Source organism: Hemitrygon akajei, chromosome 6 (genome assembly GCF_048418815.1).
Source record: "Hemitrygon akajei chromosome 6, sHemAka1.3, whole genome shotgun sequence".
Lineage (NCBI taxonomy): Eukaryota > Metazoa > Chordata > Chondrichthyes > Myliobatiformes > Dasyatidae > Hemitrygon > Hemitrygon akajei.
In genome coordinates this window covers 29217812-29506169 of record NC_133129.1, presented here as the reverse complement: position 1 = coordinate 29506169, position 288358 = coordinate 29217812, and the positions used below count along the sequence as shown (strand labels likewise).

The following is a 288358-nucleotide window of genomic DNA, read 5'->3' as shown; positions in this document are numbered from 1 at the left end:
ACAAATAATCACAGTAGAATTGTTACCTGCCTGTGAAAGGTTGGGAACAAAAGCTAATTGTAGATCATGAAAATTTGAATGACATAGCCGACTTAGGATCTTAATTTCTTGAGTGATGGATTTTACAGGCTCCTCCGAACCAACAAGCCTGTGCAACCCAATAACACCCATATGACCAATCAACCTACTAACCCGTACGTCTTTGGAATGTGGGAGGAAACCAGAGTGCTGGAGAAAACCCATGCAGTCATGGGTCTTATGTTTTGTAACTCCAGAAAATAAGCAAAAAAAACAGGAGCAAGAACACTTGTCTACCTTGTTTCCCTTTTCCCTCTTTTTTAGTGAGATGCTCACATTTGATGTGGCAGCATAATGATGTATGCTATTCACACACTTCTTAAATATAACCCATCATGAATTATGTAAACAAACAAAGAATGCTTAATTAAGCAATGTATTTACAATAATACTCAAATATTACTGAAATATTGAATACGCTAAAATGGGGAGAACATACAAGCTCCATACAGACAATGGTGGGACTTGAACCTGAGTCACGTGTGCTGTAATAACGTTATTCTAACCAATACACTACCATGCCAGCCCAAGTCTTTCTCGTAAACTTCATAGACACAGTCACCTTGATCTCACTTCACAAGTGTTGGTTAACAACAATATGAATGAGCCTCACTTAGCTTCAGCAAGTTATCATTGGACTTATATCAATACAACTATTTACCAAAATAATGCAATTTTTAATAAAAGTTATAAAGTTAAATTGTTTCTAAAGAGGTAAAACATCTACATTTATAAATCTTGTAGCTTTTTATATTTACAAAGAATTGATTCAAACCATCAGGTAAATGTTCAGGAACTAATGATTTTCCAAACAATTTTTAAATGTCTGAATTTGGTCTAATTAAAATCCTTTTTCAGGTAATTGTGAAATTTAATATCTGGAGCATGAGAAATTTAGAATGAAAACATATTTAACCCATCTGCCTTGATCTATCAATATTTCTTATCAGAGTTTGTTATCCATATGAAGCTGTTGTCCCTTACCTTTGGAAGTAAAAAAAAAGGTCTTCTACTTCTGCAATTTTTCTGAAAAGTAGAGGGAATCCCACCTATAAAGTAGTTTAGAAATAAAACAGATTAATGTAGATCATTAATGTTCCAGTCATTAGCACATCTTCCATAGTTATCTTGGAGAATGTCTCAAGCCTCCCTTGAGCATTATTTCTCTACCAGCCTCAGATGAGCATTCATGGAAGTGTAGCGGTCAGGGCATTACTATTACAGCTCGAGGCATCGGAGTTCAGAGTTCAATTCCGGCGTCCTCTGTAAGCATGCTTGTATGTTCCTTCCCATGCCAGCATGGGTTTCCATAGGGTGCTGTGCTCTCCTCCCAGGTTCCAAAGACATTCCAGTTAGTGGGTTACTTGGTCACCATCAATGATCCTGTATCTGGTCTTGCTGACATTGAGTAAGAGGCTGCCATTATGGCACCAGTCAGCCAGACCTTCAGTCTTTCTCCTATGTTGATTCATCACCAGCTTTGATTCTGCCTATGAAAGTGATGCTTTCATCAATCTTGAATATAGCATTGGAGCTCGCAACACAGACATAAGTATAAAGTGAATAGAGCAGGGGGCTAAAGCACACAGCCTTGTGGTGCACTTGTGCTGACGGAGATTGTGGAGGAGATGTTTTTACCAATCTGAACTGACTGGGATCTGCAAATGAGGAAATAGAGGATCCAACTGCACAAGGAGGTATTGAGGCTAAGGACTTGGAGCTTATTGATTAGTTTCGAGGGAATGATGGTATTGAATACTGAGCTCTCGTTGAGAAAGGACATCCTGATGTATGCATATTTGCTTTTCAGATATTCCAGGGCTGAGTGAAGAGCCAATGAGTGACCACTTTATTAGGTATACCTGCTCATTCATGCAAATATCTAATCTGCCAATCATGTGGCAGCATCATAAAAGCATACAGACATGATGAAGAGGTTCAGTTTTGCAGACCAAACATCAGAATGGGGAAGAACTGTGATCTAAGTGACTTTGATCGTGGAATGATTGTTGGTGCCAGACAGGATAGTCTGAGTATCTCAGAAACTGCTGATCTGGGACTTTACACACTCTCAACAGTTTACAGAGAATGATGATTAAAACAAAGGACATCCGGTTCTGTGGGTGATAATGCCTTGTTAATCAGAGGGACCAGAGGAGAATGCACAAACTGGCTCAAACTGACAGGAAAGCAACAGTAACTCAAAAAATCACATGTTGCAACGGCGGTGTACAGAAAAGTATCTCAGAATGCACAGCACATTGAACCTTGAAGTGGTTGGAGTACAGCAGCAGAAGACCATGAACATAGACTCTTTATTTGGCATATGAGGTACAGTACCTAATACAGTGTCCTTAGAGTGTATTTGTGTAATGCAACTTTCTACGCCTTAAGGTTTCTTAAGAATCCAACTAGCACATTTCAGTAGAACTACCTGTAATACAAAATTATGACACAGTGCACTTTGCAATGCTTGCCAAGTGACTGGGGTTGGGGGCTGCATCCTTACATCACCAAAGTATGTGGCCAGATAAGCAGAAGCTGGAATCATTTTGTATATTTCTGTTGATTTGCCTTTGTCTTATGAAAAAAGCATAAACTGCTGGCAGTTAATTTAATGTACAGTACAAGTCAACTGGTTACATCCAGTTTCTGAATACACATTCATTTTGCCTGAGTAGACCCTCTAATTCATAGAGACGGAGCCAACACACACACTACTAATTATCTTAACTCAGAAACACAAAAGAAAGAAAGCAACCCTTGGAGATTCTGATGGGCCCATTAGAGACAATGAAGGCGTTAAAACATTAGCTCTTAACAGATTATAGATGCATTCACTCCCATTTCTCATATAGGAGCTTTCTTGTTAGAGCCCAGAGAATAATGCAAAGCCAAAAAGAAGCAATAGCATTTTAGGCACAAAATAACAGTCCTGGGTAACTGTGAAATTTATGGCAGATTGAAATCTTTCAAATGTCTTTGTTCAGACTTAGTTCACCAAGGACGGAATAAGTGTCCTTTTCTAGACACTTAAATCCCATTTTCCCAGGCAGCTTTTCCACTGCTATCTTGAGATATCTCTCTGGTTACATCCACACTAAACCGGATAATTTTGAAAATGTTGGTTTTGCGTAAAAACAATAGGCATCCACACTATGTGTTTTTAAAAATATCTCTGTCCACATTAAAACAGATATTTCAGCGAATCTTCTCTAACTGCACATCTACCAAAAGCAAGCGACATGTTTGGTGTCGAATCTCGCCGTGAAAGTGCGCGTTTGTGCAGTTACAGACTAGAAAAACTTAAAACGTTGGACAGCTGTTGGCTCTCGCGCAGGAGGACTTAAAAGTGAAAAAAAACAAATACTGGAGCGTATGGAGGCAACCGACAGGGAGTTCACGGACAGATTGACCCGGCTGACGACGAACATTGAAAAACTGATGAACTCTGTTGCATTAATAAAGCTCCTTGTTAAATGTATAAACCATGTCTGCATCAGTGTTATCTTGTATTTCCATACAATGTTACATTAGGCTGTTACACATCTATTGTCAGAGAAGTACTTGCGTAAATAGGTAAACCACCTTCATATGAGCAAGGACAGTAAACAGGGCAAAAATTAGTATACTTTTTTATTCAGTAAGTTATGGGTCAAAGTATTTGCTGAGTACATTTTGTACTTAGAAGAGTACACTCTTCTGGCTTCAGTCTCATTGCCGTCTGTTCTGAAATTGTTACGTTGCGTTCAAGAAAACAATGAAATGGTGCACTGCCATCACCATCTGTTCCGGCACGTCATGACAGCATTTTTAGATTTCTCCGGTTACCCTGTCCACACTGCTCCAGCCAAGCGGTGTTTTCAAAATTACACACCCTGAAGAGCGTTTCTGAAAATCTCTGGTTTCGGGGGACGAAAACGCCGTTTTAGTGTGGACGGAGGGTAAAAACAAAGAGAAAAAGCTTTGGTTATGGATTTATCTGGTGTAGTGTGGACGTAGCCTCTGTATACACATGACTGTATGGCTAGGCATAGCTCAAATACCATCTACAAATTTGCAACAATACAACCATTGTTGGTAGAATCTCAGGTGGTGACGAGAGGGCATACAAGAGCGAGAGGAGTGAGATATGCCAACTAGTAGAATGGTACCACAGCAACAACCTGGCACTCAACATTAGTATGATGAAAGAGCTGATTGTGGACTTTAGGAAACGTAAGATGAAGGAACACATACCAATCCTCATAGAGGGATCAGAAGTGGAGAGAGTGAGCAGCTTCTAGTTCCTGGGTGTCAAGATCTCTGAGGATCTAACCTGGTCCCAACATATTGAAGTAGTCATAAAGAAGGCAAGACAGCGGCTACACTTTATTAGGAGTTTGAAGAGATTTGGCATGTCAACAAATACAGCCGAAAACTTCTATAGTTGTACTATGGAGAGCATTCTGACAGGCTGCATCACTGTCTGGTATGGAGGGGCTACTGCACAGGACCAAAAGAAGCTGCAGAAGGTTGTAAATCTGATCAGCTCCATCTTGGACACTAGCCTACAAAGTACCCAGGACATGCCCTTTTCTCACTGTTACCATCAGGTAGGAGGTACAGAAGCCTGAAGGCACATACTCAACGATTCAGGAACAGCTTCTTCCCCTCTGCCATCCGATTCCTAAATGGACTTAGAAGCTTTGGAAGCTAACTCACTTTTTAAAATATACAGTATTTGTTTTTGCACATTTAAAAAAATCTACTCAATACACGCAATTGATTTACTTGTTTATTTATTATTATGTTTTATTTTATTTTATTTATTTTTTTCTCTCTCTGCTAGATTATGTATTGCATTGAACTGCGGTTGCTAAGTTAACAAATTTCACGTCACATGCCAGTGATAATAAACCTGATTCTGATTCTGATTAAGGAGAATACCTTATTCTGAAGAATCTCTGTTGAGTATCGTTGAAGTGCATCAGTGTCAGTACCACTATGTCTAATCCAATCCGGAAGAATGGCAGAAAAAATGTTTGCAAGCTTGATTTAATTCTGCTCCATTTAAAATATGAGCAACAATTCTCACAAGGGAAAAGAAATTTGCATAGAGACATTTTTATCTAAAACTATTGGTAATAATGATTTGAAAACTGTAAGGCTCCACAAGTATTTTTTTTTAAATTTCACCTGTGCATATGACAATAAATTACATTTGAGTTTACTTAAAGTTTGATAACTTGCTGATGCTCAAAATGGCAAAGTTGATTCTTAATCATTTAATGGACTCAAGTTATCACAGGCTTTGGACATAAAATCACATGCTGGTACCCTAAAGTGCTGGACAATGTATCTCGTGGTTTCATTTCAATGCTGTTCTGTTTCTAAATACAAAATTTTAGACTAAATGGGATAAGTAATGTGAGGAGTAATAATGACTGAACTGTGTAACCCAGGTTAATTAAACCCAAATATGTAAAGTTAGAAAGCTCCACGTTTGAAGGGATGAAAATGAGGTTTACTGAATTTAAAAAATAGAGAACTTGAGAAAAATAGTTATGGAGAATGAGATGTGGCTGATGAGGCATGGACAAGCGAGAGAAACACATCAAAATATTAGAAACTAAAGATATAAACTATTAAAAGTGGAAGTAATAGTTACTATCTCTACCCTACTTACTGGAAATCATTAGGGTGAAACTCCTGGAGGAGAGATGATATCGATAAAAGATTTATTGAAGCAATGGCAATAGCGAGCACCAGCTATAGCGAAACAATATCGACAGAGAGTAGTGTCGAAGATCTCTACCATGTAACCGGGAATTACTTCTGTTAAATCATACCAAGGGATTTGGTCAGTTTTTTTTCTATCACTTTTCTGAATCGACTTTCTGTGGATGATCCAGTATTTCATCCAATGAACCAACAGACAAGATGGCAAGCCACCCAAGATCGAAGAACTAGCACGGGAATGAAACGTTTCAAGATGTAGAGGATTTAATATGGTTGCATGTACAAGTTTCTTCATCATTCAAAGGATCTGAATATGATTTTCTGGAAGAACTGATTAATTTTGCTAAGACTTTGATAAGTTACTGGAAGAGATGTACTTTGTTTAAAAGTTGTGATGTTGGAGAATTTGTCGTGAAAGGATTTAAGCTGCATACATGCTTATTTTGAGATTGAATTTGAATTTTTAGACATACTGACCTGAAAGTAAACTGAAGTTAACCATATTACTTAATAGGAATTCAATTAGTTTTCTAACTAACTAGGGATAAATAAAAGGAAAGGTTAGGCTGTTAACTTTTAAATTGGGAATAACACTAGATCTAATTAGTTAGAGGAATTGGAGTGAAAAAGGTTACTCAAATGAATCTCACTGTTTCTACCTAAAAAGGAATTTGGTTTTCATTTGATATCCGAGATTTGGAAACTAGTACAGAATGTTGGAATTTTGAAATTTTCTTCCTCATGTAAATATTTTGTGTTTATTGCTATTTTTTATTAACAAAACTTGCATCTGGAGCACTTGTGGAGCATTTGTGTTTTCTATTCACTGCCTCATTCTGAAACCTAGATGTTTTGATGGCCCGCTAGCACCAGATGTAGTACTATGTAATTTGATTTTCACATAAAGACTGCGGCAGCCAGTCACATGAGATAAGATGAGCACTAGGCAGGTGTTACAACTGCGATGGGAAATCATTTGGAATTATACAAGCACAATCAAATTGATAAACCATTTAAAAGAGGTCAATTTTATCGTCATGTGCACAAGTACATGTTCAATACAATATTTAAAAAATTGCTTGGAATAGCAACACAACAAAATACTGAATATACTGTAAATTATAAGACCATAAGACATAGGAGCAAAATTAGGCCATTCAGCCCATTGAGTCATGGCTGATTTACAACCCCTGTCAACACCATTCCCCTGCCTTCTCCCCAGAATCTTTGACAACCTTTGGCACCCTTACTAACCAAAAATCAGAATCTATTAATGGAGCCACTTTTGTTTAATATAATTCCTAACAGATCCATTATATTTATTTTGACCAATTTAACTGCTGCCCTCTTGACATAATTATGGCACTGTGGTTGATTATTAAAATTGATATCCTTTGAACTGTTAACCTTAATCTGACTGTATGCTGCTGACTGTTTAAATGTTGTAAATATTCCACTAAAATTAATACTGCTATCAAATCTCAGGGCTGAGGTAATATTTTCTAATCACAGTTTCAAGGATCCAGTTACTGAATGATGGGCATACCACTGCTGTCAAATTAATCACTGAGATCAAAGGACTTTAAGTATAATTGATGCTGTCTATTGTATCTTTAATGTCAGATCCCGACATGAATTAATTGCAGCATTATACATTATACAAAACTACAATATTCCCAGGTGCAAGCTTGGTGAAATCAAATCGGATTCTTTCTATATATATTTTGTAACGTGTGCTTCATTCACCAAGGTTGCCAGATTCCTGACACGTGAGTGCAGCTGAGAGCAAAAGAGTAATTTCTTGAAGATAAATTTTACAGTAGAAGTCATGGAATTTTATGGAAAAATGTAAGGCTGTTACATTTTCACAAAAGCATTAATATATTTTAAATGAGCATTTAATGTGGCTCTCGTGTCACAGGTCCTGTGACGTCATGAGGAAGGTATCCCACAAAGAAGCCAATTAGTTTGTCCCTATTTTTCTTTATCCCTGTACATGAAATTTCACAGTGTCTGCGAAACATTCCCATGATTCAATTATACAACAGCTTTTTTTTGCACTTCAAAGCATTTTTCTGTGTGTCATGAAGATGTTTATGAACGTGTAGATTGGCATCATGTGAAAATGCAAGGCCTTCTCTGTTTCAGTGCTGTTTTAAAGGTAGACATAAAGAGCTTCTGTTTTCAAACATTGGAAACACAAACATAGAAAAAACTGTAGAGAAACAATTTGATTTCCCAAGCTCTGCAGTTGAAATTCATTGAATTCTAGAGAATTTGCATTAATAGAGAAATATCTCGATTAATAACAATACTGATTGTACTGACACTGAAACTGATGGATGGAAAAACCTTCAGCTCCTTTTTGCCCCACTGCGAATGTTGGTTTTTACACTTGTGCTATTACTTCATATGTGCAGTCCTTTACCATACCCAAATTTCTGATCTGGAGGATGATTTGCGGCTTATTATGGAGAGATTCATCTCTGGTGGATGACACTCAGCATGACGAGAGAGGGAGAATTCCCTCACAGAGGGCAAAAGACTTCAAGTGAGTTCACTGTGGGGTAGAAGAATGGAGACTCAAGTGACTGCCCATGCCTCAAAATAGATCAATATATACATTGCTGGAGGAACCTAGTGGGTCAAGCAGCGTTTGTGGAGGAAGGATGAACAACATTTCAGGTCAAGATCCTGTATCGGTCATTATAGATGGGTTTGATTGTCAGCATAGACATGGTGGGCCAAATGGCCTTTATCTGTGCTGTACAGCTCAGTGACTCAATTACTTTAAAGACATGCTGATTAGTAGGTAATTGCAATTTATTGCTTGTGTAGACTGCTGGTAGCAGAAGCAGAGTGAAGATGATGGGTGTGTTGAGCAAACTGGTTTCAGCCAAGTGAATGGGATTGATGGGGTTGCTGTGAAATGACTTCCAAGTATTTCATGACAAATATAAGTTATGGAAAGTCTGCCCTTCATGGCCTTGAACAAATTCAAAGATTCTGATTCCCACAGCTCTCCAGGGTATAGAATTCCAGAGATCCACAAGAAACTATCTGTTGGAGGAACTCAGCAAATCGAGCAGCATCTATGGGGGAAAAGGAATTGCTGGTGTATGAGGTTGAAACCCTGTATCAGGACTCAAAACTCTGACAATTCCTTTCGTACCACAGACGCCGTTTGACCTACTGAACTCCTCCGGCAGATTGCTTGTAGCTCCAGATACTAGTATCTGCAGTCTCTTGTATCTCCAAAGTTTCACAACCCTTTAAGAGAAGAAATTTTTCCTCATCTTCATCTGAAATTATTGATTCCCTGTGCTGAAGCCTTCAGCTTCTAGATTCCTCCTCAAAGAGAAATATCTTATCTTAATCAAAACACTCCAAAACCTCCATGCATCAAGAAAGATACCTTTCTTCTATCCAAATACCAATGACTGTAAGCCCAACCAGGCCAACATCCATTCTTTGAATCAATCTGATGAACTTCTCTTAAATGTCCCACCAACCCTTACCAACTTTTATTGACGTACCATAGAAATCATTCTATCGGGATGCAACTGCTCTGTACATGACTGCAAGAAACTGCAGAGTTGTGGATACACCTGAACTCATCTTGGAAAGCAACCTCCTCTCATGGATTCTGTCTATAATTCTTGCTGCCTCAGTAAAGCAGCCAGCATAACCATAGACCCCACCCACTCTAAATATTCTCTGAGCAAACACGAGGAAATCTGCAGATGTTGGAAATTCAAACAACAACACACACAAAATGCAGGTGGGACACAGCAAGCCAGGCAGCATCTATAAGGAGAAGCACTGTTGATGTTTTGGGCCGAGACCCTTCGTTAGGACTAACTGAAAGGAAAGATACTGTGAGATTTGAAAGTAGTGGGGAGAGGGGGAAATGCGAAATGATAGGAGAAGACTGGAGGGGGTGGGGTGAAGCTAAGAGCTGGAAAGGTGATTGGCGAAAGTGATACAGAGCTGGAGAAGGGAAAGGATCATGGGACAGGAGGCCTTGGGAAAAAGAAAGTGGGAGGGGAGCACCAGAGGGAGATGGAGAACAGGCAGAGTGACGGGCAGGGAGAGAAAAAAAACAAACAACTAAATATGTCAGGGTGGGGTAAGAAGGGGAGGAGGGGCATTAATGGAAGTTAGAGAAGTCACCCCATCTGCCCGCCACCCCATTCAGGATAGAGTTCCTCTTGTCCTCACCTACCACACCACCAGCCTTCAGGTCCAACATATAATTCTCCGTAACTTCCGCCACCTCCAACGGGATCCCACTACCAAGCACATTTTTCCCTCCCCCCCTCTTTCTGCTTTCCACAGGGATTGCTCCCTACGCAACTCCCTTGTCCACTCGTCCCCCCCATCCCTTCCCACCGATCTCCCTCCTGGCACTTATCCTTGCAAGTGGAACAAGTGCTATATTGGCACTTACATTTCCTCCATCACCACCATTCAGGGCCCCAGACAGTCCTTCCAGGTGAGGCGACACTTCACCTGTGAGTCGGCTGGTGTGCTATACTGCGTCCGGTGCTCCCGGTGTGGCCTTTTATATATTGGTGAGACCCGACGCAGACTGGGAGACCATTTCGCTGAACACCTACTCTTGGTCCGCCAGAGAAAGCAGGATCTCCCAGTGGCCACACATTTTAATTCCTCATCCCATTCCCATTCTGATATGTCTATCCATGGCCTCCTCTATTGTCAAAATGAATCCACACTCAGGTTGGAGGAACAACACCTTATATACCGGCTGGGTAGCCTCCAACCTGATGGCATGAACATTGACTTCTCTAACTTCCGTTAATGCCTCTCCTCCCCTTCTTACCCCATCCCTGATATATTTATTTTCCCCCCTCCCCTTTTTGTTCTCTGTCTGCCCATCACTCTGCCTGTTCTCCATCTCCCTCTGGTGTTCCCCTCCCCCTTTCTTTCTCCAGAGGCCTCCCGTCCCATGATCCTTTCCCTTCTCCAGCTCTGTATCACTTTCACCAATCACATTTCCAGCTCTTAGCTTCACCCCACCCCCTCCAGTCTTCTATCGTTTCGCATTTCCCCCTTCCCCTCCTACTTTCAAATCTCTTACTATCTTTCCTTCCAGTTCGTCCTGACGAAGGGTCTCAGCCCAAAATGTTGACCGTTCTTCTTCCTATAGATGCTGCCTGGTCTGCTGCGTTCCACCAGCATTTTGTGTGTGTTGTTTTTCATTGTATCTTGACACATGTGACTTCAATAAACTAATGCCAATACCATTGTCGATGCAGGTATCTTTCCTCAAGAGAAATAAGAAAAGTTTTGTTTCTGTTTCTATGCCTCCATTTGCAAACTAGCTTGTCAATTACTTATGTAAACATCCAGGCCACTATCTCTGAGTGGTGAAATCAGTTTATATGTCTTACTAGTGTAGTCATGTTCATGTGTTATTGACATTGTTGAATTGCAAGCTTGGAGCCATCCACATTCTTGTCAGTTTAATTTCACTACTGCTCTCCTTATACACTGTAGAAACTTACATATTCCATAACGGAATGAGGACATTTAGCCCAAGTTGTTGCTAGCTCTCAGAGAAGTCTATTAATCCCACTCCTCCACTGGCATCTCTGCAACATACTTCCACTCACATGCCTGTCAACATTCGCGGCTAGCCCCAATATTCCCGTCACCCAGCTACACAAGGAATAATTTGCCGTAGCCAGTTAAATTACTAAAGTTCAAAGTTCCAAGTAAATTTATTATCAAAGTGCATATACACCACCATTATCAACCCCGAGATTCATTTTCTTGCGGGCAATCACAATAAATACAAGAAATACGATAGAGTCAATGAAAGGCCGCACCCAACAAGATGGACAACAACCAATGTGTAAAAAGACTGTAAGTACAAAAAGAAAGAGGAAAACAAAAAAATAATAATAGTAATAAAGAAACAAACAATAAATATTGTGAACATAAGATGAAGAGTCCTTGAAAGTGAGTCCATATTCTGTGGGAAAAGTTCAGTGCTGGGCAAGTGAATTGAGTGAAGTTGTCCCCTCTGGTTCAAGAGCCTCATGTTTGAAGGGTAATAACTGTTCCTGAACATGGTGATGCAAGTCATACCTTCTTCCTGATGGCATGATCAAGAGGAGAGCATGACGTGGGTGGTGGATGCTGCCTCTCTGTGTAGATGTGCTCAATGGTGGGAAGAGCTTTAGTTACGATGGACTGAGCCATATCCACTATTTTTGTAGGCTTTTCTGTACAAGGGCATTGGTGTTTCCATGCCAGGCTGTAATGCAACCAGTTAAATTACTCTCTACGACACATCTATAGAAATATGTCAAAGTTATAGATGGCACAAAATCTTCTTAAACTTCTAAGAAAGCAGAGGTGCTCTCATGCTTTCTTCATAATGGCACTTATGTGCTGGACCCAGAACAGATCCTCTGAAATGATAACATTGAGAATTTTAAATTACTGATCCTCTCCACCTCTGATTCCCTGATGAGAACTGACTCTTGGACTTCCGGTTTCCTCCTCCTTATTAAATATTCATCTCCTTGGCCTTGCTGGCATTGAGTGAGAGGCTGTTATTGTGGCACCATTCAGCCAGATTTTCAATCTCCATCCTATATGCTGATTCATCACACCCCTCTGACTCAGCCAACGACAGTGGTATCGTCGGCAAACTTAAATATGGCATTGGAGCTGTGCTTAGCCTCACAGTCATAAGTGTAAAGTGAGTTAATCAGGGGACTAAGCACGCAGCCCTGAATGCACTTTTGCTGAGAAAGATTGTGGAGGAGATGTTGTTGCCAATCTGAACTGACTGGGGTCTGCAGGTGAGGAAACAGATCCAGTTGCACAAGGAGATATTAAGGCCTAGGACTTGAAGCTTATTGATTAGTTTTGAGGGGATGATATCATTGAATGCCAAGTTGTAGTCAATGAAGAGCATCTTGATGTATGTACCTTCACTAACTAGATGTTCCAGGATTGAGTGAAGAGCCAATAAAATGGCATCTGCTGTTGACCTGTTGTGACATTAGACAATTTGGAGAGGATCCAAGTCACTTCTTAGGCAGGAGTTGATATGTTTCATCAACCTCTCAAAGCACTTTATCATAGTGGATGCAAGTGTTGCTGAATGATCACATCTGGACCTCCTGTATTTAACTTGGTCACCAGACCTGAATGCCTCTGATCTGGCCCTCAGCAGACTGCAGATCTCATGGTCCATCCAGGGCTTCTCGTTAGGGAAGGCTCGGAAGGATTTTGTGGGGCCAAACTCATTTATCACTTTTTATGAAGCTTGCGAAACCTATGACATATTCATTCAGATCCACAGATGAGTCTTTGAGCACGTCCCAGTCCACCGACTCGAAGCAATCCCATAGCCACTCTTCAGCCTCCCCTGTCCACCTCTTTGTTGTTCTCATCTCTGGAGTCTTGCTCTTTAGCCTCTGCCTGCAAGCAGGTACGAGGAGGACAGCTAGGTGATCAGATATTCCAAAATACATTCTTGACATGAAATGATAGGCATTTTTAATGGTAGTATAATAATAGTTGAGTGCATTGGGACCTTGGGGGCTGCAGGTAATATGTTGATGACAAATGTGGCAAGTACCATTATAGTTTTGGAGTATGCGAGGAGACTAGAGTGTTGATGAGAAATCCACATGGTCATGCAAGTAGATGGGTGGTAAATGAGTCATTTGGCTTGCTTGACATTGTTGGTTAGGACATTGAGTAGAAGAGTAAGGATCTTCCAGCAATATAGGTTACCTTTGGAGTACTGTGTGCAATTGTGATCACCTCTTTCCAGGAAAGATGTGGGGGCTATAAAAAGAATGCAAAAGAAGTTGACCAGGATTAGAGAATATGGTATACAGAGAGGTTGGACAAAATAGGATTTATTTTCTCTGAAGACTGAGAGAAGACCTGATAGAAGTTGATATAATGATGTGAGGTATAGGTAGACAGCCAGGATCTTTTTCCTAGAGTAGAAATGTCAGGTACTATAAAACATGCATTTGAGATAAGTGGGGGGAAATTTAAAGGAGATATGGTCTAGGAATAATGGTGCATAGTTCCCTGAAGGTGGAATCTCATGTGGATAGGGTGGTGAAAAAAGCTTTTGGTATGCTGGCCTTTATAAATCAGAGCATTGAGTATAGGAGTTGGGATGTAATGTTAAAATTGTACAAGGCATTGGTGAGGCCAAATTTGGAATATTGTGTACAGTTCTGGTCACTGAATTATAGGAAAGATATTAACAAAATAGAAAGAGTACAGAGAAGATTTACTAGAATGTTACCTGGGTTTCAGCATCTAAGTTACAGGGAAAGATTGAACAAGTTAGGTCTTTATCCTTTGGAGCGTAGAAGGCTGAGGGGGGACTTGATAGAGGCATTTAAAATTATGAGGGGGACAGATAGAGTTGACGTGGATAGGCTTTTTCCATTGAGAGTAGGGGAGATTCAAACAAGAGGACATGAGTTGAGAGTTAAGGGGCAAAAGTTTAACACGAGGGGGATTTTCTTTACTGAGAGAGTGGTAGCTGTATGGAACGAGCTTCCAGTAGAAGTGGTAGAGGCAGGTTCGGTATTGTCATTTAAAGTAAAATTGGATAGGTATATGGACAGGAAAGGAATGGAGGGTTACAGGCTGAGTGCGGGCCAGTGGGACTAGATGAGAGTAAGCGTTTGGCATGGACTAGAAGGGCCGAGATGGCCTGTTTCCATGCTGTAATAGTTATATGGTTATACAGTCCAACTGCTGGTGAGTCAGTATCCTAGCAAAAACTACACCATGAAGACAAAAGAGCACTCCAAGCAACTCTGTGTAAAGGTTATTGAAAAGCACAGGTCAAGGGATGGATACAAAGAAATCACCAAGTCACTGAATATCCCTTGGAGTACAGTTAAGTCAATTATCAAGAAATGGAAAGAATATGGCACAGCTGTAAATCTGCCACAATCCATTGTTGAAAAAAACTCACATGAGGTTTCAGCTAGAGTTTGCCAGAAGGCATGTGAGAGATGCTGAAGTCAGCTGGAAGAAGATTCTATGATCTGTTGAAACCAAAGCTGAAACATCAGACAAAATAACTGATTGTGTAAGCCAAACACTGCACATGATCAAAAACACACCATCCCTACCTTGAAGCATGGTGATAGCTGCATCATGCTGTGGGGATGCTTCACTGCAGCAGGCCCTGGAAGGCTTGTGAAGGTAGAGGGTAAAATGAATGCAGCAAAATACAGGGAAATCCTGGAGGAAAACCTGATGCAGTCTTCAAGAGAACTGCAACTTGGGAGAAGATTTGTTTTACAGCAAGGCAATGGTCCCAAGCATAAAGCCAAAGCTATACAGGAATGGCTTAAAAACAACAAAGTTAATGTCCTGGAGTGGCCAAGTCAGAATCCAGAGCTCGATCTAATTGAAAATTTGTGGCTGGACTTGAAAAGGACTGTTCACTCATGATTCCCATGAAATCTGACAGAGCTTGAGCAGTTTTGTAAAGAAGAATGGGGAAAATTTTCAGTGTCCAGATGTGCTAAGCTAATAGAGACCTATTCAAACAGAATCAAGGCTGTAATGCTGCCAAAGGTGAATCTGCTAAATACTAACTTTGAGGAGGTGAATATTTATTAAATCAATTTCAAAGTATTTTGTGTTTCGTGTTTGTGATTAAATTAATTTCGATCACTTTGTAGAGATCTGTTTTCACTTTGATACAAAAGAATCGTTTTCCGTTGATCAGTGTCAAAAAACAAATTAAACCCACTGTGATTCAATGTTACAAAACAATAAAACATGAAAACTTCCAAGGGGGATAATACTTTCTATAGGCGCTATACATAGATTGATTGTATGTGCATAAAGTAATGCTAGGCTGTACATAGGGTGACTGATGGAAAATAATAAAGTAGTGGTGACGTTAGTGGGTCCAGATGTTGCTAAGTCTTACTGCTTGGGGAAAGTAACTGGTTTTGAGTTTGATGGCTACCTCCTCCCTGAAAGAAGTGGGACAAACAGTTCATTATCAGGGTGGATGGGAGGCTTCATGATTTCACTGGCCCTTGATGGCAGGTAGGCTGTTGCCAGTGATGCATTGGGCAGTTTTGACTGCCCGTTGTTGGGCCTTTCTGTCAGCCTCTGTGTAGTTCCCGGACAAAAAATCGGTGCATTTTCTCAGGATGCTCTCTACTGCACATCTATAGAATGACGTTAGTACGGATGTGCAAGATGCAACTCTCCTATGGTGCCTCCCCACCTATGCCTCTACATTCTAAGCTTTCTTAACTATGTAGGATGTGTTCTGAGACCATGAGAGATGTTGGTGATATGCACTCCCAGGAGTTGAACCTGCCTGGAGTTTCCATTTCTGCACTGCTGATAGGTGTAAGCGGTGTGTGTTCTCCTGAAGTCATTGACCATCTCCTTTGTCTTGTTGACATAAAGGAAAAGGCAAATGATCTGCATGTGAGAGATGTTACATAAAAGTTCTTTATTACAGAATACATCAATATAGTGTAAAGTTACCTTAATATCCCTCAGGGCACATTAAATATTGGAGGAACTCAGGCCAAGCAACTTCTATGTGGAGAAATAAAGATAGTACATAGATCATTGAACAGTACAGCACAATTCAAACCCTTTAGCCCACTATGTTTTGCTAACTCTTTAAGCTACAGTCAATCAAACAGTCAATGTTTCAGACCGAGACTCTTCATCTGAACTGGGAAAGAAGGGGGCAGAAACCAATATGAAAAGATAGGGGCAGGGGCAGGAGTACAAGTTCCATCTGCCATTTTTCCAGCTGGTTCAGATCCCTCTGCAAGTTTTGTTAGCCTTCCTCGCTGTCCACTACAGCCCCAATCCTGATATCACCCACAAATTGTTCATCCAGTTTACCACATTATCATCCAGATCTTTGATATGGATGACAAACAACAATGGACCCAGAGGGGGACATCACGTGATCACGTAGGATCGAGACGCAGGGACCCAGCCCTCCCGTAAAAAGTTAATAAATTAATGTTTAAATGAAGAAAAGTTAGTCAATACTTTCAAAAAGTTACTTATAAACGACTCCAGACTGTGTCAAGCTATGCCTCAAGGAAGGAAGATGAAGAAAACTAATACCGGGAAGACTACGCAAGTTGGAACAAGAACAAGGCCCACGTCTACCGAGGAACCACGATCTTAGGTACATTATATCACCGGCGATACGGAACAGGAGACTGTGGCAACACTGGCCACTTCCAAAGGAAAAAACCATCATGAACTGCGCAAACGCGAAGGATGGAGCATGCGCAAACGGGAGCAACAAGAACTACAAAGCCCAGCTACCACTGCAACTGAAAGTGATAGCGAATCGGAGGGAGAGTCAAATCTCTCAGATGAAGAAAGAGGTAAAAGTCCTTCTAGAAATATAGAAAAGACTTTGAGGCAAATAATGCGTAAATTAGACACATTAAAAGTAATTAAAAATAATCAAAAAATACTCGAAAAAAAAGACCAAAATGGAGATTATGCTTGATAAAATGACAAAGAGACAGGAAAAAATGGAAAAAAGAATTACAGACTTGGAAACTACAACGGAAGACATGGTTGAAAGAATGGACAAAATGGAAAAGGAAAATACTGCTTGGACATCAGAAAGAAAACAATTTATGGAAAAAATTGATGCTTGAAAATCTCAGTAGACGAAATAATATTAAAATTGTTGGACTTAAAGAAGATATAGAAGGAGAAGATCCAATAAATTTTTTTCAAAAATGGATTCCTGAAAAATTGGGAAAAGAGAAACTCCAATTGAGATTGAAAGGGTGCATAGATCTTTAAGGTCAAGGCCTCGAGCTGATCAAAACCCACAATCAATTTTGATAAAATGCTTATGATACCAAGACAAAGAAAAGATCCTGAAGGCCGCTGCCCAAAGTGCCAAAAATAGAAATGGGCCACTGATGATAGCAGGGAAACCAGATCTTTTTTATCCTGATATAAGTTACAACCTGTTGAAGAGAAAGAAGGAATTTAACCCAGCGAAAAAAGCCTTATGGGAAAAGGGTTATAAATTTACAATGCGTCATCCAGCAACACTGATAATTTTTTTGGAGGAGGGAAAAATTTTTTTTTCCGATTATCGAAAAGCAGAGGAGTTTGTACAAGAACTTCCATCTATTCGCTAATTACACATAGAGGCTTCCAAACGTAATGGATTAAAGATGAAGATAGACCCAAGGAACAGAAGTGATGGACATTTATGGATATTATAGAAGAGAAAAGCAAAATTTTAGAAATACTAAATGAGAATAGTATTTTTCTTCTCTTCTTATACATATACTTTTTTATGTTGCGGGGGGGGCTGGGAGGCTGTGGATCGGTTACTGCGGGATTCACGTGTGTAATCATGGCGGTTGCCATGACCCGTACAGCAGAGGGGGGTAATGTTGTGTCTTTTTTCCACAACATTAGTAGGGGGGTATTTTTTTTTTCCTTTATATTTTAATTTTTTTCTATCTTTTTGCCTGGATGATTGGTGGGGACACACATAGCAACATGGAGATTTCTATAAAGATTTCCCAGGATACCACGAAAGTGGAAAGATTAGGTATTATTATAGATTGGAGTAATATAATAAAAAAATAATAATGACTAATCTACTAAATTTTTTAAGTTTTAATGTTAATGGGCTTAATGGGCCAGTAAAAAGAATAAGAATTTTAACATATATTAAAAAAAAATGAGAACTCCGTGGAGCATGTGGGGATCTTCCAACATCCAGGCATTCCCTTTTTTTTTCTTTCTTATTTTTTTAATAGGGATGCTAGGGGGGAGGGGTTAAGGGGAGGGGGGCTGGGTAACACTTTTTTTTTCATGCACATTTATTCTGTAACTATTTGAAAACAATAAAAAAAAGTTTTAAAAAAAACAATGGACCCAGCACCGATCCCTGTGGCACTCCATTAGTTACAGGCCTCGAGTCAGAGAGGCAATCATCTACAGCCACTCTGTCATCTTCAGCAAAGCCAGCGTCTAATCCAGTTTGCTACCTCAGCTTGAATACCAGGTCACTAAACCTCCATAAACAATCTTCTATGCAGGAATTTGCCAAAATCCTTACTAAACTCCATGTTGACATCAACCACTGCCTTGCCTTCGTCAACCTTCTTGGTAAATTCCTTGAAAAACTCTACAAGAGTGCTTAGACATGACTTGCCACACACAAAAAGCCATGCTGACTATCTGTAATCAGTCCTGGTCTATTTCTTAGAATACCTTCTAATAATTTTCCCACTACTGATATTTGGCTCACAGGCCTATAATTTCCTGGTTTATTCTTAGAGCCTTTCTTAAGCAATGGGAAAACATTAGCTATCTTCCAGCCCTCTGGTACCTCAAACAAGAGAAAATCTGCAGATGCTGGAAATCCAGGCAGCACACACAATCCTGCCGAAGGGCCTCAGGCCAAAACGTCAATTGTACTTTTTTCATAGATGCTGCCTGGTCTGCTGAGTTCCTCCAGCACAGTGTGTGTGTTCCTCCGGTACCTCACCTGTCACTAGGGATGATTTAAATATCTCTGCTAGGGCCTCCGAAATTTCCGCACTTGCCTCTCACGGGGTCCAAGCGAGAAGCTTGCTAGGTCCTTGGGATTTATCCACCCTAATCTGCCTCAAGACTGCAAATACCTCCTTCTCTGTCATCTGTCTAGGGTCCGTGACCTCACTGCTGCTTCGCCTCACTACTACAAATTCACTGTCCATCTCCTGACTAAATGCAGATGCAAAAATTAAATTTAGGATCACCTACCTCTTTCAGCTCCACACATAAAGTACCACTCTGATCTTCCAGAGGACCAATTTTGCCCCTGGTTATCATTTTTCTCTTAATATATATCTCTCTCATTCATCTTGTGCATTGGAGTAACTTCACATCTTCTTTTATCCAACCTAATTTATATCTTTAAGTGTCCTCTTGCATTTCTTATATTCCACATGTACCTCATCTGTTCCTGTCTGCCTATATCTGCTATACCCCTCCTTTTTCTAAACTTGGCCCTCAATATCTCCTGAAAACTAAGATTCCATAAACATGTAATCCTTGCCCTTTATTCTGTCAAGAACATACAAGTCACGTACTCGCAAAATATCACTTTGGAAAACTTCCCACATACCAAGTACATCCTTGCTAGGAAGCAGCCAAGATCCTTTCGGATATCACCAAAACTGGTATTTCTCCAACTTAGAATCTCAACTCAAGCTCCAGAACTATCCCTTTCCATAATTGCCTTGAAACTAATGGTATTCTCATCACCAGGTGCAAAGTGTTCCCTCACACAATCATCTGTCACCTTCCCTATCTCATTCCTTAATAGGAGATCTAGTATCACATTGTCTCTTTTTGGAGCTTCTCTGTATTGTTAAGGAAACTTTCCTGAATACAATTTTCAAAATACTTTCCCTTGCTGCCCTTTTGCAGTATGGGTGTCCCAGTCAATATGTGGAAAATTATTTTCACTTACTATCACAATCCTCTATTTCATTCAATGGTCTCTGATCTCTCTACAAATTTGCACCTCTAAATCCTGCAGACTGTGGTCGATAATATAAACTCATTAACATGGTCATACTTATTTCTACCCATAAAACCTTACTGGACGAGGTAGCCAGTCTGTTCTGGTTGAAACAGACTATGAACAGTAATGCCACCCTCCCCCTTTAAACCCTTCTACACTATCACATCTAAAACAATGAAACCCTGGAACATTGATCTGCCAGTCCTGCTCCTCCTGTAACCAAGTCTCACTAATAGCTACAACGTCATAATTCCACATGTTGATCCATACCCTAAGCTCATCTGCTTTTCCTACAATACTCCTAGCATTGAAACATACACAGCTCATAACATTAATCTCACCATGCTCAACTTTTTGATTCCTGGCCTTGTAGTCCAGCTTAACAAAATCTTTCTTCACAACCTGTTCGACACTGTCTGTTTTGGCGCTCTGGTTGCCATACCCTGACAACTCCAGTTTAACCCCGCCACCCCCCCATGCAGTACTAGCAAACCTTCATTAGTATATTAGTCCCCCTTCAGTTTAGGTGCAAACTGTCCCTTCTGTACACGTCCCACCTGCCCTGGATGAAAGCCCAATGATCCAAAAATCTGAAGCCCTCCCTCCTGCACCACCTCCTTAGTTACATGTTAAACTGTATAATCTTCCTATTTCTGGCCTCACTAGCTCATGGCACAGGTACCAGTCCTGAGATGACATCCCCGAGGTTCTCTCCTGTAACTTAGCACCTAACTACCTGAACTCACTTGGCAGGACCTTGTCGCCATTCTACCCATGTCATTAGTACCAACATGGACCACACCCTCCTACTTAAGAATGCTGTGGACGCAAAATCAAGATGTCTCTGAACCTGACACACAGGAGGCAACAAACCATTTGGAAATCTCGTTCTCATTCACAGAACCTCATTTTGAGGTAAGAAACTACAAGGGTAAAGGGACTCTGAAGCCTGTTAAATACAGGCCTCTGAACTGTAGCTGGAATGTGGACTACAGATTACAACAGAAAATAGAAAAGGCGTGTCAAAAGAGCAATCATGGGAGATTTTAACATACAGGTAGATTGGGGGAATCGTGTAGGTAATGGATCTCAAGAGAGAGAATATGTTGAATACCTGCAAGATGGCTTTTTAGAGCAGCTTGTCATTGAGCCTACTAGGGGATCAGCTATACTGGATTGGGTATTATGTAATGAACCAGAGGTAATTAGGAGCCTAAGGTAAAGGAACCCTTAGGAGGCAGTGGTTACAATATGACTGACTTCAACTTGAAATTAAATAGGGAGAAAGTAAAGTCTGACATAGCAGTATTTCAATGGAGTAAAGGAAATTACGGTGACAGCAGAGCCACAATGGCTTGAGATTCTGGGAAAATGAGGAAGGTGCAGGATAGATATACTCCACAAACAAAAAAATACTCAGATGGCAAAATAGTGCAACCGTGGCTGACAGGGGAAGTCAATGCTAATGTAAAAGTTAAAGAGAGGGCACTCAACAAAGCAAAAATTACTGGAAAGATAGAGGATTGGGTAACTTTTAAAAACCTACAGAAAGCAACTAAAAGAATAATTAGGAGGGAAAAGATGAAAAATGAAAGCAAGCTTGCAAACAATATCAAGCAGGATAGAAAGAAGCTTTTTCAAGTAACTAAAAAATAAGTGGGAGATGAGAGTGGATCTGGGACCACTAGAAAATGAGGTCAGAGAAATAATAACAGGGAACAAGGAGATGTTAGATGAAATAAATGAGTATTTTGCATCAGTCTTCACTGTAGAAGACACTAGCAGTATGCCATAAGTTCAAGGGTGTGAGGGAAGAGAAGGCGCTCAAAAACCTGAAAGACCAAAAGGTACTTAAGTCACCTGGACCAGATGAACTGCACACTAGAGTTCTTAAAAGAGGTAGTAGTAGTGACACCGGTGCCAAATTGTATGGGTCCTAATGTCCTTCCCTTGGACAACGTCGGTGGCGTGGAGAGTGGAGACTTGCAGCATGGGCAACTGTCGGTCTTCCATATAACCTTGACCAGGCTTGCGCCCTGGAAACTTTCCAAAATGCAAATCCATGGTCTCTCAAGACTAACAGAGGCCTACACACACATTAGTAGAGATTGTGGAGGCATGAGTAATGATCTGTCAAGAATCTGGCATAGTTTTGGAGGACTGGAAAAATGCGAATGTCACTCCACTCTTAAAGAAAGGAAAGAGGCAGCAGAAGGGGAATTATAAACCAGTTAGCTGGTCTCAGCAGTTGGGAAGATGTTGGAATTAATTGTTAAGGATGAGGTTATGGAATACATGGCGACACAGGATAAGATATGACAAAGTCAGCATGGCTTCCTTAAAGGAAAATCTTGCCTGATGAACCTGTTGGAATTCTTTGAGGAGGTTACAAATCGGATAGATAAAGCAGATGCAGTGGATGTTGTATATTTGGATTTTCATAAGGCCTTTGACAAGCACATGAGACTACTTACCAAGTTAAGAGCCCGTGGCATTATAGGAAAGTTACAACATGGCTGATTGATAGGAGGCAGCCAGTGGAATATAAGAATCCTTTTCTAGTTAGCTGCCAGTGACTAGTGGTGTTCCTCAGGGGTTGGTGTTGGGACTGCTTCCTTTTATGCTGTATATTAATGATTTAGATAAAGGAATAGATGGCTTTGTTTCCAAGTTTGCAGATGATCCAAAGATTGGTGGAGGGGTAAATAGTGTTGAGGAAACAGGTAGGATGCAGAAAGACTTCGATTAGGAGAATGAGCAGGAAAGTGACAAATGAAATACAATGTTGGAAAATACATGTTCATGCACTTTGGTCGAAGAAGTAAATACACCGACTATTTTCTAAGCGGGGAAAAAATTCAATAATCTGAAATGCAAAGGGACTTGGGAATCCTTGAGCAGCACACCCTAAATGTTAACTTGCAGGTAGTCAGTGGTGAGGAAGGCAAATGCAATGTTAGCATTCATTTCAAGAGGTCTAGAATACAAGAGCAGGGATGTGATGCTGAGGCTTTATAAGGCACTGGTGAGGCCTCACCTTGAGTATTGTGAACAGTTTTGGGCTCCTCAGCTAAGAAAAGATGTGTTGGCGTTGGAGAAGGTTCAGAGGAGGTTCACAAGGATAATTCTGGGAATGAAAAGGTTATCATATGAGGAATGTTTGATGGCTCTGGGCCTGTACTTGCAAGAATTTAGAAGGATGGGGGGATCACATTGACACCTTTTGAATGTTGAAAGGCCCAGACAGAGTAGATGTGGAAGGGGTGTTTCCCATAATGGGGCAGTCTAAGACAAGAGGGCACAACACAGGATAGAGGGGCATCTATTTAAAAGAGAGATGCAGAGAAATTACTTTAGTCAGAGGTGAATTTGTGGAATTTTCTGCTACAGACAGCTATGGAGGCTAGGTCGTTGGGTGTATTGACAGGCCAAGGCATTAGAAGTTATGGGAGAAGGCCAGAATTGTTTTGAGGAGGGGAAAAAAAAGATCAGCCATGATTGAAAGGCAGAGCAGACTTGATGGGCCAAATGGCCTAATTCTGCACCTATGTCTTTATGTCTTATGGGTTTATGCTTGTCTCTTCTCCCCTCTTCCCCTCTTGGCCATGGAGCCAGACTCTGTGCCAGAGAACTGACATCTGTAGTCTTCCTCTGCTAGGCCGTATACCCCGGCAGTATCCAAAGTGATTTTCCTGTCATTGAGGGGAATGGCCACAGGGATACTCTGCACTGGCTGCCGATCACCTTTCCCCCTCCTGACTGTCACCCAGTTGCCTGTATTTTGCACCTTGAGTGTTATTACCTCCCTGCTCTGTCTAGCAACCCCACAGCCTCCTGAATGATTGGGAGTTCATCCATTTCCAGCTCCAATTCCTTAACACGGTCTGTTAGAAGCTGCAGCTGGATACACTTCTTGCAGGTGTAGCTTTCAGGGATACTGGAGGTCTCCCTGCCTTCCCATATCATGCAAAAGGAGCATTCCAGTATCCTGGCTGACATCCCCACTGTTCTAAACATGTGATAAAAAAGAAAAAGAAAATAAATAATGATTTTTAAAAATTACTCATGGCCAATGCCTCTTCTAACCTTCAAAAGATCTCAACTCTCACTCCAACTCTCGCCCACTCACACAATGGATGCTCTGCTTTAAATTACTTTTTTTTATCGGCCCTTGCCAAGTGCCTAATTATGCACAATCCAAAGCGTCCTCATGAATTGTGGTCTGCAAAAAGTGCCAACTGCCACCTTTTTCTTTTTTTAAACTCTCATTCCCTCTGCACAATCCGATGACTCCTCGGGATTGTGGCACACAATATGTGGGCTGTGGGCTGCAGAATGTTTTGTACTGCACTGCAACATCTTGTTGATGGGACATGTCTTCAAAATTGAAAAGCTGTGAAACACAAGCCAAACATCTGTTCAGACATGAACAATAATATTTGTTATTACAAGTTATATCAGCAACTCTGCTTTGGAAACTTATCATTGTGAAGCATTTCGAAATGCGTAAATGACAAAAAAATAAACATTACAATTTTGTTGTCACCACGCTGCTGGTAATGGACCCTAAATTTGTCCAGAAGCAGTTTCTAACTCATTACTCACACAGCGATACTGAAACAAATGTGAGCCTTAAAGTATTTATTTAATCTGTCAATTGGTTTGTCTGTGGTGATGTTAATGGTAATATCAAAGTAACTTGTAAACGTTTAAATTAATCACAACCATAACATGAGAACAAGGTGCAAAGTTCAGGTACTAAGGCCCCAGAAAGACACTTTACTGTTCGTACAAAGCTGATCTCATCTTGGACTCAACATCCTTGTTGGTCTTGATTCCTAATGATTCAAAAATCTATCTTAGCATTGATTATATTTAATGACATAGAAGACTGGTCCCTCTATGCTGCACGGGTGCATGACTGCACGGTAACAGAAATGCTCCCTGCAAATATGTTACCGCGCAATTGAAATTAAGACAGAAGAGAAAAAGTTTACGAAATGTGGAAGGTTTTCTTTGTCATACTGGTTTTCATTATACCCTTCAATTAATAAATAAAGTCAAGTCTGCCATTTTTCAGTTTTCATTCCAAATATTCATTGTGTACTTATTACAAAAAAAAAGTGCCGTGCAGTTTTCAGGCCTTGTAAAAATTTCCTGCTCTGAACAATAGTTGGTTTGCACAACTGTAAAAATATTAGAATGAAAGTTGGCACAAAATCCAAAACATCCCGTGGTTGAAAATTCCAAAAGTGTCACAATCCCAAGTGAGAAAATCTGACCCCCCCCCCCCATCTTAGTCATCATCAGCTGCCAGTATATGGTGAGATTTTGCTATTGATTCTGAACTTCCCTGTCAGAAGAATAATGATAGCAATAATCTAAGAGCAGTTATTACCATATTATATTGTGATTATGAAGTGTGGTAATATCTTTAATATTAATTTGTTAAGTTATACATTTTCAGAATTAGTAACTGTATGGTGGTTTTGAGGATATAAAACAGAAGATCCATAGATCACAGAAAGTTGTTACTTTCTGAAAAACAATGAATGTGAGCACAACCCATGCAAAATTGCTCTTTTTCTCTTATCTATTATCTATCCAAGTATCCCAGTATCCTGTAAATTTATTTCTGACCTGTTTGGAAAAAGGGTATATTTAGTTATTTATTTGAGGTTGTCTTTGGGAGATTTCTCTGTACAAATTGACATCATATTTCATAATTTATAACACTTCAGTGGAACTTCACTGGCTGTGAATCATCTTGAGGCATCCTGATGACAGAAAAGAATGCATTTTCTTCATAGGTTTATCCAAAGAGTTTCCACACAACAAATATTTCTCAATGTAGGGCATGTCTCTGTGCTATTTGATAACCATAACTGGCTCCTACTGCTCTGGAACTGATATCAACCAGAATAACAGTCAATGACTTGCAGTAGAGTCAAGTACACAGGCTACTATTCAAAATGATCATTTTAATGATAACGTGATAACTTGAAAGCTCTACAATGGGTAGTTAAATCTGCCCAACACATCACTGGCAGAAGTCTACCTGTATACGTGCAGGTATGCCCTGAGCTGCACCCTTGAACCTGAAGGACTGGTGGACCACTCTTAGTCTGGCCTCTACTTCCTGATCTGTTTGGCATGGGTGACCCTACCAAGAGCCAAAGCATGAAGTTCTGGCGCCAGCCAACATAGCTCTCTGGGTCATTGATGCACGCAAGCCTCCAAACTCTATGACAAGGTTAAGGTCCTTGGAGCCCAGCAATGTTATGAAGGACCCTATCCACCCTGTTTATGGATTGTTTGTCCCACTTCCATCAGCATCCATGCCAGGACCACTAAACTCAAAACCATTACTTCCCCCAAGTGGTCAATCCAATCAACACCTCCACCCATTAACCCACCCACTACCCCCCCACCATAGCTCAGTAATTGCTATTACTAACTTTAAGCTGAGTTTTCTAGTGTTATCACAATTTCTAGCTAAATGAAATAGTATCTTCCAAGATGAATGGTCAGGATAAAAATCAATAACCATTTAAAAAGTAATATCATTTAATTTATTCAATAAATAATTTATTTTTAATATTGTTAACCATTAAATTCTACTTAGTAACTTGATAAGTAAATAGCAATAGAAAAGGGAGGCTTACACAGCTTTGGTTAATGTTGACTAGGCCAGTACAGTGGATAATTGGTACTTTTCATTCAAAGTTAACCAGGATCTAAAATTTTTGACTTTAAGAATCAGAGACTGTAGAACATTTCATAAAACAAATTATTAAAAAAAAAGCAGTATCTTGTGTTGATTTAAAACACGTGGGCCATCTTTACACCAGAAAGTTTCTGTTGCTCAGCGGGTTTCAGTCTTCAGACGTACATGGAAATTATTTCAGGCCTAACAAATAAACACTTCTTAGTCAAAGCAGACCTTCAACTCCCAACCAGGGGAGGCCATTGATTGTTTGCATGAGTTCTCTCTGGTTTCTTGTGTTTCAGTGTTAGAAAGCACTCATTGAAAATGAAGGAATTCTTGTACTGCAAATAAACACACCACATAGCATGGTTCCTCCAGCTTACAACCGAGATGCAGTGCACATATTCTTTCAGCATGACTTTCAGTGGTCACCTTGTGGTTAGTCATTTGCAGAACAGTAACATGTTTTATTATGGCGTCACATTGGCTGTCTTTGTATTTGGTTCAGCTTTGTGTTCAGAATGTAGGATTTCATCAGCAAAATATTTCAAAAGTGCTAGAAACTTCATCAGGACTGGATGCTGCCTGGCCTGCTGAGTTCCTCCTGCATTTTATGTGGGTTACTCTGGATTCTAGCATCTACAAAATCTCTGGTGTTTCTCATTAGCAATAAGATTTATTTTGAATTTCAGAAGTCAGAAACTATAGAAACATCATTTGATTAAGGTGGATGATGCAAGTACTGCCGATCTCTAATTGCCCTTGAGAAGGTGGTGGAATTGCCTTCTTGAATGGTTGCTGCCCTTCTGGCGTAGATACCCACACTTCATGGTTGAAAATGAATTTCCAAGGTTTGTAACATGTGATTTTAAAGGGCTACTTATACACTTCCAAGCAAAGATGTGCGCAACTAGCACAGGAGAACGACACCATTCATAGATTTAATAAGCAAAATAAACTAAACCAGACAAAAGAATGAAAGGAAATCGCTTTACATTCCTCTTTAAATCATAATGTATGACAAAATGTGACACACTCTCTCCTTCAGTGAATCTGTTTATGCTTGTTACTTTGGTAAACAGCCAACATAATTAATTAATTCCATACTGTTGCTTTTTCTCCATTAAGGTATATTGTTTAAAGATAGTATCTTTCCTTTCAGTTAGTCCTGACGAAGGGTCTCGGCCCAAAACGTCAACAGTGCTTCTCCTTATAGATGCTGCCTGGCCTGCTGTGTTCAACCAGCATTTTGTGTGTGTTGTTTGAGTTTCCAGCATCTGCAGATTTCCTTGTGGATGACCACCCACCCCGGCCATTTTCTTTTCTCCCGCCTATTGGTTTAAAGATACAAAAGCCAAAAGTCCCACCAGGCTCAAGGACAGTAACTAGCCCACTGTTATAAGATTATCAGGCAGACGCTTAGTATGATAAGAAGGGTTCTTGACCTCACAGTCTACCTCATTATCACCCTGCACCTGATGGGCCACCTGCGCTGCACTTCATCTGTAACTGTAACTAATGTATTCTGCATTCTGCTTTTGCCTAAATTGAACTACCTCAATGCACTTTGTAAGAATGGTATGTAAGTCGAGTTTATCACTGTACCTCAGTATATGTGACAATAATAAATCAGTCTACTGTTTTAGTGACAGTTTAGGAACAGCTTCCATCCTCACCCATCAGATTTATGAATGGATAATGAAGCAATCTATGATCATTACCTCACCACTACATATTTAGTGTAATTTTATATATTTTTAAATTGTAATTTGTAGAATATTTTAGGTACTACACTGTAAAGCTGCCACAAAACAATGAATTTCATGTCATACATCAGTGATATTAAACTTGTCGTTGATTGGAGTACTGAGCAGATGCAACAGGAGTGTTCCTGCACGGGCCTGACAAAGGTTTTCAACGGGAAACCCAATCTCTATAAGAGAGGCACCAGCTAGTGGAGCGGTCAGCATTGGAGTAGTCTGAGGCAGAGTAGGAAGGCTTAGGCTCATCAAGGCTTTGGCGAAAACAGGCAGAGGCAAGGTAAGCAGGTCAGTTCATTCCTTATTTCTTACTTAACTCGACAGAGAATAGGGGTTATATCTACAGAGCCAGTTTTCTGTTCTGGGTATCAGATGTGGGATTTCCAGGAGACTTCCAGCCTCCCCGATGGCCAGATCTGTACTAAATGCATTGAAATGCAGCTCCTTAGAGACCAAGTTAGGGAACTGGAGCTGCAGCTTGATGACCTTTGGATTGTTAGGGAAAGTGAGGCAGTGATAGACAGCAGCTATAGGGACGTAGTTGCCCCAAGGCTCCATTTTGAGTACTGTTGGGGGGCAGTTATTACAGGGGAATAGAATATAATAACAAGGAGATAATGCTGAGCCTTTATAAGATACTAGTCAGGCTTCCCTTAGAGTATTGTCAACAGTTTTGGGCCCCATTTCTCAGAAAGGACGTTTTGTTATTGGAGAAAGTCCAGAGTACGTTCATGAGGATGAATGGGTTAACATATGAGGAGCATTTGGCAGCTGTGGCCTGTACTCTTTGGAATCTAGAAGAATGCTGGGGCGGGGGGGGGGGGTGTTCATTGAAACCCACAGAATGTTGAAAGGACTAGATAGGGTAGAAGTGGAGAGGATGTTTCCTATGCTGGGGGTATCCAGAACTAGAGGGTACAGCCTTAAAATTGAGGGGTGACCCTTCAGAACAGAGGTAAGGAGAATTTTTTTTATCCAGAGAGTCTTAAACCTGTGGAATACTCTGCCACTGACAGCGGTGGAGGCCAAGTCTGCACAAATACATAAGGCAGAAATTGGTCATTTCCTGATTGGAGATGTGAGATGGTGAGAAGACAGGTGTATGGTTTTGAGTGGGATCTGGGATCAGCTATAATGGAGTGGTGGAATGGACTCGATGAGCTGAATGGACTAATTCTGCTCCTTTGTCTTATTGTCTTATGATTCTGATTACCAATTTACCAGTTAATGCTGGAGATCAATCCATATTTCATTTCGGTTTAGAGCCCTTTGCAACTATCTCTGGTGGGATGGGTTTTCATCATATACGATACTTCAATGAATTGAAGTTGTAGTAAGTACTAAATTATGGAAGGGAAATAATGGAGTTTATCATCCACTTTTGAGCCCTTAAACCACAGAACAGGAATGTTCAAAATAGTCGGAGATTCAAAGAGAAGTGGGTTTAAAAATTCAAGATTGTTTATTATTATTCTTCAGCACACACAGGTGTAAAGGAGAAGGAAATGATTGTTACTCTGGATACAATGCAGCACAATAGGCATAATCAACACCATATATATAAATATAGAAGCTAATATAATGCAGCTTGACCATAAGTACACAAGATTAGCATATACTGATTGTATATACTTATCATGATATCTGAACATAGGTTAACTCTAAGAATATGGCTATACATACATAAGATTAGCTTATATAGATAGACTGTATGTACATAAACTGACACTAAGTGCAGGAGTCTCTGAGCATAAGGTGTCTGACAGGAAATGATAAAGTGACAAATTGACTCTTGGCAAGAGGATCTCTTCTCGGTATCAGCAGGGCTTATTAAGCACCATAGGACAGTAACAGTGTCAGTGGAGGTATGAGATGCGGAGTGTAAGCGTAAAGTGACATTGCTCAGGGGTATGAAGGGCGTTTAGGAGCTGTGAAGAGGAGTGGCTGATGAGGACATAGTGGTGGCGGGATGGGGAGCTAGGTAGGGTTAATGCATGGAGGTAGTGATCAGCCTGGCGGCTTGGGGAAAGTAAGAGTTTTTTTGCACTTAGCGCATTAAAATGTTCCTGGATAGTTGATAAAAATAAGCAGGAAGGGATATAAATTGCTGCTTTTATGGATAACAAATGTACAAATGAAAATAAGAAGGTGTACATTTCCAATGGATATAACGGGTACCTTCTCCATGGTTTTACCCTGACTGGGAAAGGGGAGCAGATGTGGGTATCAAAGATAAAAATGATCTTGGACAGATAACATCAGAGACTGGCAAGAAGATTACTTGGTGAAATCATGTAAGAGTTTACACAAGTTGGATCTGCATTGCTTGCAATTTAGTACACCTGGGAGTGATACAGTTGAATGTTTTGATGCATAGATTATGATAAACTATTTCTGCACTTCTGGAAGTTCAGGATGAAAGGACATAGTTTAGTAATCCAATCACAAACAAGAGATCCTCCATTTGGTGTTCCTCTCTACTTTTCTTTCTTCCATGACCTTCTGTCTCTTTCACCAATCAACTTCCCAGCTCTTTACTTCATCCCTCCCCCTTCAGGTTACACCTTGTGTTTCTCTCTCCCCTCCCCCCATCTTTTAAATCTATTCCTCTTTTTTTCTCTCCAGTCCTGCCGAAGGGTTTTGGCCCCAAAATGTCGGCTGTACTCTTTTCCATTGATGCAACTTGGCCTACTGAGTTCCTCCAGCATTTTGTGTGTGTTGCTTGGACATAGTTTAGTCAACACTTGTAACACTTGCACAAATAGACAATAGTAGAAATTTGAGAATGGTAAAGGGCAGACTTGTTTGAAGAAATTCCCACCCAATTACCATCAGCATATAACCTGCAGCACCAGTGGCCCCCAACACACTTGACCACTGCTATACTGCTGTAAGGAGTACCTAGACCACATTTTGGGAAATCTGATTACTTGGCTGTCTTTCTCCTACTTGTATATAGACTGAGGCTAAAGAGAAAGGTTTCAGAAATAGGAACAAAGAGGTCATGGGAGGCAGAAGAGTGGCTATGCTGCAAGTTGGTGGGCTTGCCCATGTACAAGGACTTATGAGAGGATCTGAATAAATACACCACAGTTGTCACAGACATTATAAAAACAGTCATATGCAAGTGTGTCCCCACAAAATCATCTAGAGTCTTCCCTAGCCTGAAGCATTTGGTGGACCATGAGATGCACAATCTGCTGGGCTAGATCAGTGGCATTCAGGTCTGGTGGCTCAGTAAGATCCAGATACAATCTCTGGAAAGCCAGCTCAGTTGCGATGTAGAATTCCAGATCAAACTTGAATTACTGAAGGATGCTTGCTTTCTGTGCCAGGGATTCAATGCTGTTACCTCTTACAAAGTGAAACCAAGAGCCAAAGGTGAGAACAAAGCTTCACTCACAGATACTGTAATCTCAATGCTCACTTTGACCGTCAAAACATTGAGGAACCTTCATGAGCTCCCACAGCCCCCAATGACCCTGTGATTTCAGCCTCTGAAATGACCAGGTGCTGTGTCTCACTGTGGCCGATGTGAGAAGAACCCTGTGCAGGGTCAACCCACAGAAGGCTGCTGGACCAGACAACATCCCTGGTAGAGTGCTCAGAGGATGTGCAGACCAGCTAGCAGATGTTCTCACTGACATTTTCAACATCTCCCTGAGCAGTGCTACCGTTCCAACGTGCTTCAAGGCCGCCACCATCGTTCCCGTGCTGAAGAAGTCTTCAGTGTCCTGCCTAAATGACTACCATCACATTGCACTCACATCCATCATCATGAAGTGTTTCGAGAGGCTCGTCATGAGGCACATCAAGATCCTGCTGCTCCCCTCACTGGACCCCCTGCAGTTTGCATACTGTCCCAACCGCTCAATAGATGACGCCATTGCCATCACCCTCCACCTGGCCCTAATCCACCTGGACAAAAAAGACACATGTGCTTGAATGCTGTTCATAGACTTCAGTACAGCATTCAACACAATCATCCCTCAGAAACTGATTGGAAAGCTGAGCCTACTGGGCCTGAACACCTCCCTCTGCAACTGGATCCTAGACTTCCTGACTGGGAGACCTCAGTCAGTCTGGATCGGGAGCAGCATCTCCAACACCATCATACTGAGCACAAGGGCCCCCCAGGGCTGTGTGCTCAGTCCACTGCTGTTCACTCTGCTGACCCACGACCGTGCTACAACACACAGCTCGAACCACATCATCAAGTTCGCCGATGACACGACCGTGGTGAGTCTCATCAGCAAGAACGACGAGTCAGCTTACAGAGTGGAGGTGCAGCGGCTAACAGACTGATGCAGACCCAACAACCTGCCTCTGAATGTGAACAAAACAAAAGAGATGGTTGTTGACTTCAGGAGGGCACAGAGCAACCACTCCCCGCTGAACATCGACAGCTCCTCGGTAGAGATTGTTAAGAACACCAAATTTCTTGGTGTTCACCTGGTGGAGAATCTCACCTGGTCCCTCAACACCAGCTCCATAGCAAAGAAAGCCCAGCAGCGTCTCTACTTTCTGCGAAGGCTGAGGAAAGTCCATCTCCCACCCCCATCCTCATCACATGCTACAGGGGTTGTATTGAGAGCATCCAGAGCAGTTGCATCACTGTCTGGTTCGGAAATTGCACCATCTCGGATCGCAAGACCCTGCAGCAGATAGTGAGGTCAGCTGAGAAGATCATCGGGGTCTCTCTTCCCGCCATCATGGACATTTACACTACACGCTGCATCCACAAAGCAAACAGCATTATGAAGGACCTCACGCACCCCTCACACAAACTCTTCTCCCTCCTGCCATCTGGGAAAAGGCACCGAGGCATTTGGGCTCTCACGACCAGACTATGTAACAGTTTCTTCCCCCAAGCTATCAGACTCCTCAATACCCAGAGCCTGGACTGACACCTTACTGCCATATTGTCCTGTTTATTATTTATTGTAATGCCTGCACTGTTTTGTGCACTTTATGCAGTCCTGGGTAGGTCTGTAGTCTTGTGTAGTTTTTTTCTGTGTTGGTTTTTACGTAGTTCAGTCTAGTTTTTGTACTGTGTCATGTAACACCATGTTCCTGAAAAACGTCTCATTTTTACTGTGTACTGTACATAGCAGTTATGGTCGAAATGACAATAAAAGTGACTTGACTTGACTTGACTTGACGTGAAAGCATCCTTCAGGAGGGTAAACCCAAGGAAAGCATATGGCCCAGATGGGATACCTGGTACTAAAGACCCTTGCTGATCAACTGGCTGGAGTGTTCACCAATATTTAAGCTCTCACTTTGACAGTCTGAGATACCCACCTGCTTAAAGCAGGATACAGTTATACCAGTGCCTAAGAAGAATGTTGAAACCTACCTCAATGACTATCAGCAGGAAGAAGGTACAGGAGCTTCAGGACCCACACTACTTCGTTTTGGGAACAGTTACTCCCCCTCATCCATCAGGCTCTTGAACCAGTGGAGATCAGTTCACTTGCCTCATCACTGAACTGTTCCCACAACCTATGGACGCACTTTCAAGGATTCTTCACCTCGTGTTCTCAATATTTAGTACTTAGTTGTTTATGTTTTTTTCTTTTGTATTTGAAGAGTTTGTTGTCTTTTTCACATCGGTTGCTTGTCCTGTTGGATGTGGTCTTTCATTGATTCTCTAATGCTTCTTGGATTTACTGTGCATGCCCACAAGAAAACATATCCCAGGGCTGTGTATGGTGACATAAATGTACTTGGATGATAAATTTACTTTGTGCATTCAGCTTTGAACTTTGATATTTTCAATTTGCTGTAAATAAGGCTGAAAGAGTACGGAGAAAAGTTACAAGGATGTTGCCGGGTCTGGAGGACCTGAGTTATGAGGGAAGATTGAACAGGTTGGGACTTTATTCCTTGTACATAGAAGATCAAGAGGAGATTCGATAGAGGCTTACAAAATAATGAAGGGTGTAGATAGGACAAAAGCAAGCAGGCTTTTTTCCATAGAGGTTGGGTGGGTCTACAGCCTGAGTTTATGGATTAAGGGTGAGAGGGGAAAAGTTTATGGGGAACATGAGGGGAAACTTCCTCAGTCGGAGGGTTGTGAGAATATGGAATGATCTGTAAATGCAAGTGGTCCATGCAAGCTTGATTTCAACGTTTAAGTGAAGCTTGGGTAGGTACGTGAGTGCTAGGGGTTTAGAGGGCGATGGGCCAGACGCAGGGCGATGGGAATAGGCAGTTTAAATGGTTTGGCATAGTCTAGATGGGCCAAAGGACCTACTTCTGCGCTGTACTTTTCTATGACTCTAGATATAGACAGTGAATAAGAAGAGTAGAACAAAATAAGATGATTGTGTCCAATATAAAATATAATCTGACTCACTGGGGTTAATAGGTGATTTAAATTATGTGAATGGGCTTTTTTAAAATAACTGTCCCTCAAAATATGAACCATTATTACATCTAATTCTGTGTATTCTATATTTAATCCATCAAAGCTCCGGAAGAATGCAGCAGATGTACTAAAGAGTTTTTGGAGACTGGAATTATCAATTAGGATATCTATCTATCCAAAATAGAATGTGATACCATTAGAAGGTATTTTGATCTTTTTCCTTAAGATGCTGATAGTGCAATATAAACAGATAGTTTAAACTACGGTCACAGGACTAAAGTATAAAATTAGCAAGCCTCAAGTGGGATGAGAGAGCAAAATATTGTTTTCCCACAGACTAGTGCTTATGGAGAATTAGATGTGAAGGCCAAGCTTGTTAAATCTTTTAAAATAGACCTGGAATGAAAGTCTAGCATTGGTAGAGGTTCCTAAGGATAACTATCAGAACTGACGATCAGTTGCTCTTTCAGCTATATGACTCAAGTTCTATTAGAACCATGGGAATGTCATCCATGGAATGCAAAAGTTCAGGGCTAGGAACATGATCTATAATGAAACATAGGAAAATAGGAATAGGAATATTCTGCCCTTGGAGTCTGTTGCTCTTAAAGTTGGAACACAGTTGATTTCCATTTTAATTGTTGGAAATATTTCACATTATCTACACTCAAGGAGCATTACTGACACTCAATGACCCTTAGATTCAAGGAATAGCTTCCCATTTACCACTTTTACAATTTATCTAATAAATCACCTCACCTTCAGTGATTAAGGGAACTATTTGGAGATCATACTGGAAGCCATTAGTCTCCCTTTCACTTTTAGATGTTGACTAGCAAACCTCAATTTCCAGGATTTTCTGGGCTTTGCACTTGCTGCTCAGACATAAAACATTTCATGTCATGTCTTGTCAGGAATGGTGTCCAGATAGTTTCAAATCTATTCCTTCACTTGAATGGAATTAAAATCAGACAGTTCCTGATTTGTATGTGAAAACCTTCCTCTACACAGTTGATGCACTAAGAAAGACTGCTCTCTTTACTTTAAAAATTGAAAGGTCCTTTATGCTTCAACAAAATTTAAGGAAGCTCTGGAAAAAAAAACGGTTAAATGGATGATAATTGTTTTGTTTTAGGTGATGGTGGTAGTGGTATGAAATTGCTGATCTGAAAGCTCAAAGGTCTGAAGAAATAATCTACAGATATGAGTTAAAGATCCACCATGGTAACTGTGGAATTTGAATTTTCTTAGTAATCTGAATTCAAGAAAGAACTATTCTCTGGGCAAATAAATCATTTATTTTTGGGGTTTTTTTGTGTTTTATTCAGAGATACAGCATGGTAACAAGGGTCTCTGGCACAATAAGTCTTTGCTGCCCAATTACAACCATGAGACTAATTAACCAATTAACCTGTTTGTCTTTGGAATGTGGGAGGAACACACAGAGGAAACCCACATGGTCATGGGGAGAATGTAGAAACTCCTTGCAAACAACAACAAAATTAACCTTTCACATGGCATCTTGTTAAATGTGTTTTGAAACTCCAAATGCACTTCATCTACATATCCCCCACTTCGACCCCGATTGTTGCTTCTTCAAATTACTCCAAAAAATGTGTCAAACATGATTTATCTTCCATACTGGTTTGCTTTGATTACATTAAGCACTTTTCTCTATTTCTTCCTTGATTGCAGAGTTCAGCATCTTTTCAATGATAGATCATAAGTTTATAACTTAATAGTTTCTTGCTCTTTGTCACTCTCTATCATCTACCTTGAAGAAGGGAGTCTTATCTGCAGTTTACAATCCATCAGTACCCTCTCAGAACTCAGTGAGTTTTGAAAAATCTTGGACCAATGGCTCTGCTATCTCAACAGGGCTTGTCTCATTAAAACCCTTTGATACAGATATCAAGTCGTGAGGACTTGTCTATCTTTGGTGTCATTAGCTCTTCCAGCACTTTGACGCTTATGACAGGCAAATCTGGATAAGCATCATTATAAGTTGTGAGTTCCATGGTTTTTGAAGCCAGGCCATTTCTTATCTTTGCAACCTCTGCTGTGATCTCCATCAACAACATCAGTGTAAAGCTCTGGCTTAACTCAAATGCATGAATCCTTGTCTCCTGGGGATCACTCACCAGAAGATCCTAACTCACCCTCACTACACTCTTCCTTTCATTTATCTGCAGAAGCTCTTGTTGTTGCTTTTGATATCCATTTACCAGTTTCCTCTCATAATCAAGATCAATTGCTTGACTCTGATTTGGCTAAACAAGTGGATGGCTAAGCAAGGTTTCAACACAAAGCGCTGACCATTCCTTTCTTCCCAAAGAAGCTGCTCAACCCATGGAGTTCCTCTAGCAGACTATTTGTTGTTAGCACAAGTGACTTATTGGAACTATACTATTATAGCATTGCAAAAAAAGATCAAAATCCCTATTCACTCCACCCATCTTCCAAGTCTGATATTACAAATCAGCAGACTAGGAAAAGATAGATTACTTCCTTCCTTAGATGATGTTAATGAAGGACAATACTGTGCGTGAGTTTTTGTGTATGTGTGTGTACTTGTGAATGCGTGAGTGCACATGCATGTATGTGAGTCAGCATTTGGTGTTTGGATATTTGTTCTTTGGATACTTTAATGGATGTAATTATGGGGGGGTGATTGATAAGTTTGTGGCCTAAGGTAAAAGGAGTCTATTTTAGAAAACCTAGCACATTTATTTTTCAACATAACATTTACACACTTAGTCCAGCGGTCATGGAGCATATGGATCTTGGACCTCCAGAAAGAGTCCACAGCTGTGGCCTAAGGTAGAAGGAGATGAGTTATACAGCTGTTGTCACATGCACATGCAGGTCAACTCTTTGAGTGATTATGCAGAAAGTTTGAAGTTAATAACTCATCTCCTTCTACCTTAGGCCATGAACTTATCAATCACCCCAATGCATTATTAACTAATGAGTTATTAACTTTAAAATTTCCGTATAATCACTCAAAGAGTTGAACTGTATGTGCATGTAATGAGAGCTGTATAACTCATCTCCTTCTACCCTAGGCCACGAATTTATCAATCACCCTGCTGTGGACACTTTCTGGAGGTCCAAGATCTGTATGCTCCATGACCGCTGGACTAAGTGTGTAAATATAGTGGGGGGGGGGGGGGGGGACTATGTTGAAAGATAAGTGTGCTAAGTTTTCTAAAATTGACTCCTTCTACTTTAGGCCACAAACTTATCAATCACCGCTCGTGTGTGTGGGTTTGTGTGTATGCACCTGTTTCTTGGTCTGCCTGTCAATGCAGCTTTGTAGAATAGTTATAAACTCTTCCCTGGTGAAAATTCTTTGCCATGCCTTACTGTTGTTTTGCCTAAAAAAATGAGCCCTTGAAAAATATGTCTGGCACATTTGTCCAAACATTGTTGTCACCTCTCTGGAGATAACACTAAAGATGTGCTTCCATGGCCCTCAGACTGGTTAATTCATGCTGACACAACTGTATTTCTATGTTATATTGTTGTACATACTATTTATTATAAATTACTATAAATTGCATGTTGCACATTTAGGTGGACACATAACGTAAAGAATTTTACTCCTCATGGATGTAAGTAATAAAGTCAAGTCAATTCAATTCAATTCACTATGTCTGGTCCAGTGATACTCCCCTATTGTTGAGAAAATAAAGTCTTCAGCTATTTCTGCCATTTAGTAAGAACATGGATGATTCTATATCTCAAATACTTCTCCTTCAAAACCACCTATTCCTTCCTTCCTTTGGTGTGCGTAAACCTAAGGTTTCGAGGTTATGGGCCAAATGCAGGCAAAGGGAATTAGTTTAGACAGGCATTTATATTAGTTTATTATTGTTACATTTACAATGAAAAGCTTTTGATCCGTGAGCTGTTCCGACTGATCATATTGTACATAATTACATCCAGGGAATAAAAAGGAAATCAAATGCAGAAACATCAGAGTCAACATGGATGAGTTGGGCCAAAGGGCCTGTGTCCATGTTTATTTATTTATTTATTGAGGTACAGGGACAGGCCCATTCATCCGTTTGAGCCAGACCATACAGCGACCCCTGATTTAATCACAGGACAATTTACAATGACCAACTAACCTACTAACCAGTATGGCTTTGGACTGTTGGAGCACTTGGAGAAAATCCACACATTCAAACCATTTGTTCCATATCGGACAAAATCTGATGTTGTCTTATTCAACTGCCACATATCTAAAAGGAACTGAGTTGAGAGTGCATAAATTTATGTTTTAAAGCCTAGCCAGGCCATTCAGTATTGCGCAAGTCTCTTAATCTTAGGTTTATGTACTTGAACCTCGTATTGTTTGCCAATTTCTTTCCTCAGTTCTTGATGCTACTGCCCCACAGCTCCAGTCACCGCGATTCCAGCCTATCCTCCAGTCTTCTCTATGCGGAGTGTGCACGTTCTCTCCATGACCTCATGCATTTCCTCTGGGAACTTTATTTCCCTATCTCACAAAAATGGTCCGGCTGATTGGTTAATTGGTTAATAAGTTGTAGTTAGTGGTATTTGGAAGGGAGTTGATGGGAATGTAAGAGAGGGTAAAATAAGTGAATAAATAGTATGAACTAAAGGGGCAGGCAGGCCTGTTTCCATCCTGCACTGCTCCATGACTCTAAAGTCTTTACTTACAGCCAATAAGATGGGACTTTCCTGTAGCTTATTAAAGCTGTAATTGAACCTGAGACAAAGTAAAGAAAGGACCTGACTGGCAATCATATCAGAGATCTAAAGAAGTGTAAGGAACTGTCACGATCCCCACCGTTAATTCTTTATTTTCTCCTAATCCTCTTTGGTTGTGCCATGGTTCTGACCATTAATTCCCCATTTGCTCCTAATTCTCTTTGATGATGTCACACCTGGTTTCCATCAAGACCTGCAGCATAAGAACCCCGGTGTTACAACCACTAGTTGCCAGATCATTGGTTTTACCTGTGTGGTAATTAATGTTTCCTGGCCTCTTAGGACTCTGTGTTCTAAGTTTTGTTCCAGTACCAAGAATTACCTGTAAAACTCAGTCTCTTCGTGTCAAGATCAGTTTTCTAAGTTCTACTCTAGTTCCGAGGTTTACCTGTGAAACCCAGCCTCACCACGTCAAGATAAGTCTTCTAAAGTTTTACTTCAGCACCGAGGGTTGCCTGCGTGACTCCCTCTCTCCGTGCTGAGAAGAGTTTTGTCTGCCGTTTCCCTTTCTATGCTCTGTGTCAAGATAAATTCTGCCTGTCGCCTGCCTTCCTGCTCTCCTGCCTGTTTGCCATTCACATCTGCATCCTAACAAAATCTCCGTGCCTGTGTCCTGCACTTGGATTCATTGCAACAGCAACAAGAACAAAAAGATTGAGAGTGTCAGGTTTGATCCATTAACATTCAGTATCTACGCAGATCAGAGTAGAATTCCAGCTTTCAAAAGTTTAAACCTTGTATCCTGGTATAGAGGCACCAACTCTGAGGAGCAGAAAAGGTTACAGAATGTGGTGGATACAGCCCAGCCCATCAACAGGCGAAGCCCTCCCCACCATTGAGTACATTTACAAGGAAACGGCAACCATCATCAAAGATTCCACCATTCGGGGCATGCTCTTTTCTCGCTTGTACAATCAGGTAGGAGGTATAGAGTCCTACATCTCCTCAGGAACAGTAATAACTACACCCATCAGGCTCTTGAACTGACATTAATAATTTCATTCACTACTACTCTCAACTGAGTCTATGATCTACATATTACTTTTAAGGGTTCTTTACAACTAATATTCTCAGTATTATTTTTATTTGCAGTTTGTCTATTTTTGCACATTGCTGTTTGTCAGTCTTTGCTTATGTACAGTTTTGATCAAATTCTATTGAATTTTTTCCCTGTAAATGCATGCAAGAAAATATACTTTAAGGTATTATATGGTTGCATATACATACTTTTGATTATAGATTCACTTTGAACATTGAACTGTGAAGTTACCCATTGCTGAAATTGTTTCATTTTCAATTCCCATACGAAATCTTATCCCCTTATCTGCTTGGATTGGCACCAAGCTCTTGCTGCTCTGTTTCCTGGTGAAATTGAAAACTAAGGATTTCAAACAAACTTTCACATTGATAGATGATAGTTTTATTAATAATTACACAGATTTAAAGATCTCATTGCTCAAGAAATGCCTCAGAGATTCTCCCAGACTCTCACTGAAGCTATAAAGTTAAATCAGTAGAAATCCTCCAGGGAACCAGCACAGAGCCAATTGATGAAGTCTCTGATCTTTCTGACTTAGTCTTTTAAGTTGTAGTACCGCTGTCTCTTAGAAGAGTGAAAAAAACATAGTGCTGACCAGATTGATTCCTTGTGCTAAGTGTCCTCACTGTGCAAACACAAGGAAATCTGCAGATGCTGGAAATTCAAACAACAACACACACAAAATGCTGGTGGAACACAGCATTTGGTCTCGGCCCAAAACATCAACGGTGCTTTTCCCTATAGATGCTGCCTGGCCTGCTGTGTTCCACCAGCAATTTGTGTGTGTTGTTGTCCTCACTGTGGACCGGTTTAATCATTATGGCAAGAGTTTGCCTTGATGTAAGGCATTCAATATGGCAAAATATCTCAAGATACTTTACTGGAACATTTATAATAAAGAACTTCGATAATGAACCAGAAAAGAAATATGGTAGAGAGTGAGAAAATTTTAAACAGGAAGATTTAGAGCATGAGATTGCTGAGATTGGGAGGCATCACAAGATGCTGGAAATCTTGATCAAAACACACAGAATGCTGGAGGAGCTCAGCTGGTCAGGCATTCATGGAGGGAAATGAACTGAAAAGTTTTGGGCCAAGACACTTCATTTGTTTGGGAACGAAGCAGCTGACACACACACACAAACTGAAGCAAGCAAAGTGAGGTTTACAAATGCTGAGGTTGAGAGTCACAGAAGAGTTGGGTGAAATGGCGATTGGTGGAAGTTAAGTCATGGAGATCAGTGTTTTAAAGAATTCCGAGTAGAAGCCAGATATGAAGTAAATTAAATAGTCTAGTCTAGAGTAACAAGCAAGGGTTTTGCTGTGGATTTTGGCAGACTTGAATCAGGTTTGGATTGGCCATTGCTGAGTCAGATTTGATCAGGTATAAAATATACCTGACCCGATTATACCGGAGCAGGGCAGTTCTAGCAGACTCCACCCTGCACTGTCTTGTCAACTCAAGCAGACTACTTTAAGTCCATGAATATCATTTTGCCTACACAAGTATTCAAAAGCATTCAAGTATTTTTTAAAAAAGTACATGCTATCAAAAAAAAATCAGGTACTAAAACACACAGTTCAAATAGTTAACATTGTGCAACCAAACTGAATTAGGTCATATCGAAAAAGAAATTAACTTGTACTGATCATTCTCTCCACGGCCTTTCCTTTCTATTGATTCAATGAACCCAATGGAACTCTAATGTAACGTATGGGTTGGCACAGTATTATAGCGTTTAGTGTAATACTTTATAGTGCCAGCTGTAAGGTTGGGGTTCAGTTCCCACCACTGTCCATTCGGAGTTTTTACATTCTCCCATGACTGTGTTGGTTTCCTACTGATGCTCCGGTTTCCTCGCACATTCTAAAAGACATTTGTATTAGGGTTAATAAGGTTAATAATAATTATTATTAGTTAATAATCCAAGATGGCGGTGCGCCGTATCTTGCAGCGGCCACTCCGGAGCTGATTATCTGTTATTTGTGAAGCGGGGTGCCGTGCACAATCATAATCGGTTGAAAATGGACGTGGGAGCATGGAGGAACATCTGGAAATCTCCAGGAAGACCTTCTTCGTTGCTGCTGCTGCTGTGAGGTCCGGGTCTCTGCTGGGAAGAACAGGCCCCCAGTGCTCGGGGTTGCGTTGCCGATGGCTGTTGGCGGGGGCGTCCTAATACGCTCGGCAGAGGATGGTGCTCAGAGAAGCTGTGCCGGAGGGGATGGTCAGAGGCTTGGAGGTTCGATGGACTCGGAGTCCACTACGGTCAGAGCGCTTTCAGTGTGTGCTGCGTCTGTGAGGCTGGGTTTGACGGAGCTTTCATTTTGTGCTGCGTCTGCGAGGCTGAGTCAGTCGGCGCCGTGGAAGTCCATAGCGGGGGTCTTCCCTTCTGCCACCTGCATGGGATGACAAGTCTATCGGGACCCTGAGGACTTGTGGAAACTGTGTGATGGTTTCTTTTGAACTTATAGTCTTTTAACATCTTTGGACTATTTTTACTGTGCCCCTGGTCTGTCTTTTATCAATTATGCTATTGTTTGCACTGTTGTAACTATGTGGTTTTGTGCAGGTCTTGTAGCTTTAGTTTTTGGTCTTGTTTTGTCTGGTGAGATTGGAGCTCCTTTCCGGGGAACACGATATTAATACGCAGCAGCCTCTCCAGACTCTGGATTGGAGATTGCCAAACGTTATGTGGATTTTCTGGTATAGTCTGTTTTGTCATGTGCTTTTGTGATATCATTCCGGAGGAACGTTGTCTCATTTTTTAACTGCACTGCATTTGTGGTTTCTAAATGACAATAATCTGAATCTGAAGTTGTAGGTATGTTACTTTAATCAAGTCAAGTCAAGTCACTTTTATTGTCATTTCGACCATAACTGCTATGTACAGTACATAGTAAAAATGAGACAATGTTTTTCAGGACCATGGTGTTACATGCCACAGTACAAAAACTAGACTGAACTAATAAAAAAACAACACAGAGAAAAAAAGAACTACACTAAACTACAGACCTACCCAGGACTGCATAAAGTGCACAAAAACAGTGCAGGCATTACAATAAATAATAAACAGGACAATAGGGCAGTAAGGTATCAGTCCAGGCTCTGGGTATTGAGGAGTCTGATAGCTTGGGGGAAGAAACTGTAACATAGTCTGGTCGTGAGAGCCCGAATGCCTCGGTGCCTTTTCAATGTCAAAAGCATGATGACACTGATCATCTGCTGCTAGTTTGCATTCTAGACACAAACATTACATTTCACTGTACGTTTCAATGTTTTGATGTACATGTGATAAATAAAGTAGATCATTGAAACAGGTTCATTGGGAAGACTTCCTGGTTGAAGTCCTATAAGTCCCTAAGAGTTTGTGGTGCCCCCTTGGAATCCATAAAATATCCAGTGGAATATCACTAGTGTCACGAAATGAGCGCTTACCTGGAACAAAGGATGGACCGACCAATCACCAGGACTCCCAAGCATCTGCCTGGCTGAGTAGATATTTAAAGGAAGATCAAGGAACAAAGTATTTTCATCAGTAGTGCTCAAGTTCAAGTTCATTGGCATTCAACCATATACACGTATGCCACCAAACAAAACAATGTTCTTCTGGGCTAAGGTGCACAATACAGTACATATAACTCACACACAACAGATAAAGTTGTAATACCACAAATTAATTAACAAATAATAAAATATATTGCAAGAGATTGACATTTAGCGTAAGATGCATTTATGACACAAATTAAAAAGTAAACAGTGTAACACTACTGGCATTTCATATCTGATGAGACCTATTTGGTGGCAGGGAGCTCAGTAGACTTATGGACTGGGGGAAGAAGCTGTCCCCATCCTGACAGTTCTTATCCTCATGCAACAGTGCCTCCTGCCTGATGGTGGTGGTGGTCGGGCGGTTGGGCAGGGGCAGAGGAGGTGTCAAAGTGATTATGGGATAGATGTGAGGGATTCTTGACAAGGTGACAATGCCTGCTGTCAATGTTAGCATGGAAACAAACTGTAACATTTTGGATAATATCATTGAGGCACAGCATGCAGATGAGAATTAGACTGTGTGCTACGATGAATATATATATATATATATATTTTATTCTTGTCATTACATGAAACATTTTTCACATGAATTATACTTACATTACTCGTTTGAAAGGAACATTCAGTGCAGATGCTCTCTTCTGATACTACAATGATGAGAATTAAGGGAAATGTGGAATGAATTATTTGCCATCTGTTTACTGGGTACGGCTCATATTTTAAGCTTTCGCTTTTTTTTAACAATAATTTCCAGGAGACATCTTTTATTTGGCAGAAACCCTTTACCGTGGGTGGTATGGTACAGTAGTCATTAGCACAATGCTTTACAGCATCAGCAACCTGGGTTCCATTCTCGCTGCTGTCTTTAAGAAGTTTGTACGTTCTCTCTGTGACAGTGTGGGTTTGCTCCAGCTTCCTTCCACAGTCCAAAGATGTACCGGTTGGTAGGACATTGTAAACTGTCTCGTGATTAGACCAGGGTTAAATTGGGGGTTGCTGGCCAGTGCAGCTCAAAGGGACTGAAGGGTCTATATGCACTGCTTCTCAATAAATACATAAATAAATCTTTCTATTTTTGGATATAAGTCCTCTGTAACTAATTCCTCACTGATGCTTTCCTAGAGTCAATTCCAGACATTTCATTATAACCTTGGTACTGGAAAGTAACATATTCCTACAGAAAAAAAAATGGTATCCTTTTTGAATGGCAAATTAAACAATGCATGTTGTATTTTTGCTTTTTTGGTCATTTCAATTTTCAGATACAAATGGGTTATTACATTTCTCCTTATTTTTTCTTCCCAATATGGGAATCAGTGAAAAAGTAAGCATTTTATACATCAATAATTGAGCTTGAAGGAATAGTGGTGAGGTCCCTGCTGAACCAAAGTACATCTATAATGTTGTTGGGTGGGAGTTCCATGGCTTAAACCCAGTGGCAATGTAAGAATGGTGGCAAATTTCAATGGCAAGATGGTGCGCACCTTGGATGAAATCTTATGGGTAATGGAGGTTCCATACCCCGCTTGCTCTACCTTTCATACTGATAGAGGTTTCAGATTTGGAGTAACTTATTTGAGTAACTGCAGTGTATATTGTAGTGGTTCTATGCAGCAGTGTGGGAAAGAAAGAGCTTTCAGCCTGGTAGACTGGATGCCAATCAAATGGGCTGCCTTGTCTTGGAGGGTGTTGAGGTCATGAAAGTCTTGGAGGATGTCTTGTATCTGCACTCAGCTAGGCAATCAGAAAGTGCTCCATCACATACTGTAGCTGACTTAGGCCTTACAGGTGCTGCGGAGTCCTTGCAGTATTCGGAGGTGAATCGCTCACTGCAGGACACTCAGCATTTGTGAATCTCTTGTGATTGAACAGACACATTTCTGATTAATGATGACTCCAAGGATGTAAAATTGCCAACAAATATCAAGGGCTGATCTTCTTTTATCGTGGATGATCGGCTCCTGCATAAATGCAGCTTGCCATTTTGCTTTCTGTGATGGTGTCAAGGTCTTCCTGCTTGTTGCTGTAAGGACTAGTTCATTTGTTAAGAAGTTGTGAATAGTCCTGAACCAATGAGCATTCCTATGCAGCTGGGAGGGAGGTAAGGGGCTCGTTTTGCTGCTGTTATTTTGTTGCCTGTTGTGCTCTGTCCTCGTGAATGGTCTCAGCCTGAAACATCAACTGTTTATTCCCATCCATGGATGCTGCCTGACCTGCTGAGTTCCTTCAGCACATTGTGGGTATTGCTCTAGATTTCCAACATTGGCAGCTCCTCTTGTGTCTATGTGTTCTGTGTTGTTCTGCTGAGCATTATGGACATGCTATGTTGGCATCGGAATATGTGGTGACTCTTGCAGGCTGCCCCCAGCACAGCCTCGGGTGTGTTAGTTGTTAATGTAAATCACACGTTTCACTGAATGCTTCAATGTATACATGATCAATAAACTTGAATCTTGACTCTGACCTTATAAAGAATGAAAGGTCATTGATAAAGCAATTGGAGGTGGTTTGGCTGATGAATCCAATCAGCAGAAGTCCTCCCAAACAACATATAAATTCAGTGTGTAAAGTATCTGTGGAGGCAAGAAAGATGCGTCAAAGCAGATTGTGCATCCTGGTTAGGAGGGAAGATCAAAGAATTCCTGTATATCAAATTGCTGGTGAACTGGAAGATAATAGATAGAACCAGATGATGTGGTGGGGGTGGGGGGAGGAATGATGAACCGATGGAGTCAGGTGGGCAGGGAGAAAAAATGGGAAAAAAAATTGAAGAAAAGGAGAAAAAGTCTGGGTGGACTTTAGGGAATCGGAAAGGAAGGTAGGGGATTAAATTAAATTGGAAAATTTGGTGTTCATACCATTGGATCCTCCTGCGATTGGGATGATTAGTCACCAACAATCATAATTCAGGTGGTTACATCACTGTCTGGTATGGAGGGACCACCACACAGGATCAGAAAAAGCAGAATGTTGTAAACTCATCCAGCTCCATCATGGCCACTAACCTCCCCTACATCAAGGACATCTTCAAAAGGCGACACTTCAAAAAGGCGCATCCATCATTAAGGACATCCATCACCCAGCACATTCCCTTTTCTTATTGCTACCATCAAGAGAAGCTTGAATACACACACTTAATGTTTCAGAAATAGCTTCTTTCTCTCCACCTTCAGTTATCTGAATGGACAGTGAATACCTCACAATTTTTTTCTATATTTGTGCATATCTTATTTAATTATATTATAAAATTAAATATATAAAATTGCAATGTATAGTTTTTATTATTATGTATTATAATATACTAACGCGGTAAAACAGATTTCATATCATATGCCAATGATATTAAACCTGATTATGAATCATCTTCCTTTCTATGAGATGTGGCTTCAGCTATTGGAGAGTTAACCTTCCTTCCTATTGACCTCAATTTTTGCAGTTTCTTGATGTCACAGTTAGTCAGCTGATAACCTGATGTGAAGGAGGAACATTCTCACCTCTCCTCTGGAATGCAGCCCTTTTGGTCCAGGTTCAGACCAATGCTGAGATGAAATTTGGAGTGAGCAGTCATGAAAAACCCAAAATTATATTGTTGAGGGGGCTATTGGGAAGTAGACGATAATATTATCACTTTCTTAAAGATTAAAGAAGATTACTTTATTTGTCACATTGAAATATCAAAATATGCAGTGAAATACATCATTTGCGTCAAACCAAATTAGTGAAGATTATGCTGTCAGCCTACAAGTTTTGCCAGGATTTCAGTGCCAATGTAGCACGCATATTATTTACTAACCCTAACCATATATCTTCAGAATTAGGGATGAAACTGGAGCACCCAGAAGGAATCCACAGGGAGAATGTACAAACTCCTGACAGCCAGTGGCAGGAATGGAAACCCGATCTAACAGATGCAGTACAGTAATGTGTTGCACTAACTGTAATGCTACCAAGCTGCTCTTTCTTCAATTTGCTCAGAGTAAACTGATTAAACAGTTAACTGTCACACACACAAAATGCTGGTGGAACGCAGCAGGCCAGGCAGCATTTATAGGGAGAAGTACAGTCGATGTTTTGGGACAACACCCTTCGTCAGGACCAACTGAAAGAAAAGATAGTAAGAGATTTCAAACTGGAGGGGGGAAGGGGGAAATCCAAAATGATAGGAGAAGACCGGAGGGGGTGGGATGAAGCTAAGAGCTGGAAAGGTGATTGGCGAAAGGGATACAGAGCTGGAGAAGGGAAAGGATCATGGGACGGGAGGCCTAGGGAGAAAGAAAGGGGGAGGGGAGCACCAGAGGAAGATGGAGAACAGGCAGAGTGATAGGCAGAAAGAGAAAAAAAAGGAGGGGGAAAAAAACTAAATATATCAGGGATGGGGTAAGAAGGGGAGGAGGGGCATTAACGGAAGTTAGATAAATCAATGTTCATGTCATCAGATTGGAGGCTACCCAGACGGAATATAAGGTGTTGTTCCTCCAACCTGAGTGTGGAGGAGGCCATGGATAGACGTATCAGAATGGGAATGGAACGTGGAATTAAAATGCGTGGCCACTGGGAGATCCTGCTTTTTCTGGTGGACCGAGCGTAGGTGTTCAGCGAAATGGTCTCCCAGTCTGCGTCGGGTCTCACCAATATATAAAAGGCCACACCGGGAGCACCGGACGCAGTATACCACACCAGCCGACTCACAGGTGAAGTGTCGCCTCACCTGGAAGGACTGTCTGGGGCCCTGAATGGTGGTGAGGGAGGAAGTGTAAGGGCAGGTGTAGCACTTGTTCCGCTTACAAGGATAAGTGCCAGGAGGGAGATCGGTGGGAAGGGATGGGGTGGGGGAACAAATGGACAAGGGAGTCGTGTAGGAATTGATCCCTGTAGAAAGCAGAAAGAGAGGGGGAGGGAAAGATATGCTTAGTAGTGGGATCCCATTGGAGGTGGCAGAAGTTACGGAGAATTATATGTTGGACCTGGAGGCTGGTGGGGTGGTAGGTGAGGACAAGGGGAACCCTATCCCGAGGGGGGTGGTGGGCGGATGGGGTGAGAGCAGATGTGCGTGAAATGGGAGAGATGCGTTTGAGAGCAGAGTTGATGGTGGAGGAAGGGAAGCCCCTTTGTTTAAAAAAGGAAGACATCTCCTTTGTCCTGGAATGAAAAGCCTCATCCTGAGAGCAGATGCGGTGGAGACGGAGGAATTGTGAGAAGGGAATGGCATTTTTGCAAGACACAGGGTGGGAAGAGGAATAGTCCAGGTAGCTGTGAGAGTCAGTAGGCTTATATTAGATATCAGTAGATAAGCCGTCTCCCGAGATGGAGACAGAAAGATCAAGAAAGGGGAGGGAGGTATCAGAAATGGACCAGGTAAATTTGAGGGCAGGGTTTGCCAATCACCTTTCCAGTTCTTAGCTTCACCCCATCCCTTCCTGTCTTCTCCTATCATTTCGCATTTCCCCCTCCCCCTCCTACTTTCAAATCTCTTACTATCTTTTCTTTCAGTTAGTCCTGACGAAGGGTCTCGGCCCGAAACATCGACTGTGCTTCTTCCTATAGATGCTGCCTGGCCTGTTGTGTTCCACCAGCATTTTGTGTGTGTTGCTTGCCTTTCCAGCATCTGCAGATTTCCTCGTGTTTGCATTTTCAAACAGTTAACTGTTGTTGGTTTATCTGAACAGAATATTTCTGGGAAATCATCCACATATTCAAATAGATGTCAGTGTCATAATTGGCAAGAGATATGAATAACTTCACAGTGCAAACTTTTAATGTTACAAGCAGGGTGTGTCTGGTCCTATCCCAATTACTGGTGCTGTCAGCCATTTCTTGATGGAGCAAATCGAGCTGACGAGTATCAGGCTTTTGTGATACTGTGGATCTTGAGAACTGGTTCAGCTACTAACTGTTGGCGGTACATGATCAAAATCAGAATCAGGTTAACATCACTAAGAAATTTGCTGTTTTACAGCAGCAATGCTTAAAAACAACTATAAATTACAATAGGAAATATATAAATGAAATATTAAATTAAATGTAGTGTGAAAAGAGAGCAAAAATCGTGAAGCAACATTCATGGATTGTTTCATTGTCCATTCAGAAATCCGATGGCGGAGGGGAGAAAGCTGATCCAAAAATATTGAGAGTGTGTCTTCAGGCTCCTGTATCTCAGCTTCAAGTATGTGCATTTGGATAACAAAAATATTAATATACAGTATATGTTTCCAATGCAAGGCCAACTGATCATGAGCTGATTAGATATTCAGGACAAAAATTGTCTGTTCTTCCCAGACAGTGCAATTCCCCCAGCAGGAATTACAAATGACAAAGCAGTCAAAATATTAAGTGAAAAATAAGAAAAGGTTGTGGCCTAGAAATCACTTCAGAATATTTTTAAAGCATCGCATGGGTACAAGTCTGACCCCTGTACCCAAGTAGAAAGAGACTCATTCTCAGATTCCATGTGAATTTTCAGGAGAAACTGCCTGTTGCAATGTGGCATCTGTGGAAACACTCCACATTCTGATCAGTCACTGCTCCAATGCAAGCCCCAGGAGGGTGGGAGATGGCAAAGTCACAGAGTTGTATGGTGAGGAAATGGGCGTTCCAGCTAGCAACATTCCTGCCAATCTTGTTTTCCCATTGAGGGCCATGACAATATACAGCATGGGAACAAGCCCTTTGACCCAACTGATCCAAGGATACTTCCTGAGCTAGACCCGTCTGCCTACATTTGGCCCATAGCCCCTCCAGACCTTTCCTATTCACACATTTGGCTAAATGTCTTTAAAACGCTCATCTCTTCCTTTGTTTATTCCATGTACGCACCACCCTCTTTTGAAAAACCTGCATCTTTGTTCTCCTTAAATCTTTCCTGACTCACCTTAAGCCTATGCCCTCTCTCGTTTTAGGTACCACTACCCTTGAAAAATGACGGTGACCACTCAGTTTTTCTATGTTATTCATGATTTTATAAACTCCTACAGCCTCCTTTTCTCCCAGGAAAATATTCCCAGCCTATCCAGTCATTCTTTGTAACTCTAGCCCTCCAGTCATAGCAACACCCCTTGGAAACTTGTCTGCACCCTCTAGCTTAATCATATCCTTCCTATAGTATAGTGACCAGAATTGCACACAATATTTCAGGTGCATTCTCGCCAAAATCTTATACAGTACTGTGCAAATGTCTTTGGGCACATATACTATTTAACTGGGGTTCCTTAAGACTTTTGCACAGTACTGTAGTAATTTTGCAAATTGCACTGTACTGCTGCCACACAAAGAAAAACAAATTTCATGACATATCTGAGTGATGATAAACCTGATTCTGATACGGGTCTCTATTGTGGATTGAGAGTGGGAAGGAGACAGGGAGAGGGGAATCACGGTTGGGAAAAAGGGAAAGGAGAGGGAAGCACCAAAGGGACATTCAGTAATGAACAATAAACCAATTGTTTGAAATCAGATGATCTTGCCTAGTGTCTCAAGGCTGGGTATGTCAACATCTGAGCTACCACCTGCCTTTGATACTCCTCTGCCACCTGTCCCACACCCTTCCTATGACATTCCACCCTCGCCATTCCTAACTTCCTTTGCTCCCATCAGATTTAAAAACACTCTTTCCTCTCCATGTTGATAAAAATCTCAGGCACAGTACTGTACAGCTACAGCATGTCATTCCAAATCTTGTGCCCTTATCCATGAAGATTGCAAGGGGCACAAGTTTGACTGGGCATCAGTGAAAGTCATGGCACAAGCAAGGACATGGCTTGTAAGAAAATTCTTAGAAGCATGGTTTTCCACTAACAAGTCTATAAACACATTGTAGACTTCGATCCCATTTATAAGCCAATGCGGGCAAAATTCCAGACAACACACAAAGTTTGCAAGCAACCAATCAGTGATGAGACCCCATCCCAATGTCAAAACTGAGTTTCCATAATGATGACCAAGCAACTAATTGATAAGTATATAAAGGCCAGGTATTCGGAGGACACACCTTAAGCTTACAGAGCACTGATGATGTCTCCTTATATGGTGATGAAATGTTTGCCAAGCTCAGAGAACAACCCAACCCAATTATTTATTTATTTACTGAAATACAATGTGGACTGATACCAACTTACTGCCCTATTGTCTTGTTTATTATTTATTATAATGCCTGCACTGTTTTGTGCACTTCATGCAGTCCTGGATAGGTCTGTAGTCTAGTTTTTTTTTCTGTGTTGTTTTTACGTAATCAGTGTAGTTTTTGTACTGTTTCATGTAACACCATGGTCCTGAAGAACGTTGTTTCAGTTTTACTGTGTACTGTACCAGCAGTTATGGTCGAAATGACAATAAAAAGTGACTTGACTTGACCTGAATTTGGTCCCTATCATCCTTTTTACACCTGCATGGTAAATGAAAAAAGGACCCATTTTATACTTTTCCAATCCAAAATCTAGATTTATTTATCTAAATTCTATTTGCCCCGAAAGGACAATGATTCATGGAGACTTGGACCAATACTTGGGAAGTGAATCAACCTAAAGTCCACTTGGAACAAATGGACACTTTGTGTCATCGATTTTAATCATTGTACAGTTCTACAATGTTCAGCCACCATCGTCTCAGCTGAACACTACAGAACTTATTTTATTTCAGTTTATTGAAGATGGTAATTGATCTATCTTTCTTCATCTGCAGATCCATAGAATTATAAGACCGTAGGATATAAGAGCAGAATTTGGTGATTTGTCCCATCGAGTCTGCTCCGTTATTCCATCATGGCTGATTTATTATCCATCTTAACCCCATTCTCCTGCCTTCTCCCCATAACCTTTGACACCCTGACAAACCCATCATCCTCCATTTTAAATATATCCATTGTATATTTTTTATAATTATAAATGTAAATATCTAGTTAGTATTGCTTAAAACTTACCAGAGTGATATATTACCTTTTTATTTTGAAACTAACGTAATGCATAACTAATGGCACTCAGAATCAGAATAAAAAGGTATAGAGGTCAGCGTACATTTATTAACTCAAGGTTGATCAAATGGTCTCCTCACATTTAGATTATTTCCGGCATCAAGTCCTGGATAAATATGATATCATCTCTCTTTGTTTGTTTTGGCAACCTCACAATTAACAACATATTTTGATAACATACACTCCTGCCCAAAGCTGCAATTTCCACGACCTTCTCAACCTCCTATTTCCTTTGAGAAAACAACCCACCTTTCTCCCTTCCTCTCTTGAAGATGATGATCTCAGTTTAAGTGCAATTCAAAGGGCATGGGCATTCCTCTGGTACTTTGCCCGAGTCTCCATTGTTCATGGGTATAATTCAACCCTTGGCCATGGTTGTTAAACCACAGCTGACCGCCCCAGGAGCACACTTTCCATTATAGATGATTGAATAGAAATCAGGAACTGCTGTTTTCTTTGCCTTCTTGAACTCTGGCTAATTGTCACCACTCAAATTATTCACATGCAATGGGGCCATCCCTGTATAATCTCAGGAAAAGAGTTAAAGGTTTTACAGGGACATTGGCTGGAGAAGTTTAAGGGGTATAAGGTTTAAGATGGTGCAGTGTGGTTCACCTCATTACACTCCTTAAAGCTATGAACTTACTTACTTACCTCCCGTTATGCCACTAGCATTTAGGGCAGCAACGAGGGTCTTCCTTCATTGTGCCAAAAGCTTCCTTTTGATTTTCACTACTGTCAGCCATACAAGTCCTGGGTGGAGTCTCAGGAATACTTATCACACTCATATGTACAATAGAAGAACTTTTCATTGCTGTTTCCATAACAGCTTTGCTTTACCAGTCAGGGTTGTAGCCCTAAGCTGAGCCCCCAAACTTGGAGGATTAGAGGACCATTTTAGTTGGGCCTCTACCCTTTGATATGTTTGGCATGGGTGACCTTACCAAGGGCCAAAGCATAAAGCCCTGACTCCAGCCAACATAGTTCTCCCGGACATTGAGGCACAGAAACCTCCAAACCACTACAAGGCTGTGGTCCTCTTGGAGGATAAAGCTATGAAAGGTAAATATACATAGAAAAGGGACGGGCAAAATGCTTACCTAGTAAAGCTCGTCTAATTATGGCTTTACTTCGGCATCCTGCATGTTTCCATGACTTGTTGTTCCATTGTCATCCAAACATCTTCAACAGCCTTAAATATATTCAATTGTTCTGCTTCCACACTTCTGTGGAGCTAGAGTATTCCAAAGATTTATGATACTTTGTGTGAAGAAACTTCTCTTTAAACCACTTTAACTGCGTGACCTCTTATTCTTATAGCCCATGGTTATAAATTCCTCTCCCAAGGAAAACATCCATAGTGGTGCAGCAGTTAACACTGCTGCCTAGTGGCTCCTTTCTCCAGGTTTGATCCTAACTTCAGATGCTGAAAGTGTGGAGTATATAAACCCTCATGACCATGTGGGTTTTCTTGAGTTCTCCAAGTTCCTATCACGTCCCAAGGCATAAATTACCCCTGCTATAGTTTGTATTTATAGCATCAGTCTGGAGGAATAATCATTTTGTTCTCTTTTACACTGTGTACTGGAAATGACATGGAGCAATCTTGAACTTTGAATCTTGTGCGAGAGAACAGCTTCTCGGATAATAGTGGGAGAAGGGATTCCTCTGTGAACCAGTACAAATGGGATGATTGGTCTAACCCTGTGTCATGAGGCACATGAATATTGAGTATGAAAATTAAACAGGGAACGTAGATCACAGATTTCAGTGCATGTTGTGATAAGTAGTCATTACTGATAATCAAAAGTATTAAGAAGTAGAGAAAAGCATTTTTTTAAATCCACGCTAGAGTCAAAGAGTCATAGAAAAGCATAGCAAAGAATCAGGCCCTTCAGTCCATCTAGCTCGTGCCGATCCATTTAAACTGCCTAGTCCCATCGACCTGCACTGGAACCATGGCTCTCCATACCCCTACCATTCAAGTACCTATCCAAGTTGCAGGAGTAGTACCCACTATTCCATTTCAGAAATTTCCCAGACTGTGCTGAAGGACTGGAATCCTATCCCACAAGTGGGAGATTTTATTAGCTCTATTTTAACTTCTTTCCCCAAACTTCTTAGCTCTATTAACACAAATAGATGTTCTAGGTGGGTTGGAAAGGTCACGAGCTAGAGAAGAAGGAATCTGATAGTTGACCATGGAAGAAAGGGAAGGAGGAGGGCAGCAGGGGGAGGTGTAGCTCTCACTCTTTGTGACCACAACATCACTGATGTAAAGAAGAGCATAAAGTTCTAACCTGTCCAAAATCTCCCTACGCAGTAACTCAGACTGGTAGTATTTTGGTAAATCTTCTTAGCTCTCTTTTCAATTTAATGATGCCTTTTCTACAACAGAGTGACTAAAACAATCACTAATTTCTATACAGATGTATTACAGGATTCCATAAGTTATTAAACAAACTATACAACTGAATTCCATTTTGGTCTAGGTTACTGCACTAATGATTGAAATGAGCTTTAGTGGAATCTGGAGTAAAATGCCACAGAATCTTATGAGATCCTAAATGCAGTTTAAACTTATTTTACCTAATTTAAATGTTTAAAAAGGATTTTACCCCTGCCGCTCTTTATACATTAGTTTTCCTGATTGCAGCACTGATATGTTCATTGGTAAGCTCTCTACTGAAGAACACAGTTGAAGTTGCTAACAGGTATGAAGCAATCAATGGTAATATATCATCTTGCAGGATGAGAGAAAATCAAAGTTCGGCTTCCAGTCTCAAACCAGTGACTACAAGTATTTTTAAAGAAAGCATGACAGCTGAGATTTGCATAATTTGTGAGCAATAGAAAGAGTAAGACAGTAGGAAATGAATTGAAACAATTAAAATGTTATCAGTGCTGCCACAAAAGGGGATTTCTGGAGGGATGGTGTTAATATTTTATATTACAGTTTTCTGGCTATTTCTAGGCTACGTTTATAGTAGTGTAGAAGTGCACTAAAGCATTTAATGGAATTCCGTCAATGCTCACATTAGTGCAAGGGCAATAAAGAGAAGTCAATAAGTTTTTAGCACCAATAGGTCATGCCTCACAAATCCAGTGAAATTCTTGTGAAGGGGATTGAACTCCGTGATGAGGGCATTCCACCGTGCAGAATTTATATGTTCTTTGGAAAGATAAGGTTTTTAAAGGACACTGAAGCTCAAGGGAACTTAGCTGACTTAATTCAAAGCTGGCTTTGCAAAAGTAAGTTGAAGGCCTGATACATGGAAGCACTTCCCATGTATCAGACATCTTAAAAAAAAAGCAATTCCTGATATAGTCAAACCACCCTATCTTGCACTAACAATCACTCCATGGGTCAAAGTGATTTAGATCACAGTACTTCCCCATTCTGATGTTCAGTTTAAACAACTGAACCTCTTGACCGTGTCTGCATGCTTTTATGTATTGAGTTGCTGCCGCAGGATTGGCTAATTAGATATTTGCATTAACAAGCAGGTATACAAGTGGTCATTAAATGTACCTGAGCAATTTGTTTGGAGGCATGAATTTCAATCCCCCACCTCAGCATAGTGGCACAATTGATAGAGCTACTGTCTCACAGCTCTAGCAACACAGGTTCAATCCTCATCTCTGGTTTTGGTCAGTGTAGAGTTTGCAAGTTTTCACTATGATTGCATAGGTTTTCTCTGAGCACTCTAGTTTAATCCCAAAGACATGCATGTTGGCAGGATTAATTCCCACATTAATAATCCCAACTGTGTAGGAGAGTAATAGCATACAGGGAAAGGTGACAAGATGTGAATAAAAATAAAACGAAATTCATATTAATGGATGTTTGTTGGTTGTCATATACTCAAAAGGCCAAAGGGTCTATTTCTGTTTTGTATAACTAAATTCAAGTCATTCATGAAATGTAAATTAATTACCGTAGATGTCGGATTATAAGCCGCTACTTTTTTCCCACATTTTGAACAGCTTTGAACTCTGCGGCCTTTAATATGAAGCGGCTAATGCATGATTTTTTTTCATGCCGCCAAAAACATTTTGCCTCGTAACAGTAGACCAATAAAATTGATGAGTAGTTCACAGAGGTCCAATGAAATTGTACGATAAATCAAGCGCACTTAAATTAAATTATTGTAAATCAGTCATTTGTACTCACCCTCATCAACATGGAAAACACTCGAAGAAAAGCATTGTGCTGCCTTTATGGCAGTTATTTAGTTTATAATATTTTCGCTTAGTAATTCATTTTCTAGTTAAAGTTAGAAGTGTTTTAACTATATTTGTTTTCTGTACTACATTGCGGGATGCTATGACGTCACACCCGGTTTCGCCGCGTCTTGTGGGAAAAATGCCGTTTGCGATAAACGGGACGGCGGGGGGCGAGCGGCGGAGCGGCATTAGATCTGAGCGAACGCTGCTTTTAAGTTAAAGGCGATCAATAACTTTTCCTGGTAGGCTGCAGTATATATATTTTTTACCAGTCGTTAGGAGATATTGGAATGTTGTTCAGTAAAAAAGTATACGCAACGTATATTTAAAAGTAGCCGCGTTACAGGCACGGTTCGAAAAAAAGCATTTGCAATATGTATTTGTTTATGTTACCATATGGATTTAATTAAAAGTTAAAAAATCCTCACGTGTAATATCTTTCTGTGTAAATATCTCATATTACAACGTGGGACACCTGCGGCCGAAAATCCGGTGCGGCCGAAAATCCGGTGCGGCCTGTACAAGTAAAAAATTGATTTTCTTTCTAAAATTAGAGCCAGCGGCTTTTAATCAGGTACGCTCTGTAGTCCGGAATCTACAGGCAAGGATAGCCATGAAATGAATGAATTGACATCGCAACCTAACCATTTTATTAATGTCTATTCAACAAGTCTAATGCAGTAGAACATTGACTTCATACTCAAACTAGGTAGCAAGAGGAATAGTAATAAATTATGGCCTTGCAAGTGATATCTGCAACTTGTGGATGAATTTTTAAATGTTTTTAAGGTCAGCTCATAAGAGTGCTGCATTCCAGGAAGGTGCTGAAAAGTTGTACCATTGCTTTTCATAGATTTACCCCATTCAGTAACTAATTTTAGGTGGGTTTGCTGGCTGTGCATGTTGGTGGCTTGTATCTGCTGTAGTTTAGAATCTAGATGTGGAGAGGTTGTTTCCCCTTCTGGAAGAATCTAGAATTATGGATTGATTTTTCAATAGAAAGAGTGGCCCATTACGAAAAAAAAATTGAGCTTTTATTTTTCTCCATTGACCATGAGTATTTGCAATTTTCTTTCTCAAACAGCAATGGAAATAGAGCCTTTAAACATTTTTCATATTTCTCAAGACTTAGCAGGAGGCCATTTTGCCTATCAGGTCTATGTGGTAGTGTGGTGATGCACCTAGTAGAGCCATTTCCTATCTTAATGTCAGATCGCCTTGTTTAATCTCATCCCAGTGGTGTTTTATGGATTTTGCACTTTCTTTAAGTGTCTGCATGGGTTCCAGGTTCTCCATTTCCCTCTGCAGATGCTGCCTGACTTGCTGAGTTCCTCTAACTTGCTTAAGCAGATTATTTATTCAAAAATGTATCATGTTGTGAAGGACCCATGTGATGTATAACCAATATTGTACCTCTCATCAACTCTTCTCTTCAAGAGATGCATTGGGTTATTGAACCATGGCCAAGGTGCATTTCCTCCATGATTCCTTTGTCTGTCCATGCCTCCCCACTAACCTCCCACCTGGCTCATATCCCTGCAAGCAGCTATCACCATTCACCTCCTCCCTCTCTCCATTCAGGTCCCCAAACTGTCTTCCAGATGAGGCAACACTTCACCCGTGGATCTGCTGGGGTTATCTATTGTGTCCGGTGCTCCCGATGTGGCCTTCTCCGCCTTGGTGAGACCTGTTGTAAATTGGGAGAACTCTTCATCAAGCACCTCCGCTCTATCCGCCAAAATTGGAACTTCCCAGTGACCAAACATTTTAATTCCGAATCTTATTCCCATTCCGACATGTCAGTCCATGGCCTCCTCTTGTGCCACGATGAGGCCATCCTTAAGTAGGAGGAGCATCACCATATTCCATCTGGGTAGCCTCCAACCTGATGGAATGAATATCAATTTTTCCTTCCGGTAAAAAAAAAATCCCACTCCCCTTCTTTCTTCTTCTATTCCCTACTCTGGGCCCTTACCTCTTCTCACCTGCCTATCACCTCCCCCTGGGACCTCTCCTCCTCTTTCCCATTCTCATATGATCCACTCTCCTCTCCTATCAGATTCCTTACTCTCCAACCCTTTACCTTTCCCACCCACCTGGCTTTACCAATCACCTTCAAGCTATCCTTCTTCCTCTGCCCCCACCGTTTGGTTCTGTCATCTTCCCCCTTCCCTTCCAGTCCTGAAAAAGGATCTTGGTCCGAAATGTTGTCTGTTTATTCATCTCCATAGATGTTGTCTGACCTGCTGAGTTCCTACAGCAGTTTGAGTGTGTGGTGCATTTCCTCAGTCTCCAAAAGTAATTTTTGGTGCCCTTTGCCCCTACCAACAATGTCAAAACTACAGAGGAAGGAATCATTGCAGCTGCTTTGGCACTAGACTTTATAGTTTCATGATTCTGGGCATTGACAATTGACGTTGAGATATGAAACTGCATTTGGAACATTGGCAACACGAGTGAATCTGCAGATGCTGGAAATAAATAAAAACACAAAATGCTGGCAGAACTCAGCAGGCCAGACGGCATCTATGGGAGGAGGTAGTGACGATATTTCGGGCCTGATGAAGGGTTTCGGCCCGAAACATCGTCACTACGTCCTCCCATAGATGCTGTCTGGCCTGCTGAGTTCTGCCAGCATTTTGTGTTTTTATTTGGAACATTGGGTTCAATTTTGGACACCCTGCTATAAGAAAAATACAATTAAGCTGAACAGAGTGTAAAGGAGATTTACATCCTGCTAGGACTTTATGGATGGAGTATGAGCTTTTTGGCAATTTATTCATTGGAGTGTAGGTAAATTTTATACAGATAAATAAAAGTACAAGGGACTTTGTTAAGGGGCATGCACACACTCTTTTCCCCAGGGTTGGGGAATCAGGAAATAGAGGACAAAGGCTTAGGGTGAGAGGCAAGAGATTTAATAGAAATATAAGGGGCAATGATTTTCATTAGATGTTTTTAGTATATGGAATGAGTTGTCGAAGGAAATGGTTTAATGAATGAATGAATGAAATTAATTTATTTTCATCAGTACAAACATAACAAATAGCATCATTTACAACGATAATTTCATAGGACAAAATTACAACAAAAAACATAGATATTCTTTAAAACGGACCGAAAGAGTGTAGGCTGAAGCTACAGCTTATTACGCCTACCCCTCTTACCCATACAACAATATATTTGGCATTAATCATCACATCAAAAACAAAAAAAAATCATAATCTTTTAACACAAAATCCAATTCCAAATATCATTTATTTACATTACTCCCATTCATTTTAAATCATGTATTTTATATTTGTGATTAAATAATTTTTAAATAATTTTTAAACTTGTCAAGTGTTGTGCAAGTTTTTAAATTCTCACTACAACTGTTCATAGATTCACCCCTTTGACTGAAATACAATTAATTTTTTACATTTGTATTTATCCTCTGTTTTTGAAATATACATATTCCTCTCAAATCATGTTGACTTTCTTGCATTTTAAACAATCTTTGGATACTTTATGGTAACTGTCCATTTTTTACTTCATACATTATTTGTATTATTTTAAAATCTACAAAATCTCTGAATTTTAAAGAGTTTAATTGAAGAAATAACGGATTGGTTGGCTCATAATAGCTTGTCTTATTTACAATTCGTATAACTTTCTTTTGGAGTAGAAAAATCGAATTTGTATTTATTTTGTATGTACTTCCCCATACCTCTACACAGTATGGGACTATAAGTGAACAGTATAATGTATACAAAGATTTCTGATTTAAGAAATCTTGCACTTTGTACAGTATTGCAATAGATTTGGACATTTTTGCTTTGACATTATTTATTTGTGGTTTCCAGCTTAATTTACTATCTAGTACCACTCCTAAAAATTTTGTTTCAGATACCTTATCAATTTCAACATCATTTATTCTAAGTTTACTCTATGAGTTTAGTACACAGTTTCCAAATATTTTGAATTTAGTTTTACTTAGATTCAGTGATAATTTGTTAGTATCAAACCATTTCGTTATAATTTTTAGTTCTTTTTCCACTGTATCCAAAAGTTGTTTCAGATGTTCCCCACTACAAAATATAGTTGTATCATCAGCAAATAATATACATTTTAATGTTTAAGTGGTTAAGGAAGCTATGTGAACAACATTTGAAAATACTTGGACAGGTATATGGATAGGAAAGGTTCAGGGAGATATGGGCAACTGGGACTAACTTAGCTAGGAATCTTGGTCAGTGTGGACCATTTGGCCCTGTTTTGATGCTGTATGGCTCTATAACTAAAAGATCCATTTTCTACAGTTACATCTTGCATTCATGCAACTGTTGTTCTTCTGTTTACTGAACAGGGAGAGAGGACAAACATGGGCTGCTTGAGTGTACTTAAATATATAGCACTTGTGGGAATCCTCCCATACTGTAGAATTGATGGACACATTCTTGCTGCTCACTATTTCCCACAGGAAAATAGTTGAAAACATCGACCTTGACAAACAATGCTTCCATGACCTGTTAGTGTAATTGTACACTGAAGGTTAGAAGTTTTGGCAAGCCTCCTACCCTTGCCTGAGAAGATCCTGCCATATGAAAGTTCAATGCTTCTTGAATCCTGACGGCCACTGACAAAATGTTCTTTGCAACAACAGCACTCTCCACACAGACAACTCCAGAGGTCAGGATTGAACCGCTGAAGGGCTGAACCTCTGGTTTACTGGAGTTGACAGGTGGCAGCTCTGCTAGATGTGTCATTGTGCTGTCTAAGATAATGGTCCTTCCATTTCTGGTCCCTTTCAACCTGTGTGGGCAGGGATTTTGTCACATCTCACCTTTCTCACAGAATAGACGATGCAAATACATATTAAATTAGAGTTAAACTCTTCACTAACCCTGCTCTAATGCACATTGCATATGGTCGTGCACAGAACTCTGTACACAAATATGCTCCGTTTCATTTCACCAGTCTCTTCTTCACTACGGAGCAAACCGTCAGAAAGAGTAGCACATGACAGGTTGAACAGCATACAAATGGAAACTGAGATGGTGAGATGATCCAAAGAACACACACAAAATGCTGGAAGAACTCAGCAGGCCAGGCGGCATCTATGGAAAAGAGTAAGCAGTCGAAGTTTTGGGCCGAGATCCCACTGATATTTTTCCTGCATCTTCCAACAATGTCAAAAGGTTTTCCTATTGGACCTTGTTGCTTCTTGGAGATTTATTTACCATCTTTGATGATGTCCCAGTTGTTTTCTTGAGATGCTTATCATCCGACTGTAACTAGAACATAGAACACAGAACATAGAGATATGCAGCACATTACAGGCCCTTCGGCCCACAATGTTGTGCCAACCATGTAACCTACTCTGGAAACTACCTAGAATTTCCCTTCCCCATTTTTCTTAGCTCCATGTACCTACCTAACAGCCTCTTAAAAAACCCTATTGTATCTGCCTCTACCACTGTCACTGGCAATGCATTCCATGCACCCGCCATTCACCCGCCAAACTTACCCTTGACATCCATTCTGTACCTACTGCCAATCACCTTAAAACTATGCCCCCTCGTGTTAGCCATTTCAGCCCTGGGGAAAAAAGCCTCTGGCTATCCACATGATCAATGCCTCTCATCATCTTATACATTTGTAAAATTTGTAACTATTTATACATTTGTATAAATGCATTTATACACTTATACATTTTTAACTAATTGTAAAATTGAAACCATTTTACCTCACACCTTCATCTGATTACTTTAGACTTGAAATTGCTGTTTGCAATCAGTTCCATTTATGTTTTCCACTACCTAAAAAAAAAGATACTAAGAGTGACTTCTTCAACAAGGTTAATCAAATGCAATACAGCATTTATTTTTCAAAAAATACTGTTTTTTTATGATATCAACACACTTTAATTGTTAAAAACCAACTGCCTGGTAGGCTTCAAAAGTTAATTTCAAAACAATTGCATTCACCTTGGTATGCATCCAAAAGTACTGATTATGATCAGAATCAGGTTTAGTATCACCGGCATATATGGTGAAATTTGCTGCCTTTGAGACAGCAGTACATTGCAATACATAATAATGGAAAAAGACTGTGAATTACAATAAGTATATATATATAGATAATTAATAAGTTCAGTTAAATAAATAGAACAAATGTATAAATAAAAGAAGTAGTGAGGTAGCATTCATGGGTTCAATGTCTATTCAGAAATTGGATGGCAAAGGAGAAGAAGTTATTTCTGAATCGTTGAGTGTGTGCCTTCAGGGTTCTGTACCTGAAGGGTGGGGGTCCTTAATGATGGACATCACCACTTTGAGGCATTGCTTCTTGAAGATGTCATTGATGTTATTGCACAGAGCCTCAAATTTCCTCCAAACTGTGAAAAGACCTCAGTAATTGCAGTCACCATGGATAAATTCTGTTTTATTGAGAACTAGGTAGCAGACATTATGTACAAATCTACTGTATATCCAGCCAGAGTCATGCCCTTTAAAAAAAAACATACGTGTAGAGGAATTTAAAAGATATAACAATTTTCTAATTCTGTATTGTGTTGATCATTTTAAATTTAAAAACAAATAATTGTTATGATTTCATTCTGTCTCAATTGTGTATAAAAATCAAACAACCATTGTTAATTCATCCATCCATCTAATGAGATGTTATCTTACTGACTGGATCCTATTTTTATTGCTCAGTCCTTTTATACAATACTCAAAATTAGTTATCTTCAGTGCAGCGAATAAAATCTCCAAAAAAAGTTACCACAATATTTCCTCACCGACATTCACCAGAGTAAATGCTCCTCAACTTGAGTGATTGCTCCATGTGATATAGGGATGCAGCTTGATTAAATCAAGAGTGCCCTTTAATGAAACTTGTTTGTGGGATCTGTTTATTTATTTAGAAATACAGTTCAGAACAGGTCCTTCTGGCCCAGTGAGCCACACTACTCAGCAACCCATCTATTTAACCCTACCCTAAACACAGGACAATTTACACTGACCAATTAACCTACTAACCAGTATATCTTTGGAATGTGGGAGGAAACTGGAGCACCTGGAGGAGACCCATGCACTCATGGGGAGGACATACAAACTCATTACACACGGGACTAAAATTGAACTCCGAGTGCCAATTCCCCGAGCTGTAATAGCATTGTGCTAACCACTATGCAGGCATGGTACTTTATGCATGGACATGTGGAGTTTGAATGCATGGTGTGAAGATAATGATTTCTAATGTTGGGAGGCTAGTTCGGTAAAATTATCACAACATGACAAATAAGTGAAATGACACACACAAAATGCTGGTGGAACACAACAGGCCAGGCAGCATCTATAGGGAGAAGCGCTGTCGACGTTTCGGGCTGAGACCCTCAACAGCGCTTCTCCCTATAGATGCTGCCTGGCCTGCTATGTTCCACCAGCATTTTGTGTGTGTTGTTTGAATTTCCAGCATCTGCAGATTTCCTAGTGATGACAAATAAGTGACCATGCAAAGGAAAGAGGATTGTGTTGTACTATTGATACTTTGCACACATCTCATTTTCATCAGTCCAGTGATGACAAATCTGCCATCAACTGTCCAGCTACTAATCTATGGGAATCACTCGCTCAAAGATGAACCTTAAACCCTACTTTCACCTCTTTGTACTAGCTTTCTCCAATCTTACTGCAGGGCCTCAGCCCAAAAGATTGCCCATCCCTCTGCCCGCAGATGCTGCCTGACCTGTTGAGTTCCTCCAGCAGATGGCTTACAGCTTAAGATCCATCTCTTGGTTGCCTGTCCTGTCACCTCCTTATTTGGCATAGAAAACTAAAAAACACTTAATTTGCTAAATGGAGAAATTTACAGCAAAGATGGTCCAACCAAGCATGGAAACGGGTTAATTCCATTTCCCAGCTCTTGGTCTGTAATATGCGGCTCTGTAAGATACTCTTGAAATACCTCCACCCGTCTTTCAGGAAGTAACCTCCAGACTCCCACTTCTCTTAGGGTTTAAAATATTTTCCTCCACTTCCTTCTACCCCTAACACCAATTAAATCTATCCCCTTGAGTTATTGACCTTTCTGCCCAGGAAATAGATCACCTCTCTTTATCCTGACCAGGCCTCCAATAATTCTATATGCCTTGATTAAATCTCAGCCTCCACTTTTCCAAAGAAAACAAGCATAGCCTAGGAAAATCTCTGCTCATAACTAAGATTACTACTACCGACAAAATTATTTAACAGTTATGAATTACGAGGTAAGTGAGAAGGATCAGCAAACAAAATATTAGGTTTACCTAGGCAAACCTCCAACTCCAATTAAAACATAATGGTATAGATATTTCTGGATGTCCATATGCTCAGAACTTGGGTTGCAAGAACCTGCCTCTCTAGTTCACATGCAGCCATACCAATCTACAATCCAGCACTACCAGACATGCCGGTACACTTAGTGAGAACACATATAAGTTATAGTTTCAGCACCAAATCAAACCTTTTCCTTGTAGGTTCACCCTAAATGCTCCGGCTTTTGTGGAAAGAGAGAGAGGAACTACAGTTAACATTTCAGGTCAATGACCCTCCTAAAAGGACCTGCTGAATATTTCCGGTATTTCCTGTTTTTATTTCAGATTTCCAACATCCGTGCCTTTTTTTTCTGGTGCTTAAGAATAGAATCGCCCTTCCAGGGGCACTGGGTGAACTGACGTTATTGTTCCTGAATTTGCTTGCGACGCTAATAAGGCTGTGAACGAAATGCATAAGGAGGCTACAAAGATTAAGTGTGCGACAAGGATGTGGGAAATGGAGAATACTGTGGGAAAATGTGAAACGGCCCAGTTTGACAGGAGAAATTTTAAAAATATGCTATTAGACTATTGAGAAGTTACAGAGTTCGAAGATGAAGAGGGAATGGGACAACTTAATGCATGTTTTTCAAAAAAGCCAGAATGCAGGTACAGCAAGTAATCAAGCAAGTTAACAGAACGTTTCATTTATTGTTAGGGGAATTGAATTCAAATTCAGAATGGTATGGCAGCATAGCAGTTAGAGTATGCTATTTCAGTGCCAGAGATCCAGGTTCAATTCCCACTATTGCCTGTAAGGAGTTTCTGCTTTTTCCCTTGACTACGTGGGTTTCCTCTGGGTGCTCTGGTTTCCTCCCATGTTCCAAAGACATATGGGTTAGTAGATTAATTGGCCATATAGATGTAATTGAGTGGCACAGGCTCGTTGTCTGGAAATGTCTGTTACCGTCCCTTATTTCTAATTAAATTTTTTTTAAATGTAAGGAGGTTGTGTTTTATATAAATATTGATGAGAACACATCTGGAATTCTACATACAACATTGTATTGTACTTGCAGGCTGCCCCTAGCACATCCCCAGGTGCGTTGGTTGTTAGCGCAAATGAACCATTTCACTGTATGCTTCAATGAACAAGTAAATCTGAGTCTGAACATATTGAAAATTATTCCAAGAGGGTCTGCTGGACAAGTACTGTGGAACTTCTGGGCAGATTAGCCTTGCCTTGACTGTTGAGTGAGAGGGACCTTTATTGAAAGATGTATCATCCTGGAAGTTGTTGAAGACCCAAGTGAGGTTGCAGAAATTGGAAATCTGGATCAACGCACAATGGAGCTGGAGGAGCTCAACAAGTCAGGTAGCAGCTATGGAGGGGAATGGAATGTTGATGGTTCGTGTTTGGGCACCTAATCAAGACTGAAAATTCTTGACAGTTTGGGTAAGGAGAGGTATTTCCTATTATGGGAGAAACTAAAAGTCACGGCATAAAAACAATAGAGGTAAAGCAACATCATTTTCACTCAGGAATAATGGATCTTTGGAATTCTTATCTCTGAAGAGAACTGGAAACGTCTGAATTTTTTGATGCAGAGTTAAAGAAAAGGTGCAGAAGCTGGAGGTTACTGAGAGTTGATGGGAGTACAAAGTTAAACTCTCTTTGTTCAGGTTGCCTCTCTGATTGGAGGCCTGTGATAAGTGGAGTGCTGCAGGGATCAGTGCCGGGTCCTTTGTCATCTCTATCAATGATTTGGATGGTAATGTGGCTAACGGGATCAGCAAATTTCTGGATGACACCAAGAGTGGAGCTGTAGTGTAGGAAAGCAATCATGCAGACTTGCAGAGGGATCTGCATCTACTGGAAAAATGGGCTGAAAATGGCAGACAGAATTTAATGTAGACAAGTGCAAGGCTTTGTGTTTCAGTTGGACCAGCCAGAATAGGTCTTACACAATGAATGGTAGGATGCTGAGGAGTGTGGTAGAACAGAGGGAATACGGGCTCATAGTTCATTGAAAGTGGATCACTGGTAGAAATCTTCTGGCACATTGGTCTTCATAAATCAATGTATTGGGTATAGAAGATGGGATGTTATGTTGAAGTTGTCTAACATATTGGAGAGGCCTAATTTGGAGTACCTTGTGCAATTTTGGTCAACTACGCATAGGAATGAGGTAAACAATGTTGAAAGAGTGCAGAGAAAATTTACAAGGATATTGCCATATTTGGAGGACGTGAGTTATTAGGGAAGATTGAACAGGTTAGGACTGTATTCTTTAGAATGTGTTAGAGTGAGAGGACAGCTGTTAGGGGTATACAAAATTATGTGAGGTACAGATAGGGTAAATACAAGCAGGCTTTTTCCACTGAGGTTGGATGTGACTACATCCAGAGGTCAAGGCTTAAGTGTGAAAGGTAGGAAGTTTAAGGGAAACTTGAGAGGAAACTTCTTCACTCAAAGGTGTGTGGATTGAGTTGTCAGCACAAGTGCTTCATGCAAGCTAGATTTCAACATTAAAGAGATGTTTGGATAGACACATGGATAATAGGGATATGGAGGGTTATGGTCCCAGGGCAAGTCGTTGGGAGTAAGCAGTTTAAATAGTTTCGGCATGGACTAGATGGCCCAAATGGCCTGTTTCTATGCTGTACTTCTCTATGACTCTAAAGTCATATTCAAAACAACCATGATCTTATTCAATAATGGACCAAGCTTCATGGTCCAAGCCTGCTTCTAATCCTTATGATCATAATCAGTGATATTTTAGAATCAATTTATTTAAATAGTTAAGAAATGATCCTGGCACAAGATGGATGGGTAGAGTAACTCTTAACGTGCCGTGTCACTGCATGAAATGCTGCATGTAGCCAAAACATCTCTTGCTGTGGACATGTGATACAGTGCAGGTCAGTCTGCATTGTAAAGAGATTTTGTGAATGAATTTGCTAAACCTATCTGCTCTTTCTTATGAAGTTCCAGCAGGATATTTTGAGGCCCATTAGCACTGTGAATAGACTTTGTTCACCATCTCATTGTTGCCAACTGCCCCTTGATGCGCAAACGTCAGGGGTTTCATTTGCTTGCATGGTCCGCTAATGGATCCTGAAGTCACACAGTAATCTGACCCTAGACCCCAGAACTCCCAAGCATTTCCACATGGGAGAGCTACTTGCTGATCACAATATCTTTCCACTTCTTCTACAACTTCATCCAAAACTTCTCTTTCAAAGTATCATCTACCGGTTTCAAGGGATGATGACTGGGCATGAAAGAGGTATAGAGTGGAGGTGTAGTGAAGGAAAATACCTGCAAATAAGGTCAATAAGGCAATGGATAATAAGTATTCTCCATTTCCAGTAATGCCCATCTTTCCAAAATAAAATTATTATTAACATCCATACCAATGTTCACTCAGTGGCTATTTCATTAGATACCTCCTCTACCTAATAAAGTGGCCACTCAGTAAATGTTCATGGTTTCCGCTGCTGTTGCCCATGCCCTTCAAGGCTCAACATGTGCATTCAGAGATGCTCTTCTGCACACCACTGTTGTAACAAAGTTAAAAGTAAATTTTATTACCCAAGTACAGATATGTCACCAGATACAACTTGACATTCATTTTCTTGTGGGCATATTCTATAAATCTATAGAATGATAATAATAACAGAATCAATGAAAGACCACCCAACTAGGATGTTCGACCAGTGTGTGGAAGACAACAAACTACAATACAAAAAGAGATAATAATCATAATAAGTCAATAAACAATAAATATCAAGAATGAAGAGTCCTTGAAAGTGAAGCCAATGGATGTGGAAACGTTTCAATGATGGCGTAAGTGAAGTTTAGTGAAGTTATGCCCTTTGGTTCAAGAGCCTGAAGGTTGAGGAGTAGTAACTGTTCCTGAACCTGGTGGTGTGAATCCTGAGGCTCAGATGGATAGTTATTTAAATTCTGTCACCTCCCTGTCAGCTTGAATCAGTCTGACAATACATTAACAAGGCATTTTCACACACAGAACTGCAGCTCACTGGATGCATTTTTGTTTTGTTTTTCACACCATTCTCCGTAAACTTTAGAGACAAATGTGTGTGGAAAATCCCAGGAGATCAGCAGTTTCTGCAATACTCGAATCACCCTGTCTGGCACCAACAATTATTCCCCAGTCAAAGTCACTTGGATCACATTTCTTCCCCATGAATGGAACCTCTTGACTATGTCTTCATGCTTTTATGCACTGTGGCTGCCACATGATTGGCTGATTAGATATTTGCATTAAGGAACAGGTGCATAGATGTATTTAATAAAGTACCCACTGATCAGGTGGCGTTTAAAGATGCCAGGGCAAGTTAGAGAGTTCTCCTCCTCAATTTTCTTCCTTAAAAGCATGAGGAGTCCACACCTCCCCCCCCCCCCCCCACACACACAACTGATGCTGCCTGACCCGCTGAGTTCCTCCAGCTGATTGTTAGTTGCACCGGATTCCAGCGTCTGTAGTCTCTCGTATCTCCAGTTTGTAGGGGAATCGGTTTCGGAGACTGTGGGAGCTTACTGTGCGAAAGTTGGGAGTCCAGCTGGACTCCAAGATCAGGAAATGGACCTCAGTAGCTCACGGGCCCCGTGGACTGCAGAAACAGCCAAGTGTTCCTGAGAAGCCCGTGAGCCAGATGGGTAACTTCGAGTGGCCGCTACTAGTCAGAAACACTGCGTGGAGCGCAGAACGACCTGTCAAAACCTCAGACTCAGGAAAAGGATACAAGCCAGGACTTGACATGTGCATTTTATATTATTTTTCTAGCCACGTGGGGATTGTCAGAGCCGTTTCCTGGTTGCGCTCAACTACATTGTGCATGTGCCCCCCCCCCCCCAGTTCCCTGCTAAACTCCTCGTATAAATAGTGAAGCCGAAGATCTACTCCAGCGCCAGTCAGTCAGTCCGTGTTGAGGAGAGGGCCGCGGTTATTAGTTGAAGAGTCCGCCGACTGACTGAAGTATAACCATGCCCAGTTTGCCTCCCTGGCTCTCTGTTACTCAACAGTCAGAGCAGATTGCCGGTGTCCTTCCAGTGAAGACGCTGCTGATTCAGGCGACTCGCGGGTAAAACTTCTGGCTCTCCGGAGAGTGGCCCCTCAAGGACACCCAGGCTCGGTGCGATTTGTACGACAAGCACCGGGAACGCCACTGTGACTTTTCGGCACTGTCAGGCACCTCCAGGCACTCCGGTCCTCCCTTTCACGCTGATCCGCAAAGAGCAGAGGAGAAGAAAGATCGAGGATTAAAATTATTATTGCACCGCTCGCCAGGCGGCTTCCTGCTGCATCCCAGGACAAAAATGCTTATTCTGGAGATCTCTCTCTTTCTAATTTACATTGCCTTCTTGCAAAGGGACTCCGCATATGAATCCAGCCAAGACTATTACGATGATTATCAGGACCCGGTGGACGCGAAGGTAAAGAGGCGTTTTTGTTCTCCCCCTCCGTTCTTTAATTTTCCTTCTCGCTGTCGTTACTGAACAGCTACTGTTCTGCAGCGAATCACCTTCACTTTCTTGTTTTTTTAAACAGGCGCTCTAGCAGTTTGCGAGCGGTCACAGTGTGGGCTCGCAACCGGCTCCAGAGCTGAATGAGTTGGAGGAACTTAGCTGAATTGTCGAAATACAGAGTTACACTACTTTATTTTAGCATGTGCATGGAGCATGTTGATACAGAACTGGAACTTCATACTTGTATCTCTTTGTACTGCATATTTAACGTTTTATATCCACATTACTTATATGTAACTTGTTGTAGGTATTGATGCAAAAATAGCAACACGCTAACTATGTGACATGTAATGCATATATGACCTTTGCTACAGAAATGCATTTATAGATAGGGCTTAATAGATAACCGATATATAACATTTTCAAACACGCATGTAACTTTATATGTGTAATGTTTAATAGAGCTGTTTAACTGTGATGCTATAGTTTGTGTTTTCGGAATGTTAGAGTTCGCAGAAGCGATCTCTTCAGTAGATTGAGGGAACGACCTTAGCCTCTTGCAGGCGGTGATATCTGGTGCGTTAGGTTGGGTTGTTAACATTGGAATCAGTCATGAGAGGATTGCGTGCGGCCGAGTTCTGACCGGTGTCGGAGCGAGGAAGGGGGTTCCTTCCACTCCGTCTCCCACCCCCCTGCGTTAGCAGATCGGAGAAAGTTTAATTTTAAGAGCCTATACCGCTCGCAGACGGGGGCGTCGCACTGGATCAATCCAGTCGGATCCTGGAGAAATTTATGAAGTGGCAGATTACGAAGTGTGTGGAGAACTCCCCTCAGTATTCTGGAGCTGCGTTAAGACAGCTTGTTACATTTCCTTTTAAGCAATAGATTCATGCGTTCACAATTTATATCTGGGCCCATCCCAAACTTGCTTCGCGTAAAGCACTCACTGACTGAAGGGTGGATTTCATGCTGAAACGACCATTAAATTCCTCCTGCTCGCTTCTTGCTCACAAGCCGCTTTCAAGAGACCCAGTGGAGATAAGGTGCTTTAAATAAAAACTCTTTTTACTATTCAGGAAAAAGGCGGATATGAGCAGGGAAGGGCGTAGACCATTAGGAGTAGGAACATAATTAGGCCATTCAGCCCATTAAGTCTGGTCCACCATTTCATAGCTCTGTGTGAATCGTGGGGAGGGAAAGTGGTAATGAGGGAACAGCGAAAGGAGGAAGGTAGACATTGATGTAACGCACTGAGGACATCGAAACAATCCTCCTTGCCCTCTTTTCGGATCAGGGAAATACCACACCATGGCGAAAGATTGACACCGCTAGACAGGGATTTTCATTCAAGAATATGAAGGGTGCGACTGTCAAGACACCAGAAGGTGTTAGAGTGGAGGGAAGTCGGGGGTATGAGTCAGGGAAGACTCAGGTGACAGGGGGAGATGGCAGCTAAACTTGAAGTGAAAGTCAAGACATCCATGGACCACAGAGAAGGCCACGGTGAAGCGGAACAGGAGAGGGAGAAGGTCCGACATTCTGCGAGAGGCTTGCAGATGAGGATACAGAATGAGAGGAGGATTATGTATATAAAACAAAACTTACACAAAGGTAGATGTGACAGATGGATTATAGAATAAGGTAAATCCCATACTGGGTAATTTCTCACACGCTTTCTATGTTGACGCCTCCTCCATTAAGACAAACATGGAGATACTGAAGGATGGGCCAATAGGTGCGACATCGGTATAAATGAAGGAGATTGCAGGAGTTTAAGCAGGGAGCACGTGGAACCGTTACCACGGAATAGTAGGTAAAGTGAATGGATTTGAGGGGAAGGTCGATGAGCAGGAAGGAAGAGGGTATGGAGGAGATTGGTTCGGAGAACTCGCGTGTGGTATCAATGAAGCATTGGACCCATTATCCTGTAAGGACTTTCAAAAGTGATAGGCAATATATAAATGGGAGCAAAGAGACATGCAGACAGACCCAGAACACAGGAGACTGACATGTCAAAACCACACATAAAATTCTGCCTGTCCAGTTGAGATCCTCCGGCATCTTGTGTGTGCATTGCTCAAGATTCCCAGCATCTGCTGGATCTCTCGTGTTTACAAAGAAAACGTGCTGATGTTGATGGAGTGCAAATATATCATTTAGAAATTCTTCGTTGCAGACTCTTTCACTGCAACACTGTGAGCACATCTCCTGGAGCCGTCACGCTGACACGGTGGACGTCATTAGTAGGGCAAGACAAAGAGAACCGGAGAAATCTGGCATGCAGAGAGGGGGGCAGAGGACGTGTGGAGTGAGGAGGAAGAGCGGGAAGTTTAGACTCCATGAAGGGGGACAGAGTTGTCAAGATACAGGGAGTTTGCTGTCTGCTGCCATAGCTGGAGGGCGCTCTCACTCGCTGAATGAGGCTACTGTAAACTCAATTCAACCTTCAGCTCGGCTGATTAAAACATGATGTTCATTTTTAAAAGTAACGTGGACTACAGATGTGTTTATGGCCCCAGGTGCCGCGTGATGCCGCCGAAATTGTTTGTCAACACAGCTATAAAAGCCACTATCCCCTCACTGCTGACCCTGGCCCCAACTCCCTCACAGATGTTTTCCATCCTTCTGCCGCTCCTGCTTGCCCCGTCTCCCGGGGTCATCTTCCTCCCCCTTCTGGCCCTTCACTCTCCCCTGCTCCCCGCTGCATCGTCAATCCCCTGCGCCCAAACGACTAAGCGAAAGTGACTTGGCAAACCAGTTATCTTTTGAAGGGAGGCGATTCGGAGGAAATCGCAACGAGCAAGCGAGTAGGGAATGTAATCCACACCTTATAATTGTGGGTGTAAAGAGTGATGCAAACGCTAGTCATTGTGAAACCAGTGAAATAGACCCCGGCAGATCTTGTTGTCGATCACAGAATGTAGTCAAAATAGATTTTTGAGGAACTGGGCAGTATCGAAGGAGTTATAACATTCGTTTCTCAGCTCTTCCAATGAGAATACATTAACTGTTTTTCTATTCCGGTGTTGTCATTGTGGCATTTTCACACTTCAGACTGCGCAACAATCTTTGCACTGTTCTGCCGTTTGGCGCACCTAGTTGTATTTGTTATTACCACGTATATTTCCGGCAAACAGGGATTTCATACCACTTTGGCGCAAACAGTACTATGCAAAAGTCTTAGGTACGTGTAAAATTTATGAAGAGAAGATACTTTTCAAACATAATGAAATGAAAAATTTCTAAGTAAAAGAGGCTACTGAAGAGCAGTAAACAGTTCAAAAAACTAAATCAACTCAACATCTGGTGTTACCGTCCTTTGCCTTTAAAACTGCATCGTCTCTTAGGTAGAATGCCGTGCAGTTTTATAAGAAAATCGGCTGGTAGGTTGTTCCAAACACCTTGGAGAACTTGCCACAGTCCTTCTGCAGACTTTGACTGTTTCATTAACATCTGTTTCTCCAGATAATCCCAGACAGCCTCGATGATGTTGAGATCAGGGGTCTGTGGAGGTCGTACCATCTGAAGCCATGTAAACAATCTAGGGTGCCTAAGACCTTTACACACTATTGTATGGCAATAATTTAACCAAATCATGTGTTGCCTGTACTATGTATGAACTGACTGTAGTGTGTCATTTTATAGCGTATAAATAAGAAAGGGCAGTGACTTGATCGAGGTTTATAAAGTTACTAGAGGTATAGATAGAGGAACAGTTTTTTTCCCACCAGGGTAGAATTGTCAAGTACCAGAGGAGGTGCATTTAAGGTGGAAAGGGTAAATTCATGGAAGATGTGTAGGGCATATTTCCTACCTCAAGGGCTGTGGGTGCTGGGGACCAGGAGTGGTGTTGGAGACAGATGTCAAAAGGGTGTTTAAGATATCTTTAGATAGACATATGAATGGACCATGTGCAGATGGAAGGAATTAGGTGTCATTAGCTCAATTCGTTCAACAGAACATTTTAGGCTGAAGGACCTGCTCCTGTGCTGTACTCTTCTGTGTACCTGAAAAATGCTAATACATTTGAGGATGTCATGGTAGCGTAACGGTTAACACAATGCTATTACAGCTTGGGGCCTCGGAGTTCGAAGTTCAATTCCAGCGCCCACTGTAGGAAGTTTCTACGTCCTTCTTTGAACACGTGGATTTCCACCAGGTGCTCCAGTTTTCTCCCACAACCCAAAGACATGCTGGTTAGTAGGTTAATTGCCCATTGTAAATTGCCCTCTGTTTTGGGCTAGAGTTAAATAAGTGTGTTGCTGGATGATGCAGCTTGTGGGGCCCGAAGGGGCTATTCTTTATTATTTAATTACTTTATTTATTGGGATTTAGCGCAGAACAGGTCCTTACAGCCCTTTGAACAGCAGCCCCCAACTTAACCCTAGTCTAATCATGGGACAATTTACAATGATTGTGCTGCATCTCTAAATAAACAATGCACCCCTGGCATGTCCCAAGACGAAAGATGCATTTAAATGCATGATTTGTGTTTTCTTTCACTTTGTACCTTTCATTTGAGGGAGGGTAGCGTCGCAGCCACAAGACATTGGCTGCAATATCTCTTTGTGCGATTGGATCCTGAATTCCCTTACTTGCAGACCCCAGTCAGTTTGGATTTGGAAAACATCTCCTCCACGGTCTCCTTCTGCACATGTGCACCACAAGGCTATGTGTTAGCCCCCTGCTCTACTTGCTCTATGACAGTGTGGCTAAGCACAATTCCAAGTTGGTCAAATGAAAGGTAGTGACGAGTCAGTGTAAAGGAGGGAGATTGAAAATCTGGCTGACTGATGCCAGAACAGCACCTTCTCACTCAATGTCAGCAAGACCAAGGAGCTGATTATTGACTTCAGGAGGGGGAAACTGGAGGCCCATGAGCCTGTCCACATTGAACAATCAAAGATGGAGAGGTCAGCTACTTTAAATTTCTTGGCGTTATCGTTTCAGAGGACCAGTCCTGGGCTCAGCACACAAAGAAAGTGCAGCAGCACCTCTGATTCCTGTTAGTTTGCAAAGATTCAGCATGACATCTAAACCTTCGACAAACTTCTAATTATATGTGGTGGAGAGTACATTGACTAGTTTGCATCACAGCCTGATATGGAAATATCAATGTCCTTGAAAATCTAACGAAAAGTAATGAATACAGCCGAGTCCGTCAGAGGCAAAGCCCTCCCTACAAATGAGCACACCTACATGGAGTGCTGTCGCAAGAAGGCAGCATCCATTCCCCTGCCATCCAGGTCATGCTCTCTTCACACTGTTGGCATCAGGAGGAAGGCACAGGAGCCTCAGGACTCACATTATCAGGTTAAGGAACAGTTATTACCCTCAGCCATCAGGCTAGGGCGCCTGAGACTTTTGAACAGCTCTGCATTTCATGTCTTTCTATTTATGAAATAACACTAAGTACTACTGAGCTAATGCAAAGCTAGATACACTTACTTCTGTTTCTCAACCACCTTCCTATGTTAACGAATATATAGTACAGTAAAAGAGTCTTGGGCACCCTCGACTTTATCACAGTACCATGACTTCATTCAAATTCTCTCACCCCATCATAGGTCCCACGACCTATGGACTCACTTTCAAGGACTCTTCATCTCATGTTCTTGATATCTATTGCTTATTTATTTATTCATTCATTATTGTTCACTTTTGTATTTGCCCAGGTTGTTGTCTTTTGCATGCTGATTGTTTGTCCGCACTGCTGGGTATGGTCTTTCATTGATTCTGACACGGTTCTTGGATTTACTGAGTATGCCCGCAAGAAAATGAACCTCAGGGTTATATATGGTGACATATATGCACTCTGATAATAAATTTACATTGAACTTTGATTGTAGTATTCTATTGCAGTCTTGTACTCCATGCAACCTGCATAGTTTATGCCACCATCTATGATGAAGCTAATGATACCAAGCATGAAAATACAGATTCATTTATTTATCATACATGCAATGAAATGTGTAGTGGAATGTGTCATTTGCATTAACAACACATTCTGGTGCCAACATGACGTGCCTTATTGCTCAGCAGAACAACACAGAAAGCAACAAAGCAGAACACAACAATAGGAGAACAAGCTTTTTTCTTCCCCTCCCCTATTCACCCACACACGTAGAGAATCCTTCCACCCTGGGACTGGACAAGCCTCTGGGTCTCTGGGCCTCCTGTGTCTATTCTCCACCAGGCTTCAGAACAACAACCGTTTGCTAAAAGAGTCACAGTATACCTCTGTGATTCTGTACTTGTATACTCAACATCCCAAACAAAATCAGAAAATGCTGGAAACACTTAGTGGGTCAGGTAGGTGAAGATGAGTCCCTGGCCAGATCAGCCATGATCTTATTGAATGGCAGGACAGGCTCGATGGGCCGGATGGCCTACTCCTGCTCCTATTTCTTATGTTCTCCCTGTGAGTGCATGGACTTTCTGTGGGTGCTCCGTTTTCTTCCTCACATCCCATCAATGTATGGGTTAGGTTAACCAGCCTCTGCAAACTGTGCAGGCAAGTGAAAATCTGAGAGGAGTTGGTAAGAATGTTTGGAGTATAAAAAGATATTAGTGCAGGATACTGTAGATGAACGCTTGAAGCTTGGCACAAACTCAGTGGGCAGAAAGGCCTGTCCCCTTCTGTGTGACTCTGAGTTCTTCCAGTGTTTCCTATTTTTGTTAGCTGAACAATATTAGCTTGTGCTTCTGACAACCCCACCATTGTTGTTTATACTGAGAAGCTACACTTTTAGATCATAGTTTGGAAATGAATGTCAATCAAGTTGTTTGGTCCTTCCCCCCCAAAAATGTTAGGGGGACGTGTCAAAAGGCAGCAGACACAGTTGGCTGACTGTGGACCTGCTACTGGAAAAACCACTCCATGACTAAACGCAGTTTCTGCCAGACAGGAATCTCTAACTACAGGAGCGCTTATGAATTATTACACCGAGCAGTCAGAGAAGTTTCCCTTCCCATTCAAAGAGATTGTTGTTGGCCAAATTGATAGAAAGCTGCTTTTGTAAATCCGTAATTATGCTGTATTAGACAGTTGTGTCTCATGTGACAATAATGGACCTCAATTACTCCTCTGGACCATTGGTGCTGACAGACTGGTGACACTGAGATTGTGTTGCCTTGTGCTTTAATGTGCAAACAGACCTTCATCTTTATTGAAAGCCAGGATCCTTTTACAACAGAGGTGAGGAACTTCAGAGACTATCGAGACCTTATGCAAACATTAGCTGAAAGGAAGAAAGACAATGCCCACCTTTAATTAAAAACAGTATTTATTTATTTAGTGATATAGCACGGATTCCGGCCCTTTGAGCCACGTTGCCCCAGTAACCCCTGACAAACCCAATATAAACCTAATCTAATCAGGGGACAACTTGCAATGACCAGTTAACCTATCCGGTATGTCTTTGGTCTGTGGGAGGAAACCAGAGATCTGGTGAAAACCCATGCAGTCTACGGGAAGGATGTACAGAGACTCCTTACAGAATGAAACTGGAACTAAACTCTGAACTCCAGAATGCCCCGAGCTCTTAGTGAGACACTATTACAGCTACGCTACCGTGGCACCAATAAATCGGAAATAGGTGTAAAAATAACAGGAAGTTCCCAGCACCCACTTAACATCATTGGTGTGATTAAAATAAAGAAGTACTGATGTGGAGGAAAAGATACACAATGTATTCCAATAATCATGGAGGATGCATTGCAATAATTAATATTTCTCATTTAAAATTTCTGGATTTACACCATTAATACAAATAAGTCAACTGGAAGCCTGCAGAGGCTGATAGTTAGGTTGTAAGGTTCAAAATTCAAAGTAAATTTATTATCAAAGTATATACCCCATGTCACTATATGCTTTCTTGAGATTCGTTTTCTTGCAGACGTTCAGAATAGTAAAAGGAAGTACAATGGAATCAGTGAAAAACTGCCCACAAAGGCTGATAAATAAACCATATGCAATAGAAGACAAACTGAGCAAATAGAAAGAAAACTTACAACATGAGTTGTAGAGTCCTTGAAAGCGAGTTCATAGGTTGTTCTCAGTGATCACTGCAGTGCTGAGGTGAGTGAAATTATCCATGCTGCTTCAGGAACCTGATGGTTGAAGGGTAATAACTGTTCCTGAACCTGGTGGTGTGGGACTTGAGGCTCCCGTACCTCCATCCCGATGGCAGTAGCGAGAAGAGAGCATGGTCTGGATGGTGGAGGGTCCTTGATGATGGAAGCTGCTTTATTGTGTCAGCATTTGCTCGATGGTGCTGAGGGCTTTCCCTATAACGGACTAGGCTGAATCCACTACTAACCTTGTTTGAGGTTTATGGAAACATCAGTTGGGCAGAAGAACGGCATTACCCACCTTTCATAAAGTAGAGTAAAGCAGAAACGTCTGCAAAAATGACAATATCTACCCAGCACCCACGTGTAAGTTGAGGAAGAATGTACTCCAATTATCCTAGATTGTAATAGTCATAATTACTATTCCTCATTTAAAAGTACTGGATTTAATGATCGAGGACCAGCTTTATTGACCATATATTTACATATATTAGGAATTTGATGTCATGTGTTGGTGCTACATGCAACAAAAAGGAATGACAACATTCTGCAGTTCAGCAGATCAGGCAGCATCTATTGAAAGGAATAAAGTTGGCAGACGTTCTTTATCTTAACCCAAAATATTGACTCTTTATTTCTTTCCTAGATGCTGCCTGACCTGCTGAGTTTCTCCAGCATTTTGTGTGTGTGTGTTGCTTTGGATTTCCAGGACCTGCAGAATCTCTTGTGTCTAACATTCCGTATGTAGATGGAATAAGGAATATATATAAGAATAAAGTTAGAAGTACAGATATGGAATAATGTTGCATAGCTAAGGTAAGGTAGGGACATGTTTGGCATGGCTTTGTGGGCTGAAGGACCTGTATTGTGCTGTAGGTTTTCTATGTTTCTATGTTTTCTGTGTTTTTAACTACATAACCGCCAGCATATATTTACAATGTAAAGAGCATGATAATTATTTACATCAATAATACAAATAAATTACTAAACATACAATGTTCCTCCAGACTACAGTGCACACACAATACATACGTCATACACAGCATATACATTATAAAACAATATATTATCACAAATAAGCTAAGAAAATATAATTCAGAATGCACATAGTGTGCAGCACTGGTAAACAACTCGCTGTCCTAGTAATGAGATCTTGGTGGTAGCCGGGGGGAAGAAGCTGTTTCCCAGTCGGCCAGTCCTAGTCCTGATACTCTTGGACCTCCTTCCAGTGGTAGTGGGTCAAAGAGATTGATAGATGGGTGGTAGTGATTCTCAACGATGCTTCGGGCACTGAGATGGTAAGTTCACCTAACATGGGATTTGTTCATGATGGTGCGCTGTGTCCTCTCCTATGTGGTGAACTCTTCCTAAACTCTACTGGGTGCAAGTATTCCCTGTGATCATGGGACCTTGTGTCCCATTTTACCTCCCACTTCTAAACTGCATGCTGGGTGTTAAGTTAATTGTCTATCTTAAGTTGTCCTGAACGCAGGTGGTTGATAGAAAAATCAGAGGTATCACATTGGGCTTGAATGAGAAAATAGGCTGAAGGGAAATAAATGGGGAATGGGATTTCTTTGCTATCTGGTAAAGACGGAATGGCCTCTGCATTTGTTACAAGGAAATATGAGATATTTTAAATATCTTGTCCCTTTCTCTCTCTTTTATTTCCCTTCATTTTAATTGTCTTTCTCTCCTTTTATTCTGTTTCTGTCACTGTCATCTTTAATTCCGTGTTAGTAAATACAAACCAGATGTTTAGAAGTTCACTCATAATTAATTACCCACAGCCGATGATGAAGCAAAGAATCGTGTGGTTTGGTGTGTGTGTTTAATGGAATTCATGGCCTTGGCTGTGAAACACCCCATATCTGTAAAACAGTGTTGTGCAAGTTTCTGAATAGTGAAGATGCTTCTTAGAAACAGATGTGCATTTATACTCCTGTGTAGACTGTTTGCCTGACAAGAGTATTTTATCAGGAGATGTCAGCTTCTTCCATGGGCAGGGAATTCTACCCTGAATACCTTGCTGCTTAATGGCCCCAGTGCAATATAAAGGAGCATTAATAAATATCGTGTTGAAGAGGCAAACTTATTTTCATTCCTTCTTTGTAAATGCAATTAAACTTTCTTTTTGCCAGTTGATTAACAGTATTAAAATGTGCAATGAGTAATATGAAGTAATAAACACAAGAAATTCTGCAGATACACACACACACACACACACACACACACACACACACACACACACACACACACACACACACACACACACACACACACACACACACACACACACACACACACACACACACACACACACCCCCCCCCCCCCCCCCCCCCCCCCCCTACCTGGAGGAACTCAGTAGGTGAGGCAGAATCTATGGAAACAGTCGATGCTTTGGGCCTGAAAAGGAAGGGGAAGGATGTCAGGATAAAACGGTGGTGAGGGGGAGGGGAAGGAGGACTGGCTAAAGGGTAATAGGTGAAGCCAGGTGAGTGGGAAAGGAAGGAATCTGATAGGAGAGGGGAGTGGACCATAGGAGAAAGGGTGCGAGGAAGAGAGGACGCAGAGGGAGTTGACAGGCAGATGAGAAGAGGTAGGAGGCCAGAATGGGAAATAGAAGAAGAAAGGAGGGGGGAGGGAATTGTTTTTACCGGAAGGAAAAATCGATATTCATGCCGTCAAGTTGGAGGCTATCCGGATGGAATATAAGGTGTTGCTCCTCCAGCCTTTGGGTGGCACAGCAGGAGGCCATGGGCCAACTTGTCGGACTGGGACTGAAATTTGGAATTAAAATGCTTGGTCACTGGGAAGTTCAACTTTTGGTGGATGGAGTGGAGCTGCTTGATGAAGCGCTTCGTCAACTTAAGACGGGTCTCACCAATGTAAGAGGAGCCTGCAATGAGATGACCCCAGCAGATTCAGGAAGTGGGAGGGAAAACATTTTTCTACCGGAAGCGATCATTTTGTGAGGTATTTACTGTAACTTGCATATTAAAGAGAGTTTTCTTCAAGTTAAATTCAAAGAGGAGGTGCAGTGTTGAATAGTATGATTGTTGGAAAAGCCTGATGCAAATTCCCCTGGCAGCAGCAAGACAATTAAATGCTGAAGCTTGCCAATATGTGGATTTAGGATCTTTGACACGCATGTCAGTGAAACTGATATTCATTCCAGCTCGAAACATGCTCAATAGTCTGAAGCCCTTGAGCAAGATGACTCTTAAATTCCACTCACCGTACATAGAGTACATACACTAAGGCATTTTTTAAAACAAAATTATATATCTTATTTCACAGAAGTTAAAAAAACACAAACGTTTATATAGCATAGTAGAACAAAAGAACAGGTCCTTCAGCCCACCCTGTTTGTGCTGACTATGATGCTAATCTAAACTAATACCATCTGTCAGTACGAGGGGTGATTGATAAGTTTGTGGCCTATGGTAGAAGGAGATGAGTTATTAACTTCAAACTTTCTGCATTTTCACTCAGAGTTGAACTGCATGTGCATGTAACAAGAGCTATAAAACTCATCTCCTTCTACCTTAGGCCACGAACTTATCAATCACCCCTCATACATGGTCTATATCCCTCCATGCCCTGTCCGCTCACATGCCTGCTTGAACACCTCTTCAATGTTACTGTTTCCACCTCTTACCCTGATAGCCCATTGCAAGCACCTACCATTTTTGTATAAAAATACTTGCCTCACAGCTATGCCCTCTCTTATTTGATGTTTCCTCCCTGGGAGAAACTCTCTGGCTATCTACTCTGTCTATGCGTCTCATAATTTTACATAATTCTACCAACTGGTTCCTCAGCTATAGGTACTTCAGAGAAAGAAATCCAAGTTCACTCAGCTACTCCTCATAGCTAGTACACTTCAATCCTGACAACTCTCTTCTGCATCCTCTTCATAGCTCCATATTCTTCCAGTGTCATGTTCTAATCAAAGTATTATACAACAATACCGTATTTCCATTGTACTGAGCGTTTTTCATTACTAAACCAATGAAGTTTACAATTATTGCGTCTCTTAGAAATGTTCGATAGCACTCTGTCGATTAATGGTTTGCTTCAGAGTTATCGAGTATTACAGTCCAGAAACAGGCCCTTCGGCCCATCTACTCCATACCAAACTATTATTCTGCCTAGTCTCATTGATCTGCACCTGGACCATAGTCTTCCACATCCCTGCCATTCATGTACTTATCCAAACTTCTCTTAAATGTTGAAATCGAATCTGCATCTGCCACTCTCACTGCTATTTAAGGGTAATGTTTTTTTAAATCTAGATAAATTAAGGTTATATTAGTGGCATGATTCCAGGTTTGCAGCTTGTGACTCAGCATTCAAGGATTTAGTGCTGAAGCTTTATAAGGCTTATATGTCAGACCATATTTGGAGTACTGTCAGCCACTTAGGGCTCGATATCAAAGGAAGAATGTGCTGGCAGTGGAGGGTGTCCAATGATTTATAAGAGAAGATTTACAAGAATGATCCCGGGGTTGAAAGGGTTAACATATGAAGAGTGTTTGATGGCTCTTGTCCTCTACTTTCTGGAGTTTAGAAGGATGAGGAGGATCTCATTGAAACCTATTGCATATTGAAAGGACTAGATAGAGTAGACATGGAAAGGATGTTTCCAATAGAGGGCGAGTCTAAGACAAGAGGGCGCAGCCTCAGAATAGAAGGCTATCCCTTTAGAACAGACATGAGAAGAGATTTCCTTAGCCAGAGGGTGGTAAATGTGTAAAATTAATTGCCTTAGACAGCTGTGGAAGCCAATTTATTGGGTATATTTAAAGCCGAGGCTGAGCGGAGCATAATTAATAAGGGTGTCAAAGGTTGTGAGGAGTAAGCAGGAAAATGGGGTTGAGAGTGAAAATAAATGAGCCATGATTGAATGGTGGATCAGACTCGATGGGCTGAATGGTCTCATTGCATTCCTTTGTGTACAGTCATTCTATTTTGATAGAGCTAAAACCTAATGAAGACAATATACCTAATGAAGATAATGTATCTTCTGCGCATATCTTCATTGTATTCGGTGACTGTCAGCTCAATTACATTGATTGCCACATTCTGTTGTTGAACACATGCATTAGCTGTCAAGTTGTAAGAAGCCATTCACCACTGGCTTCAGAATGATGCTTTAAGTAACTGTTTACACCATACATCGTGCTCTTTTTCGCACCCTAACAATAGGAACACATTTGTGGGTAGAGGAGGTTGACATGTCCTGAAACTCGTGCTGGTGTAGCAACCTTTCAAACAGCATTAAATGATGTTGACTGAAGGAACTTTTATGTCTTAACCGCTCGGAGTGTTTGTAATTAAATAAAAATGGAGGCAATGATTATTTAAGGAAAGAAGCAGCGGTTTGCACTTGCTGCGTAATTATTAATGGCCTTCAAATGACAGGGATGGTTAGAAGAAAGGGGGGCGTTAATTTCCCTATGTTCTGCATTCTGTATTGTATAGGGTGGAAACAATTAATAACTTATCCCTTTGTTCTGTTATCACAACTGTGACAACACTGAGGTATGACATTGTGTTGTGCAGATCAAATCTACTTCTTACCGGTCAGGATCTTGAAGTCCAGGTTCCATTGGTATGAGGAACACAATGGAAAATGATATTGTCACTCCTAAACCAGAAGATTGGAGGTCCATTGTCCTTGGTACAGACTAGACCACAGTGGCATTGCATGTGATGTTGCTGCCACTATACTTCAGAGTCCAGGGTTCAACCCTGACCTTGGGTGCTGTCTGCTTGGAGTTTGTATGTTCTTCTGATGAATGCGTTGGTTTCTTTTTCCACATTCTTCTTTGAGTTGGTACCATGTAAGTGGAATGATTGCTCTCAGCTAACCTCCTCTTTCTGATATTCCTCTCTACTGGAATGTCAGTTTGGAAGGAGGCCATTGGAACGAATTGCCAGACGCTGGTTCTTTGCCTATCAGGTTCTAGGTGAATCCAGGGACTTCTTGCTCAGTGTTGGCTAAGATGAATTCTGCTAGGAAGTGTTATGTGTTCTGCATTGATTAAGGAAGAGGAAGTTGGCTGGGTTCATTACTCAATAACTTCTCAGTAACTCCTGATTCTTATTCAGGCAGGATTGTGTCTCGTGGTTAAGCATGGTTAACAAAGATTAACGTTGAGATCTTTGAGGTGAGGAGATCCAAGCTACTTTTTCCCAACAAGTGAACGAAGTTTCAGTAGAGCAGGAGTGGAAAGTGGCAAAGAGCCATGTTTAACTTTAATTCTTCTGTTTCATCACTAAAACTTGTTACTTCAGATAAAGTATCATATTGGTTGGATGTCATCACCTACGGTCAAAATCAGATGCATTCCATTTGCAAAAATCATCATTCTTGAAAGATGAGCATAACTTGTAGCAAAACCAGATACTTTTTTCTGAGGTCTTTTTAAACCATGTTTGGTGCTCAGAAGGTTGTGGTGACCTGCAGCACACATGCATATCTGACACCACGTGAGTCAGATGGTCCCTTGCCAGAATGTCAGCCTCGCCATATGGACTATAAATATAGCTGGGCACTTTGAATCTTATAGCACAAAAAGTGGAGGGGTGACCCTTCATATCAGTGTTGGTTCCTTCAGAGGAGCTATTTCAATGTCTAAACCTCCTGTTTTTTGTTTCGCTAAGCATGATGTTTAACCAATTCCCTTTTGAAATCCGATTTGGCTTCTACGACAGTTTTAGAAGACATGGTGTAAATTTGTATTTTTTTTTTACTTCTTCTCAGTCTCTGCCCACTGAACCACTGTTGAAGGAAGTGAGAACAGGGGCCACTGCCATAACATTTGAGGGAACGTAGAGACAATTCTTCCTCCAAAACGATAATGACGTTCGATTTATTAAAAACGCAAGACTGAAATTGATTGATAACATTGGAAATATCTCGCATTTATATAGTCCCTCAGATGTCACAATACATCCCAGGATGCCCCATTGGGAGGTTATCAATCAGAATTTTACATCAGCTGTGTTTTTCCTTTTTCTGTGATCAATGTCAAGGCCAGCATTCATTGCCCATATCTAATTTGCACTTCCAAGGTTCTGGTGAGTGTCAGGGCAGAAGAGCAAATGATTGTGAGCAGTTTCGGGCCCTTATCTAAGAAAAGATGTGCTGGCATTGGAGAGGGTCAAAGGAGATCCACAAAAATGATTCCAGGATTGAAAAGCTTGTCTTGTGAGGAGATTTTGCTGGCTCTGGGCCTGCACTCACTGGAATCCAGAAGAATGAGGGGTGACCTCACCGAAACCTATCGAATGGTGAAAGGCTTCAATAGAGTGGATGTGGAGAGGATGCTTCCTATGGGAGGGGTGGGGGGTAGTTTAGGACCAGGAACCTCATCCTCAGAATAGAAGAGTGTCCTTTCAGAACAGAAATGAGGAGGATTCTTTAGCCAGAGAGGGGAGAATCTGTGGAATTCTTTGTCTCAGGTGGCTTTGGAGGCAAAGTCATTGGGCATATTTAGGACTGATATATTCTAAATTAGTCAGGGCATGAAAGGATACGGGAAGAAGGCAGGAGATTGGGACAGAGAGGGAGAATGGACCAGTCATGATGAAATGGCAAAGTAGACTCGATGGGCTAATTGGTCTAATTCTGCTCTGGTATCATACGGTCTGATGATGTTATGATATTGGCTTTTGTTGGACTGCAATACCAAATGCTAGGGATCCAAAATAGCAAAGGAAGTTTAGATTAGCTATGACCTAATTGAATGATAGATCAGGTTGGAGGGGCTGAATGGCTCATTCCCATTTCCATTTCTCCTAATTGCACATCTGTCGTATGCAATGCTAAATACAATATTGAAACAATGATAATTTCTCCCTGTTGTCTAGTACTGTATTTGAAATGGTGTATCTAATGTACCTCTGAGATTTAGTTGGCAAGAATATACAGTACTGTGTAAAAGTCCTAGGTACATATATACATGGCTAGGATGCTTTTTACACAGAACTGTATTTGCCAATGTGAAGCGGAGAGCAAGTCTGTCAAATCTTGCAGGAGCAAAGGATGCTGGATGTTGGAAATGGTGAGGGTGAATCACCGCTGGAGGGGTGACATTGAAAGAATGCCAGGGGCAGGGGGTGGCATATTCTGCCCTGAAATACCAGGCAAGGTTACTTGATCACAAACAGTGGTTTACTGATTATTACAGAATGCCTCTCTGGTGCTTCCTGCTCCTTTCCCTCTCCCTTCCCCTTTTCCCAACCATGATTCCCCTCTCCTTGCCCCCTTTCCACTTTCACTCCACAATGGAGACACATATCAGAATCAGGTTTATCATCACTCACATATGTTATGAAATTTGTTTTTTTTTTGTGGCAGCAGTACAGTGCAATACATAAAATTAATACAGTACTCTACAAAAGTCTTAGGCACCCTGGCTATATATATACATCCCCAAGACTAAACAGTACTGTAGTACTTAAAAATGGTGACTCTTTGGTCATTGTGGCACTTTGCTACCCTATCAGCTGGTATCAGAACACAGCATGCTGCAGTTGTGGTGCTTGGCAAGTCCAGAGATCGGCCCTTAGTCCTCTTTTTGTTTCTAAGCCATCAGAACTTAGCCTTGTAAGATGACAGCATGGTGATGGAGCCATGTAAATGGTAGTGCAGCAGTCAGCTTAATAACTGGAAAACTGGTTTATTATTATCACGTGTATTTCATACCATCAATGCAGATAATTGTATCACAACAAAACATGAGGAAAACAATAACAGAGGGCAAAATGAAATGTTACAGTGACAGGGAAGGTGCAGAACAGGAGGACAATAAGTTGCAAGGTTAAAATGAGGTAGATCGTAAAGTCAGAAGTCCACCTTATCATGCTAGGGGACGGTTCAGCATTCTAATACCAGCAGGATAGTAGCTGGCCTTGAACCTGGTTTATGTGCTGTCAGGCTTTTGCATCTTCTGCCTGCTGGGGGGGGGGGGGTCTTTGATTATGCTTGCTGCTTAACCGAGGCAGTGGGAAGTGTAGACAGAATCCATGGAGGGGTGGCTGGTTTTCATGCTGTGCTGTTTTGCGATCATAACTCACTGCGATATTTTGCTGTCTTGGCCATACTAAGCCATGAGGCTTTCCAGGCTGCATCAACAAAAATTGATGGGGAGGAGAGCTTCAACTAAAACATGCCAAATTTATTTTACTCTCCTGAGGAAGTAGAGGTGCTGCTGTGCTTTCTTGACTGCAGTGACTGTGCATTTTGTTGCAAAAAAAAGAGAAGGCTATTCAGCCCTTTAAGCCGGTGCTGACTCCTTAAAGAAAGATCCTTGGGTTTGGTCCCAACTGCCTTCTCTCCCTAAAGCTCTGCAATTTATTCTCCTGATCTCATCTTGAATCTGTGTCACTATTCATTCCTTTGCACAGTCAATTCCAGATGTTGACAACTTACTGTTTAAAATGATTCCCCCTCCATCAGCATTTCCCCTTTCTGAGATCAGTGTCCTTCTAGAAAATTCTCTCAAATCTTTTCACCCACAGTATTTTAAGCAATGGATAAAGATTCACACACCCACTGAGGCATGTCTAAACTGATTTTTGCAGGAAGTAAATATTTAAAGCTTAAGCCAGATAACTTGGTATGAAGTCTTTAGAGAACTTTCTCATGGAACAATGCCGTCCAGGACATGAAATAACGAACATATTTAGTTGAAGCTTAGAATATTTGAATGCCTGCAAGTGTTTATGTGAAGTTTATAAGCAGGACAGAAATTTTGCCTTGACAGAGTTAGTAATATTTACTGTTCCATAATTTGAAAGCTGTCTAGATTATTACTACAACTTAATACTCTTAAAAACTACCTAAATACATTTGATAAAATAAGGTGTGCAGAAATAATGGTTCTAGTTTACAAAATCATATAAATGTGACTGGGTTGCATTTAGTGCTCCATTTTCTTTCATAGGCATTAGAACATTTAGTGCTGTACTGTGATAGAACTGCACAGGCCCTTCAGCCCAGAATGTTGTACCAACCCTTTAGTCTACTTCCAATTTAATCTAACCCTTCCCTTCCACATACCCTCTATTTTTCTTTCATTCATGTGCCTATCTAAGAGGTTCTTAAATGTCCCTAAAATATCAGCTTCTACCACCACCCCGGCAGCATATTTCACACACCCACTCCTTTTGTATAAAACAGAAACTCCCTTATACGCTCCTTCAAACACTTCAAAGTTATACCCCCTTGTATTAGCTATTTCTACCCTGGGAAAAAGTCTTGGCAGTTCACTCGATCTAAGCCTCTCATCATCTTGTGCACCTTTATCAAGTCAACTCTCATCCCCCTTTGTTCTAAAGAGAAAAGCTGTAGCTCACTCAACTTATGTTCAAATCCAGGCAGCATCCTGGTAAATCTCCTCTGCACCCTCTCTAAAGCTTCCAAATCCTTTCTGTAATGGTGGTTGTCCATCGTGTACGACGATGACAGGAAACATCTGCAGGAAACTTTTTTTAAAGTGGAAAAGCTGTTATCCTGGGGCAGTTTCACTTTCTCGACCTCAGATGTCCGGGTCCAGTGGTACGAACAAGCATCACACACTGGGGTCTTCCTTGCTTGCAGTAGATGACCATAAGGTTGTCTATGCCTTATCATGCCTGTCACTCTCCATGGAGCATTGCAGTACCACCTTCCTGCCATTGGACCTCACTGTAGATCTCATCCACCCAGTCCGCCGGAGCTGACTGTGCATGCTAGGACAGGTATGTCCCTATTTCATGGGGGTTTGAGGCCATTGGCTACTGTCACCTGGCTTAGCCCACCTGACAAAGTGGTGTAACGAGTATGGCTGCTGTCGCATGCAAATAGCTACTTGAAGCCACAGATGAGAGTTGAGTGTCTGGTGGGGACCAAAGGTGAATGAGCTGCCCCAGAATAGACATGACAAGCCCCTTCACCAGAGATGCTACCCCTTCCTGGACACTCCATACACTTTCTTATAATGAAGTGACCAGAAATGAACATAATACTCCAAGTAGCATTCTTTTAAGTTAACAATAATGAGCATGTAAGATTTGTACACAATGTTTTCAATGATAGCATATTCTTTACCATATGTTCATGTCATAAAACAGCAATCCAAATAGAATTCTATTTCAACCAAACAAAACAATTTTATAGTTCATCTTGACAATGGTAAATATTGTTTGTGACCATATGTTTCCCTTACGTTGTGTGCGTGTGCGTGTGTGTGTGTGTGCGTGCGTGCGTGCGTGCGTGTGTGTGTGTGTGTGTGTGTGTGTGTGTGTGTACAAATCAGAATCACTGGCATATGTTGTGAAATTTGTTAACTTTTTGGCCCCAGTACAACACAATACATGTTAATAACCTGTAAAATTGTTGTATATTACCATAAGTATATATATATATATATATATAATAATTCAATTAAATAAGTAGCGCAAAAACAGAAATGACATGTAGTGAGGTGGTGGTCATGTGTCAAATATCCATTCAGAAATCAAATGACAGAGGGGAGGAAGCTGACCCTGAATCACTGAGTGTGTGTCTTCAGGCTTCTGTACCTCCTTCCTGATGGTAACAATGAGAAGAGAGCATGTCCTAGGTGGGGGGTTCCTTAGTGATGGATGCTGCCTTTCTGAGGCATTGCTCCTTGAAGATGTCTTGGATACTACAGAGGCTAGTACCCATGGTGGAGTTGACAAATATAACAGCTCTCCGCAGTTTACTTTGATCCTGTGCAGTAGCCCACTTCCCATCCCAGACAGCGATGCAACCAATCAGAATGCTCTCCATGGTATATCTGTAGAAATTTTCGAGTGTTTTAGGGAAAGAGAGGTAGACTGAATAGACTTGGGTATTTGAACTGTATATGTGTAGGTGTACAGACGTGTGTATTTCTGTATGTGTGCAATAATCTTTTTGCTTCTCGATTTCCGCTTGTTTGATAACCTAACAATAGGCAGCAATGAGATAACTCAGCCCAAGCATTGAACAGTCCTGTTTCCTTGGCATTTGAATTGGATGTTTTAACTTTTCCTCCTGCTTCAGCAATGTTTAGAGATATCACCTGGGTGAAAGAATAATCTGAATCAGCCTGTGGCCTGGACATTCTCTGAAAGCTAATGCTTACATTGTTTTAACTTTTCCAATTACACCATTCTTGAAAACGATTGTAAAACAAAATATTACCATTTTACAACTTACCCTTCCAAAACACTCAATTCCTGTTTCCTGGCAGCGAAATAATGTGGATGCATTGGCTCTTTAAGGTAATTCCAGGGTCCAAAGCACATCCCCTTAGCAAACAATATCTTTTTTGGCTGTATGTTTGACCAGAGTCCCATCCACCCTGGAAGTTCTCTCTTCTCCCCAATCCCATTGGGCAGAAGATACATGGGAGTGAAAACATGTTTCGCCAGACTGTGGGACAGCTTCACCGAAATATCAAAAACCTACAGCACAATACAGGCCCTTCGGCCCACAAAGTCATGCCGAACATGTCCCTACCTTAGAAATGACTAGGCTTACCCATAGCCCTCTATTTTTCTAAGCTCCATGTACCTATCGAAAAGCCTCTTAAAAGACCCTATCGTATCCGCCTCCACCACTGATGCCAGCAGCCAAATGTTACCAGACATGTGGGTGGGATGGAGGAGAGAGGCTTTCCTTGCTGTTGTCGTTTCGTTGCTTGTTGTGTCCTGTGTTGTTGAGCATTGCAGGCATGCTTTGTTGGCGTCGGAATGTGTGGCGACGTTTGTGGGCTGCCTCCAGTACATCCCTAAGTGTTTTGGCTGTTCATGCAAACGATGCATTTCGCTACATGTCTCGATGTATATGTGATAAATATATAAATCTGAATCCGAGCCTCTTGTATGACAACATAGTGGCCTCACAGTCTAACTTGTTATGAGCTTGCACTCTATCGTTTATCTGCACTGCACTCTTTGGTAGCTTTTGCTCTTTATTCTGCATTGTTATTGGCTTACCTTATTCTAGGTCAAAGCAAAGTAGAATGATTTGATCTGTACAAACAGTATTCAAGGCAAGCTTTTCACTGTACAGTGTCTTGGTACATGTTGCAGTAGTAAGCCAATAGCAATACCAACCCCCCAGTAACAACGTCCTTATGTCCTCTTCACAAGAACTTTAAGATCCACTTCATATCAAATTTCAATTATTGTAATGACTGCAAATGGAATGGCTCCCTCCTTTATGTCATCAGGAACTGTGTCAGCTATCCAACTAAATTTTTTTATCTTTAAAAAAGTATACTTTATTCACTATGCACACAGAGGCCACTTTATTAGGTACTTCCTGTAGAGGTCATTGAATGTATGTTCATGGTCTTCTGCTGCTGTGGATCATCCACTTCAAGGTTTCATGTGTTGTGTATTCAGAGATGCTCTTCTGCACACCACTGTGGCAATGCTTGTTTATCTGCGTTCCTGTCAGCTCGAACCAGTCTGGTCATCCTCCTTCGACCTCTCTCAAAGGCATTTTCACCCACAGAACTGCCGCTCACTGGATGTTTATTTTGTGTCTTTGCACCATTCTCTGTAAACTCTAGAGTCTGTTGTGCATGAAAATCCCAGGAGATCAGCTATTTCTGAGATAGTCAACCCAACCCGTCTCCAGCATCAACAATCATTCCAAGATCAAAGCCATTTCTTCCCCATTCTGATGTTTAGTCTGAACAACAACTAAACCTCTTGACCATGTCTGCATGCTTTTATGCATTGAGTTGCTGTGGCGTGATTGGTTGATTATATATTTGCAGAAGTGAGTTGGCTTAGAGGTGTACCTAATAAAGTAGCCGTTTTATTAGTTCACACTTGAGAAACACGGAGCGAACATATAACAATTTCAGCACGGAAACAGGCCATCTCGGCCCTTCAAGTCCGTGCCGACTAGAACATCAAGAGCCTTTTCCCCATGGTGACAATGGCCAATACCAGAGGACATCTGTTTCAGGCGAGGGGTGGGAAGCCGAGCAGAGTTGTCAGATGAATGCATTAGCAGAGTGGTGGATGGCTGGAATCCAGTTCTGACAGTGATGGTAAAGACTGACACATTCGGGACATTTAAGGGACTCGTGGATAGGCATGTAGCTGTGTAGGATTGATCACGGAATAGGTTTATATAAGTCATCACAACAGGCAGGGATGAACAAAAACACCGATGTATCAAATGGCATGGTAGCAAAGCAGTTAGCACAATTGCTTTACTGCGCCAGTGATTTGCTGATGAGGGTTCGATTCCTGCCGCTGTCTGTAAGGAGTTTATATGTTCTTCCCGTGCCTCATGGGCTTTATTCGACTGCTCCAGATTCTCCCCACTTTCCAAAGACGTAGGGTTAGGGTTAGGGTGAGTGAGTTGTGGGCATGTTCTGCTGGCGTTAGTAGCATGACAACATTTGCGGGCTGCTGAAGCACGATACACAAACTTTATTCTTTGTTGGCTCAAATGGTGCATTTCACTGTATTTTATTACTTTACATTTTATTTAAAGATACACTGGGGAACAGGCCCTTCTGGCCTAATGAGCCATGACACCCAACAGCCCAACTGTTTAACCCTAGCCTAATAACAGGGCAATTTACAATGACCAATTATCCTACATTTTTGGACAGCGGGAGGAAAACTGAGTACCTAGAGGAAACCGACACATTCAAGGAAAGAACGTGCAAACTCCTTACCGATAACTCCTTACAGAATTGAACAGTAAACTCCTTGCCTCGAACTGTAATAACGTCATGCTAACTGCTAAGCTACCATGGCTGTTTCGATATTTTGGAGTACATTTGACAAATCAGGTGAATCTTTAAAGTTCAACTAAGTCTGAAGACCTACTGCACATATTTGATTCAGCACAGCACTATTATCAACAGTGAAGACCATGTTGTAAAACCTGTCTTTTTCATTACTGTTTATCTGCCATGCTAAGCCACTTTATGACCTCAGATTCATCAGTGTGGATGACATCTAGAAACCTCGTCAGTTCAAGGACAATCAGGGATGAACAACACAATCAGTGTATCCAATGGCACAGGAGCATAGCAGTGAACACATTCACTTTCCTGCCCCAGTGATCACTGACTGGGGTTTGACTCCCACCGCTCTCTGTAAGGAGTTTGTGTGTTCTCCCTGTGACCACATGGGTTTCCTCTAGGTTCTCCAATTTCCCTCCAGACAGTTAGGGTTAGGGTTAGTGAGTTGCGGGTATACTCTGTTGGCACCAGAAGCATAGTGACTCTTGTGAGCTGGCCCAGCACAGTCCGCGACTGTGTTGGTCGTTGAATCAAATGACACGTTCACTGTATGCTTAAATGCAAAAATGACAACTAAAGCTAATTATTAATCTTGCCACCATATGAACAAATAAATAACATCCTGATCCTGAGGTTTACTGATAATCCATGGGTCTCGTGGTAGGTTCTTCTCTACCAAAGGAGGTGTAAGCCTCTCCATCCCTCCACTAGCCTGCAGGTCACCATTGGGCAGGGAGCAGCACCTGCTTAGGCCTCGATCAGGGTCTCGTGAAGCCATGGGAACAGCTGGTGTATATCACGTCCTGGTTATGCGAACACTGACACCAGGCAGGCAATTTTTGGAGAGTGTTGATAATGGTTGGGGTCACTCATCTTGTAAAGACACTGTCCAGAAGTAGGCAGTAGCAAACCACCTCTGTAGAAACATTTGCCCAAGAAGAATAATGGTCAAAGACCATGATTGCCCACATCATATGGCATGGCACATAATCATGATGATGAGTGGTCATACAAAACCTATTGTAGCGACTAGAGTATAGTTCAGGAGTCATGCTAAAGCTAACTTTGAAACTCAACAAATTAATAATCAACCAACACACACAAAATGCTGGTGGAACACAGCAGGCCAGGCAGCACCTATAGGGAGAAGCGCTGTCGACATTTCGGGCCGAGACCCTTCGTCAGGACGAAATTAATGATCTCTCATTTGGAGAGACTCCTTATATGGATATGACTTTGAGACCCATCTCCAAACCTGGATTGTTTTTACTTTGCATCTTACATGCACTACCACTCCAATTGCATTTCTAGTGAACTATCGACTCTGTGCGCCCTTGAAGATGAATGGCTCTCCAGTCCTCCCCTGCCTAATCTGTCGCTGAAGTCTGCTGAAATAGTAACAGAGTAGACCGCTGTACTTGAGGAGAGCAAAGTAACAGAAAAAGTGAAAATAGATCCCAAGAGGTAGAGGAGATTTTCAAACGCAGTTTTCATAAACAACAAACACAAAATGCTGGAGGAACTCAGCAGGACAAGCTCCATCCATGGAGGGGATTAAACAGTCAACATTTCAGGCTGAGACCTGTCATCAGGAATAGAAAGGAAGAGGGAAGAAGCCAGAATAAGAAGTGGGGGAAGGGAAATGAATTTTCATAAAATAACCCTTTCATGCACAAAATTACACCAATTTACCAACTATTATTTTAAAGTAAGAAAGCACATTCTTAAAATAAAATAAATAGCATCATTAGAATTCTTTCACTTCATCAGTAAGTTTAAGAGCTGCTGTGTTCTTTTCAAGTGTAATCACTTAATGGTGGTAATAAATAGGAATGCCCTTGTGGGAATGGAATGCAGAATATAGGGGTATGGGAGAGCGTACTTGGAATTCACAGCTTTCATGATTAGGGCAGATGTGGGTATAGTAAAACCACACAGAAAACCAAATAAAATAAACAGGGAATAGACCGTGATGCCGTTTCTAGAACACCTATATAGAAGGAATTTTGCTTACGGTATCTTAATGCTAGAAAAATACAGTTGTCTTTCTGTCACACATCATAATGGGGACATTAACAAACACAGTGACAAATATCCTCACAAAATGCAGGTGAAATTCAGCAGGTCAGGCAGCAGCTATGGAAAGGAATAAAGAGTCAAAGTTTCTGGCCAGGACCCTTCATCAGGCCAAAAGTCTCAGCCTGAAATGTCAAGTTCAAGTTCAAGTTTATAGTTATTCAACCGTATACATGTATGCCACCAAACAAAACAATGTTCCTCCAGATCTAGGTTCACAACACTGTAAATTTAACTCAAACACAGCACATGAAGTAATAGTACCACAAATAAATTAACAGATGATAAAATATTCCGTTACATTGATATTTAACATCAGGTGCATTAATGACACAAGTTAAAAAGTAATGCTACTGGTCTGGGAGAACAATCTTGGGGACTGAAGCAGCATCAACAAGCATTCAAGAAAATTAACTCCATCCAGATCCAAGCAGCCTGTTTGATTGGTTCAAATCTACCACCGTAAGTAGTCTTTCTTTCCACCACTGGTACACAGTGGCTGCAGTCTGTACCCTCTTCAAAATGCACTACAGTTATGCATCCAGGCGACTTTAAGCACTTCTTCCAAACTTGTGACCTCCAAAACCAGGAGGGAAATGGCAGTAGGAACATAAGAGAATTAGCACTCTGAGTTGCACACCATCCTAACTTGAGAATATATCATCATGGCGTCAAAATCCTGGAACTCCTTACTCATGGACATTTTGGGAGTACTTAACAACAGAGGCTGCAGTAATACCAAGTTGCACATTAATGAAGCATTTAGGTGTATGCAATAAATTATGGCTTTACCAGAGCAACACACACAACATGGTGGAGGAACACAGCAAGTCAGACAGCATTTATGGAGAAGACTAACCAGCCAATGTTTCAGGCTGAGACCTTTCATCAGTTCCTGATGAAGGATGTTGGCACAAAATGTCAACAGTTTATTCACCTCCATATTTGCTGCCTGACTTGCTGAGTTCTGCCAGCATTTTATGTGTTGTTCAAGATTGTGTTTTGACCTTCTCTTGTGTTTTGACCTTACCAGTGATGTTTTCATCCTGAAAAATGAACTATATTATTTTTTCAGTGATAGACAGTGTTCAGACAGCTCTTCAAATAAGCTACCATTAATATTCCATTAATATCTACTACAGGATCTTGAGATCGATAGCAGAGTGTCAGAGTGTGGGAGAAAGAATCAGGGAACCAAATGAGCAACTCTTCATATGGACAGGTGAAAGACAATGGGCTGAAAGACATCCTACTGTGTAACAGTGATGCCAAAAGGGAGAGGGTAGTTTTTGGTCACCAGTACCAAATACATACAAGTATCAGTCTTCTTAATGGTCAGCTCCACATCTCTGTGTCCAGTGGAGTTCAACACAAGGAGGTACAGTAAGTAGGGAAGCATAGGTTATGCTACAGCAGTATAAAGCCCAGGATAGACTAGAACTGGAGGACTGCGAGGCAGCACTAAGCTCCACACATGTCAGGAAAGTTATATTGGTCTTGGTGAGAGTGAGGTATGGATTACCAGATTTCTATCTGATCTCCAAGGACTAAATTATAGGAAAAGATTACAGGAGCAAGGGTTTAATCCTTAGAATCTGGAAACTTAAGAGGAAATTTGTTTGAAGGCTTTTCGGGATATTGAGACCAAATAGTGTGTGGTATATGCAAATCACTTTGCATTTTATGTATTTTAACTGTTAAGCACAAATGTTGTTTAGTAAAGTTACTTAAAAAATGCTATGTGAACATTTCAATGTGGTACCTTTATTACCCATAGGAAAAGGGATTACAGGACCATATTGGGGAATCGTATTACAATATAAATCAGCAAAACTCTAACAGACACCCTTGATGGAAACTATGAAAAATAAGACCATAGTACATAGGCATAATTAGGCCATTTGGTGTTACCAATCAGGTGCAGGAACACTGTTGGCCACTTGCACTTACTGTACCTCCTTGTGTTGAACTCCACTGGACTCAGAGATGCAGGGCTGACCGTTAAGAAGAATGTATTTGGTACTGGTGACCGAAAGCTAACCTCTCCCCTTCGGCATCACTGTTACTCAACAGAATGCCTTTCAGCCCATTGCCCGTCCATATGAAAGAGTTGTTCATTTGGTTCCCTCATTTTTTTTCCCACATTATGACTTCTTCTTTCTCTTTGAAATGCTGTTCTAATTCCTATTTCAAAGATGCAATTCAATCGCCTTGCCCCATTTTTTTTTCAGGGATCTGTTCTTGATCATAACTGTTTGGCCTGTAATAGACTCTGGCCTTTCAGGGAGTTTTTCAGATTATATACTTCGAGTTCAATTATCAGTCAACCATACGTGAATATAGCCAAACGAAACAGTGCGGGCTCTGATTACTGACCTTCAGACATTCTCCCTTCTCCCCTCCCCCATTGGGCAGATGATCTGAAAGGCTGAAAGCACGTATCACCAGGCTTAAGGACATCTGCTATCCCACCATTATTAGATTCTTGGACGGACATTTTATATGATAAGGTGGACTCTTGGCCTCTCAATTTATCTCGTTATGATCTTGCACTTCATTGTTCACCTGCACTGCACTTTTTTGGTACCTTTTAGGCTTTATTTAATATTTTTACTGTTTTTTCCTTATTCTAGCTCAAATCATTATGCATTGGTTTGATCTGGATGGACAGTACGCAAGACAAGCTTTTAACTGTATCTTGGTATATATGATAATAATAACCCAAAGCTGACAGCTATCCTTATCAATCAAATGCCTGTGTAATTTGCAATCCTTAAACCCTCTTTACGATCTCTATCCAGAAGGTGAACAGATAACTCCAGATAACTTTAACATCTGTTGATGGGAGATTGATGCCTTGGATTAGCTAACTTTGTAACTGCAGTTGCCACTCTTGTAAAATAGATCATCCTGTCATCATACTAAACAGCTTTCTGAGGGAACTGCCAACATAATTGCTCAGTCCCTGCCAACTTTAAAGTTCAAAGTGCATTCATTTTCAAAGTAAAACGCACAACATGCAGGAGGAACTCAGCAGATCAGGCAGCATTCATGGAAATGAACAAACAGTTGAAGTTTAGGGCCGAGACCTTTCTTCAAAACTGGGACAGAAGGGGGAGGATGCCAGAATAAAAAGAAGGGGGGGGGGGAGGGTAGCTAGAAAGTGATAGGTGAAACCAGGCAGTTGGGAAAGGTAAAGAGCTGGAGAAGTAGGTATCTGCTAGGAGAGGAAAGTGGACCGTAGGACAAAGGGAAGGAGGGGCATCAGGGGAAGGTGATAGACAAGTGAGAAGAGGTAAGTAGCCAGAGTGGGGAACAGAAAAAGAGGGGAGAGGAAGGGAATTTTTTTTACTGGAAGAAGAAATCGATATTCATGCCATCAGATTGGAGGCCACCCAGACAGAATATAATGTGTTGCTCCTGCACTCTGGACGTAGTCTCATTGAGGCACCAGGGAAGGCCACAGATGGACATGTCAGAATGGGAATGGGAATTAAAATGTTTGACTGCCAGGAAGTTCCATTTTTTAGTGAATGGAGTAGAGGTGCTTGACTTATAGTATTTCTTATCAAAGTGCTACCTGGAGATTCAGTTTTCTTGCAGGCATTTACAAAAAAAAGAAAATACAATAGAATTTTATTTAAAAAACTATAATTAAAAACTAACTATGGGCAAAAGACTAACTGTGCAAATAAAAACAATACTGAGAGCATGAGGTGCAAATAGTCCTTGAAAATTAATTGGTCTGTAGATCATAGAATCAGATCACAGTTGTGGTGAGTGTAGTTATCATTGCCAGTTCAGGAGCTTGATGATGGTTGTAGGGTAATAATTGTCAATGTCAGCAAGTCCAAGGAGCTGATTATTTACATCAGGAGCAGGAATATGGAGGTCCTTGAGCCAGACCTCATTGAAAGATCAGAATAACTTCTGTAGATGTGTGGTGGAGAGTATATTGACTGGTTTCATCACGGCTTGTTATGGAAGTACCAATGCCGTTGAACTGAAGACCCTACAAAAAATTATGGAAATGGCCCAGTCCATTGCAGGTAAAGCTCTTCCACCATTGAGCACATCTACAAGGATGTAGGAAAGCAGCATCCATCATCAAGAAGAACCACCATGCTCTCTTCTCACTGCATCCAACAGTAATTAGGTACCAGAGTCTCAAGACCCATACCAGAAGGTTCAGGAAGATCTATTACCCCTCAACCATCAGGCTCTTGAAATAGAGGCGACAACGTCACTCAACTTCGCTCAGCCCATCACTGAACTGTTCTCACAACCCATAGACTACCAAAAAACGCGGATGCTCAAGTCCCTTATATAAAATGGCGTAGTATTTGCATCTAACCTACACGCATCCTTCCGTATACTTTAAATCATCTCTAGATTACTTATAATACTTAATACAATAGAAATGCTATGTAAGTAGTTGCTATACTGTATTGTTTAGAGAATAATGACAAGAAAAAAAAGTCTGTACGTGTTCAGTACAGACACAACCACCGTAGCTCTTTTGGGAACGCTGATGCCGCCTCAACATAAGCCGATCCCAATTCTCCCATGATCTTTAAATTCTTGAGGCTGTAGCGCTTTACATAGCTAGCCAGCCATCCCTTACTAGCTTTATACTCCTTCTCTCGCTCACAACACAAGTAGTGAACGAATGAGACGTGAGGCAAACAATGCTCAAACGAGTAATACTTCTAATCATCTCTAGATTACAATACTTATAATACCTAATACAATGGAAATGCTATGTAAACAGTTGTTACACTGTCTTGTTTAGGGAATAAGGACGCTTTGGAGGAGGCTCAATAATACTAAAGTCAGGATCTGTGGAGGTTGAGGGCTGAGGACCACTTTGGCAAGCGACATGCCACTTTTCAAAAGATCTAAGATCTCTACTTTCTCGGCGAGGGATAGCACTTTATGCTCCGTCTTAGCCTTTGAGGAATTGCTTTGACCACTTAATTGCTTTTTAGGGGCCATTTTTTCACAGAAACAATGTAGGGACTGAACGAGATGTGAGGCAAACAATGCTGAAACAATGAGCGCTGGAGAGAGAACTTCTGGGTTTTCCTGATCCACAGTTGGTTGAATCCGTGCATGCGGAACCCGCAGATAAGGAGGGCCGACTGTGTGTGTGTGTATATATATAGCTAGGGTGCCTAAGACTTCTGCACTGTACTAATTTTTATGTATTGCACTGTACTGCTGCCACAAAAAAAAACAAATTCATGTCGTGTTGGTGATGATAAACCTGAAGCTAATATGGTCTCCTTTGTGGACTGAAGGTGTGAAGGGGGTAGGGAGAGAGGAATTATGTTTGGGAAAACGAGAAGGGGAAGGGGAGGGAACAGGAAGCACTAGAGAGACATTCCGATTGTTCAGAGTCAAATAAGCTTGCCTGGTGTCTCAGGGCTGGGTGTGTCTGCACCGGCACCACTCCCTGTCCCTGGCTCTCCTTCTGTCTCCTGTCCCACGGTGCTCCACCCTCACCATTCCCAACATCCTTCACAGCTGCCAGATTTACAAACTCATTCTCCGCTCCACCTTAACAAATACAGTACTGTGCAAAAGTCTTAATCACCTTGGCTACATATATGTGTCTAAGACTTTTGGACAGTACTGTATTTACTTTGATAAGAAATTTATTTTGAACTTTGAACTGGTGGTGTGGGACTGGGTGGTGGGGTCCTTGATAACGAATGCTGTTTTCTTGTTTCAGTGCTCCATGTAAATGTAGTCAGTGGTAGGAAGGGCTTTGATGATGTTGGGCTGGGCTGTATCCATTGCTTTTTGTAGACTTTTCTATTCCTGGGCCATACCAGGCCCAAGTGATAGGCATTGAATACACATTCAGAGAAAGAGTGCAAAAAATAATAATGAGACAGCATGAACTGGAAGTTCTATTCGGTGGAGCAAAGTTTATGTGTGCCAGGTGGTTTATCTTGTTTTCAGTAGTTGAGATTTATACAAACTCACTATCACCAATAAAATCAAATACACATCTTTATTTGTAGAAGTCTGGCTTCAATAACTGCAGGCACAGTGTAAACAAAGTAACTATATACTTCTTATGCAATCTCTCCATACAAAGGATTATTTGCTTACACAAAAAGAAAGATCTTGCACATGAATTCTTTAACTGTGGGGTGGCCATTGCACATCTGTTGCCACACTGTTGTGATGTCTTGATCCATTGGCGAGGGTATCCATGGCAACTGGCGATCGGGGGTTTTGCACTGATATAGCAACCAGATATATATGTGAATACAAACACACACACACAAAAACACACACGCACGCGCACACATGCATGCACACACGCACACACATACACACTCAGATATGGGCATGCACACACTGAGACAAACTCTATTCAACCCATGGCATTTGCACTCAATGCATATAGAAAAATAGCCAAAAGAAAAATTGGTCTTAATTTTATAACGTGATGAAATGCTTTATTGTCACTGCTGCCACTGGGAAGGAGGTACAGGAGTCTCAGGTCCTACACCAACATGTTCAGGAACAGTTATTACCCCACAACTATCAGGCTCCAGAACCAGCATGAATAAATTCACTCACAAGGTGGGGCAGCGGAAATCTGATTGGATGAGAACTAACCAATCAGGAGGGGTGGACGATGGGAGTGTAATTACCACTGGACTAGACATGCTCAGGCATCATCCCTGATGAAGGTGGCAGAGTTTGCCATCGAAACGCCAGTTCAAATCGATACCTGTACCCAGCTGGAAGCCCAAGAAGAGTTTATTTGTTCACTCACCCCAACTGAAACTGATGGACTCACAACCTATGGAATTATTTTCAATTACCCTACCCCTCATATTCGCAGTATTACTTATTTAATTATCTATAAGTTTTTATTTGCACAGCTTGTCTTCATTTGCACATTGATTATTTCTCAGTCTGTGTTTGTGTGGAGTTTTTCATTTATTCTATTGTATATCTTTTTTCCCATGAATGCCTGCAAGAAAATGAATCCCAAGATAGTATTTGGTGACATAAACAGTACATACTTTGCTAATAAATTTGCTTTGTGTTTGAACTTCTGTAAATAAATCTATTTACAACTCGAGATGGTGTTTTGAGAAAACAATGGGAGTACTCTGTACAGTTTTAATTTCATTTAAAGTGGAATATAGTTATTTTGAGGGCAGTGCAGAGAGGGTTTCCTCATTGTTTCTGGAATGAAGTAGTTAATGCAAGGAGTGACTGAGTAGGTTGTGTCAATTTCTGTTGGAGTTCAGAAGAATGAGAGGCCCTCCACTGTGGGGACTGACTAGAGATGTGGCAACCCAGCTGTCAATGTGAGACATAAACCAGTATGCAAGCCAGGGCAGAATGCTACGGAGAGCAAGTTGTTCCCATGTAGCAAGCTCCCCCTCTCCACGCAGCTGAGAATCCAAAGGAATGGCAGGGACTGATACAGCTTGGCACCAGCAGCATCACAGAGTTGCCGTTCAGCATTGAACTCAACTTAGGTCTGCCCTAGGGACTCCAGCTCTGGATTTTTCCTCAGGGTTTACTCCCGAAGCCTTCCCCACGAATGGGTGTGGACATAAGACGGCAGAGGTTTGAGATCAGAGTTTCCCTTCTCCTGGATGAGCTGCCAACCACAACTGACTGACGAGCCCTATCTGCCTGAAGCAACTGGATTTAAGGTGCCAGTAACTCATCTTTGCTTCTTCTCCTGTCAGTAGAAATGGTTCTGCCGAGCTTATAAGCCAGATATGAAGACCAGGAGCTGAACTTGGTTGTCAGAGGTTATTTGAGATAGACTCCATTAGGAGCATTTAATTGGTAGTAGAACTTATCCCCATTACCACCATCAGCTCTAACAATCTTAAGGAGCTTACCTTAATTATGATCTTAATGAACACTTAAGGTTATGAATGGGTTTGACAGAGAAGATTTTAAGAGGAAAGGGAGGGTTGTTGGAACCATGTAACACAGTATTGTAAGGTAGCAACAATTCAGAAATCTTAACACAGTACTCCCATTAGTAGTTAATAGAGATACACCACAAAATATGATCAGATTTATAAGAGGAAACATTTATAAAATAAAATTGACAAGTTACTACTTGGTCGCCAACTGTCAACAGAAACTCTTTGCAAATGACATTGAGTGGCATCTCAGTGCCAAAGATATAATATTCCTGTAATTTATATTTGTCCACCTGTGTCCTACTCTCACAGTGTACAGTCTATTATCGGTATTGTGGGCCGCTTGCCCATATCTAAGAAAGGATGTTCTGGCATTGGAGAGGGTTCAGAGGAGGCTTCTAGAATGAAACCACGAATAAGGAGAGTTTGATGGCTCTGGGCCTGTACTTGCTGGAGCTTAAGAGAATGAGAGAGGATCTCATTGAAACCTACAAAATATTGTAAAGCCTATATAAAGTGGGCATGTAGAGGATGTTTCCAAAAATGGGACCGTCTAGGACCAGAGGGCATACCCTCAGAATAGAAAGATGTCCTGTTAGAACCGAGATGAGGAGGAATTTCTTTAGCCAGAGGGTTGGAAGTCTGTGGAATCCATTGCAATAGATGGCTGTGGTGGCAAAATCATTGAGTATATTTGAAGTGGAGGCTGAGAGATACTTAATTTGTAAGGACATAACAGGATATGGGGAGAAAACAAGAGAATGGGGTAGAGTGGGAAATTAAATCAGCCATGATTGAATGGCAGATCAGGTTGGATGGGTCTATTGACTGTAATTCCATTCCTATGTCTTATGGTCTTATGGTTTATTTAAAGAACTAAATCTGTGCTTTACAAATGCTTCCTGTGCTAAATGAGCTGGCTTGAGTGGCATACTAAAGCAACAGCATGGTAACAGAAGAGATTAATAACATTATAGCACTATACATGTAATAATTTTATAGATTTTCTCTAATACCCTCATCCTGACCCAGTTCTTTCTAAAGAGAAACTCATTAATGGCTTCCTACAGTGACTTTTGTGCATTGAGAGCTCCATGAACTTGTCTTGGCTGTTGGAGAATCCTCTATGAACATCCTCTACATAGCACCATCCAGAGACAGAGAAGCAGTTTCAGCGACAGGTTACTATCAATACAATGCTCCTCAGACAGGATGAAGAGGTCAATACTCCCCAATGCCATTAGGCTTTACAATTCTACCGCCAGGACTTAAGAACTTTTTAAAAGCTATTATTAATGCTTTTTGAGATAGTGATTTAGATGCATATCATATTTTTTACTGAGTTAAGTATTGTATGTAATTAGTTTTGCTACAACAAGTGTATGGGACATTGGAAAAAAAGTTGAATTTCCCCATGGGGATGAATAAAGTATCTATCTATCTATCTATCTATCTAATACTTTGTTTCATTCCCAAATAGTGAAACACTTCTTTCCTGGCTCTGTGTGGCATTTCAAAGCCGAAAAAAAGAGCTGCCACAATATGGTTAAAATTATCTGAAGACAACTTCCACGTGCCTTCATGCATTGTCCTTGGAAGGACCTAGTACAATCCCTAGCTCAGTATCAAAATGGACTGGCTTTCTAGCCAAAGCAGATTGTAAAGACATGTTGACCACTGTAGATGCCTCTAAGGCAGAGGTTCCCAAACTTTTTCATACCATGGGCCCCTACCTTTAACTGAGGCATCTGTGGACCCCAGGTTAGGAACCTTTGCTGTAAGGGCTTGCTTATTACCAGATCTTGGAAGAGCTTGTAGTAAAAGTGGGAAGGGTTGGGCAGTGTAAGTCCATGGTGTATCTCAAGGATGCTAGTGTGCATCACCCTTGTTTTGAATTCAGCTAATCATAACAGGAAGCAACTTTTCAGCATTTACTGCTCTACTTGCAGTATTAGTGACCCAGTGATGACTTTTTGTCACGAGACAGTGTAGGAAGACCGATAAATAGAAATGGCTCAAACAGCATTGTCAACTTTTGTGGTTGTGTCTCAATGTTAATCTCTGCAGAGATGACCATTGGGCTATCGGGTTGTTGTGAAAAAAACAGGGAGTACCTGCTTCCCAGGATTGGAATGTCTAATACCAGAGGGTGAGAGTACAGTAGGTTCAAAGGAGATGTGAGGGGCAAGTATTTTTTACTCGGAGAGTGGTGTATGTCTTGAATGGTAGTAGAGGCAAATACATTAGAGGTTTTTAAGAGGCTTTTAGATACTGTAAGCAGATGGATGTGTGGAAGATGGAGGGATGTGGACATTGTATGAGTAGGAGGGATTAGTGTTTGGGTGTTTTTGATTTGCTCTTTAGCTGTGATTCAGCACAACATTGTGGGCCGAAGAGCCTTTACCTGTGCTTTTCTTTTCTATGTTCTGTGTTTTATTCATATGCTTCAGGGTGATAAGTCCACTATACTTACCCAGCCTGGCCTATACAGTATGTGACTCCAAACCAACTCCACTCTGGATTATTCTTAATTGTGCTTTGAAGCAAGGTGATCAATGGTGTGAAAGCACTGTCTTAAAGCATTACAAGATCTTCTGTTAGGTGCCTTTCTCTTCTTCATTGACCATTAGAAGGGCAATTACAATCCTCCTTTCCAGAGAATAATTGGCTTATTTTGTAGATAAGCAGGGGCATTTTCTTACTTTTTGCCCTCATCTGTGCGCAGCAAACATTAACCATTGCTTCACTTCCATGCAAAGCATAAATGCGATTGGCTCCCTTGCATCAGCACACACTTCCTGCGCAGGCAGATTGTCATTTTGGAAATAGTCAGGTTTAAGTTGACAAGCAGTCAAAATACAAATTCAATCACTGTGGCTTCAATAGATCTGAACATTGACCGTGGCATATAGACTGAGAGCTCAAAAGCCTCATTCCCATTTCCAATTTAGTCAAACTTCATACTCTCCATATGAAACCCATGAAGTATATTTTAAAGTCTTTTCTGGAGTAATGAAGGAAAGGATCAACTATTCAACAATGACGTTTACACTAGTAAATTTTTTGTAAAATATATCCATTGCGTGAGCTTCGTGAATGAGGTCACAGGTATAGAGGTAGAAGGAGCAAAAACCAAGAATGGGTTCGTCTGTTTTGAAGTTAGTGCTCAAGACTTGAAGGATGTTCAAGGAACTTTCTCTTGTCCTCCTTTGAGTAGGACACTTTTGAAGAGACTAATGTTGTCTACCGCATCTTTTAAAGAGTGGCCTCTCAAACAGGACATCGGTCCCGCCGAAGGGGCTCTTTTGCATAGATGCTGCCTGGCCTGCTGAGTTCCTCCAGTATTTGTGTATGTGTGTTGCTTGGATTTCCAGCATATGCAGATTTTCTTTTGATTGTGATCACTCCTATTAGTTCTGCTTCATGCAGCCATGCTGAGCTCATCTCTTTCATCAACTTTGCCTCCAACTTCCACTCTGCCATTAAATTCACTTGGTCCATTTCTGACACCTCTCTTGCCTTTCTCAATCTCTTTGTGTCTATCCCTGGAGAGAAATTATATACTGACATCTTTTATAAACCTACCGATTCCTACCAATGAAGGCTATCTTCGTTATACCTTTTCCCACTGTCTCCTGTAAAAATGTTATTTGCTTTTCTCAGTTCTGTTGTCTCTGCCGTACCTGTTCCCAGGATGAGGCTTTCCTTTCCAGGACATCAGAGATGTCCTCTTTCTTCTAAGAACAGGGTTTCCCTTCCTCCACCATTAATGCTCCATTTCCCAGACATCCACTCTCAACCCATCTTCCTGCCACCTTAACAGGGATGGAATTCCTCTTGTCCTCACCAATCACCACATGAGCGTCCGCATCGTCCTCTGCAACTTCCATATTTTCAACAGGATCCTACCTCCAAACACATCTTTATCCTTCTCCCACCACTTTACACTTTCTGCAGGCATCATTCTCTCTGTAACTCTCTTGTCTATTTGTCCCTTACTACTAATCTCTATCCTAGCACTTATGACAGGAGGGAGTGACAAATACAATTCCTGCCTATTCACATCCTCCCTTAACTCCATTCAGGGACCCAGACTGTCTTTCCAGGTGAGGCAACACTTCACCTGTTAATCTGTTGGGTTCATCTACTGTATCCAGTGTTCCCGATGTGATCTCCTCTACATTGGTGACACCTGATGGAAATTGGGTGACAGCTTTGTCAAGCACCTCAGCTCCACCAACCAAAAGTGGAAATTCCTGGTGGCCAGCCATTTTAATTTGCATTTCCAATTCCATTCAGACATGTTGATCCAATACCTCCTCTTTAGCCATGCTGAGGCCACTCTTACATTAGAGGAGCAACACCTTGATTTCCATGTAGGTAACCTTCAACTTGATGGCATGAGCACCGATTTCCCCCTTCAGTAATTTTTTATCCTTCTCCTTTCATCTTCTGCTCCCCATTCTGGCCTCTTACCTCTTCTCCTCGCCAATCTATCACCTCCACCTAGTTCCCCTCCTTCTTCCCTTTCTCCCATAGTCCACTCTCCAATCAGATTCCTTTTTCTCCAGCCCTTCATCTTTCACACCCACCAGACTTCTCCTATCACCTTATAGCTTATCCTCTTTCCCCTTCCCTGACCTTTCTTTCCAGTCCTGAAGAAAGGCTTTGGCATGGCATGAGATGTCAACTGTTTCCATAGATGCTGCTTGATCTGCTGAGCTCCTCCAGCATTTTGTGTGTGGCATCCCTCCTATTGTAATGCAATATGGTAAAAACTAAGAATGTCCATAAGACCATAAGATATAGGGGCAGAATTAGGCCATTTGGCTCACCAAATATGTTCTATAATTTCAATATGGCTGATCCAATTTTCCTCTCAGCCCCAATCTCCTGACTTCTCCCATATCCCTTCATGTCATGACCAGTCAAGAATCTATCAATGTCTGCATTAAATATACATGAAGACCTGGCCTCCACAAAGAATTCCACAGATTCACCTCTCTCTGACGAAAGAAATTCCTCCTCATCTCCATTCTAAAACGCCGTCCCTCTATTCTGAGTCTGTGTCCTCTAGTCTTAGACTTTCCTGCCATAGGAAACCTCCTCTCCACATCCACTCTATCAAGACCTTTCACCATTCGATAGGATTCAATGAGGTCATCCCTCATTCTTCTGAATTCTTGTGAATACAGGCCCAGAGCCATCAAACAATGTTCATATGACAAGCCATTCAATCCTGGAATCATTTTCGTGAACCTCCTTTGAACTTTTTCCAGTATCAGCACATCCTTTCTAAGAGAAGGGGCCCAAACCTGCTCACAGTACTCCAAGTGAGACCTCACCAGTGCTTTACAAAGTTTCAACATTATTTGCTTGTTTTTATGTTCTAGTCCTCTTGAAATTAATGCTAACATTTCATTTGCCTTCCTCACAACAGACTCAACCTGCAAATTAACTTTCAGGGAATCCTGTACAAGGACTCACAAGCTCTTTACACCTAGGTTTTTCTTTGTATTTTCTCTCTATATAGAAAATAGTCAACCCTTTCATTTCTTCTACCAAAATGCATGACCATACACTTCCCGACATTGTATTCCATCCATTGGAAGTTAGAGAAGTCAATGTTCATGCCATCAGGTTGGAGGCTACCCAGCCAGTATATAAGGTGTTGTTCCTCCAACCTGAGTTTGGATTCATTTTGACAATAGAGGAAGCCATGGATAGACATATCAGAATGGGAATGGGACGTGGAATTAAAATATGTGGCCACTGGGAGATCCTGCTTTTTCTGGCGGACCGAGCGTAGGTGTTCAGCGAAATGGTCTCCCAGTCTGCGTTAGGTCTCACCAATATATAAAAGGCCACACCAGGAGCACCGGATGCTTCTTCTCTAACTTCCGTTAATGCCCCTCCTCCCCTTCTTACCCCATCCCTGACATATTTAGTTGTTTGCCTGTTCTCTATCTCCCTCTGGTGCTCCCCCCCTCCTTTCTTTCTCCTGAGGCCTCCCGTCCCATGATCCTTTCCCTTCTCCAGCTCTGTATCACTTTCCCCAATCACGTTTCCAGCTCTTAGCTTCATCCCACCCCCTCTGGTCTTCTCCTATCATTTCGCATTTTCCTCCTCCCCCACTACTTTCAAATCTCTTACTATCTTTCCTTTCGGTTAGTCCTGACGAAGGGTCCCAGCCCGAAACGTCGACAGCGCTTCTCCCTATAGAGGCTGCCTGGCCTGCTGTGTTCCACCAGCATTTTGTGTGTGTTGTTGTTAGAATTTCCAGAATCTGCAGATTTCCTCGTGTTTGTATTCCATCTGCCATTTCTTTGCCCATTTTCTTAATCTAAGTTGCTCTGTAGCCACTCTACTTCCTTAGCACTGCCTGCCCCTCCACCTGTCTTAATATCATCTGCAAACTTTGCAACAAAGCTATCAACTCTATCATCCAAATCATTGACATATAATGTAAAAAGAATCGTTTCAAACACAGACCCCTTTGGAACACCACTAGTCACTGACAGCCAGTCAGAAAAGGTGACCTTTATTCCTACTCTCTGTCTCCTGCCAATCAGCCACTGTTTTAACCATACTAGAACTTTTCCTGTAATATCATGGGATTGTAGCTTGTTCAGCAGCCTCATGTGCAGCTGCATGTCAAAGGTCTTCTGAAAATCCAAGTACACAGCATCAACTGTTTCTGCTTTGTCTATCCTGCTTGTTACTTTGTCAAAGAATTCCAACCTGTCTGTTTGTCAGGCAAGATTTTCCCTTGAGGAAACCTTGCTGACAATGGCCTATTTTCTCATGTGCCTCCAAGTACTCTGAGACCTCATCCTTAATAATCAACTCCCAACCACTGAGGTCAGAACTGGCCTATAGTTTCCTTTCTTCTGCCTCTCTCCCTTCTTGAAGAGTGATATTTGTAATTTTCCAGACCTCCGGAAGCATTCCACAATCTAGTGATTTTTGAAAGATCATTACTAATGCCTCCACAATCTCTTCAGACACCTCTTTCAGAACTCTAGTGTGTACATCATGTGGTCCAGGTGACTTAACGCCTTTCAGTTTCCCAAGAACCTTCTCTCCAGTTATGGTAACTTCATACACTTCATGCCAGCTGACTTTTGGAATGTCCACCACACTGCTAGTGTCCTTCACAATGAAGACTGATGCAAAATACTTATTCAGTTCATCTGCCATTTCATTGTCCTTCATTACTACCTCTCCAGCATCATTTTCCAGCAGTCCGATATCTACTCTAGTCCCTCTTTTGCACTTTATGTATTCAAAGAAACTTTTGTTATCTTCTTTAATATTATTGGCTAGCTTAATTTTGTATTTCATCTATACCTTCTTAATTACCTTTTTAGTTGCTTTGTTTGTTTTTAAAAGCTTCCCAATCCTCTAATTTCCCATTAATCTTTGCTCTATTATATGCCCTCTCTTTGGCTTTTAAGTTGGCTTTGATTTGTCTTGTTAGCCATGGTTCTGTCATCTTCCTTTTAGGATACTTCTTCCTCTTTGAGATGTATATATCCTAAGCCTTCTGAATTGCTTCCAGAAATTCCAGCCATTGCTGCTCTGCCATCATCCCTGCCAGTGTTCTTTTCCAATCAATTCTGGCCAACTCATCTCTCATGTCTGTATAATTGCAATTCTCTGTAAGTCCTGGACCTTAAACCCACAGACCTTCAATTGCAAGGAACTAAACAAATGAGATTTGCATTACTAAATTAAATGTATTAAAAGAACACAATCAAAATTTAGGCTGAGTTCTCTGAATATTTCTCAGACTTGGTGTAAGCTGGGGCTCGAAGACATAGAAGTATAAACTTTCTAACGCTGCTTTTCTGTAATAAAATAAACTAAAATCTTGTGTGGCAGATTTTGTAAGTATTTGAAAGGGTTATAGTTTTGTTTTATGAGTATGTGTGCTTTTTTTGTGGCAGTTTCTTTGACTGTTCAAATAAGCATTTGCTTTACCCGCAATCCCATCAGCAGAAAAATCCCAAACTAATGCCAGCTGGCAGCTCTATAGAGCCAACAAAGATGTGGTCTATGTAGCAATCATCAGTTAGGAGCCTCTTGCAATGGCAGGACACACAAGTACCATGATGAAAACATCATACTGCAAGTTCCGACACACAGATGCCAACTCTCCAAACGTGCCACATAATAGGTAAAAGATAAAGCACTGAAGTCAGGTTTGGATTGATGCTACAGAACGTAGAACATAACAGCACAGTACAGCCATTACTGTGAATGAAGTTCTTCAACCTTTTTAAATTATTCTAAGATCAATCTGACTCTTCCCTCCTTAATAGCCCTCCATTTTTCTGTCATCCAGGTGCCTATCTAAAAGATTCCCCCTGCCCCTGGCATTCCTGCTCTGACATATGTCCCACACCTCACCCTCCAGCTCTCCGCCCCCACCATTCCTAACATCCTTTACTCCTGCAAACTCGCTCTCCGCTCCACGTTGGGAAGTATAGTTCTGTGCAAAAGTCTTAGGCACCCTAGCTATATACATGTGCCTAAGACTTTTACACAGTACTGTATGCGGCAACAGAATCTTACATACTTCTTAATTAGAGCATTGCTAAGGTATTCCATCAGGACGAAGAAATTTCTCCTCACCTCAGTCCTGAATGACCCTTATGTTATATCTGTGACCCTTGTCTCCTGACACCACGGCCAGCGGAAGCGTAATCTTCACATCTACCTTACCAAGCCTCACTGCAGTGGCTGGAATGGCAAATGAAGAGCATAACATTTTTGAAAAATGTCTCCAAGTATGTGTTGGATGAGTAACTAGTACCAGAAAGCCAGAACCGTTTGTTGAATTCCAGCATATATACATATATATATATATATATATGTTTAAAGCTGTTCCTCTGAAGTAAGATTGTGGAATTTTGAGGAGTATTTAGCTGCCAGACTCCTGCCAGGGAGCAGGTGGATTCTGTCAGTGATTAGTGGAGACTTCCTCTCTTTCAAAGCCGTGGTGATTTGTAGGAGTGCATTTTTAAACAGCTATCGGGCCTAAACTCCAAGTTAAAATTCAGCGGACTGATATATTATGGCACAGATCAAACCCAATTACATCAACACCCTCAGTAGTAGTCATTCGATTATCAACATCAGTAGACTCTGAGGGTTGAAACCAGAAGAGGGTCCAGACCTCCTGTTCACTGTTCATAATTTTAATTCCTGCTGTCCCCAGAAGACCTGCTGTTGACTGTCATGGTGAATGAAGGCTTGAATGACACTTGTATTCCAAATCAATGAGTAAGAGCTGAATAAATTTGATGCAAACCAGGAAATTTATTGAAAGGGAACCGACTGAATCTCATTTATCACGCTAATAAATCTTGTTTACCAGAGAGCAGTACAGTAGCAGAGCAATTTGCACAATCACTTTATAGCGCAAACACGTTGCCAGATCGGGATTCAATTCCTACTGTGATCTGTGAAAAGTTTATATCTTCTCCTCATGACCTCGTGGGATTCCACCGGGAACTCTGGTTTCCCTCCACATTCCAAAGACATACAGTTAGGGTTAGGGTTCGGCTTAAAGCTTGGGCTAGTTGTGGGCATGCTATGTCAGTGCCAGAAATGTGACTGCCCCTAGCACAATCTTGCTGACTTGATGCAAATAATGCAATCACTGTATGTTTTGATATCTCAATGTGCCTGTTACAAATAAAGCTAATATTTTTCTTTTTAATGCTTCTTCTAAGAAATCTTCTTTTTACTTTGCGGAATTGGGTAGTTAGATTTTTTGAACATAGAATATAGAAATCTACAGCACATTACAGGCCCTTTGGCCCACATTGTTGAGCTGACCATGTAACCTACTCTAGAAACTGGCTAGAGTTACCCTACCGCATAGCCCCCTATTTTTCTAAACTCCATGTAACTGTATAAGAGTCTTGTAAAAGACCCTATTGTATCCACCTCTACCATTGTTGCTGGCAGAGCATTCCACACACCCATCACTCTCTGTGTGAAAAACTTACCTCTGATATCCTCCTTGTACCTACTTCCAAGCACCTTAAAACTATCCCACTTGTGTTAGCCATTTCAGCCCTGGGAAAAGGCCTCTGACTATCTTGTACGCCTCTATCAGGTCACTTCGCATCCTCTGTCGCTCCAAGGAGAAAAAGTCAAGTTCACTCAACAAATTCTCATAAGCCGTGCTCTCTAATCCAGACAACCTCCTTGTAAATCTCCTCTGCACTCTCTCTATGGTATCCAGCTTTGTTCTTACTTGCACTTGATTCTCCATCAAGTTTATCTGCTGAGGCATGAAGTCAGCAATTCTGCCTTAGAATTCCAGAATTTACGATTCTCCATTTCACTAGGGAGATAATATCTTGTTGTCATCTCAATAATTGGGTATTTTCAACATTCTCTTTTTTTAAGGAAAAGAGTAAATAGTCAATGTTTCGGGCTGAGACCCTTCATCAGGAGTTTCGTGTCTGTGTGTTGCTTGGATTTCCAACATCTACAGATTTTCTCTTTTGTTCTCTCTCTTTTTTTATTTCAGATTTTCAGCATCTGCAGATGATTATGTCTGTAGTCCCATTCAATGATCACGTCATGGAGAGATATGAACAAGTGTTTTAGGATTAATGTCCATACTGTGCACTCAGTATGTTACAGTAACCATACTGTGCTTTATGATTTATTGCCATGTTTCCAAATTGCAGGTTAATTTGGCTCTCAATGTAACACCATGTTAATTTGAAATCTCTCAAGGGACCATTCTGAATGGGCAATATATGCTGATCTTGGCAAGGCTGTCCACTATGTGCTTGTTGTCAGGGTTTGTTAGATAACAGTCTTCCCAAGTGCCTGGGGATGCTTTATCACATCAAGTGTATAAACATCTGGAGTTAAGTTTCAGTGCCATGTTACTCAAGACATCAACATCAAGTGTCATCATGTATGATGTGGGCAATCTTAGTCTTCACCATGATTGTTCTTGGCAAATGTTTGTACAGAAGAGGTTTGCCATTGCCTTCTTCTGGGTAGTGTCTTTACAAGATGGGTGCCCCCTAGCCATTGTCAATACTCTTTGGAGATTATCTGCCTGACATCAGTGGTAGCATAACCGATACTTGTGATAGGCACTGGCTGTTCATATGACCTGCTCCAGTGACTTTAAGTGACCCTGATCGGGGGGCTAAGTAGGTGCTACACCTTGCCCAAGTGTGACCTGCTGGCTAATGGAGGGAAGGGGTGCTTTAAGCCTCCCTTGGTAGACACATAACTCCACACCATCACTTTAATCATACAGTAATAAATCACAGAAACAGGTCTCTCAGAACCACTCATACATTAAAAGATGAACTCTTCAATTGATCTCTCAAATAATGTGAACTCTGCACCATATTTGTCTCCCTTCGCTGAACTTTCTCTGTAACTACAACACTACATTCTGTATTCTGTTTTCCTTTTTATTACCTCAGTGTAATAATGTTTGGCATGATCTTTCTGGATGGCATGCTAAATAAGAGCTTTCTACTACATCTTATTATACAAGTATCTGGGAGTACAGTTAGACGAGAAGCTAGACTGGACTGCCAACACAGATGCCTTGTGCAGGAAGGCACAGAGTCGACTGTACTTCCTTAGAAGGTTGGCTTCATTCAATGTTTGTAGTGAGATGCTGAAGATGTTCTATAGGTCAGTTGTGGAGAGCGCCCTCTTCTTTGTGGTGGCGTGTTGGGGAGGCAGCATTAAGAAGAGGGACGCCTCACGTCTTAATAAGCTGGTAAGGAAGGCGGGCTCTGTCGTGGGCAAAGTACTGGAGAGTATAACATCGGTAGCAGAGCGAAGGGCGCTGAGTAGGCTACGGTCAATTATGGAAAACCCTGAACATCCTCTACATAACACCATCCAGAGACAGAGAAGCAGTTTCAGCGACAGGTTGCTATCGATGCAATGCTCCTCAGACAGGATGAAGAGATCAATACTCCCCAATGCCATTCGGCTTTACAATTCAACCACCAGGAGTAAGATAGGTTAAAGTGCCGGGGTTAGGACTCAATGTATTTAAGTAAACTACTTAAGAACTTTTTAAAAGCTATTATTAATGCTTTTTGAGAGGGTGATTTTAGATGCATATCATATTTTTACTGAGTTAAGTATTGTATGTAATTAGTTTTGCTACAATAAGTGTATGGGACATTGGAAAAAATGTTGAATTTCCCCATGGGGATGAATAAAGTATCTATCTATCTATCTATCTATCTATCTATCTATCTATCAATAATAAATCAATCTAGGGTGGTAGGGTGGAGATACTATATGTCTCTATCAAAGGAGGTGGAAGGGACTATCTTAAATAGTCATCTTGGTTGGATTGGCTTCATCATCATCATCATTATGTGCCATGTTATTGTGGGCGAACATGGTCTCATGACCATGAGGTGTAAGGAGCTTCTTCCCTCTGCTAGGCTGCAGGTCACCTTTGGATAAGGTATAGCATCTGCTTACCCCCCCCCCCCCCCAATCAAGGTCACATGAAGCCATGGAGGCAGGTGGAAGCTGGCCATAGGAGCAGCTAGTGCATATCACAAGTCCTGGTTATGTGGCCACCGACGGCAGGCAGACAATCTCTGAAGAGCATTGATAATGGCTGGGGTCACCCTTCTTGTCAAGGCACTGCTCAGAAAAGGCAATTGCAAACCGCTTCTGTAGAAAAATTTGCCAAGAACAATCATGGTGCTGAGACCATGCTCGCCCACAACGACATGAGACATGACGATGGTGATGATTAAACCAATCCAACAAGCTCATGCTAACCAAGATGACTATTTAAGATGGCCCCAAGTTTCTGAGTTAAATGTTTCTGCTCCCTTGAAGTCTCGAAGTTCCGCTCATCACTCGCAGGCTGTGGGAATCGGCAATGTAGACAAAATTGAATCCCTTGACTCCACTGTGGAAACTTCGAAGGGCAGTTAAGCATTAACTGTATGAACTAACCAAACTGCAGGGAGTAACCAATGCATTTGACAACAATTCTTTGTTTGCAAGGTGACATAAGCTGCTATTGAATTTCAATTAGGTGGCTTGCAAAGCAAATTCAATAGTTAATTCATTTCAACAATTAGTTTCATAATCCTTAACTTTCTTCAAAAGGCTCACTTCTGTAATATCTACTGAAAATATGATTCTGTCTGCTAGAAAATCCTCATGCTCTAAATTAGTTAGCTCTTCAAAGAACTTACACAGATTTTGGTGGTCTCGTATAGTCTAGCTCAGAGGTTCCCCACCTGGGTCTATGGTCCTCTCAGTTAATGATAGGGGTTCATGGCATAAAGAAGGTTGGAAACATCTGGCTAACTCCTCACTACCCCTCTAATCAGCCTCTAAGTCTAGGTGATCTGCTGATAAAATTGCCTCATGAAATTTTTGCACAGTTGATAGCACAGTAGATGTCCACATTCAAAATCTCATTCACCTCCACAATATTAAATTAGCTTTCTCTGCACCCTTGTTCTCAAGTGTAATCATAGCCTTTCAGCCAAATTCAACCTTTGTAAAATCTGTAAGGATAGTTCTTTTGATGAAATACACTCCCCATTGCTTATGCCAGCTGTGCTTATCAAAACAGCTAAGCTACCTTTAGCCATTACCTTTGTACATTCTACAGGACAACACCTTTATTGTTCTGTCTATTTTGAGATCATTTATCAATGGTCAGACTACATCTAATCTTGGTGTGATTGCATTGGTTATCTAATTGACGTCTCATTGGCGTTGGGTTAGAGTTTGCAACAGTGAGTGGACTTGGGCAAGCAAAGAAGTGATGGCCCACTGCTGAACAGATGAGCTAAGCCTGCTGAGAAAGCTGGCGCAGAGCAGCCAGTGAGGTCGTCGTGAGAGGAAGCATTTTGAATGATGGCTTAATATTGAAAATTCATGAATTGTTTTACTGCCTGTGTCAATGAGTTATAATAGGGATTGAAAACAGATATGTTTACTATTCTCATGACTCAGTTCACAGTCTTTGTGAATTCCTATTAAAGCTGAGTTTATTATTATATGCACAAGTAAATGTATGCACAGGTGCAATGAAAACTTATTGTAACAGCATCACAGGCATGTAGAATCATATAAGCAGCATTCACAAGAGAAACTTCAATTATACATAGATCATGCACAGTGTTTATAGGAAAGAACAAAAAGCACAAAGTCACTTGTGTGTAAAGTGATTTCAATGGTTGTAGTGTTGCAAAATTGTGGTGATTAACATTGTGCCAGTTGGTTCAGGAAATGACTGGTTATTGGGAATTAACTGTTTTTGACCCTGGTCTAGTAGGATGTTATGCTGCTGTACCTCTTGTCTGACCATAGCTGTGAGAAGATGGTTGAGGTCTTTGATGGATGCTGCCTTCCTGATATAATGCCTCCTGTAGATGCTACTAATGGTAGGGAGGGATGTCTAAATCCCACTACTTCTTTCATTCCTGTATGTTAGTTTTTAATACCCTTCATCTTATGTGTGATATGAGCTCCCCTCTGAATGGGATAGCTTCACAACAAATCTAATAACTCAAAATGGGCATCCTTGAACACTTACAAATACCCAGTGGTGGCAGAATTCTTGATAACTGAGCAGCAGGGAGGACAAAAATAGATTACCCCAGGGTATACGTGGGCCAGTGCAATGGACAGACACATGGCTGCTGTTGGTTAATGTGGAGAAACATGAGGTGATGCATTTTAATAGGAAATGTGATTTAGGTTCAGATTCATTTATTTATCACGTATAGTGAAATGTGGCGTTTGCATTACAACCGACACAACCCAAGAATGTGCTGGGGCAGCCCACACAAGTATCACCACACATTCCAGCACCAACGTAACATGCCCATCATTTTCAAATAACACATGCAACAGCACAATAACAATAGCAAAGCAGATCATTCTCTTTGCAGACGGTAGTATGTGTGTTCATGTACTTATCTTTGTTCAAGATTGAAGACTGGTTCTCATTTGTATTATGCTATCCATATAATTCCCAATTAAATTGATTTATTTTTGTTGTACTTTGTTTTGCATGCCATCCATACAAATCATTTCACTCTGAGAGTGCACTGAGGTAGTGCAAGGGAAAACAATATCAGACTGTTAAAGTTGCCGAGAAAGTACGGTGCAAACAGACAATAAGGTGCAATGTCTTGACAAGGTAGATTGGGCAGACAGAAGTCTATATTTTCACACTAGGGCACCAGTCAGTAGACTTATAACAGCAGGACAGGAGCTGTTCTTGAGCCTCTCGGACTTGTTGTGTTCTGCCTGATGGGAGGATAAAGCAAAGAGAATGCCTGGGATAGGACGGTCTTTTCTTGAATTGTCATTCAATCTCTAATGGAGGGTGTTGGCCTGAAATGTCGAATGTTTACTCTTTTCATAGATGCTGCCTGGCCTGCTGAGTTCCTCCAGCATTTTGTTTGTGTTGCTTGGATTTCCAGCATCTGCAGATTTTCTTGCGTCAGAACAACTCTACAACTGTCTTTCCACGAGCCTCATATTGTTACCATCATTTGAAGGTTTCTCTTAACTTTCCCTTTGGATTAATTTGCAAAGATCTGACATTTATTATTTGTTATTTTGGCCACTTCTGGCCTAATCCATTCTACCATTTGATCCCCCGTTGCATCTGTACAATTGCGAAGAGTTCCAAGCAACTGTGCAGCAGCTGACAGTTTGAATTGTGCTTAAATATTTCCTGGGATTTCGATGTAGTGTTGGACTAGTCTTTAGAGCTGGCACTCAGCCATCTGAGCAACCCTTTTTTATAGTGTCACACCACCCAAGACCACAAGGTGAAACTTAACTATATTGATTTGACCAGAGGCATTAGCTTCGCATTGCAGACTGCACATGCTGTATAATGACTGTGTGGTTGACAGGAATACTCCCTACACATTACATTACAGTAATTAAGATTATTCCTTTTATGCTAGTTTATGCATACAAGAAAATAGACTTGTGTAAGGTTAAGGTTGTCTCAGGTCAGTGTTATATTTAACTTACCTCACTATGAAATGTTTATTGTCCATCTGGATGCAACCACCAGCCAGAGAAAAGACCACTTTTCAGGAGGGAAGCTGTTTGAATTAGATGCAGATGCAGATTCGATTTTCATTCTGTGGAGAAGTCCCAAGTGATAAACAGAGTGACACCATGGAGTTGGTGAACACCAGTTAACTATTACAAGAAGCCTGCCAAAATCCGTGGGTGGCCCACTCGGCTGTCTCCTGGCCTCTGTCTTCCAGGATGCAGCTTTCCATTTTAATTTCCTGTAGCTGTAGTTCATTCGCAGATGAAGGTGGATGACATAGGAGGCCATTCAACCCATTGTGTCAGTAATGGCTCTTGGCTCTTTAGTGGAGGTATCCAAACCATTTTGTTCTCATTTCTCTGCCTGGGTTTTCTTACAGGTCAATTTGTACGAATCTTCATGAGTCAAAATAGACCCTAGTATCTCCATTAAAATGGAGCAGTAAGGGAGTTCAGCCATGACAGTCTTGACAACTTAGTGTCATAAGGGCAGAGAATTTGTATTGTTAAAGCAGTGTCAACAATGTGGCCAGTTGCTTTGATCTAGAATTCCTTGCCTGATGTGTGATGGAAGCAGATTGGATCAGATCAGATCAGATTCTTTTATTTATCACACGCACATCGAAACATACAGTGAGATGCGCCACTTGCCATAAGAACCAACACAGCCTAAGGACGTGCTGGGGGCAGCCAGCAAGGGTCATCACACATTCCAGCACCAACACAGCATACTCATCCTGCTCAGTGGAACAGCGCAAGCAACAACAACAAGAACACATCAACAAAACAACAAAATATAACAAAACAAGTCCCTCTCCCACCCTCCATCACTGACATACACACACAGGTAAGTCTCCAACCACAGGACAGGATGCCTCTGGGACTTCAATCACCAGCCCTTAGTTTAAATCACAGACTCACAGACCTCTGTTTCGATGTTTGGGCCTCAGCCTCCAGACTTGCCAACTTAAGTCTTCGACTTTCTGACTCACCGATCTCTGGACGTTGAACTCTGAACTTCACCAAACTCTGGGCATTAACCCCTGAACTCACCAATCACAGGCCTTTGACCTCCACATCTCACCCTCTGAGTCACACAAGCAACGATATAGAACTTGCCAACCTGGGGGGGACTCACCGATCCGGGGGTGGTGGAAAGCAGGGTGTCAATAGTCTTCATCCATGAGGCCTGTCAACCTCAGTCATCGACCAAGGGAATAACTGAACTTTGTCCTCTATGCCCGCTGACCCAACATCCGTCCATGGGATCTCCAGCCTCTGACCACTGAGCGCAGTGCTCTGCATTCCGACAAAGGCTCCTGCCCCTGATACATCATTTACTATAATAATATCCAGTAAAAAATAGAATAAACACTTGAAAGCCAGTAACATAGATAGTGAAGTGAGACTAGTAGAGTTAAGGAGCCAGCATATTTCAATGGGTTCAGTGATTCTGGCTTCTTCCTCCTTCCTTCCCAGTTCTTCTGAAGGGTTTTGGCCTGAAACATCAACGGTTTATTCCCCTCCATAGATGCTGAGATTCTGCAGCATTTTGTGTGTGTTGCTCTGTAATTCCAGCATCTGTAGAATCTCTTGTGTTTATGATTCACTTCCATTCTGTGGGTATATTATAACTGGTTTTGGATATATCAATACTGGAGGCATGAAAAATAAAAAAAATTCCGGAAATAATCGGCAGATCAAGCAGCACACGTGGACAGAAAAAGATAGCTGGTGTTTCTGATCAAAACCTGATGAAACATTGTCTTACTTTCTCTTACAGCCACTGCCTGCCCTATTGCTCTTCCGGTATTGTCCGTATTAACTTCTAATCTCCAGTAGCTGCATTCTGACAGGCACTCAGGTAATTATTACCTTCCAATAAAGGTGGGAAGGTGGTACAGTGTGAGAACCAGGTGACCAATAACAGAACGGAAGTGACTTGATTGATCGTGCGTTATTACCTCAAGGAATATGCCCAACCAGGTTCAGCAAGCTTGAGTTCAATTGTTATTCAACAATACACGTGTATACAGCAAATTGAAACAGCATTCCTCCAGCGCCACGTCGCAAAGCACACTACATGCAGTCATAAACAGCACACATAGTTACGATAACATATACATTCTCAAAATAATATCAGCACAAGTCCCTGAGTGACACGGCCCGAGATTGATGGTGCATGGGATATTGTGCTGGAGCCATGTTTCAGCATTAACAAGCATATAACAGCTCCTCATCTCATTGTGGATTAGCGCAGATGAAGGCAATCCAGCTTGTCTTCCAGGGAATGAACACTGCGAGTAGCCCCAGTGGACAGCCAGACTGCAGGGGCCAACCCCAGCCCAGCACAGATTTCCAGTGTACCCATTTTGGATCTGTTCTCTCCCTCACTGCTCCCGGCACCTCCTCTGTTGGGTGGCTGCAACAGGTGATGAGGTGGCATGAGCCCAGCCTGACTGAGCAAAATCGGTTTGATGAATACCAGATTTCTCAATCCTTTTCTAAGTCCCAGTTCCTTTCCAGAAACCATTTCTCCGAAGGATTAAGTCTTTCTCCACAATATTTCCAACTAGTAGAAGTAGAAGAATTCTCTGGTGCAATGTTTTTGGCCTGAAACATTATTTTATATCAAGAGAAGTTTTTCTTTCATGTTTGAAAACCAAGCAAGACTATTTTCCCCACTTGCTAGTTCTGGCAACATTAGTACTGTAGGTTAAGTTTAACACAGAAATGTGACGTGATATACTTTGGCACAAAGTAAGAGAGAAAATACAAGCTAAATAGACCATTTAAAAAGGGAGTGGAGGGGTAGAGGGTCCTGCATAAATACTTGAACGGGGAAGTAACAATATTTTGTGAAGCATTAGGGGATCCTCGGATTCATAAAGAAGGACAGAGCATCATTGTGAGAGAATTATGTAGAATCTGTGCAAATCCAGCAAGAAATTTTGATCATAGAGCTTTAAGGAAGATGTGAGGCTGCTAGAAAGAATATAGTGAAAGCTTTATTAGAAAGGTTTGGGGTTTGAAGGCTAGCAGATGTGATGTTTGAGCCGCATTATTCTCTTGGGAGCAAGAACAGTCAAGAAGAGAGTAGGCAGAGCTGTATGAGATCATGGTGAGTTCAGATAAGGTACTTAACCAAAGCTTACTCCCTTTAGCAGACAGCCCCAGGACCAGGGTACACACTTTAAATTTTGGATGAAATGTACAAGGGTAATGAGCGAATTGACTCTTTCATTCAGAGAGCAATGATCTGGAATTTACCGCCTGTAGAGGTGGTGGAAACAGACACAACAGAATTGAAGTGGTGACAGAGAATAATTTCCAGAGTTATGAGGAAAAGCCAAAGTATTAGAATTATGAATTGCACTTGTGGAATCAGATTGGATGTTCACTTTCCAAGGGCTCTACAACTTAATATTATTTATTAAATCTTTATTATTGTTTTGTATTTGCACAGTTTGGCTTCTTTACACATCAGTTGTTGTCTGTCTTTGTGTGCAGTTTTTAATTGATTCTATTGTGCTTCTTTCTATTTACTGTGAATGCCCACGAGAAAGTACATCTCAGGTGGTATATGGTGGCATTTATGTACTTTGACAATGAATGACCTTTGAACTCAATGGGCCAACTGGCCTCTTTCTGTTCTCTAACAATTCTATGATGCTGTGCTCGGATTACTTTCTTTTTGAATGGCAGAGACCGACAGTTCAAGAAATCTCTTGCTACAGCACAGTCACTAACACCGAAGCCACCAAAGAAAATCTCTGTATTTGTTGTAACCTGCGGTTTAACCCATGATAATGACCAGGAGGGTGTCGAGTTTCATTATTGGATTTCTAGGCCGTCAGTAACACCTCATGAAAAAATCCCAGTAGGTGACTGGAAAGGTATTTTCAGGCCATGACTAAAGTGCTGAATGCTTTATTTTTGATGACCGGGGAATGAAAAGCACATGTTGCCTTTAAAGTTAGAAGCTGCAAAAACTCTTTCAATTTGCCACTACTGGCCCATCAGTTGGTCTGTAACTGTGGCAATGTGTCTGCTAGCAATCCATTGTAACAGGCCACTGCATGAGATTTTCAAAAGTAAAGATGTGTTATCTAAATACTAAAGTCTATTACTCCAAACGGTGCAATAGAAACCATTTAACAATTGGGATCGTGACTTTCAATGAGTTTGAATTCCAGGCCATCAAAACTAATGAGCCCAACAGTCTGAGAGTACAAAGCAGGGAAAAGCACAACAAAAGTTGCATTCCCTGTGATAAAATTAACACACAGAGAAAATTGAATTAATGTTTTAACAAACACATGGTTTATTTGGTGAGGGAACTTTAATTTTATTCATACATATTAGGTTAGTTTAGAAGAATTTGGGGGGGGAGGATCTCAATGAAACCTATGAATATTGAAAGGAGAGATGTTTCCTATAGTCAGGGAGTCTAGAATCAGAGGGCACAGCCTCAGATACAGAGTTGTCCCTATGAACAGATATTAGGAGGAATTTCTTTAGCCAAAGAGTGGTGGATCTGTGGAATTCATAGCCACAGATGGCTGTGGAGGCCAAATCATTGAGTATACTTAAAACTGAGATTGATAATTCCTTGATTAGTAAGGGTGTCAAAGTTACAGGGTGGACACAGGAGACAGGGGTTGAGAGGGAAATTGAATCAGCCATGACAGAATGGCGGAGCAGACTCAATGGACTGAAAGGTCTAATTCTGCTTCCGAGTCTTATGATTTTATTGTCTTATATCTCTTTCCTTGATTAGCTGACATACTCACTGAAGTAAAAGCAGAAAATGATGGAAACACTCAACTGGTCAGATGTTTTTTTGTGGAAAGAGAAACTGAAGAACCACAAAAGCTGACTGTTCTGTTTCTGTGTCAGATTTTCACCATCTGCAGGTTTCTTTTAGATTTTTATTCCCCCTTTACTGATGTTCAATTTTCAAGATTGTTTATTGTCATTCTTCAGTGCATGAGTGTAAAAGAGAATGAAATGATTGTTACTCTGGATCTCGTGCGGCATAATAAGCATAAAAAGAACAATAAATATAAGTATAAAAGCAATTTTATGAAACAGTGTACAAATAACTGTTAAATGTGGAAATTTATAGATAAGATTAGTGTATATACCTAAGCTGATTGTATGTAGATAAAGTGTTGCTGGGTGTATGAATATCTGTACATAAGGTGACTCTGATAGGAAATGATAAAGTGACAAAGTGATTCTTGGCAAGAGGAACTCCTCTAGATAGCGGCAGGACATCTGGAAACACAGTAGGACAGTGGGTGTGTCAGTCTGGGATTGAGGTGTAAGGGTAAAGGTGGCATTGTGTAAAGTGAGGGAATGAACAGGTGCCTGAGGGGATGTGGAGAGCGGTGGCTGATGTGGCTGTAGTGGTGGTAGGAGGTGGTGGAGTGGGTTAATGGCTGGAAGTGTGACCATTCTGACAGCTTGGGGAAGATCTGAGTTAGAGCCTGCGTTCCCTATGCAACTAACAGTGATCAACTACATCTGGCCTTCTCTGCTTCATCCACTGACCAGTTCTGACAGAACAAAAATATGCCGGTACAGATTGCACTCAAGATGTGATATCTCAAAGCAACTGAAAAGAGTATCTCAGGCATATGAAGAAGTGGCATCATTCCAAGGCAGATGGTCTTGATTTCTAACCCCCACCCCCTCACACACACACACTGATGAGGTTAGACATGGTGACCTCAATAGCACAAGGTCTTGGGATTTCTCACTTCTAGCTGGAAGCACTCTTTTTACAGACTTTATTAACTTTGGTTAATAATTAGACATTTGCTTACTTAACATTGCACCTTACTCTTCAGTTAATTGACTGTCTGGCAAGGGAGTCCTGGGATAGAAATGGACTCTTCAGCCAGTGCCACGACATGAGGCATTAATTGTTACATGAAAAGTGCATTTTGAAAGTAACTCTTTAATCTTATTTCGGACACCTGAAGCATTTCACAGCAAACTTCTAAATAATAGTCACAGCCCACATGAGATAAATCAATAATTAATTTTAATGATTCTAGTTGATATGGAAAGGTGAATTGGCTGAAAGTATTGGCCAGGACATGATCGATAAATCTCATTTGCTTTGAAATGTGCTGTGCAACAGTTTTCTTTTGCAGATAGTATCTCCAATTAGTCGTACAAACCCTATGGACGTGATATCATTGTGGTTATGTTTCAGGGTTTTGGACCATTGAACTGATTTAAATCCAGCTTTAGCATTTTTTTTTATTTAGAGATACAGCGTGGAACAGATTGTTCCAGCCCACTGGACTGTGCTGCCTAGCAACCCACTGATTTAACACTAACCTAAGCACAGGAAAATTTACAATGACAAATTAACTTACTAACTGTTATGCCCTTGGACAGTGGAAGGAAATCAGAGCACCTGGAGTAAAATCAGAAATGTGCATATGGGAAGAACGTACAAGCTTTCTTATAGAGGACATCAAAATCCAAACTCCAATGCCCCGAGCTCTAATATCATCAGACTGTCGTGGTGTCCCTATTAGTACCGACATAGGTCATGAAATTTGTTGTCTTATGGCAGCTGCACTGAGTAATGCATTAAAATTACAATAAGTTACAGTAAGATTTATATCACCAAATATATGAATGAGCTGTGCAGAAAGAGAGCCATATAGTCAGGTCACGTTAATGCTCATGGACCATTCAGAAATCTGATGACAAAGTCTCTGTTTCCAAAACACTGAGTGTGTGTCTTCAGGCTACTGTACCTCTTCCCTAAAGGTAGTAATGAGAAGGGAGCACGTCCCAGGTGGTCCTTCTAAAGGCATTGCCTTTTGAAGATGTCCTTGATGGTGAAGAGGCTGCTGCCCATGATGGGGCCAGATGAATTTACAACTTTCTGCAGCTTTTCCCAATCCTGTGCTTTGGCATCTCCATAGCAGACAGCAATGCAACCAGCCAGAATGCTCTCCATGGTACATCTGTATAAATTTACTAGAGTACTGTCCTGACACAGTCTCTCCTGTCTGTGATTATACCCATTAATGTGGTTGGTTTCTGTCTGCCTCCTTAGGATCAGGTGTAATTTAGCTGTAATTTAGCTGCAATAAATGTTGGCATTATTGGTGATGTACGCATCCTGCGAATGAATCAAAACAAAGCTTTCAGTCCAGATTTCTGTACTGAAGCCTCCTGATTGGGACTTGAACCTGATTCAGAAGTGAATGTGCTACAAACCTGAGCCAAAGCTCAAGCTGTAAAGCATGGATGTGATTGGGGATTCATGGTTGTAATTCGAATGACACGGTAGATTAGTGGCTAGTGTAACACTCTTACAGCACCGGCGACTTGGTTTCAACTGCTATCTGTAAGGAATTTGTGCATTCTCCCTGTTGCTGCGTGGGATTCCTCCATACTCTCTGGTTCCCTCCCACATTCCAAAGAAGAACAGGTTAGTCGATTAATTAGTTACATGGGTGTAATTGGGAGGCACAGCCTTTTTGAGCCAAAAGAGGCTGTTACCATGACGTATCTCCAAATAAAATTTGGAAAGGAACTGTTGAATTCGACATTGGACTTGAGATATAATTTACACAATATTTCATTTCAAACACTTTGTTGTCCTTTGGATGTATCGTCGGCTCCTACTAGCAAAGGGCATTTTATTATCGAATTTGCCTGGGTCTATCAAGAGACAGACATGTCAAGAGACCTTAGAGACATCATAATCATGAATGCCTCCTCGAGGATGGCACATATCCAAGTATGGTTCTGCCTTACATCCGCTATGGGGAAAGGCATTTTAGTCTCTTCACTAACTGGTCCCCGAATAATAATCTGTCCATCTAGAGCCACAGATGTGATCTTCACTCTGCCTCTCTTCCAGGATAATGAAGCACTGTGTTCTTTACCTTTATTGACTTCACTAAAGCCTTTGGCGCCAAATATTGAGTTTGAATCTATTCAAATCTTACATCCGTCCCACTACGAGAGGGAGTAAAAATGTTCGTGTTATGACTCCGTCACAATGTACAGACATGTGAACTTAACTTCAGCACCGGCGCTGCAATCTTAGCATGTATATACATTCTGATGCCAAGCCCTAAGTGCTTGCTGACTTGTTCACTAATGAACATTTTATGTCTGCCGAAGTTGTCTAACAACCCATCCTCACTGCTTGAAGATATACCAGAGAAGCAGTGGTGTATGATAAGATCCTGGAAAATGCAGGCAATTTCCCATATCCGTGAGCCTTTGTCTGTGTAAGAAAAGAAAATGCCTGAAGATCAAGACCTCAAACTCAGCATAAAGTCAAAGTAAAGTTATTAATAAAGTACATATATACTTAGCGGCCACTTTATTAGCTACACCTGTACACCAGCTCAATAATGCAAATATCTAATCAGCCAATCATATGGCAGGAACTCAATGCAGAAAAGCATGCAGACGTGGTCAAGAAGTTCAGACCAAACATCAATATGGGAAGGAAATGTCATCTAAGTGATTTTCACCGTGGAATGATTGTTGGTGCTAGACAGGGGTACTTTGAGTATCTTAGAAACTGCTGATTTGGGATGGCATGGACAAGTCTTTTTATCAGGAGCGGTCAGAATTCTAGTATTGGTGTGGTACAGTAGGATATTCATCATAAGGAGAGACTCTACAACTCATGTTCATTATTTATTTACTTATTATTATTATCATTTTGCATTTGCACAATTTGTCTTCATCTGCACATTGGTTATTTGTGTGTAGTTCTTTATTGACTTAATTTGATTTTTTTGTTCTACTGTGAAAGCTTGCAAGAAAATGAATCTTGGTGTAGTATATGGTGACATAGATGTACAATCCGTCGATAATAAATTTACTGTGAACTTAGAAAGCAATTGGCTTCCTCTGAGGGACTGCAGCCAGCATTGCTTCTGAGTAACAGCTCACATTAATCCTTGTCCCCTCAGATTATGAATTCCAGGTGACCACCGTCCAGCAGTTTCACCACCAGACCGGTTTTCCCCCCCGTTTTCTTCATGGTGAAAAGCTGAAATATATTTCACAAAGTAACTGCATCAAGCACGATTATCATTTTGATCGTTTTCCCTTTGTAAGTCTGATTTCAGTCATCTGTATAATAAATACCATGGCAAAGCTTGTAACTGGGAGTTTTGCCTAAAATGCAGTAAGTTATTTCTGAATCAATTACCCTGTTAAGAAAATGGGAGGTATATATAAGCACGCGGTCTTTGTATTGAACACTGTCAGGTGAAAGTTTCATAACTAAATGCTATATTCATTAGAAGGTCTTGGTGCATAAGAACATTAGAAATAGGAGCAGGAATAGGCCATACAGTTCTTAAGTTTGCACTACCATTCACTGAGATCATGTTAGCCCTATAATGCTTAGCGTCCCCCTGTACCCATTATTCTCAACATGAGATAATCCCAGCCAAGATAAAAGCAAAAGAGAAATATAGAACATAAAACAGTACAGCGCAGGCCCTTTAACACATAATGTTCTGCTGATCAATCTAACCTTTCTTTCCTATATAGTTCTCCGTTAGAGAGATACAGCACAGTACAGGCCCTTCTGGCCCAACAGCCTCATGATGCCCAATTACACCCAAGCGACCAATGGGCCCATTGACCCTTATGTCTTTGGAGCGTGGGAGGAAACTGAAGGATCCAGAGGAACCTCCCATGTGCATATCTAAAAGTTTCTTAAATTTCCATTTTGCAGGAGTCCCCAAACTGGGGTCCACGGATCCTTGGTTAATGGTAGGGGTCCATGGCATAAAAAAGATTAAGAACCCCTGCCCTAATGTATCTTCCTCTACCACCAACCCTGGCAGTGCCATCCATGCACCCCCATGTAATAAAACAATTCTGACACCACCCCCCCCCATACTTTCCTCCAATCACCTTAAATTATGCCCCCTCATATTAGCCACAAATGCTGGAACGATTAAGCTTCTATGGAAAGAGATACAGAGCTAACAGTTCGAGAAAGTCCTTTGCCAGAACTGGAAAGAAGAATAAACAAGATTGTTTTAAGTTGCAGGGAAGGTGCGGAGGGAAGAAGAAGACAAAGCAGATATCTCTGATAGGCCAAGCACAGGATTACCATGGTGATATGTTGTAGAGGTCATCCTGTCAATGTCATCCTGTCAATGTGTTAATTCGGGGAGCTGGAGTTCAAAATGGAGCACAAGACATTAGATAAAGACAACTAGAGATGAGGAACAAAGAAACATGAAATGGAGAAGATGCAAGATAGTGATGACTCAATAACCTGATAATGATTGAGGGGTAGAAACTAGATGTTTTTGAAATATTGCCATGGGAGCGTTTATTTATGAGACATTGGTGCCTAGAATAAACATCTCAGCAAAGGACAGTCTATATCCTTACTGCCTTGGAGAGTCAGCCTAGACATTTGTATAGTCATTGCTAGAGTAAACTGGAAGCCATATCCTTGCTGAAAACGAAGGAAATTCCAAAGTGAGAACATGGGTCAGTTTGCAGTAAATGATAAATCAAGAGGCAAGAATTCAAATGTTCTTTTTATATTCTTTAGACCTGCCATGTGAACCCAGGAAGTAATGATTACTCAGTGAGAAACAACATAATTTCACAAACCATTCAAACTCCTCAAAGGTATTAGAACAATAATAGACAAACACAATTGGAATGTCAATTGTCACTGATATGGGCCTCAGAATCGATGTAGTCATTATTACACAGGATGTTTTGCCATCCCTATTGTGTACTTCATATCTTTGGAGGGAAAAAATAAGGCTTACATTTATTGTTATCCATGGGAACTAGCTAAAGCATGGGCTATCATATAAGTCATCTTACTCATGTCATGTGTAATTGGTGGGAAGCTGCTGTTGGTGCCTGGGAGGAGTGTGTAGCAAGGTGGGAACACTGGAAAATTCTGCCCTGATAAACAATTCCTACTTACGAACAGCGGAAACCCAACATCCCAACAAAGGATGGATTTTTGTGAGAACGACGGACAGCACCACATGGGACTGTCGACGCCCCTCCATTCAATTGTTAGGAAGCGTGAGACTCAAACACAAGTCTTCTAAACTTCCTGAGAGGTGCTCAACAGCAACTTCTCAACTGTACTCCAATATTGGACGGTCACAGAGCTGATCTCCTCCAATTTCCCAGCAGTGGCCCTCTGAATTTTGCCCACTGAAAGTATGCCAGTTGGATATGTGTGTGTTCTAACTAGAGCGGCTTCCAATCAATCAAGATCAGCTTTATTTGCCGCATATACATCGAAACATTGAAACACAGTAAAATGCATCCTTTGCATCAATGGCCGTCACAGTTTGAGGATTTTCTGGGGGCAGCCCAAAAAGGTTGTCACACTTCTGGCACTGTTGTAGCACGCCCACAAATTACTAACCCTAACCCATACGTCTTTGGTATGTGGAAGGAATCTAGAGAACTGGAGGAAACCCATGCAGTCATGGGGAGAACTCTTTACAGACCTCGGAGTGAATTGAATCCTGACTGATGATTGCTGTTGCTATAAAGCTTTATACTGCCTTTAGTGACTTCATTCATTTTAGAGGCAATTAATTGCTTTGAGGGAAAGATAAAATATTCAAATAGATGGCCTATTTTCTAAACAATGGAGTTAATGAGTTATTTTAAAAGTTTAACAGTGTTGATTGGTATACAACAGATAACTAATACTTTTAACTATTGCAAGATGCTTTGGATATTTGGAAACTTTTTTTCCAGTTTTGAAAGCCGGCTAAGCTTTTCACAGCTTCTGCCAATGACATTCGGAAGTCCCTGTACTCTCTTGCCAAGCAGGCTAAAGCTGGTTTGCTTGAGTAAGTCATTCCTCAAGGTTATGTATTTCCCCTTGGCAGTCAGTGTCAAATTTTGTTCAAAAATGCTACCAGGGTAATTTATTAACTCAAAGAGAAGATATAAATGAATGTTTTTTGTTCTAGTTGAGTTACAAGGCAAAGCAACTAGCTTGGAAATGATCAGGTTAATACCTTCTTGTTATGTTTTGTAACACCAAAACTAATTGGAAGAAAAACACCAGGAGACCAGGATAAATGTGTATTCTTCACTTTGACTTTAATGAGGCATGCACATATGACATGGTGGTGTAATGTGGTATGCCATTCACGTACTTTTACATAAACCCGTAATTAATTATTTAAACAACAAGGAATGCTTAATCAAACAATGTGTTTATAATATTACTTAAATATTAGCAAAATATTAAATACTTAACAAGAAGGGCTACATTGAGAGAGAAACAGAGAAACAAGAGATTCTGCAGATACCAGCAATCTTGAGCAATGCAACACACACAAAATGCTGGAGGAACTTAACGAATCAAGCAGTATATACTGAAGGGAATAATCAGACAATGCCTGGGGCTGAGAATTTTCAGAACTGATTTCACGTTGTCGCTTTGGGGTAGAGATAGGCATATTGTTATTACAACACCAGTGACTGAGTTCAATTCTGCTGATGTCTGTAAGCTTTTTTGTTTTTTCTACAGACAGGTGTGATGTGGCTTGTAGGTTGTTGTATTTCCCGAATACACATGTTATTCTCACAGGAGTTATGTTTTCTCCAGTATAGGTTCTTAGTTGAATATCTGCAGGCTTCAGTTCAGTATCTTTGAAATGCCGTTCAAAGTTATTTTGTGGAAAAAGTGAAACAGCTGAGCCAGAGTCCAATTCCATTTTAATTAGTTTCCCATTCACTTCTAGTGTAATCGATGTTGCTTGTCTACCCTAGTTTTCATATCGTAAATCTCACACCTGTGTCACTCTCACCGTTATAAGATTTTTCATCAATAGCACATAAATTAGTGCTCTTTTTAAAACTGCAACTTGGCTTTTTATCACTTCCCTGTGGAGTCCATTTATTTTTGTCTGCTTGACAAGCTTTTTGTATGTGTCCTACTCTGGTGCATTTTCTATAAGTTTCACCTTTAAATCTGCATTGGTCTGGTGGATATGAGCTCTTGCCACAACGGAAAAATGATTTGTTTGGCGAGGCCAGTTTCTGTCCCGTCATTGCAATGTTGATCATGTTCATGTTCATTCCTGACTGCAACTCAATTGCGTTTCTGTCTGCTGTTTCCATTGACACAGAAATTTCAACTGCTCTTTTAAATGTGAGTTGTGTTTCAGTTAGGAGCTGTTTTTGAATGCTTTCTTGTAAGATTCCACAAACTAAACAATCTCTCAGTGCATCATTAAGCTCATTACTGAACTGACAATGCTCAGACAATTTTTTCAATTCTGCCACATACACTGAAATGGACTCCCCTTCCATTTTCATTCTGCCCATGAAACCTAATGTGTTCCGCAAGCAATAGAGGTTTTGGTTCTAAATGTTCATGCATTACTCCCACAATATCAGCAAAGCTCATTTTGGCTAGTTTGGTTAGAGCAGTTAAATTTCTAAGTACGTTCTTCTGCCTGATGCACTCAGCAAAATTGCCACTTGTTTCTCATCATCTACTCCATTTGCTTTAAACCCCTGATCATTTGGCTTAGTATACTATATCCAGTTATCTCTTGTGCATCCTTTTGATATTTTCAGCCATTTCTGCTTTTGTAAGTTTATGATTATTATCACCCAGTAATCAACTGTTTATAAACCCTTGAATATCTTCTGTTTCCTGTCTTTTTTAAAAGTTGATCATCTTTTCCTTTTCTAAAGAAACCACATACTGCATTTTTTTAAATTCAGACGTCCCGCTGTGTTTCAACAGGTCTTCTTGAGTTTGTTTTATAACTTCCTCATAACCACTGTGATATTTTGTAATTCCAAAACTGATTGAAAGAAAAACACAGAGCAACTAGAATAAACATGTACTCTTCATTTTGACTTTAGTGAGGCACACAAAAATGACGTGGTGGCGTAATAATTTATACAACTTGCATATATTTATGTATAACTCATAATGACTTATTTAATCAAACAAAAATGCCCAAACAGTATATTTACAATATTATTCAAATATTACTGAAATACAGTACTAAATACACATTTCTCCTACATTATAAACATATATGTTTGAATTGTAAGTGATCTTAGAGCAGCAATTTAATTAGTTGAACCATATTCTGCAAAGTTCAAAATGTACTCTTGTAATTTTATATTTTTAGTCATAGAGAGTCATTGGCTCATACAGAGATATAATGCAGAAACAGATCCTTCAGCCCACTGCGCTTGTGCTAACCACACACACTCCTATATTATCCCAATTTTTATTCATGCCAGTTTCTCATCATCTCCTCAGGCACAGATTATACTACTCACCCACAAACAAAGGATAAAATATTTTGCTTGATTAACCTACCAACCTGCACAGCTTTGGGATGTGGCAAGAAACTAGAGCACCTGGAGGAAAATCACACAGACGATGTTAAAAGTCAGGATTGAACCCAGGTGTCTGGAGCCCTGGGGCAAAAGTCATGTGTTGATATACCTTTGATGTAATTATTTTGCATACATACAGTACTGTGCAAAAGTCGTAGGCACATATATATAGCAATATATAGCATATATATAGGATTGTTGCACAATACTGAAGTAATTTTATATATTGTGTTGAACTGCTGCTGCAAAAATGAACTAATTTCATGAAAAGTTGAGTGATGATAAACCTGATTCTGATGTCGGTGTCTATTGTGGACTGAGAATGGGAAAGGGGCAGGGAGAGGGGAATTATGGTTGGGAAAAGGGGAAAGGACAGGGGAGGGATTGGGAAGCACCCGAGAGACATTCTGTAATGATTATTAAACTAATTGTTTGGAATCAAATGACTTCCTTGGTGTCACAGTGCTGGGTGTGTCTGCAGCCTCCCCTGTCAAACCTTCTCTGCCACCTGTCCCATACCCCACTTGTAGTGATCCACACTCACGATTCCCAACATATTTACAAACTCGCTCTCCACTCCATGTTAACTAATTCTGTAGTGTGCAAAAGTCTTGGGTGCCCTAGCTATATATTTGTGCGTTAGACTTCTGCACAGTACTGTGAATCGTGGATTTTGTCTATATCAGATTCTAAGTATCACTGGAGCCTTTGAGGCCTTAAGTGCTTTCTAAGGTATCTGCATTTCACAATCAACAGTGCAGCATAGGTACTTGTTCGTTAATATGCTGATTGAATTAATGCATATTTTTCCTACCTACTGACTATGAAACAACTGACTGCAACATCACCCTCCAATATCTTTGTCCAGCTGGAAGGAATAGTGCTTTCCTGCTGGCCAAATAGATAAGGAGCTTCGACCATTAGCACTGGTTTCCCAAAGGATTCATCCTATTTCTCTCCTCAAGTCTTTCCTTGACAACATCGTCCAAAAATACAGCATCATACATGTCACCAAGATAGGACTATGGAAGAAAGATCCTTTCCGTAACCATCCAGCTTTCAACTCTTTATAGAACTTATCTGGTTTATATTAGGCTAATTTTATGACTGTAGATAAAGTTATGTATGAGATGAATGACCTGCTATGTTGTATTAGCTCTCAGCTCAACAGGACATAAACCTATCTCTATATTTTCTTTCTTCAATATTAGTTATACTTCCCTATAGAAATAGGAAGCACATAACAGTACTTTCAAAAACCTGGAGGTTCAAATACATGTATATATGTACGGATATATTATTAGTTATTACAGGTTGAGTACTCCTTATCTGAAATGCTTGGGGCTGAAAGTGTTTTGGATTTCAGACTTTTTTCAGATTTTGAAATATGTAATTATTTAGCTTGGGATTGCCAACATTTTCGGCTGAATATATGTGCTGCCTGCAAGCAGTCTTTGTCTTACACTTGTTTATCATACATATGTAGTTAACAGTAAAGATTATTTCATACCATTAATATAACAAATATTTAATATGTGCAGGCTAACAAGAGCAACACAGAAGCATCAGGAGAAAACCTAAATCAGCTGTTGTACAACAACAAACAATGGCAGGCTTTCAGTCTCCACCTGATTAAAAGGTTGCAGTACACTGTCTTAGGATTTTACTTTTTTTTACATTTTATGTAAGCTATAAAAACAATCAGCATTACAGACTTATTCTCGTGTTAGATTTTCATCATTTGCTAATTCGTTAATACATTTCTCTGCTGCTTCATAATTAGATGCTTTATCTTAAAAAAATTATAATCTTTAAAGATTTACTGTCGAGTGTTTTCTTAAATTTCTGCAACCAGCCTGCTGAATGTTCACAATTGCCTTCAATGTTCAGTTTGTTGTGATAGATCTTTACTCATTTCATGAGCAGCATACCATTAAGCAGCATATCTTCACTCCTGTGCTGACAAATTCATTCGTTCAATACACGTTCGAGATCTTCATTTTTTTTGCTGTATGCAATGTTGTTCTTCTTTTCATTAACTCTGCTCATTACATAAGTGAGGTCACTCCTCAGTACTGTTTTGTGATGTGCAAAGATATCTGCACATTGCCTGGGAATCTTCCCCAGCACCTTGTGGAATGAATATTTGTGACATCATGTCACAAATAAAAACAAATTGGATTTTGGAATGTCAGATAATGGGTACTCAACCTGTACTTTCAGAAATGTCCATTATATGATGACGTAAATTGACATCACATAGAGAATTAAAAAAATGTCCACATTGCATGTAAATGTCTTGATTCTTGAGTCACTTAGAAGATGTTAGGTATAAGGTTGGGTATTGTATAACCAAAAGAGTTATCAAGGAGATTGATCTCAAGGAACACATTGAAGGGGATGGAGTTTACGCATCATGGGCTGAAGGGCCTGTGCTGTGGTGTGCTGCAATATTCTGTGTTCTATATTCTATGCTTAACCTTCTTTTTCAAGAACAAGTGAATCCCAGTTCTGACAACTAATAATTTTACATTTCTGGTACCACCCAGAATCTTTACTGCCTTTTCCAGTACCATTATTTTCTTTATGTCATATGGTAAACACAATCATTCCTGGTTAAGATCACAGTTCAAAGTAAATTTAATATCAAAGTACTGGTGTCATCATCAGATACTACCCTGACATTCATTTTCTTGTGGGAATGCACAGTAGACTTCAGTAGACACAGTAGACTTCTTACTTCAGTGGTTGGTATGTTGATGGAAAAAATCCTGAGAGGCAGGATTTATAAACATTTGGAGAGGCATAATATGATTAGGAATAGTCAGCATGGCTTTGTGAAAGGCAGGTCATACCTTACGAGCCTAATTGATTTTTGTGAGGATATGACTAAACACATTGATGAAGGAAGAGCAGTAGATGTAGTGTATATGGATTTCAGCAAGGCATTTGATAAGGTACCCCATGCAAGGCTTATTGAGAAAGTAAGGAGGCATGGGATCCAAGGGGACATTGCTTTGTGGATCCAGAACTGGCTTGCCCACAGAAGGCAAAGAGTGGTTGTAGACAGGTCATATTCTGCATGGAGGCCGGTGACCAGTGGTGTGCCTCAGGGATCTGTTCTGGAACCCCTACTCTTTGTGATTTTTATAAATGACCTGGATGAGGAAGTGGAGGGATGGATTAGTAAATTTGCTGATGACACAAAGGTTGGGGTATTGTGTATAGTTTGGAAGGCTATCAACGGAACATTGATAGGATGCAAAACTGGGCTGAAAAGTGGTAGATAGAGTTCAACCCAGATAAATTTAAGGTGGTTCATTTTGTTAGGTCAAATATGATGGCAGAATATAGCATTAATGGTAAGACTCTTGGCAGTGTGGAGGACAGAGGGATCTTGGGGTCCGAGTCCATAGGACACTCAAAGCTGCTACGCACGTTGACTCTGTTGTTAAGAAGGCATACGGTGCATTGGCCTTCATCAATTGTGGGATTGAGTTTAAGAGCCGAGAGGTAATGTTGCAGCTATATAGGACCCAGGTCAGACCGCACTTGGAGTACTGTGCTCATTTCTGATCGCCTCACTACAGGAAGGACGTGGAAACTATATAAAGAGTTCAGAGGAGATTTACAATGATTTTGCCTGGATTGGGGAGCGTGCCTTATGAGAACAGGTTGAGTGAACTTGACCTTTTCTCCTTGGAGCGACGGAGGATGAGAGATGACCTGATAGAGGTGTACAAGATAATGAGATGCATTAATCGTGTGGATAGTCAGAGACTTTTCCCCAGGGCTGAAATGGCTAGCACAAGAGAGCATAGTTTTAAGGTGCTTGGAAGCAGGTACAGAGAAGATATTGGGGTAAGTTTTTTACACAGGCAGTGGTGAATGCGTGGAATGGGCTGCCGGCAGTGGTGGTGGAGGCGGAAACGATAGGGTCTTTTAAGAGACTCCTGGATGGCTACATGGAGCTTAGAAAAATAGAAGGCTATGGGTAAAGCCTAGATAGTTCTAAGGCAGGGACACGTTCGGCACAATTTTGGAGCTGAAGGTCCTGTATTGTGCTGTAGGTTTTCTATGCTTCTATGTAGATACAAAGAAACATAACAGAATCAATGAAAACCTGCACACAAAGGTGGGCAAGTAGCCAATGTGCAAAAGAAGGCAAATTATACAAATACAAATAATAAATAATATTGAGAACATGGGTTGTTAATTTCAGGAGAGCGAGTCCTTGATTGAGGAATCAGTTCAGTGCTGAGGTGAGTGAATTATGCACACTGGTTCATGAGCCTGATAGCTGAAAGGTAGTAACTTTTCCTGAATCTGGTGGTGTAGGACTTAAGGCTGCTCTGCTTACTCCAGATGACTGCAGCAAGAAGACAGCATGGCCTAGATGGTGGGGGTCCTTGATGATGGATGCTGCTTTCTTGTATCAATGCTCATTGTAAATGTGCTCAATTGTGGGGAGGACTTTTCCTGTGTTGAACTGGACTGAATCCACTACTTTCTTTAGGTTTTTTAGTTCATGGACATTGGTGGTTCCACACCAGGCTATTATGCAAGTCAAGATACTTAACTATAGTGGTTTGTCAGTTTTGGATAACATTCCAAATTTGCACAAACTTCTAAGAAAATAGAGATCTTGTCTTCTTTGTAATGGCATATATGTGCTGGTACCTGGACAAATGTACTGAAATGATAATTTAAAGTTACCCTCCTTTTCTCTAATCCCCTACTGAGGAATTGCTCATGGACCTCTGGTCTCCTCTCCAGGCAGCAGAATTCTGAATGATCTTAAGTGATATTTAAATTGATGGAAAGTAGAACTTCAGTTTGAGCCACACTGGAATTGTTGAGTGTAGAGGTAACAAACGAATGGCCGAAAGAAATGAAGCAGAGACTGAATGGGCAATGTGACAGTTGATGTTTTCGTTGATTGTATAGACATGAGATCCAAACTGAAATGACTTTATTTCTGACAAATTATTTAATCTCCTGACGAAGGGTCTCGGCCCGAAATGTCGGCAGTGCTTCTCCTTATAGATGCTGCCTGGCCTGCTGTGTTCCACCAGCATTTTGTGTGTGTTGCTTATTTCTTACATTCTTCACATAGATGAGGAGTAAAAATTTAGATGGAGACGTTATGTGCTATGTGCTATCATAGTAATTTATAATAAATAGAATAGTCAATCTAACATAGAAGTACACTCAAATCAGCGTGAGTTAATCAGTCTGATAGCCTGGTGGAAAATGCAACTCAAAGTCATTTAAAGTACTGAAGTTGTGGTTCATCTGGTTTCGTTTCAGGGAATTCTTAGAATGTAAGATGCAATCAATGGCTATGGAGCAGAATTGTGGTGGTGAGGCTCAGATGCAGTGGTATAGTTGTGACAGTGGCTAGCTTATGGAAACAGATGCTATGTTTCGAGAAAATATGGCATTTGGATTGAGATGTTATGCAGATGCGAAATAGAGGAAGTGGCCAAGAAGGGTCCTTGGAAGCTAAAGGTGACAGTGAATGTGCAAGAAGAGAAGGCACTTCTGGGTGCAGTGAATCCACATAGGGAGGTATTGGAAGCGGATACTGAGTCCATCTATGCTGAAGACAGCAAGCAGGTGAGAAATGCATTGATTCACAAACAAGAGAAAATTCACCCACTGTTTAAATGACATTTTTTACACTGGATCACTCAGTGTAGATGTAGATATCTTAGACAGCATAAAAGTGATCACAAGATCCTCTGGTAATGCTCACAGTTTATAATATGGGCAAAAAATCTAGGATTTACTTATAAGCAAAGAACTAAGTCAAGGACGTATCAAAATGTACCTTCTCGAATAAAACGCATAAAGCTGAGTATGTTGTGAATTCTACAGAGAATTGATATGTAGCTCATTGGTTTCACTACTTAGACTGCTAGCCTGAGATCTCCTATAATCCAAACATGTCCATATGTTACTAATGCAGGTAAGCCTAACAACCTGACCTTTCCCCGGGAGGTCTGGAGTCAGCGATGGGGTAGAAAGCTTTCTATGAGTTTTAGCAGTTCCCATCTGTTTCTGGGCTTATTTTAACTTGGCAATATTATATCAGTAGTCAAAACAATTATAAAATTCTATTCTTAGTCCTGCTTATTAGTGTTTTAGTGCACTTGAAACTGATATCATAATCAAGAGTCGCAGACAACATGAATAGACCAGTCTGCTGAAATGCCAAATAGTATATTGACATAAGCCTGCAGAAGCAGTTCTCATGTCTCAGGCTCCATAATCTTGGCCATATGCAAGTTCATTACTCAAATGAAAAAGCAAAGCTAATTATTATGATTATGTGGAAGATTGTGCAAATAGGTTTCCTGAAGATACAATGTAACCAAGCTTGGCTTCCATTGATGCTAGGATGGCACAGAGGTGCAGCCAGGAGAGCTACTGCCTCAGAGTTCCTGTCATCCTGGTTCAAACCTGACCTCCACTGCTTTCTGTGTGGAGTTTGCAGGTTCGTTCTGTCGCTGTGAGCTTCTCCTCCAGGTGCTTCAGGTTCCTCCCACATCCTTATGAGGTGCTCGTTTGAAGTTAATTGGCACTTTAATTTGTCTATGATGTTCAAAGGTTCGTGCTATTGTCAAAGTATGCATGTACAATACAACTCTGATATTCGTCTTCGCCAGAAAGCCATGAAGCACAGAAAATACACAGAGCTGTTGAAAAGAAAAGTCATCACTACCCCCCGACACAAAAAAGTAAAGGAAACAAAACTCGCAACCCCCCCCAAACCCCCACACCCTCCCTTGCACATAAACCTAACTACCACACCCCCAAAAAACCCCCAAACTCCAACCCCCTCCCTTGCAAAAAAAACAGTGACATAACATCAAATCGCCAGCCTCCTCCCTCACAGAAAAGAACAACGGCAGTAACATCAAACCCCCCCCCCAACCCCTGTCTTAACAGATTCACCCACACAGCAAAACACCAACGTCAAACCCCGAACCTCAACTTCTCCCTCACATGAAGAGTTACATGTCGGCTACCCCACCAGTCGAAAATAAGAAAAGAAGCACCGAAAACTGAAGGAGGCCAGATACAAAGAGCATTCCAATACCACATAAATCTGAGATCTCAAAACACCATCAGGTTTCGAGGAGAGCGGCCGCACGAACTCAGTGAGTGGTTAAATCTGAGGGGAAACTAGTGGGAATGTGTAAAGTAGTTTATGGGAGAATTGAACTGGGAATGGGAATAGGAGTCTCTTTTAAGAGACTCTCAGATAGGTACGTGGATCTTAGAAAAATAGAGGGCTATGCGGTAGGGAAATTCTAGGGCAGTTTCTAGAATAGGTTACATGGTCGGCACAACATTGTGGGCCGAAGGGCCTGTAATGTTCTATGTTCTATAACCTGGCATAGACCCCTTGGGTGAAAAGGATCTTTATCCGCCGCAATAGAAATCTGGCCTTCACACAGTGCCTTGAACCACCTCATTAAATATCTGCCAGAAACTATCTCCCCAGGTTCCAAGCACTTTTCCCTTTCATATCAGTTATGTCGCATAACACATTGAAGTATGCTAAAATTACCTTCATTCTGGTCAACCTAATGGTCACCTTGGAGATGTAACTGTAAAGCAGATTGACCTGATATTAAAACAGCAAAAAAGCAGTTTTGCTCAAAACCTGCAAGAAACGTAAAACAGTGCTAGAAATTTCAGAGTCAAGCAACAATGCAGGAAGAGATTTTTTGAGCAGAATTCACACTAAGTATATATTTTCTGCTTACTATTCAATGTTCTTTGTTCTATATGTAAGGGCTGGGAGATATCCTTTGATAAATTTATGAAGCTTACTGGGGCCTCCTATCAGCATTCTGTTTCTCCTCCTTCCAGCTGAGTTTTGGCATTAATCTCAGCCTAAATTTGCTCAATGCTAAGCCTGCCTTCAAATTCAGTTACTCAAATGTGTGTCTGACTTTGAAGGTAGGCTTAACTTAAGCAGAATTTGACATGAACATTACAGAGTGACAACGCTGAAGTGAAGAGAAGGCTCTGCAGGAACAGAAGTGCCAGTGCCCCCTTGTGCTGGCAGCCGATTCTGGCAAGCTGGCACCTGTATAGCTCACGTCATCGAGTCATCGAGCACACATGTGAGTAGGTGCACAGACATGATTAAATCATTGATATGGTGGAGTGAGAGGAGCTAATAATGGCACCAGATTAGTTTGCAGGCCCTGGCAACTTCTTCCAATTCATCCATGAAACAGTTTAGTTCCATGTCGCAGGAGATTGAAACATCAAGACGGCGGGCAGGTGGTTTATGCTGCTGTCAAAAGAAATACACTGCTTCCCCTCTCTCTCTCTCTCTCTCTCTTCCTCTCTCTCTCTCTCTCTCTCTCTCTCTCTCTCTCTCTCTCTCTCTCTCTCGATGGTGTGTGAGAGTCTGATGACCCTCAAGACAGGGGAATTCGGTCAAAGCAAAGTGGCAGATTGTAACATTGAAACAGCGAGCTATTGGTCTCCCCTCTCCTTGTGGCTGGAGCGATATCTCTCTGTCCCTCGCTAGTGGGAGAGAGAGGGCCTGTCTGAGGTCAAAGTGTTGGGACAGACAGTAGATTTTGATGGACTCTAGATCATGGTCTATTGGGGACTTGCTGTTGATTGCATGGTGAATGGTGGGGGTTAATGCTTTTGCTGGAGAAAGTGCGGGAGGAGTGGTGCTTTTGCTGGAGCAATTTGGGGAGGGGTGGTGTTTTTACTGTTGTTTGTGGATGGGAGCGGGAGAAGGGGCTTTAGGGTTCTAACATTTACTGTCATTTAATCTTTGGGGTTTTTTTCCTCATGGATGTCTGCGAAGAGAAAGAATTTCAGGTCATACACTGCATACATTCTCTGATATTAACTAGAACTATTGAACCATTGACAACATGAAAACACATAAACATCACAAAAATATGCACATAGGCAGCACACATGTATGGAATCACATAAGCACACCGCCACATATATGCATACATTCTATAGATGTTTAAAATAACTTTTCTTGACATGCTATTTCCATTATCCTGGACTGGTGTTAATATGAGGTAAACAGGTTAAAACAGTGATTATCACCATGAGCACTAACTACAAGGGCATTGCTTCTGGTTTAGAAATAAGGCTACTTGTATTGTTCAATCCCTTCGGAGATTCCCAAACCCTTGTTTAACGGTATTGCTCCATAACATTCAAAAGGTTGGGAACCCCTGTTTTAAATGATGGGCAACTACTTTCAATTACAATCCACCTTCCCATCCCCATTCAGACCAACCTCCCATAGGCAGTTGCTTGGTCTGCAGCACAGTTTTATTGAAGGATATTTTAGTGTTATTGAAGGATATTTTAGTGTTACCCACTGATTGATAAAACAGCACTATTGCTATAACTCCACCTGTGCACAATCCAATTAGGCCATGGTATACGATACTGAGTGGTCATCATACAAATATGTGGGTTCCCACTCAGTCATTCAGGCTGCGTGTTTCAATCACCACTTTGCTAGGTGTAAATTTTTGCATGACATTCATGAATGAAGGGTCAGTTGTAGAAGAACTTTGTAATTGACCAGGGAATTGCTGTTCTATATTTGAAACCTGAAGTGGTTCCCTTGAGTGGAATTAAAGCTGTTCAGACTGTCCTGGGACAGGTTATCCATGGCACAGAAATGCAATATGCATTTTTCTGTTTCTCTACCCAACCCCCAATTTTGTCTAAATCATTCATCATTCTCCCTCCGCTGCTCCACGTGAGTCAATTTCTCCCTCCTTCACAATGAGTTCAACATTGCCGCATGTAACAAGATAGGGTGAAAGTGTTTGCTTGCAGATTATGCCGTGCATAAGTTAATTGAGAAAGTGAAAAGAAACATAATGCAAAACGCATTGTTGCAGCTGCAGAGAGCACCCAGTGCAGGTTGACAAATTGAGAGATTTTGACTTCACGTTTGGAAATATCCATTAAAGAGTCTGCTAACAGCAGAATGGAAGCTATTCTTGCGTTTGGTGGTACATGTCGTCAAGTTCTTTGAAAAGAGGAAAGTAGAGGGAATAACTAGGGTTTGAGGGATCTTGGATTATGTTGGCTGTTTTCTCGAGCCCGCCTGAAGCGGAGATGGAGTCAGTGGAAGGGAGGCTGGTTTGTGTGATAGATTGGGCTGCATTCAGAATGCTCTGCAGTTACTTGCGATCTTGGGCAGATCAATTTGTACAGTACAATACTGTGTAAATGTCTTAGGTGTGTGTGTATGTGTGTGTGTGTGTGTGTGTGTGTATACACACATATATATATATATACACACACCTAGGGTGCCTAATACTTTTGCATAGTACTCTATTTGTCAACATGGAACGAAGAGCGAGTTTGTAAAGTTAGCGGGAGCAAAGGATATTGCGAATGGCGAGGATGGAGTGCCACAGGAGGAGTGTGGGAGAGGTAGCAGAGAAGGAGTGCCAGGGGTAAGGGGTGACGAGGGTGCAGACACACTTACTGCTGAGACACTAGGCAAGAACATTTGTTTATTTGATTCCAAACAATCGGTTTATTGATCATTACAGGAAGTCTCTCTGGTGATTCCTGCACCCTCCCCTTTTCCCAACCGTGATAGCCCGTTCCCTGGCCCCTTCCCACTCTCAGTCCACAATAGAGTCCTGTATCAGAATCAGGTTTGTCATCACTCATACGTGTCATGAGTTTTGGGTTTTTTTTGTGGCAGTACGGTGCAATACATAAAATTTCTACAGTACTGTGTAAAAGTCTTAGGCATCCTTGCTATGTATATGTAGCTACGAACTTTGAACAGCTCTGTATGTCAGCTATGGTGACTGAGATAGGATGCTTTCTATGCTGCAACTGTAAAAATCAGTAAAAATTACCTGGGACATGCTGAATTTCCTTAGCTGTCTGAGGAAGTAGAGCTGTTGTTTGCTGCAGTTTCTCATTTTGGATTTCAAAATGATTGCATTGCTTTAGAAACATTTAGTTTCTTCCATCCCCTTTTAGAAGGTAGATTCCAAATCATAGTAATTTTTGCTTAGAACTACACTCAGTGACCACATTATTAAGTACACCTGCTTGTTAATGTAAATATTTAATCAATCAATCATATGTTAGTAACTGAATGCATAAAAGCATATAGATATGGCCAAGGGATTCAATTGTTGTTCAGACCAAATATCAGAATGGGGAAGAAATGTGATCTAAGTGACTTTGACCATGGAATGCTTGTTGGTGCCAGATGAGGTGGTTTGAGTATCTCAGAAACTGCTGATCTCCTGGAACTTTCACACCCAACAGTCTCTCAAATTAACAGTGAATGATGTGAAACACAAATAAATTCAAGAGAGCAGCACTGTGGGTGAAAGCATCTTGTCAAAGGGAGAGGGCAGAGGAGAATCGCCAGGCTAGGGTAAGCTGACAGGAAGGCGACTATAACTCAAATAACCACACGTTACAACAGTGGTGTGCAGAAGAGCGTCTCTGAATGAACAATACATTGAACCTACAGCAGCAACAGAAGACCATGATGTACACCCAGGGTCCATTTTATTGGAAATACACTCACTGGCTCAGTGGCCACCTAAGAAAGTGGTATTTGAGTATGTGTGTCCTCTTGATATCTCTTCTTCCTTTACTAAATAACTTACTGACTTTTCTGTGACTGGAAATATAATAAACAACCGCATGTTGTTTCGTTTCAAGTATAACTTGTGAATTACTTGATACGTGCATTTTCAGCTTCCTCTGTTGAAGTAACGTTCCAACTAGTCATCTTCCATACAATACATTCTATCAAAACAAAGGAGGAAATTAGTCTGTTTTTTCAAAAACAGAAATAGACAATAATTGTTTCTATTCACGACAATTGAATAGCTTTGCTTGCTTCCAGTTAACATTACACTGTATTTCTCTTAAGCACATCATCCCTATTGGGGCATAGGTCAGCAAAAGCAACTTGCCAGCTTCCTCTGCCTTGGGCTGATAGAAGAATTGATCAGCTTCCATCTTCACTGCATTCATCTTCAAGTGAAGATCCTTCCTCTCCCAGGGATGAGATTGTTCGAGCTCCTGTTGGTGATTCTGTAGCTCTGGGTTTTTATGGGTTTGCTAGCCCCCTGCCAAACTGTCCTCTTTTCAGATCTTGTCTTGGGACCGTCCGTAGCGGAGTTAACACTACGCTATTAATTAGATTGATTCCCAAATTAGACCTTGAGTTTTATCGTGGAGATCTGCGACCTCTTGTTTAGACAGATTGTTCCATGTATTCACTAAATTGTCAAGGTAACTGTAAGTCCTAACATCTGTGCATGATTAGTCATGGAGTCATAAAGCCGCAGAGCATGGAAACAGGACCTTCAGCACACCTGTTGTTAAGCAACGAATTCCTATCAGTGAATGCTGATTTGCATCTTGTACACTGTGTAAAAATCGTTCAGCCAAACTGCGTCAGTAGGAGAGCGAGTGGATGTTTATTGGATCTGAGGTGCTACTATCCTGCTTTAATGGGGCCATATCATGAAACCTTGGTTAGTCCACAGCTATAGTACTATGAACAGTTACAGATACCACTTCCTCCCCTATGGTAAGGTAGTGGTTAGCTCAGTGTGCTCCAGACTTTGGAGTTCAATTCGGGTATGAGTGTCACCTGTAAGGAGAATGCATTTTCTTCCCTTGACAGCATGGGTTTCCTCCAGATGCTCCAGTTTCCCCCCACAGTCCAAAGTCATAACATTTAGTAGTTTAATTGGCCTTTGTGAAGTGTTCTCTTATTATGCTAGGTTAAATCGGTGGGTTGCCGCGCAGTACAGCATGTTGAGCTTGTAGGGCCTATTCTGCCATGAACAAGAGAAAATCTGCAGATGCTAGAAATCCAGAGCAACACACACAAGATGCTGGAGGAACTCAGCAGGTCAGGCAGCATCGATGGAAAAGAGTAAACAGTCGATGCTTCGGGCCGAAACCCTTCAGCAGGCCTGTTCTGCACTGCATCTCTAAATAAATAAAAAGAAATACCCCAACGTAAGTAGGACATGATTGCACTGGAGATGGTGAGATTCAGATTCAGATTTACTTATTTATCACACGTACGTCAAAGCATACAATGAAATGTGCTGTTTGCTTTAGCAACCAGCATACCTAAGGATGTGCTGGGGGCAGCCACCCATTCTGGCGCCAACATGGGATTCCCACAATGCTCGGCAGAACAACTTAGAACACAACAAAATGAGACACAGCAAACAACAAAACAATAACAGCTAAAGAAGACCCTTTCTTCCCTCCCACCCTCCCACATTGAAGATCCACCAGGATGTTGCTGGGGTGTAGTATTTCACTTTTGAGGACGGCTAGATAAATAGTGTTTATGTTCTTTGGAGTCCCGGAGTTTGAGGAACAACCGGATGCAAAATTATGAGGGGTGTACTCAGGGTACTTAGAGTGAAATTCAAAAGCTAGAGGGTATAGATTTTAGATAAGAGAGTAATAGCCAGAGAGGATCTTGGTAAGAAATTTTGCATCCAGAGGATAGATGGAATCTGAAACACTGTATGATGGAGATACTGTCAGCATGTTGAAGGAATATCTACATGAGTATTTGAACTATCAAGTCTATAGGACAAGTGCTGGGTGATTAGTATACAGACAGTCCCCAGGTTACGTATGAGTTCCATTCCTGAGTTCGTCTTTAAGTCGGAAGTCGGAACAAGTACATCCAGTATTATTTAGCGTCAGTTCGTCAAACGTTTGTCTTAGTATATAGTATATATTTTACCTTTCTATGCATATAAAACACTTAAGAAATGTATGTATTCCAATAATTAAACCACTGCGTTGCTTAGTAATAATTGTAGCTTTCATTGGGGATGCTCCTTTCACATGCTTCATTATTCTCACTCCGCCGGCTCCCGAGGTCCGCTGTGTTTTAAGGACCACCACACTGAGACAGGCTAAATGGGACAAGTGGGGGCTGTGCTGGGTTTGGGTATTTGATCCTCCACAATATTCTGCGTGGGGATTTAAACTGGAGGTGGCAGTGTTTGTTTTTACGAGGTCGAGTTGCGAGCTCGACATCAGCCCGCCACGGGAGCGGTCTGTCACTGGAGCGAACTCACTGATCTCACTGTGCCACCAGCCGACTGGAGCGGGGGGGAGGGGGCGGGGTCAGGGTGAATCTTACTAAGAAAAATTTAAGCCAAGTACAAAGTCAATGGCAACGACTTAAAATGGTGGATGGCGTCGCAATCTGACTTAAAATGGCGGATGGCGTTCTCCTTCCTCAGTTCGTAAGTACAAGTTGTCCATAAGTTGGATGTTCGTAACTCAGGGACTATCTGTAGTATAATTATACTATAATTATTGTAGGTAATGCTATATCCATATTATCTATACTATAATTAATATAAATAATGATTGGTGTGGATATGAAGGGCTGCATTGCCTGTTTCTGAGCTTTATAGCTCTATGAATTTATGTCCCTATTTCTTACAAGGGGTGATTGATAGGTTCGTGGCCTTAGGTAGAAGGAGTCAATTTTAGAAGACCTAGCACATTCATTTTTCAACACAGTCCTCTCTTACATTTACATACTTAGTCCAGCGGTCATGGAGCATACAGGTCCCTTCTTTGTAGAAGTTGGCATCTTGGACTTCCAGAGGTGGTCCACAGCAGGGGTGATTGATAAGTTCGTGGCCTATGGTAGAAGGAGATGAGTTATTAACTTCAAACTTTCTGCATAATCACTCAAAGCGTTGACCTGTATGTGCATGTGGAGAGCTGTATAACTGACTTCTTCTACCTTAGGCCACAAACTTATCAATCACCCCTAGTATATCTTTGCATTCTACTGCATCAGTTGAAATGGAAGATATTCTCTGTGCAACTTTAAAAGTGATATGAAAAGGAAGAAATTGCTTCAAAAAATCTGCAGCTGTTTAAAAATGCTGGAAACATGAAGGGGGTCTCCTGATTTTCATTAATCACTTTGGCCCTGTGTTAACTTAACAACTGCTTGCTGTCAGGGTCCTATGACAACCGTGTATTCACTATGCCTTTCATTCTACCCAGTTTTGTTAACAAACTTATTTCAATGTGGATATGGACTCAGTGGATTTGAGATAAGTGCATTAAAGGGGTTAATAATCAGCCACTCTATTATTGATTGATTTTATACTGCTGATCCTTTTTATAAACACAAGAGATTCTGGAGATGCCAGAAATCAAGAATAAAACACACACACACACACACACACACACACACATACGCACACACGCACACACACGCGCGCACACACACACACACACACACGCACACGCACACGCACACGCACACGCACACACACTCACACACGCGCACACGCGCACACGCACACACACACACACACACTCACACACACACACACACTCACACACACACACACACACACACAGAATTTTTTGAAATCACCTATCACCTGACAGTTTTTAATTCTTCCTGTCTCCCCACCTACCTATTCTGGCTTCTCCTCCCTTCCTTTCAGTCCTTTTTGAAGGATCTCAGCCCAAAACGTTGACTATATATTTCCCTCTGTAGATGCTGTCTGACCTGCTGAGTTTCTCCAGCTTTATGTGTGCATTGCTCTTTCCTATATTCCTAAAGTGCTGAAAAGACGAAAGAAAGAAGGACAATAATTTGGTTATAATGGTTTGATGCTCTCTGGATAGGACTGGCTCCTGGATGCATTCGACCTTGTGGGTAAATCATGTAACAAAATTGCAATGTAAATGGCATTACTGTGTCGTATTCACTGATTAAGGTATGAACGGTTTATTGGGAACCAAAAGAGGATATAGAGAAGGACAATGCAGTTTCAGCAAGGAGTAATTTCTCAAGAATGGCCTGAGGGAATGTTACTGAAATACACAATGAATTTCCTTTATGATATTCATAAAATACAACTTTAATTTTAATTCAGAGGTATTTAATTAATGATAAAATATTTTTGTGTGCCCTAAAGTGATAAAGTCATAGATTGCTATGGCACAGAAACAGACCCTTCAGCCCATCTAGTCCATGCCAAATTATTATTCTGTTTACTCCCATCGGACTGCTCCTAGACCATAGCCCTCCATACCCCTCTCATTATGTACTTAACCAAATTTCTCTTAACACTTCTTTTGAACACGCATCCACCACTTCAAATGACAAATCGTTTCAGACACTAACCACTCTCTGAGTGAAGAAGTTCCCCCTCATGTTCCCCTTAAACAGTTCACTTTTCACCCTTAACCCATGACCTCTTGTTCTCATCCATTCCAACCTCAGTGGGAAAAAAGCCTGATAACTGTACTCCTCATAATTTTGTATACCTCTATCAAATCTCTCCTCATTCTCCTAAACTCCAGGGAAGCATGAGGAATGGACTTTCTTCCTAAAAGACTATGATACTCATTCTCAAAGCAGAGAAGGAGTTTTGATATCACTCCCTGAAAGTGGCTGCATGGATTGCTGACAGAGGGGTGAAGAAGGTGTATGACAAACTTGTCTTTACTGTTGGAGAGCAGTGATGATGCAACTCTCTGGAAGGTTAATTCCTTTAAGTGCCATAAAGACCAAGCTATTCCTGTTAAACATAGTAACTGTGATAAATTGTCACAGAGCAATTTAAACACCCCAATCACCTGAATATGTAGATGAAGCAGTGTATGTGACTAATTAATCTACTAACCAGTAAATGTTTGGAATGTGGGATCTTGAGCATCCTACGCAGACATGGGGAAATGTACAAACTCCTTACAGACAGCGATAAACTATGACGCTGTAATAGTGTTATGCTAACCGTAACACTACTGTGTCACCCACGATCAAGTGGGTCAAAGAATTGGGGTCTGTTGGCCTGGCTATAGAGTGAGTTGGAGACAGTTCTTTGTGGACTTTATGTGAAAGTTTTATAAAATGAATGGGACCTGTCGGGTCTCGTCAATGGAGCAGGAAATCGTGGAGTGTTGAAGACAGTTCCCCATGGACTGAAGGACCTGTCAGGATGTCTGAGGAGTAGGAGATCATTCAGTTTATTAGTGACTTAGCAAAGGTCAAGAAAAAAGAAGCAAGGAGTAAGTGGAGCAGCCATTGTGAGAGTGAGCCAATTTTAGAGTGGTCAGGCTTTGGTTCAACAGGCTTTGGTGAGAACAGGCAGAGGTAAGAACTTTATTTATTGAGATACAGTGCAGAGTAGGCCCTTCCAGCCCTTCGAGCTGTACCAACAAGCAACCCTAGCCTAATTATGGGATAATTTGCAGTGACCAATTAACCTACCAGTTGGTACATACTTGGACTGTAGGAGGAAACCAGAGCACCCGGATGCTTCCCACACAGTCACAGGGAGAATGTACTGGCTACGTGGGAATTGAACCAGGATCGTTGGCACTGTACCATGTCGTACTAACCATTACATTACAGTACCACTGAGAGTGAGGATTTAGAGCCAAAGGTATCACAAGTGTAGGCAGGATGGTGGTTCAGGCAGTGGAATGCTCATCCTGTAGGATGTAGGATTACATGGCATCTAATGTGTCTGCCTGATGACTACAGGAGGTGCATCCTATGTCTTGACCTGACCGACAAGGTCAAGGAACTGGACCTGGAGCTGGGTATACTCAGGAACACCCAGCGCTGGCTTCAGATAGAAAATGGGTGACCACCAGGAGAAGTAAAGGATGTAAATGGTCAGTGTAAGATTCCCTGTGGCCATTCCCTTCAACAACGACTGTACCCCTGTTATGAGAGGAAGGTTGATGTTAGGGGCAGTAAATACAGGTGTGATCAGTAATAGATACAAAGGGACAGATAGTTTGAAGTGTGTGTATTTTAATACTAGGAGTATTGTGGGCAAACATGATGAACTTAGAGTATGGATTAGTACATGGAACCATGATGTTGTGGCCATTACAGAGATTTGGCTGAGAGGGGTTTGGAATGGGTGCTTAATATCTCAGGGTAACAATGTTTTAGAAAAGATAGAGGGAGGTAAAAGAGGTGGAGGAGTTGCACTACTAATTAGGAACATTACCACAGCGGCACCCAGAGCAGGCATAAGGAGGATTCATTCTCTGCGTCTACATGGGTAGAACTGAAAAATAGGAAGTGGCAATCACACAAATGGGATTGAACTACAGAGCGCTCAATAGCCCCAGGACATTGTGGAACAAATGTGCAGAGAGATTAAGGAAAGGTGTAAAAGCAATAGGGTTGTTGTCATGGGGGACTTCAACATCCCTAATATAAACTGGGTCCTTCTGTGTGCAAGAGATTTGGATGGGGCAGGATTTGTTAATTGCATCCAGGAGGATTTCTTAAATCAATATGTAGATAGTCCTACAAGATGAAGGGCTGTATCAGACCTGGTGTTAGGTGATGTTAGGTGACCTGGCCAGGAGACCAACCTATCAGTCAGTGAACAGTTAGGGAACAGTGACCACTCTCCTTAAGTTTTAAAATAGCTGTAGATAAAGATAATTGTGGATCTTTTGGGAGAGTTATGCTTTATAACAGGGAAAATTACAAGATCATAAGACAGGAACAAGGGAGAATTAATTGGGACAATTGTGTTTAAAGACCAACTGAACAGAGTACAGGACAGGTATGTCCTGGTCAGAAGGAAGGACAAGGAAAGCAAGGTAAGAGAATCTTAGATGTTGAGAGATGTGATGAATCTAGTCAAGAAGTAGATAGAAAGGTATGTAACTCTTAGGAAGCTAAAATCAATCCGGGCCCTTAGGGGATTATAAAGAAACCAGAAAAGAGCTCAAGAAGGGAATTTGTAAAGCCAGAAGGGGCCATGAAAAGTTCTTGTCAAGAAGGATTAAAGAGAATGCTAAGGTATTCTATACATACATCAGGAACAGAAGGATAACAAGGGAGAGGATTGGGCCACTCAAGGATAAAGGGGGTAATTATTGCTGAGATATAAAGGATGTGGATGAGGTCCTTAATGAGTACTTTACATCAGTATTTACCAAGCAGAAGGATGTGGAATATAAGGAGAAGAGTGCTGAACATCAGTGCTAGGGCATATTGAGGTAAAGGATGAGGTACGCAAGTGTTGTGACTCCTTAAGAGTATTAAGGCAGATAAGTCCTCAGGGGCCTGATGGGAGATACCCTAAGTTATTGAAAATGGCAAGAGAAGAGATTGCTGGGTCCTTGATCAATATCTTTGTAGCCATGGGCGAGGTATGGAGGACTGGAGAATAGTTATGGCCTAATTAGGGAGAAGCAGCACGGTTCACGTTTGGCTAACTTGATTGAGTTTTCTGATGAGTTGATGAGGGTGATTGATGAATATAGAGCTGTTTATGTTATCTACATGGATTTTATTTAGTAAGACGTTTGACAAGGTCGATCAGGGGAGTCTCATCCAGAAGATTAAGATGCATGCACTTGTGAATATGCACGTCAGCTTATTATCATTTTATTGTGATAGTATTTAACTCTGTCATAGTCTTGGCAAATACTACATAGCTACGCTTTGTTATCTGCATTCCGCCTTGCCTGAGAAATTGGACTGTTGAGTGAACTGATTCTGAAGACTAGCAGTGTTCGTTTAATTCATCTTTGTTCTTTTTAGCCGCAGTTTAGGCTTCGTTTTCCATTTGAGTGTTTTAGTCAGTGGCCCTTTTTGGCCCAGCATTTATTGTCTTCTTTTTTCCTAATATTGTTCGCATTAAAGTCTGTGAGCTATTGACCTGTTTCAGTGTCTCTAACTCTGCACTTGGGCCATATCCAAACCAGATGACAAAAAAATAGACACGCTCATCAACTGAATCTTTAGTGATAAATGGAAGAGCAGATCATGGCTAAAAGTAAAGTACAGAGAGGCTATGTTTTGTCACTGCAAAACATAAAACTAATTGGAAGAAAAACACAGTAAGACCAGAAGAAAGTGTATGTTTCATTTCTTTACTTTAATTGAGGCATGCACATATTTATTGGTGACATAATTTCTAAATTTTATTTATTTATTGAGCTACAGAGAGGAATAAACCTTCTGTGTCCTTCCAGCTGCAACGCCCAGCAGCCCACGATATAACCCTAGCTTGATCACAGGACGACTTACAATGACCAATTAACCTACCAACTGATACGTCTTTGGACTCTGGGAGGAAATCGGAGCACTTGGAAGAAACCCATGCATTTACAGGGTGGGAAATGAACCCAGGCCGCTTGTACTGTAAAGCTATGTGCTAACCACTATGCCACTCTGAAGTGTGCCATTCACATACTTCATAAGTACAACCCATAATGAATTATGTAAACATCAAAGAATGCTTGATCAAACAATATATTTACAATATTACTGAAATATTAAATACAGAGCAGAGGATTGACTACAGCTGAGATATTAAAGCTCCTTTCATGGAAAATTAGGGGGATTGTGTTTCCACTCTAGAAATGTGACCCTGTGCTCCAGGCTGGCGTTCCCATCCAGCAGTGTAGGATTGCTGTACTGGGGGATATACTGGACACACTGCAGGAAGAGCTACATTTTTCCCATTGTCCTGACAAACGTGCAACATTTCCGACTTCCCTGATATGAACTTTGTGAGTATTTATCTCATTCCTATTTGTGAAACTGTTCTGACAGCAATTTGGTTGTTGCTTTTCTTCTATCAGGATCAGAAACAGTTTTAACATTGCCCACAAATGTTGTGCAACTTGTTGCTTTGTGGCATCAGTAATAAAAAAACCTATTTACAAAAAAGTACAGTGAATTTTGGTTAACTGGGCCATTTGTTCACCAGGGCAGCCGTTTACTGGATGGCTTTATTATGATCTCAAAACCCTGCTGGACATTGATAATGTAAAATAATGCTAGTCTGGTTCTCTGGTTTATTAGCAAGACCGAAGCATTCGAGCTCTCACGACCAGACTGTGTAACAGTTTCTTCCCCCAAGCCATCAGACTCCTCAATACCCAGAGCCTGGACTGATACCAAGCTACTGCCCTCTACTGTGCCTATTGTCTTTATTGTACTGCCTGCACTGTTTTGTGCACTTTATGCAGTCCTGTGTAGGTCTGTAGTCTAGTGTAGTTTTCGTGTTGTTTTACGTAGTTTCAGTGTAGTTTTTATATTGTTTCATGTAGCACACTGACCCTGAAAAACGTCATCTCATTTTTACCGTGTACTGTACCAGCAGTTATGGTCGAAATGACAATAAAAAGTGACTTGACTTGACTTGACTTGACCGATGGTGGGGGAGCTGTGATGCCTCGCTTGTTACACAGAAAAGGCTCTCATGCCTTGGAGTCACCTGTTGTGGTCTCCGGCAAAGGAGACACCAGAACTGGTTGTGTGCCACTGGATTTTGTACTGGTTGGGGACTGGGCCCTCCTGGCAGTGCTGCCCTCAAGTGTTCGCTCAGTGCTGCTCTCTGGTGCTCGCTCAATGATGCCCTCTAGTGTTAGCTGGACCAGGACAGCTCAGGGATATGGCTATATTTATTTTTCTCTTTGTGACCGTATATTTTTCTGAAATCTTAACTGTCAGGCCTGCATAGCCAGGCCCCTCTCAGTCTCTACCCAACTAACAGGAGTAACTTGGCACTCATTTCCAATCTATCATCTGCAGCCTATTTAAACCCAGCTGTAATTCACAGTCTTTTATTCACTCATTGCACCAGCCAGCCTCAACAAGTTGTTCTGCTCCTTCAGTTACCTTGATGCCTTGTCATGTTAGGTATCTGTCCTGTCTTGTTTTGTGGCCCCTCGTGGCTTGTTATTTTGTATTGGTATTGTATCATTTACTGTGAATTGTCTTCGCTTCTCTGCTTTTGGGTCAAGCTGCTATACGTTTCGTGACTATAATCAGATATGATATTTGTGTTATGTGCAGTGTGCTGTGTGCTGTTAGTAAGGAGTTTTGCACCTTGGACCCAGGGGAACACTATTCTGTTTGGTTATATTAATGTGTGGTTGAATGATAATTAAATCTGACAATTGAGCATATTTGAGACAACTCTTAAAGAACAAAAAATAATTGAAAAAATGGCTGAGATTTCCTTCATTTATTTGGAACACTACACTGTTTAATTGGGAGAGGAGACAGTTGCTGAACAGTTTCTAACTAGCTAGCGTCAGTCTCATATACTGTTGTGAACAGTGATGTATCTAAGGTATGGCAAGTGTGGCACGTGCCCTGGGTGCCACTGAGCAGTTTCTATTAAAGTCAGACAAGCCATCCTCGGATAGTGAGAATTTTCTTCAGATGTATGATCTGACTTTGATTATCATGGGTGAGAAGCACTAGGATGGCCTTATTTCAGAGCATTGTGTAAGAGGACCATGTAACATTTCTTCACAAAGAAGAAGGAAAGTGGAGCTGAAGGACAGAAGAGACAAAAGTTGGAGATGGAGGAAGCCAAGAAGTCGAGCAAGTTCTTCATGCCCTTCTTTGAAAAGCCCAGAACAAGTAGTTCGACACATTCCATGGAGTCGCCTGCACCTGCTACAAGTTTGTTAGAATCTGAAGGTGGATCAAGTACAAATGTGTCACAAGCCGAGGAGGAAGTCAAGTCAGGCAAATCTGAGTATGACGAGATTTAGAGTGAGGCTGCCACAGAGAACGTGGACATGACAGGAGGGGAAGACGATGGTGATGCTGATGCTGAGTTTATTGACGAGATTTTACCTGACGACACTGAACCTAGTGAACTGGATGGTGTTAAAGAGCCTCGAACTGTCATACCAGAGATGATTGAATAGCATGACATTGAAGTTCTGAAGTTTGACAAGGATACTGGAAAAGCATTTCTGCCTGACGCGTTGAGAACAGAAATAATAAAGCTGGGTTCGAAGTATTTTCAGAACAGTGAGGGGTCTTTCCTACCAACAAATAACCGCTCAATGAACAAAACTTGGTTCAAGAGGAAATTGGGAAATGGTCTTGGTTTGAGGAAGAGACTCACTCATGGCTGGTCTATTCCCCTTCTAATAAGTCTGCATTTTGTATCTGTTGTCTTTTCTATTCCCAGTCACACCACCAATCCTCATTGGAGCAGGAAATTGGATTCAACCAGTGGAAAGCACATGAAAGGATTAGTGTTCATGAAAATGCCAAGAATCATTGGGAATGCTTCACACAGTGGAAAGAAATGGAAAGAAATTTAGCTGGAGCCAGAAGTGTTATTGACGTGATATTTCAGTCACAAATTGAGAAGGAAAAGCAGAAATGGCGCGATATCTTAATGAGAATCTTTCACTGCATAAAATTCCTTGCGACTCAGAACCTGGCTTTGCGAGGACCCAGGGAATCACTTGAGCTAGACGATGACTCCAATGTGGGAAATTTCCTTGGCTTACTGAAACTACTCGCCATCTTTGACCCTCTCATAAAAGAACACCTCACTCAATGGGGAAAGTCATCCTGGATCCACGTCTTATCTTTCACCGGGTGCCCAGAACAAATTCATCCACATGATGGAATCCACTGTTCACCAGAGTTTACTGAGAAGCATTCGTAAAGCCAAGTACTATGGTCTGATGTTTGACTCGACTCCTGATCAGGCACACCGTGAGCAGATGTCAGAAGTAGTGAGGAATGTGGGTTGATTTTGAGAGGAAAACAGTCTGTGTTAGAGAGTCCTTCCTTGGTTTTATCCAGATAAGCCAGAAGGATGCTGAGAGCTTGGTTGAAGACATCTTGAAACAGCTAGAGAAGGACGAAATGGAGCTACAAGATTGTCGGTCACAGTGCTATGACAACGCTGCTGTGATGGCTGGACACAGAAGTGATGTTCATCAAAGAATAAGTGAGGAAAACAACCTGGAAGTGTTTGTGAATTGCAACAATCACTCACTCAACTTAGTGGGTGTACATGCAGCCAAGCAGGATACAATGATGGTCACGTTTTTTGGAACCATCAAAGCTCTCTACATGTTTTTCTCTCGTTCAACACAGCACTGGGAAAAACTCAAAAACACTGTGCCTGTGGTGTGGTTGTTAAGTCGGAGTCTGAAACCAGGTGGAGTGCATGGACAGAAGCAGTGAAGCCCATCAACAAGTACCTTGAGGAGATACTTCAAGTTCTCCGGGACTTGATAGACAATGAAAACGAGAACATTGAAAAAGAAGTGATGCAAGGCAGCTGTACAACCATATGCTGAGTTACGATTTTCTGATTTTGCTAGGATTTTGTAACAAAGTACTCATTCGCATTGACCGTATTCAAAAGAGGCTGCAGGATTCTAGCATGAACTTCCATGGTGCTGCCCTGGATTTGAAAGCCCTCCGAGATCATTTTTATGATGAAAGAGAAGTGTTGGTCAGTGAGTCACTCAAAGAAAGAATCGGTCTCTGTCAAGAATGGAATACTGAAGTTGAAAGACGTCAGAGACGAAAGAAACGAATGGCTGATGAGAACTCGAGAGACACTGGGTTAACAGCTAAGGAGGAAATGGAAAGAGTCATGAAGGGAACACTCGACCATCTTCACAGAGAAATGGACGAAAGGTTCGCTAATTTGCACGACACTGATGCTAAGTTTGGGTTCCTTCTCAAGGTTGAGGAATTGTGTTACGGCGCTGACAGTAACAACCTAAAGAATAAGTGCGAAAATTTGGGTGAATTGTACAGCTCTGATGTTGATGGACAGCAGCTATATGAAGAAATTTTGAATTGCAGAATGTTGCTATCGAGGTGAGTCAGCATGAAAATATCAAGACCTGAAGAGCTTCTTGAAATTAATGGTCAGTATGGAGTATGGAGTCTTCCCCAATCTTTGCTTTGCTATTCAGATAATGCTAACCATCGCAGTTTCCATCGCCAGCTGTGAGAGATCATTCAGCAAGTTAAAACTAATATTTTCATATTTGAGAGCCTCCATGGGTCAAGGCAGACTCTGTGATCTTGCTCTGCTGAGTGTAGAAAGAGAAGAAACTGAAAAAAAAAGACTTTGATCACTTCATAGACCAATTTGTATCAGTGAAAGCAAGGAAGATGCAGTTATATTTTTCATGTAGTGCCATTATTTGTTAAAGTTATTTAAAAGATGGGTGTCAGATGATTGGACAGGGGCACAATTTCTGTGCTTGCTATAGGCACTACTTTCCGTAGCTATGCCCTGGCTGTGGCCATTGGATACTATGCCGTGCTTAGAGCAAACAACTTTTAAATAGTGCTATTGCATGTGTTTGCCTTCAAAAACCAGGATTTTTTTGTCAGTGAAGTTTCAAGCATTTCAGGCTAGGAGATGCCAAAAACAGCCGTTAGTGAAAATGAAACACTTTCACTACTTCAACAATTTATGAGCTGCAAAGAATTTGAAGGTATCAACAATCGTCTTGAACATTACAATGAAAATGAAGACTTGGAAGATGCAATCATTGAAAGCATTGTATGGATCAGTCTATTATCTGCACTAGGTGCCTACACTGATTTTGTCCATTTGCAATCAATCAAAAGACAACGGCAATGTACACTGGCTGAATTCCTCCATCGACAACTATTCGAACTAATTTTGTTGTACTGTAGTAGTATTGGTAGTGTTCTAATTTGTTCTGTGTTTCATTCAAATACATAACTTTTTACTCAGTTAAACATTTCATTTTCTCTTTTATATACATTTATAACTATTTGCATGGTAGTTTTGGCCAGTTGGAGCCCAAATGTACTGGTCCTGATGTGTCCCAAATAACCAGAATCCTCAGTACATAAATTATATATGTAATTAATATGCAGTATATTTTGGCCCGGTATATATATGCGGGCCAAGCTCCTACATCAGGTCTGAGGACCCAGTCCTAATGAAGTGTCACAGCCCTAAACATCGACTGTTTATTCCTCTCCATAGATGCTGCCTGACATGCTGAGTTCCCCCAGCATGTTGTGCGTGTGTAACTCTAAAACATTGAGGGTGTATCTTCAAGCTTCTGTACCTCCTGTACCAGAGTTACTGCTCTTATTGAATGAAGGAGCAGGCTTCAGGAATGGTGCGATCTACTTCTGCTCCTTTCTCGTACACTCTCTTCAAAAATAATAATGAATTGTCCGTGTCTATTTCAAATTTCCTGATCAGTGAGAGGAGCTGGGCATCTGCAAGTTTATTTTCTTCCCAGTAAGATAGATAGATAGATAGATAGATACTTTATTGATCCCAAAGGAAATTACAGTGTCATAGCAGCATTACAAGTGCACAGATATACAAATATTAGAAGAGAAGTAAGAAAGAATTTTAAAAAAGTTACCAGAAACAGTCTAACAGGAAGCGGTCATCATTTCCCTGTCTATAGATTGACTCCTTATAGAGCAAGAATGACCTCATATAGCACTCTTTGGAGCAGCACGGTTGTCTTAGTTTATTACTAAAAGCAATCCTCCATTCAGCCAAGGTGGCATGCAGAGGGTGAGAAACATTGTGCAGAATTGCCAGGATTTTCCGTAGGGTCCTTTGTTCTACCACAGCCTCCAGTGTGTCCAGTTTGACTCCTATAACCCAGCCAGTCTTCCTAGTTTATTGAGCCTGTTGGCATCACAGATGTTGATACCATTACCCTAGCACACCACCAGATAGGAGATCACATTTCAGAAAATAAAAGGGGAAGCTGAGGAGGTCTGTGTCACTTAGAAAGAATCAAAGTGTAATGCAAAAGGCTTCAAGCACCTTCAATTTATTACATTTTAGTTAATTGCTTTTTGTTATTGGATATAAAAGCTCAAGAATCCAAATGGCCTGGATGCTTGGCCCTCTGTAGTTGTTGCTAGTTGTCACAAGAACTCTGCCACTCAAAGCTCTGCTGGGAAAATGGGCCACTGAGCTTCCAAGACAATGTTTTCCCCCATTTGCCAAAAGAGTGCTGAATAAAATTAGCAGTTAACATTGGGAATTACAAATGCACAGACATCAAAGGGCCAGCAGATATCACTGGGGGCATTCAGTCTTGTTTCAAAATTTAAATACTGAAGTTGGTATTCAGAACGTTTACCTCGTGTGTGTTTTTGATCAATGCATGGCGATCTTTTCGCCACCTGAGAAAATTGTTTCAATAGTAGTCACATTGCATGAAAATGTGCTCTATATCCAATCAAGTTCCCCAGAGCTGTTTGAGCCAAGAACAGAGGGGAGAAGTGTTCTTTGTCTTGTGATTGGCAATGGAACAATAATGACAAGGAAATCCCACTCATAATTCTAAGGAAAAGTTTCTGGAATGTAAGTGAGCCAGAAATGGGAAAGCTTTTTAATGTTTAAAAAGTCAAAGGATAACCAAGATCAGTAAACTTTATTTGTGTGTGTGTCATACTCTGCCAGGGCCTCGGCGACCACTTTTTTTCAAGTTGTTGTCTTGGAGGAAAAATTCTGCGAGTGGTCCCCCACGTCTTTCTCACAGCGCAGTGCTTTTTTTTTTACGAGGCTGAGTTGCGAGCTTGACACTCAACCCAGCACTGATGGAAAGCGTGTCCGGGAGCGGCCCGACTGGATTCGAACTCGGGAACTTCGCACCAGAGTCCAGTGCTGATGTCACTGCGCCACCAGCCAGCTCAGTAAACTTAGATGTAAAAGTGATGGATTTAGCATGTTAGTCAGACTGTCTATTGATTTTGATTTATTTTCACTTGTTGTTCATTGTCAGGTTCCTTTGACTAGATGGACACATTTGAATAGCTGTTATTAGCATCGTAGATTAACTCAAAAGAAAGCTGGGAAAACTCCACAGGCCTGGCAGCATCTGTGGAAAGAGAAACAGTCAAAGTTTATTGTTGTATGCACGTATGTGTCTGTACAGGTATGATGAAAAACTTACTTCCAGCAGCATCTGATGCACAGTATTCAACATAAAATCATTAATTGAACATAAATTATATAAAATAATCCATGGAAGGACTGAATTCTAACAAAATAAATCAAAGTCCATTGTTGTGCATGGTCATAATGCTGCCATACTAGAGTAGTGATTAGGGTTGTGCAGATCGGTTCAAGAATTGAATGGTTGAAGAGAAGTAGATGTTCTTGAGCTTGGTGGTGTGGGACTTTAGATATCTGTATCTTCTGTCCAAAGGCCCAGATGCTAGGGATCATGATATATAGATTTTGCCTTCTTGAGGCAATGCCTCACGTAGGCACAAACAGTGATGGAAAGTCAATGTTTTGGATCCATGAACATTCGTCATTTGAACTTAGTCTTGTTCCTAGCTGATGTCTAAATTTGTATTCCATAGGTACTGATGTCAGTAAGTTACATGTCATATGACATGGGTGATCATGGTCTTTCCGTGATCACGATTGTACTTGGTAATTTTTTCTACAGAAGTGGTTTGCCATTGCCTTCTTCTGGGCAGTATTGTTACAAGACTGGTGACCCCAGCCATTGTTAATACTCTTACGAGATTGTCTGCCTGGTGTCAGTGCTCGCATAACCAGGACTTGAGATGCACACCAGCAGCTCACACGACCATCCACCTGCTGGCTTCATGTGAGCGTGATTGGGAAGCTGAGCAGATGCTACACCTTGCCCAAGGGTGATCTACAGCCTAGCAGAGGGAAGGAGTGGCTTGTACCTGCTTTGGTAGAGATGTATCTTCACCCCATCACCCAACTGATGAGATATGATTAATAATAATAGAAAAATGCTCACGTTAATTTAGTGTCCTCCATGACCACAGGATGCTGTAAAGTTACTTTGTCTTGCAGCTCTCTGTAAGAAGATGAATTTCAAGGTTGTATATAGTGTACATACTTTGATAATAAATGTTCTTTGAACATTGAACTTTTTGAACCAGTTATAGTTATAGGCAGGAAAACCAAACTTGCATTTTGCTTTCATAATCTCATGACCTTGTGATAGTTCTGGACTTTCTGCTTCTGGCATCATTTCAACAGCAGCTTTCTGACACAGTCTGTGTGGATTGGTGATAACATCTCCTTGCTGACAATCAACACAGGTGCACCTCAGGGATGTGTGCTTAGCCCACTTCTCTACTCTCTCGAAACCAGTGACTGTGTGCCTAGATATAGCTCAAATACCATCTACAAATTTGCAGATGATACAACCATCGTTACTAGAATCTCAGATGGAGACGAATGGGTGTACAAGAGTGAGATATACCAGCTAGTCAAGTGATATCAGAGCAACAACCTTTCACTCAATGTCAGTAAGATGAAATACTGAATGGAGACTTCAGGAAGAGTAAGATGAGGGAACACAAACTAATCCTCATAGAGGGATCAGAAGTGGAGAGAGTAAGCGATTTCAAGTTCCTGGGTGTCAAAATCTCTGAGGATCTAACCTGGTCCCAACATATCAATGTGGTTATAAAGAAGTCAAGGCAGTGGCTGTATTTCATCAGGAGTTAGAGGAGATTTGGTTTGTCAACTAAAATACTCAAGGACTTCTATAGCTGTACCGTGGAGGACATTCTGACAGGCTGCATCACTAGTTGGTATAGGAGGGCCACTGCACAGGACTGAAAGAAGCCACATAAAGTCAGCTCCTTCTTGGGTACTAGCCCCCATAGCACCCTAGACATCTTCAAGGAGCGGTACCTCAGAAAGGCGACAACCATAACTAAGGACCCCCATCACCCAAGGCATGCCCTCTTCTTATTGTTACCATCAGGAGGGAGGTACAGAAGCCTGAAGGCACACACTCAGTGATTCAGGAACAGTTTCTTCTCCCCTGCTATACGATTTTCTAAATGGACATTGAACCCATGAACACTATCCCACTTGCCCTTTGAATTTACCCCCAGACCCCTAAAAGCATGATCCCTAACATTTGATATTTTGACCCTGGAAGAAAGGTACTAGATCTCTCCAGGCCTCTCAAAATTGTACAAACTTCTATTGGGTCTCCCCTCAACTTCTGCTGCTCCAAAGAAAATAACCTCAGCTTGTCCAATGTCTTTATTGCACACACCCTCCAATCCTGGCATTATCTTAAATGCTCTTCTGTACCCTCTCCGAAACCTCCACATCCTTCCTATAATTTAGGGTGGCAATCCAGGTATGAATGAATTAGTCCGGTAGGTGGCCTAACCAGAATTTTCTTTTATTTATTTTACTTAGAGATACAGCACAGTTAGAGACTCTTCCGACCCTATGAGCCCACACCACCCAATTACACCCATGTGACTAGTTAACCTACTAATACATATGTCTTTCTGAAATGTTGGAGGAGACCCATACATTTCATAGGGAAAACTTACAACCTCTTTACAGACAGCAGCAGGAAATGAGCCCGGGTTGCTGGTGCTGTAATAGTATTACGCTAATTGCTACGCTACCAGGAGGCCACAGTATTTTGTACCACTCTGGTAAGCATCTCATCACACCTCTGTCCTGAGCCTTGTGCATCGGACAGACTTGACAGGATGATGGGGGCAATATCCAGTACAGTCCATGTAGTTTCTCCCTGCTCTTTGCAGCCCTGTTAAGTTCTTGGATAAGCTGTTTCCAGGCAGAACTTGGCAGTTTTCCTGAGAGCACAGGGCTGATGTTTATCACTTGGCTAACCAAGGACTAAATTTCAAACAAGAGAAAATCTGCAGATGCTGGAAATCTAAGTATCACACACAAAATGCTGGAGAAACTCAGCAAGCCAGGCAGGAGCCATGAAATAGAGTATAGTCGACGTTTCAGGCCAAGTGTCTTCATCAGGACTGGAGAAGAAAAGATGAGGAGTCAGAGTTAGAAAGTGGGGGAGGGTAGGGGAGGGAGAAACACAAGGTGATAGATGAAACTGGGAGGGGGAAGGGGTGAAGTAAAGAGCTGGGAAGTAGATTGGTGAAAGAGATGCAGGGCTGGAGAAGGGCAGAATTTGATAGGAGAGGACAGAAGGCCAGAGAAGAAGGAAAAGGAGGAGGAGCACCAGAGGGAGGTGATGGGCAGGTAAGGTGATAAGGAGAGAGAGGGAAAGGGGATGGGGAATGGTGAAGTTGAGGGTGGGAGGCATTACCGAAAGTTCAAGAAATCGATGTTCATGCCATCAGGCTGGAGACTAGCCAGACAGAATATAAGGTGTTGCTCCTCCAACCTGAATGTGGCCTCCTCATGACAGCAGAGGAGGCTTTGGACAGACATGGAATGGGAATGGGAGGTGGAATTAAAATGGGTGGCAGCTGGGAGATCACGCTTTTTCTGGTTGCTCGGCAACACAGTCTCCCAATCTACATCGGATCTCACTGATATACAGGAGACAGCACCGGAAGCACTGGATAGAGTAGATGACCCCAGCAGACTCATAGGTGAAGTGTCGCCTCAACTGGAAGGAAAATCTGCAGATGTTGGAAATCCAAGAAACGCCCACAAAATGCTGGAGGAACGCAGCAGGCCAGGCAGCATCTATGGAAAAGAGTTAACATTCGACACATTGGGACACAGGATTCAACAATCCTGACCCTTCATCAGGATTGGAAAGAAAGGGGGAAAAGGTCAGAATAAGGTGGTGGGGGTGAGGGTAGGAATAAGCAAAAGGTGGCAGGTGAAATCGGGACAGGGGAAGGGGGTGAAATAAAGAGTTGGGAAGTTGATGGGTGAAAGAGATAAAGGGCTGGAGAAAGGGAAGGAGGAGATATATTTCCAGTGTCTTGAGATCCCTGCTGTAGGTACTGCAGATCTAAGAAGCATAGCAGAGGAAAAGGACACCTAATACCCTGGATACCACGAGTCTTGTGCCAATTCTGAATTCTTACAATGTGATGACATACAAGCAGCCACTATGAGGCTACCTTAAATAATGCAGTGGAGAAGACAAAGCAGTTTCTCCATTTAAAACAGGTCCAATTAAGATAAAATTAATTCCAATTGCATAATAATATGTTCTGAACACAACACCTCCTCTATCTTACGAATAAATGTCTGAAGGGAAACAAATGTGAATTGTGCTCTGTTAACAAGCTGTGAGAGATTTATAATTCATTGAAGCTGAGGGGAAGTGTAATTTGAGGACCACCTACATACTGGTCCTTCTAGAAATCTTAACAAATGCTCCATTCTAAAAAGCGTTCACTGACAGCTGAACTAAAAGCTCTTAAAGGACGGCAGTAAAATTGTCTTGATTGGACAAGAGCCTGTGTTTTCTCCAGAGAGGAAAATCTGATTTTTGGAAAGGGGAAGGAGACCTTTGCATTTATACAAGGTCTTTCACAACCTCAAGACCTGGTTAATGCTAACGAAGTGTGATCGATGTTTGGCCACTCAGGTATCGCTGGAAAGCAGTGGCCAGGTTGCAGTCAGCAAGATCCCTGCTGGGAATTGTTATTTGCTAATCCCTTCCCTTCTCTACACAACATTCACATCTGCCAGTTCCATTTGTGGGGAGTGGGAGCAGAGGGCAGGTTAGGCAGCTCCTCTGGAGTGAAATATCCCCTCATTCTCAGGCAGCGTAGTCTAAGTCGTGGTATGGCTCTTACCCAGAATACTCACAACACTCTTTTGCCAGTCAGGCATTTATAATGGAAGTGAATGATGCAATGAAAAGGTTATATGGTAAATAGCTGGTGAAGAAAATTTCCTACATCTGCAAATTTTCTCATGTATATGAACCAAGTGTTGTGTCTCTCCCAGGGCAATAACCCCAGCACTGAGGCCCCAGTTACTTCAGTGGGTGACATTGGACTGGGCCGTCACATCATAATAGTCCAGAAACTGACATTCCATACTAGGCTACCCTACGAGGAGCTAAGCACCACATGGCTAAACTCTAGAAGGTATCACTCTCGGGATCTTGGGAACTCACAGGCCTCTGTATCAGGACAAGGTGACGATCCTCGGAGAAGGCGGATCCAGCCACCAATAAACCGAGTGGATATCAATGCCCCACCGGGTGTTGAACGCCTCTCTGTCACTCAAGAACACCTCAATGTTTGCAAAAAAAAATGTGATCTTTCAGCTTGAGTACCTTAAATTACCAGTTACACTGGACCTTCCTCTGAGAATAATGCACGTCTGAGAGCTGTGGTGTAGGGCTAGCCTCTTGCATCTTCTAACGCTCGATTGCTCTATTACAAAATGCTGTTGGAGGGTATATTTCTACCCTCCCCCAGTATTTAACTGTTTATCCAGCATGTTGACATGCAGTTGATATAATCAGGGAGCATGATGTCTGACTGGTATTCTCTGAAAACACTCTGAAAATACATTGCATTCAATTCTTATTTTTCATTTGAGTACACAGTGTTCTGAAATCACTCTTGGACAGCCGAAATGTAAAATTACCCTTTGATACTGTAAAATCACCCTTTGATAAGTTCAATATTCAAATTAAGTTGATTGGTTTATTGTCAAAGTACGTACATACTGAATATGTTATTATATTCTGGTGGTCTGGTGTGGGTGGGGGTGGGAGGAGGGTTGTGGTCGACAGCCCACCCCAGCATTCCTAATCCCTGATGACCAGTGTTATTTATTGTTCTTGTGTTTAAAAAGCTTTCATGGGATTATGGTGGGATGTTCAAGTTCACTTATTGTTATGTTTTAGCTGGGCTATACAGTTATTTGCATGTGTATTTGTGGGTCACCCTGACTGTAACCAGGGTGTGTAATAACCAGCTCCCCTGTTTGTTTGTGACTGAGTAGGTTCTCTCCCTTGGTCACCCAGTCTGTTTTTGTGCTTGTTGCAATAAAACCAGCCGTTGAGTTAAACAAACTTTTCTTGTCTGTCATCATGGACCGAATACTCACCACAATATACATCAAATTCATTTTCTTGCAGGCGTTTACAAGAAAAAGAAATACAATACAGCTTTACAAAAACTAGACATAAACACACAGACTGGCAAAAAACCAACATGTAAAAGTAGACAAACTGTGTAAATACCGAGAAGATGAGTTGTAAAGAGTCCATGAAAGTGATTTTGTATGCTGTAGAGTCAGTTCAAGATAGTGAAGTAAGCTATTCATGATGGTTGTAGAGTAATAATTGTTTCTGAACACGTCTTTGTGGAGCCTAAGGCTTCTCTACCTCCTTCTGAATGGTAGTAGTGAGAAGAGAGCATGTGCTGGATAGAGAAGGAAGGCAATCAAATTTTAATTAGAAAATCAGAATCAAAATTTAAAATAGGTAACTCGGATTATGAGGGCACAAATCATGAAACATTGAGCATAGAACAGCAGAATACAGAAACACACCTTTTAGGTCACAATGTTTCTCCCAAACTTGGATTACAACTCAGTGTTCAACACCATCGTACCCTCAGTGCTAATCAGCAAGCTTCAAAGCCTGGGCCTCTGTATCTTCCTATGCAATTGGATCCTTAACTTCCTTATCAAGAAACCACCATTAGTGCAGATCAGAAATAACGTCTCCACTTTGCTGACAACCAACACTGGGCCACCTCAAAGATATGTGTTTAGCCCTCTGCACTATTCTCTCTGTGTTGTGAGGCACAGCTCAAACACCATCTATAAATTTGCCAATGACAACTATGTTGGCAGAATTTCAGATGATAATAAGGAAGAGTACAAGAGTGGGATGGATCAGCTGGTTGAGTGGTGTCCCAGCAATATCCTTGCACTCAATGTTAATAAGACCAACGAATTGATTGTGGACTTCAGGAAGGAGAAGTCGAGGGAACACACACCAGTCCTCTTTAGGGGATCAGCAGTGGAAAGGGTGAGCAGTTTCAAGTTCCTGGTTGTCAACCTCTCTGAAGATCTATCCTGGGACCAACATATTGATGCAATTACAATGAGGGCATGACAGCAGCTATACTTAAATATGAGTTTGAGGAGACTTAGTATGTCATCAATTGCTCTTATAAAATTTCTACAGATGTAATGTGGAGGGTATTCTAACTGATTGCATCACCACCTGGTATGGAGGGGCCACCAGACAGGACTAGAAAAAGCTGCACAAAGTTACAAACTCAGTCAGCTTCAAATTAAATTAAATTTATTTTGCTATATATCTTCCAAATGCCTTTAATCACTGAATATCCACGTGCCCATCTAAAGGTCTTTTAAATGCCACTATCATACCTACTTGCTAGCTCTGTGTAACCCATTCTAAGCACACACAGCTCTATTAGAACATTTGCTCCGCACATCTCCCTTACACTTTCCCACCCTCATCTTAAATGCAGGTCCTCTACAACTTGACATTCCTACCCCGGGAAAAATATTCTGGAAGTCTACCCTGTCTATATCTCTCATAATTTTATTAACTTGTATCAGCTTCTGACATTGCAGAGAAAACAACCTAAGCTTTCCCCTGCATCAAGGACATCTCTAAAAGGCGGTGTCTCAAAAAGGTGAAATCTATCATTAAGTAACCCTCATTACTCAGGACATGTCGTCTTCTCATTGCTCCCATCAGGGAGGAGGTGCAGGAGCCTAAAGACGCCCATTCAATGTTTTAGGAACAGCTTACAAAAAAGTGATGTATTCAGCTCAGTTTATCACAGGGAAAGCCCTCCCAGCAACTGAGCAAACCTACAAAGAGTGTTGCCAAATTAAAGCAGCATCCATCATCTAAGACTCCCGCCATCCAGGCTATGCTCTCTTCTCACTGCTACCATCAGGAAAGAGCTACAGGAGCCATAGGCCCCATGCTGAGAAACAGTCATTACCCTTCAACCATCAGGCTCCTGAACCAGTTGGACATCTTCATTTCACAACAACACTAAACTGACCACTGAACACACCCTTTCGACTCACTTTCAAGGACTCTACAGCTCATGTCCCCAGTTTATCTATCTATCTCTTGTTTCTTCTTGTATTTGCACAATTTGTCAGTCATTGTGTGCAGCATTTTCATTGATTCTATTGTACTCCATTGTTTCACTGCGAATGCCTGCAAAAAAATGAACCTCAGGGTAGTATTTGTAACATATACATACTTGGATAATAAAACTAACTTTGAACTTTGAGCATTTTTCCCTCCACTTTTAGATTTCTGAACGGATAATGAATGAGCCCACAAACACTATCTCGCTATTTTTGCTTTCTTTTTGCACCACTCATTTAATTCATTTTTGAAATATTTATTACTTATTTGTAATTTATATTTTTTAAATTTACTGTACTGTGCTGCTGCTGCAAAATAACATATTTCACGACATATATTATGTCATTGATAATCAAGCTGATTCTGATTCTGAAGTTAGACCGTCCGGTCCTTAAAGGTCAGAAGGTCTACACCAGACAACACCCTAGTAAGCACTTGAGAAGCAGTATGGTTGGTCTACAGAGATTTGGAAGCAATGGTAATCTTGAGGAGAGCAGACTTAGAGTGAAGCCTTTCTGGTTGTGGGGGTGAAGTTGAGACGCTGTCTGAAAGAGTGGAGCATGGAATTTGGTGACAGGGGTCACAGAAGAGTGCAACAAAATTTGGCAACTTATCATCTGTGAGATTTCAGTACATTATAAACATTTGTTCAAAAATTGAAATGAATATTTGTGTTTGTAAAATGCATTTCAGCCCGTGCTTTGGTTTTGAAGTGCAGTCATTTGGGTTGGACTGTGATTGTCTTCACCCTCACTTTAGTTTGCTTTGTCCAAATAGACATCTTCCAGGGACATAGGTTTATAAATCAACTCTGTGTCATCTGGCCAGCTCTTATGGATGTTAAGTGTCACAAATTCTTTAACTCATTATACTCCTTGCTGTATGTCCAAGCACTAATAAACCTATAAGTTACGAGCACCTGAATTCTCTTTTTGGTCTATACCTGCTGAATAGACAGGGGAAACTGACTGATGTTTGTTTGTTGAAGCCATTGTGTTCATTCGCTTTATACACTTCCATTTGCACGCCAAAAGAATAAAGTTTAATTGCAACAAACAATCTGCGGGATGAACCCAGCAGATCAGACCGACATCAGCTATGGAGAGGAATAAATATTTAATGTTTTGGGCTGAGACTCTTCACCAGAACCTAATCCTGATGCAGGGTCTCAGCCAGAAATTGACTGTTTGATCCTCTCAATGGATGCAGTCTGACTTTTTGAGTTCTTCCAGCATTTTGTGTTAGTCTGGGTTTCCAGCACCTGCAGAAATTCTTGTGTTTGTGATTTGGGCCAAACAGTATCTGTGGGAGAAAAGGAGCTGTCAACATTTTGGTCAAAGCTCCAATGCAGGGTTTCAACCTGAAACTTTGCCAATTTGCCTTCCTCCCACAGATACAGTTTTGACCCACTGAGTTCCTCCAGCAAAATGTTTGTTGCTCCAGGCTACCGCATTTACATTCTGTTGTGTCTTTGATAACATTCTGCTTACTCACTTAGGGATACCATAAGCCACCATTGCAGCCTCATTTCTTTGCACCCTCACCTAAGGTAAATGGAATGTCCTTTAATTATGTATGACATGGGTGATCGTGGTCTTTCCATGACCATGCACGGTCTTGGCAAATTTGTCTGCAGAAATGGCTTGCCATTTTCTGGGCAGGGTCTTTACAAGACGGGTGACATCAGCCATTATCAATATTCTTCAGAGGTTGTCTGCCTGGCATCAGTAGTCACATGGCCAGGACTTGTGATGTGCACCGGCTGCCCATACGACCATCCACCACCTGCTGTCATGGCTTCATGTGACCCTGATCAGGAGGGACTAAGCAGCAGCTACACCTTGAACAAGGGCGACCTGCAGGCTAGCAGAGGGAAGGAGCCAACTTATACCTCCTTTGTTGGAGATGTATCTTCACCCTGTCATCCTTTGAAGTCAATGCACAATGAATCAATGCTGTTATGCTGCCCATACAGGACTATTGACTAGAATGAATTTAAGGTACATGTTTCAAAGAAAGTTCTGAAAATAGAATTTGATTATTAACCTCCCTGCCCTCTATTGTGGACCTGTACTCTTCCAGGTTGAATAAGAGGGCGGGGAACATCATAAAGGACTCCTCCCATCCTGCGCACGGACTGTTTGATCTGCTTCCGTCTGGTAGGCGCTTCAGATCCCTCCAGACTAAGACTAATAGGTACTGGAGAAGTTTTTTCCCTACTGCGGTCACTTTGCTGAACAGTTAACTGCCGGTTAACTGTCGGCTAACTATTACTTGGATTGCACTACCTGTATGTATAATCTATATTTTTATTTATATTTATCATTATTATTGTTATGAGCAGAGAGACAACATCTGCTGGAAGTAAATTCCTTGTATGTGCATAGGTACTTGGCGATTAAAGTCTGATTCTGATTCTGATCCTAAATACAGTGATTGATGTCTCCTTTGCTGGTGGATAAAATGTATCACAGCATGAGAGGACATTCTTAGAGGGCTTCTTATACCCACAGGTTGTTGTGAGGCTACTGTGGTGAGTTCTTTCTTTTGCACAGATTGCATAAACAAACTGCTTATTTTAAAATGCCTTGCAGTAAATCAACTTCACATTTTGGTTTAAATGGGATTGGTTATTTTTAATGTCTGAAGTACTGTATATAATAATGTTTGCAGTCTTGAGTACTTACTGTCTAAATGAGTTTTGATAGAGTGCACACTGACTGGATTAAAAACCACTGAATTTTGCTCACTCCCAGCACCGTGGTTTCCTCCCACGATGAAACCACAATCCTGGTTTCAATTCAGGGTCAGGGCAAAACAGGGCAACATTTTTTTTTCAAAACTGTTGCTTCCTCAGAAGTTTTTTTTTTACATTTATTATAGACTGCTTGAAACTGAACACAAATATAACTTCAGACTAATTGTATCATGTAGGAATTCGGAGAAACAAGAAATTAACTGTTATTGAATATAATGCGCTTAATTGCATAACAATGTTGACACGTTTCAGTAGTTCAACGAAGCTAAAATTGTTTTGTTGATGATTTTCATTTGTACTCAGTGTCTGAAGCTTCTCGCTTAAGTGTCCGATAATAATCAGCCAACTTTGATGGAGTCCCGTTGCCCTGATACCATTTCTCCATGATTGCAATGTCCTGGTGAAACCTTCAACCATGCTCGTCACTGACAGCACCAAGATTTGCAGGGAAGATGTCTAAGTGGGAATGCAGAGAAATGAATCTTTAGTGACACATAGTTTGGTGCTTGCAGCTGCCAAAAAAAATTTCAAAAACATCATTGAATGCCTTCCATGTAATTTTCTCTGGTCCCACTAGAAGCTCGTCGAATTGTTTGACATTGAAGACCTGTTTGACTTGTGGACCATTAAAAATACCTTCCTTAATCTTGGCGTCAGTTATTCTGACTTGACTTATGAAATGGAATAAAGAAATGTAGGCAATTTCAAAAAACTGCTGCGTGTTAGGGAAATGTTATGGTGATTTTCATGATCAGCCTAAAAATCCATAAGATACACCCAAAAGTACTCAGGAAGTAAAAGTCTTTGTTGCCCAATGTTATTTGTTTAATGTAACTATAGTTGGAGATTATTTAAATGTGTTGTATTTTACTAGAGAGTGCTCTTTGACAAGGTTTTAAATCCAATACAAGCATTTACTTAAAGGTTTATCATTTCTTTGTTCTACAACTTTGATGCAATCTTTAATGATCTAATGGCTCATTCTTACATGATTAGATTTGAATATGTCCTTCCACTAAGTTGGTGGAAGTACCAACAGTGGCACGATGGGGACACAAGGTGTTTGGATACTTCCTTAGTTAATAATGTGAAGTTCAAAGATTATGTTCAGCCAATCTCAATTTATAAAAGTGGAATGAGCATAAAGAATATTTTGTGATTGTTATGCCAAATCTGATGTAGTATAAAAAACACAATTAAGTGAAAAAAATACAATAAAAGCACAATAAATATAAATACACTAGATTAGTTTATATATATATTGGCCGATTGTACAGGTAGGGTCCCTGTAATGCAGGGATTCCCAGCCTGAGGTCCATGAACCCCTGGGTTAATGGTGAGAATCCATGGCATAAAAGAAGTTGGGAAAAGAAACCTTTGAGAGAAGGTTGTAGAGAAATAAAAGAGATTTATGAAAAAAAGATGAAGTTAAACATACAGGTAGGACACACAAAATGCTGGAGGAACTCAGCAGGCCAGGTAGCCTCTATGGAAATAGGTGCAGTCGACGTTTCAGATTGAGACCGTTCAAAGGATCTCCTTCCTGCCGAAGGGTCTTGGCTCGAAACGTCGAACAAACTTTTTTCCATAGATGCTGCCTGACCTACTGAGCTTCTCCAGCATTTTGTGTGTGTGTTGCTTGGATTTCCAGATTTTCTCTTGTTTCAGACAGATAGGAATCAGATTTTGAGCAGAATTGCACAACAATCTCAAGACAAAAGTAAATAACACGTCAAGTAGCCAGAAACAGTGGTTATAGTTTACTGACATTCAAATACTGTCCCAGTTCTCCTTGTGTGCTCGTTTAACTGGAATCTTCCTCTCTTATCAATGCATCATGGAACCACTTCTTAAATGCTTCCATGCTTTCTGCTTCATCTATTTTAGGTAGTGCAGGTTTCACAATTCTCCTTCACCTTTACTCTATAATGTATTAATGTTTATCTTATAGTTAAGTCTCTTTGCTCATTATTCATCCAAAAAAAAACACTTTGACATGTTAAATATCTTCCTAATCTTGATGACTTATATTTTGTCTCTTTTCCATTCCTGAGTCTGTCCAATATTTCCCCATACTTCGATTGTTTCAAATCAGGTTACTACTTTGTAAGCATTTCACTTTATTGATGCCTTCTATTTACTTTTTGTGGTGTAAAGTTCAGAATTGCATCAAGTGACCACAAACTAACTGAAGTTCAGTACAATACTGATGTAACAACTCTTGATTTTATATTCTATTCTGCTAGAAATGCAGCAACATTTCTCTTTGGTTTGACCTCTTGCAGCTTATTGGACTCCATTGTTACTTTGATTGGATCACCTTACACACTTCATTTGTTCCTTTACCCTCTTCTTGAAGGAAGGCTTTCTTGTCATTCCTCGACCACGTTATTTTGTATTCCATTTCCTCATGTTCATTCTGTTATGCGGATTTGGGCATTATTCATATGTGTCCACTGTGCCCAACTCTCGCCCACCACCATCACCATTCCAATGTAGATCAACTTCAAAGTTCAAATCATATAGCTACGGGCTTTTGAATACTCCATCTCAAGTCACAGGTGTCAGAAGGTTGTGGATTCATGGCCAACCACAGACACCTGAGCACAGAGTTTCTAGGTCCCATTACACATCATCAGATAGACTGCATTTCACTATCAAGATTCAAGATTGTTTATTGTCATTCTTCAGTACAGTGTAATAAAGAGAACACAATGATTATGACTGCAGATCCGATGCAACATAAAAATACACAAAAAGCAAAAATAAAACACAACGAATATAAACAGGAGACAGTCTGCAGATGCTGGAAATCCAAAGCAACACACAGAACATGCTGGAGGAACTCAGCAGGTCAGGCAGCATCTATGGAAATGAATAAACAGTCGACATTTCAGGCTGAGACCCTTCTTCAGAATTGAAAAGGAAGGGGGAAAGTGACAGAATAAAAACATGGGGGGGGAGGAGGATAACAAGAAGGTGATAGGTGGGTAGGAAAGATAAAAGGACTGCAGAAGAAGGAATCTGATAGGAGAGGAGAGTGGACCATTGGAGAAAGAGAAGGAGAAGGGGACCCAGAGAGTGGTGATAAACAAGGAAGAAAAGGACAGAGTGGGTAAAGAATGGGGGGGGGAGGGAAATATAAATATAAAAGTAATCCTATTAAACGCAAAGTACAAATAACTGTTGAGTGTGGCTGTCTCAATATAAGATTAGGTTACGTACTGTACATAGATTGATTGTATGTACATAAAGTGACACTAGGTGCACGTAATCAATTTGAAAGCACAAAATTTACCAGCAGAGTGAAAAGCCTCATTTAGCAAGCAGAATCGTAAGAACATGGAGGAAGTAGGAAAAGAGGAACAAAAGCAGAAGGCAGAATATAGTGTTATAGTTACAGAGAAAGTGCAGCGTGTGTGACCAAATAAAGTGCAAGGGCCATGACAAGGTAGACTGAAAGAGCAAGATTTCATCTTTATTGTACACGAGTCTTATAACAGTGGGACAGAAGCTGCCCTGAAGCCCAACTGCTCTCCCAATTGACCCCATGGCATCTCTTCTTATAAGATGGAGGAGATATACTTGATGCCCTCACCAACCTTTATCTTTCAGCAGATTCTCACCACCTGGGTATTATAACACTACTGTTGCAGGATGTGCTGTGATAGTTAGCTTTGACATTTTCTGCAAAGACAGACAGACAGACATACTTTATTGATCCCGAGGGAAATTGGGTTTTGTTACGGTCATACCAACCAAGAATAGTGTAGAAATATAGCAATATAAAACCATAAATAATTAAATAATAATAAGTAAATAATGCCAAGTGGAAATAAGTCCAGGACCAGCCTATTGGCTCAGGGTGTCTGACACTCCAAGGGAGGAGTTGTAAAGTTTGATGGCCACAGGCAGGAATGACTTCCTATGACGCTCAGTGTTACATCTCGGTGGAATGAGTCTCTTGCTGAATGTACTCCTGTGCCTAACCAGTACATTATGGAGTGGATGGGAGACATTGTCCAAGATGGCATACAACTTGGACATCATCCTTTTTTCAGACACCACCGTCAGAGAGTCCAGTTCCACCCCCACAACATCACTGGCCTTACGAATGAGTTTGTTGATTCTGTTGGTGTCTGCTACCCTCAGCCTGCTGCCCCAGCACACAACAGCAAACATGATAGCACTGGCCACCAGAGACTCATAGAACATCCTCAGCACCATCCAGCAAATATTAAAAGACCTCAGTCTCCTCAGGAAATAGAGACGGTTCTGACCCTTCTTGTAGACAGCCTCAGTGTTCTTTGACCAGTCCAATTTATTGTCAATTCGTATTCCCAGGTATTTGTAATCCTCCACCATGTCCACACTGACCCCTTGGATGGAAACAGGTCACCGGTGCCTTAGCCCTCCTCAGGTCCACCACCAGCTCCTTAGTCTTTTTCACATTAAGCTGCAGATGATTCTGCTCACACCATGTGACAAAGTTTCCCACCGTAGCCTTGTACTCAGCCTCATCTCCCTTGCTGATGCATCCAACTATGGCAGAGTCATCAGAAAACTTCTGAAGATGGCAAGACTCTGTGCAGTAGTTGAAGTCCGAGGTGTAGATAGTGAATAGAAAGGGAGTCAGGCCAGTCCCCTGTGGGGCCCCAGTGCTGCTTACCACTCTGTCTGACACACAGTGTTGCAAGCACACGTACTGTGGTCTGCCAGTCACACTGCAAAAGTGCTGCATTGGCTGTAAAGTGTTCAAACTTGGGTTGGGATGTATAAGGGGACAAGCCTTCCACTCTACCACTTGCTGCTTCTATCACTATTGGTGAAATAATTTAAATTAGCTCTGATTCTCCCTATGTGTCATCAGTGACATCAGTAAATCGGCAAATGGGGATATTCGGCATTTGGAAAGGAGTCCGTGTTCCTCCACTATTGGGCCATTCTGTAGGAAATACGCCTTCCTCAGACCCATTCCACTTGACCTCTTCCTCTTCTGACGTTCTTTGCCAATTTCGGATCCAGTTCACCACCATGCCTTCAATTCATTGTGTCTTGACCTGTGGAGCAGCCTGTTGCGTAGGACCTTGTCAAAGGCCTTACTAAAGTCTACATATATTACATCCATCACAAAGCCTTCATTAATCAATAAAATCTAGATCAGATTTATGAGGCATGCTTCTGCACATCTACAGTATTGTTGTGAACAGAGTACCTAAATAGTAAACATAGACCTAAATTTATTCTGAGACGAGAAATAATGATAGAGAGACACAGCACAAATACGGGGCCTTCAACCCATTGAGTCTGTGCTATCTTTCTACACCCATATTTACTCTGATGATACCCTAAACCATTCTATTCCCCCCACTATTTCTTATCAACTCCACACATATTCTGTTACTCGCCCACACACAAGGGGCAATTAATAGTGGCCAATTAACTCCCCAATGTGCACGTTTCTTGAATGGTGGAAGGAAACTGCAGCACCCAGAGGAAACCAGTGTGTCCACAGGGAGAACGTGCAAACTCCACACAGACAGTAGCAAAGGCTTGAACCAGGGTCAGTGGAGCTGTAAGACTGCACTGTACCGAATGCAACATTGTGCTGCACTTATCTCTATGCAGAGTACCAAATTAGATTGTTGCTTTTAGTATTAAATAACTGGTGAGTCTTGTAGTGGACATTAAAAAAAACCTTCTAATTTGGGGTACACCTTTATCTCTTTCCTGCATTGATTGATTTAAAGATTTAAAGATTAGATATATCTGTCACATGGACATCGAAACGTATAGTGAATGACCAATACAGTTTGAACCTATGCTATGATGAATATATCTATTTGTATTGATATATAAACAGATGCAGAACTATTCTGTGATCCTCACTTGGATGATTCAAGCACTGTTCTTATGAGGCCTCCAAAAGGACCATAACATTGTCGTAGTGTTTGGAGGCTTGTATGCCTCAATGACCTGGAGGGCTACATTTTCTGGATTCAGGGGCCTTGTGTTTTGACTCTTGGTAGGGTCACCGATGCCAATCAGGTCAAAGAGTAGAGGCCAGACTAAGAGTTATCCACCGGTCCTCCGGATTCGGTAGTTCAGTTCAGGGCTAACAACCCTGACTGGTAAAACAAAATTGTTGTGGAAACAGCAATGAAGAATCCTTCTGTATCCGTGTGCAATGGTATTCCCGAGTTTCCACCCGGGACTTGTATGACTGACAGTAGGGAAAGCCTAGAGGAGTCTCCTAGCATGATGAAGAAAGCCATGAACACTGCCAAAACCAAGACCAAAAGTGGTTTTGATGGCTAAGGACAAACAGAAGTGGAGAAACTTCATTGCTGTGCTCAATGCCAGCAGCGTAACGAGCATTAAGAAGAAATTATCATGAAATAAACGGAATGCATACAAGTCCTTTGAAAGCTCAACTGCTAAAGATACTACAGTGGAATATAACAACCAAAAGAGGCACAAGAAGGAGACATTGTAAGCACATGCTGTTCCATATGCTAGTTGTTTAATTGCTACTTACATCAGAAACTCGTGTATTTGTGGTTCTACCAAGCCTGTGTGAATCAAATCCATTACATTCTTGAGCAGCCCATACATTGATAATTGACAGAGACTGAGTGCTTGCACACTGCACTCATTCAGCCTGCTGGTGCATTGCAGGGGCTGCCCAGGCTGTCGTGGCTACTTGCTGCAAAGTGCGCTTACCACACCTTATCCAGAGAAGGACAAGAGATGGCAACAACATCATGCCACCTGTCACAACTTGATCCAGTCATTCCCTTGTGAATCTAAAACCATGAAATGCAATGAGGATAGTGCAGTAACACTGAAGTTAGCGTAATAATTCACAGCTCCCGCAGTCGGCGATCAGGGTTAAATTTCTGCTGCTGTCCGTAAGGAATTTGTTAGTTCTCTCCATGACTGTGTAGGTTTCTTCCAGATGCTTTGTTTTCCACCCGCATTTCAAGGCTTACGGGATAGGTTTAGTAAGTTGTGGGCGCTGGGAGCATGCCGACGTTAGTACATATTCAAATCGTGTTGGCCATTGACACAAATAATGCATTTCACTGTGTGCTTCGATGTCCATGTGAAGATAAACCTAATCTTTAAATCTTTGAATCAATCAAAGCAACACAGGGCACCCCATAGTGAACGGTAAAAGAGAAGGCCTATCTTTGAATGATAGAACCAAATCCCTTTGAGACCCACTTCTGCATATATAATAGGCATACTGACAATGGAATGATGAACAGGACATTTTTTTAATTTGAGTCCAAGTGGCAGTTAAGTACTATGATTTGCATCTTGCTTCATGATGCACATACCCAAGAATGTAAAACTTGGTGTTCTGAAATTTAAGATGATAACTATTATAGAATCCCATCTGTTGACCTTTGAAAATGCTTTAAATCGCTTGGTTAAGACTCGCCGCCACTGCTATAATGTATTACAGTTAGAAGTTTTTTTGGTTATTTTTTAACATTCTGGCAATGGATCAGTCACGATTGTAAAGAGTGGTTGAGCAGGTTTGCTGGGTCTGTTGGACTAGGTTTGTTTTAGCCAGAGGGTGGTGAATCTGTGGTATTCATTGCCACAGATGACCGTGGAGGCCAAATCATTATGTATATTTAAAGCAGAGGTGGCTAGTTTTTTGATTAGTGAGGGTATCAAGGGTTACGGGGAGAATGCAGGAGAATGAGGTTGAGAAGGATAATGTATCAGTCTTGATGGAGTGGCAGAGCAGACTCAATGGGCTGAACAGCCTAATTCTGCTTTTATTTCCTATGGTCTTATGCTCTATTCCTGTTCCTATTTTCTTCTGTTCTGATGTTCACTAGTTCTTATGAACACAATGGAATTGCTTCATTCTGAATTATGGGTTCTTCTCGATAGCATTTCAAAGGAAACCAAACTGCACAACTTGCTGTTACTCTGTGGCTATTTCTGTTCAGATCTTTTTTAACTAGCACTACGCAGATGAGAGGGTTAAAGTCTGGCACCTAATTAGTGGGCTGGGGGGTGGGCAAATTTCTCCATAGCAAGGTATGAAAATATGTTCCATCCTTAAATAGAATGCAAGGCATTTATCTGAAACCTTTGAAATCCTTGGTTAAAGATCACTTAAAATTTTAAAAGCCTAGTCCTAAAATAAATATTCAATTCAGCCATGAAATATTTTCTTAGATTGTAGGATGATTCAGGATAAACATGGGCTTTAATTGAAAAAAATAACTGCCCTGAACGTATAATTTCTTATGTCAAATTAACAGAGTTCACTTGGTTTGGTGTTTAACTGAGCTTTTAGCTCTGCTTCCCTTATCCAACAGCTGGAAATTATAAACATTTTACAGGATATGCAAAGTAGATTTGCTTGTCTGATAAAGTAGAAAACAATGTCTGTTAATTAAATAAACTAAACACTTTGACATGTTTAGAAATCAGGCTGACAGCTATATCGCCACATTCTTGCTCTATTCTTTAAAACAAATTGCTGTATGATTTAATAATGGCTTAAGATAAATATTCATAAGCTTACTTTTTATCCCCACAAGAGCACAGCATAATGCTTAAATGAAAGAGAACATTTATGTCACACGTCCAACCTACCAACATGAAAGATTTGTGACAGTGGAGTTACTGAGATGATATCTGAGGCAAGGCAGTCAAAATTGCTTTGCCAAGTTTCCACGGCACGGTTTATGCATGCAAGACAGGCTATCGTGTAATACAGTATCCTTTTTAACCTCTTTATTGTCGGTAATAATTAAGTAAAAATGGGAAACATTTGTCTTCTTTTTGGACAATTTACCACATGAATATCTCATTCCTTCACACCCCTGAAGTGATTTATTTCAGAGTGAAGTTACTTATTTTTATTTTGTGTGGCCAAAATGCGCAGATTATCACAGCAGTGTCTTACAGGAGTGTGAACGGGGGAGTTTATCAGCAGAGGGAGATTTTAGAGCGCCTGTCCACAGACCTCTGCAAGCAGCAGGCCAGATAAGTAGTGAGACCCACAGTTAGCATGGCAGGAATATCAGGCCAGACCTGTATTTGGCCCCAGATGTAGGAACATGTGTAGATCTTAGCCTCACACCACAGTAATAATGTGATAATGCTGGAGAGGTTACAGAAGATAACTACAAAGAGGTTGCCAAGAATTATGATTATGAGGAGAAAAATCAGACTGTGGCTGTTTTCTTTATAATAAGTTATTACCCTACAAAATTCAGGCTCCTGAACTGACAATCACCACAATTCTGAACTGATTCCATGACCTGCAGACTGACTTTTAAGGATTCTTTGCAACTCATGTTCTCAGACGTATTTCTAGCTGCACAGTTTGTCTTCTTTTGCATGTTGGTTATCAATCTCTGTTTATATATACAGTGGATTCTGGTTAATTGGGGCAACCACAAAAACTAATTGAGAAAATAGCCAGGATTCCCTTTGCTTATTTGGGATACTCTGCCACTTAATTGGGACAGAAAACAGCTATCAAACAGTTTCTAATCAGCATCAGTCGCGTGCACTTGTGCGGTCGTTTGTCACGACACTGTACTTAGAATGGATAGCGCCAGTTGTGTGTATTTGTGTTCAAAAAGCACAAATAAATGGCAAGAAATAAGCAGTAAACATTTCGAAATTGTTTTGCTCACTGCGGTTTCAAGTGTTCAAGCTCGGAGATGCCAGAAATGGCCAGGAGTGAAAATGAAACAAATTCTGTTCTTCAGTAGGATAGTAACTATGGAGAATTTGAAGGTATTAACAATCATCTTGAATGCTTCAATGTAAATGAAGATTTGGTGGATGTTATTGCTGATAGCATTATATGAAGGCAGTCTATTATCTATTATCTGTACTACGTGGCTGCGCTGATTTTGTTCATTTACAGTTAATCACAAAAACACATCTGCATACACTGGAGGAATTCCTCTGTCAAAAGCTATTAAGAACTAATTCACAGTATTATAGTAATGCAGGGTTATTGGTATTGTTCTAATTTGTTCTGTATTTCATTTAAATACATAAATAATTACTCAGTTAAATGGTAATTTTTAATATACCATTTTTTCTATTTCTGTGAAACTTCAGCTAACTGGAGCAGTCACTTAATTGGACCAAAATGTACTGATCTTGGTGTGTCCCAATTAATTGGAATTATCCGTATAATTTTTTTGTAAATTCTATTATATTTCTTTTTTCCTAGTAAATATCTGAAAGGAAACAAATCTCAAGGTAGTATATATGGCAACATACAGTTTACATACTTCAATAATAAATTTACATTGAACTTTGAACTTTGAAGAGAAACCAAGGGGAGATTTAATTCAGTGGTAGAAAATTGAGGCCTAGATATGGGTAGGTAAAAGGAAGTGTCTGAGAATTGCCACTTGATCTCAGCAAGGCAGAGATACTACAATGGCATCCCCTTTGTCTGTGGGTTTGATGGTAAGGTTGGGATTGGTGTGAACAGAGTGGAGGGCAGTGCCTTCGGAGAAAGTAAGGTCATCCTGGTGAATCATCTCTGCAATCTCTCTAGTACAATCACATCCTTCCTATAGTGTGGTAACCAGAAGTGGGCATACTACTCCAAGTGAGGACTAACCAGGGCTTTTTGTGTAGCTGAAAAAATCAAGTCTTAACTCTAATTCTTAATTTTAACTCTAATAAGTCTTAATTCTGCACTCTAACCAATGGAAACAGACATGTCTTAATCTTTTTCACCAATCTGTCTACCTGTTCACCACATTCAGCGATCTATGAACTTAAACCCTAAGATCCCTATATTCATCCCTGTTCCTGAGCATCCTACCATTTACTGTACATGTCTTATACATACTGGACTTTCCAAATGCACCAACTTGTACTTGTCAGGATTAAATTCCATCTGGCAAGACTCTACCCTACTTTCTACCAGATCTGTTTCCTGTAGACAACCTTCCTCACTGTCCACAACATCGCCAAATGTGACGTCATTCTCAATTTTACTGATAACTAGTGCTGCATTCACCACATCCTCCGTAGTATCCAGGTCATCTTCAGGGAGCAGTGCCCTAGAAAAGTGGCGTCCATCATTAAGGACCCCCATCACACAGGACATACCTTCTTCTCATTGCTACCATCAGGAAGGAGGCACACATTCAACGATTCAGGAACAGCTTCTTCCCCTCTGCCACCTGATTTTTGAATGGTCATTGAAGCCATGAACACTACCTTTCTACTTTTCATTTCCCATTTTTGCACTATATATAGTTTTTTCTCTCTATTATCTGCAGTACCGCCGATGTGGCAGAGAGGGCCTCAAGATGGCTGTGGCTCAAGAGAGGGGAGCCATGGAGTCATAAGTAGCTAGCCCTCTGGACACAAGCTGGGTCTGATCAGCCCCAGCTGGGTCACCTGGAGGAGGGTGTATGATGTTGAAAGACCCGAAACACCTGATGATTCTAGGAACATCACTGATGATGTGTCCAGAGGCATCAGCAGATATACGTACACAGTGTATTGCATTGTACTGCTGCCACAAAGTTAACAAATTTCATAACATCATGACATACGCCGGTGATATTAAAGCTGATTCTGATTCTGATTCAAGTCATTGATGTGTATTGGATATAGTAAAGGGTTGCAGCCATACATCATTAGTCTCAGATTTCCAGTTAGAAACACTACTCTGTCCCTCCTATCACAAAGCTGTTCTTGGATCCAACTAGCCAGCTTGCCGTGAATCCCAGACACCTTAATCTTCTGAAATAGCCAGTTGTGCAAGACCTTGACATATGTTTGACAGAAGTCCATAGTTACAATGTCTTTCTCCCTGTCTTCTAAGTTACCTGTTCTAAAAATTCATTCAAATTAGTGAGGTAGGATTTCCCCTGAAGAAAGCAATGTTGATAATCCCTTATTGGCCCCTACCTTGTCAAGTATACATAAACCCTAGCCCTTAAGATTTTCTCCAATAATCTTCCTACTCCTGATGATGTAAGGATGAATGGAAGTCAATAGTGTTTGATTAACACTTGAAATATAGTATTCAATTTATTTATAACGGTGTGTTAAAATCAGTAACTTGGAATACAGATCCATAATTCCTTGAAAGAGGCGTCACAGGTAGATAGGGTTGCAAAGAGAGCTTTTAAAAAGTTGGGCTTCATAAATCAAAATATTGAGTACAAGAGCTGGGATGCTGTGCTGAATATTTATAAGACATTTGTGAGGCCTAATTTGGAGTATTGTGAAGAGTTCTGGTCACCTGCCTACAGGAAATATTTCAATGAAAATGAAAGATGACAGAGAAAACTTACAAGGATGTTGCTGGGATATGAGCACCTGATTTATAGGGGAAGGTTGAATAGGTTAGGTCTTTATTCCTTAGAGCGTAGGAGATTGAGAGGAGGTTTAATAGAGCTACACAAAATAATGAAGGGGACAGGGTAAATACAAGCAGTTTTTTCCCCACTAAGGTTGGGGGTGCCTAGAACTAGAGATCATGGGTTAAGGGTAAAAGGTGAAATGTTTAAGGGCCACATGAGGGGGAACTTCTTCATTCAGAAAGTGGTGAGAGTGTGACTCGAGCTGCCAGTGGAAGTGCTGGATGCTGGTTCGATTTCAAAATTTAAGAGGAATTTGGATAGGATGGGAAGGGATATGGCAGAATACAGTTCAGGTGCAATTCTAGGCAGCATAATAGTTTTAGCATGGACTAGATGGGCTGAAGGGCCTGTATCTTTACCATAGTGTTCTATGACTCTATGACTATAACTTTTCATGACAAAAGAAAAGTAGCTTATTATGTCAGATAACTGCTTGTAAAATAATATTTTAAAACACATCCATAAAATATGCATGATTAGACCTGCAGAAGCAAATAGTACTTCAAGAAAAAAAAAGACACAACATGAATATAAGGTGAAGAGCAGTACCTATTTTTATTAATAAAGGAGCGGAGGTGTTCTTAGGTTAGAAAGCACTCAAACACCAGTAGGTTAATAAATTCCAGTATTAACAATAACTCTCAGTACATAGGTTCTTTAAATAGTTTGAATTCTCTGCTGGCCTGGGTGGAAATTAAATCACATTGTCTGGGTCGTTAATCCAAACCCCTACCTCTCTCTGACGTTCTTTGTAGAAGTGTGCAATTTAACTCTTGTGTATTATGAAGTTTATGAGTAGATTTTTTTTACATGAACATCCCCAAGTGATCCAAAGACTCTTTCAATAATTCAGGGCGGATCAGTTACAAATCATTCAAAGCCACACTTTGGTGTCTGAATTGGTCAAGTACTTGAATCGCGTAAGTAGGGTGACCCAGTTTCTCTCTCTCTTTAGGTATGGGTGCCCCAGATTGTTGTCTGCTTAACTGACGATCTCTGTTTTCCTCACCAGGGTCATATGAGCAGTGAGCTGGAGCAGAAGTTACGTTCCGTATCCAGTGTGGATGAACTCATGACGATATTTTACCCTGAGCACTGGAAAATGCTGAAATGCCAGTCAATGAAAGGGTGGCCACAATACAGGGAGTCTGGTCTCGGCACAGTAGCAGAGGAGCCTGTGTCATTTGCAGCAACTTTTTACAACCCTGAGATTCTAAAAAGTAAGTCATACCTCTGAAGGTGAACTTTTCTTTAGTGGGCAGTTAGGCTTTGGAATGAAATGCCAGTAGTTTTAAAGTGCCTTTCAGTAATTTTATAACATCCACTTTCTTACAGTTATATTCACAAATACATGGGCAAAGTTTTCAGGTACTTAGTGAAACAAGAAACAGATGGTGCCTGATCTATTGAGTGCTTCCAGCAATTTTCTGTTTGTTTTGTTTTTATTTCTGACTTCCAGTATTTTCAAGTAGATCTGAACCCCCTTTAGTCTGGAAGGGCTTAAATGCAGGTTGTTGCTGCTAGTTGTGATTGTCACAGATTGATAAAATTATAAGGTCATGGAGGGTTTTTTTTCATTTCCCAGCCAATTAGCATTCTGGGAATGGTCTTCCTGCTTATGAAACCTAAATATGCAGTGTGAATTTCTTCTAAGCTTAGTTAAACAAAAAGCCCTTTGAATACAAACAAGAGAAAATCTGCAGATACTGGAAATCCCAGTAGCACACACAAAGTGCTGGAGGAACTCAGCAGACCAGGCAGCATCAATGGAAAAAAATTGTGATGAAGGGTCTTGGCCTGAAACATCAACTATTTACTCTTTTCCTTAGATGCTGCCTGGCCTGCTGAGTTCTTCCAGCATTTTAGGTGGTGTCCCTTTGAACACAATCGTGTTTCACCGACAAAGGGGTTCAGTTCTGAATTTCACTGCTGCTTGTGTTGAGTTTACATGTTCCCCCTTGTGACAGCATGGGCTTCCACTGGATGTTTTAGCTTTCTCTCACTTCCCAAGGAAAGGCCATAAGGCCACTTGGCCCATAGAGACTGCTGCATTCCATCATGGCAGATGCATTATCCCACTTATTCCCATTCTCCTTCCTTCTCTCCGTAACCACTGACGACGTGATTAATCAAGAGCTATCAAACTGTGCTTTAAATATACCAATGACTTGGTATCCACAGCCATCTGTGGCAATGAATTCCACAGATTCAGCACCCGCTGGCTAAAAAAATTCCTCCTCATCTCTGTTCTAAATGGAAGAGCCCTTATTTTGAGGCTGTGCCCTCTGGTCCTGGACTCTCCCACTGTAGGAAACATCCTCTCCATAGCCACTCTATCTAGGTTTTTTAAACATTCAATAGATTTCAATAAGATCTCCACTTATTCTTCTAAACTTCAGTGAGTACAGGCCCAGAGCTAACAAACACTCCTCACAGGCGAATCCTTTCATTCTTAGAATCATTCTCGTGAACTTCCTCTGGACTCTCTCCAATGCCAGCATATCTTTTCTTAAGTAAGTGGCCAAAAACTGCTCACAGTACTCCAAGTGCAGTCTAATCAATGATATATAAAGCCTCTGTATTACATACTAGTTTTTGGTTTGCTGGTGGCGGGGGATGGGGGGGGTCGTTGCTTTGCTGCTCCTTGTGCGTGGTGGGGGGGACTTTGGGGTTCTAACATTTAACTGTCATTCATTCTTTGGGACAGTCCTCTGTTTTCATGGATATTTGTGAAGATAAAGAATTTCAGAATGTATATTGTATCATTTCTCTGACATTAAATGTACCTACTGAAACCTATTATATTCTAATTCTCTTGAAAAGAATGCTAACTTAGCATTTGCCTTCCTTACCAATGACTCAACCTGCAAGTTAACCTTTAGGGAGTCCTGCACAAGGACTCCCATGTCCCTTTTCACTTCTGATTTTTGAATTTTCACCCCATTTAGAAAATAGTCTACACCTTTATTCTTTCCAACAAAGTATACGACCATACACCTCGCTTTGCTACGATATATTCCAACTGCCACTTTTTTGCCCATTCTTCCTACCTGCCTAAGTCCTTCAGCATGCTCCCTGCTTCCTGAACAGTACCTGTTCCTCCACCTATATTTGTATCATCTGCAAATTTAGCCGCAAATTATACAATTCCATCATCCAAATCATTGACATTTAACATAAAATGAAGTGGTCTCAACACAGATTCCTGTGGAACACCACTATTCACTAGCAACCAACCAAAAAGGGCCCCTTTTATTCCCAACCTTTGCCTCTTGCCAATCAGCCAATCTTCCATCTATGCTAGTATCTTTCCTGCATTACCATGGGCTTGTTCAGCAGTGCCAAGTGTGGCGCCTTGTCAAAGGGCTTCTGAAAATTCAAGGAAACAACATCCACTGACTTTCCTTTCTATTCTGTCTGTTATTTCCTCAAAGAATTCCAACAGATTTGTCAGGCAAAGTTTCCCCTTAAGGAAGCCATATTGACTTTGGCCTATTGCAAAAGACAATAGACAATAGACGCAGAAGTAGACCATTCGGCCCTTCGAGCCTGCACCGCCATTCTGAGATCATGGCTGATCATCTATTATCAATACCCGGTTCCTGCCTTGTCCCCATATCCCTTGATTCCCCTATCCATAAGATACCTATCTAGCTCCTTCTTGAAAGCATCCAGAGAATTGGCCTCCACTGCCTTCCGAAGCAGTGCATTCCAGACCCCCACAACTCTCTGGGAGAAGAAGTTTTTCCTTAACTCTGTCCTAAATGACCTACCCCTTATTCTCAAACCATGCCCTCTGGTACTGGACTCTCCCAGCATCTGGAACATATTTCCTGCCTCTAACTTGTCCAATCCCTTAATAATCTTATATGTTGCAATCAGATCCCCTCTCAATCTCCTCAATTCCAGCGTGTACAAGCCCAGTCTCTCTAACCTCTCTGCGTAAGACATTCCGGACATCCCAGGAATTAACCTCGTGAATCTACACTGCACTTCCTCTATAGCCAGGATGTCCTTCCTTAACCCTGGAGACCAAAACTGTACACAATACTCCAGGTGTGGTCTCACCAGGGCCCTGTACAAATGCAAAAGGATTTCCTTGCTCTTGTACTCAATTCCTTTTGTAATAAAGGCCAACATTCCATTAGCCTTCTTCACTGCCTGCTGCACTTGCTCATTCAACTTCAGTAACTGATGAACAAGGACTCCTAGATCTCTTTGTATTTCTCCCTTACCCAACTCTATACCGTTCAGATAATAATCTGCCTTCCTGTTCTTACTCCCAAAGTGGATAACCTCACACTTATTCACATTAAACGTCATCTGCCAAGTATCTGCCCACTCTCTCAGCCTATCCAAGTCACCCTGAATTCTCCTAACATCCTCATCACATGTCACACTGCCACCCAGCTTAGTATCATCAACAAATTTGCTGATGTTATTCTCAATGCCTTCATCTAAATCGTTGATGTAAATCGAAAACAGCTGTGGTCCCAATACTGAGCCCTGTGGCACCCCACTAGTCACCACCTGCCATTCCGAGAAACACCCATTCACCATTACCCTTTGCTTTCTATCTGCCAACCAGTTTTCTATCCATGTCAATATCTTCCCCCCAATGTCATGAGCTCTGATTTTACCCACCAATCTCCTATGTGGGACCTTATCAAATGCCTTCTGAAAATCGAGGTACACTACATCCACTGGATCTCCCCCGTCTAACTTCCTGGTTACATCCTTGAAAAACTCCAATAGATTAGTCAAGCATGATTTGCCCTTGGTAAATCCATGCTGGCTTGGCCCAATCCTATCACTGCTATCTAGATATGCCACTAATTCATCTTTAAGAATGGACTCTAGCATCTTCCCCACTACTGATGTTAGGCTGACAGGACGATAGTTCTCTGTTTTCTCCCTCCTTCCTTTCTTAAAAAGTGGGATAACATTAGCCATTCTCCAATCCTCAGGAACTGATCCTGAATCTAAGGAACATTGGAAAATGATTACCAATGCATCCGCAATTTCCAGGGCCACCTCCTTTAGTATCCTAGGATGCAGACCATCTGGACCTGGGCATTTGTCAGCCTTCAGTCCCATCAGTTTACTCATCACCGTTTCCTTCCTAATGTCAATCTGTTTCATTTCCTCTGTTACCCTATGTCCTTGGCCCATCCATAGATCTGGGAGATTGCTTGTGTTTTCCCTAGTGAAGACAGATCTAAAGTACTTATTAAATTCTTCTGCCATTTCTCTGTTTCCCATAACAATTTCACCCAATTCATTCTTCAAGGGCCCAACATTGTTCTTAACTGTCTTCTTTCTCTTCACATACCTAAAAAAGCTTTTGCTATCCTCCTTTATATTCCTGGCTAGCTTGCGTTTGTACCTCATTTTTTCTCCCCGTATTGCCTTTTTAGTTAAATTCTGTTATTCCTTAAAAATTTCCTAATCATCTGTCCTCCCACTCATCTTAGCTCTGTCATACTTCCTTTTTTTTAATGCTATGCAATCTCTGACTTCCTGTGTCAACCACTGTGGCCCCTTTCCCCCCTTTGAATACTTCCTTCTCTGGGGGATGAACTGATTTTGTACCTTGTGCATTATTCCCAAGAATACCTGCCATTGCTGTTCCACTGTCTTTTCTGCTAGGATATCCGTCCATTTAACTTTGGCCAACTCCTCCCTTATGGCTCCATAGTCTCCCCTGTTCAACTGCAACAATGACACCTCCGATCTGCCCTTATCCTTCTCAAATTGCAGATAAAAACTTATCATATTATGGTCACTACCTCCTAATGGCTCCTTTACTTCAAGATCGCTTATCAAATCCTGTTCATTACACAAGACTAAATCCAGAATAGCCTTGTCCCTGGTCGGCTCTCGTACAAGCTGTTCCAAGAGTGCATCCCGTAGGCACTCTACAAACTCCCTATCCCGGGGTCCAGCACCAACCTGATTCTCCCAATTCACCTGCATGTTAAAATCCCCCATAACTACTGTGACATTACCTTTGCCACATGCCAATGTTAACTCCCTATTCAACTTGCACCCAATATCCATGCTACTGTTTGGTGGCCTGTAGACAACACCCATTAGGGTCTTTTTGCACTTACTGTTCCTCAGTTCTATCCACACAGACTCTACTTCTCCTGATCCTATGTCCCCCCTTGCAAAGGACTGAATCTCATTCCTCACCAACAGGGCCACCCCACCCCCTCTGCCCACATTTCTGTCCCTACGATAGCACGTCTACCCTTGTACATTCATTTCCCAGGTCTGATCTCCCTGCAGCCATGTCTCCGTTATCCCAACAACATCATAGTTACCCATTCGCCCCTGAGCTTCAAGCTCATCCGCCTTATTTCTGACACTTCGTGCATTCAGATATAGAATTTTTAGCCCATTTCTCCTCTCTCTGTTTAAATCGCTGCCTATTGTGCTTAACCCAGCTCCCTGAACTCCCATCGGGCTATACGCCCCTTGAATTTTGTTGTCCTTCCTAAATTTACTTATTCTTTCTGCACATTTAACTCCACGTTCCTCAGACCATCCCTTTGTACTTGTGTCCTCCTTATCACTTGTTCCGCCCCACCTTCCTCTACTACACACCTAATATTCTGGAACCGTGTAGTCCCCACCTGTCCTTTATTCTTCATCTCGCTATCCTCTCTCACATTCTGGATCCCTGCCCCCTGCAAATTTAGTTTAAACCCTCCCGAGAGGCACTAGCAAACTTTCCTGCAAGAATGTTAGTACCGCTCCAGTTCAGATGTAAACCGTCCCGTCGGAACAGATCCCACCTTCCCTAGAACAAAGCCCAATTATCTAAAAACCTGAAGCCCTCCCTCCTGCACCATCCTCTCAGCCACGTATTAATCTGTATAATCCTTCTGTTCCTTGCCTCACTCGCACGTGGCACAGGTAGCAACCCTGAGATTGCTATCCTGGAGGTCCTGCCCTTCAGCTTCGCACCTAACTCCCTGAACTCCCTACGCAGGACCCCCTCACTCATCCTACCCACGTCATTGGTCCCTACATGGACCACAACATCTGGGTTCTTGCCCTCCCTCTCGAGAATAACCTGCACCCGATCTGAGATGTCCCGGACCCCGGCACCAGGGAGGCAACATACCATCCGAGACTCCCGATCTTCCCCACAAAATCTCCTATCTGCCCCCCTGACTATAGAATCCCCTATCACTACTGCTCTCTTCTCTTCCCTCCTCCCCTTCCTAGTCGAGGGTCCAACCTCAGTGCCAGAGACAGGACCACTGCAACTTGTTCCTGGTAGGTCATCCCCACCAACAGTATCCAAAACGGTATATTTATTGTTGATGGGAACGACCACAGGGGTGCTCTGCTCTCTCTGTCTGCTTCCCCTGCCTCTCTTGACTGTCACCCATTTGCCTACCTCCTGTCTTTTCGGTGTGACTACCTCCCGATAACTCTTATCTATCTCTGCCTCTGCCTCCCGAATGATCCGTAGTTCATCCAGCTCCTGCTCCAATTCCCTAACTCGGTCTGATAGGAGCTGCAGCTGGATGCACCTTTTGCAGGTGTGGTCATCAGGGACAACTGTGTTGACCCTGACCTCCCACATACTGCATACGGAGCACACCACTGCTCTAACTGTCTCCCCCATTACTTGATCCCAGATTAGTCAGAATAAATGAAAAAAGAACCTACCGACCTTACCTTTTTTTACCTCAGCAAGCACGTACTCAGGCTCACTGATTTCCTCTAACCAAAGTCCCCTTGCACCGAAGCCCGCTGAGCCAAAGCCCAGCACTCTACTCCCGCGCACTCCGCTGCCAGCTCCTGAAAGTGGGCCTCTTTTTAAACCCTGCGCTCGCCACCGACGTCACCCGCGCCTGCGCAGTTTTACCTTCCTCCTCAGGTACTGTCCAGGTAGGTCTGACGGGCTCGGCCTACCTAGAACGGCTGATCCTCCGATCCTCCGATCTCCAGTCGTCTGTCGACCTCGAGCACTCCTGACTCCCGCTCCGCTGCCCGCACCGACACTGCCCGCTCCTAAAAGTGGGCCTCTTTTTAAACCCCGTGCAAGTTGATGTGCAAGTTGGTAGCTTAATTATCCACTGTAAATTTCCACTGGTGTGTACTGTACATTACTGTTAGATTCTGGGCGAAGTTGCCAGGACTGTGAGGAGAATGAAATGGGATTAATGAGGCTAATTTAAATAGATGGTTAATTTTAGGTATGGATTTTATAGAACAATCTATTTTCCATCCTCTATGATGCTTTAACTTTAATGACCTCTATGTACAGTTTCATGCTCACATTTGAGTATTTGTCTGATTTCAGTTTGTTTTTTAAAGTTTTATGGTACTTATTTTAGGACAGTTTCTTGTTATGTCTTCTCATCTATCTTCATCTATTTATATGGAATATAATCTCTTACGTATCGTATCTTAATTGACCATGTCTGAATTTTCAAAGGCAACCTTGATAATGCATCTATAACAGCAAAGTGTTTTGACTTCTTTATTCGATTACATATCAAACCAAGATAAGAGAACAGCCCATGTTTACATTTTGATGAAGCCATTGCCAGGATTGTTGACTTAGCACAAGCAAAAGGTGTTTGGAACATGAGGAAAATAGAAGCCACCAACTCCACGTGGGCTTCCTCTGCGTTCTTTAGTCTCCTCCTACATTCCCAACTTGTGCAGCTTGGTAGTTTAATTGGCCACTGCAAAGGGCCTAATGCCATGCTGTATGTTTTTATCACTCCACAGTCACATCCCTGCTTTCTCTCCTCATAATGCCTTGATGCCTTTTGTGTCTTTAAACCTAAAGGAATTTCCCGCCACCTCACTCCTACATTTGTATGCTCTTCTCATGAGCATATGGGTTTCCTCTGGATGCTCCAGTCTCTTTGCACATTCCAAAGGCGAGTTAGGAAAGTTTCGGCATGCTGTGTTGGCGCTGAAAGCAGGTGACACTTGTGGGCTGGCCTCAGCATAATCCTCAGATGATGTTGGTCACTGACGCAAACAACACATTTTACTGTACATTTCAATGTACATGTGACAGATAAAGTTAATCTTTAATCTTTTAATCTTTGCATATCTTACTACATTTTCAAATGCAAGGTCAGTGACCAGTGATGTGCCGCAAGGATTGGTACTGGGTCTGCTGTTTTCCATCATTGATATTAACAATATGGATGAGAATGCTGGTGGTATAGTAAGAATGTATAACTTCTTACGATAGAATATATAGAATGCTTGTAGACAACACTAAAATTAGTGGATAGTGAAGGTTATCTAAGACTACAAAAGGAGTTTGATCGACTGGGCCAGTAGTCAAAAAAAAATTACAGATGACATTTAATTCAGAAAATTGCAAGATTTTTCATTTTGGTAAGACAACCCACGGCAGATTGTGCACAGTAAATGATAGGCCCTGAGGAGTGTTATAGAATGGAGAGACCCAGTGATGCAAGTAGTTTCTGAAAGTGGCAGACAGGTAAGATTAGGTGGTGAAGAAAGCATTTTGCAGCATGATGGCACAGATGAATGAGTGGCTGAGGAAGTGGTGAAAGGGGCAGGATTTCAGATTTCTGAATCACTGGAATCTCTTCTGGGAAAGGTATGACATGTACAGAAAGTATGGGTTATTTCTGAATCCAAAGAGAACCAATAAAATTGCAGCACACACAAAATGCTGGTGGAACATAGCAGGCCAGGCAGCATCTATAGGGAGAAGCACTGTCCACGTTTCGGGCCGAGACCCTTGGTCAGGTTCCAGCAGCATTTTGTGTGTGCTGTTCGAATTTCCAACATCTGCAGATTTCCTTGTGTTTGCTCAATATTGTTGCAGGTATGTTTGCTAGAGGATTTAAACTAATTTGGCAGGGTGATTGGAAACAAAGTGATAGGGCTGAGGATGGGACAGCTGATTTACTAGTAGATGCAGTGTGTAATGGGACTGTGAGAAAGGACAGGCAGATGATAAGGCAAAATTACAGTCAATAGGATGAGATCAAGCATAACAGTGGAGCAAAATTTAAAAATGTGTTGAATACAGGACTGAAGGTGTTATATTTGAATGCACACGGTATACAGAATAAGATAGATGATCTTGTGGTGGAGTTAGAGATTGGCAAACATGACGTTGTGGGCAACACTGAGCCGTGGCTGAAAGAAGATCACAGCTGGGAGCTTAACATCCAAGGATACGCATTGTATTGAAAGAACAGTTAGGCAAAAGGAGTGGGTTGGCTCTGTTGGTTGAAAGTAAAATCAAATCCTTAGAAAAAGATGATATAGAATCAGAAGGTGTAGAATCCTTGTGTATGGTGTTAAGAAACTGCAAGAATGAAAAGACCCAAGAGGGAATTTAATACAGGTATATGTGCAATAGCCAGGATATAGGATATAAGTTGAAATGGGAGATAGAAAAGGCATGTAAAAAGGGCAATGTTACGACAGTCATGGGGATTTCAGTAAGCAGATAGGTTGGGAAAATAAGCATGTTAGTGCTGGATAACAAGAGAAGGAATTTGTAAAATGACTCTCAGATGGCTTTTTTGAGCACTTGTGGTTGAGCCCACTAGGAGAAAGGTAATTCTGGATTGGGTGTTGCATAATGAACCAGATTTGATTAAGGCGCTTAAGGTAGAGGAGCCATTAGAAGGCAGTGATCAAAATATGATAGAATTCACCTTGCAGTTTGGGAGGGAGAAAAAATGTCAGATGTATTAGTTTTACAGTTGAGAAAAGTGAATTGCAGAAGCATGAGAGAGCAGCTAGCCAAAGTTGATTGGAAAGAGACATTAGCAGAGAGAATGGCAGAACAGTAATTCAGAAAGGTGCAGAAAAGATACATCCCAAAGATGAATACATATCTTAAGGGATGAATGAGGTAAACATGGCTGACAAGGGAAGTCAAAGACAGCATAAATGAAAAATGATGATGATGATGACGTAGTCTCAGGCCTGAGAGGCCAGCGTCGGGCATTTTCATGCCTTACAAGGTGCAGGACGAAAGACTGTGTGGCACACCACTCCTCACGCATACATTTTGTAGTATTTTTCTGTATTTTACGAAGTTGAGTTGCGAGCTCAACACTCAACCCGGCACAGATGGAAAGCATACTCGGGAACGGCCCGACTGGAAGCATACTCGGGAACGGCCTGACAGGATTCGAACCTGGGAACCTCCGTTCCGGAGTCTGGCGCTGATGTCATTGCGCAACCTGCTGAGCCTCAAAAAGGAAAAAGAGAGGGCATATAGTATGGCAAAAAAAAAAGGGAAATTTAAGGACTGTGAAACTTTTGAAAATCAACAGACATAAAAGTCATAATGAGAGAAACGATGGAATATGAAGGAAAGTCAGCCAATAATATAAAAGAGGAAATCATAACATTTTTTTCAGATAAATACAGCGGATATCAGACCATTGGGAAATAACAGTGGACAGGCGGTAATGGGGGACAAAGAAATGGCAGACAAACTTAATATGTATTTTGCATCAGTCTTCACTGTGAAAAACACTAGCATTCTGCCAGAAATTTGTGAGTAACAAGGGGCACAAGTGAGTGTAGTTGCTATTAAAAAAGAAAAGGGTGCTTGGGAAGCTGAAAGGTCTAAATGTAGATAATTTCTGACACCTCCCTCCACTTTCTGAATCTCTGTTTCTCCTTCTCTTGAGACAAAGTGTCGACTGAGATCTTTTATAAACCTACCGATTCCCACAGCTAACTTGACTATAACACTTCCCTCTCTGTCTCCTATAAAAATGCTGTTCCCTTTTCTTTGTTCCTTCATCTCAGCTGCATCTGTTCCCCGGATGAGGCTTTTCTTTCCAGGACATCAGACATTTCCTCCTTCTTCACAGAGTGAGGTTTCCCTTCCTCCACCATGGATGCTGCCTTCACTCACATCTGCTGCATTTCCTATCAATCTGCATTTACCCCATCCTCCCACCACCTTGACAGTGATTCCTCCTGTCCTTACCTACCACCCCATGAGCTTCCGTATCCAACACATCACTCTCCACAACTTCCACCATCTCCAAAGGGATCCTACCACCAAATATATCTTTACCTCCCCCTCCACAGGGATTGCTCCCTCTGTGATCCTCTTTTCCATTCACCCCTCCCCGCTAATCTCCATCCCAGCCCTTATCCTTGCAAGTGGCCAAAGTGCTGCATGTGACCATTCAGCTCCTCCCTCACCTCCATTCAAGGTCCCAAACAGTTCTTCCAGGTGAGGCAACACTCTCTTGGGGTTGTCTATTGTATCTGGTACTCCTAATGCAGCCTCCTCTAAATTGGTGAGGCCTGTCGTAAATTGGGGGAGTAATTTGTCAAGCACCTCTGCTCCATCTGCCTAAAACGGTAGGTCCTGGTGGCCAAACATTTTAATTCTGATTCCCCTTCACATTCGACATGTCAGTCCTTGTCTCCTCTTGTGCAACAATGAGGCTGCCCTCAGGGTGGAGGAGAACCGGCTTATATTCCATCTGGGTAGCCTCCAACCTGATGTAATGAACATTAATTTCTTCTTCCGGTAAGATTTTTTTCCCTCCCCTTCCCTTCTTCTTCTATTCCCCACTCTTGCCTCTTACCTCTTCTCACCTGCTAATCACCACCCCATTGTGCCTCTCCTTTGGTCCACTCTCCTCTCAGATTCCTTCCTCTCCAGCCCTTTACCTTTTCCACCTGCTTAGCTTCACCTATCACCTTCCAGCTATCCTTCTTTCTCTCCCCCCCCCCCAGCTTTTTATTTTGGCGTTTTTCCCCTTCCTTTCCAGTCCTGAAGAAGGGTCTCAGACTGAAATGTTGACAGTTTGTTCATTCCCATGGAAGCTGGCTGACCTGCTGAGTTCCTGCAGTACTTTGTGTGTGTTGCTTTGAATTTCCAGCATCTGCAGAATTTCTTGTGCTAAAGGTAGATAAGTCACCTAGATCAGATTGACTATACTCTAGGGTTTTGAAAGAATTTGTGGAGTTATTAGTAATGATCTTTCAAGAATCACAACATTCTGGAAGGATCCAGAGGACTAGGAAATTGCAAATGTCTCTCCACTTTTTAAGAGGGGATAAAGGTTGAAGAAAGAGAATTATAGGGCAGATAGCCTGACTTCAGTGGTTGGGAAGAAGTTGGAGTCCATTATTAAGGATGAGGTTTCAGGGTACTTGGAAGCACAAGATAACATCAGACAAAGTCAGCATGGTTTTGTTAAAGACAAATCAGTTGAAATTCTTTGAGGAAATAACAGGCGGGATAGACAAAGGAGAGCCAGTGGATATTTTAACTTGGATTTTCAGAAGGCCTTTGACAAAGTGCCACTCATGAGTCTGCTTAACAAGGTAAGAGCCCATGGTATTACAGGAAAGGTGCTGGCATAGATTGGCTCACTAGCAGGAGGCAAAGAATGGGATTAAAGGGAGCCTTTTCTGGTTGGCTGCCGGTGGCTAATGGTGTTCCACAGGGGTTCGTGTTGGGACCACTTCTTTTCATGCAGTATGTCAATAATTTTGATGATAGAATTGATGTCTTTGTGGTTAAATTTACAGACAATTTGAAGACAGGTGAAGGGGCAGGTAGTGGTGAGGAAGTATAAGGGTTTATACAGATTGGGAGAATGGACAAAGAAATGGCACATGGAATATAATGTAGGGAAATGTATGGTCGTGCATTTTGGTAGAAGGAATAGAGGTGTAGACCCCTTACCCCATCCCTATCTATAATTTTAGTCTGGTTCTCTTTCTCTCTCTTTTCCCCCCTCACTATAATCTCCCCCCAGCCCTACCTTTCTTTCTCTTTTATTTCCCATAATTTTCCACTTTCCCCCTATCACTTCCCCCTATTCAGCCTATCACTTCCCAGCTCTCTACTTCATCCCTGTGGTGAACTAGATATACCTGTCTGACTGCTCCTGTGGCTCCTCCCAAGACCCTGCTGACTACCCCTGTGGCTCCTCCCACAGACCCCTGTATAAAGGCGACTGTGGCCTGCTGCTCTCCCTCATTTTCCCCAGGATGTAGTGTTGTTCTTCAGTCAATAAAAGCCGATATCTCACTACCTAAGTCTCGGCGTGAGTTATTGATGGTGCATCAATCCCTCCCCCCACTTCTTATCCCCCCCTCAACCATCCCTTGTTACTTCACTCCTGATGAAGGGTTTCGGCCCGAAACGTCGCCACTACCTCCTCCCATAGATGCTGTCTGGCCTGCTGAGTTCTGCCAGCATTTTGTATTCTTTTTTTATTTATTTCCAGCATCTGAAGATTCACTCGTGTTACCTTCCAATCAGTTTACTGAGCCTGTTGGCATCACCTGTATTGATGCCATTGCCCCAGGACACCACCACATAGAAGATTGTACTGGCAACAACAGACTGGTAGAACATGTGAAGGAGAGGCCTGCATACTCCAAAGCACCTCAGTCTCCTCAGGAAGTAGAGGTCTGGCATCCTTGTACATAGCCTCTGTGTTGATGCTCCACTCAAATCTATCACACAGGCGCACCCCTAGGTACTTCTCAACACATCCATGTCCTCACCATCAATAGTAACAGCGAGCAATGCGGGCTTAGTCTTCTTTAAAATTCTTCTTAAAATTGTCTTAATGGTGTTGAGCTGCTGATGATTCAGCTTGCACCACTTGAAGTCTTCCAACAGGGCCTTGTATCCTCCCGTTGTACATCCAACTATCGCTGAGTCATCAGAGCATTTCTGCAGTTGAAACAAATCAGTGCTGTATGTAAAGGATGTAATACTGAGGCTCTATAAGGCATTGGTCAAACTGTACTTCAAGTACCACATTGGAGAGGGTCCAGAGAAGGTTCACGAGAATACTTCCAGAAATGAAATGGTTAACTTACAGTATGAGGGGTGTTTGATAGCCCTGGGTCTGTACTCAATGGAATTTAGTAGAATAAAGGGGATCTCAATGAAGCCTATTGAATATTGAAAGGCCCAGATAAAGTGGAGGTGGAGAAGATATTTACTTGAGTGGGTGAGACAAGGACCAGAGGGCACAGCCTCAGAATAGCGGGACATCCATTTAAAACAGAGATGAGGAGGAATTTCTTTAGCCAGAGGGTGGCGAATCTGTGGATCGCTGTGGAAGCCAAGTTATTGAGTATATTTAACGTAGAGGTTGGTATGTTCTTGATTAGTTAGGCCGTCATAGGCTACGGAGAGAAGGCGGGAGAATGGGGTTGAGAGGGATAATAATCAGCCATGGTGGAATGGCAGAGAAGGCTTGATGGGTCAGATGGCCTAATTCCATCATTCTGCCATTCCATCATGACTAATTTATTATCCCTCTTAATCCCATTCTCCTTCCTTCTCTCCGTAACCTTTGACGCCTTACTAATTCTGCTCCAATGTCTTCTGGTCTTATGCTTCTTCAGGTTTGGCACAGAAACCCAATATACCTTTAGTTAGCTTACTTTATACTCACATCCATTCACAGTGCCGAATATGTGGAGTTTATATTGGCAAGGGTGGTAGAATTTCAGTGGGTTTAAAGTTCTGAACCAATTTCCAAGCTGCCAGTACAAACAAGATGTTGGCCATGAAACAGTGACTTGATCAGCGATTCAACACAGGATCTGCAAGGGCATAAGTGCAAGGGGAAAATTTACTTTCTGCAAGTTAGGTGTAGTGAATCATAAGCATTGCTCTCTTGAGATTAGATAATGATTTATTTAGATTGTACACTGGAGATTTTTTTTATTCAAGAGTGTTTGTCTCGTCATGGTCTGGCACTGAAAAAGTATGCAAACCTCGTTGAATATTAATACATTTTTAATGCAGAATTCCTCCAATTGTGAATTATTGAATTAATGAGACACTGTTGACCCATTTCTCTACCTCCATTGATTGAAATGATGCTCCTGCATTTATTCAAAAACCCTTTTGCTTCAGGGAAATAATTGATAATCGGATTATTATGACATCATGTAATGAAGTACAATGAAATTCTTTGATTTTCATGCCTTCCATACAGATCATTTCAACACATTGGTACATCGAGAGAAAAGAATTGACAGAATAAAGTGTTCCAGTTGCATAGAAAGTGCAGAGCAGGCGGACAATAAGGTGGAAGGACATGATGAGATAGACTGTGAAGTCAAGAATCTACCTAGCGTACAAAGGGTCCATTTAACAGCAGAACATAAGCTGGCCTTGGGTTTGGTGGCATGACCTTTCAGAGTTTTGTACCTTCTGCCTGGTGGGGTGTGGGGGAGACCACAAAACCATAAGATATAGGAGCAAAATTAGGCCATTGGGCCCATCGAGCCATTTCATCATGACTGATCCAATTTTTCTCTCAGCCCTAATCTCCTGCCTTCTCCCCATATCCCTTCATGCCCTGACCAGTCAGGAATCTATCAACCTCTGCCTTAAATATACATAAAGACTTTGCCTCCACAGCTGCCTGTGGAAAAGAATTCCACAGATTCACCACTCTCTGACTAAAGGAGGGCAGGAGAAGAGAGAATGTCCAGATTGGTAAGGTCTTTGATATTGTTGGCTGCTTTACCAAGGCAGTGAGAATGTAGACAGAGTCCATGGAGGAGGAAATTGGTTTCTGTGATGTGCGGAGCTGTTTCCATGACTGTCTTGCAGTCTCAGGAAGAGCAGTTGCCATTCCGAGCTGCCATGCACCTGGATAGGACGCTTTTTACTTACAGAATTTCTTTAGCTCTCAAAGGAAGTAGAGGCTCTGGTGTGTTTTCTTGGCAATGGTGCCTATATAATGCTTACTTATAATGTGTGAGTGCGATGTGAGTAGCCATTTTTACTTTTTGTACTCATCCATTAGAGAACAAGGATAGGAATACAATCAGTGGCCACTTTTAAATATCTCCTGCACCTAATAAAGTGGACACTGAGTGTATGTTCATGGTCTTCTGTTGCTGTAGCCCATTTATTTCCAGGTTTGATGTGCTGCATGTTCAGAGATGCTCTTTGGCACACCACTATTGTAACACATGGTTATTTGTGTTATTGTCAACTTCCTTTCAACTTGAACCAGTCTGGCCATTCTCCTCACACCTGTCTCATTAATGAGGTGTTTTCGCCCATAGAACAACTATCCAATGGATAGTTGTTGTTTTTCACACTTTTCTTTGCAAGCTCTAAAGACAATTGTGCATGAAAATCCTAGGAGATCAAGAATTTCTGAGGTATTCAACTTCTGGCACTAAGAATCATTCCACAGTCAAAGTCGCTTAGATGACATATCTTCCCCATTCTGATGTTTGGTCTGAGCAGCAACTGAACCTCTTGAACCATGTTCATATGCTTCTATGCATTGAGATGCTGCCACATGATTGACTAATCCCACACCCCTCCCAGGACACTCCACCCACACCATTTCCAACATCCTTTGCTTCTGCAAGATCTACAAACACTCTCCACTCTGCATTGACAAATACAGCACCATGCAAAATTCCTAGACACTCTACCTATATATACATGTCTCAGACTTTTGCACAGTATTTTATGTCAAAGGATTAGCACTTTCTTATACCAATGTGAATATTCTTCCATTGACTATATTCTCACCTATTCCTCATGTCCCTCAAACCCATTAAGAGCTATCGGTCTCTGCTTTGAGTGGAAGAATGAACTGAGATATGAACTCCAAATACTCACAATTATCTGAGCAAGGCCTCGTCCAACTGCTTATCATGGCCCACTGTCTCCCAATCTAGATTAAACAGAGATATCCTTTCAATAACCTTGCCTGGTTATTCAACTACCAGCAGTTTAATGCTAGGGCACTGGCTGATCTTTGTCTATCCCTGTGGCTGGTGAGTTGCCCCTGAGGCCTTGACTTAAGTAGGGAGAGTAAGTGATGGGATGGAGGTTTGGCCATAACTTGCTGGGTTTGCCAGATCAAAACCAGTGACATCATCTGCCCCTTAAGATACTTGAGGCTTAGAGCTGCCTCCATTTGAGCAAAAGCAGGCCGTTTAGATGAAATACTCATTAGAAGCTATCTGTGGAATGGATATCCATCCTTGACCAGGATTGTCAGACACTTGGTATAGCAGCAGCTCTGGATGCACTGTCTGTATTTCTTAGCTTCAGTCTTAGACAGCAGCAAAGTAGAGATGAACTACAATGCACAATGCTCTTGTGCTGTGTGTTTGGCAAAACTATCTATACCAGGGATTCCCAACCCTTTTTTGTAATGCCATTGTGTGTCACCAAAGACTCTGTCAAATTTCAGCAGATGCACCATGGAGATCATTCTCAATGGTTGCATTACCTGGTCTGGAAGCTCCAATGCACAGGATCAAAAAATGCTGCAGAGGGTTGTTGCCCCAGCCAGCTCCATCACAGGCACAAGTCTTCTCACCATCAAGGACATCTTCAAAAGTCGGTACCTTAAGAAGGCAGCATCCATTATTAAGGACCTACACCATCTAGAGTATGCCCTCTTCTTATTCCTACCTTAGGTACAGGAGCCTAAAGACCCACACTCATCATTTTAAGAACAACTTCTTTCTCTCCGCCATCAGTTTACTGAATGACCCATGAACACAACCTCACTAATTGGCTCTCTTTTTACACTATTTGTTTCATTTTATGTGATTTTTATTGTAATTTATAGGTTTTTATCTCTGTTCTGCTGCCACAAAACAACGCATTTCACAATATATGTCAGTGATAATCAATATGATTCTGATTCAGTGGATTGTTTCCCCAAAGAGCATTTGTAAATTTTTGATTCTGAGCAATTTGCAACAGTACAAGGAAAGAGTGAGAGAATGGGCCATATGGGATTAATTGAGGGAAGACCTCCATCAATTTAGTTCTTTTAGGCCGGGAATTGTTAATTGTTCATTGATTTTATAGTTCTATAAACTGTCTGTGGCTGTGGTCCCAGAGAAAAATATGCATTTGGAAAAGACTCCATTAATCTGGCATTAGATTGGTGTGGGAAAAGTAGCCTCAATCCAAGGTTCTTTGGAAGTTAAGAATGAGGCATTACACTTGTTGCTTACGATCATGTTACAAGAACAAAAAAGATGAAGGGAGCAGAATCATGAGGAGGGAGAATGAAGAAAGAGACCGGGGAAAGAGAAAGAACAGAGGGAAAAGAGTAGGGGAAGAGACAGGCAGGGAAAGAGACGAAGTAAACTAAGTGTGGTCTTCTTATAGCAGACTATTGATAACAGTAAATTCAATTGAATTTATGACAGTTAACAGCCAAATTCAAGTAATGTGACACTTCCTACTGAAACCAAAGAGACCCCAGGAAAATACAATGGTGACTGTAAACTTTGAGAAACTCTGAACAATCACATGTACATTATATTATATATGTGATTATATAAAAATACAAACAAACGTAAGAAAGATAAACTACAAGAAAAATAGCAATTTCATATCCCTTCTGTGGCATAAATATTTATTGATTGCACATTTGATAACTGGAATGAAAGATTGAAATACAGCCAGGTGAACTCTGTGAGTACCACAATACCAACTACCAGAGATCATATTGTTGGTGGTCTTGGTTAGTCTGCACTCTTTATAAAAAGAAAAAAAAAACTTTTTTTAATTTTAAGTTTGTATTTTTTAATAATATGGAAAAATACTGTTCAAAGAGGTTGCTCCATCAATCCTCCAATTCACACCTGTTATTTGTCTACCTATTTGTGAAGACAAGAAACGTTTGAGAGCACCTTCCACAGTTCCATAATCTCCTAGGAGGCGTGATGTCCAATGAATTGTGGCTACTGTTTCAAGAAACCCGCAGCTAACTTGCACACAGCAAGGCCACGCAAATGGCAATGTGGTTGCAATGAGATATTCTGTTGTAGGGCTGGTAGGGCTGGTGGGCCAGGGGAACAGGGCTACTCTGTTAGGGCATTCTAAGATCAGAGTGAATCTAGATGTCTGGACCAGAAAAGTATATGGACAGTACATATGTGTACTCTATTCCAGTTGTAATGTAGAACACATTTGCTCCGTCCACAAGCAGGATTTCCTGGTGGCCAACCATTTTAATTCCAATCCCCACTCCCATTTTGGTATGTTGGTCCATGGCCTGCTCTACTGACACGATGAGGCCACTCTCAGGTTGGAGGAGCAAACCCTCCTACTCTGTATGTGTAGCCTTCATCATGATGGTATGAGCATCGATTCCAGTAATGTTCCCCCTCCCCTTTGCTCTTTTATCGTTCCCCATATGGCTCTCCTCTTAACCTCTTTTCTTCTCCTCACCTGCCTATCACCTCCCCCGATGCCCCTCCTCTTTCCCATTCTCCTCTCCTATTCTTCCTCTTCAGCCTTTTGCCTTTTCGACCTATCACCTCCCAGCTTCTCACTTCATCCACCCTCCTCCACTCAACTATGTTTCCCCTCGCCTGGAGTCACCTACCACCTTCTAGCTTGTGCTCTTTCCCCTCCTCCCACCTTCCTATTCTGGCTTCCTCCCCCATCCTTTCTATTCCCAATGAAGGGGCTCAGCCCGAAACATTGTCTGTTTATTTTTTTTCATAGATGCTACCTGGCCTGCTGAGTTCCTCCAGCAGTTTGTATGTATTACTCCAGTTGTAACATATGGGCCCGGATTATGCTGAGGGCCTGCCGGGGTTTCTCAGAGCAAGTGCCAGTGTTCTTTTGTGACTCCAGCAGGAATACTTCACTTTTTTCAAAGTTCAAAGTACATTTATTATCCAAGTATATATACTATATACATCCTTAAGATTAATCTAAAATAAATTATAAAACTGAATTTTGCTTTTATTGGACTACTGGTGGTTCTTTAGAGAACTATGATTGAGCTGCACACTGATACACTATCACAGATCATTATTATCTACTGCATCTAGTGATCATAATGTCATTGGTATCAAAGTAAATATGGAAAAGTTTAGGTCTAGTCTGTAAACTGGAGACAGGCCAATTTTGATGGTATCAAAATGGATCTGGCAAGTGTGGACTGGGACAGGCTGGTTTCTGGAAAGAGTGTGCTCCAACATCTTTGCTCGTGCACTGGTGCACAGATGTTTAGATCAAGCCAGGGGTCAGATGCATCTGTAATGGACCTCCCAGGCTATTCCTAGACTCAGCACAATTCCCAGGTCTATTCCAAACTAAGGAAGTAAATCTGACTATTTTGATTTATCATTTCTGATTTCCATGTATAATTGTATGATATTGCCAAACTTTTAACCTACTCTAAGATCAATCTAACTCTTCCCTCCTACATAGCTTTCCATTTTTCTATCATTCAAGTGCCTATCTAAGAGCTTATTAAATGCCCCTAATGTATCTCCCTCTATCACTAGCCCTGCGAGGGCATTCCAATCTGTGTAGAATGCTTACCCCTGACATCCCTCGCCCCTGTAATTTCCTCCAGTCACTTTAAAACTATGCCCTGTCATATTAGCCATTTCCACTCTGGGAGAAAAAGCCTCTAGCTATCCACCCAATCTATTCCTCTTATTATCTTGTACACCTCTGTCAAGGCACCTCTCGTCTTGCTTCACCCCAAAGAAAAAGGCCTAGCTTGCACTTTTATACCTTTTAGTTAATGACAATTCCATATACCGTATTTGAAAAGAAAAAAAAATTACATTATGATTGAATATTTAACTTTTGCTTTCAACTGTTTCTGATTACTGCAACTGGAGTTTGTCAAGTGTATTCAGGGAAGTTTCCTTAGTAAGTACATAGAAGTTCCAACTAGAAAGAGTGTGATCCTAGATTTCCTATTAGGGAATGAGCAGGTGACAGTAGTTTGTGCAGGTGAACACTTTGCATCCAATGATCACAATGCCCTTAATTTCAAAATCGATATGGGAAAGGATAAGTCTAGTCTGAGGGTTAAGATTCTAAATTGGAAACAGGCCAATTTTAATGGTATCAAAAAGGATCTGACAAATGTGGATAGGGACATGCTGTTTTCTGGCAAAGGTGTACTTGCTAAGTGGGAGGCTTTTAATAGTAAAATTTTGAGATACAAAGCTTGTACGTGTCTGTCAGAATAAAGGGTAAGAACAACAGGTTTAGGAAACCTTGGTTTTCAAAAGATATCAAGGCCCTGGTTAAATAAAAAAAGCAAATGCATAGCAGGTATTGGTAGGTAGGAACAAATGAGATAATTATGGAGTATAAAAATGGAAGAGAACACTAACTCAAGAGGGCTAAGAGAAGGCATATGGTTCCCTAGCAGGAAAAGGAGAAGCCCAAGGGATTCTACAGATAGGTTGAGAGCAAAAGGATTGCAAGGGAGAAAATTAGTTCTCTGGAAAATCAGAATGGTAATCTATGCATGGAGCCAAAACAGATGGGGGAGATCTTAAATGAGCTTTTTGCATTTGTATTTACTCGGGAGTCTATAGAACTGAGGCACAGCAACAGCGAGGCCCTGGACCCTATAAGGATCACAGAGGAGGAGGTGTTTGCTACCTTGAGGCAAATTTGAGACGATAAACCCTCAGGTGTTCCTTCAGCCCCTGATGCGGAAGGCTCATGCAGAATTGCAGGGCTGTTAGCAGAGATATTTAAATTATCCTTAGCAACCGGAGATATCCCAGAGGATTGGAGGATAGCTAATGTTGTTCCATTGTTCAAGAAAAGCTCTAAAAATAAACCAGGAAATCACGTGCTGGTGAGCCTGACATCAGTAGAGGGAAGGTTATTGGAAGGTATTCTAATGGACTTGATATATGAGTATTTAATAGACATGGACTGATTAGGGATAGTCAGCATGGATTTGTGTGTGGTAGGTCATGTCTAACCAATCTTTTCTAGGAAGTTACTAGGAAAGCTGATGAAGGCAAGACAGTGGATATTGTCTACAAGACTTTAGCAAGGCATTTCACAAGGTTCTGAATAGGAGGTTGATCAGGAAAGTTCAGTCGCTTGGCATTCAAGATGAGGTACTAAACTGGATTAGACATTGGCTTTTTGGAAGAAGCCAGAGAATAGTAGCAGATGGTTGCCTCTGACTGGAGGCCTGTGACTAGTGGAGTGCTGCAAGGTTTGATGCTGGGTCTGTTGTCATTTGTTATCCATATCAAGGATCTGGATGATAATGTGGTTATCTGGATCAGCAAATTTGTGGATGATGCCAAGACTGGGGGTAAAGTGGACAGCGAGGAAGACAATCAGGATGTGGACCAGCTGGAAAAATGGACGGAAAGACGGCAGATGGAACTTAATGCCGACAAGTGTAAGGTGTTGCATTTTGGTAGGACCAACTAGGGTTGGTGTTACTCAGTGAACAGTAGATCACTGAGGAGTGCTGTAGAACAAAGGGTTCTGGTACACAATTCAATGAAAGTGGTGGCGCAGATAGATAGGGTTGTAAAGAAAGCTTTTGGCACATTGGCCTTCAATGTAGTGGGTTCAGGAGAAGGGATGTTATGTTGAAGTTGTTTAAGGGGTTGGTGAGGCCTCTTTCGGAGTATTGTGTATACAATATCTAAAATGCATCTTATGGAAATGTTTGATGATGAACTTCAATAAAAAAATAAGTTACAAAAAAAAAAGAAAGAGTACGGAAAAAACTTACAAGGATGTTGTCAGGACTGAAGGACCCGAGTTATAAGGGAAGTTTGATTCAGTTAGGACTTTATTCTTTGGAACGTAGAAGATGAAGGAGAGACTTGATGGAGGTAAACAAAGTTATGAGGGATATAGGCAAGGTAAACGTATACAGATTTTTCCACTGTGGCACTACAACGAGAGGTCATGTGTTAAGGGTGAAAGGTGAAAAGTTTAAGAGGAACATGAAGAGAAACCGCTTCCCTCAGAGGCTCCTGTGTGTGTGGAATGAGCTGCCAGTGCAAACGGTGCGTGTTAGCTTGATTTCAATAATTTCAGAGATAGTACATGGATAGTAGGGGTATGGATGGCTATGGTCCCAGTGCAGGTCAATGCAAGTAGGCAGCTTAAATGGGTCAGCATGGATGAGATGGTCCAAAGGGCCTGTTTTCCTTCTGTACCGATCTATGACTCTATATACAGGAATGGTAGAAGATCATAGTTAGAAGGCTGCTCTAAGAGTTTGTGGGTGAGGCCGTAGTTCCCACTGCCTGTGGCCCAACTGCTGCCGATAGCCCACTGTGTCTTCCATGCATTGATGACCACAGGATCACAGTAGGGCAGAATTTAGTCCTGTTGCAGAACTGACCCAAGCTACATGATCACTGTGAACCAGACATTGAACCGTACAGCACAGAAGCAGGCCCTTTGGCCTACTACGTCCATGCTGCTCTTATTGCCTGCACCAGGTTCTATTTTTCTATGTCTTGCCCACTTACGTGCCTCACAAGATGCTGAATATTCATTCTGTTGCTCTGGATTCTAGCATTGGTGATCTCTTGTGTCCCTATTTAAGTGCACCTTTATATGTGGTAATTGTATCTGATTCACCATCTTTTCTGGCAACATTCCAGATTTCCACCATTCTGTATGTAAAAAAAAACTTCTCTCAAATCCTCTTTAATGTTCCATCCTCTTACTTTAAACCAGTGTCCTCATGTTTTTGATAAACCTGCTATGTGAAAGATTCTGACTAAGTACGCATGCTAAGCCTCTTATAACTCTAGAATAGAAATTTACTGTCATTCCTCAAGACGAGATTGTGGTGCTACTCCAGTCAGTGCAAAGCAGATATTTACAATGTATGCAGTATGGCTTAATTTAAAAAAGATATATAGATCTCTATCAATTCAAAATAAAACCATTTTTTTAAATATGTTTTCTATGTCAGAGTCATCTGGAAGCTTTGAAAATGCTGTTGTTTACATCTAGCGAAGTCTGGCAGGGGTGGGAGTGCTGGGAGAGAGTGTCTTTTGCCACATGCCAATAGTATCCCTAGTTGCTTGATAAGATTGGCAGGGGATGTGTGGGAGACTTGTCCACACTGATCGAGAATGTCACCAGCTCCAGGTCTTGACACTCAGTTTTGTGGGACGGTGTATTTACAAAGCTCCAGAGAAAGGAAGTTTGTGGGAATGGGGAATGCAAGTGATTGTGTCCCACTCGGAAAAATCAGGGTCATCAAACTTCCTGTTGCTGGTCATTGAGTAGTTTTTTATAGAGTGCTACAGCAGAGAAACAGGCCCTTTGGTAAATCTAGCTCATGAAGACCTATTTGTGGATACAGTCAGTGGTCACTATGTAAAGTACCCCCATACCTAGAAAAGTGGCCATTGTGTACATGTTCATGAGGTTCTGCTACTATAGCCCAGCCACTTCAAGGTTCGACGTGTTGTACATTCAGAGTTGCTCTTTTGTACACCACTGTTGTTAAAGTGTGGTTATTTGGGTTATTGTCGTCCTGTCAGCTTGAAACATTCTGGCCATTGTACTCTGACCTCTCTCATTAACAAGACATTTTCGCCCACAGAACTGCTGTTGACTGGATGACTTTTCTTTTTCATACTATTCTCTGTAACTCTAGAGGCATTTGTTTGTGAAAATCCCAGGAGATCAGCAGTTTCTGAGATACTCAAACCACCCCTTTTGGCACCAACATTCATTCCACAGTCAAACTCACTTAGATCACATTTCTTCCTCCTCCTGATATTTGATCTGAACAACTGAAGCTCTTGACCATGTCAGCATGCTCTTCTGCATTGAGTTGCTTCCTGATGATTGGCTGATTACATACTTGTATCAACAAGCAGGTGAACAAGTACGCCTAACAAAGTGCTCACTGAGTGTATAGTTGATAGTAAAGTGTACTCTAGCTTAGCTTTACTTCTTGTTCAGCCTCTTTCTGTCCTTTCCCAGCAATTCAGTTTGGCTTTTTCAGTTCGAATCAAAGGTTGTCCATGTGAATTTTTAACTCTTCTCCAAATCAACCTGTTCTATATGTAGAACATTTTCTGCTTTTATTTTGCCTTTATCAGTTAATGCTTTTCAGTGCCAAACTGAACACAGCTGTTCAAGCAAGTAGGCCATTCAGCCCATCAAATCCTTTCCTACCACCGAGCACCCATCTTTAAATCAAATCCTCTGCAGCTCATTTTAACCTCTCCACCTTGTTATCATCTCATAGCTAGATTCTGAAACTCATCCGCACTGGGGAGCATTTGTCAGTAGCCAATCACCCTACCAGCCTGCATGTTTTTTGGGATGTGGGAGGAAACTCATGCGGTTCCAAAGAGAATGTGCAAACTCCACACAGACAGTACCGGAGGTTAGGGTTGAACCCAAGCGTCTGGCACAGTGGAACTGCAGTTTTACTATCTGCTTCACCATGACACCCATAGCAGCTGAAGTATGGTGGATTCTGGTTAATTAGGACACATCAGGACCTTGGCCAAAGTGGCTGCTCCTATCATCCGAAGTTCAATGGAAATAATTAAAAAGATATATAAACAGACAAACTACTGGACATGAGTTGAGAGTTAGGGGGCAAAAGTTTAAGGGTAACACGAGGGGAAGTTTCTTTACTCAGAGAGTGGTAGCTGTGTGGAACGAGCTTCCAGCAGAAGTGGCAGAGGCAGGTTCGGTATTGTCATTTAAATTCAAATTGAATAGGTATATGGACAGGAAAGGAATGGAGGGTTATGGGCTGAGTGCGGGCCAGTTGGACTAGGTGAGAGTAAGCATTCGGCATGGACTAGAAGCACTGAGATGGCCTGTTTGCGTGCTGTAATTGTTATATGGTTATACGGTTTAACTGAGTACAAATTATAAGAACATAAGAAATAGGAGCAGGAGTCGGCCACTTGGCCTGTCAAGCCTGCCCCACCATTCAATAAGATCATGGCTGATTTCACTAAGGACTCACCTCCACCCACCTGCCTTTTTCCCATAATCCTTATTTCCCCTACTATGCAAAAATCAATCCAAACTTGTCTTAAATATATTTACTGAGGTAGCCTCCACTGTTTCATTGTGCAGAGAATTCCACAGATTCATCGCTCTTTGGGAAAAGCAATTTCTCATCATCTCCATCCTAAATTTATTCCCTCGAACCTTCAAACAATGTCCCCTAGTTCTAGTCTCACCTACCAGTAGAAATAACTTTACTAACTCTATCTTATCTATCCCTTTTATAATTTTATGCTTCTATAAGATCTCCTCTCATTCTTCTGAATTCCAGTGAGTAGAGTCCTGAGCAACTCATTCTGTCCTCATAGTTCTTCATCTCTGGATCAACCTGGTGAACCTCCTCTGCACTGCCTTCAAAGCCAGTTTATCCTTCCTCAAGTAAGGAGACCAGAACTGCATGCAGTACACCAGATGTGGCCTCACCAGTACCCTGTACAGTTCAATGAAATACAGAACAAATTAGAACACTATCAATATTACTACAGTGCTATAAAACTGTGTTTCAGTTCGCAATGGTTACTGACGTAGGAATTTATCAAGTGTACATTGTCATAGTGTTTGATTGGTAAACTACACATTCTTAGCCTCATAAAGTATCAAGTTTAAGGCTTTTTCCAATATCCAACAATTTCTTTTTATCAGTTCCTGTCTTATTTTAACAACACAGCATAGTCGTGCTATCTTTGAACTTGATAGTGTGTGTTGGTAGCAAAGGGAACCATCCAGCTTGGCATAATAGAAAAGGCCTGTTTCATTGACATTATAAATATCATCTACACAAAACTTTTGAAGCAAGTCGGGGAGTTTTGTAGATTTCCATGTTTCTGCGCCTACAAAATCATCATTACCTTTCTCACCATGTGCTTTCTTCAATTTAGTGTGGTGCCTGTATTTCCACCGAGACAACCAACCATTTATTGCTTTAAAATCTTCATGACCCAGCTTCTTAGTGAGCTGCTCTCATTTGTTTTGGTCCACTAACAGACACGCCTCATCCAATTGCAACAGAAAGCCATTGATTGAGGGCCTCTTCAACATCTGGATCCTTACCTTCACACTTCTGATTTTGGGATGTCCTCTTTTATCTTGCTAATGTATCAAGCGTGCAATTGTACATTTCGACACTCCGGCTATCTCTGCCAGCTGATGATGAGCGGTGTTAGGCAGATGGCTTTTAATTTGGGTCAGTAGGGTAATTTTTCTTGGTCAGTGTCATACCGTTTCATGGCAAAGGTCTCAAAACATTATTTCTAAATCAAAATAGAAATAAACTTATCAAAGATCACTGCTTTCTGTATCACCGTTCATGGATCCAAGTAGATAACGTAACACAAGCACATGCAAATGATGCGGTGTGGTGTCTAATGGCCATGACTGACAATCTCCTTCCCCAGTTAAATGGCATGGTGTCCCAAATAAATGAAAGGAATCCTGGCTATGTTATTGATTTGTTTTTGTTCTTGAGGGTTTGTCCCAAATTTGCATCTGCTTTGATTAACCAATGGCCCAATGAACCGGAACCTGCTGTATGTTGGTAGCCCAATGCAGTAGTTGTCTGAGGCTTACATCCTGTAGAGAGGACAGAACTTGCTCCTGTCCTGCCTTCAAACTTCAAACCCATATATTTCTTTCATATGAAATGGACATTGCTGACATTGCTAAATTTTTTTCCACAATACACACAAAATGCTGGAAGAACTCAGCAGGTCAGGCAGCATCTGTGGAAATGAATAAACAGTTGACGTTTCGGGTTGAGACCCTTCTTCAGGACTGGGAAGGAAGGGGGAAGAGGCCAGATTAAAAAGGTGGGGGAGGTGAAGGAGGCTAGCTAGAGGGTGACAGGTGGGTGGGAAAGGTCAAGGGCTGGAAAAGAAAGAATCTGATAGGAGAGGAGAGTGGACAACAGGAGAAGGAGATCCTGGGGAAGTAATTGGCAGATGGGAAGTGAAAGGTCAGAGTGGGGAATAGAGGAAGGGGGGCAGGAGGAGGAAATTTATCCACTGGAAGGAGAAATCAGTATTCATGCCACCAGGTTGGAGGGTACCCAGATGGAATATAACATCTCGGCACAAGAGGAGTCCATGGGTCAACACATCAGAATGGGAATGGGAATGGGAGTTAAAATGTTTGGCCACTGGAAAGTTCTGCTTGTGGCGGATGGTGCAGAGGTGCTTGACGAAGCGGTCCCCCAATTTATGATGGGTCTCACCGATGCAGAGGAGGCTGCATTTCTGTGACCTGATTTCAAGATGTGGTTAAATGTCAACCACATTTTTGGGTCTTGAGTCATGTACAGGCCAGGCAAGTAATAATGGCAAATTTGCTTCTTCGAAGGAAACTAGTAAAGAAGATAAGATTTTTGATTAGTAAGGGCATGAGGGTTTACGAGAAGAAAGCAGGAGATTGGGGCTGAGAGGAAAAATGGATCAGCCATGATGCAATGGCAGAGAAGACTTGATGGGCCGAATGGCCTAATTCTGATCCCATAATTTATTTCCATATGATCTTATAAGTTTTTAACAAGAACCTTGGTTACTGTTACTGAGATGAGCCATATTTATTTATTGCATGAATTCATATTCTCCAACTATAATAGTGGGATTTGAATTTACGACTCTGGGTCAGTAGTCCAGGAATCTGGGTGCTACTCTAGTGATTTAACTGTCCATCTACCAACTACATGTAAAGGGATTAAAGCCTGCATGTGATGTTCAATATCCTAAAAGTGGTCTTGTAATCACATTTCTTAACACAGGGAGAGGGAGCATATACAGACTCTTTGGTTAATCTCATTATGAATGTATTTACTTAAAGGAGCTTCTTGTGTTGGCTTTTCATCCATCTAACCCAAGTAGGTCTTGATTATTGTTCTGTGATATTTGAATCTGCCCAATCAGGTATTGATTTTGAGTGGAAAAAGACTCAGTGCATGCCCAGGGAGGTGTCCTTGGACGTGGGGAAAGAATTTGGGTCAGCAACAAACACCATCTTTAAACCGTCCTGCGTGTCTGTCTACAGATGTGGTGGCTGCTGCAATAGCGAGGGAATAACATGTATGAACACCAGCACTTCGTATGTCAGCAAGACTGTAAGTATCATAATTTCATTTTTACCTTTACATGGCAATGCATAAGCTGCTTCTGAATGTTATTGTTTTTCTTTTGCTGCTCTGTGTCACATAATGGCTACTGTCATAAGAACATAAGGAGCAGGAGTGGGAGTAGGCCAATCAGCTCAGTAGTGTGAGAAGGCCAATCAGCTCAGGAGTGGGAGTAGGCCAATCAGCTCAGGAGTGGGAGTACGCCAATCAGCTCCAGAGTGGGAGTAGGCCAATCAGCTCAGGAGTGAGAGTAGGCCAATCAGCTCAGGAGTGGGAGTAGGCCAATCACCTCCTCAAACCTGCTCCACCATTCAAGTTGAATATTCAATTCTCCTCTTATATGTCTGAGGATAACAGTATCGTGTTTTATCTTTTCCCTGCTTAGTTGTGTTTCAAACATTCTGCTGACCCCTCCAGAGGAAGAAAAGAGATTGCCATTTCATTCACCTTCCACTGTGCTTCATTCCCTTAATGTTGCACTGCAGTCTCAGTGAATTGCTTAACTTGGTTGAACAAACGTGCTTTTAAAAGGTGCTATATTTAGACCTATTTGTGAAGACAGCCAATTCATAGGATTCCCAGATGAAAACGGTGAAGTGAGACAGGACTAAAGATTATCTTCTGTAGCATAAAGCTCTCTCATCCTGAAAATGGAAAAATGATAAAGGAATTAATGTGAAATTAGTGAAAGGTTTGAAAAAAGAATGGCACTCTGTGGGATACTTTGATACTCAGGATTGTCATGTCTGCTTACAATGGAGACTTTCTTAATGTTTTGCTTGACGTGTGCTACAAATCTGCATTTGGCATCCAGGACTTGTACAAATGAAGGTTTATCAAGTGTTTCAGTGGAAAGAGGAAAATGAAGTACAAGCAGGGCGACTGGCAATAGTCATTCTGTGGTTGTGTTACAGTAATGAGCTTAAGAACACAAAAGAGGAAGGTGGGAGTCAACTATACTGTTCCTGTGTCTGCTCTGCCATTTAAATTCTGAGTGACCTTTCACCCCAGTAACACTTTCCTGCCTCAAATTCTTAATGTCCAAAAAGTCTATCAATACCTTCCTTGAAAATACTCTGTAACTGAGTTTTCACAATCCGCCCCTAGAATTCCAAAGATGAACCACATCACGAATGGCTAGTGCCTTATTTTGAAACTGTGACCGCATCCATCTTGTTACCTTATCCATTGTCATCCTTGCTTCTGTCCTGTCAGGATCTCTAAGAAGTGATAATTCTTCTGAACTTTAGAGGTTGGATTGGCAGGAGTAAACTCTTCCCCATAACAGAGGTATCCCCATAACAGAAAACAAGGTTTTAAGCTAAGGGGAGAAATGATTTGGACAGGATGATTGGAATCTGGATCATATTTCCAACTTACATATTGCAAGTGTGTTCTCTCACAACACTTTAGACAACCACTGGAATTGCCAAACCATAAAAAAAAATTATTCCAAGCACTGGTAAATAGCATTAGTGGAAATTGATAGTTAGTGTGGATACAGCCATCCAAAATGTCCATTGTATGACTCTGTGACTCTAGTATTATCCGCTCTGTTTAACTTCTTCTCAAAGCCCAGGTTCATTTCCCACAAATCAATGTGGTGAATCCTTTTGCACTGCCTAGAGTCAAAATATGGACACCTGATATGTACAATATATTCCAGCTGACATCTCCCGACACTCTCATATAATTCCAGTAAGGTAGTTTTATACTTGCACTCAAATCTTATTCTGCCTTCTTTGAATAAGGATTTCGAGCTGGTTTCTATCCTTTTTGATGGGAAGCCCCACATGTACACCTCCAATAACCATTGCACATGATGGACCATGGCTGGGATTGTTCTAAGGTTTCCTAGGGGCTGTTATCAGCCCCAATAAATCTGAATCTGAATTTGAAACTGAACCTATGGCTGAAGCACCCTGTATGCCTAGTATATTTTTATTTATTTTAACTTATTTCTGAACCATCCTGCTCTCTGGTTCGACATTCACATTTGGAGCTTTGATTTTTAACAGTCGCTAAGTGCTCTTCTTGCTGCAGTACAAGACTTGTACAAAAAAAAAATCAATATCTCATCTGCCCCAAAGAAATTACTCCAGTCAGGACAGAGAAAGTTGGCCTAGAAAGTGGTAACATGACTGAAAAGCCCAGGCTTGTCAAAGGTTCTGGGGTCAGTTTCTGGTCTGGTCACTTCTCAGCCCAGTTTTGGTTTTGAAACAGTGAACGTGAGATTTGCTCATTATTAACTGATAGTGATGAAGGAAAACGAAACGTAAACCATTTCCTCTGCAATATAACGTTCCCACGTGAAAATAGACATAAACAGCCAAACGTGTCTGGTGAAAGCTGTCAGTTTGTAAGTCTGCCTTGCTTGTCGACATGTAAGCACCGTCTGGACGGAAGATTGTGTATGTAACCCTTAACATTACAATGGACTCTATTTATCAACGCTGATATATCTTGCTTATTAAAATACTCTGAGTGAAGCCTGGGAAGGCTGAGGGCCACAGCAGTATGTCTGTAATGTGAACTTTATAGTGGAGGTCCAACACAATATGTTTTAATAGATCACAGTCCAATTTGAGCAAGAAATGTGAAAATTTCAAACCTTTGATGTATAGAAGAATAATTTAAAAACAATGAACTGAAGTACAAAGCTAAATTCGTAAAATTTGTTATAAAGTTAACAAATCCAATAAATAGTTCAAAAGAAAGTCTCTCCACAAAAAAGGTGGTATTATTGTGGAACTTGTTAACACATGGAGCGGTGGTGCTAAATTGCCTGGGTGTATTTAGAAGGAACTGTAGGAAATCCCCAGCAAATTGTGGGGAGCACCTTCACCAAAAGGGCAAGAAGATGGCTGGCCACCAGCTTCTCAGGTTTAGTATTGCCAGTAATGCTAGCTACAAGCAAAGTCTACAAAGAAAGTGAATATATGGGTAGTGCAGTAGCGTAGCAGTTAGTGCAACACTTGACAGAGCTAGCGACCCCCAATGGGAGTTCAGTTAACAACAACACACACAAAATGCTGGTGGAACACAGCAAGCCAGGCAGCATCTATAGGGAGAAGCGCTGTCAATGTTTCGGGCCGAGACCCTTCATCAGGACTTCCGAAAGGAAAGATAGTAAGAGATTTGAAAGTAGTGGGGGGAGGGAGAAATGCGAAATGATAGGAGAAGACCGGAGGGGGTGGGATGAAGCTAAGAGCTGGAAAGTGATTGGCGAAAGTGGTACAGAGCTGGAGAAGGGAAAGGATCATGGGACGGGAGGCCTCAGGAGAAAGAAAGGAGGTGGGGGGAACACCAGAGGGAGATGGAGAACAGGCAAACGACTAAATATGTCAGGGATGGGGTAAGAAGGGGAGGAGGGGCATTAACGGAAGTTAGAGAAGTCAATGTTCATGCCATCAGGTTGGAGGCTACCCAGCCAGTATATAAGGTGTTGTTCCTCCAACCTGAGATTGGATTCATTTTGACAATAGAGGAGGCCATGGATAGACATATCAGAATGGGAATGGGACGTGGAATTAAAATGTGTGGCCACTGGGAGATCCTGCTTTCTCTGGCGGACCAAGAGTAGGTTTTCAGCGAAATGGTCTCCCAGTCTGCGTCGGGTCTCACCAATATATAAAAGGCCACACCGGGAGCACCGAGCGCAGTATACCACACCAGTTCCTGCTGCTGTCTGTAAGGAGATTGTATGCTCTCCCTGTGACCGCAGGTGCTCCGAGTTCCTCCCACAGTCCAAAGACTAAGGGTTAGCGAGGTGTGGGCATGCTATGTTGGCGCCAGAAGCGTGCCACCACGTTCGGGGCCACACCCAGCGGCTCCTTGGCTGTTGATGCAAACAGTGCACTTCACTGTCCATTTCAATGCTTCGACGTACACACGACAAATAAAGCTAATCTTGTTAAACGGAAACAGGAGCTCTCCCTTCAGCCTGCTCAGCCATCCATTGAGATGATCCACTTACTGCTCATCGATTCCCTTCATGCCCAAGGATCTATTGATTCCGGCCTTGAATATATTCAGCAATTGGTCGTTCAAAACCCTCTGCAGTAGAGAATCTAATGGTTCATAAACCTCAAAGATAGAATTGGATAAATAGTGGAACAGGAATTAGTAATTGATTTATTATTGTCACCTGCTTTGAGATACATTGAAAAACTTAGTTTTATATGCCATGCAAACTGATCATTCCATATGTAAGTTCATTGAGGTAGTACAACAGTAACAGAATACAGACTTATCCCAGTCCCTATGTTAGTTCTCCTCTCACCCTTTCTCTTCCCCTCACATGGTTATCACCTCCCTGTAGTGCCTCCTCTCCTTCCCTTTCTCCCATGGTCCACTCTGCCCTCCTATTAAATTCATAGTATCATAGAGAAGTACAGCACAGAAGCAGGTCCTTTGGCCCATCTAGTCTATGCTGAAACCATTTAAACTGCCTACTCCCATCGACCTGCACCAGAACAATAGCCCTCCAAATCACTACTATTCACGTACCGAACCAAACTTCTCTTAAATGTTGAAACTGAGCTTGCATAAGCCACGTATGCTGGCAGCTCATTCCACACTCTCACAACCCTCTGAGTAAAGAAGTTTCCCCTCATGTTCCCCTTAAATTTCTTACGATTCTCCTTTAGCTCATGACCTCTGGTTGTAGTCCCATCCAACCTCAGTCGAAAAAGCCTGTCTGCATTTACCCTATCTATACCCATTATAATTTTATATACCTCTATCAAATGTCCTCGCAATCTTCTACATTCTAAAGAACACTGTCCTAGCCTATTCAATTTTTTCTTAAAACTCAGGTCCTCCAGACCTGGCAACATCCTTGTAAATTTTCTCTGTACTCTTTCAACCTTGTTTACATCTTTCCTGTAGATGGGTGACCAAAACTGCACACGCCATACTTCAGATTAGGCCTCACCAAAGTCTTATACAACTTCAACGTAACATCCTACCTCCTGTACTCAATAAATTGATTACTGAAGGCCAATGTGCCAAAAGCTTTCTTTACAACCCAATCTACCTGTGACACCACTTGCAATGCATTATGGACCTGCTTTCCCAGATCCCTTTGTTCTACCACACTCCTCAGTTCCCTACCAGTCATTGTGTAAGACCTACTCTTGTTGGTCCTACTGAAGTGCAGGACCTCACACTTTTCTGCATTAAATTCCATCTGCCATTTTTCAGCCCATTTTCCCAGCTGATGGAGATCCCTCTGCAAGCCATGATCGCTTTCTTCACTGTCCACTACACCCCCAATCTTGGTGTCATCCACTGATTTGTTGATCCAGTTAATCACATTATCATCCAGATCATTGATATAGATGACAAACAGCAAAGGACCCAGCACCGATCCCTGCGAAACACCACTAGTCACAGGCCTCCAGTCAGAGAGGCAACTACCACTACCACTCTACTATCACTCTCTGACTCTTCCCACAAAGTCAGTGTCTAATCTAGTTTGCTACCTCATCCTGAATGCCAGGCGACAAAACTTCTTAACCAACCTTCAATGCAGGACTTTGTCAAATGCCTTGGTAAAATCCACATAGACAACATCCAAAGCCTTGCCTTCATCAACTTTCCTGGTAACTTCCTCGAAAAACTCTCTAAGATTGGTTAGACATGACATACCATGCACAAAGCCATGCTGACATCAGCCTTCTTCTTCAGTTCTTTATTTAATCAACATTTCACCTCACAGCTTTGGCTTCATCTATCACCTTTTATGGTCAATTATGGAAAACTCTGAACATCCTCTACATAGCACCATCCAGAGACAGAGAAGCAGTTTCAGCGACAGGTTACTATCGATGCAATGCTCCTCAGACAGGATGAAGAGGTCAATACTCCCCAATGCCATTAGGCTTTACATTTTAATCGCCAGGACTTAAGAACTTTTTAAAAGCTATTATTAATGCTTTTTGAGATAGTGATTTAGATGCATATCATATTTTTTACTGAGTTAAGTATTGTATGTAATTAGTTTTGCTACAACAAGTGTATGGGACATTGGAAAAAAAGTTGAATTTCCCCATGGGGATGAATAAAGTATCTATCTATCTATCTATCTATCTATCTATCTACCTTCCAGCTTGTACTCCTTCCCCTTCCGTATCTTCTTATTCTGTATTCTTCCCGTTTCTTCCATTCCTGGTGAAGGGTCTTGGCTTAAAACATCGGCTATTCCTCTTCATAGACGCTGCCTGACCTGCTGAGTTCCTTGGCTGGCGCAGCTCGAAGGACTGGAAGGGCCTATTTCACACTGTATCCCAATAACTAAATAAACAAACAATAAATGAATAAAATCAATGCTAATACCTGGTGCAGATAATTGACCGCCTTCACACAACGCTTTTGATGATTGCGTCCTTCTTTATGATAGTCAAGAAGATTGTCGATACCTTCAAATTCTTCGTAGCTCATAATTTGTTGAAGGAGTGAAATAATTTAATTTTCACTCCTGCCGTTTTCTGGCATCTCCTAGTCTGAATGCTTGAAACCGCAGAGAGCAAAATAGCTCGGAATTGTCTTACTGCTTATTTCTCGACAACTATCAGTGACAAAAATTATTGCATTTTGAACACAAACACACACGACTGACACTGTTTAAAAACTGTTTGCTCTAAGCATGGTGTGGTTTATAAGCCACACAAGTATGAGATATATAGTATTATGAAAAAGTATTAAACACACATATATAGCTAGGGTGTATAAGATTTTTGCACAGTACTGTAGTAATTTTATGTATTGTACTGTATTGCTGTTGCAAAAAACCTGATTTCATAACGTGTAAGTGACGATAAATCAGATTGGGTCTCTGTTGTGGACGGAGACTGGGAAGGGGGCTGGAAGAGAGGAATCATGGTTGGGAAAAGGGGAAAGGTGAAGGGAGGGAGCAGGAGGCACCAGAGGGACATTCTGTAATGATAAATAAACCAATTGTTTGGAATCAGATTACCTTGCTAGGTAACTCAGGTCTGGGTGTGTCTGCACCCGTGTCACCCGCCATCCCTGGAATCCCTTCTCTGCCACCTGTCCCACACCGCTCCACCCATGCCATTACCAAGATCCTTTGCTCCCACCAGATTTATGAACTCGCTCTGTGCTCCATGTTGACAAATACAGTACTGTGCACATGACTTAGGCATCCTAGCTATATATAGACCATAAGACAAATGAGCAGAAGTCAGCCATTCAGCCCATCGAGTCTGCTCCGCCATTTCATCATGAGCTGATCCAATCTCCCCTTTTGTCCCATTCCCCCACCTTCTCACCATAACCTTTGATGCCCTGATTAGTTAGATACCTATCAATCTCTGCCTTAAATACACCCAATGACTTGGCCTCCACTGCCGCCCGTGGCAACAAATTCCACAGATTCACAACCCTCCGGCTAAAAATTTTTTTTCGCATCTCTGTTCTGAATGGGCGCCCTGCAATCCTCAAGTCATGTCCTCTGATACTAGACTTCCCCACCAAAGGAAACAACTTTGCCACATTCACTCTGTCCATGCCTTTTATATGTGCCTAAGACTTTTGCACAGTTCATATATATACATATAGCTGCAGTACAAAATTATCTGTAAATGGGACATAACAGATAGCATGCATTTGATGAACCGAATGATCCTTTATTAAAGAAACTCATAAATTAGCAGGAGGAGATGACTAGCTGGCCATTCAATTAGATTGTGACCAGAACATGATTTGTAATATGAACTTCATGTACCTCCAATGATTCTCACCACCTTGGTGATTCAACTAATCCTCTCAAAAACATGCAGAACCTGGATCCACATTTCTAAAGGTTCACAACCGTCTGAAAGAAATAATTCATGATAAATTTATCTTCTCGCAGTTTTAAACAGTAACCCCTAGATCCCAAGAGGAGAATCTCTTCACATACACTGTAATTCAATGAAATTCCCTCACACTCTTTTCATCCAAAGGGATTTCAAACGCAGCCAAAGACAACTTACCTATTTGGTTCTCAGAGTAGAAAGGCTCTAGGAAATGCTTTCAACATATTTTCATCCTTCTCTAAATAGTATTCTGGATAGTCTCACCAACTTCATATATAATTGAAGCATGATTTCCCTATTATTGGGTTGCTTTTTGTTCATCATGCACAGTTGTACAGAAGTTTGTGCCGCTTCTTTAGAACTTCAATGACTGATTTTTGATCATGACTGTGAATACTGTCAGTGTGGAGTTTGCAGATTTGTCCTCTGACTTGGTTTCCTCTCACATCCCAAGGAAATTCAAAGTTCAAAGTACTTTTATTATCAAAGCATGAATACACAATACAACCTTGAGATTCATGTCCTTACAGGCACAACAAAGAAACATCTAAAGAACCCATCAAAAGATAGACGTCAAACACACAACGGACAGGGAGAGAAGAAATACGAGTTGCACCAACAACAAAGCCTGCAAATAGTTTCAGAACTGGAGTTTTATGTATGACACAAAGCCAGGTATCACAGGCAGCAGCCACAGTTCACTCTAAAGCCCAGTAAACATTGCAAGAACAGGCTTCACTGCAGCCAGCACTGTAAACATCTCTGAACAGCGAGCCGAACCGACCCATACCTCGCCTCCAGTCCAGACACCCTAACCTTTTCAATCTTGCCCGGTGCTTAAATTGGCCAAACAGCAAATCAGTCCTCACTCTGGGGCCTGGGCCAAGGAAGTGCTTGTTGGTTGATTTAATTTTGTAAACTATGCTGTAATATAGGTGATTGAAGGGGTATGTCAAATTTAAGTTCTTTGTGCAGAATGATGGATAAGTGAAACAACCTGCCAGGGGTGGTGGCAGGGGTAATAAAGAGACTCTTATATAGCCACACAGATGATAGAAAACTGGGTGGCTACGTAGGAACAAATGAAAGTCTGCAGACGCTGGAAATCCGAACAACGCACACAAAACGCTGGAGGAACTCAGCAGGCCAGGCAGCATCTGGGAAAAGAGTACAGTCAATGTTTCTACTCTTTTCCTAGATGCTGCCTGGCATGCTGAGATCCTCCAGCATTTTGTGTGTGTGGCTACGTAGGAAGGGAGGGTTAGATTAGAGTGGATTAGAAGGTCAGCACAACTTCATGGGCTGAAGGCCATGAAGGGCCTTGTCCATTCCATAACAAGTAACCCTCAAGCATGTTAGCACCTTTTGACTTAAGCATGCGTTGTGGGCCTATGCCAGCTAAGTGTGCAGAACTGGACAAACATAATACATTACAATTGATGAATTTCAGAATGTCTGCAGGATAAATTTCATCTGAAGCCTCAGGTGTGAAATAACAACTTGCTTAAATACCCAAGGTATTCATTTCCTCCCTAGAAGTATTTAACATGTTTTACACTGAGGTAACAAGAGAGTCAGGAAAGCTCAGTAGCTGCTGCAAACAGCGAAAGGTGAGATAACAGCACTAGAACTGCAGATTTGACGCAGTGACATTAACAGGACAGGATCCCTTAAAATGAAAATCTGACGGGAACCCATACATCTAAGGGGGCTGCAGATTTAAATGCAGTAGACAGTTTATCAGAATCAGATTGTGTTATCTTATTCTTTGGAGACTCTCCACTCAATAAAACTACCAGCGAATCTAATGAAGATAAGCTTTGAGATGCAAAGTAGTGCATCATGTCTTACAAGCCAGACACAAGCCAGTAAGGCTGAAAGGAAGGGAGGTTTGATTCATGACTTCAGGATGCCCTGAAACAAGCACAGCCAATCAATGTGGTGTAGTCACTGTTGCAAAATAAAAATTAGCAATACCAAACAAATGTTCGGGTGACACTGTAGAGTAGTGGTTAGCACAATTTACAGTAGAAGTGACCCAGGTTGAATTCCTGTCACTGTCCTTAAGGAGTTTATACCTTCTCCATGTGACTGTGTTGGTTTCCTCCCATGGTCCATAGGTGAGCTGGTTGGTAGGTTAATTGATCATTGTAAATAGTCCCATGATTAGGATAGGGTTAAATCAGGGGCTCAATTGGGCAGATGGACTTACTCTGTGCTGTATCTCAGTTTTAAAAATGGCAAAAGCAACATGCTTATCATAATTGAATAAACAATGTTGAGCTGTGGTATAACAAGTTAGTCATTGGACTTAATATGAATCATCGCTGTTTGAATTTGAACGTACTGTTTGGATTTGTGCTCAATGCTTTGTGGTCAGTGATTTTGTACGCATATCAACACATACATGCTAGATTCAAATAGTGAATTACTTGTAGCTGGCTTTTCTCAACCCATCTTTAAAACCTTACTTTATGTGTGGGTCATCTGGCAGCAACGTGACTGAATATTTCCATAGCACCATAAGACTTTGGAACAGAATTAGGCCATTTAGCCCATTGAGTCTCCTCCATTATTCCATCATGGCTGATTTACTATCCTTCTCAGCCCAATTCTCCTGCCTTCTCCCCATAACCTTTGACACCCTTACTAATCAAGAACCTATCACCTCCTCCGCTTTAAATATACCCAATGACTTGGCTTCCACACCTGTCTGTGGCAATGAATTCCACAGATTCACCACCCTCTGGCTGATGAAATTCTTTCTCATCTCTGTTCTAAATGGATGTCCCTCTATTCTGTGCCCTCTGATCTTACAATCTTCTGCTATAGGAAATATCCTCTCCACAGCCATTCTATCCAGGCCTTTCAATATCCAAAAAGTTTCAATGAGATCCCCCTCATTTTTCTGAATTCCACCAGGCACAGTTTTGGAAAACATTTGTTTCACAGCAGCTAATCATTAGGAATTTAATAATGTCACAAGTTATATTTTGATGTACCATGGAAAGAAAAATTAACATATCTGCAATTATAACACATAAATGTACACACAGTAAAGTGTTTTTACTTAGGGAGTGATTGATGCCAAAGTTTTTTAAGTTAACTGACTGAATAAGAAATACTGCTTGTTCAATTTTTTTGAGGGGAGCGTGTTCTGTTCCAGAAAATGATGAATAATAAATGCTGGCCTTGACAGTAAAATCCATATCTTGGACATGAATAATAAAACTTCTGATAAATATTTGAAGCAATTGCAGATCCAGATCCATATGGTATTAGCAGTGGGATTATATTGGAGCACAGCTCTAACAAAGAACCAGCACAGAGATGTGGGGAGCTAAACGATCTCCATCCCTTACATATTATTTAGCGATCATATAAAAAACCAGGACATCAGCAGCGAAATAGATAAAATATTTCCTTTGCATAAAAATGTGAAAGTTTATAAATAATTGTAAATACGTGGGTTAAGAGTGAAAGGTGAAATGTTTAAGAGGAACATGAGGGAAACTTATTCACTTGGAGGTGGTGAGAGTGTGGACTGAGCTGTCAGGGCAAGTGTGGATGCGATTTTGATTTCAACGTTTAAGAGAAGTTTGGATAGGTGCATGGATAGGAGGGGTATGGAGGGCTATGGTCTGGGTGCAAGTCGATGGGACCAGGTTGTTTAAATAGTTTGGCAGGGATTAGATGGGCTGAAGGGCCTATTTCTGTGCCATAGTTTTCTATGACTCTCTTATAGACAGCAATGGGAAAGATCTGCTACATAACAAACAATACTGCAGACAATGGAAATCCAAAGTAACGCACACAAAATGTCGGAGGAACAGCGGGTCAGGCAGCATCTACACAGAGGAATAAACGGTCACATTAAAGGCTTGAGACCATTTATTATAAAGATCAGCTAGTTTTCAGACATCTCCGATCATTAGCTAGTCATTTTGGGGATTTAATGGGTGTCCTTAACTGCCAGCTTCACGTTACTATCACCCCTTGGTGCTTACATTGAGAGACAGGAGAAATTGGGTTAAGAACAGAGAATGGTACAGCGCAGAATGGGCCTTCGGCCTACAATATTATGCCAACTGATGTAAACCTACTCAACGATTAATCTAACCCTTGTCTTCTATACAGCCCATAATCTCTATTTTTCTTACATCCATTTGTCTATCTAAATTCTCTGTTGAATCAACCATTACTACCACCCTGGGCAATGTGCTCTGTGTGCCACCACCCTCTGGGTAAAAAAAGCTGCCTGTGCTATCTCCCTTAAATTTTCCTCCACTGGCCTTAAATGGATTTCATCTAGTACTTGCATTGCCCCCCCATTCCTGATGAAGGGTCTTGGCCCAAAACGTTGGCTACTCTTTTCTCACGGATGCTGCCTGACCTGCTGAGTTCTTCCAGCGTTGTGTACGTATTCTGGGAAAATGGTGCTGGCTGTCCACACCATCCATGCCTTTCATAATCTTCTAAACCTCCATCAAGTTTTTTCTTGTTCGTGCCCATTCTTTCTTGTTGCTGATAAGCAGGCTGGGGGTTTGGGGTGATCTGTTAGTTTTTGTGAGAGGGAGGGGTTGGGGTTTACGAGTTTTTGCTTCTTTTTTTGTGTGGCAAGGTATTGATGTCAGTCTTCTAACTTCTGTGGTCTTCTGTATTTTGTGGCTGTCTGGAGAAGACAACTTTCAAGAGTTGTATTCTGCATGCACACTTTGATAATGAAATGAACCTTTGTCAGGTGGCTTCTCATCTTCTTTCACTCCAAAAGCGAGAAAGCCTTTGTTTGCTCTGTCTTTCCTCATACAGCATCCTTTCTAACCCAAGCAGTATCCTGTGCTAAATCTACACCACCTCGAAAGCTTCCACATCCTTCCTAAAATGAGGCAACCTGACTGATTGCAAATGCTGAATGGTTATTGTCCAGCAATTCCACGAACTTCCCAGCATCAAATGCAATGAAATGGAACAGACAAGTGCAGGGGTTGAAAAAAAATAATGTATTGCAATTTAACATCTAAAATGCTAGAGGAACTCACGAGGTCAGGCAGAATTTGAGGAGGGAAATGAACAGTCGACATTTTGCGTTGACACTTCAGCTGGACTGACAATAGAGGGGAGATGGTAGGGATAAAGAGGGGGGAGGAATGAGGCTGTTCAAGAACCAGCAAGTGCTAGTTGGATCCTGATGAGTGAGGGTGCTGACAGGCAGAGTGGGAGCAGCCTCAGAAGTTGGAAAGTGATTGATGGAAGTCGCAAAAGACTGATGGAATCTGATGAAAGAGGATGGAAAAAAGAGAGGGAGGGGGGATGAGCAGAGGGGAACAGTAGGGGAGGGGAACCAGTGGAAGGATTGCGTGGGTGATGGGCAGACGGAGAGGGTACGCGGAGGGAAATGAGACTTAGTGACAAGTGCCAACTGGACAAAGAGGAGAGAGAACTGAGAAAGTAGGTTGGAGGCAATGATTTTGTTTATAGGGGTAGCACTGGCAGGGCCAGTATTTCTTACCCACCCCTAACTGTGTCGAGAATTAAATGGTCTTTCAGAGGTCAATTGAGAGACAAACTTTAGAGTCATGGATATGAACTCACACGCAGACTAGATGAGGTAAGGATGTAAATCCTTCACACACTCCAGTAGTTTCATATTGATATCCATTATCTTTGTTCATCCCATCCATCATTTTAAAATTACTGTACTGGGCATCTGGCTAATTAGCAAATATTTTGAAAATCATGACCAAGAGTCTTGTAGGAATTTGACCGAGGTTACTCCCGTTTGCTTCAGTACAGATCTTTCTGTTCCAGTAGAGATGGTAGAGCTGGGAGGTGTGGAGGGGCTACAATGGAGCGGTGGTTAGTGCTGCTATCTCGCAGCTGGGTACAGGTGCTGTGTGTGTGAAGTTTGTACATTCTATTTATGAATAGAGATGTTTCCCTAAAACTCCACTTTCCTCCCACATCTAAAGGCATGTTGTTAGATTAACTCTCTATCGTAAATTACCCCTTAAGGTAGGTAAACAACAAATTAATTTAAAGAAAACAAGTGATGGGTACATTGAGTTTATTGTCATGTACACAAATACGTGTACAGTACTATGGAAAAGTTTTAGGCACATATACATAGCTAGGGTGCCTAAGACTGTATTGGTCAACGTGGAGCAGAGAGTGAGTTTGTAAATCTGGCGGAAGCAAAGGATGTTGGGAATGGTGAGGGTGGAGTGCTGCATGAGGGGTGTGGGACAGGGGGCAGAGAAGGAGCACCGGGGGTGGGGGAATGGCACGGTTGCAGGCACACCAGGCAAGGAAATGTGATTCCAAAAAATTGGTTGATATATAGTTATAGAATGGCCCTTTGGTGCTTCCCTCTCCCTTCTCCCTTTCCCAACCATGACTCCCCTCTCCCTGCCCCCTTCCCATTCTCAGTCCACAAGAGACACTCATATCAGAATCAGGTTTATCATCACTCACCTATGCGGCAGCAGTAACAGTGCAAGCATAACACTAGATAGATAGATAGATAGATAGATACTTTATTCATCCCCATGGGGAAATTCAACTTTTTTCCAATGTCCCATACACTTGTTGTAGCAGAACTAATTACATACAATACTTAACTCAGTAAACAAATATGATATGCATCTAAATCACTATCTCAAAAAGCATTAATAATAGCTTTTAAAAAGTTCTTAAGTCCTGGCGGTAGAATTGTAAAGCCTAATGGCATTGGGGAGTATTGACCTCTTCATCCTGTCTGAGGAGCATTGCATCGATAGTAACCTGTCGCTGAAACTGCTTCTCTGTCTCTGGATGGTGCTATGTAGAGGATGTTCAGAGTTATCCATAATTGACCGTAGCCTACTCAGCGCCCTTCGCTCAGCTACCGATGTTAAACTCTCCAGTACTTTGCCCACGACAGAGCCCGCCTTCCTTACCAGCTTATTAAGACATGAGGCATCCCTCTTCTTAATGCTTCCTCCCCAACACACCACCACAAAGAAGAGGGCGCTCTCCACAACTGACCTATAGAACATCTTCAGCATCTCACTACAGACATTGAATGACGCCAACCTTCTTAGGAAGTACAGTCGACTCTGTGCCTTCCTGCACAAGGCATCTGTGTTGGCAGTCCAGTCTAGCTTCTCGTCTAACTGTACTCCCAGATACTTGTAGGTCTTAACCTGCTCCACACATTCTCCATTAATGATCACTGGCTCCATATGAGGCCTAGATCTCCTAAAGTCCACCACCATCTCCTTGGTCTTGGTGATATTGAGACGCAGGTAGTTTGAGTTGCACCATATCACAAAGTCCTGTATCAGTTTCCTATACTCCTCCTCCTGTCCATTCCTGACACACCCCACTATGGCCGTGTCATCAGCGAACTTCTGCACATGGCAGGACTCCGAGTTATATTGGAAGTCTGATGTGTACAGGGTGAACAGGACCGGAGAGAGTACGGTTCCCTGCGGCGCCCCTGTGCTGCTTACCACCGTGTCAGACCTACAGTCTCCCAACCGCACATACTGAGGTCTATCTGTCAAGTAGTCCACTATCCAATCCACCATGTGAGAGTCTACTCCCATCTCCGTTAGTTTGTGCCTTAAGATCTTGGGCTGAATGGTGTTAAAGGCACTAGAGAAGTCAAGGAATGTAATCCTCACAGCACAACTGACCCCATCTAGGTGAGAGAGTGATTTGTGCAGCAAATACGTGATAGCATCCTCCACTCCCACCTTCTCCTTATACGCAAACTGAAGAGGATCCTGGGCGTGCCTGGTTTGTGGCCTCAGATTCTGTATTATCAGCCGCTGTAATCACTATTACAGTACAGTGCAAAAGTCTTAGGCGCCCTAGCTATATATATGTTCAATGGTTCCAATGAATGTATACAGTACACAACCTAAAATTCTTACTCTCCACGGACATCCACGCATCAGAAGAAAAACCCCAAAGAATGAATGACAGGAAACCACTAAAACCCCAACCCTCCCCCTCCCTCCACCTGCCTCAGCAAAAGCAGCAACCCCACTCACCCCCTCACCTCCAGCATGCAAGCAATAGCAAAGCCCTCAAAGAGACCATGACCTAGAGTTCATCAAAGAACACTGTTCACCCCAGCAGTTCGAATTGCCACAGGTTCTCTGTCTCTCACTAATGAGGGAAAGAGAGGAATCCACAGTGAGAGAGGCAGCTCACTGCTTCGATGTTGCAGTCTGCAGCGCTGCTTTATTTCGAGTTTCTCCAGCTCGAGAGTTGGCAGCAAACTCTCCCTCACTATTGAGAGAAGAAGAGAAAGAGCAACCACTCGAGTACAGAGGCCTCAGTCAGCCGCAGCACCTGCTCTCTTGACGTTTCGATCTCCTGCGACGCTTCAGTTGGCGACACCGATGTGGAATCAGATCATCTGCTGGGCCGTGCAAGGCCGCAGCCTGAAGGTGCACATCTTGCAGGCTGCTCTTGGAGATACCAAAATCGCTAGGCTGCTCGGCGAGCTCTGAGAGCTAGAACCCATGGCCGTGAAGACCGCAGTTTGAGCGCAGCTGCAGATCACGCGCTCCGACAGGACCCCAGCCACCTTGAAAAGGAAAGAAGTGGCATTAGAGTGAAGAATTTAAACTGTTTCGCAGTCAGATTGGGAGAAGTTGCCCTCTGGTGCCATCTTTAGCTCCTCCCCCTTTTCTGTATGTGCCTGTCTTTTAAACAGTACTGGTTCAATGAAAAATCTTACTTGCACCAGCATCACAGCTACATAGCATTAGCGATTCAACATTCACAAGAAAAATATAAATTAAGCAGAAGTTATGTAAAATTATAACACAATAGGAAAAAAAATCCTACAAGGTCCATTGCAGTGCAAAATATTTATAATATTGCTGTACTGAGAGAGGGATCAGGGGTATGCAGTTTGGTTGAAGAACCAAATAGTTGAAGGAAAGTAGCTGTTCTTTGAACCTGGTGTTGTGGGACATCAGGCTTCTGTACTTGCTGCAAGAAAATGCCATATCATGAGAGAGAATAATCTGTAAGTCTCTATCAGCATGGTCTGGATAGGGTGAATTACCTCCCTCTGTAAAACAGCAAGGTCAAGATTTTCCTAGGCTATTAAATTGCTCTGTCTGTGTTCGAGCAGGTGACACATCTTTTCACCCCAACCAAATTTAACCTGCCAGTTTCCATGGTATATTATCAATGATTAATATGTCAAAATGGAGAACTTATCTCAGTCAATTACTGTATCCCATTTTTGTCACAGCTGCCCACAGTGGTGATATAATCCAACCTACCTCTGTAACCAGACATTTGTTACCTATTCCAACCCAATAATTAGTATCAAATCTGCTGTAGGTCATTGGGTGCTAACTCTTGACTTGTGTGGTGAGGTTACAAGGTAGTAACTTCTGCTTGAGTTGTGTATTTAATATTTCAGAAATATTTGTGTAATCTTGTATGTATATTGGTTGATTAAACATTGTTGTTTGTTGAAATAATTCTTTATGGGTTATACGCATAAATACATGAATTGTATAGGTCATCACACACTGCCAAGTGATACATGTGTGCCTCACTTAAAGTAAACTTGAGTTAGGCCCGCATTTTTGGACTCCCATATCTTCCTCTGAATCAATTTAATGTTTTAAAGTTACAAAACATATATAGTTTAATGAAGCAAAATGTCCCACATCCTTCAGAGGCAATAGTCAGATAAATATTTGTGAAAAAACATTTGTGGTGGGAGATTAAAGGTTGGCGTGGACTGTGTGTGCCGAAGTTCTTGTTTGTCTGTGTTATATCTCTGTGACTGTATAAATCTTTGTGTTAAAACACAAGAGGGGCGTAAGCAGTCAGAGAGTTAGGGAGGTTTCCAGAGCATAAAACTTGTACAGCCAAAGGCACAGCCACCATTAAAGAGGTGAGGGCGATGGGAAATGCATAATAGGCTGAATCTGGAGAAACGTAGAGTTCTCAGATGCTGGAGCAGGCTACAGATATAAGATGTGATGCCACCGAAAGACCTGAGCATGAGATTGGAACATTAGTAACTCACAGTCCAAGAATGAACGTGGGCAGAGACTACCAAAATGATGAAGGAACTCAGTGTAACACACGCAAAATGCTGAAGAGACTCAACGAGTCAAGCAGTACCTGACCTGCTGAGTTCCTCCAGCATTTTGTGTGTGTTACTCTGGATTTCTGCCGAATTTCTTGTATTAATGGAACTCAGTGCAAGAATCTGTACAGTAGAGCTTTTGATGAACTAAAGCCCCTGAAGAAAATAATTCATACTATTCTGATATATTTGTAATGAAAAATTCTGATATTATCTTATTTTACTTGCATATAATATATTTATTCTTTTATTGATTAAGGTAAGCGTAGAATAGACCCTTGCAACTCTTCGAGGTGCACCACCCAGCAAACCCTTGATTTAACCCTAGCCTAATCACGGGACAGTTTGCAAGACCAATTAACCTTTGGACTGTGGGAGGAAACCAGAGCATCTGAAGGAAACCCATGCAATCACGGGGAGAATGTACAGAGAGTTACGGGAATTGAACCTGGGTCTCCTGCACTGTAAAGCATTGTGCACTATGCTACCAACATGCTTAATACAAGTTAAAAGCATGAGAAGGAAATAATGACCTAGTTAATTGTGATAATTTACTGAGTATAGTAATAGAATTTGTTGGGCAGAGGTTGTAGTGTAAATAGGTTTGATAATTAGCTAACTTTATCTTCTTATATATCTTCACAACTATTAACTCACAATTAATCTCCTTTTTGTTCACCAGCTTTTCGAGATCACTGTACCAATATCCCAGGTACCAAAACCCATAACAATCAGCGTCGCAAATCACACGGCTTGCCGATGTATGTCAAAGTTGGATTTCTTCAGGCAGGTCCACTCCATTATCAGACGCTCCATATCTACTTCCCAGTCAGAGTAAGTACATTCTTGCCTGTCACACACGTCATGCCACTGTCTTTGCTCACAAGCAGCTATTGCAGGAAAATCAGGGGGACCGTGCTCACAATTCTTTGACATTCTTTATCGGCAGACAAGATGCCACATCTTGCAACATGGAAACTTGTATATTAGAATATAAGAGCAGGGCAAGGACATTTGGCCCTTATAGCTGCGCTGTCACTCAAATCATGACTGCTCTGTCTCGGTGTTATGTTTCTGTACTATATAATGATTCTTTGATTGTTTAATATCTAGTAATTTATTGATTTCTGTTGATTGAGCCTGTACAGCTGTCTAGAGTGGAAAATTCCAGAGGTTCACCATCTTTTGGGCAAAGAAATTTCACCTCAGTCCTAAATGGCTCACCCTTACTTCCTTTATCCTGAGACCGTGACCCTCAGTTCTGTTTTCTGCTAAGGGAAATATACTTATTGCATCCTTGTATGAACTTTGTAACCTTCAATGAAATCTCCTTTCTTTCTCCTAACTCAGAAGAATTTAGGCCTAGACTAATTAATCTCTCCCCATAAGACAACTCTGCTCTTCCCAGAACAAGTCTTCATAAACACGAGAAGTTCTGCAGTTGCTGCAAAACCAAAGCAACACACACAAAATGCTGGAGGAACTCAACAGGCCAGGCAGCATCTATGGAAACGAATAAACAGTCGACATTTTGGGACCAAGACCCTTCTTCAGGACTGGAAAGGAAGGAGGTATAAAAATGTGGGGAGAGAAGGAGTATACCTAGAAGTTGATAGGTGAAGCCAGGTGAGTGAGAAAGGTAAAGGGCTGGAGAGGAATGAATCTGATAGGAAGGGGAGAGTGGACCGTAGAAGAAGGGGACCCAGGGGGAGGTGATAGGCAGCTGCCGGGAAGTTTGACTTTTGGTGGGTGAAGCGGAGATGCTCGACGAAGCAGCCCCCCCAGTTTACAGCGGGTCCCTCCAATGTAGAGGAATCCGCCTCCGAAGCACCAGATACAACAGACGACCTCAACAGGTTCGCGGGTGAAGTGTTGCCTCACCTGGAAGGACTGTTTCGGGCCCTGAATAAAGGTGAGGGAGGAGGTGAATGGGCAGGTGTAGCACTTTGCCTAAATGCAAATGAGGGAGGAATCTTCACTGTGGGAAATATATTCATTTTTTGATAAAGAAACTAAATTAGTGGTGCTTTGTATAATTACCGCAAAACATCTTCACTCTTGCACTTCTCTGAATATAAGGCATTTTACCACTTGCCTTCTCAGCTATTTACTTCACCTCCATTTTGACCTTCAGTGCTTTGTGTAGAAGACGCTGGATTCCTTTGACCATCAATGATACTCAATCTCTTACCATTAAAAAAAATGTACTTTTCTATTCCATGCGGCAAAGTTAAGCTTGAAAGCAAATCTGATTTGTTTGCTGGTCATAATAGTATGATTGCCTGCACAAAACTGTCATCTGTCAACTGACGCCAAGAGTGAAGGATAGCTCAGAGTCACGAAGGAGAAGATCTGCAGATGCTGGAAATCCGAGCAACACATACAAAATGCTGGAGGAACTCAGCAGGCCAGTTCCTGCCGAAGGGCCTTGGCCTAATGAACAGTCGACTGTTTTCTTTTCCCGATACGGCCTGGCCTGCTCTGTTTTGTGTGTGTTGATAACACAGAGTCACTGTATTTACATCTAAGAAATTTGTTACTGATGAACAGCTGTCACCTCACCACTTACCTTAAAAGCTTAACATTTCAATTTATAGTTCTTTCAAAATGTTACATATTAGGCAAACAATTCAAATAGGCTTTTAATCTTCCATGAATCATAATCTTATTTGTATTGTAAACTCTGTTGTCTTATCCATTAATTTACCATTTCTTCAAAGCCTTTAGGTTTTATAAATCAACTATGGTCAGTGTTTCAGTTTAACATTGATGGTGTTTTCCGCAGACTCACATGGGTGATGTCATATGTACAGGTATTTTCTGTTTCCACCCTAAATCTTTAGCACTTCCTCTTACATTTGTATGTCCTACTATTTATAAGTGGGTAATGGGGCGCAGATGTGTCTCCAGCAAAGGAGGTGTAAGTTGCTCCTCTCCTCCATTGTCCTGCAGGTCACCCCTGGGCAAGGTGGAGCACCTGCTTAGCCTCCCAATCAGGGTCACATGAAACCATGGGAGCAGCTGGTGGATGGTTGTATCAGCAGCTGGTGCTTATCACAAGCTCAGGTTATGCGACCACTGATGCCAGGCAGATAATCTCTGAAGAGTATTGATAATGGCTGGGGTCTCCCCTCTTGTGAGGACACTGCCCAGAAGAAGGCAATGGCAAGCCACTTCTGTAGAAAGATTTGTCGAGAACAATCATAGTTATGGAACGACCAACATCGCCCACATTATACAACACGACACATCATGAAAGGACAAACTATTTATAGGAAGCCATCGCTTCAAAATTCATTTCAGTTGCTAGCAATGAATGTGAAGCAGAGCAGTGGAAGTGTGCTATAAACTTATAATAAACTTTGTGATAAAGGCTCGTCATTGGGGATGACTGTTCATCCAACCTGCATTTTACTTACTCCAATTCCAATCCCTTCAAAATTTTAAGCAGTTTTACAAAAAACATCCAGTGAACTATAGAAAACACTAAGCCTGATCGTGAAGGCACATACACATAAATTAGTAACCTTAGCCGAGGCATTACTGAGAATGCAGGAGGAATTGACCTGATAGGTGCCAGAAGCAAGCAAGAGTAGCCCTCAGCAAATGAGGTTGTGGCCTTGGAGACTGAAACCGAGGTAATGTTTTTGGTCCTTGACTGCTGAATATTTCTGCTGATTCCTGATCTTGGTTCAGATTTCCAGCATCTGCAGATGGAAATCCTTTGCTTGTGTAGAGTCCCAGGAGAAACCAAGGAACTACCCTAAGGTTCTGGGGAGATTTGACAGAGGTGTTCAAAATTAGGGATGGTTTTTTTCAGCACAAATTAAGGTTGACTGTTCTCAGTGGTTAAAAAGTAGTAGCAAACAGACTGACCTTTTTCAGCTCCCTTAACTACTCTATCACAAGTAGATAAGGCCATAAAGAGAGCTTTTTGCACATTGACCTTCATAAATCAAAGTACTGAGTACAGGAGTTTGAGTGTTACGCTGAAGTTGTATTAGACATTGATAAGGTCTAATTTGGAGTGTTGTGTGCAGTTCTGGTCGCCTTCCCACAGGAAAGATAGCAAAAAGATTGAAAGGGTACAGAAAAATATTTACAGGGATGTTGCTGGGACTTGAAGATCTGAGTTATAGGGGAAGGTTGAATAGGTTAGATCTTTATTCCCTTCAGCATAGGAGAATGAAGGACGATTTGATAAAGGCATGCAAAACTATGGGTGGTATAGAGAGGGTGAATATCTATACATTTTCCACTTTTTTTTCCAAGTTTTTTTTTCCACTGAGGTGAGAATTAAAGGTTAAGGGTGAAAGGTGAAATATTTAAGGGGAACCTGAGGGAAAACTTCTTTCAGAGGGTGGTGACAGTGTGGAATGAGCTGCTAGCAGAAGTGGTGAATGCGAGTTTAATTTCAACATTTAAGAGAAATTTGGATAAGTACAGAGATGGGAGGGATATGGAGAAGTATGGGCCAGGTGTGGGTCAGTGAGACAAGGCAGAATCATAGTTTGGCATGGACTAGATGGGCCAAAAGGCCTGCTCCTGAGTTGTACTGCTCTATGACTCAATGGCTCTTTTAAAGATGATCTCTCAATGAAGTAATATGATGAAGTGATATTGCCTAATATGCTGGTGGAAGAAGAATCAATAATAAGTTTTAAATTAAACTCTATGGATAAATAAAGGAGTGAAATAAGGTTAAGAGACAAAAGCCTAATTGGATAGTTCTTTCAAAGGACCACTATGACATGTTTGGCCAAATAGTTTCCTTCTGTGGTGTAACATTCAGGAGCTTCGTCCATTCAGGCATAGGGAGTAACGAGTTAGGGTTGCGTCTGAGCAGTGTCGGGTTAACTGCTCCTGTAGGGTGTAGACCAAAAGACTACTCACGCTTTTAATAGGAATTTGCACAGAGTGGCTTACTGTTACAGATGACATTGGCATATCAGAAAATCCTTGTTTAGGTATCTATTTTTGGTTTACAAAATCTTTCTCCAAGTATGCTGAAGCCACATTCCCAGATAAGGTCAAACTAAACACTGCCCTACTTGGCCATATGGACCTACTTTTGATATCTGTACTGAACTACTGATGTGCCTCAGCTGTTTGGACCACACGGTGATATTATACAGTATCTATACACAGAATCAGCAGCAATGAGTTCTGACTCATTCAAGCCCTATCATAGACAAATAGCCTTCCATTCACACATTAAAAACACCCCTCTGAACATGAATGCTTGAGAGTGCTGGCTAATGTGAAACAATTTATCTGAGACCATGGATGATTCCAAGAAAGGAATGTGTTACTGGAAACGAAAGTTTGTTAGAGAATGAAAGAAATGCCAAAAACACTCAAACAGAATTAAAAATATCAGCATTACCCTGCTTTCAAGAATATTTTTATAGCTATACAGCCTCATATGAAGAATGAGGGGGATCTCATTGAAACCTATTGAATATCGGATCGAGTAGACGTGAAGAGGATGTTTCCTATGGTGGGAGAGTCTAGGACCAGAGGGCACAAGCTCAGAGTACAGGGACATCCATTTAGAATAGAGATGATGAGGAATTTCTTTAGACAGAGGGTAGTGAACCAATGGAATTCATTGCCAGAGAGAGCAGTGGAGGCAAGGTCATTGGTTATCTTTAAACCAGAGGTTGATAGGTTTTTGATTACTATGGGTGTTAAAGATAACGAGAAGAACGCAGGAGAATGGAGTTAGGAAGGTTAATAAATCAGCCGGGATTGAATGTGGAGCAGAATTAATGGGCCGATTGGCCTAATTCAGATCCTATGTCTTAGCCTGTGGTCTTATTACTGTAATCATGAATCCACTTTCGATGCTTTAGAGTTTGCAGTGGCACTCTTTCAAGAATAGGTGAGCATGTGACAATTAAATATTTCCTTTATTTCCTCAAGTATAAACTACTTCCTATCCTGCTTCGCTTGGCTTGAATCTAAACCTCCAGTACAGTGAGCGATATTGTTGATACACTATGTTGACTTAGCAATAAGCAATAAATTGCAATGTTGCCAAGAAAGTGCACCTCAAGTCAAAGTCCTCTGCTTTACAACACAATGTACTGTATAATACCGACTGCCAGAACACTTGGTTAGCAAATCTGAATTGCTCCCATCGCGCTCTGTGAACTAAGTAAAATAATACTGAGGCTGAAGTCACAGCGTGAAAACAAGCTCTGCAGCTGGAAAAACTTTGTATGTCTCTCGGGTTCTGAGGAGTGCTCTTAAGGTCCTTATGTTTGCTAATGCTGAGTGCACTTGTTCGGCCAAAGAGTTTGTAATCGAAAAGGTTCTTTCAGATCAGTAATGTTTAAGACCACTGCTTTTTGGCTAGCTTTTCTGCATAAGCACAAATTGATTTGACTAACTATTATTTGGACCTGTGCGACAACCTTTGTTTCATGTTCAAGGACTCCTAAATCATAATTAATCACCTTGCTCTATTTCAATCATACTCTACTTTTTGATTCTTCCCACTGAAGTGGATAACCTCATGTGATACTCTTTTTCCTCACTCACTTCCCTAATTTACACTCAGTGGCCACTTTATTGGATACCTCCTGTACCTAATGAAGAGGCCACAGTGTGTGTGTGTGTGTTCGTGGAATTCCGCTGCTGTACCCCATCCACCTCAAGGTTTTGCTTTCAGAAGTACTGGCACCAACGATCATTCCACAGTCAAAATTACTTAGATCACATTTCCTCCCCATTCTGAGCTTGCCATGTCTGCGTGTTTTTATTCATTAAGCTCCTGATTAGATACTTCCATTAACAGACAGGTGTACCTAGTATAGTGGCCACTGAGTGTAGATATTACTAGAAGATATAGGAACGAGTTGAAGGATATACTCAATCCCCATTGATTCCAGGGATTTGCTGACCTGGGGGCCACTTAGAGTTGAAGTGACATCTTCATAAACACAGCTTGTCCACGCTGACCATTTCACCCATCTGCACAAATCCTATTTGCCGACATTAGATCCATTTATGCCTTACCTATTCAAGTGCCTTTTTATTATTTCTTAAACACGAGTCAGTCTGATTCTTCTGGCAATGTGCTCCTGATAACAACCAATCTCATGCTTCTAAATCTGAATTCTTTCATGTTCTCTCACCAAATTTTAAAGCTTAAAGCTACCTTCAAAGCATAAGAAATAAAATTAAGTGGCAGAAGCAAATATATGGTTCTGGTTTCATATGGCAATGAAAAGAAACCTGAAGGTATTCTTTAGAATAAAATTTGCTTCTTTGGAAACCTTCATTTCCTGAAGAGTGTTTCCAATGTTGGAAGCATATTGAGCATTTCAGTGCACCCCAATCTCCAAATGTCCGCCTCCTCTTTATCCACAGCTCTACTGTTGATGCCCAAATCCACACCCATCCACACTGCTTCTATCTTAATTAAAGGAATTGGCTCCTGATCCAGAAATTTGTGTTCCGATCCCACTCTGTCCTCATTACATCACTACCTCTCCAACCCATCCCCCAGCTCTATATCTCATTGAAATTTTTCCAGTGCATATTCCCAAACTCTGCTTACCCATTGGCAGCACATTTTTGGACTCAAGAGGGTGTAACACACTAATCAATTCTATCCCAGCTTTGAAAAGTGACAATTATCTTTCTACACCCATCTCATACTCCCTTATGCATGTTCCTAGCTTAAGCCAAGGAACTTGGCTATATCTCTGCCCCATCACAATTGGATCAAAGTGGGTTTGCATTGGGCAGGGCAGTGAAAGGCAGCCAACGACTGGTCACTCCACATCACTAATTCATTACAGCTTAGGCGAGTCAAGATTTATGGTATTGGCCTCCCCAACCATAGTGTACAACACAATACATATAACTCACACACAACACATAATGTAATATTACCACAAATAAATAAACACGTAATAACATATATTCCAGAAGACTGACATTTAGCAAAAGGTTTTTTTACAACACTAGTTTAAAAGAAAACAGCATAATGCTACTGGTGCTTCATACGTGATGAGACCAGGGCGGTAGCAGCGAATTCCGTAGTCTCTTTAGTATTCCACAGGCAACAAGAAGTAGAGTCAGAATATCTTGAGGGTGGGGGCTGGTTTTCGTGATGATCTGAGCAGTGTCCAGAATTTCCTGCAGTTCCTTGTGGCCTTGGGCAGAGTGATTGTGACAAATCCAGGATGCTCCTTGCACAGATTTGAGCTGCAAGTTTTGAGCATTTTGTGTTTCTTTTTTAGCTTCAGCTTGCAGAATATTTCAGTCGTCGTAATAAGTTTGGGAAGAATTTGAATGTCTTGGAGGCAGCATGAACAAAATCTGTTATGTTATAAGTAAACTCTTCCCCAATGTAGTAGATTGGAAAGCGTGTCTGAATTTAACTCTGGTTAATTTTTGGCTGCTACTCAATCACTTAAACATGAAAGAACAGAATTGTTATTAAAACTCAACAATACCACAATGTTCTGCCACCCATATGACTCCAGGCAGTACATAATTGTCTCCTGACCCTCGTCAACTTTATTGCCATAAGACCAATAGATATAGGAGCAGAATTAGGCTATTCGGCCCATCAAGTCAACTCTGCCATTCTGTCATGGCTTATTTATTATGCATCTCAACCCCATTCTCCTTGCTTCTCTCCATAACCTTTGGCCTCATTACTAATCTTAAATCAATAATACTGAGAACATTAGATGAAGAATCCTTAAGAGTGAAGGTAAGGCCAATAGGGAAAGCTTTCCTCTGATGGGGGGTAGGGGAGGGTCACATCATTAATGGCCATCATCGTGTATGATGTAGATATTCATCTCTGCATTGTATGCAGTCAAACCAGAAGCCAAAAAACATCTGATCAAAGGAAGCAACACACCATATGATCAGAAGACTATAAGACATAGAAGCAGAATGTGGCCATTTGGCCCATTTGACTGCTCTGCTATCCCATCATGACTGATTTATTATCCTTCTCAGCTCCAATTGCTTGCCTTCTCCTCATAATATTTCAAGTTGTTACTCGTCAAGAACCTATCAACCTCTACTTTAAAAATACCCAATATCTTGGCCTCCACAGTTGTCTGTGGCAATGAATTCCACAGAATCAGCAACTTCTGGCTAAAGTAATTCCTCTTCAGCTCTGTTCTAAAGGAACATCCCTCCATTCTGAGGCTATATCCTCTGGTCCCAGACTCCCCCATTCCACAAAATATCTCTCTATCCACAACCACTCTACCTCAGGTTTTCAATGTTTGATAGGCCTCAATGAAACCCCCCTCATTCTTCCGAATTCCAGCAGTTCTAGTAGCCAAGTAAGTATCAAGCCATCCTCACCCACATCAGGAGCATTATGTAACAAGTAATTTCCAACCATGTTTGCCATCATAATCACCATGACCTAGAAGATTACTGGCCAGGTACTGGATGACAGGATTTATACAGGTGACTACCCAATGTTTTTTGAGGATGTGGTCGAACAGAAAGCCTGGTTCCATTGTTTATGACTCACTGACTCTTACGACTTGATCTGCCAACATTGTTTCTTGCTGAACTGCAGATTCAATCTTTTCCACTGTCACACTCTCCTACAAATGCAATTGCAGAGAGCCGCAACACAGAAACTAGATTTTGATTACATCTTTCTCAGCCATCTGAGACTGAATTGATTATTTCTCCACAGAATTATGAAAAGGCAGAGGTGCATCGCCTCCAAAAGTCTGATAAATAAATCCCCCTGGATTAGATGAGTTCTTCCTTCCTATATTGTAATAATTTTGCCTTAAAATGACATAAGAAGAAATCTTCACATTTGCTTCCCCTTTCCCCTTCCCTCTCCTGCCATTCCTTACTCTCGCTCCCTCATTCCTCTTCTCCTCACCTGTTTATCACCTCCCCTGATGCCCCTCCTCCTCCACTTTCTCTTATCGTCCATTCTCCTCTCTTATAAGATTCCTTCTTCTTCTGCCATTTACTTTTTCCACCTATCACCTCCTAGCTTCTCCCATCACCCCCCCCCCCCACCCCCCATCCTCAACCCACTTGGCTTCACCTATCACCTTCTAGCTTGTTCTCCTTCCCCTCCCCCCACCTTCTTATTCTGTTTCTTCCCACTTCCTTTTCAGTCCTCATAAAGCATCTCAACCCAAAACGTTTATTCTTTTCTATAGATGTCGTCTGTCCTGCAGCATTCCTTCAGCATTTTCAGTATGTTACCCTGCCTTCCACTTTTTTTGTAAGTGTTGCAGCACCATTAGTCAATTTCTCTCTGCTGCGCACTTAAGCAGTGGTACAAATGCGTGTTTGCACAGGTTAATTTGCCCAGTCTGCCCGCAGAGTATTTTTCCACAATTAATACAAGATTTAAAAGAAAATTAAGCACCTGCAGCTGCCACTACTTTCTGCTCAATTCTCTTCAAATTGAGCAAACTCGTGTCAAAGGGCAAAGGAATATAAGGACAAATTACCAGAAATTACATTTTCCTGATTTGAGAAACACTGGATGAACAATTTTAAAAACTACAGATACTGGAAATCTGAAATAAAAACAAGTGCTAGAAACACTCAATAGTCAAAATCAGAATCAGATTTATTGTCATAGATATAACAGATAGATGATATGAAGTGGAAACAGTGAGCAGTTTCACGTTCTTGGGTGTCAACAGCTCTGAAGATCTATCCTGGGGCCAATATATTAATACAGTTATAAAGAAGGCATGACAGAAAGTATATTTCAGTGGGAGTTTGAGGAGAATTTGTATGCCACCAAAGACTCACAAAAACTTCTATAGATTACTGTGGAGAGCATTCTGACTCGTTGCATCACCATCTGGTATGGAGGGGCCACTGCACAGGATCCAAAGGAGCTGCAGAAAGTTGTAAATTCAGCCAGCGCCGTCATAGGCACTCGCCTCCCCCAGCATCAAGGACACCTCCAGAAGGTGATGCCCCAAAAAGGCAGCATCCGTCACCTCAGACATGCCCTCTTCTCATTAATACCTTCAAGGAGGAGGTACAGAAGCATGAAAACACGCTCTCAATGTTTCAGGAACAGCTTCTTCTCTGCTTGTCCCCATTTATGAATGGACAAAGAACTCATGAAATAACTCAATATTTTTTGCTCTCTTTTTTCACTGCCTGCTTAATTTAATTTTTATATATATTTCTTATTTTAATGTATAGTTTTTCATTATTATTACTATGTTTTGCAATATCCTTCCATTGCAAACAACAAATTACACAGCAGTTTGTTGTCTGTTGTATCTGAAAAATGTGTGATGAATATACATTGAACTCCACTACTGAACCTGAGGTTCCAATGACTGCATGTTATTCCTGAACAAATCACAAGGGCATAATCACACAAAAGCGGCTGATACTCTATCCTAGTTAGAATGGACATGGAGAGGACGTTTCCTATGGTGGTGGAGTCCAGGACCAGAAGACACAGCCTCAGTATGGAGGGACATCCATTTAGAACGGATATAAAGAGGAATTTCCTTCAGCAGAGAGTGGTGAATCTGTGGAATTCATTGCCACATGCAGCTGTGGAGCCATGTCATTGGGTGTATTTAAGGCAAAGCTTGACAGGTTCTTGATTAGTTAGAGCATGAAAGATTATGGGGAGAAGGCAAAAGAATGGAGTTAAGAGAGAAATGCATCAGCCATGATGAAATGGCAGAGCAGACTCGATGGGGCGAATGGCCTAATTCTGCTCCTATATCTTATGGTCTATATCATATAAGGAGATACTAAGGCTGATAATAAAGCGTAGTCATAGAGATTGGCTTTAAGAAGCACGTTAGGAGAGGATAAGAAAATAGAAACTCTCAGAGATAAGAAACAAGAGCCTTGGGACTTGGCAGCTGAAGGCATGGTCATCATTGGGGAAGTGACTCAATGTGAGGGTGGACAAAAGAGCTGTTGTAAATGAGCACCAAAATCTTGGTTCAGTGTAGTCCTAAAAAAACATTACAATAATAGGGAGGGTCTGACCAAGGAAGAATTTGGACATAATGATGAGAATTTTTAAATCAGCATCTTGCACAACCAGGAATGCAATCTCTTGTGATTTAGGTGAAAAGGAATGAGAGTGAGCTGATACATGAGTGGCAAACATTTTGATGACCTCAGGCTTACAGTAGATAGAACGAGGAAGAATGCAAAGGAGTAATCGTGTTTTGACATAACGAACATGGCACGGCAGTGTATGAACTGAAGCTGAATTAAGTTTAATTTGCTATTGTGTAAGCTGAAAATGGGAGTCCTTAAGATAATTCTGGATTTCTCTGGATATCCCAGCATAGGGTGAAGATGCAGCAGTTAAGTTACCAGGGCAGTAACCTAGTTACTTTGACTAAAGGCTAGAGATGTGAGTTCAAATCCCATCATAGTGGCTGTAGAACTTACATCCTGTTAATAGTGTAGATTTTTTAAATGAGTAAAAATAACTGAAAAATTACTGGATTGTTATATAGAAACCCACATTATACTTCAGTAAGGAATGCAGTAGAACAGAGTGATCTAGGAATAATGGTGCATAGTTCCCTGAAGGTGGAATCTCATGTGGATAGGGTGGTGAAGAAAGCTTTCGGTATGCTGGCCTTTATAATTCAGAGCATTGAGTATAGGAGTTGGGATATAATGTTAAAATTGTACAAGGTATTGGTGAGGCCAAATTTGGAGTATTGTGTACAGTTCTGCTCAACAAATTATAGGAAAGATGTCAACAAAATAGAGAGAGTTACCCGGGTTTCAGCACTTAAGTTACAGAGAAAGGTTGAACAAGTTAGGTCTTTATTTTTTGGAGCGTAGAAGGTTGAGGAGGGACTTGATAGAGGTATTTAAAATGATGAGGGAGATAGATAGAGTTGACGTGGATAGGCTTTTTCCATTGAGAGTAGGGGAGATTCAAACAAGAGGACATGAGTTGAGAGTTAAGGGGCAAAAGTTTAAGGATAACACGAGGGGGATTTTCTTTACTCAGAGAATGGTAGCTGTCTGGAACGAGCTTCCAGTAGAAGTGGTAGAGGCAGGTTCGATTTTGTCATTTAAAAAAAATTGGATAGGTATATGGACAGGTAAGGAATGGAGGGTTATGGGCTGAGTGCAGGTCGGTGGGACTAGGTGAGAGTAAGCGTTCAGCACGGACTAGAAGGGCCGAGATGGCCTGTTTCCGTGCTGTAATTGTTATATGGTTATATGTGCTGCCGTAATGGACTCCCTGACTAATGTTGCATGGCTGCCTCCTACTATAAGTGATCCAGCCTTGCCTGCTGGATATCCAGTGATCATTCATTACTTGCTGTGACGTAAGACATGGACAATCATGGTCTTTCCATGGCCATGATTGTTCTTGGCAAATTCTTCGACAGAAGTTGTTTGCCATTGCTTTCTTCTGGGGAGTGTCTTTTCAAGACGGGCGACCCCAGCGATTATCAATACCCTTCAGAGATTGTCTGCCTGGCATCAGTGGTCACATAAACAGGACTTGTGACCAGCTGCTCAATACAACTATCCACCACCTGCTCCCATGCCTTCACATGACCCTGATCGGGGGTGAGTGAGGGGGGGGGGGGCTGTGCAATTACTACACTTTGCCTAAGGGTGAACTGGAGGCTAGGGGAGGGAAGGAGCACCTTACTCCTGATTTGGTAGAGATTTATCTCTATCCCAACATCCAAACATACAGTATATCTGCATGAATAATAAAGCTGGCTCTAACTATGACACTGCAGTCCCTGAGATGGGAAGCATTCAGAGGTAGATCCTCTTCCTCTAACCATTACCAGTGATCTGAGCCTCACCTCAGACCCAAATGGACTTATTTTGAACTTCTAACTCCCTGGCCAACTCAGAAAGAGGAAACATTCTTGCTGTATGTTCAACAGGACAGCCAGGGACTTTTTCTTAGGGCAGAGATGGCTAAGAGGAACATTATTTTAATGTGATTGGAGATAAGTATAGAGGGATATCAGGGGTAAGATTTTTACACAGGGTTTTCTAGGTTCATGGAATGCGCTTCCGGAGCTAGGGGTAGAGGCATTTAACAGACTCTTAGATAGGCATCTGGATGAAAGAAAGAGGGTCACTTGGGAGGGAAGGATTAAATTGATCTTAGAGTAGGTTAGAAGATCAGTACAACATCGTGGGAGGAAGAGCCTGTACTATGCTATACTGTTCTATGTATTCTATAATACGCTGACAAGCTCTGTAATTATTATGTTTGTTTTTACTGAGTTCATCTTTCATTCTTTGAAATTTAAGAGAGTCTCGGCCCTGTCTACTTAATCTTTCCACATGAAACAAATAGGATACCAGTCCGGTGAACCTTCAATGCAATTGCCTTGTCACAAGCAAATCCTTCCTTTACTAGAGAGATAAGAACTGTACACAACATTCCAGACATGATCTCAATAAGAACTCATATAATTAAAACAAGACATCTCTCTTCTTGTGTTTAAATACTCTTGTAATAATGAACAATGTACCATTTGATATCCTATCTATTTTCTGTACCTGCATTTTCACTTTCAGTCATAGATGGACTCTCAGGTTCCCATGAGCATCAACTTCTCCTTTTAATTTTTAATATAAAAGTGAACGAGCTCATATCTTTCCACATATTTCTTTTGCCATGCACTAAGGATGTGGTGGAGGACGTGAACAAGAGCTGAGTCCACATTGAGATGTGGTTGTGGTAAAATGAGCAATGTCTGACTTCATTCCTGCCCTTGGTGGAATATGCCATTTGAAGATGCAATCACTGGCTTTGACCAGTTGAATCATGTGATTGACCTCCAGAGGCAATGTTCTGTCCAGTGTGGCCACATTGTATCCTGGCTTCTTGTGGATATTAAGCATGTCTCCGTTGCAAATCTTTTTTAAAAATCTTCCCTGTATTGTGTAACCACCCAGAATCTCCTCTCTTGAAAGTTGCATCATTGGAAATTCCAAACTGGCGACACACTAACTCCATTAACCTCATTATTGCCAGCTGGGACTTTCTACCAAAAGGCAACATCAGGAGAAGTCAGCGTCGGTGAAGGCTAGACCTTCCTGTCAACTGGTATTATTATATCAACTAATATTATTCTTATTGTCCACTCTCTTCACCTTTCACATTCCAGCTAGCTTCCTTCCCTTCTCCCCCACCTTTTTATTCAGGGATCTTCCCCAATCCTTCTCAGTCCTGAAGAAGGGTCTCGGCCAGAAACATCGACTGTTCATTTCCATAGATGCTGCCTGACCCACTGAACTCCTCCAAAATTTTGTGCGTGTTGCTTTGGATTTCCAATATCTGCAGAAATTCTCATGTTTTAGTAATATCATCAATAGCCAACACTAGTTGGGCGCCAAAGTAGTGTAGTGATTAGCAGAACATTATTACAGTTTGGGGCATCAAAGTTCGAAGTTCAATTCTTACATACTCTGTAAGAGCCTGGATCACCTCCCCGTGGAATGCTTGGGTTTTCCCCAGAGGCTCTGGTTTCCTCCCACAGTCCAAAAGTGTGCTGATTAGAAAGTTCATTGGTCATTGTAAATTGTGGCATGATTAGGCTAGGGTTATATCGGTGTGTTTTTGGGTGGCATAGTTCAAAGGGCCAGAAGGGATTATTTCACGCTGTATCACAATAAAGTAAATAAAATATTTAAGGCAGATGCTGCAAATATGCAGCAAGATATTCTGCAGATGCTGCAAATGTTGAGCAACACACAAAACCTGCTAGAGGAACTCAGCAGGTCGGGTGCCTCTATGGCGGGAAATGAACAGTTGACGTTTCGTGCTGAGATTCTTCATCAGGACTGGAAAAGAAGAGGCCAGAAAGACTACCCACCACCTCTCTCTGATTCGTCATCCCTTTGTTTCATGGACTACCGCCTTCTCCTATCAAATTCATTTTCCTTCAGTCCTTTGCCTTTTTCACATCTCCCCTGCCAGCTTTTCACATCAAAGTTCAAGGTAAATTGTCAAAGTCCAAATATATCACATTATATACATACTACCTTGAGATTCATTCCCTTCCATTACCACTCCCCCACATATCTACCTTACCCCTCATCTGGATTCACCTATTACCAGCCAGCTCGTGCTTTCCCTCACCCATTTTATTCTGGCTTCTGCCCTTTTCCTTTCCAGCCTTGATGGAGGGTTGTGGCCTGAAATGTCGACTGTTTCCAGGGATGATGTCTGACCGGCTGAGTTCCTTCAACATTTTGTACAGTATGTGTTGCACTAGTTATGGCTAGACTTCCATGCCAACCGATATAAATAATGGTCATAACAACCCAGCTGGCTCACTTGTGTCCTTCAGGGAAAGAAATCTGCCAACTCTATCTAGTCAATAGCTGGAGAGGTTTAATCTCAATTTCCTTAGAGATTCATTGAGTCATACGGCACAAAAAACAATCCTTTCAGCTTACCGTATCTGTGCCAATTATCAACAATACTAATACAATTTTCCAGTGCTTGGCCCATAGCATTACATATCTTGACAAGTCGAGTGCTTATTATTCACTCCTGCCATCAGGAAGGAGTTACAGAAGCCTTAGGACCCAGACCACCATGTTCAGGAACAGTAATTACCCTTCAATCATCAAGCTCCTGAATCAAAGTGCACAACTTCACTCAACAGTGAACTGATTCCACAGCCCATGGACTCACTTTTGAGGACTTTGCAACTCATGTTCTCAGTATGATTTATTTATTTCCTGAAGGAGGGTCTTGGCCCGAACCATCAACTGTTTATTCATTTCCATGGATGCTGCCTGACCTGCTGAGATCCTCCAGCATTTTGTGTTTCGCTTTGTATTTTCAGCACCTGCAGATTACATGTTTATCTGTTTATCTATATGTTAATTTATTTATTGATTGATTGATAGTTATTTGTTATTTTTTGTATTTGCACAGTTAGTCTTCTTTTGCGTATTGATTATTTATCAGTATTTCCTTGTGTCTATTTTTTCATTGATTTTATTGTATTTGTTCTACAGTGAATGCTCACAGTAAAATGAATCTCAGGGTAGTATATGATGACAGATACATACTTTGAGAAAGGGTCCAGTACTTTCCTGGTGTATATGATGCATGAACTCTTCTTGGGCTTCCAGAAGTGTTCAGGTGTCGATTTTAACCAACTTTTCAATGACAAACTCCACTATCTTCATCAGGGACGATGCCTAGGCACATCTAGTCTTGTGGTATATATACTCAATTTCCATCATCCGAACCTCATGATTGGTTAGTCCTCAACCAATCAGGTTTCCACTGCCCCACCTTGATTAACCCACAACAAGAAGCAGAGAAGGTGTATCAGTTTGGGTTACCCAGAGAAATTGATGGTAGCAGAACGTTATATAGGCAGTGACCACTGGTGCCACACCAGTGGCTTGTGGGACTGCCTGGTGAAGGAAACCATTGAAGTAAGACTAGAGAATAAGAATTTCAGCTTTCACTGAAGGTTTCACTCTAAGTAGGAACGGGAATACGATTTTAAGCAAGGTGGAACAGCGGAAACCTGATTGGTTGAGGACTAACCAATCAGGACGGACAGACAATGGGAGTTGAGTATATATAGCACTGGACTAGACATACCGAGGCATTATCCCTGATGAACATGGCAGAGTTTGTCATCGAAATGTCAGTTAAAATCGACATCTGGACCTGGCTGGAAGCCCGAGAAGTGTTTGCGCGTAAATATACTTTGATAATAAATTCACTTTGAACTTATTTTAGATACTTACTAATTGTTGTAAGAGTTGCGACCTCTTCAGGCAGTGAATCTCTGGAATTCTCTGAGAGTAGTGGAGATCCGATTTGGATTTGGATAGAGGGAAGATAGATACATATCTGAAAGAGCGAGTCAGGGGGAACTAGCACAGAAGCGGAAAGAGTATGGAGGCTATGGTCCACTTGCCTAGGCAGAATCATATTTGAACATAGACTAGATGGGCCAAAGGGCCTGGTTCCATGCTGCAGTGCTTCATGACTCTATGACTCTCTTTTAAAGAGGTGTTTATTGCCATATGCATAAGAATCTGAATATACACGTGAAATGAATATCTTACAGCACTCACAGGAAAAGGTATACTTAAACGTAAACTATTGACAATTTTGCAAGAAAGAAAACAATTAGAAGAAAAAAGGTCAATTTTAGTTCAAATTGATAAAAGTGATCATTGTATAGCTAAACTGTAGAGATTCACGTTTTGCCAGTTGGTTTAAGAACCAATTGGGAGAAGAAAAATAGCTGTACTTGAACATAGTGGTATGGGACACCAGGCTTCTTCTGTGCCTCCTGTTCAAAGTACAAAGTAAATTTATTATCCATGTACTACCCTGAGATTAATTTTCTTGTGGGCATTCTTGGTAAATACAGAGAAATACGATACAATCAATGAAAAGACACACAATAAACACGAACGACCAATATGCAAAAGACAAAAAAAATGTGCAAATACAAAAGAGCGAAAAAAGTAACAACAATAATTATAAATAAATAAGCAATAAATATCAAATGGTAGCGTCCAAAGCTTGTCAATAGGATTTGGAATCAGTTCATTGTTGGGATGAGTGAAGTTATCCCCTCTGGTTTAAGAGCCTGATGGTTGAGGGGTAATAACTGTACCTGAACCTGACGGTGTCGCACTTGAGGCTCCTGTATTTCCTTCCTGATGGCAGCAGCAAGAAGAGATCATGGCTTTAATGGTGGGGTCCTTGATGATAGATGCTGCTTTTCTGCAGTAGCTCCTCATGTGCTTTACTTGTGATGGCCTGGACCGTATCCACTACTTTTTGATGCTTTCCCATTCAGGATCATTGGTGTTGCTATACAAGGCCATGATACAATGAGTCAGTATACCCTCCGCCGTGCATCTACAGAAGTTTATCAAAGTTTTTGATGACATACCAAATCTACGCAAACATCTAAGAAAGTAGAGGCACTGCCCTTCCTTTACGTGCTGGACACAGGGCAGCTCCTCTGGATGAGGAATTTAAATTTGCTGACCCTCTCCACCTCTGATCTCCTGATGAGGACTGGCTCATGGTCTTCCTGTTGTACTCATTAATCAGCTCCTTTCCAATAGTAGCTGCGAGAAGATGGCAAGGCCGCAATGGTGAATGTTACTTACTTGAGGCTGTCCTCCTGTAGATACAATGGACGATGGTCGAGAATGTGCCCATGATGTATTGAGCTGATTAGAGGCCATAAAATATCAGCTATGATCAAATTGTACTCCTTCCCTTTGTTCAGCTTCTTCTTCTGGCTTCTTCCCCCTTCCTTTCCAGTTCTGATGAAGGATCTCAGCCTGAAATATCTACTCTTTATTTCTTTCCATGGGTGCTGCCTGACCTACTGTGTTCCTCCAGTATTTTGTGTGTGTTACTTCGAGTGAAAGGTTTTTGCCCAGCCAATCCTTCTCCCTCTTCCACTCTCTTCTTAAGCAGACCCTCAGAATAAAGAATGGGTTGCTCCCATGTAGTATGTGTTCTAGGGTGGCTATGAGACCAACATAAGAACTACTGTGCCTTTGGTACTGGTCTCTGGACCAAAGGAAACAGAATGGGATGCCTGGTAGTGTAGCAGTTAGCGTAACACTGTTGTGGGGCCAAGACTTTGATTCAACTCCTGCCAATGTCTGTAAGGAGTTTGTACATTCTCCCTGTGACTGTGTGGCCTTCCTCCAAGTGCTCCAGTATCTTCCCACAGACCAAAGACATACGGGTTGGTAGGTTAATTGGTCATTCTAAATTGTCCTGTGAATAGGCTAGTGTTAAATAGGTGGCTTGCCAGTTTGAAGGGTCTGTTCCATGCTGTATCTCTAAATAATTAAATAAATACAGTGCTCTGCAAAAGTCTTAGGGAAATATATATATATAGATAGGGTGCCTAAGAATTCTTTACATTACTATAGTAATTTTATGTATTGCATTGTATTGCTCCTGCAAAAAAAACAAATTCAAATATTCAAGGTATAGTTATTTTCTGAGTATATATGCAGTAAGCAGCTCTGATAGTCATCTTCCCACAGACAGCCATGAACCAAAGAAACACCATCAAACTTATTCAAAGAAAACATCAAACACCCAACGCACAAAAAAAGAACAAATCACGCAAACAGCAAAACCACAAGCAAATAGCGCACAGAATATTAAACATGAAACCGGAGAGTCCTTGAAACAGTCTAGAAATATTCAGTTTAGTTCAGAATAGTTCAATTTAGTGTTGCATTGTTTTGTTGACTGCAGGCCGCAGAGCCAGTCGCCTCAATCAAAATCACACAAACAAGCAATTTTCAAAAAGAGTAACCAGAAATCAGAAACACATATGACATGAACTATAGAGTCCCCTAAAGACAATTCTAATTGAGAAACTGTGCCAATCAATTCTTGCTCAAGAGCCTAGACTCTGGAAGTAGTGAGCTAGAGGGACAGGGAGACCAAGTCAAATGCAGGCAGACGGCGTATACACCCGCTTGCCTTCCGTTCCCGTCCTCATTGATTTCAATCCTGCTCGGCACTTTCATCAGCGCGTTGGTTGAGAATTGGAGCCAATCATAGGTTTCCGCTCCACCATGAGGCCACACACTACGTTTCCCAACCTTGCCTCATCATGCCGAACTCCCTCAGACGGCAAAAGCTCCAGCTTGCTCAGTCAGTCCAAAAACACATTATCAAAGTGTAAATTACTAGCTCCAACCGTACATAGATTAGTTGTAGAAGTATATTTAAAAGAAGAAGAAGCAGAAAAAGTAGTTTCATGAACCATCGGCAGGACGTCATGAATAGTCGTTACCTATCATATCTGGTGTCATCTTGCCACCTATGACATATGTGAGTGATGATAAACCTGATTCTGATCTGGGTCTCAATTGTGGACTGAGAGTGGGAAGGGGGCAGGGAGAGGGGAATCATAATTGGGACGAGGAGAAGGGAGAGGGGAGAGAGTGGGAAGCACCAGAGAGACATTCTGTAATGAACAATAAACCAATTGTTTGGAATCAAATGACTTTGCCCGGTGTCTCAAGGCTGGGTGTGTGTGCATCCATGCCAATCCCTGCCCCTGGCACTCTTCTCTGCCACCTATCCCACACACTTCCCACGGCGCTCCACTTTTTCTAAGACTAAAATTTTTGCAGAGTACTATGAATCCCTACAATGTACCCCTCAAGGTCTTTCTGAATTTTATACTCCTTGAAGATTCAATAGACAATTCCTATATATAACTACGTTTGTTAACTAAGTTTATAATTGTGCTCTGTCCTCAATCTGCTACGTTCTTGTTGTTGCTGTAACATTGCGATTAGATTTGAACACAATGTGCTGGCCATACTTTGACATATCTCTTGCATCACATTCAGTAAAAAGCACCTCAAGGCCGTCCTTGTAATGTAAGGTGCTGATAGAAGTCATTCAAATACAATTATAACTGACTTCCAATAAAATTCAGTAAAACTTTCCTGGCAACCTTGTGGATTACGTAGAACACTTTAAAAACAACTTGTATTTGTTAAAAAACACCTGATAGCTCTTCCAGCTCTTTGGGGCTGGGAACTGGTAAAGATTTTGAATGCTGGTGTGTGGATTTATACAGCAGCAGAAAACTACTTGCTTAATTGGAAACCGATAAAGAACCCAAGGAGAATAACTTTCTAAAATAAACAAGGTTCCAAAGCAGAATCCTTAATTTCTGGATGATGCAGTCTCCTAGATTTTATTTTCACTATCTTTGAAGGAATAAATAGGTCTGGGGGGAAATGGGGCCCGAGACTCACAGTCACTTGCTTCTCACAGTTGTGAGAGGGACCAGGGTAGGGAGTGGGTTCACACTGTCACTGGGAGTGAGGGGTCAGATTGTCACTGAGAATGAGGTCAGGCTGTCACTGGGAGTGAGGTCAGCCTGTCACTGGAAATGAGGGGTCTCACTGTCACTGGGAGTGAGGGGTCACACTGTCAGTGGGAATGAGGGGTCAGACTGTCACTGGGGATGAGGGTTCAGATTGTCACTGGGAGAGCACTGAGTTGAGATGACGTTAATCGAATTGATTTCAGCTGTCATGTTGAAGGTTCTGAAACAAATATCTGTGCACAGTAAAGAGTGGAATTAAATTCAATTTAATTGATACACTGTATTAGATGTTTGTGCGTCATATATTCTGTGAGCATGGAGATGAATTTACTCTGCCTTTTCCTGTTTCCTACAACCAGTGGATTAAAACACTCAGCGACCTGGAACAGCTCCGTTCTGTTTTGGCTTGTTGCTCATGAATTTCAAGCATATTGAACCAAATTGTCACGATATCAACTGTAACTGCTGCCTGATTTGAACAAAAACATTTTTTGTTTCCTTCACAGTTGTTTGATGCCAAACAAAACTTGTCCCAAGAACCACATCTGGAATAGTTTTATATGCAGATGTGTGATGCAGTACGATCTCAGCAGGTTACTGCCTTCAAAAGGTGAATCAGGTTAGTGAGTTTATTTATTAATGGACTCAGGTCCACCTGTATTACTCAGCACGGTAAGAACTCACCAGGACAACTCTGTGCTTCTGTTCGTAATCGAGTGTATCACTTTCATAAGAAATTGAATTAATATGCAGCATTTTATTAACCGCCTGAGCACAAAATCACAACAGACTGATTGAGGTCTATTTTTCAAGTGCCTGGGTGTAGTTTCATACCCTCCAAGATATTTGCTCAATGTGACCTTTATCTATCCTTTTCAATGGAGCCTTTATATCTATGGTATACTCTTGACATTAAGATGTTTGTATCTTGGTGGCTATCTGATACTTAATCTTCCGTAACTTTGTCACTGAAGTGTCTATAATATACAACAGACAACGTAGCCCCCATCTTGTTGGTGAGCATCCCTGAACAGCACTTGGGTCTGTAATTGTCCACCATCTTTGCCCATTCATGGCTCAGACCTCAGCAGCTGCCTGGCTGATTTACTTCTTTTACCTCAGCTAGCTATTTTAATTGCCTTCTTGACTTTATTCCTTCCCCTCTTGCCTTTAGACCATAAAACCCAAAGACACAGGAGCATAATTCGTCCATTCGGCCCATCCAGTTTGCTCTGCCATTCCATCATGGCTGATTTATAATCCCTCTCAACTCCATTCTCCTGCCTTCACCCTATAATCATTAATGTCCTTATTAATCAAGAACCTATCAACCCAATGACTTCGCCTCCACAGCCACTCTATCTAGGCCTTTCAATATTTAAAAGGTATCAGTGAGATTTCACTTCCCCCCCCCCCCCCCACCACCTCATTTTCATTTTGTCAGCAAATATAGGCCCAAAGCCATCAAATGCTCCTATTACAGCATTCTATTTTATTTGTCCTCTTCGTGGTCCTCTGAACTCAATCAAGGGCATTTATCCCTATGATGTCACTTGTTCATCATGATGTTTCTTATTCACTCAGTTGGCACTTCATTAGGTACACCTGTACACCTGCTTGTTTATGCAAATATCTAATCAGCCAATCATGTAGCATCACCTCAATGTAGAAAAAGGATGCAGATGTGGTCAAGAGGTTCAGTAGAGCTCAGACCACCAAACATCAGAATGGGGAAGAAGTGTGATCTAAGGGGCTTTGATCGTGGAATCAAAAGAAGGTGTCAGACAGGGTGGTTTGAGTATCTCAGAAACTGCTGATTTCCTGGGATATCCACGCACAACCGTCTTTTGAGTTTACAGAGAATAGTGTGGAAAACATAACTCATACAGTGAGTGGCAGTTCAGTGGGTGAAAATGCCTTGTTACTGAGTGAGGTCAGAGGAGAACGGCCAGACAGGTGCAAGCTGACAGGAAGCCAACAGTAACCAAGTAACCACACGTTACAACAGTGGTGTGCAGAAGAGCATCTCTGAATGCACAGCAGGTTGAACCTTGAAGTGATGGGCTAAAGCTGCAGAAGACCACGGACATAGAATCAGAGGCCATGCAGGTACCTAAATACAGTGGCTTCGGAGTGTACAACTCCCTGATGCATTCTTAGTGTTCTTTGTGCTGTTCAACATTTCTCATCATTGATCTCTGCATCAGCAGTTAAACCAACCCCCCTCACTGCCCCTCAGTTATTTAACACCAGTTCTTCCTCAGCCTCTTCATCTTTCAGATCATTGTCTCTCTGATAGCTACTACAACTTGTGCTCATTTCTGTTTATTTCGCATCAATGTTCACTTTCACTCCGAGAGACGATTTGAGATCAGTGCCAAACTCAGTTGTTCATTGCTCCCAAATTCAATGATATTTGTTCTTACTGGCTCTAGAATTAGTTATCAAGTCAGGTCACTACTTGATAACTAGAAGACAGCACTATGGGGAAAATTATCTGCCCACTTCATTAGGCCCAAAAGTAACACTTTTGCTTTACTTCTGCTTTACAAAAGAGCTAATTATTCAATGTAACACCTATCAGTCCTTTTATATGCATCTTTTATTTCTATGGCACTCTCGTAGACATTAAGATGTCTTTGAGACATAATAGGTGTCATGATCTATTTTTCCTAGATATTTACGATATACTGGGAGGCCTTGTGGGAGCAAGGTGGTGATACATCTCTATCAAAGGAGGTCTCAGACACTCCTTCCCTCTAGCCTGCATGTCACCCTTGGGCAAGGTGTAGCCCAATCACAGATCAGGGTCCCTTGCAGCCATGGGAGCAGATGGTGGATGAGGAGCTGGTGCATATCTCAAGGTGACCACTGACACCAGGAAGACAATCTCTGAAGAGTATTGATAATGGCTGGGGCCACCTGCCTTCTTGTGAAGACTCTGGCCACAACAAGGAAATGGCAAACCACTTCTGTAGAAAAGTTTGCCAAGAACAATCAAGGTCATGGAAAGACCATGATCGCCCAAGCCATAATGACACGACACGTAACAAATGAACTGGGTGACCATTTGGCCCATCATATCCATGCCAGCCAAACCTGCAGCTACTTCAGTTCTACTTGCTTCCCATATGGCATGATGATATTCCAATGCACTTGACTTCGTTCTCTTCCTTGGCGGAGCTTAAGTATTTCAGAAAGAAGTTAGGAAGTGCTATTATATAAAAGGTTGATCTGAATATTTTGGAAAGTTAGACTGAGTTCACTTCAATGTTCAATCTTGCCTCAGTTTCTTTCTATGACTTTTCACTAATCTGGAGCATGCTAGGGCCAACAGTAATGCAGTAGCTCCTGCACCTGTTATATGGTCCTCCCACAGCCAGTGTTTGTATCTGCCTCTCTGCTTCTGGCTTTCAGAAGCAACATCTTAGTGACAGAGCAAAGATAGAATTTCAAGATGGCTACTGGACCCTAAGGAAATGCCACAGCTGTAGAAATCAAGCTGGTCTCCATTACTAACCACTTTAGCAGTTCTACAAATGAGTGGGAAGTTGGGAAGTGGTGCATACCTTGTTTTAACGGATAGCATCTGAGTTCAGCAGTGAACCCCACCAACGTCTCCCAAACTCAAAAAAAGAAGATGATAATAATTGAAACACAGATCCATTCAAGCTTAAGCCCTGCTCTCAGCCACCATTGGATAAGATTATTGATGCACAGATGGTTTGATCCTTCTTATGTGCAGTGACTATTCCCATGGCTTGGGGATTTCAGCTGTAAACTTCAGATTGGAGAAGCTGGAGCTATTTTCCTTGGAACAAAGAGGGTTGAGAGGAGAACTGTATGTGTTTATAGCTGGATTAGAGTGGATAGAAAGAGAGAAGCTGTTCCAATGCAGATTTTATTTGAAAACTAATAGAATCAAATGGAACGAGATCAGGCTCTTCTGGATTGAGTTTCTGCCCACATTTACACTGAACCTTAACCCAAGAGATTCTGCAGATGCTGGAAATCCAGAGTAAGACAAACAAAATGCTGGAAGAACTCTGCAGCTCAGGCAGTATCTCAGCCCGAAATGTCAACTCCTTATTCCTTTGCCTAGATGCTGCCTGACCTGCTGAAGTCATTTAGCATTTTGTGCGTTTGACACTAAATGCATTTTCTCTCCCTAAATTCCCATTAACTTCCTCAGATTCCACACATCAGCTGTACACTGGAGGCCTAAAGCTCTACAAACCCACATGACTTTGTGGTATGGGATGGGAGGCAACTGGAACACCCAGAGGAGGCACACGCAGTCATAGGGAGAATGTCGAGACACTGGAGTTGAGACACAGCAGCTTTACCAGCTGGCACATATGAGGAAAACATTTTTTTTTACATGGGGAGTTGTTATCATCCAGAAATTACTGGCTATAAACTTACTTACTAACTTGGGCCCATAATTCCCAGTGGAGCCATAAGCCATCAATGAGCTCCAGTCTCCATCATCCCTCTGAAGTTGATTATGTGGTTGGAGTTCATCAATGCTTCCACAATCCAATGCATCCAATGTACAGCCGGTTGGCCGATACAGCTTCACCAGAACCCTGCTGACTGGCCTTACCCATTTTTACCTTGCACGACAGGGGACACAGGGTTGGAATTTGAGAGGCTTTGCCTATAAAAGGTGGTGGAAGCAGAGCCAAAGAAGGCCTGAAGGGAAATAACTGAGAGCACTGCAGTAGAAAAAAGATAGAATGGGACTAAATGAGCTGTCCTAATAGGAACAGAATAGAGCAGAAGGAACAGGGCTATGCCCTCGCAGTATGATGCACAGTGACTCTGTCAACGGTCAAGCAATTTAGAGGATTGGACTAAGGCAGAAAAAGTTTCCCAACATAGGCAGCCAGGGGTGTTCAATGTTTATCAAGTGTCTGTGGGATTCAATACCACAGACTGCCATGGAGGCCAAGTTATTGGGTATATTTAAAGTGGCAGTTGATAGGCTTTTGATTGGTAAGGGCATCAAAGGTTATGGGGAGAAGGCAGGAGAATGGGGTTGAGAGGTATAATAGATCAGCCGTGATGGAATGGTGAAACTGTCTCAATGGGTCAAATGGTCCAATTCTGCTCCTATGCCTTATGGCCTTATGTCAACTTCACAAATGGCCACATCTGGTTCACTGATGCTTTCTGGTGTAGGAAATCTTTGATCGTTACCCAGTCCAGTCTTCTTCATATGATTCCCATTTCATTATTCTTCGCTCTGTTGAATGGGCAATAATGCTGGAAAAGACTGTGATCTGTAACCAGCTGAGTCACAAGTGACAGCCTGAGTTCAGGGCTTACCACGGTTGGGCGACACAGTGCTGCAGCAATTACGGTTGGTTCTCACACTTCTGATAACCCCTGTTCAATCCTGACTTCCCCTGCTGTCTGTGTGGTGTTTGCATGAGTTCCTGTGGTTTTCTCCCACATCCCAAGAATGTAGTGCTCAGTGTGCTAATAGGTCACAGCACAGTAGGCTCCCCAGGGTGAGGACGTCTTAAAAAAATGCGACATCCATCATTAAGAACCCTTGTCAATCAGGACGTGCACTCTTCTTATCGCTACCACCAAAAAGGAGGTGTAGGAGCCTGAAGACATACACTCAATAATTTAGGAATAGCTTCTTCCCCTCCATCATCAGGTTTTGTGAATGGACAATGAGCCCATGTACACTAGCCCACTATTTTGCCCTTTTTTTACTGCTTATTTAACTTAATTATATATAAAATTTTACATTTAGTTTTTTTTATTATGCATTGCACAGTACTGCTGCTGCAAAACAAACAAATTTCAAGACTTATGCTAATGATGTTAAGCCTAATTCTGATTCTGATTCACTTAAGTTGCCCTTTGTGAAGGAGTTACAAGATCAGGATGGAGCTGAGAGAACACTGGGGGAACGGCACTGATGAAATTGCATCAACCTGTTGGGCTGAATGGCTTCCTTAACTGACATAATAATATGAAGGCTGTGTTTCTCAATGCAGATCCTGTCTTTTAATCTTAAGCAGCAAGAAAAGAGAAATGGTTAAGAAGGCATACATGCTTGCCTTCATTAGTCAAAACAATAAGTACGAAAGTCAGGGAGTTATGTGGCAGCATTTTAGAATCAGAATCAGAATTAGGTTTATTATCACCGGCATGTGACGTGAAATTTGTTAACTTAACAGCAACAGCAGTTCAATGCAATACATAATCTAGCAAAGAGAAAAAAAATAAAACATAATAATAAATAAACAAGTAAATCAATTACTTTTACTGAAGAGATTTTTAACAATGTGCAAAATCTCCAGTTAGGCCGCATCTGGAGTATTGCACATGGTTCTGGTTGCCCCATTGTAGAGAGGATGTCAAGGCATCAGAGAGGGTGTAGAAGAGGTTTGCCACACTATTGCCTGGATTAGAGCATGCCATCATTAAACCTTGGAATAACTTGGGTTGTTTTCTCTGGAGAGGCAGAAGTGGAATTAGAATGGGTGCCCCTGGGAGATCCTGCTTGTTCTACATTGTTCTTGCTATATCTATACTCGGTTCGCCAGAACGAGCAGGATCTCCCAGTGGCCACCTATTTTAATTCCACTTCCCATTCCCATACTGATATGTCCATCCAAGGCCTCAGCCACTGTCGTGATAAGGTCACACTTCGGTTGGAGGAACAACACCTTATATTCCGTTTGGGTAGCATCCAACCTGATGGCATGAACATTGATTTCTCAAGCTTCCAGTAATTCCCCCCCACCTCGCTTCGCCATTTTCCATCCCCTTTTCCCTCTCTCATGTTAACTCCTTGCTCACCCATTGCCTCCCTCTGGTTCTCCTCTCCACCACCCCCACCCTCCCCTTTTTTCTTTCTTCCATGGCCTTCTGTCTCTTTCACCAATCAACTTCCTAGCTCTTTGCTTCATCCCTCCCCCTCCAAGTTTCACCTATCGCCTGGTGTTTCTCCCTTCCCTGCTCCCACCTTTCAAATCTACTCCTCAGCTTTTTCTCTCCAGTCCTGCCGAAGGGTTTCAGCCTAAAATGTTGACTGTGCTTTTTTCCATAGATCAGGCCAGGCAGCATCTATGGAAAAAAGCACAGTCAACATTTTGTGTGTGTTGCTCATCCATTTAGGTGTTCTCACAGCCAATGATCTCACTATAAGGACCCTTTATCTAGTTAGGTCATGGTCTCATTATTTATTGCTTTTTATTTATATTTGCTTTTCCACAGTTTGTTGTACTCTGCATTCTGGTTGATCTTTCATTGATCCTGTTACAGATACTATTCTATAGATTTGCTGAGTATGCCCACAGGAAAATGAATCTCAGGGTTATATTTGGTGACATATACAGTATATACTTTGATTATAAAAACTTTGAACTTCACTGTTCCCGATGAGGCGGGTCCTTGATGGATGTTGTCTTTTCGAGGCATTGCCTTTTGAAAATATACTCAATGGTGGGGAGGATTGTGCTCAGGATGGAGCTGGAAGGAATTAATGTAAGTGAGCGCTGGGTGGTTGGCAGGGAACTGGGGTGGGGGGACGCAGGGGACAAAAGAGGCTTTCTCTGTGTTGTGTGACCAAACAGCATATAATACACTGGGAGCAGATGAGTCTTTGAATGCTCCTTAAGCAGCCGTTAAGCAGTAAGTTATGACTACCCGTCCCTAGTTGAGTTAAAGAACAGAAAGCACAGCCAGTAATGATTGGTAGCCAGATCCTAAGCAATCAGTTACATAACCGATTACATCTGTTATTATATGTGTAGTCTATGTTCATGCTCAGTAGACCCATAAACTGTTGTTATTTGGCACAGCTTTTCTCAGTAGGAGAAGCAAAGTCACAGAGCAGCAGAAGGGAGCGAAGGTCTAGTAAATAACTGGCCTCAGATATGGATGAATAACAGCTTGTGTTCATGTAGTGGCTTTGACTAACCAATCCAAACTCACCATTTGCCCTCTACGAAACTCCCTTTTCCATTGGCCCCTCCCCATTTATCTCCCTCCTGTTACTTATCCTTGCAAGCAGAACCAGTGCTACACCTGCCCCTATACCTCCTCCCTCACTACCATTCAGAGCCCTCAACAGTCCTTCCACGTGAGGCGACACTTCACCTCGAAGTCTGCTGGGGTCATTTACCGTGTTCGCTGCTCCTGGTGTGGCCTCCTGTATATCGGTAAGACTTGATGTAAATTGGGAGACCACTTCGCCGAGCATCTACAATCTGTCTGCCAGAACAAGTAAGATCTCCCAGTGGCCACCCATTTTAATTCCACTTCCCATTCCCATTCCATTATTTCCATCCATGGCCTCCTCCACTGTTGTGATTAGGCCACACTTAGGTTGGAGGGACAACACCTTATATTCCGTCTGGGTAGCCTCCAACCTGATGGCATGAACATCGATTTCTCAAACTTACAATAATGCCCTGCCACTTCCCCTCCCCTTTACCATCTCACTTTATCTCCTTGCCCACCCATCGTCTCCCTCTGGGGCTCTTCCCCCATTTTTCTTTCTTCCATGGCCTTCTGTCTCTTTCACCAATCAGTTTCCCAGCTCTTTATTTCATACCTCCCCACCAGGTTTCAACTATCACCTGGTGGTTTCTCTCCCCTCCCTTCATCTTTTAAATCTGCTCCTCAGCATTTTTTCTCCAGTCCTGTCAAAGGATTTTGGCCCAAAATGTCGACGGTACATTTTTCCATAGATGCTGCCTGGCCTGCTGAGCTCCTCCAGCATCTTGTGTGTGTTGCTCGAATTTCCAGCATCTGCAGATTTTCTCTTATTTATATTGCCAAACAAAAGTGGGGTGATACCGGGGCAATTGACCACATGGTTAATTGTAAGGAGCATCTGAAAAGATGAAAGGGTGGTGATAAAAGGTAATCCCAGAGTCATTGGAAAGCATGTCAGCCAAAGGCAGAGTGATTATATTTTGTTTGATCAAGAAGCTCAAAAATGAGTGGAGTGTGAAAACCGGAGAACTTTGTAAGGCTAGAGAAGATTGGAGAGATGGGGAGGCATAAGATTATGAAGGTCATTATTTTAAGACTTCTTATCTCTGATTTTTAACTTTTTGACTTCTTAGCATCTGAAACTGAACAAGAGGGTTTGCAACTTTGCTAAGATGTGATTCGGGCATTGAAGGTGAAGTTGGTGATTGCTGTGTCACTAAGATCCCTCACTTCCATCACTGTAAAGTTATCGAACTTCTTGTTTCTGATCTTATTCTACTAACACTTTGATTAGTCTGGTTGCCCTGCTGTGGGAAGGATGAGGAAGCTATGGAGAGGATGTCGAAGATGCTTCTCAGATGCTGTCTGGATTAGAGGACATGTAAGATAAGGAGAGGTTGGACATATTAAGATTGTTGTCTCTAGAATGGCTGAGACTACAGGAGACCGGATAGAAGTTTATAAGATTATGAGAAGCGTGGATAGACAAGCAGTATCTTTTCCCCAGGGTTTAAATGTCTAATATTAGAGAGCATGCGGTATAAGGCAAGTATTTTACACAGACAATGATGGGTGCTTGGAGAGCTCTGCCAGGAATGGTGGTGAGGCAAATACAATCGAGGCATTTAGGAGGAAGGGTTTAAAATGGTTCCACCTAACCCGATGCAAGGTTGGATCGCTCCAAACACTGATTTGGCGGGATTGAGAATGGCTTCGGGAAAGGAAGAACAAGCGAAAAGAGACAACTACGTACAAGTAGGGAGTGATTTTTTCTTAACAACATATTCATTGATTTGTGAGGATAAAATCAGGCCTGTGAGCTGTTATGTAGCTAAACCATTTTTACCAGTATGAATCAAATTGTTTCATCTTATGATTAACAGATGCTGTTATCTTCTCCATTTTGTAAATGCCCATTGTAATTTCCATCCATGCATTTAAGGTTGGGCTCTCCTGTGATAACATTTCCCAGTAAGAGACTTTTTACCAGCCACCAGTGGTATATTCGTTAAATATTTATCTCTTTTCAACCATTCTTGAGGTATTTTTTTTCTCTGTTTTCTCTATAAGTGTATACCTCAGCTAAATATTATGTGGAGATTTGTAGCATATATGACTATATGATATATATGTACAATATCTGAAATACATCTTATGGAAATGTTTGTTTGATGATGAACTTCAATAAAAAATAAATTACAAAAAAAAAGAGAATGGCTTGGGGTGGGACGGCCCAGGCTTATTGGGCTTTGACGATTTAAACGCTGGCACAGATAGACTGGAAGCCTGAGTGTTGGGTACGGAGGCGAGGGTTAGGCTGATTTCACTCACTCTCTTGCGAATGTTCATTATTCCTTTGTGCCACTGAGGCTGTGAACTGATACAGCTGCTGTGCGTTTTTGCCCAGCCGGTGTGATGAACTGGGTCTGAGGCTGCTCCAGGAACAGATCTGGACTCAGTCTGGTTCGGGATGTTGTTGGCTTCCTCCTATTGTTTGGACAATGTGGGTTATTCAAGTTTCTTGCTTTATGGCTACCAATAAGCAGAAAAATTTCAAAGTGTATAATTTATGCATTCTTTAATAATAAGTGTTCTTCAAATCTTTGAAGCTGTTATTAAACATTGCATTCCCTCAGGTGAAGGTAAACCAGCCATGTTGTTGGGGTGCAAGTTCCAGGATTTAGTCCTTGAGTTAATGTTTCAGTTTACTGGGCAATAAATGTTGAGATTAAAAATATCAGCCTGAGATCCTTTACCACCTCTTGAAGGAACAGGTTTAGAAACTGTTATCAGCGCTCCTTAGATGCTGCCTGAATTGCTATGCTCCTCCAACATGCTGTATGTGTTACTTCAGACAGAGAAATGCACTGGCAGTTATGTGTTGGAGTATTTTTGTGCTGATGGCTTCTAATTAAGATTTGAAGCCACAGTGTTCTGAGTGACAGGTATTCTGTTAAGTGAACCACACTGACAAGAAAAGCTTTTGGTTTCTGTATGTTTACTGCCCATCGATTGACTATCGAATTTCTTCAGAGTAGCGGTTCAAGGAGACAGCCTGAAGTGAAAGGGGAGACAGAAGACAATTAATTTAGTGTTGTAGAAGCAGAAATATAAGATGGGGATAGCCCTGCATTCATCCAGGGAGCTTTTCTTTTTTATCCAACCACATGAGGAAGCTAAAAGATCTGGTTCTTGTGAACTGGAATTCCTCCAATACAACCTTATGTGGCCCTACAGTTCAGTGTTCTGTAAAAAGGGTAAATTAACAGATGTTTGGCTTATTGAGGGATTTACACAAATCTTATTCATTAGACTGCAGCTGCACCCCTACTACATCTAGGAATCTTCAACAGTCAGCCCTGTGTCCAGCTTCGGAAGCGGGGTAACTCCTACTTCTTCGACATCCTTATGGAAAAGTAAAAGAAGCTTCTGAGTCTTCCGTGTATAAAAATCCAAATATTTACATTTCTAGAGCTCTCTGCACAGCTTGAGATGTTCCAAAGAATATATAGTCACTGTGATCTTATTGAAACCTAATGCCTTTTGTAGTGTAATAGCCTAAAAGTCACACAACAAATGCCTCAGAAATGAATCACAGTTTCTTCTTTTTCATTAGGTCCACATTGTCTTACTTCCTAGTTAACAGCACCTCACAAGATGATCTGCAGCAGTTAAAGACCATAAGAACATAAGACACAGGAGCAGAATTAGCCATTCAGCCCATTAAGTCTGTTCTGCCATTTTACCATGAATTCTATAGACTCACTGCCCATTAGCTAAAGAAATTCCTCCTCATCTTTGTTCTATGTATTATGGGGCTGTACCCTCAGGTCCTAGACTCCCCCACTATGGGAAGCACCTTCTCCACATTCACTCCATCTAGGCATTTCAATATTCAATGAGATTCCCCCCCCCCTCCCCACCTCATTTTTCTAAACTCTTACAGGCCCAGAGCCATCAAACACTCCTCATACATTAGCCCTGGGTCATTGCCGGAAACCTCCTCTGGACTTTCTCCAATGTCAGCACAGCCTTTCTTAGATAAGTGGCCCAACGCAGCTCACAATACTCCAAGTGTGGTCTGACCAGTGCTCTATAAAGCCTCAGCATTACATCCTTCAAGAGGGTAGTTCTCCACCACCTTCTTAGGGGCAATTAGGGAGGGGTAGAAAATATTGGACTCACCGTCAGCACACATTGTTTGAATGGATTATAAAATGCGGAGTTGCGCAGGAAGATCTAAAAGCTATTAATGAGCTAAAGGCCAGGTAATCTAATAGGAGACATTGATTGAGAAGTAAATGTCTGTTTGGGAGGGCTTGAACTGGGAAAGCTATTTAATTTGAGACCGTATGGAATTAGAAAATCCAGGTTAACGTTATATCTATGACAGCAATGGAAATAATCCTTCTGTCCCTATTGTTGATGCACTCTTGAAATAATTGAGAAGTTATTTTTCCTGTTATGTTTTGTTAAGGTAAATGTTTCTGTCCATGTTCCTGAATCTAGTATAATCAGCCAGGCACATGGCAGGAAAACCAAACTCCCAGAAAGATACTCATAAAAAAGCTACACACAAAAAGTGAAGAAGGAACTCTCAGGTCAGGCAGCATCAATGGAAAGGAATAAAGAATTGATGTTTCGGGACAAGACCCATTGTCAGGACTGGAAAGAAAGGGGAGAGAAAGCCAGCTTCCTTCTAATTTCTGACTTCTTACTCTGGATTTCGAGCATCTGCAGAATCTCTTGTATTCATAGTAGAGCATCGTGTTTTTTATTTACATGTATATGTTGCTCAAAGGATTTTTGCCTGAATTATCTTGAACTGGATGGATTTACTCTGCCATGCAAGACGGCAGTTGAGTCAACAATAGTCCAATGATTCAACAGTCAAATATTGGCAAGAGGAAGTGAAAAAATTAAGTTTCCTTCCACGATGGGCACAAGTGAAGCAAATAAGTTTTTAAAACCACAAACTAATATTTTCTATAATTACCAAGGTTAAATGTTTAATTAACTGAATTTAAGTTGCCATAATGGGATTTGAACTCCCAAGTCCAGATAATAATCCTATCACATTTTAATCCTTTATCATTTTAATGCTCGGTAATTATGGATTTGTGAGTCCAATGTCATCGATAGTGTAGATACTTTAAAAAAAAAGTTCTGAAGGAGAGCATTAATGATCACATGGAAAGACAGCAATTAATAGGGAAGGCAGGGACAACACTCCTAATAGAAGTTTATGGAACTATAGGAGATGGAGGCAGAGTAGATAGAACCCTTGTCTCAGAGTAGCAATGGAGTGTACTACAGGACATGCATTTTAACATGGGTGGAGGGAATGGCAAAAAGAGAGGTGTGGAGCAGGTCTTTTACAGAGAGATTGATGGGCTGCTTTGGTAATAGTGGAAGCAGACACAATAGTGTAATTTAAGAGGCTGTTCATAGACCCAAGAATTAGCAGGAAATGAGGAATTTGGATCATGTACAAACATTAGGAATTTAGTTAAATCAGCATTGTGTTTGCTACAGACATTGTGAGCCAAACAGTCTGTTTAGAGAACTCTGCAGTTCATGTTATATGTGCTTCTGATTTCTGGTCATTCCTTTTTTTAATTGTTATTTTGCTAAATATTGATCAGGACAGACTGGCTGTGCAGTCTGCAGTTAACAGCATTAAAATTAACTGAGCAAAACTATTCCTAGACTGTTTCAAGGCCTCTGCGGCTTGATGTTTAATATTCTGTGCGCTATTCACTTGTATTTTGCCATTTGCATGATTAGTTCTTTTTTTGCGCATTGGGTGTTTGATGTTTTCTTTGACTGGGTTCCTTAGTGTTTCGTGGCTATCTGTGCAAAGACAAATCTGAGGGTTGAATACTACATATGTACTTTGATTAAAAAATGTACTTTGTAATTTTAAATCGTATGCTATAATATTCAGTGTGGCCAGTTTAATTGTGTGCTTTGAGTAGGTAACAAAGGGTAGTAGATTTGATTTACATGGCCTGTAACAAGGTTCCATGGAGGAAATTGACTCAAAAGTTAAGGGCCAATTGGATCATGTCTAGTTAGCAAACTGGATCCAGAATTGGGTTGGAGATAGGAGACAGAGGGTGATGACAGAAGGCTGATTTTGCAATTGGATGCCTGTTTTTCATAATGATTCACAAAGATCTAGGCTGGTTCTATTATTTTTCCTAATACATGTGATTAATTTGGATGAGGGAGGCAAGATCAGTAGGCTCAGGGATGACATGAAGATTGAGAGAATTGTTGCTAAAGTGGAAGTCAGACTGAGGTTGCAGAGTTTGTGGTATGTCATGAAACAGACTGAAAAATAGCAGATGGAGGCTAATCAAGACAAAAGTGAAGTGATACATTTTGAAAGCTCTAATGAGGAACACCAGGACTATTGAGGAACACAGACTCATTGGAGTAAATGGCCATAGATCTTTGAAGGTGGCAACATATGTAGACAAGATGGTAAGATGGTTAAGAAGGCATATGGGATACAGGCCTTCATTGGTTGGAACATTGAATAACCATATAACAATTATATAACAATTACAGCACAGAAACAGGCCATCTCAGCCCTTCTAGTCCGTGCCGAACGCTCACTCTCACCTAGTCCCACAGACCTGCACTCAGCCCATAACCCTCCATTCCTTTCCTGTCCACATACCTATCCAATTTTTTTTAAATGACAATATCGAACCTGCCTCTACCACTTCTACTGGAAGCTCGTTCCACACAGCTACCACTCTCCGAGTAAAGAAATTTCCCCTTGTGTTTTCCCTAAACTTTTGCTCCCTAACTCTCAACTCATGTCCTCTTGTTTGAATCTCCCCTACTCTCAGTGGAAAAAGCCTATCCACGTCAACTCTATCTATCCCTCTCATAATTTTAAATACCTCTATCAAGTCCCCCCTCAACCTTCTACGCTCCAAAGAATAAAGACCTAACTTATTCAACCTTTCTCTGTAACTTAGGTGCTGAAACCCAGGTAACATTCTAGTAAATCTCCTCTGTACTCTCTCCATTTTGTTGACATCTTTCCTATAATTCGGTGACCAGAACTGTACATAATACTCTAAATTCGGCCTTACCAATGCCTTGTACAATTTTAACAAATTGAACAAATAAGGAGGCTACAATCCAATTGTATAGACCCTTGGTCATATCTGAGCTGGAGTACAGCACAGAGTTCAGGTTACCAGGATGTTGTGTGGTTGTGAGCCTGCGAGTTCTGGGGAGAGACCGGAGAAGTCAGATCTGTTCTCCCTGGAGTTTAGGAAGTTAAGAGCAGACGTAGTAGAGGTTGCAGGGTAGATGTAGGAAGCCTTTCCCCATGTGTGGTAAATAAGACTTGAGGGCATTTAGGATAAGGAGAAAGAAATTTAGAAAGGATATAAGTGGGGGGGGGGGGGGGTCTTCATCACCCTGGAATGCACTACTGAGAGGAAGGTGGATCTCTGACAACATTTTGAAATATTAGATAGGCACTTGAATCACTTAAGCATAGAGGGCTATGGAATAAATGTAGGGTAATGAGATTAGTACAGAAAGGAAGTTAACACCGGCTGGTGTAGATTTTCCGCCAAACTGCCTGTTTCCATGGTGTCTGATTCTATGTTCCAAGGTTCTGTCACCATTAATACTCTTACCTAGTTAGCGTAGCTGTAACCTGGTCATCCTTCCATTACTCAATGCTAAAATGATAAGGTATTCTATCCCATTTTCTTGTATTTTTGATTATGAAGTGTGCTATGGAGTCAAATTATATTCTATTCTCGCTCTCTTAGAAAATGCATCTTAATGATATTTCTTTGTTTGCAGAAGATTACCTTGGCTTCCAGAGTGTCTGTGGGCCCAACAAAGAGTTGGATGAGGATACTTGTCAATGTGTGTGCAAAGGAGGCCTACGACACACCAGCTGTGGACAGCACCGGGAGCTGGATAAAGACACCTGTCAGTGCGTGTGCAGAAACGGACTCTATCCTGCTATATGTGGTCCCCACAGGCAGTTTGATGCAGATTCCTGCGAGTGCGTCTGTAAGAAGACCTGCCCGAAGCATCAGCCCTTAAACCCAGTGAAGTGTGTCTGCGAGTGTACGGAGTCTCCAAACAAGTGCTTTTTGAAAGGAAAGAGGTTTCATCGTAACACCTGCAGGTCAGCCTTTTGCCAGTCTGTCTCCTTATCTGGGGTGGTCCGAGTTCAAATTGCAGTTCTAATTGTGATGTCTTGGCCATGTGGCAGCGCACTGATTGACTGGTTGTCCGATGATGACGGCTAGATCGGGGCAGTTCCTCTGACTTGAACTGCCTGAAGAAATCTGTGCAGCAGCAGAGTCTCTGAAATGGGAAAGCCTTTGCACTGGGGCAGTTCCACAGTCTCAGCCTTGGAAGTCTGGGTCCAGAGGTGTGAGGGGCCTTCCTTGGTTACAGTGGATGACCATGCCTTCCATGGGGGGGTGGGGGAAGTACTACACAAATGCTTAATTGGTCCTTCTCACCCCGGTCATTTTCCTTTCTCCCTTCTATCAGGCAGAAGTTACAAAAACCTGAGATCACGTAAAACCAGGCTCACGGTCAGCTTCTATCTCTATCATATAAGCCTCTGATATGATAAACTCATTAGCAATTCTAATGCAAAGACCTTTTGTTTCTCTGTGGCAGTATTTGTTCTCAGCTACTTGGTTATGGTTCTCTCTTCTTCTGAGTCCATTACTCTGATATCATCAGTGTATCCCGGCTTGGAGCTTCAATATCTCTAAAAGGTGTAATCAGAATCTATTAATGTCGTGCTTAATCTCAGCCGCCTCAAGGTAGTATCCTTTATTCACCAGGACATCTAGCCAGCCCATTTTTGAATGTTTCATCGTAAATGTGATAATGTCACATTTTTGTTTCTCAATACTGAACACTATACACTCAGTGGCCACTTTATTTGATACAATGAATGCCAATAGTGATAGAATCATAGAAAGGTACAGCAAAGAAACAGGCCCTTTTGTCCATCTAGTCTGTGCTGAACAGTTTAGCTGCCTAGTCCCATTGACCTGCAGCCAGGTACATAGCCGTCCATACCCTTACTATCCATGTATCTATCGAAACCTCTCAAACATTGAAATTGTTTAAGTATGAAATCAGCCAATTATGTGGCAGCAACTCAGTGCATGAAAGCATCCAGACATGAAGAGGTTCAGTTGTTGTTCAGACCAGACATCAGAATGGGGAAGAAACGTGATGTAAGTGGAATGATTGGTGATGCCAGACGCCGTGGTTTTCTGATCCCCTGGGATTTTCAGCACAACAGTCTACAGTTTACAGATTATGGTACAAAAATCAGAACACATCCAGCGAGCAGCAGTCCTTGTAGACAAAAATGCCTTGTTGACAAGAGAGGTCAGGGGAGAATGGCCAGGCTGGTTCAAGCTGACAGGAAGGTGACAGTAACTCAAATTAAGCATAGCAGGTACCCAATAAAATAGCCACTGAGTGTACTGTATACTTATATACATACATAGCTTGGGTTACCTTGTATTTTCTGTGATCGTTTTCCAAATCACGTGTCGAATGACTTCCCGCTAAGACAATGTGACTTCTGTTTCTGATAGAGTAGTTTTGTTTGCACCTTATGATTACTTTTTTATGAATTTTGAAGCACTTTAAAGATTAGTTCTTCCTTATGTCAATGGTTGCTATATAAACCTCTACCCACGATGTTGTGCCAACCTTTTAATCTACTTAATGATCAACCTAGCCCTTCCATGTGACAGTAATAAACTAATTCCAACTATCAATAAGTGCAACATTTACAGTATCCTCTTTGCAAGAAGGCAGACACCAAGTATCCATCATTCTCCCTTTATGGCTATAGTTCCACTGGAAGAGATTTCTGATCTCCACTTGGCCATAACTTAGCATTTTTAACTGAACATTGAAGATTTAGTTTCTTTACTAATCCATTATACTCTCACTACATTTTATTCATTTTTATGTTCTTGTCCACACTATGTCTACAGTCTCTTAAGTCTGATGTTAACTATAAGCTTCCCTTAAACATTCCATTCCAATATTTAATCTTCTTGGGAGCTTTGAATGAGGAGGCCCCTACCTAAAATATTTATTGAGAACTTACTGAGGCTAATCTGCGGCTTATAGGTTCTATTTGAACTCCATACCTTTATTAATACAACTAAGAACTCCATGAGCCTTTATGATATTCTTCTTAACTTTTCATGTCACCTTCAAAAATTTGTGTATATGTACACCTCAGTGTTTCTGGTTCTCCTCAATGTCTCTATTAACCTTTGTTTATAAAATTGCACAGTTCTTTGTTGACAAAGATCTTGCTATTTTGTTGTATTAACTGTGTCCTATCTCAAGGTTATCATTCTCCTTAAATGTAATATTAAATGCAACTTCAATTAAATCAAATTAGAAGTCATTAAGGTACCCCAAAAAGAGAAATGGCCTTAACATTAATTTGTGAGTAATTTGCACAAATTTTTCGTAATTTCCTTATGACATAGGAGATTGCTTAGACACATTTCTTTGTGCACTATTCCTAACAACTTCCCTCATATTCGACTGGTCACCTGCACACTAGGGGAAATTTACAGTTGCCAGCTAACTAGCCTATTGGCATGTCTTTTGGAAATGGGAATCATGAAGAGAATATTTCCACCAAGACGAGGGCAGAATTAGGTCACTGGAGTGGAGAGCAACAGTTCTACCAACGGTGCCACGGGAAGCACGAGGCAGTATTTCCACTAGCCGTATCTCAATGCCATCCAACATCACCATCCAGTCCAACAAACATTCATTTGCAGTTTGCCTTCTCTTTGCACATTGACTGTCAGTCTATGCTTGTGTGTAGTTTTTTTAATTGATTCTATTGTTGTACTCTGAGTGCCTGCAAGAAGATGATTCTCCAAGTAGTCCATTTACTTTGAACTTTTCTCATCACTCTCTGCTTCTTCTCTTCTTCAATTCTCTGTTTCAACCCATGAGTCACAATTTTGCAAGCAAGTATTGTGAGGGGCTGACATCTACAGCATTACTTACATTGACTCAAACTAACAATTCATCAAAGTATTCAGTCAAGTTTGTGAGATTATACATAAATCTGTTCACATTTCTGGACAGGAATGCCACATTTGCAAGTGTTTCTTGTACCCTAATGCCTTCACCATTGTTTTGGGAGATTTTAGCCTGGCCAGTCTGAAAAAATCACTAAGCAATTACCATCAACAGATCACTTGCAATACCAGAGGAAACACACTGGACCATAGCTGCACCACCATCAAGAATGCCTACCGTGCTATTCCACAGCCTCACTTCTCGAAGCTGATCACCTGGCTGTACTTCTACTCCCAGAGTATAGGCAGACACTGAAGACTGCAGCACCAGCAGTGAGGACCAAGAAGGTATGGACAAGGGAAGCACAGGAGTGACTACAGACGCTTCACTACCAGATGAACTCAACGCCTTCTATGCACGCTTTGAAAGGGAGAACACAACTACAGCTGTGAAGATCCCTGCTGCACCTGATGACCCTGTGATCTCCATCTCAGAGGCTGATGCCAGACTATCTTTAAAGAGAGTAAACCATCGCAAGGTGGAAGGTCCCGATGAGTACCTGGTAAAGCTCTGAAAAACTGTGCCAATCAACTAACGGGAGTATTCAAGAACATTTTTAACCTCTCACTGCTACGGGCAGAATTTCCCACTTGCTTCAAAAAGGCAACAATTATACCAGTGCCTAAGAGGAATAATGTGATCTGCCTTAATGACTATCGCCCGGTAGCACTCACGTCTATAGTGATGAAATGCTTTGAGAGGTTGATTATGACTAGACTGAACTCCTGTCTCAGCAAGGACATGGACCCATTGCAATTTGCCTTTCGCCAGAATGGGTCAACGGCAGATGTAATCTCAATGGAGAGCCACACGGCTTTAGACCACCTGGGCAACACAAATACCTACATCAGGATGCTGTTCATCAACAACAGCTCAACATTTAATACAGTCTTCCCACAATCCTGATTGAGAAGTTGCAGAACCTGGGCCTCTGTATCTCCCTCTGCCATTGGATCCTCGACATCCTAACCGCAAGGTCACAATCTGTGCAGATCGGTGATAACATATCCTGCTCACTGACAATCAACACTAGCGCACCTCAGGGGTATGTGCTTAGCCAACTGCTCTACTCTCTATATACACATAACTATGTGGCTAGGGATAGCTCAAATACCATCTATAAATTTGCTGACGATACAACCATTGTTGGTAGAATCTCAGGTGGTAACGAGAAGGTGTACAGGAGTGAGATATGCCAACTAGTGGAGTGGTGCATCACTGTTTGGCATGGAGGGGCTACTGCACAGGACCGAAAGAAGCTGCAGAAGCTTATAAATCTAGTCAGCTCCATCTTGGTACCAGTCTATAAGGCACTCAGGACATCTTTAGGGAGCAGTGTCTCAGAAGGGCAGCGTCCATTACTAAGGACCTCCAGCAAATAGGACATGCCCTTTTCTCACTGTTACCATCAGGCAGGAGGTACAGAAGCCTGAAGGCACACACTCAGCGATTCATGAACAGCTTCTTCCCCTCTGCCATCCGACTCCTAAATGGACATTGAATCTTTGGACACTACCTCACTTTTTAAAAAAATATACAGTATTTCTGTTTTTGCACATTTTTTAAATCTATTCAATATACGTAATTGATTTACTTGTTTATTTATTATGTTTTTATGTATTATTATTTTTTCTCTCTCTGCTAGATTATGTATTGCATTGAACTGCTGCTGCTAAGTTAACAAATTTCACGTCACATGCTGGTGATCATAAACCTGATTCTGATTCTCCTTACTCTCCAGCCATAGAACCGTAGAACATTACAGCACAGAAACAGGCCCTTTGGCCCTTCTTGGCTGTGCCGAACCATTTTTCTGCCTAGTCCCACTGACCTGCACCTGGGCCATATCCCTCCAAACCCTCTCATCCATATACCTGTCCAAGTTTTTCTTAAATGTCAAAAGTGAGCCCGCATTCACCGCTTCATCTGGCAGCTCATTCCACACTCCCACCATTCTCTGCGTGAAGAAGCCCCCCCAATATTCCCTTTAAACTTTTCCCCCTTCACCCTTAACCCATGACCTCTGGTTTTTTTCCTCCCCTGGCCTCAGTGGAAAAAGTCTGCTTGCATTCGCTCTATCTATACCCATCATAATTTTATACACCTCTATCAAATCTCCCCTCATTCTCCTACGCTCCAGGGAATAAAGTCCTAACCTATTCAACCTTTCTCTGTAACTCAGTTTCTCAAGTCCCGGCAACATCCTTGTAAGCCTTCTCTGCACTCTTTCAACCTTATAACCTGTTTCAACCTTAACCCTTTACCATTCCTACACAAATGGCTTCACCTATCAGCTTTTAGCTATCCTCTGTCCCCTTCCCTAACCTTTTTATCCTGGCATCTTCTTCCTTCCTTTCCAGTCCTGAATATGGATCTTGGTCCAAAACATTGACTGTTTATTCATTTCCATTGATGCTGCCTGTTCTGCTGAGTTCCTCCAGCATTTTTGTGTGCATTGCTTTAGATTTCTAGCATCTGTAGACTTTTCAGTGTTTTGGGTAGAACCCGTCCTTGAACCTGGTGGTGCATACTTTCAAGTATTTGTTTCTACTGCCTAATGGAAGGAGGGAGGAAAGAGAATAATGTGGGTGGAAAGGGCCTTTGATTATGCTTTCTTAGGAGGGCAGAAACTGAATAGTATAAAAGTCAAGAATGTAAACTTTTATGTTATAAATATGTTTTCTTGAGTGAGTTTTTCTCGCTAATTTGAACATGTTGTGTATGTTGGGCCCAGAAGAACACTGACTCATTCAGCTGTATGCATGTATGGTCGCATAGTGATTAAACTTGATTTAATTTGATCTGATTTTGATTTGACATAAGAAGCAGGGACAGGCCAACTTTAGGTCATTTTCCTCATTATTCCTTAGGTGTCATATTTTGTATGGCGATGCTACTTTGAAATAACTTGAGCTTTACAAGTTACTCAAACTTTACAACTCCTCCCTCGGAGTGTCAGACACTCTGAGCCAATAGGCTGGTCCTGGACTTATTTTCACCTGGCATACTTATTATTATTTAATTATTTCTGGTTTTATTTTGCTATATTTCTACTCTATTCTTGGTTGGTGCAACTGTAACAAAACCTAATTTCCCTCGGGATCAATAAAGTATGTCTGTCTGTCTGTCTTTCTTGCTACGTAACAAATGCTATAAACAATCTAATTTATAGTTGGTCTACACACGAGTTCAAGGTACTTACACACTCGGCAATAAACTGATGTTATGTCCCTCATGAATGAATTACTATCTACCTAGTTTGGGGGTGAAGTTGCATGATTTATCAATCATTGTTACACACACAAAATGCTGAAGGAACCCAGCGGGCCAGAGAGCATGCAGTTGACATATCAGCCCTAAAATGTTGACTGCACTCTTTTCCATAGATGCTGTCTGGCCTGCTGAGTTCCTCCAGCATTTTGTGTGTATTGCTCGGAGTTCCGGCATCTGCAGATTTTCTCTTTTTTGTTTGGATCGCTTAAAACAATAACCATGTGCCATTTACATCCCACAGTTGCTACAGGCCGCCATGCCGGGTCCGAAGAAGGGGCTGTAAACAGGGACTTTACTTCAGTGAGGAGATTTGTAACTGTGTCCCCACATACTGGAGAAGGCTGTACAGTGACCATTATTGACGGCCATGGTCACTTGGCGACCAAGGAGACACTTGTTAAGACTTTCACGTGGATGCTACTACCGAAAGGAAGAACACTGTATAGAAGAAACACATAGTATTTGCATCTCTGACTCAGCAGTGCACCAGAGTCACAGGAGGGCCCAACGCTACCCCGACGCCGCATGTTCTGGCAGAAGCGCAAACATAAAATGTAGAAACTCTGCTGGAGTCTATGAAAAGAACTCAACCAGGCTTCGTATGACATGTTGATGGCCAAAAGGTCTAGATCTTTCCAAGCTAATTTTTTTTTTTAAAGATAATGAATCTATATCTAATTTATTGCCACAAAAATATTGTGCAACATTCCTGTTCGTAGCAGTTAACAACTGTAAGAGCTCACTGTGATCTGTATTTTTATATCATGTAAAATATCTTTAAAATAAAAGGCAAAAGTGTATTATATGTCATGAATCCATCTTAGAAATTGGCCAGGCATCTCAGTGAAAATCCTGTAAAAGGGATTCAAAGACAACAGGAAAGTATTCAGATTCAAGAAATAACTGGTCATTACATAATGTGTAACACTTGGCATTTTGACAATGTTCACCTGAGCAGTGGACCTCACCTGATGTTGTCATATGAGCAAAAACTCATCAGGTCAGGCAGCATCTGTGGACAAGTAGAAAATTTAAACATTTCAAATTCATTGACATTTTACATATTGTACCCCATAGATAGTTTGCTGTAGAATTACGTATAGCAGTCTGATGTAATTTTCAAGTTCTGAGCCCATTAGAAAGGAGTCAAGAGCTCCAAGATCACTGCAAGGTTGATGGTTTCAGTCCAAGGCTTAATCGTAAGGTCATAGATAGAGTCAAGAGCTATATAGGCCCTTTGGCCCATCTTGTAAATGCTGACCAAATTACCTAACCCCATTTGCCTGCATTTGACCCTCAGCCCTCTAAGCTTCCTAAACTTCTATCAAATCTCCCTTTTTATCCAGAGAAAATTGTCACTCTGGAGAAAAACAGCCACAGCTTATTCAATGTCTCCTCATACCACATATTTACCAAACCAGCCAGCATCCTTGGTAGGGTCTCACTAAAGCTTTCATGTCTTTCCTATCATGAGGTGGCCAAGTTGAATATAATATTCAAATATTGTCTGACCAGTGCTTTATAAAGCTGTAACATATCTTTCTGGGTCTTGAACTCAATGCCACAAACAATAAAAGCAAGTTCACCATACACATTCTTGACCAGCAATTCAATCTGTGCAGGCACTTCCATCAATCCTCATTCCTGGACCACAAGAACCTTCTGTTCAGCAATATCATTAACTGTGTACTTACCCTTCATATTGAATCTCCCAAAGTGCAGCACCTCACATTGTCTGGATTAAATCCACCTGCAATGTCTCTACTCTTATCTGTATGTATCCTTGTTATCTTATGTTGTATCCTTTGGCAATCTTTTATGGAATCCTGAAATACTTTTGGTTGGTCCTTGATCCAAAAAAAGATAAGCTTCTTGATAAACTTGGGAACATTGCTCCTCTTGTAAAATCAGAAGTAACAAGGCTGGCTGTTATCCTTGATTCAGAATTCAGTTTTAAATCCTACCTAAATAGTGACCAGAACAGCATTTCTATACTTAAAGAAATATTGCAGGTACATTCATTTCTGCCAACTTTCTGTAACGATGATGAAAAACTAATTCACACCTTTATATCGAATAGACTATGTACCATGATGCACTTTTTTTTACTGGCCTTCCAAAGCATTCTATTGACAAACTTCAACATATTCAGAACACTGTTGCTAGACGTTTAACTGAAACTAAGATGAGGGAGCATATCACTATCATGCTCCCATCCCATACTCCCATCCTAGCTCCTCTGTATGGCTTCCTGTATCTTATTAGAATTGATTTTAAAGGTCTTTTATTTGTTTTTTAAAGCTCTTAATAGTCTGGAACTGGAGCGCCAGATCAGGTCTTCTTAAATTTAAACATTCCCCCTCAAAAGATAATTGACAGTTTAACATTTTTTAAACTATGCTCCTAAACTGTGGAATTCAATACCTAAAACTATAAGGGATGCAGCCTCAGCTTACACTTTTAAACACCAACTCAAAACCTATTTATTTAAACTTGCTTTTAACTAACATCTTTGTATCTTCATTTTCATCTTTGCACTTTATCCCATTGTAAAGCACATTGAAGCACATTGTTTCTAAATGGAGAGAAGATACTAAAAACTGAGGCACAAAGGGAATTGGGAGTCCTTGTGCAGGGTTCCCTGAAGGTTAATTTGCAGGTTAAATCTGTGGTGGGGAAGGCAAATGCAGTGTTAGCATTCATTCCAAGAGGACAACAGCTTAAAAGCAGGGATGTAATGTTGAGACTTTATAAAGCACTGATGAGGCCTCATTTGGAGTATTGTGAACAGTTTTGGGCCCCATATCCTAGAAAGTTTGTGCTGAAACTGCTGAGGGTTCAAAGGACATTCACAAAAATGATTCCAAGATTGAATGGCTTGTGATAGGAAGAGCATTTGATGGCTCTGTGCCTGTATTCACTGGAATTCAGAAGAATGAGTGAAAGGCCTTGACAGAGTGGATGTGGAAATAATGTTTAGTATGATGGGAAAGCCTCAGAATTGAGGGACGTCCTGTTAGAACAGAGATGAGGAGGAATTTCTTTAGCCAGAGAGTGGTGAATCTGTGGAATTCGTTGCCACAGGCAACTGTGGAGGCCTGGTCTTTAAGTAAATTTAAGGCAGTGGTTGATAGATCCTTGACTGGTCAGGGCATGAATGGATATGGGGAAAATTCAGGAGATTGGGGCTAAGAGCAAAATTGAATCAGCCATGATAAAATGGCAGAGCAGACTCAGTGGGTCAGATGGCTTAATTCTGCTCCTATATCTTATTTTCTTATGTAAGAAAAGTACTCTATAAATAAGTTATTATTAATAATAATCCTCAATGCAACAAATGTTTGTGTCATCTATAAACTTATCCACCCTAACACATTTTCTACAAAATCATTTATATATCAGACCCTTGAAGGGATCTCCTGTACAATAAAATTAACTCTGGAGTTCACAATCTAATCATTATGTTCTTGCAATTTATTGTTACCTGCACAGAACTTCTTCAGTAGCTTATAAAACTTCACTCTGCATGGTAATTGTTTTAATGTATTCTAGCTCGGTGCACTGTGAAATGATTTGACTGGTTTGAAGTCAGCCTTTTCACTGTATCTTGCTACATGTGACAATAATTAACCGATGCCAATAGCAACATAGCACAAACAACAGTGGTTCCAGGACAAACCTGTGTGGAACACCACTCATCACCTACTTTCATCCAAAATAAGACTCATCTATCACTACCTTCTGCCAAGGTCAATTCATTAGCAAAATAATGTACATATGTCACTACATACTATCTTCAGATTTGTGTTCTTGTAGGCATTCACAGCAGAACAGAAATACAATAGAATCAATGAAAAACTACACAAATCAACTGACAATGTGCATAAAAAGACAAAACTGTGAAAACAAATAAATACTATTAACAAACAAATAAAAACTACTGACACAGAAGTTGTAGAGTCCTTCAAAGTTCGTCCATTGGTTGTGGAGTCAGTTCAGAATTGAGGTGAATGACGTTATCTATGCTGGTTCAGGAACCTGATGGCTGAAGAGTATTAATTGTTCCTGATCCTGGTGAAGTGTGACCTAAGGCTCCTGTACTTTCCTCCTGATGACTGCCGCAAGAAGAGAGCATGGCCTTGATGATGGGGGTCTAAAACTGGTTTCTATGAGCAAACACGAGGAAATCTGCAGATGCCGGAAATTAAAGCAACACACACAAAAAGCTGGTGGAACGCAGCAGGTCAGGCAGCATCTATAGGAAGAAGCACTGTCTACGTTTTGGGCCCGAAATGTTGGCAGTGCTTCTTCCTATAGATGCTGCCTGGCCTGCTGCATTCCACCAGCATTTTGTGTGTGTTGCTTCTATGAGCAAGTCAATTTTGTATCCAATCAGCCAAGTCTCCATGCACCCTAATTTTCTGGATCATACAAAGGTCAAATGATTCTGTCTGATACAAAATTAGACACCTAATGTGTTCATGAATTTTAAGAGCTTGTTTGTTATGCCCAAAGACAAGCCTTAGCAAGATCGAAGAAGCAGGAACCTGATGCAAAGGATCAACTTATAATGCATGAATTGGAGAGACAGCGTAAAGTAGCCGGGAAGTAGTAAATCAGGGTTCCAGGAAAGACTTACTCATCAGCAATCAGAACCTTTAGTTGACCCCGTAAAATGGAGCAATATTTCAACTTAACCATTAGCATTTCAGAAACTGCTAATAAAATCGAGTAAAGAGTGCCTAAAGTTTAAAAAAGAAAATTTTACCAGAGGAATAGAAAACTTGCCCTGGGTGTCTCAGACAATCCTTCAGACAAAATTTATGGATGGGATTATCTGGGCGTTATTATATTGCTATACAGATATTTTCACATTTTTGAATATCAAAAGCTCTGCAAGGATGGTAAAGAACTTTGGAAAGCTCAGAAGGAACTATGGAAATGCTGGACTATCTTTCCAGCTGGTCATAAACCCCAGAAAGAGAACACTCAGTCCAACTGCTCCATGCTGTGCATGAGGCTGCTGACATCTCACTTTACCCTGCCCCTGCTTCTGTTCTACTTCATACTGCCTTGTAATACAACATCTCTTCAGTCCTACCTACACTTCAACGGCAGCACTTTGCACATTCTTTCTATACTCTTGGTATTAGGCTGTAACCCAAATTGCTCATTGGTTGTAAACTCAGTCGTCACTTTATTTGGTACAAGAGTGAAACCGGGTCTGGTCTTCTGCTTTGTTGTACATACACTTCAACACTTGACATATTGTGCATTCAGAGATGCTCTTTGTACGCCACTGTTGTGTGGTGATTTGAGTTACCGTCACCTTCCTGTCAGCTTCAACCAGTCTGGCCATTTTCCTCTGACCTCTCTCATTAACAAGGCGTTTTCACCCACAGAACTGCCACTCACTGGATTTTTTTTTTTTTGTTTTACACACCATTCTCTGTAAACTCTAGAGACACGTATTTGAAAAATCCCAGGAGATCATCAGTTTCTGAAATACTCAAACCACCCTGTCTGGCACCAATAATCATTCCACGGTCAAAGTCAGATCACATTTCTTTCCTGCTTTGATGTTTGGTCTGAACAACAAATGGACCTCTTGACCATGTCTGCATTGAGTTACTGCTATATGATTGGCTAATTAGATATTAGCATCAACAAACAGATAGACAGGTGCACCTGATAAAGTGTCCAGTGTGTGAATACTGGTGGCTATTGTACTTTTATTATCTTTCCACAGGTGGGATCATTTTTTTTGCACCTGGTATTTCTCCCGTTACACCCTCTTTCCCCACCACCCATATCTTATATGGATAGCAGGGTGGAAATACATCTCTACCAAAAGGGGTGCAAGGCGCTCCTTCCCTCCGCTAGCCTGCAGGTCACCCTTGGGCAAGGTGTAGCATCTGTTCAGCCTCCTGGTCAGGGTCATGTGACCCCACGGGAGCAGATGGAGTGTATCACAAGTCCTGGTTATGTGACCACTGATGCCAAGTAGACAATCTCTGAAGAGTATTGATAATGGCCAGAGTCACCCGTCTTGTAAGGACACTGCCCAGAAGAAGGCAACGGCAAACCATTTCTGTAGAAAAAATTGCCAAGAACAATCATGGTCAAAGACCAAGTTCGCCTATGTCATAAGGCACGGCGCATAATGAATGAATGAAATAACCATTATCTTACAGACCTCAGTCAGAATACCTCCTCTTTCTGAGGAAATAACTTGCACTATCCTTCCCTCAGTACAATCACTAGAAAAGTACAGATCTGACTCTGCAGTACAAATGCACCTTACAAAATCTGATCCTAGTCTTTTCCTTACAGAATATGAAGAGGCCAGGGAACGGCTGAGTCCTGGGCTAGATGTTCTGCTCACTTAAGGAAGGTGAAGCACCTTCCATAGCCTCTCCTTTCCAGGCATAATGATCACCACAAGACCACTGTTTGGCCTGCCAGAAGAGGAGGTCATTTGTATGTGGCCTGTCCTACTCTACTGTGCCCATACAACGCCTTCACATAGCGTCCCTGTTCTGCTGTTCTTACTGAGTTTGCAATGTTATGGTGCGACTCAGTGTCCAGCAGTATAACTAGGCGGGCAGGCTGGACTCATCAGACTTGGTTGGCAGAAAGCCCAGGAGAAGAACAACTCCGATTCCAAACCTGGGTAGATTGAACTCGTTAGCCTTGCTAGGCATTCACCCTGCCTAAAGAGAGGAATCGGTCCACGCACACCACTCCTCACTATAAATCTACACAGCGCAGGCAGAAAGAAAGGTCCTACAGCGATGGAGAGTGGCAAAACAACAGGTGTTAGATGACACTGGAAGTTGCAGTCTCAACTCTGCACATAGGCGGCACAGACCCACGGGTCTTCTGTCTGTTGACCTGAGGCAAACCTCTGAGTGACCCAGCAGCCCTCTTCAGGGACAGCACACTTGGCACCTGATGGAGGTTGGTTCGCTGTGACCAACAGGCATCTCACTCAAGCAGTCAGAAAAATAAATCAAAGTCAACATATCTCAAATGTATGCACAAAGCAGGACGCTAAAGAAGGTGACCAATCCCAAAGACCCTCAGCACTTGTGGCACGAGAACCAGCTCGGCTGGACATTGATATCGCTGCTATAAGCGAAGTACGTTTTGCAGATCAAGGATCTTTGATAGAGCCATGGTGCAGGCTACACTCTCTTCTGGTCAGGCAGAAACAATAATGAGAACAGACCCTCAGGGGTGAGCTTCATGATCAAAAACACCATCATCAATAAGCTTCAAAGCCTACCAGTTGGACACTCAGATTGACTTATGTCCCTGCGATTCCTGCTGCAAGACAACCAATTAGTTACCCTTGTAAGCATTTATGCTCCCACACTGCTGTCAAAGAGATGTTCAAATGGGAGCTGAAGTCCCTCCTACTGGAAACATATAAGCAGGCAAGATCAATGTCCTAGTTGACTTCAGTGCTAGGATGGGTAGAGGTGCCAAGGTTTGGCTGGGAGTGTTAGGCCATCATGATGTCGGAAACTGCAATGACAATGGGAGGATGCTACTGGTGCTCTGCACAGAATTAGGCCTGGTTATAACAAACATGCTGTTTCAACAGAAAGCCAGCTTCAAGATGACCTGGAGACACCCCCGATCGAAACACCAGCACTTCCGGGACTACAGCCTAGTGTCGGGCATTCTACACTCCAGGGTCATACCGAGCCCAGACTGTTATACGGATCACAGATAGATGAGAGCAAAAATCAGACTGGCTATCAGGTCAGCAATAAGGACAAGGAGGCCTCAGTTGAATAGACTCCAGGTGAATAAGCTCTTTGGCCTCTGAGATGTGTTCCAGGTCAAGCTAAGAGAGATACTGGACAGCAAAGGCACCCCAAGTGCAGACTCTGACACAGGAAAGAAATGGGAGCACCTGAAGACTGCCATCCAAAACTGACCAAGGCCTTTGATATAGTCAGCCGCAATGGTCTCTGGAAGATTCTGTCGAAGCTCAGCTGTCCCCTGAAATTCCTCACCACCCTGCAGCAGCTCCAAGAAGGCCAAAGCAGTCAGGTTAAACGCAACGGTGATCTGTCTGACCCACTCCCCGTCAGTACCACCATGAAACAAGGCTGTGTTTTGTCACCAATGCTCTTTGCCATGTTTTTCAGCATGGTGCAACAGAGGGTGAAGGAGACCACCATGAGGAGCATCCACATTTGGTTCCACACTGTCGTAAGTATCTTCAAGCTCTGCCCCCTTCTTACCTGAACAAAAACCATGCAAGAGCCCATCCTCAAGCTATTATATGTGCATGACTGTGCACTCCTCACACACACAGAGGATGTGCTACAGGCTGCAGTCACAGTTTGCCAAGGATGCAAGGGCTTTTGGGTTAATGGTCAGTCTGAAGAAAACAATGATCCTCCATGAGAAACCCTGTCATGGCCTTTACAACCCAACATGGATTACTATTGACGACCACCCTCTCACCATGCATGGGCAGTTCACCTATCTGGGCAGCATCATCTCCAACAACACTATGGCAGTAAGGGGCATTGACAATTGACTCACCAGAGCCAGCAGTGCCTTCGGGCACCTCCAGAAACATGTGTGGAAGAACCACCAGCTGCATCGGTCCACAAAAATCCAGGAGTACAGGGCTGCTGTTGTCACAACACTGCTATACAACTCCAAAGCCTGGTTCTTGTACCGCAGGCAAATCCAGTTGCTTGAGCGCTTCCATCAGTGCTAACCCTGCTGCATCATGGGTATCAGCTAGAAGGACTGTGTCTCCAACAATGAGATCCTAGAGAAGGCTCAACTTTCGAGCATTGAAGCCAATTTGCAGCTCAGGCAACTCCGCTGGTGAGGTCATGTGTCTTGCATGGACAGCTCTAGGTTGTCAAGGGAGATTGTGGTGCCTTGCTCAAGAGGTACGGAGACCAACATAAGCAAAGGCACTTTCAGACAATATTGAGGTCAGTGAGTGGCAGCAGTTGGCTTGTGACAAAGACCACTGGAGAACACTGATCTACGGAGAATTTTGAGGAATCCAGAAGAGCAACTGCTGAAGAGAAGAGATACAGGAAGGATCCTAACACCCAAGTGCCCGCATCCCAGCTGTTCCCATGTCTCTACTGCTGCAGAGTTTGCAGATCCAGAAGTGACCTCTACAGTCATCAATGTTTGTAACATCACTCCTGAAGACTCTTCTTCCCTCCCAATCTTCACAAGCGAAGAACCAGCCATCATCATTTTGAAGAGGCCATTCAGCCCATCAAGTCTATGAGAATTTTGGGTCTTTTCCATCATTTATTTCACCTTAAGGAAGCACTGTGGCACAGCTAGAAGAGCCACTGCCTTACAGTTCAAACATGTCAGGTTCATTCCTGACCTTGGATACTGTCTGGGTGGTGGTTACACTTTCTCTCAGTGTTCACCTGGGTTTCCTCCAGGTGCCCAGGTCACAAACATGTGAGTGTGGTAGAATAATTGTCCCTGTAAATTGGTGAGTAGATGAGTAGTGGAATCTGCAGGGGGAGCTGACAGGAACGTGGGGAAAACACAAAATTCGAAAGTCGAGTTTATTGTCTTGTGCACAAGTGCATTAATGGACAGGTGCAATGAAAAGTGTTTGTTACTGAACCACACCTGTGGGATGTGACATAGCATCATAGAAGCTGCAAAAAAAACATAAATTAGACTTAAATGCAGAAGGAGGTTACTCAGTCCAACATATCAGCTTATGAATCAGATGCTCAGTGTATTCAAGCATCAGGTGTATCTGCTGAGCCCATGATGTACCTAACTCAACAAGTCATAGTGGCATACAGACTTTGGCCCACTATACCCATACTCCCTGTTGTACCTACCTATATAATCTCATTTACCTGCCTTGGATTCATAAACCTCTATAGGGGGCAATTCTAAATGAGGAAGTATATCACAAGGCCAAAGCATAGACTCTGTTTTCCCAGAATTTGGTTATCAAGAATGAAAGAGCATAGGTTTACGGTGAGAGGGGAAAAGTTTAAGAAGAACTTGAGGGGTAACTTTTTACACAAAGAATGGTATTTATATCTGATCAGCTGCAGAAGGAATGGTTGAGACAGGTATAATAACAATTGGACAGTTACATGGATTGGAAAGATTTAAAAGGTTACAGACCAAACTCTGGGCCTAGCTGCGATGGGCATTTTGGTTGGCATAGACCAGCTGAGCTGAAGGCCTCTTTCCATGCTGTGGGACTCTATGACTATGACTCTGACATACAGCTTGAGTTGGAAGTTTTCCAGAAGTGAATTGTAAGCTGACCTTGCTGACAGCTTAAAATGATGTTAAATATAATTTAAAAATAATGTTTTGGAATGGGACATGGTAGTGCCATAATGTAACAATTACATCTCTACTATATTCAGGGTGAACCTTGAATATATTACAAAAGGAAACTCCCTAAGTAATTGTTTAAGTATCCCATGGGTAGAGAAGTTTTAAATGCTCCATGGATATTAGCTGCACACTTTGGAGAAGTATTGTTTGTGCAGGCAATCAAAATCCATCATCACC

At 41.5% G+C, this 288358-nt stretch overlaps 1 protein-coding gene and 2 long non-coding RNA genes across 4 annotated transcripts; 1 reads left to right on the top strand and 2 right to left on the bottom strand.

Moving 5' to 3' along the window:
- Positions 1–60799: 60799 nt before the first annotated feature.
- Positions 60800–72609, bottom strand: LOC140728934 (uncharacterized). The gene is made up of 3 exons (XR_012099215.1): positions 72469–72609; positions 63472–63544; positions 60800–63019 (listed from the first exon to the last, which is right to left on the bottom strand). It is a non-coding gene; the product is annotated as an uncharacterized lncRNA (long non-coding RNA).
- On the top strand, positions 70819–278603 carry vegfc (vascular endothelial growth factor c). Of its 2 annotated transcripts, none has more exons than XM_073048043.1 (7): positions 70819–71488; positions 186722–186929; positions 215413–215603; positions 234232–234383; positions 255913–256025; positions 271217–271550; positions 278040–278603. In XM_073048043.1, exons 1-7 carry the CDS (start codon positions 71372–71374, stop codon positions 278158–278160), a joined length of 1236 nt encoding a protein of 411 aa, XP_072904144.1. In that variant the 5' UTR covers positions 70819–71371; the 3' UTR covers positions 278161–278603. The 2 variants fall into 2 exon arrangements, with proteins under 2 accessions (XP_072904144.1, XP_072904145.1); XM_073048044.1 differs by lacking the exon at positions 70819–71488 and adding an exon at positions 186506–186629.
- LOC140728700 (uncharacterized) lies at positions 146402–147118 on the bottom strand. Its single transcript, XR_012099155.1, has 2 exons — positions 146832–147118; positions 146402–146661 (listed from the first exon to the last, which is right to left on the bottom strand). It is a non-coding gene; the product is annotated as an uncharacterized lncRNA (long non-coding RNA).
- Positions 278604–288358: the final 9755 nt, after the last annotated feature.

What these genes read in the sequence shown, in the direction of transcription:
- vegfc (XM_073048043.1), top strand. Translation starts at nt 71,372, where the DNA reads ATGCTTATTCTGGAGATCTCTCTCTTTCTAATTTACATTGCCTTCTTG. An exon ending in CTTCGTATGTCAGCAAGACT is followed by an intron (nt 215,604 to 234,231) that starts GTAAGTATCATA and finishes TTTGTTCACCAG; the next exon opens with CTTTTCGAGATCACTGTACC. An exon ending in GCCTTCAAAAGGTGAATCAG is followed by an intron (nt 256,026 to 271,216) that starts GTTAGTGAGTTT and finishes CTTTGTTTGCAG; the next exon opens with AAGATTACCTTGGCTTCCAG.